This window comes from Phyllobates terribilis, unplaced genomic scaffold (genome assembly GCF_046119375.1).
Source record: "Phyllobates terribilis strain yellow unplaced genomic scaffold, ASM4611937v1 Scaffold_1__5_contigs__length_1240528914, whole genome shotgun sequence".
Taxonomy (NCBI): Eukaryota; Metazoa; Chordata; class Amphibia; order Anura; family Dendrobatidae; genus Phyllobates; species Phyllobates terribilis.
In genome coordinates this window covers 1,134,319,189-1,134,590,137 of record NW_027362761.1, presented here as the reverse complement: position 1 = coordinate 1,134,590,137, position 270,949 = coordinate 1,134,319,189, and the positions used below count along the sequence as shown (strand labels likewise).

Here is a 270,949-nt window from a genome sequence, read left to right as displayed (position 1 = left end):
CATTTTCCCTGGCCATAATTAACATCTCACAGGTGGTTCGTTAGCCCCTGATCAGCACTCAGCAGTGCTTTGGACACATCATACTTTTGTTGCGTCCAAAACGCTGTGTTCTAATGCCGCGCTTTTGTTGTCGGTGAATCCACTGGATATAATGTCACTTCAATCGGTCAAAATCTGCAGCGGAGACTAGCGTGTCCGCTGCAGAAATTGACATGCTGCGGGTGAGTTTGGGTACATGGCCACGATCAGGAGCCGCTGCAGGCTTGACGCTGCGTGTTTATACAGCGTCAAACCCGCAGCGTCCAGATGTTACAGCATAGTGGATGGGATCTCTAGAAATCCCATGTCCACTATGCATCAGGGGCTGCGAATCATCCGTGGACACTGACATGCGGCGCGTCTTTCAGTACTGCAGCATGTCAAATTCTCTTGCAGAGTCGCTAGTCTGCGCAACAGAAATTTGACCACTAGAATGTATTGAATGCGGTAAATATGCATGGTTCAGTGAACACATTTGGATTTACCTGCGTTCTATGCGTCCAAAGCACTGCTAAGCCTGAAACATGGGCACGCAGCCTAAAAATAAAAAAAAAATGTCGTGATCTCCCGCGTCATTTTGATAACCAGCAGAGAGAAAGCTGACCGCTGGGGGCTGATATTAGTAGCTGAGGAAGGGGCCATTAGCCAAAAATATTCCCTCTTTATTAATATCAGCCCACAGCTGTTTGTTTAGCCTTTACTGGCTAGATTACAGGGGGACCCCAGAAAAAAATTGACGTGGGGTCCCCATATAAAATCTAACCAGAAAAGGCTAAACAAGACAGCTGCGGGCTGATATTAATAGCCAGGGAATGGGCCATGAATACTAGCCCCCCTCCGCGGCTAATAACATCACCCATCAGCAGTCCCAGAAATGGCACATCCATAAGATGTGCCAAATCTGGCGCTTAGCCTCCGCTCTTCCCATTGCCCTGTAGCGGTGGCGAGTGGGGTAATGGGGTTGGGGTTCACATCAGTCTTGTATTGGCGGCTGACGTGAAGCCCAGGTTAGTAATGGAGTGCGTCTATAAGACGCCCCCATTACTAACTGTGCAGTAAAATGGTCGCTGCTTTTTCAATAAATACACGGCCAGAATAAAGTATTTTAATTAAATAAAAAACACACGTTTTTTTTTTTTTAAATTATTGTACTAGGTCCGCGAAGCCATCGATCTTCTGAAAAAAAAGTAAAAAAACAAACAACCATAGTCCTCACTTGTCCGCAGTCAACGACGCAGTCCACGTACCGCCAAAGATTGTCCCTCGGCGATCCGGGTCACTTCTATAGCAGTGACATCAGCAATCAGTGATGTCACTGCTGTAGAAGATAGCAATGTATACTGACAGGGGTGTAAAATCACCCCTGTCAGTTTACATTGCTGTGCTGGAGGTCATTGGGGTTCATCAGCTGAAGATCAGCTGATCGGCCCCGGTGAGCTCACCATCTGTACTGGTGGGAACATTCTTCAGAATGTTCCCACGGTGAGGTCTTGTGAGCGATCAGCTGATCGCTCACGTGACCGCAGATCCTGGAAGCACAGTATGCTCCTGGGAGCGAGCACGCTCCCTGCAGTATACCGCCGGCGCCGGGGAGAGAGCATCGCCGAGGACCAGGGGGACGCTGGACAGGTGAGTATAAGGTGTTTTTTTTATTTTTACTTCATTTTTTTCTTTTTACATCATGTAGTAGCCGGCTTGGCTGGGAAGACTACTGCTCCTCCCAGCCACGCCGCTCTCGCTGTTATCAACGAGAGCAGCGGTCGGATGAGAGGAGTAGTGGTCCTCTTCTCCCAACCCGGGTACCACCCGCAACGCGTTTCCGCCGCAAATTCACGGCCATTGGCTTTAATTGAAACGCATCAAATCCACAGGTATAAATATTATTAATATAATTAATATTAACGCCCGCACACTGCTCATGCTGCGGTTTTTACCGCAATGGTAATCCTGAGCGGAAATTTCAGCATCATGTGCACAGCACATCAGGATTACCATTGCAATACCTGGCAGACCTATTAACAAGCATTTTCGCAACGGAAAAACCACCGCGAAAACGCATCAAAAACGCTTCTTGTGCACATAGCCATACTGCAGATTTCAAAAACACATCAGTTTTACCGATCAGTCAGGAAAAAAAAAAAAATTGTGTGCATGAGATTTCTGAAATCTCATAACTTTTGCTGTAAAAAGCAGCTTTTCATTTGCATACAAAAACGCAACGTGTGAACATAGACTTACTGTTGCTTTTACAGTATTCTAGCAACCTGATAATTCCTCAACCTGCTCTGCGTATCTAAAAAAAATACCTTGTGTGCCATAAATTAGCTGAGAGGAGCTCAGAAAAAAAGCTGAGATACAAACGCCCTGATCATGGTAGGGAGCTCACTGATAGATTCTCAGTTGACACATTCCGTATCCCGCAACAGACAGTGAAACACAGAGGCTGTAGAAGGCAAAATAGTGAAACGTGTAATGAAACCCAATTGCAAAAGTTATTTTTCAAAAATAAAAATTGTGGGAAAAAAGATAGATAACCCTTTATTGGGCTTCTTCCAGAATCTATTTCATTTTTTTTTAACTCCCTGTAGTCTCATAACCTTTCTAATTTAACCCAGCAGTGCCTTCAGATTCTCACTGGCAAATGTCTTAAAGGGGTATTTCCATCTCCAAGATCCTATCCCAATATGTAGTAGGTGTAATAATAATAACATTAGCAAATACCTCCAATTAATCTGAATTGACATTAATAATCTTGGGTGCTGCTGTGTCAACAGCAGACATTGTAGAAAAATCAGAAGCAGAAAAACCTTGATACTATGACATGTGTGTTCGAAACGCGTAAGGTCTTTCCCTGTTCACACCTTACTTCCTTTTTTCCATGGAATTTTACCCCAGGTATTTTTAATTATGGTCTAATAAAGAAATGTTTTTACAACTATTATGGGCGTGATACTGGATATACCCTGCTTTTTCTCTAATTAGAATTGCAGTATAGTTCTTCTGATTCGCTATGTCGCTTTTCCCATTTACAGCATTGCAGTAGCTTAGGTATCCATAGCTACTGCCACTGATATAATGACAGATAGCTGTTAGTGGTCATAACCATGGATACCTAAGCTACTGCAATGCCCTGCACATGGGGTAAGAGACATAGCGAATCAGAAAAACTATATTAAATTTCTAATTGGAGGTATTTGCTAATATTGTTATTACACCTACTACATACTGGGATAGGATATTGGAGATGGGAATACCCCTTCAAATCTTTTCTGGCTCCATCTCCATATTTGTCTCTCTGCTCCATATGAAGTGGCCAGTCCTTCAACGCTGCCCATGTGACCACTGCAAACTACATTTCCCACAACCCCCTGCTTCTTTTCCAGGCTTCCTGCTCTCCACCCTGCACAGATAACAACAGTTACTTCTCCAGCTTCTCTGTGATCTGCACCGAACTGTTTCTAATAGTATAACAATAACCATAATTCGTGTCTGTCCCTTCCATGCTGTGTAATGGATTCTAATCCTCCTTCCTGCAATTCTGCATGTGACGCGCCCCCTGGGCCGTGGGGTACCCGGAGCAGGGCCGGTAGATGCTGGGGGTTGTAGTCAGGGCCGGCTCCAGGTTTTTCTGGGCCCCGGGCGAAAGAGTCTCAGTGGGCCCCTTTAACACATACCACGATTCATGATGCAGAGATACAGCGGAGAAATATATATATATATATATATATATATATATATATATATATATATATAGTACAATGCAAAGATTTCACTTCTTACATTACATGAGTGATATCTATTGTAACTTCCACAATAGCTCAGAAACCGGTGAATCGCTCCACACAGAATACTGGCCCCCATATAAGGCTCCATACGGAATACTGGCCCCCATATAAGGCTCCATACGGAATACTGGCTCCCATGTAAGGCCCCATACGGAATACTGGCCCCCATATAAGGCCCCATACGGAATACTGGCCTCCATATAAGGCTCCATACGGAATACTGGCCCCCCATATAAGGCTCCATACGGAATACTGGCCCCCATATAAGGCTCCATACGGAATACTGGCCCCCATATAAGGCTCCATACGGAATACTGGCCCCCATATTATGCCCCATACGGAATACTGGTGTCACGCTGTCTCTGTATACTGGAGGTAGGGGGCCTAAGCTGACCCTAAGCTGGGGCCCTGACTAATCCCTCAACCTGGAGGTACTGTTAAAGGTACAGAGGTCCAGGCCGCCAGCGTAACCCCTACCTCCTGAGGATCCCTGCACCTAAGTAATCTAGTCCTGAGAAGGACCCCGATCACAACAAAAGGGGACAAGTAATAATATGCCCACACACAGTACTTAGACGAACGAGACAGTACAAGGGAAAAACCAAAACCACCTTGCATACAAAAACTACACAACTACAACAGAGGGAACACCAACGGGAAAGGAGATAAATGATAAAGCGAGGAAGGGAAAAAACTCTCCGAATACACTTATCTCTGAAACTCCAAATACCACGATCCGCTCTGTTAGTCTGCATGAAATGCTTTCACCGACACCTCCCTAACAGACCCGCAGGCATTTGAAGGAGTCTCACTACAGCAGCATTGATTGCAGCTGGGCGAGGCTGGACCTCGTCTAGCACAGAGAGAGAGAGAATTAACTCCCTCACTGCCGAAAAACACAAAGCACCAAAAAGTCAGCTGCGAGAAGTCAGGCTGTGTAATCGTGACGATCTTCGTGGCGACACACCCGTGACAGTACCCCCCCTTCTACGAGGGGCCTCCGGACCCTCAGGGCCAGGTTTATCCGGGTGAGTCGTGTGGAAGGCCCGAACTAATCGGTCTGCGTTAATATCCGACGCAGGAACCCACATCCTCTCCTCAGGACCATACCCTTTCCAATGAACCAGGTACTGAAGGGACCGGCGATTAAAGCGTGAATCGATGACCCTCGATACCTGGAACTCCAAGTTACCATTGACCACCACTGGAGGGGGAGGTAAAGGTGACGGTACCACCGGCGCCACATACCTCTTAAGCAACGATCTGTGGAACACGTTGTGAATTTTAAACGTAGGGGGGAGGTCAAGACGGAATGCCACCGGATTAATTATAGAACTGATTCTGTACGGCCCGATGAACCTGGGACCCAGTTTCCAGGAGGGAACCTTAAGTTTTATATTCCTGGTAGACAACCACACCCGATCGTTCACACTTAGGTCCGGACCAGACACTCTCCTCCTATCAGCCATACGTTTGTATCGGTTCCCCATAGTATTCAGATTCTTCAGCACCCCTCTCCATACTGAAGCGAGTGATGAGGAAAATCGTTCCTCCTCAGGAACCCCCGAAGAGCCCCCCTACTGAAAGTACAAAACTGGGGGTGAAAACCATATGCCCCAAAAAACGGGGACTTACCAGTGGACTCGCTCCGCCTATTATTAAGAGCAAACTCTGCCAGAGGTAAGAAAGAAGCCCAGTCCTCCTGGTTCTCTGACACAAAACACCGGAGATATGTCTCCAAGCTCTGGTTCATTCGTTCCGTCTGACCATTGGTCTGAGGATGAAAAGCCGATGAGAACGACAAATGCATCCCCCGCCGTGCACAAAACGCCTTCCAGAACTTGGACACAAACTGAGACCCCCGATCAGACACCACCTCGGAGGGTACCCCGTGAAGCCTCACAATCTCCCCAATGAACACCTGCGCAAGAGTTTTAGCATTAGGGAGAGCAGGAAGAGCGATAAAATGTGCCATCTTGCTGAACCTGTCCACTACAACGAGTATGACCGTTTTACCCGAAGACGGAGGGAGGTCCGTAATAAAGTCCATAGACAGATGAGTCCAAGGACGCTCCGGGATCTTCAAAGGTAAGAGGGCCCCAGACGGACGGGTATGTGAGGTCTTAGAGCGCGCACAAACCCCACAGGACGCGACAAAAGTTACCACCTCCTTATGTAAGTTAGGCCACCAAAACCGACGCGAGAGGAGATCCACAGTTGCTTTACTCCCCGGGTGTCCTGCAAAAACTGAGTTATGGTGTGCCTCGATCACCTTTTGTCGCAACTGATCTGGAACAAACAGTCTCCCCGGAGGTCCAACAGGGGCGTCCCCCTGAGCCTCCAATACCTCCTCCTCCAGCTCAGAGCATACTGCCGAAACCACCACCCCCTCCTGAAGGATAGGAATCGGGTCGTCCGGATTCCCGGCCCCAGGGAAACTACGAGATAAGGCATCCGCCTTTACATTTTTTGACCCAGGACGATATGTAACGACAAAATTAAACCTGGTAAAAAACAATGACCACCTAGCTTGTCTGGGATTCAGACGTTTCGCGGACTCCAGATATAGCAGGTTCTTGTAATCGGTGATAACGGTGACCGGATGGACTGCCCCCTCCAAAAAATGGCGCCACTCCTCAAAAGCTAACTTAATGGCCAAGAGTTCCCTATTGCCGACATCGTAATTCCTCTCAGCGGACGACAATTTTTTAGAGAAAAAGGCGCACGGATGCCACTTACCAGGGGACGAACCTTGTGACTAGTGTTGAGCCACCCCCGTAGTGTTCGAGTTCGGTTCGGTTCGTCGAACACCCGTGTGTTCGCCGAACTGTTCGTCGAACTGTTCGTCGAACACCTTCGAACACCGTTAAAACCAATGGCAGGCAAACAAAAACACATAGAAACACATAGAAAACACCTTCAAAGGTGTCCAAAAGCTGACAAACTGCTCAGAAGACACAACTAACACATGGAAAAGTGACAAGTACATATAGTCATGCGAAAAGAAAAGAGGTGGAGGAGTAAAAGGAGGGGGAGACACAGATATAGGCATGTCATGCCCTTCTAAAATCCAAAAAGTGAGAAGCCGAGACGGCCAGTCCGCTCCTGCCCGTGCCACCTCCGTGTCGCCGGGTTTGTGCCAGAGCCGCGGTGAACCCTGACGGCCAGCCCCCCTCTCCCAATACTGGTGCCTGTCCGCTGGTGGGTCGAGAGAGCCCCCCTGTGGTGGAGGCAGCTCTAAGCTTTTTAATTTAAATTGTCCCTCTAATTTGAATGAATACACTTTAAATCCATTTACAAGGATCTATTGGAGGGCAAGTCTCATGCCAGCAGCCGCGTAATTCCAGCTCCAGTAGCGTCCACTAAAGCTGCTGCAGTTAAAAAGCTTTTATAAGGATCGAGCTCGGCTGTCCACCGCAAGGCATCCTAGTGCCAGTCCCAGCCCCTATGCCTTGGGGTGCCTCCTGATGCTCTTCACTAAGTATCCCGTGGTCCCGAAGCATTTCCTTTGAAAAAATTAAGTGTCCAAACTACAGGTGGTGTAGCTTGCTTAACAGCCGGGATAATCCGCTGACTAGCAGACACTGCTACTAGGCACAAAGTATTTCCTGGGCTAGATGCAGTTAAAAATTTGTAAGTAGATACTCTCGTTGGATGCTGAGAAAGCATTCCATAGAGTCTCCTGGCACGCCATATATGATTCTCTTAAAAAGCTTGGGGTAGGGGTCTAGGGGACCCTTTTATAGCCAAAATCACGGCCCTGTATCACAATACGTCACCTAGGCTGAAGATAAATGGAACTGTAGCACCGAGGGCTCGGTTGCTACAGACGTATTGCACCTCACCCAGAGGTGTGATATCTCACTCTCAGATAAGGATGGAGTGTGGATCAGGACCCGACACCTGCATGCATTACACCACATTGCCGTGGGGCAGGGCGACCAATATGCCCCTGAGATGGGCACGACAGTCCCTGTCCCTGGCTGGAGTGGGGGGAGGGAACACTGAGGAAGGGGAACCCTGCAGTGCAGGAGCAGGGAGGAAGCAGTTCCTGGGTGCATTGAGAAGGGAGTATAAAAGGTGGGCACCATCTTAGTTCAGTGCAGAGAAGTCTGAGCAGAAGTGGCAGGGAGCAGGGGCTCTGCATGAGCTCTGCTCCGGAGGCGGGCCTAGTAACAGAGGCCCAGGCCTGCAAGAGGGAGAAGGAAGGAAGAGGAGCGGAGAAGGCTCCAGGAACGAGGAATGAAGGGATCCCAGGGGTGCGGACGGGCGAGTCGCCACCGCACGCCCGAATCCACCTGCGTGGAGGGGTCAGGCCAAAGGGGGAGACCGGTCCCCGAACTAGTGGAGGCAGGAAACGACCCTCAGCTAGAAACCGGAGGCTCTGACATTTTATGTGGCGCAGCCCCTTGCTCCACCCGCTAGGAAGGCACCACATAGGGTCAGGGAAACTGGCGCCAAGTTTACCAAGAGGAGGCCCGAGGCAGCCGGACAGAAGTGTTGGTAAGAAAGGCCAGACAAAGGACACACAAAGGGGGTCCTGTGAAGCGCTCCAAAGTTATCTGGGAGTTGTCTGAGCCCCTCACCTGGTGAGCACAGTACGACGTGGGCAGCCGTTACCTGCAGACGTGGTCTGGATAATAAGAACTGTGAGTAAAGGCCCTGAACTGCATCACTGACTCCGTGTCGTTACTGCTGCTGCCCTGCACCATCACCCCCATCCTCCGCATACACTGCCCTGAGGCTATACTCCTCCCGTGGGGAGTTATGCTACGCTCTGCTGCACCCACAACACCAGCCTTAGCGGTCTGCCCTGACCGCAATCCACGGGTGGCGTAGTCGGACATTTAAACATCAAAACCACATAAATAGTTCCGCCACTGGTTTGACCGCTGTAGTGCCGGCGTCCCTGCCCTCTGCTAGGCAGGGACGCTGCTCCCCTCACCGCTCTGCCCCGTGCCCGGCGTCCCTCTCCCGCTCTGCTGTCAGCGCGCGCTCCTTCCCGGCGTCCTCCTCCCGCTCTGCTCTCAGCGCGCGCTCCTTCCCGGCCCCTGTGCTTAGGGCGCGCGCGCTCCTCTCCTCTTAAAGGGGCCACGCGCGCCGTCTTAAGGAGTCCCCGGCCAATGGCCGGAGGACTTCATCACATATAAGGCACCTCCTCCAAAATGGAGGTGCCCGAGCAATGTTGTTTGCACCTGTGTCTCACCTGTGCTTCAGCCCTCAGGTCCCGTTGCCAGTTACCTGCCAGTTACCTGTCAGATTCCTGCCTGATTACTTGCTACCTGTCTGCTAGTCTGAGGTCCGACGGTCTGCCTTACTACTCCTGTCAGTCTGTCTAAGGACCAGCCTGCCCGCTCACCTGGGAGCGCACCTCAGCTGCCTGCTTGCCTGAGGTCCGACGGTCTGCCTTACAACTCCGGTCAGTCTGTCTATGGACCAGCTTGCCCGCTCACCTGGGAGCGCTTCTCCGTTACCTGCCTGCTTACCAGCCCGGAGGCTCCGCTGTCACTTGCTGTGACCACCAGCCACTCCAGACTCTTGCCCGCTCACCTGGGAGCGCTTCTCCGCTACCTGCCCGCTTGCCTACCCGGAGGCTCCGCTGTCACGTGCTGTGACCACCAGCTATTCCAGAGACTCTTGCCCGCTCACCTGGGAGCGCTTCTCCGCTACCGGCCTGCTTGCCTGCCCGGAGGCTCCGCTGTCACGTGCTGTGACCACCAGCTATTCCTGAGACTCTTGCTCGCTCACCTGGGAGCGCTTCTCCGTTACCTGCCTGCTTGCCTACCTGGAGGCTCCGCCGTCACGTGCTGTGACCACCTGCTATTCCAGAGACTCTCGCTTGCTCACCTGGGAGCACACACTCTCCATCTGCCTTGCTAGCCTACCTGGAGGTTCAGCCATCTCAGGTCGTACCTACACTTTATCCAGAGACTGCCCCGATCACTTGCCGTGTCCTCCTGCCCGTACACCCAGAGACTGTCCTGGTCACCTCCTGTGACTGCCTGCCTGTTCGCCACCCGCTCCCTTACAAGGACCGCCCCCTTGTATTGTAGCCCAGAGGTTCCGCCTCCCAGACCCGTTACAGTTTGCTCGGGCCATGGAACCCGGTGGCACCCAAGCTCCCTCGATCTCGGACCTGTGTCATGAACTGTCCCGTCAAAGGTCCCAACAGGAGTCCATCCTGGGTCACCTGCGGAATGTCAATACTCGCCTGGACACTCTGACTGCTCCACCGACAACCTCCGCCAGTGCCATGTCTCGCAATCCGGCAGCTCCGCTGCCCACTAATACCATGGTATCCTACCCCGGACCCCGGCTTTCTGCACCTCCTCGCTTCGGAGGCGACTCCGTCCAGGCTCGGGGCTTCATAAATCAGTGCACCCTGCACTTTGAACTATTGTCCCACCAGTTTAACTCCGACCGAGCCAAAATTGCATTCATCATGTCCCATCTCACCGGGGAGGCTCTGGCCTGGCTAAATCCTCTGTGGGAGAGAGGAGACCCCCTGGTGTCCAACTTGCCTGCTTTTCTCACGGCTTTCCGGAAAGTCTTCGACGAACCCGGATGGAAGACCTCATCCGCATCATCATTGCTACGCCTCCGTCAGGAAAGTCTCACCGTGGGCCAATATGCCATACGGTTCCGTACCCTTGCCTCGGAGCTGGCCTGGGATAACGACGCTCTGGTTTCCGTCTTCTGGGAGGGTCTGTCCGGCCGTATTAAAGATGAACTTGCCGGTCGGGACATTCCTACCACTCTCGATGACTTAATAACTCTTGCCACCCGGATTGACCTACGGTTTCAGGAGCGTGCCAGAGAGGTCACCCGTGAGAGGAGGTTACTACGTCTAGCTCCTACTTTTCAGAAACCCGTCACTCCTTCTGTCTCTAACCAGGTACACCCTCCTGAGCCTATGCAGGTCGACCAGACCAAGATGGTCAAGACCCGTCAGGACTTACGCCGTGCCGAGGGGACCTGCTTCTACTGTGGCAGTAAGGAGCACCGGATCCGTGCCTGCCCGGAGAGGTCGGGAAACGCCTGTGTCTAGGTTCGCTCAGAGAGGTCCACCTAGACAAGAATAAATCCTCTCCATCCCTGCTGTTGTCAGTTTCAATCGTCTACGGGGAGAACCGTTATTTCGAACTAGCCCAACTGGACTCTGGAGCAGCCGGGAATCTTATTTCACAGTCCCTGGTAGAGAAATACCGCATCCCCACCAAACCTCTGGCTGTACCCTTGTCTGTGGCTGCCGTGGATGGGGGGCTCTTACCACGCCCCATCCAACTCATCACCGAATCCATTACTCTGCAGGTGGGAATGCTGCATTCTGAAAGTATCTCCTTTCATGTTCTGCCTGGACTCTCTCACGCCCTCTTGCTAGGTCTGCCTTGGCTCCAGAAACATGCACCCGTGCTTGATTGGCAAACCGGAGAAGTCCTTCGCTGGGGACAAGACTGTCATAAGTCCTGCCTGGTTCCCGTCCATCCCGTCCGTCCCTCTCCTACCCCAGCTAATCTACCTGGACTTCCGATTCCTTATTGGTCTTATGCTGATGTCTTTAATAAAAAGGAGGCAGAGACATTACCCCCTCATAGACCATACGACTGTCCCATCGACCTGTTACCCGGTACTACTCCTCCCCGTGGGCGTATTTATCCTTTATCCGCTGCTGAGACCCGGTCGATGTCCGAATATATTGAGGAGAATCTGGCCAGGGGATTCATCCGGAAATCTACCTCCCCGGCGGGAGCAGGCTTCTTTTTCGTCAAAAAGAAGGACGGCTCTCTCCGTCCCTGTATAGACTATAGAGGCCTAAACCAGATCACGGTGAAGAATAAGTACCCCCTTCCGCTCATTCCAGAATTATTTGATCGTCTGAGGGGGGCTAGAATCTTCACCAAACTAGACCTCCGTGGGGCGTACAACCTGGTTCGTATCCGTCAGGGGGATGAATGGAAGACGGCATTCAACACCCGGGACGGCCACTATGAATACCTGGTAATGCCCTTTGGTCTCTGTAACGCTCCTGCCGTCTTTCAAGAGTTGGTCAATGACATCTTCCGGGACCTTCTCTACTCCTGCGTAGTGGTGTACCTGGACGACATCTTGGTCTTCTCTCCGGATCTCCAGACTCACCGGAGGGACGTTCGTCAGGTCCTGCTCAGGCTCAGGCAGAATCACCTCTTCGCTAAATACGAGAAGTGCCTCTTTGAGCAGACCTCGCTTCCGTTTTTGGGCTACATTATTTCTCAGACCGGTCTACGAATGGATCCAGAGAAACTGTCTGCCATCGAGAAATGGCCCCGACCGGAGGGGTTGAAGGCCATTCAGCGGTTCCTGGGCTTCGCCAACTACTACCGCCTCTTCATACCACACTTCTCTTCCCGGACTGCCCCAATTTCCGCGCTCACCCGTAAGGGTACTAATCCCAAAGAGTGGCCGCCCGAAGCAGAAGAAGCCTTTCTTTCCTTAAAACAGGCCTTCTCTTCCGCCCCGGTGCTGCATCGCCCGGACGGCAATAAGCAGTTCTTCCTGGAAGTGGACGCCTCCTCCTCTGGAGCTGGAGCGGTACTTACTCAAAAATCTTCTTCCGGGAGGATGGTAACTTGCGGCTTCTTCTCTAAACTCTTCTCCTCCTCAGAGCGCAATTATTCCATAGGAGATCGAGAGTTATTGGCCATCAAACTGGCATTAGAGGAGTGGCGTTACCTGCTTGAGGGGGCTCTTCACCCGGTAATAATTTACACTGACCACAAGAACTTGGCTTACCTCCAGCATGCCCAGAGACTTAACCCGCGCCAAGCCCGGTGGTCCTTGTTTTTCGCTCGTTTTGATTTTGTCCTTCATTTTCGCCCGGCTGACAAAAACGTCAAGGCGGACGCCTTGTCTCGATCCTTTCTGGTATCTGATCTCGAGGAAGATCCGAAACACATCATCGATCCCGCCAGAGTAATGCAGGTGGCTCCCGTGAGTCTAAATCGTCTCCCTCCCGGAAAGACGTTCGTATCAGTACCTGATCGGGAGAAGATCCTTCACTGGGGTCACTCGTCTAAACTGGCTGGCCACGCTGGTCAGAAGAAGACCCTCCAGCTTATTTCCCGGCACTACTGGTGGCCTACCCTGCACAAGGATGTAATAGACTTTGTTTCTGCCTGTGTGTCCTGCGCCCGCAACAAGGTTCCGAGACATCTGCCAGCCGGTCGCCTCCTTCCGCTCCCAGTACCTGCTGCCCCCTGGCAGCATATTGCAATGGACTTCATAACTGACCTCCCACTCTCTGCCGGTTGTACGGTCATTTGGGTGGTCGCTGACCGCTTCTCCAAGATGGCTCATTTCGTTCCCCTGCCAGGCCTCCCGTCTGCACCCGAGCTAGCTAGAGACTTTATTCGTCACATCTTCCGTCTTCATGGCCTGCCCCTCCACATCGTGTCGGATCGTGGGGTACAGTTCACCTCACGCTTCTGGAGAGCCACTTGTAAACTACTAGACGTCACCCTGGACTTCTCTTCCGCATACCACCCACAGTCCAATGGTCAAGTGGAGCGGATCAATCAGAACCTGACCAGTTACCTCCGGCACTTCGTTAATGCCCACCATTCTGACTGGGTGGATCTCCTACCATGGGCCGAGTTCTCTTACAATAATCACGAGAGCGAATCCTCCTCCAAATCCCCGTTTTTTGTAGTCTTTGGTCAGCATCCTCGGATTCCTTTTCCTGTCTCCACCTCGGTGGACAACCCGGCTGCGGAATCTCTCGTTAGCAAATTTTCCTCCATTTGGGAGAGTACCCAATCCGCACTCCTTCAGTCGTCCGAACGGATGAAAAGACACGCTGACAAAAAACGCCTGGATCCTCCTCAATTTCGTCCAGGAGATAAGGTCTGGCTCTCATCTAAATATTTTCAACTCAAGATACCTTCTTACAAGTTAGGGCCTCGGTTCATCGGTCCTCTGGAGGTCATCAGTCAGATCAACCCGGTGGCCTATAAATTGAAACTCCCGGCCAACTTACGGATCCCTAACTCCTTCCATGTATCTCTCCTCAAACCTGTGGTACTTAACTCTTTTTCCAAGTCTACAGGTACGCCTCCTGCTCCGGTTTCTGCTGAGAACGAGTTTGAGGTAGAGAGCATTCTTGCCACCAAAAGGGTAAGAGGAAAGACCTTTTTTCTGGTAGATTGGAAGGGGTTTGGTCCTGAGGAGAGAACGTGGGAGCCCCGGGAGAACATCCATGCCCCTCTCATCCTAGCTAAATTTCTGTCTGGCCTAAAAAAGGGGGGGCCTAAAGGGGGGGTACTGTAGTGCCGGCATCCCTGCCCTCTGCTAGGCAGGGACGCTGCTCCCCTCACCGCTCTGCCCCGTGCCCGGCGTCCCTCTCCCGCTCTGCTGTCAGCGCGCGCTCCTTCCCGGCGTCCTCCTCCCGCTCTGCTCTCAGCGCGCGCTCCTTCCCGGCCCCTGTGCTTAGGGCGCGCGCGCTCCCCTCCTCTTAAAGGGGCCGCGCGCGCCGTCCTAAGGAGTCCCCGGCCAATGGCCGGAGGACTTCATCACATATAAGGCACCTCCTCCAAAATGGAGGTGCCCGAGCAATGTTGTTTGCACCTGTGTCTCACCTGTGCTTCAGCCCTCAGGTCCCGTTGCCAGTTACCTGCCAGTTACCTGTCAGATTCCTGCCTGATTACTTGCTACCTGTCTGCTAGTCTGAGGTCCGACGGTCTGCCTTACTACTCCTGTCAGTCTGTCTAAGGACCAGCCTGCCCGGTCACCTGGGAGCGCACCTCAGCTGCCTGCTTGCCTGAGGTCCGACGGTCTGCCTTACAACTCCGGTCAGTCTGTCTATGGACCAGCTTGCCCGCTCACCTGGGAGCGCTTCTCCGTTACCTGCCTGCTTACCAGCCCGGAGGCTCCGCTGTCACTTGCTGTGACCACCAGCCACTCCAGACTCTTGCCCGCTCACCTGGGAGCGCTTCTCCGCTACCTGCCCGCTTGCCTACCCGGAGGCTCCGCTGTCACGTGCTGTGACCACCAGCTATTCCAGAGACTCTTGCCCGCTCACCTGGGAGCGCTTCTCCGCTACCGGCCTGCTTGCCTGCCCGGAGGCTCCGCTGTCACGTGCTGTGACCACCAGCTATTCCTGAGACTCTTGCCCGCTCACCTGGGAGCGCTTCTCCGTTACCTGCCTGCTTGCCTACCTGGAGGCTCCGCCGTCACGTGCTGTGACCACCTGCTATTCCAGAGACTCTCGCTTGCTCACCTGGGAGCACACACTCTCCATCTGCCTTGCTAGCCTACCTGGAGGTTCAGCCATCTCAGGTCGTACCTACACTTTATCCAGAGACTGCCCCGATCACTTGCCGTGTCCTCCTGCCCGTACACCCAGAGACTGTCCTGGTCACCTCCTGTGACTGCCTGCCTGGTCGCCACCCGCTCCCTTACAAGGACCGCCCCCTTGTATTGTAGCCCAGAGGTTCCGCCTCCCAGACCCGTTACAACCGCCCTGAGCCACGGAACCGGATCGCCGCCACGAAGACTACAACCACCAGCATCCACCAAAAAGGGTCCGGCTCCGGGTGTCCCAAGGCCCAGGGGGTGCGTCAGAACATTTTCATCACCTTTCACAATCACCAATGGGACAAGGCAGGGATGTCCTCTGTCCCCTCTCTTATACATCCTAGTGACGGAGCACCTGCTCTCATCAATTCGCCATAACCCCAATATTAGGTGGATTGAGGTGGGAGGCACCGAGTACAAGTGCTCTCTATTTGCTGATGATGTCCTAGTATATATCACTCAATCACATATATCCATCCATGCTGTTATGGCTGAAATAGATCACTTTGTTACATGGTAAAATTTTAAAATCAATGCAGCGAAGTCTGAGGCCCTCGATGTCTCCCTCCCTAAATCCATATAGGATTCCATCCAGTCCAACTTTCCCTTTGCCTGGCCCTCACAGGGTATCAAATACTTAGGAATTCCTATTCATAGAGACCTCTCCCATCTATGTTATCTTAATTTTGGGCCCTTTATTGAACAATTCCATACAGACCACGGTTGGCAAGTTAGAACTGTAAGATTCACTACGTGAACCACTGGTGTTTTGTGGAAAAGCACATGTACACCGCGTTCCAAATTATTATGCAAAAAGTGTTTAGGAGTGATAAGGGAAGAATTTGTTTGTTTGTCAGTTAAACTCATTGATGGTGATGTGTGTCAGGGCTCTTTATATCACTGTAAGCAATTGCAGACACCTGTGCTAATTAGTTTGGCAGGTGTGTCCAATGAAAGGCAAGACTACTTAAGAAGGCTCTCTCACATTATTAAGCAGCCTACATTTTCTGCCAAAATGGGAAAGAAAAAGGATGTGTCGGCTGCTGAGAAGCAACAAATTGTGGAGTGTTTAGGTCAAGGCATGACTACAATCAACATTGTGCGATGATCAGGATGAAGTGTCTTGGCAATCAAGAAGTATGTAGCTGATTCACAGTACACACGTGTGCGTGCTGATAAGGGCAAATTGAGGACTCTTTCCTACAGGCAATTACGTCAGGTTGAAAGAGCAGCGGCAAAAAAGCCTTGTCATAGCAGCAGACAAGTTTTTGAAGCTGCTTGTGCCTCCAACGTCCCCCGAACAAGATGCAGGGTCCTTCAGAGGTTTGCAGCTGTGCATACGCCATCCTGTCGACCTCCTCTATCCACTTCACACAAGCAGAAACGGCTCCAGTGGGCCAAACATTACATGAAGACTGATTTCAAAACTGTTTTGTTCACGGATGAGTGCCGTGCAGCGCTCGATGGTCCAGATGAATGGAGTGGAGGATGGCTGGTTGATGGACACCCCACGCAAACACGGCTACAGCGCCAACAAGGAGGAGGTGGAGTAATGTTTTGGGCTGGAATCATGGGGAGAGAGATTGTCGGCCCCTTTAGGATCCCTGAAGGCGCTAAAGATGAACTCCATAATGTATGTGGATTTTCTCAAACAGCACTTCCTGCCATGGTTCAAGAAGAAGAACCGTGTATTTCACAGCAAGATCATTTTTCTGCATGATAATGCACCATCTCATGCTGCACATAAAACATCTGCATCTCTGGCTGATATGGGCATAAAAGGGGACAAACTTATGGTGTGACCCCCATGCTCCCCTGACCTCTACCCCATTCAGAACCTTTGGAGCATCATTAAAAGGAGTGTCTATGATGGCGGGAGGCAGTTCACATCTAAGCAACAGCTCTGGGAGGGTATTCTGTCCTCATGCAAAACAATTGAAGCAGAAACCATCCAAAACCTGACAAATTCAATGGACGAGAGAGTTCAGAAGCTCCTTTCGAACAAGGGGTCCTATGTGAAAATGTAACATCACCTAGAATAAAGTTTTGAGTTGAAAACTGTTTGATTTCAGTTTCTAACAACCTGCTAATGCTTATAATTTCAAAAATGACCATTTTTTTGGTCTTTATTAAAATGAAAAGGTTGATCGAAAAGTTTGGGGGATCTAAGAGTGTGGCAACCCAGTAGTCATGATTACTTCGAATTCTGACAATATGAGGGTCATGCTGCAGGTAGTGCAGCAAGAAGGCACTTATGTGTCTTGCGCATCTCGGAGCCCCAAAATTATTTTCCGGGCTAGATGCAGCTAAAAATTATTTTTAATTTTAAATCTGGTGAAGCTTATTATAGATGGCCTAATAGGATCAGTGCTGCACACTGCTACAAAGCCCAAATTATTTTCCAGTCAAGATACAGATAAACATGATTAGTAATTTGAAAGCTTAAAACGGTTGGTAGGGTGATTTTAACCAATCATCAAGCTTTTACTCTCCCCAGGATGACACAGGGGTAGAAAAGTCGTTTCGGATCCATGATTTGTTCATCTTTATGAACGTGAGTCTGTCTACATTATCAGTGGAGAGCCGCGTGCGCTTATCTGTCAGCACACCACCAGCAGCGCTGAACACACGTTCAGACAGAACGCTGGCTGCGGGGCATGACAAGATCTCCAAGGCGTAAGTGGCTAGCTCCGGCCATTTATCCAGATTGGAAGCCCAAAAAGAGCAAGGGTCCAGTGACACAGTCGTGGCTTCAATGTTTACTTGGAGATACTCCTGTACCATCGTCTCTAGGCGTTGACTATGTGTCAGACTTCTTGTCTCCTGTGGCCTTGCAAAGGATGGGCTAAAAAAGTGGTGAAATGATTCCGCAAAATTGATGTTACCAGCAGATACTGTGGTTCTGTTACGGTTTGAGTGCTGAACACTTGACGGTCCCACGGTTGGCAAGTTGGAACTGTGAGATTCACTACGTGCACCACTGGTATTTTGTGGAAAAGCACATGTAAGATTCTGCAACAGTCTCTGCTGATACTCCTGCATGCGTGCATCCCTTTCTATGGCAGGAATAATTTCTGCAAATTTACTTTTGTACCGGGGATCTAACAGTGTGGCAACCCAGTAGTCAGGATTATTTCTAATTCTCACAATTCGAGGGTCATGTTGCAGGTAGTGCAGCAAGAAGGCACTCATGTGTGTTGCGCATCCAGGAGCACCAAGTCCCTGTTGTGTTGGTGGCGAGGTAACAATCATGCTTCCTTCCTCTGTCCTCTCCCCCCAACCTCGCACAACATAAATGTGATCAAGGTCTCCCTCATCTGATGAGTCTTCCATCAGTTCGTCCTCCACTTCTTCCTGGGCTCCTGCACCTTCCTCACTAGTTTGGCTGCTACCATGCGCCCTGGTAAAACCATCTCCCCCACCCTCACATGCCTGCCGCCTTGGTGCTGCCGACCGTCTGGACCTTGCAGATGTTAGCCCTTCCGCATACAACTCCTCCTCCTCTACTTCCTCCACCTCCTCTTGTGCCACCACCTGACTCCGAATTCTGTTTAACATGTGCTCCAGCATGTAAATCACCGGAATAGTCATGCTGATAATGGCATCGTCAGCACTAAACATCTTCGTCACCATTTCAAAACTGTGCAGAAGGGTGCATAGGTCCCTGATCTGAGACCACTCCTCCAGCGTGATTTGCCCCACCTCTGAATCTCGTTGGCCCAGGCTATACGTCAGAACGTATTGCACCAGGGCTTGTCGGTGCTGCCACAGTCGCTGCAACATGTGCAGAGTTGAATTCCACCGGGTAGGCACATCGCATTTTAGCCGGTGAAGTGGCAGGCCCAACGACTTCTGTAGAGATGTAAGTCGCTGAGCTGCGGGATGCGAACGGCGGAAGTGAGCACACAGCGACCGTGCCCTCTGCAGAAGGCCATCTAGTCTGGGATAGTGGGCTAAAAATTGCTGGACAACCTGGTTCAACACGTGAGCCATACAAGGCACGTGTGTGACATTGCCCCGGCGAAGGGCCGCACCCAGGTTTGCAGCATTGTCGCACACGGCCTTCCCTGGTTTCAGGTCCAGTGGAGACAACCATTCATGAAATTGGTTCTCCAGAGCTGACCACAACTCCTCAGCTGTGTGACTCACATTTCCCAGACATTTCAATGTAAAAACCGCCTGATGACGTTGAGCCCTACTGCCAGCATAGTAAGGAGGTGTGCAGGATCCCTTCTGCGCAGTTAGAAAGCTTGTGGCATGACCAGACAGGCTTTGGGTGCAGGTGGAAGACCGAGAGGAGGTTGAGGAGGCAGAAGCAGTGGAGGAAAAATGACATAAAGAGGATTGACGCACAACTCGTGGGGACGGCAAGACTTGGACAGCAGCCCCTTGTCCTGCTGTCACCATAGTTACCCAGTGCCCAGTCAGCGACATGTAACGCCCCTGTCCATGCCTACTCGTCCAAGTGTCTGTGGTGAAATGCACCCTGTCACACACAGAGTTTCTCAAAGAAGCGGTGATGTTGTGTGCGACATACTGGTGGAGCGCAGGCACACCTTTCTTTGAGAAGTAGTGCCGACTGGGCATCTGGTACTGGGGCACTGCGACGGACATAAGGTCTCGAAAATCCTCTGTGTCCACCAGGCGGAAAGGCAGCATTTCTGTAGCCAAGAGCTTGCAGATGGTGAAATTCAACCTCTTAGCTTTCTCATGGCTAGGAGGAAATGGTCTTTTACTTGTCCACATCTGAGGGACCGAGGGCTGGCTATTGTGCTTAGACGGGGTTGATAAGGGTGTCCCCGGCAAACTGCCGGTCTGTGAGGAAGATGCAGGCGGACATGTTAGGTTGCCTTGATCCAAAGGTGGTGCTATCGATGTCGGACAGCGCTCAAGACCAGCTGGTGTTACCACCTCCAAAGAAAATGATGACCTGCCAATCACGCTGGCTGTTGCGGGTAAAGAGGTGGCAGGTCTGCGCCCCAAAACAGGTGTGACTGCTGTCCCCCCAGTCACAGAGGATGAAGAGGCCGCGGATGCACAAGATATGGCAGACGGTGGTTGGCCCGGCCGGCTAGACCGCATTGTAGCACACTGAGCTTCCCACTGCAACTTATGCTTCATGTCCATGTGCCGGTTCATGCATGAAGTACTCAAACTATGTATTTTTTGGCCTCTACTTAGCTTTTGCTGACAAATGTTACAGATAACACGAGTTGGGTCATCTTTATCGATCTGAAAAAATGCCCAGGCTATGCAAGGCTTAGCACCCATGCGACCTGAAGAGCCACCACGACTTGTGGTGAGAGGCAGAGTTGTGTTTGAGGATGCAGTTGTTGACGTGCTTCCAGTACTACGTCTCTGTCCAGGAAGGCGCAACCTGACCTCGTCGTCACTAGCATCTTCCTCCACCTCCTCTGCTGACCTCATCTCTTGGCTGACTGTGGGTTGACAGTAAGTGGGATCTCCGACCTCATCATCATCACCCTGTGCGTTATCACACCCGTCGTCCTCAGAGCCAACCTGTTCCTGCCCTGACAAAAAACTAAAGTTGTCGCTCCAATCAGGTATTTGAGTCTTATCATCGTCTTCCTCATTGTCTTCACCAACAGGAGTTACAGTTTGGGAATGAGGGTCTACATTATGGTCAGAACCTTCTGCGTCTGGTCCTGGATCCGACTCATAAAGATTCTGGGCATCAGTGCAGATCATTTCCTCGTCTGGATTCACAGAAGCGCTGGAGTCGACCTCTGATTCCCAGGCTATAGTATGAGTAAACAGCTCTGCAGACTCAACCATCTGTTCTACCTCATACTCAGACGGGCAGCTGGAGATTTGGGAGCTGTGAGGAAGCAAGTGCGATTTGGGTGACACCTTTGAGGACTGGAGTATTTGTGATGTTGAAGTTGATGTGGAGGAGAGCCCACTTAAAGGAGCACTTGATATCCGTTGAAGCACCTGCTGTTTTTGTGCCTCATCTGGAATTTGTAGCGATTGGCGTGGCCGTAAGAAAGGGATCTTATCACATTGTCCGCTAAAAGAAGTAGACATTTTAGTTTGGCTGGAAGATGGTCTTTCTTCTGCACCTACTGTCACACTGTCACAGAATACTGGAGGTAGGGGGCCTAAGCTGACCCTAAGCTGGGACCCTGACTAACCCCTCAACCTGGAGGTACTGTTAAAGGTACAGAGGTCCAGGCCGCCAGCGTAACCCCTACCTCCTGAGGATCCCTGCACCTAAGTAATCTAGTCCTGAGAAGGACCCCGATCACAACAATAGGGAACCAGAAATAATATGCCCACACACAGTATTTAGACGAACGAGACAGTACAAGGGAAAAACCAAAACCACCTTGCATACAACTTCTACACAACTACAACAGAGGGAACACCAACGGGAAAGGAGATAAATGATAAAGCGAGGAAAGGGAAAAAACACTTCCAAATACACTTATCTCAGCAACTCCAAACACCACGATCCGCTCTGTAAGTCTGAATGAAAAGCTTTCACCGACACCTCCCAAACAGACCTGCAGGAATATAAAGGAGTCTCACTAAAGAAGCATTGATTGCAGCTGGGCGAGGCTGGACCTCAGCTAGCCCAGAGAGAGAGAGAATTAACTCCTACACTGCCGAGAAAACACAAAGCACCAACAAGTCAGCTGCGAGAAGTCAGGCTGTGTACTCGTGACGATCTTCGTGGCAACACACCCGTGACAGTACCCCCCCTTCTACGAGGGGCCTCCGGACCCTCAGGGCCAGGTTTATCCGGGTGAGTCGAGTGGAAGGCCCGAACTAATCGGTCTGCGTTAATATCCGATGCAGGAACCCACATCCTCTCCTCAGGACCATACCCCTTCCAATGAACCAAGTACTGAAGGGACCGGCGATTAAAGCGTGAATCAATGACCCTCGATACCTGGAACTCCAAGTTACCATTGACAACCACAGGAGGGGGAGGTAAAGGTGACGGTACCACCGGCGCCACATACCTCTTAAGCAATGATCTGTGAAACACGTTGTGAATTTTAAACGTAGGGGGGAGGTCAAGACGGAATGCCACCGGATTAATAACAGAACTGATTCTGTACGGCCCGATGAACCTGGGACCCAGTTTCCAGGAGGGAACCTTAAGTTTAATATTCCTGGTAGACAACCATACCTGATCGTTCACACTTAGGTCCGGACCAGACACTCTCCTCCTATCAGCCATACGTTTGTATCGGTTCCCCATAGTATTCAGATTCTTCAGCACCCCTCTCCATACTGAAGCGAGAGATGAGGAAAATCGTTCCTCCTCCGGAACCCCCGAAGAGCCCCCCCTACTGAAAGTACAAAACTGGGGGTGAAAACCATATGCCCCAAAAAACGGGGACTTACCAGTGGACTCGCTCCGCCTATTATTGAGAGCAAACTCTGCCAGAGGTAGGAAAGAAGCCCAGTCCTCCTGGTTCTCTGACACAAAACACCGAAGATATGTCTCCAAGCTCTGGTTCATACGTTCCGTCTGACCATTGGTCTGAGGATGAAAAGCCGACGAGAATGACAAATGCATCCCCCGCCGAGCACAAAACGCCTTCCAGAACTTGGACACAAACTGAGACCCCCGATCAGACACCACCTCGGAGGGTACCCCGTGAAGCCTCACAATCTCCCCAATGAACACCTGCGCAAGAGTTTTAGCATTAGGGAGAGCCGGAAGAGCGATAAAATGTGCCATCTTGCTGAACCTGTCCACTACAACGAGTATGACCGTTTTACCCGAAGACGGAGGGAGGTCCGTAATAAAGTCCATAGACAGATGAGTCCAAGGACGCTCCGGGATCTTCAAAGGTAAGAGGGCCCCAGACGGACGGGTATGTGAGGTCTTAGAGCGCGCACAAACCCCACAGGACGCGACAAAAGTTACCACCTCTTTATGTAAGTTAGGCCACCAAAACCGACGCGAGAGGAGATCCACAGTTGCTTTACTCCCCGGGTGTCCTGCAAAAACTGAGTTATGGTGTGCCTCGATCACCTTTTGTCGCAACTGATCTGGAACGAACAGTCTCCCCGAAGGTCCAACAGGGGCGTCCCCCTGAGCCTCCAATATCTCCTCCTCCAGCTCAGAGCATACTGCCGAAACCACCACCCCCTCCTGAAGAATAGGAATCGGGTCGTCCGTATTCCCGGCCCCAGGGAAACTGCGAGATAAGGCATCCGCCTTTACATTTTTAGACCCAGGACGATATGTAACGACGAAATTAAACCTGGTAAAAAACAATGACCACCTAGCTTGTCTGGGATTCAGACGTTTAGCGGACTCCAGATATAGCAGGTTCTTCTGATCGGTGATGACGGTGACCGGATGAACTGCCCCCTCCAAAAAATGGCGCCACTCCTCAAAAGCTAACTTAATGGCCAAGAGTTCCCTATTGCCGACATCGTAATTCCTCTCAGCGGACGACAACTTTTTAGAGAAAAAGGCGCACGGATGCCACTTACCAGGGGACGAACCCTGTGACAATACTGCTCCCACCCCTACCTCGGAAGCGTCTACCTCTACAAAGAATGGCTGAGACGCATCAGGTTGAATGAGTATGGGTGCCGAGGCAAAACATTTTTTCAAGGAGGAGAATGCTTGACAAGCCTTGTCAGACCACCTAGAAAAATCCGTCCCCTTTTTAGTCATGTCTGTGAGAGGCTTAACCATGGACGAGAAATTACGAATGAACTTCCGGTAATAGTTAGCAAACCCCAGGAAACGTTGTAGTGCCTTAAGATTCTCCGGCCGATCCCACTCAAGAACTGCCCGCACTTTCCCAGGGTCCATACGAAAACCGGACGCTGAAACCAGGAAGCCTAAAAACTGGAGTTCCTGTACGGCGAACACACACTTTTCCCACTTGGCATACAGTTTATTATCCCGCAAGATCTGTAACACCTGTCTAACGTGCTCCTGATGAGACACCAGATCCGGCGAGTAAATTAAGATATCATCCAGATATATGACAACAAACTGTCCCACCAGGTGGCGAAAAATATCATTAACAAAGTGTTGAAACACCGCCGGGGCATTAGTCAGACCGAATGGCATGACAAGGTTCTCATAATGCCCCTCCGGAGTGTTAAAAGCCGTCTTCCACTCATCCCCCTCCTTCATCCTAATCAGATTGTACGCCCCCCTGAGATCCAACTTAGAGAACCATTTGGCGCCCACGATCTGATTAAAGAGATCGGGAATAAGTGGGAGCGGAAACGGATCTCGGACCGTAATCCGATTAAGTTCACGGAAATCCAGGCAAGGGCGTAGGCCTCCATCTTTCTTCTTAACAAAGAAGAACCCCGCGGCCACCGGTGAAGATGAAGGTCTAATATGCCCCTTAGCCAGACTTTCAGAAATATAATCCTTCATGGCCTGCCTCTCAGGACCAGAAAGGTTATACAACCTAGCTTTAGGTAACTTGGCCTCAGGGAGCAGTTTTACAGAACAGTCATACTCGCGATGAGGAGGTAGTTCCTGACACCCATTCTCCGAGAATACATCCTCAAAGTCCGCCAGAAATGGAGGTAAGACCCAAGGAGTAACCGCACCGATGACCGTGTTCATGCAGTTTTTATTACAGAATTTACTCCATTGGCTTATCTCTCTGGTTTGCCAATTAATAACCGGGTTATGCTTAGCTAACCAAGGAAGGCCCAACACTATAGGAGTGGGAAGACCCTCCAACACGTAGCAAGACAACAGTTCTTTATGTATTGCCCCCACTTGAAGTTTTACACCATGCACAGCTTGCAAAAAACTTCCCTGACCGAGAGGCCTGGCATCGATCGAGAATATGGGGATGGGTTTAGCCAACTCACTCAATCGCATACCTTGAACCCGGGCAAACCGAGCATCAACCAGATTAGCCCCGGCCCCACTATCCAGAAGAACAGATATCCTCTCAGTTCTCGTACCCACCACCACCTCCGCCGGTACGAGAAACTGAGACGAACCTAGGGACGAAATACCTACTCCCAGATTGCCGTCCACCACACAACCTGGGATCAACAGTTTTTTCGACGACTCTTTACTCTGCAAGGGACGGGATGGACACCCCCCAATAAAATGTCCCTTTTTCCCGCAGAGGAAACACCTTCCTGTCTTATGGCACACCACCGGTCCCCTTCCCCGAAATGATGTCCCTCCTAATTGCATAGGCTCCTCCGGACTGACCAGGGGAACCACCATATGAGGGGACCTTGTAGGAGGTGGAGACATTACAGGGGGTAGAGTTATCCCGCACCTCTCCCGAAGCCGTCTGTCAACACGAATAGCAAGGGCCATAGCGGCTTCCAGTGACGCGGGAGAGTCATACTGTGCCAACACATCCTGTAATTTGTCGGATAAACCATGACAAAACTGGCTCCTAAGAGCCGGGTCATTCCACTGGGTGTCCGTGGCCCACCTACGGAACTCCGAACAGAATTCCTCCGCCGGACGATCTCCCTGCTGAATCCTACGTAACTTAGACTCAGCAAGGGAGATCCGATCTGGGTCATCATATACGAGTCCCAGAGCAGCGAAAAACCTATCCACTGACTGGAGAACCGGGGAGCTTGGGGGAAGAGAGAACGCCCAAGATTGAGGGTCCCCTTGTAGGAGCGAGATGACAATTCCCACCCTTTGTTCTTCACTGCCCGATGACCGAGGCCGCAGCCGAAAGTACAATTTGCATGCCTCCCGGAAAACAAAAAACTTGTCCCGCCCCCCAGTGAACTTGTCAGGGAGAGCTACTTTAGGTTCTGGTCCGGCTTGCTCCAGAGGATGCAAAACCTTGGACTTAACGTCCGCCAGCCCCATGGACAAACTCTGCAACTGCCGAGCTAGACCGGCTACTGGATCCATGGTAGCTGGAGAAAACTAAGTGGGTCGGTGAAAATGTCACACTGTCACAGAATACTGGAGGTAGGGGGCCTAAGCTGACCCTAAGCTGGGACCCTGACTAACCCCTCAACCTGGAGGTACTGTTAAAGGTACAGAGGTCCAGGCCGCCAGCGTAACCCCTACCTCCTGAGGATCCCTGCACCTAAGTAATCTAGTCCTGAGAAGGACCCCGATCACAACAATAGGGAACCAGAAATAATATGCCCACACACAGTATTTAGACGAACGAGACAGTACAAGGGAAAAACCAAAACCACCTTGCATACAACTTCTACACAACTACAACAGAGGGAACACCAACGGGAAAGGAGATAAATGATAAAGCGAGGAAAGGGAAAAAACACTTCCAAATACACTTATCTCAGCAACTCCAAACACCACGATCCGCTCTGTAAGTCTGAATGAAAAGCTTTCACCGACACCTCCCAAACAGACCTGCAGGAATATAAAGGAGTCTCACTAAAGAAGCATTGATTGCAGCTGGGCGAGGCTGGACCTCAGCTAGCCCAGAGAGAGAGAGAATTAACTCCTACACTGCCGAGAAAACACAAAGCACCAACAAGTCAGCTGCGAGAAGTCAGGCTGTGTACTCGTGACGATCTTCGTGGCAACACACCCGTGACACCTACCCCACGGACACAACCTTTTTTCCCCTTCCCAACACGCCTATTCCCCGTTCCACCAGCAGCAGGCCTTTTTCCACTCATTTTGGTGGTTAACTAATTCACAACTCTGGAGTTGTTTGCACAAAAAAACAATGGATGGTAACCGAGCAGAGCTGAGTGGCCAAACTGTGGTATTAGGCCAAAACTATTGGCTGGGTTAGATGCAGAAAAAAAATATTTTTAATTTGCAACCTGATGGAGGTCAGTATAGATGGACTAATAGACCAAGTCCCACACACCGCTAGAAGCCCAAATATTTTTTCAGAGCTAGATGCAGAAAAATTTTTTATTCAATTTGCAACCTGATGGAGGTCAGTATAGATGGACTAATAGACCAAGTCCCACACACTGCTAGAAGCCCAAATATTTTTTCAGAGCTAGATGCAGAAAAAAATTATTTTTAATTTGCAACCTGATGGAGGTCAGTATAGATGGACTAATAGACCAAGTCCCACACACTGCTAGAAGCCCAAATATTTTTTCAGAGCTAGATGCAGAAAAAAATTATTTTTAATTTGCAACCTGATGGAGGTCAGTATAGATGGACTAATAGACCAAGTCCCACACACCGCTAGAAGCCCAAATATTTTTTCAGAGCTAGATGCAGAAAAAAATTATATTCAATTTGCAACCTGCTGGACGTCAGTATAGAAGGACTAATAGAACAAGTCCCACACACTGCTAGAAGCCCAAATATTTTTTCAGAGCTAAATGAAGAAAAAAATTATTTTTAATTTGCAACCTGATGGAGGTCAGTATAGATGGACTAATAGACCAAGTCCCACACACTGCTAGAAGCCCAAATATTTTTTCAGAGCTAGATGCAGAAAAAAATTATTTTTAATTTGCAACCTGATGGAGGTCAGTATAGATGGACTAATAGACCAAGTCCCACACACCGCTAGAAGCCCAAATATTTTTTCAGAGCTAGATGCAGAAAATTTTTTTATTCAATTTGCAACCTGATGGAGGTCAGTATAGATGGACTAATAGACCAAGTCCCACACACTGCTAGAAGCCCAAATATTTTTTCAGAGCTAGATGCAGAAAAAAAATATTTTTAATTTGCAACCTGATGGAGGTCAGTATAGATGGACTAATAGACCAAGTCCCACACACCGCTAGAAGCCCAAATATTTTTTCAGAGCTAGATGCAGAAAATTTTTTTATTCAATTTGCAACCTGATGGAGGTCAGTATAGATGGACTAATAGACCAAGTCCCACACACCGCTAGAAGCCCAAATATTTTTTCAGAGCTAGATGCAGAAAAAAAATATTTTTAATTTGCAACCTGATGGAGGTCAGTATAGATGGACTAATAGACCAAGTCCCACACACCGCTAGAAGCCCAAATATTTTTTCAGAGCTAGATGCAGAAATTTTTTTTATTCAATTTGCAACCTGATGGAGGTCAGTATAGATGGACTAATAGACCAAGTCCCACACACCGCTAGAAGCCCAAATATTTTTTCAGAGCTAGATGCAGAAAATTTTTTTATTCAATTTGCAACCTGATGGAGGTCAGTATAGATGGACTAATAGACCAAGTCCCACACACTGCTAGAAGCCCAAATATTTTTTCAGAGCTAGATGCAGAAAAAAATTATTTTTAATTTGCAACCTGATGGAGGTCAGTATAGATGGACTAATAGACCAAGTCCCACACACTGCTAGAAGCCCAAATATTTTTTCAGAGCTAGATGCAGAAAAAAATTATTTTTAATTTGCAACCTGATGGAGGTCAGTATAGATGGACTAATAGAACAAGTCCCACACGCTGCTAGAAGCCCAAATATTTTTTCAGAGATAAATGAAGAAAAAAATTATTTTTAATTTGCAACCTGATGGAGGTCAGTATAGATGGACTAATAGACCAAGTCCCACACACTGCTAGAAGCCCAAATATTTTTTCAGAGCTAGATGCAGAAAAAAATTATTTTTAATTTGCAACCTGATGGAGGTCAGTATAGATGGACTAATAGACCAAGTCCCACACACCGCTAGAAGCCCAAATATTTTTTCAGAGCTAGATGCAGAAAAAAATTATATTCAATTTGCAACCTGCTGGAGGTCAGTATAGAAGGACTAATAGAACAAGTCCCACACACTGCTAGAAGCCCAAATATTTTTTCAGAGCTAAATGAAGAAAAAAATTATTTTTAATTTGCAACCTGATGGAGGTCAGTATAGATGGACTAATAGACCAAGTCCCACACACTGCTAGAAGCCCAAATATTTTTTCAGAGCTAGATGCAGAAAAAAATTATATTCAGTTTGCAACCTGATGGAGGTCAGTATAGATGGACTAATAGAATGATGCTATGCCCAAAAGATTTTACTTCACTAGGTGCAGTAAAAAAATTGGTATTCTATACACAGGTGGTATATCTTGCAACACAGATAGGCTACTCCACTGACTAACACACTCTGCAATAGGCCAAAAAGGATTAGCTTTGCTAGATTCAGCCAAATGCTGTGAAAAAAACTTGCACAGCACTGGCACAGACCTGCCTGGCAAAAACTGATAGGAACTGATGTAACCTAGTCCTGAAAAGGACTCCAATTACAATTAGTCTTTACTCCCACAATCTATCTATTTAAGAGCACAGACCTGCCTGATAAAAGTCGTAGGAAATGCTGTAACCTAGTCCTTAAAAGGACTGCAATCACAACTATTCCCTACTCCCAAGCTATCTGTATATTTGTGCGAAAATTGGCTTGAAATTAACAAGGTATAGCGCACACAGCAACAGCGGTGCCGTCTAACACGCAGCTGCAGCAGTGAGAAAATGGTGGCGACGGGGAAAATGGCTTGGTCTTATAGGGCAAGGACATGTGACATACACTGCCAATCACACATGCCCTTGCTTGTGTGAAAAAAAGCACTTCGCTCCGTGTGTGCGCTGCTGATAGGCTGACAGATTGCACCTCCCCACTGCAAATGCGGGAAAGAGAAAAAAAAATGGAGATCTTCATTGTTCCTGCAGAGATCCATCCCCTGCCCCTCCCCCCGCCCCGCTGTACACTCAAACTGCGTATTAACATTAATTTTCATCATTACTGAGAAAAAATCCAGTTATGATTTTGGTGCACGAACAGTTATCGAACATAACCTCGAACAGCCGAATTTTTCTCAAATTGTTCGTGTTCGCCGACCGGCTCGAACACCGCCCAAAACAGCTCGAATTTGAGATTGGCGAACAGTTCGAGTAGAACAACGCTCATCTCTACTTGTGACAATACTGCTCCCACCCCTACCTCGGAAGCGTCTACCTCTACAATGAATGGCTGTGACGCATCAGGTTGAATGAGTATGGGTGCCGAGGCAAAACATTTTTTCAAGGAGGAGAATGCTTGACAAGCCTTGTCAGACCACCTAGAAAAATCCGTCCCCTTTTTAGTCATGTCTGTGAGAGGCTTAACCATGGACGAGAAATTACGAATGAACTTCCGGTAATAATTAGCAAACCCCAGGAAACGTTGTAGTGCCTTAAGATTCTCTGGCCGATCCCACTCAAGAACTGCCCGCACTTTCCCAGGGTCCATACGAAAACCGGACGCTGAAACCAGGAAGCCTAAAAACTGGAGTTCCTGTACGGCGAACACACATTTTCCCATTTGGCATACAGTTTATTATCCCGCAAGATCTGTAACACCTGCCTAACGTGCTCCTGATGAGACACCAGATCCGGCGAGTAAATTAAGATATCATCCAGATATATGACAACAAACTGTCCCACCAGGCGGCGAAAAATGTCATTAACAAAGTGTTGGAACACCGCCGGGGCATTAGTCAGACCGAATGGCATGACAAGGTTCTCATAATGCCCCTCCGGAGTGTTAAACGCCGTCTTCCACTCATCCCCCTCCTTCATCCTAATCAGATTGTACGCCCCCCTGAGATCCAACTTAGAGAACCATTTGGCGCCCACGATCTGATTAAAGAGATCGGGAATAAGTGGGAGCGGATACGGATCTCGGACCGTAATCCGATTAAGTTCACGGAAATCCAGGCAAGGGCGTAGGCCTCCATCTTTCTTCTTAACAAAGAAGAACCCCGCAGCCACCGGTGAAGATGAAGGTCTAATATGCCCCTTAGCCAGACTTTCTGAAATATAATCCTTCATGGCCTGCCTCTCAGGACCAGAAAGGTTATACAACCTAGCTTTAGGTAACTTGGCCTCAGGGAGCAGTTTTACAGAACAGTCATACTCGCGATGAGGAGGTAGTTCCTGACACCCTTTCTCCGAGAATACATCCTCAAAGTCCGCCAGAAATGGAGGTAAGACCCAAGGAGTAACCGCACCGATGACCGTGTTCATGCAGTTTTTATTACAGAATTTACTCCATTGGCTTATCTCTCTGGTTTGCCAATTAATAACCGGGTTATGCTTAGTTAACCAAGGAAGGCCCAACACTATAGGAGTGGGAAGACCCTCCAACACGTAGCAAGACAACAGTTCTTTATGTATCGCCCCCACTTGAAGTTTTACGTCATGCACAGCTTGCAAAAAACTTCCCTGACCGAGAGGCCTGGCATCGATCGAGAATATGGGGATGGGTTTAGCCAACTCACTCAATCGCATACCTTGAACCCGGGCAAACCGAGCATCAACCAGATTAGCCCCGGCCCCACTATCCAGAAGAACAGATATCCTCTCAGTTCTCGTACCCACCACCACCTCCGCCGGTACGAGAAACTGAGACGAACCTAGGGACGAAATATCTACTCCCAGATTGCCGTCCACCACACAACCTGGGATCAACAGTTTTCCGACGACTCTTCACTCTGCAAGGGACGGGATGGACACCCCCCAATAAAATGTCCCTTTCTCCCGCAGAAGAAACACCTTCCTGTCTTATGGCGCACCACCGGTCCCCTCCCCCGAAATGATGTCCCTCCTAATTGCATAGGCTCCTCTGGACTGACCAGGGAACCACCATATGAGGGGACCTTGTAGGAGGTGGAGTCATCACAGGGGGTAGAGTTATCCCGCACCTCTCCCGAAGCCGTCTGTCAACGCGAATAGCAAGGGCCATAGCGGCTTCCAGTGACGCGGGAGAGTCATACTGTGCCAACACATCCTGTAATTTGTCGGATAAACCTTGACAAAACTGGCTCCTAAGAGCCGGGTCATTCCACTGGGTGTCCGTGGCCCACCTACGGAACTCCGAACAGAATTCCTCCGCCGGACGATCTCCCTGCTGAATCCTACGTAACTTAGACTCAGCAAGGGAGATCCGATCTGGGTCATCATATACGAGTCCCAGAGCAGCGAAAAACCTATCCACTGACTGGAGAGCCGGGGAGCCCGGGGGAAGAGAGAACGCCCAAGATTGTGGGTCCCCTTGTAGGAGCGAGATGACAATTCCCACCCTTTGTTCTTCACTCCCCGATGACCGAGGCCGCAGCCGAAAGTACAACTTGCATGCCTCCCGGAAAACAAAAAACTTGTCCCGCCCCCCAGTGAACCTGTCAGGGAGAGCTACTTTAGGTTCTGGTCCGGCTTGCTCCTGAGGATACAAAACCTTGGACCTAACGTCCGCCAGCTCCATGGACAAACTCTGCAACTGCCGAGCTAGACCGGCTACTGGATCCATGGTAGCTGGAGAAAAACTAAGTGGTCGGTGAAAATGTCACGCTGTCTCTGTATACTGGAGGTAGGGGGCCTAAGCTGACCCTAAGCTGGGGCCCTGACTAATCCCTCAACCTGGAGGTACTGTTAAAGGTACAGAGGTCCAGGCCGCCAGCGTAACCCCTACCTCCTGAGGATCCCTGCACCTAAGTAATCTAGTCCTGAGAAGGACCCCGATCACAACAAAAGGGGACAAGTAATAATATGCCCACACACAGTACTTAGACGAACGAGACAGTACAAGGGAAAAACCAAAACCACCTTGCATACAAAAACTACACAACTACAACAGAGGGAACACCAACGGGAAAGGAGATAAATGATAAAGCGAGGAAGGGAAAAAACTCTCCGAATACACTTATCTCTGAAACTCCAAATACCACGATCCGCTCTGTTAGTCTGCATGAAATGCTTTCACCGACACTTCCCTAACAGACCCGCAGGCATTTGAAGGAGTCTCACTACAGCAGCATTGATTGCAGCTGGGCGAGGCTGGACCTCGTCTAGCACAGAGAGAGAGAGAATTAACTCCCTCACTGCCGAAAAACACAAAGCACCAAAAAGTCAGCTGCGAGAAGTCAGGCTGTGTAATCGTGACGATCTTCGTGGCGACACACCCGTGACAACTGGCCCCCATATTATGCCCCATACGGAATACTGGCCCCCATATAAGGCTCCATACGGAATACTGGCCCCCATATTATGCCCCATACGGAATACTGGCCCCCATATTACGCCCCATACGGAATACTGGCCTCCATATAAGGCTCCATACGGAATACTGGCCCCCATATAAGGCTCCATACGGAATGCTGGCCCCCATATAACGCTGCATACAGGATACTGGTCCCCTTATAAAGCTCCATAAAGGATACTGGCCCCCATATAACGTTCCATACAGGATACTGGTCCCCTTATAAAACTCCATACAGGATACTGGCCCCCATATAACGCTCCATACAGGATACCGGTCCCCTTATAACGCTCCATACAGGATACCGGTCCCCTTATAACGCTCCATACAGGATACTGGCCCCCATATAATGCTGCATGCAGGCTGTTACCCCCCACATAATGCCCCATACAGGCTGTCCCCCCCTTATAATGCTCCATGCAGGCTGTTACCCCCCACATAATGCCCCATACAGGCTCCCCCCTTTTAATGCTCCATGCAGGCTGTTACCCCCCACATAATGCACTATGCAGGCTGCCCCCCCCCTTTATAAGGCCCCATGCAGGATGCCCCCCCCCTCTTTATGATGTCCCATGCAGGATGTCACCCCCCCTCTATATAATGCCCCATGCAGGATGCCCCCCCCTCTCTTTATAATGCCCCATGCAGGATGCCCCCCCCTTCTCTTTATACTGCCCCATGCCTCCATACATAAAAAAAAAAAAATCAAATACTCACCTCCCTTCTCCTCACCTGCTACCTGCTGCCCGCTGCTCGGGTCCGAACGCCAGCGTTGTCGGTGTCTTCCCGCTCAGTGCTCCCTGTGACGGCCAGGGGAGGGCGCGGTGAAAAGACGTCTCCGCACCCTCTGACCTGAGACGTCACAGGGAGCGCAGAGCAGGAAGACAGCGGATCTGCGGAGGCACGGGGAGAGGTAAGTATCCAGCTGCCGGGGCCCTGAGCAAGCGGCGGAGAAGGGCGAGTGCTGACACCGCTCTCCTCCGCTCATAGCCCAGCGTGGTGCGCGACCGCCAGTGGGCCCTCCTGCCTGCTCAGGGCCCCGGCATTTGCCCGGGTGCGCCGGGTGCTGACGCCGGCCCTGGTTGTAGTCACAGTGGCTGTGACCTGGTTCGTGACCCAGGTGGTCAAACCAAAGGGGTAGTATTTGTGTACAAGTGTTAATGTCCGACTACGCCACCTGTGGAATGCGGTCAATAGGAACCGCCGCTGCGGAACAGTCCCCTGAAGCTGGTGGTATAGCAGCTAAGGGAGTGTAACTCCCCACAGGAAGAGTGTAGCTTCAGGGCAGCGTGTGTAGATGATGGTGGTTATGGTGCAGGTAGTCAGTAATCACACGGAGTCAACGTGGTAAAGTTCCAGGGCTTTTACTGGTGGCAATTATACAGGCCCCAACGGGAGTACTGACTAGTAGTAAGGGTCCGGTCGGTCTGGGAGCAAGCATAGAGTCCTCCTGGCCAGGTGGAGTTGTAGGCCTGCCATTCTTACTATGCTCTTTGGCTATCCTGCTTATAGCTGTGTTGTAGCCCACGTCCCTGAGTGTAACGTGCTGTGCTCACCCGTATGGCTGGCAGCTCGGGCCTTGTGGATTCCTCGCTCCCACGTGGCGGTGCTGGTCCCTTTGTGCTGCTGAGCCTCCGGGCTTCTGATGGGGCCAGGAGACCTGCAATCTCCTGCCCTGCGGTATCTGCTGCTGGGTTTGCAATCCCCACAGCCTCGGACTCCGGTGTCCGGTTCTCTGTAGACTCTAGCTAGGACGAGCTATCTCCAGCTCCAGTCCTCAGCTCCTTACTCCTAGGTGTCCACAACTCGACTCCTGACACTAGACTCTGCTAACCACGCCTCCAGATCCAGTTATAAAGGGCAGGTTCCTCCCCTTGCTGGTCTGAAGCCAGGAAGTGTTGCATGTATTAGGTTCCTGACCAGGAAACCCCTGCTTGCCTTCAGACATGGCATTACCTCTTTTGAGGGAAGCAATACCACTGTGGCAACCAGACCCTCTGGGGTGCCACATTCCCCCCTAGTAAATTTCAGTACTCTGGGACTGAGCATATTTTACAAGGAATAAAACAGGTAACAATAACAATAGCAATAAAGGTACATTAGGAATATTTACAAGTATTACAGTCTTTATAGGTCACAGTATAGTCCGTAACCAGGTGTCCATTTCACTGAAATGAGGTGTAATTTGAGGGACCCGTCCAAAACCCTCCACGGAGGCCCTGGGGTGGCTGCAGGGCATTGATGATCCTGATGCTGGACCACATCTTCAGCCACCTCCACGGGTTTTTGTTCTGTGGTCTGTCACAAAAGGGGGCACTTTAACAAGTGCAACTATTTACAGGCAGAGTTTTTGGTTATTCACTGTCCATAACCTAAAAAGTCCTTGGACCCCTTTCGGGTAACTGGAAAAACAGGTTAAGTGCACACATAAAACATTTAAATACGTTTATACTGCACATGTTAAATTCTCCAACGAGCAGGGATCTGACCTCTGGTAATTCTGGTAGATCTACGTAGTTCACTACTTGTCAGTGTTCTACCCTGGTCCCCTGTCTCTACCCCTGGTGTGGTGGGTTCAGCATGAACTGCGCTACAGGTACTTTGAGGTGACACTGGTAGGTTGGGCAACTTCCTACGGATTCTTTGGCTCACCGTGGGTACGACAGGATCTCTACTAGCAGAGGTAGATTCTCCTGGTCTGCTGATGAGGAAACTTCTGTCTCCGGGGCCAACTGTTCTTCCAACTCTACTGGGACTTCTGCAGCTTCCTGCGGGGCTGGTTGGAGAAAGGTAAGGACTGGCACAACTATTGCATTATTCACTTGTGTCCATGACCGGGGAAATTCTCCGAGTACTGTTTTGACCATTTCTTCCACTTCCACTGCGGGTTGAGGGCTATCTTGGTCTTCTTTAGGATGTTGCAGCTGCTCGGGACATTTCTTCGGGTGGTCTCTGGAAACTGTTGTTGATGTTTCCCCTCCATCCTTACTAATGAGGCACACCTTGGTGTTATCATGGCTGGAGGGTAGAATGGTGTACGGCTCTTCTTCCCACTGGTCATCCAACTTGTGGAGTCGCCTTTTCCTCTTTAGGACTTGCTCTCCAGGTGACAAGGGGACAGCAGGCGTGTGTTGATTGTAAGTCTTCTCTTGTCTTTGTCTTGCTTGAGACAAACTTCTTTCAACACTTTGCTGTACCTTGCGGTATTGCTGCTGCCGCTCAGTATCCCAATCTGCATCTGGTGGGACGGTCTCTGGTGTTAGGACTCCCATATCCAGGTTGATGGGCAGCTAACCAGGTCTGGCTCGCATCAGGTAAGCAGGTGTGCAGTTGGTGGAATTCACTGGGATGTGGTTGTATAGGTCCACCAGATCTGGCAACTTCTCTGGCCACAGGCTGCGTTCTTCCAGGGGCAACGTCTTCAACAGGTCTATCATCACCTGGTTCATCTTCTCACACAACCCGTTGGTCTGGGGGTGATAAGGCGTTGTCCTGATTTTCTTGCAGCCGTACAGGTTGCAGAATTCCTGGAACACCTCCGCTTCGAAGGCTGGACCTTGGTCAGTTAGCACACGTTCTGGGTAACCATGCGGACGGCAGAAGTGCTGCTGGAAAGCTCTGGCTGCTGTCTGAGCAGTCTGGTCCTTTACTGGCACTACTACCAGGAAACGGGAGTAGTGGTCTACGATGGTCAGGGCGTAGACATAGCCTGACCTGCTTGGGGTAAGCTTCACGTGGTCCAAGGCTACCAGTTCGAGTGGCTGTTTGGTGATGATGGGCTGCAGGGGAGCCCTCTGGCTGTCACGGTCTTTTCTTCTCAGGTTGCATGGTCCGCATTCTCGACACCACCTCTCTACTGCTTTCCTCATGCCAGCCCAATAGAACCATTCACGTAGCAGGACTTCCCGCTTCGTCCATCCGAAGTGTCCTGCTCCATCGTGGTACGCTTCCAAGACCATTGACGCATCCCGCCTCGGGACTACCACCTGCCAGACCAGCTCAAGTGTCCGGGAGTTGATGGCTCTTCGACACAGCTTCCCTTCATAGATGAACAGCTTGCCTTTTTCTTTCCACAGATGCTTGGTCTCCTCAGGAGCATCTGGATCAGGGTGCGCGTCAGCTCGTGTCAGCAACTCTTTGACTAGGCGGACAGCCGGGTCACTGTCTTGTGTTTCTGCCCATCCATGGTGGGGCAATGGATTAAATGTGGCCTCCCTGTTGGCAGAGCACCTGGGAGCACTGAGTTATCCCATGGCGGTGGAAAGCGGGGATCTCTATCTCTTCCAGCTCCTCCGGGTCTTCTCCCGGATCTGGCAAGTTAGGCATCCTGGACAGCGCATCTGCGTTTGCATTCTTGTGCCCAGCCCGGTACTTGATGGTGAATTCATAATTAGACAGCCGGGCCATCCATCTTTGTTCCAGGGCACCAAGTTTTGCAGTGTCCAGGTGTGTCAGCGGGTTGTTGTCCGTGAAGACGGTGAATTTGGAGGAGGCGAGATAATGCTTGAAGCGCTCTGTCACAGCCCAGACTACGGCGAGGAACTCCAGCTTGAAGGAGCTGTAGTTATCAGGGTTCCTTTTTGTGGGACGGAGCTTCCTGCTGGCATAGGCAATTACTCTTTCTCTGCCTTGCTGTATCTGGGACAGCACCGCTCCTAGCCCCACGTTGCTCGCGTCCGTATGGAGTATGAAAGGTTGTCCATAGTCAGGGTAAGCCAGGATCTCGTCTCCTGTGAGAGCCATCTTCAGCCTGCTGAAGGATTCATCTTCCAGCTTATCCCATTTGAACGGAGGTTTCGGGTTTTTGGCCTTCCTGGACTGGCCTACTAGGAGGTCCTGCATGGGTGCCGCCATCTTGGTGAAGCCTTGGATAAATCTTCGGTAATAGCCCACCAACCCGAGGAACTGCCGCACTTCCTTGATAGTGGAGGGTCTTGACCAGTCCTTGATTACTGTGATCTTGTCAAGGTCTGGTGCTACACATTCAGCGCTTACCACATGACCTAGGTACTGTACCTTGGGCTTCAACAGGTGGCTTCACCTTTAGGCCAAAACCAGCTAGGGCTTCAAACACCTCTGCCAGGTGCTTCAGGTGATCTTCATAGGACTTGGAGTATACTATGACGTCATCCAGGTACAGCAGGACTGTCTCGAAGTTCTTATGTCCTAGACAGCACTCCATCAACCGCTGGAAGGTTCCTGGGGCGTTGCAGAGCCCGAATGGCATGCAGTTGAACTCGCTGAGGCCCATTGGGGTTGTGAATGCGGTCTTTTCTTTATCCGTCTCTGCCGCAGGAACCTGCCAATACCCACTAGTGAAATCCAAAGTAGAGAAATAATTTGCAGATTTTAATGCAGCTAGTGACTCCTCAATCCTGGGTAGTGGGTATGCATCTTTGTGTGTGATGCGGTTAATTTGCCTGTAGTCTACACACATTCTCATTGTGCCATCTTTTTTCCTTACGAGAACTAATGGAGCTGCCCAGGGGCTACAACTGTCTCTTATCACCCCAGCCTCCTTCATCTCTCGTAACATCCCTTTGGCATTTTGGTAGTGTGCAGGGGGTACAGGCCGGTACCGCTCTTTAATGGGTGGATGGTCTCCCGTGGGGATATGGTGTTGAACCCCTTTCACCTGCCCGAAATCGAGCGGGTGTTTGCTGAAGACCCTTTCATACTCCTGGACCACCCGGTATACTCCATATTTTTGGTGTTGAGGGGTGGAGTCAGTGCCCACATGCAGCTTCTGACACCAGTCCTCCAACTGTCCCTTGGAGCCATTATCCTCCGCCTGTTTGGATGGAGGCAAGGGTTCCACTGTCTTGATAGAATTGTGGCTGACTTTGAATAGTTTGGCCAGGGTAGCATACCGGGGCAAATGGACTTCTTTTTCCCCAATATTCAGGATGCGGACGGGCACCCTCCCATGGCGAACATCAACCACCCCCCTGGCTGTCAAAATGGTGGGCCTACTGTCAGAGTAGACGGGCTCTACCAGGGCCTGGTAATCTCTACCCCTGAGACCGACTGCTGCCCGACACCATATCAGCATTTCACTTCTTGGGGGCATGGCAATGGGGAATGGGTCACTCATCCTGACACTGCCAATTTCACCACCAGACAGTTCTACCTGTTGTCGTCTCATCAGGGCTCTGATCTCTCTGCAGAACCCGCTGCTGACTGGAACTGGCAGTCTCCGCAACCTGCTGTAACAAGACAATAATTTCTGAAAGACAATTTTCAATGACATTAGTGCCTAAGGTTATCATGGGATGACTTTCTCGGCGATCAATGTCAACAATTATCATTCCTTGCGCCCCAATTCCACTTTGCCAACCTTTATGGTCACTTCTTTAAACCCCACTTGAGATACGGGCTGACCATTGCTGGCATAGATACTTAAATGTTCATCTGGACGGCGGGTAATGTCCGAATCAGTCCAGTATCGTTTGTAAAGAATGTAGGGGATAGTGGTCACCTGGGAACCAGTGTCCAGCAACGCGCTCATTGGGATGCCATCAAGCACGACAGGTAGGACCGGTCGTCCCCCCACATACTTGTCTCGCCAGCTGTGTGGGCCTGGTGATCTTACGCCTGGGGGTTGGCCCTCTGCCCCAGGTTTTGCTCGTTTAAATTACAGTACCTTGCATAATGTCCTGGCTGGTTACAGCGGCGGCAGATGGGTTGTCCGTCCTGGTCGTAGCGGTCGCTGTTCCTCCCTCTGGATGGTGGAATTCTCTTCTGTCGGCGCCACGGGACGTCCTCCGGACTGGAAGTCAGCTGGATCTTTCCTTTTGGAGACACCTGCAAGGACTGCACAGTTTTGGTTAGCGCAGCTACACTTTTAGTCAGTTCTTGGACCTGATGGTGCAGGTCTGTAGACGGGGCATTGTCCAGTGTCTGTACATCAGCTCCTACAGGCTCTGGGGAAAAGGGTGCCACCTCCTGGTGGTATGTGATAGCTGGGCACCGGTGGGATATGGCGCCTCCTGGTGTTGGTTCACGCAGCACCCGGATGGCTTTGTCTTTAAATTGTGCAAAGTCCAGATCAGGGTTTTGCAGAGCCATTATTCGCAGCTGTGTCCGGTGGCGCTGGACAGGAGCCCCTCAATAAACTGCTCAGTTAACAGTCTGTTCTCATCATGCACACTGTCGGGGTCTACCTGTTTGATGGCCCTCAGCGCCTCCTGCAAGTTTAAAGCATAGTCCAGTACACTGTCCTGCTCCCGTTGTTTGCACCCGTAAAACTAACTTCATTTTTATCTCAGCTGTAGTGCGGGTGTCAAAAGTGTCCTTTAGGCGGGCAAGTATCTCTTTCACAGTCCCTTTGTCCCTGGTTGACCAGGACTTTACTTCTCTCTGGGCTGCACCAATCAACTGGCCTATGAGGATGCTCACTTTCTGCTCCTCGGACAGGGGATACACTTTAAATAAGCTGCTCAGTCTTTCTTTAAAGTCACTCAGGGTGTGTGACTCTCCTGAGTACTGGGGCAACCACGCCGCTCCCGGTATATATGGCATGGAGAACGGCATCACTGAGGCAGCGGCCGCGCCAGCGGTTGAAGGTCCCTCCATATTGGGCGTCTGCTTCCCCCCTAGTGAACCGTGGCCTACCTTCTTTCACTTTTCTTCCGTAGGCCGCAGTTCCGCAGGTGATGGTCCCCTTGTAGGACCTGGCGTCGCACGCGTCTGATGTCAGCGCTCGCTGGGGCTCCTTCCAGGACCTGGCGCTGTGTCAGTGTGTGAGGCGGGGTTTGGGCTTCGCGCGCTTCCAGCGGTTACGCCCCTCTTATTCCCGCGCGGCGACCCGAAAATGGCGGGAAACAGCGGCAATTGGCGGGAAAACTTCACCACGGTATGCGACACAGTTCGTGAAGGCGCACAGTACCCGGTGGCAACGGGCACGAAATCCTGCCGACTACGCCAAAGTTGACGCACCCCTGGGCTGTGGGGTACACGGAGCCGGGCCGGTAGATGCTGGGGGTTGTAGTCACAGTGGCTGTGACCCGGTCCGTGACCCAGGTGGTCAAACCAAAGGGGTAGTATTTGTGTATAAGTGTTAATGTCCGACTACGCCACCTGTGGAATGCGGTCAATAGGAACCGCCGCTGCGGAACAGTCCCCTGAAGCTGGTGGTATAGCAGCTAAGGGAGTGTACCTCCGCACAGGAAGAGTGTAGCTTCAGGGCAGCGTGTGTAGATGATGGTGGTTATGGTGCAGGTAGTCAGTAATCACACGGAGTCAACGTGGTAAAGTCCCAGGGCTTTTACTGGTGGCAATTATACAGGCCCCAATGGGAGTACTGACTAGTAGTAAGGGTCCGGTCGGTCTGGGAGCAAGCATAGAGTCCTCCTGGCCAGGTGGATTTGTAGGCCTGCCGTTCTTACTATGCTCTTAGGCTATCCTGCTTATAGCTGTGTTGTAGCCCACGTCCCTGAGTGTAACGTGCTGTGCTCACCCGTATGGCTGGCAACTCGGGCCTTGTGGATTCCTCGCTCCCACGTGGCGGTGCTGGTCCCTTTGTGCTGCTGAGCCTCCGGGTGTCTGATGGGGCCAGGAGTCCTGCAATCTCCTGCCCTGTGGTATCTGCTGCTGGGTTTGCAATCCCCACAGCCTCGGACTCCGGTTCTCTGTAGACTCTAGCTAGGACGAGCTATCTCCAGCTCCAGTCCTCAGCTCCTTACTCCTAGGTGTCCACAACTCGACTCCTGACACTAGACTCTGCTAACCCCGCCTCCAGATCCAGTTGTCAAGGGCAGGTTCCTCCCCTTGCTGGTCTGAAGCCAGGAAGTGTTGCATGTATTAGGTTCCTGACCAGGAAACCCCTGCTTGCCTTCAGACATGGCATTACCTCTTTTGAGGGAAGCAATACCACTGTGGCAACCAGACCCTCTGGGGTGCCACACATGTGTTTTAGTTATACTCTCCCCATGTGTCCTCTCCTAGCTACAAAACCTGTCTTTGTTACCCATAGCAACCAATGACAGAGCAGCTTTCATTTTATCAGAGCTGTTATATATATGGAAGCTGAGCTCTGATTGGTTGCTGTGGGCAACAAAGACAGTTTCTCTTATGGACACTATAGATAAAGGCCCGTCTGTATTTGTATTGTGTTGTGTTTATGGGTAGGAGGCGGCCAGAAAAGTGACAGTGTAAGGCCACGGCCCCACTATCAGTATTTGGTCAGTATTTTTTCTCAGGAGTGGGAGCCAAAACCAGGAGTGGGTGATAAATGCAGAATTGGTGACTTGTTTCTATTCTACCTTTTCTCTGATTGTTCCTCACCTGGTTTTGGCTCCCACTCCTGAGAAAAAATACTGACCGAATACTGACCAAATACTGATAGTGGGGCCGTTGCCTTACACTCATTTAGCTGTTTGCTTTTTCTTCTATTAATTGAACTTTTATGTTTACTACAATGCAGAGAATAGTATAAATCACTGCCGGAAACCTGTGTCCCCTCCAGACTCCCCTGGTACAAACCCTGCATGAATAGAGAGGTTAGGTATATTGAAATTCAGCATGGTGGACATGTCTCCTGCTACATCACTGTGAGATCTATGGGGGTCCAACACCTGGCTCCTCACCAATCAAGTGAAAATTACCCTGGAACCGTCTGGAAGGAAGCGATGGACGGGGCGGATGTACAGCAGCTGCATACGATCACATAAACAGGAGAAAATCCAGCTCTACGGACTTGTGAACAAACTTTTCTTTATTCACCAAAGTGCTCAGTAGAGGATAAAACAGAATCAGCAATGCAAGTTACATGATATGCGACATCGACGCGTTTCAGATGACCACGCACCCTTAATCACGATGCTAGTTACATGATATGCGACAGCAACGCATTTCAGGTGACCGCACACCCTTAATCACGATGCTAGTTACATGATATGCAATATTGACGCATTTCAGGTGACCGCACACCCTTAATCATGATGCAAGTTACATGATATGCGACAATGACGCATTTCAGGTGACTGCACACCCTTAATCATGATGCAGGTTACATGATATGCGACATTGATGCATTTCAGGAGCCCGCGTACCCTTAATCATGATGCAAGTTACATGATATGTGACATTGACACATTTCAGGTGACCGCACACCCTTAATCTGTTTATGTGATTGCCCTACTCTCTGATGCAGCCTATCCTGTGCTCCGAGCATTAAAGGATGTCTTCACCGTGAGCTAAACTTACATTAGCTCCATGCGATGCTTAGTGGCCAACTGCAGGACTCGGCCGTGGCTACTAAGCATTGTGTGGGGCTGCTTTGTTCTGCCCCGTACATCACTTACTTCTGCCCACTGCTGGGGCAATTTTTAGTTATGACTTGGTAATCAGTTGGTCAGTCCTGGACAACCCTTTTAACGGGAAACAAGGTGTATACCATGCACCACTCCGTATAACCTGCAGACTTCGTACAGCCCTTTCAATAAGTTGGAAAAATTGCACGTACTCCAAGAATCCAAGGCACCGGGTATCTTCCTTCCACAAAAGTATTTTTTCTTGGCTTGACAAAGGCCCTGCGTGGCTGAAACGTTGCTAACTTTCCTGTGTGTACAATGGTGTCCGTAACAATATTTTTGGGGAAGATACCCAGTGCCTTGGATTCTTGAGACTCCATTAAAGGAAATCTGTCACCAGACTTTCCCAATGTAGAGTAAGGCCACTACCTTTCATTCTGCTTTTACTGCATTCTAGTATGCTTATGTTTGTCCCCAATCCCCTCTGCATAGCACATTGAAAGAGCTTTTATTATAACCACAGATGGTGCAGTCGAATCCAATGGGCGCCTCTGGTCTTTATCTGATCTAGCGACTTCGCTCTTCCTATAAGCTCCTTCTTCCCTTCCCTGTCTCATGTGGATAATGCATCCTACGTCACCCACACAGTGTCCCCAGAGCAAAGTCTTGGTAATGCTCAGGTGCCACGAAAGGCCGAAGAGGGCCGAGCAAGCTGGAGCATGCGCAAGTGAGGTGTGCTGGGTGGTAGTTGTGGCGAGGGGCTGCTGCTGTGCTCTCACATCCTGACTCCCCACAAACCGCAAATAATGTCCAGTCTATCTAGTGGTCTGTGTGTACTGAACAACATTCACAGTTTTCCTTGAAGATCCCATCAGCTTCAGGATTCCAGTCTCAACTGCAAGCCGACAATCAAGCTCAGACTCTTTTTTTTCCTTTTTCATCAAAACAACTTAACTTATTCGGTTCAGTTTTGGTCACAGACACAGCACTTTGTGATACAACCATCACAGCTTCAGCCTCCTTAACTGTCACTCTCTCTCCTGACTCTTGGTCCACCAAGTATGGTCCACCCAGTACCGCAGCTTTCCAGAACACAGTCCATCTTTCTATAGGTGCATCCCCCACCCATTTCCCCTTCTTGGGAAGCATGGTCAGACTGGCCAACCGGTGGGACTGGAGGATCCTCCGGTGGGCCCAGGCACTGACATCTGCTGGCACAGTGAACATACATCACACGTGCCAGCGATGCGTGTACTGACCGCTCTCCCCGGTTGTCTAAGTGGAAAGAGACGTGTGACATAAGAAGCCATCATGGCGCAACAGCGCTTTGTTACTTACAACTAGCAGTCTGCAACAGGCGAGCGTGTCTTCAGTGATATGAGTGATGCGCGCTGTACTCTCCCTGGTTACTCTGGGAGGAGCTGCCAGCAGGACGTCATTACTCCTCGCAGCTCCTTCCAGAGTTTCACAACCTGGGAGGGAGAGTACAGTGCGCATCACTGAACATGGAGGACACGCTCCCCTGTTGCAGACTGCTAGTTGTAAGTAACAGACTATTGATGCACCCCGATAGCTTCTTATGTCACCGCCCTTCCCTGCCTTGAACAAGCAGAGAGAGCAGTGCAGTTCTTGATAAAGCTAACATTGATTGGCCGCAGCGCAGCTAATCAGTGTTAGCTTTGTGTGTGTCCTCCCTCCCCAGCTGTACAGCACAGCCTGTGATTCACACAGTGCCTGCTCCCTTCCCCCACAATGTCAGCAGCAGCAGAGGGAGATCTACGACTCCCTGATACAGCTGTAGTTACTGTTAGGCTGGCAGGGGGGCCTCCTTCAATAAGTGCAATAGGGGGCCTTTAGTCAGGGGTGATAGAGGGGGAAGGGGCTAAGTTACTTAGGGATGAATGAGGGCCCTATTCCCTCATCTCACCCCTGACTGCGCCCCCTCTCCCTGTATCACCCCTGACTGCGCCCCCTCTCCCTGTATCACCCGACTGTGCCCCCTCTCCCTGTATCACCCCTGACTGCTCCCCCACTGTGTGTCACCCCTGACTGCGCCCCCTCTCCGTGTATCACCCCTGACTGAGCACCCTCTCCCTCTATCACCCCTGTCTGATTAAAAGTTTTTTTTCCACACTACTAGCAAAATAAGGCCCTTCATAAAAAGTTATGGCCTTAAATGTGGCAGAGAGATTTCTGTAAAAAGTGTACGAGTGATGTGAGGGAAAGCTCTTTCAATATCACTCCAATGTCATACATCAGTGATTTAGGGCCCCCACCACTATTAGAGGGTACATTTGGCTTGTAAACTCCACAGTGCTGGTTACATGCAAATATACAGCCCACTGCTTTTAGAAGGTATGTACTAAAACTTACATGATGTGTTCTGCTGTTTTATGGTCTCCTGTTGTCTTAAGCTAGTTGATTGATTGCTAACGAGTTAAATCTGTGTAGATCTAAGCAGATACTTCCCTATATATTGAGACAGTCAAGGGGCAGCATTTATGCGGGGGCATTTATGCATACTTTATCGAAGTGCCATAATTTATCAAAGAGTCTCGGCAGTTAGATATGGCAGTTGGACAGGGGAGGAGACAGGTAAGATATGCAAGACAATTAAACAAACTTACTTCCAGGTCATCTGTTTTGCAAACAGTATTCACCATTTGTATTTGTGCCATTTACATACTGGCTGCTACAATCATCCACATTCACTGTTCTCCCACAAATTCTGCACACTTCATCCATATTAACCCCTCACTCCTCTCTTCTCCTATGTACAGCTGTCATGCTCTCTTCACAATGTTATACCACACAGATCCATTCATTCCCACCATACAACGCAGGAAACGCTCTCACAAATCACTGAACCATCAGCTCACTCTCTGTATCTTCCTTCTCTTAGTCGCAGGTGATATTTCTCCTAATCCAGGACCCTCCAGTAATAATAACACTAACTCTTTCCCTGTTACATTCAGTAACCCTGCTAATCTCATTAATATTCCCTGCATATCTTCTGTCTCATTCAACTGTGCCCTTTGGAATGCACGCTCAGCATGTAATAAACTCTCTTACATCCATGACTTTTTCCCCTCTAATTCCCTCAACCTTCTGGCTCTCACTGAAACTTGGATCCAGCAGTCGGACACCACCGCCACTGCAACTCTCTCTTATGGTGGCCTACACTTCTCTCATACTCCGAGACCTGACAACAGATCAGGTAGAGGTGTTGGTCTGCTTCTTTCAACAAAATGTACTTTTCAGGTTATCCCCCCAGTACCCTCCCTTATCTTCCCTTCTTTAGAGGCCCACACAGTCAGACTCTACCGGCCCTTCTCCCTGCGAGTGGCGGTTGTCTATCGCCCTCCAGGTCCCTCCCGTCAGTTCCTGGATCACTTTGCTGCCTGGCTTCCAAATTTTCTATCCGGCGACATCCCCACGATAATCATGGGAGATTTTAACATCCCAATTGGCGATCCTCTTTCCCCATCTGCCGCTCAACTTTTATCACTAACCTCCTCCTTCGGCCTTTCACATCTTGCTAATTCTCCTACACATGAGGACGGGAACACATTGGACCCGATCTTCTCCCGGCTTTGCTCAGCACATGACTTTACTAACTCTCCCCTTCCACTGTCTGACCATAATCTTCTTTAATTCTCTGTCTAGAACTGTGACTCTACTCAAGACCCCCCCCACTTTCCACACTTATAGAAATTTACATGCCATTAACACCCAGAAATTTATGAAAAAGTTGCAATCATCATTGGCCCCAATCTCCTCCTTCTCATGTCCCGACTCTGCATTGAAGCATTATAACGAAATAATGCTATGCGCCCTGGATGAAGCCGCACCTCCTACACAAAGAACAATTCGGCATAGACGGCAACAACCCTGGCACACACCTCAAACACGTCTTCTCCAGAGGTGCTCCAGGTGCGCTGAAAGGCTGTGGAGAAAATCTAATCTGCCCGAAGATTTCCTCCATTATAAATTTATGCTGAAAACATATAACTCTGCGCTTCACCTCTCCAAACAAACCTACTTTAACAACCTCATAATCTCATTTTCCAATAATCCTAAACGACTCTTTGACACGTTTCATTCTCTCCTCAATCAAACAGCACAGGCCCCGATCACCGACCTCAGAGCAGACGATCTGGCCAATTATTTCAAAGAAAAAATTGACCATATCCGACAGGAAATTTTCTCCCAATCCTCAAACGTTATGCATGCTCTCCCCCCGCCACATTGTATCTTGCTCACTTTCTGATTTCGAACCAGTCACGGAAGATGAAGTGATCAGGCTCCTTGCATCTTCTCGCCCTACCACCTGCACCAGTGACCCTATTCCCTCACATCTCCTTCAGGCCCTTGCTCCAGCTGTCACCACTCACCTAACTAAAATTTTCAACCTCTCCCTCTCATCTGGTATCTTTCCCTCTTCTTTTAAACACGCCAGCATACATCCATTACTTAAAAAAACATCCCTTGACCAGAACTGCACGGCCAACTAAAGAACTATTTCCAATCTTCCCTTTATCTCTAAACTCCTGGAACGCCTGGTCCACTCCCGTCTCATCCACTATCTCTCAGACAACTCTCTTCTTGACCCTTTACAATCTGGTTTCCGCTCTTTACATTCTACTGAAACTGCCCTCACTAAAGTCTCTAATGATCTACTAACAGCTAAATCTAATGGTCACTACTCCCTGCTGATTCTCCTGGATCTCTCTGCAGCATTCGACGCTGTAGATCATCAGCTCCTCCTCACTATGCTCCGCACTATTGGCCTCAAGGACACTGTTCTCTCCTGGTTCTCCTCCTATCTCTCTGACCGATCCTTCTCTGTGCCTTTCGCCGTCTCCTCCTCCTCTCTCCTTCCCCTTACTGTCGGGGTTCCTCAAGGATCAGTCCTAGGCCCCCTTCTTTTCTCCTTATACACCGCTCCCATTGGACAAACAATCAGCAGATTCGGTTTTCAGTACCATCTCTATGCTGATGACACCCAATTATACACCTCTGCTCTGGACATCACCCCTGCATTACTACAAAAGACCAGTGATTGTCTTTCTGCTGTGTCTAACATTATGTCCTCCCTCTGTCAAAAACTGAACTACTCGAATTTCCTCCCTCCACTAACCTACCTGTGCCCGATATTGCCATTTCCGTTTGTGGCTCAACCATTACTCCCCAGCAACAAGCCTGCTGTCTTGGGGTCATTTTTGACTCAGATCTTTCCTTCACTCCTCACATCAAATCACTCGCTCATTCATGTAATCTACACCTCAAAAACATCTCAAGAATCAGGACTTTTCTCATCTTTGATTCGGCAAAAACTCTTACTGTAGCTCTTATTCATTCCCGTCTGGACTATTGCAACTCTCTACTGATCGGGCTCCCTCTTACTAAACTCTCCCCTCTCCAATCCGTCCTTAACGCAGCAGCCAGGATCATATTCCTCGCTAACCGCTACACCGATGCCTCTTCCCTGTGCCAGTCATTGCATTGGTTGCCCATACAATATAGAGTTCAATTTATACTTATCACGCGAACCCACAAAGCGCTCGATGCTTCAGTACCCCCCTACATCTCCTCTCTTGTCTCAGTCTACCACCCTACACGTGCCCTCCGTTCTGCCAGTGACTTAAAACTAAAATCCTCCATAATCCGAACTTCCCACTCCCGTCTCCAAGATTTCTCGCATGCTGCACCAATTCTTTGGAATGCACTACCCAGGACAGTTCGATTAATTCCCAATACCCACAGTTTCAAGCGGACCCTAAAAACCCATTTCTTTAGACTGGCGTATCGCCTCCACACACTATCTATCCATCCCAGTTGTCCGTCCCAGTTTTCCCCCATATTAAAATCTTCTTCAATTTCAGGTTCATACCAACCATGCACATAACCACCTCGGTCAGGACTGCACACATACTGGCAGGCGACCAGTCCATGTATTATTTATCCTATATAGTATATCAAGGTTGCATTATACAATATATGTACATTGTACCTTTTGTGTCTCCCTAAGGGTCAAATGGGACTCAAAATCTACCCCACAGCAGATTACAACAGCTGGTCTAAAAATGTATTTGTTTTTAGACCAGCTGTTGTAATCTGCTGTTTGACCCCTACGGTATATGTTCGCACAACGTCTTTCAGGCGGATTCCGCAGCGGAAACCACCTGGAGAAGACCATCAGAAAACACGCAAAATATTTAACATAAGCATTTCTATGTTAAAACGACTGGCTGTTCATATGTTCAGGCTTTTGAGCGTCTTTTAACCACTTTAGGTTTATAAAAACACCAAACGGTTAAAAGTAGTGATCTAACCATTCTTCTGACGCTTTCCACTCGAAAAACGCTTGCACTTTACAAAACAAGTCAATGTGGAAACTCAAAAGACGTCTTTTGGAGCGTTTTACCATCGTTTTTGCTTTAAATAAATCACTAGTGGTTTCTTTATTATTTAATGAAATGGAAAACAGAACGCAATAGAAAAAAAAAAAACCTGCAAAAAAAAAAAAAATGCCAGTTTCCAAGACCTTTGGAAAAAAGAGAAAATAAGACGCATCAGGAAAAAAAAACTATTTGAAAGACTCGGCGGGTTCATCTGCGTTTAAAAGACGTCTTGTGCACAAAGCCACAATGGAAGAAGATATTTCTTGGGTGGAATTCCGGTTTCTATCGACAGCGGTACAGTTCTGCAATGTCATTTATAGAAATGTATCTGCAGAGGTAAAAGTCCTACTTAGAAACGAGTTATATGGATGCAACAGACTAAATTGGAAGCTGGAAAATTCAGAAAACTTCACGGCTTCTGCAGATCTGACACGTAATCTGGTCATAAATTCCTAGTCGATCCGCTCGGGCCACCTGAGAATGTATTGAATGGTGTTACTTCTCATCGCAATGAGAAATAAAATAGGTATAAGGCTAGAAAAATATCAGCTGCTTTCTTCCACAGATAGCGCCCCACATGAGCTGAGGTTGTGTGTGGTATTGCAGCTCGGCTTTATTCAATTCAGTGCAAAGAGCTGCAACACCAGACATATGAATAGGTGTGGTACTATTTCGGGAAGAAAAAAGCCATATGTTACTCGTTTGTTTTGGCTCTAGGGCCAACTCCCTTCTTTTCTCCGGCCTTCTTTTGCTCTGATCCACGGCGGGCATCTCAAGTATCTCCGCAGATTTGTGTGACATCATCCTCCAAGGCAATTTAAGGCGGACTCAGACAGGTATGTGCTGTATAAGTATTCAATAAGTTTGTATTGAAGGGAGTCTATCACCAGGTTTTTGCCATGTAATCTGAGAGCAGTGAGATGTAGGGACAGAGACCCTGATTCCAGCAACGTATCACTTAATAAGCTGTGTGATGTTGTGTCAATAAAATCAGTGTTTTATCAGCAGCAGATTATCACTACAGGAGTAGGCGTCTGGTGCATCCTTGTCAACTGCTCTGTATAACCCCTCCCACACCACTAATTACAAGCTTTCTGTCCATATACAGTGTACGCAGAAAGCTGCCAATCAGTGGTGTGGACGGGGTTATACAGAGCTCAGCATTCAGAGCTCTGCTACATCTGCAGCAGACAAAACAGTGATTGTATTAAAATGACAGCATGTAACCCAGTAAGTGATACCAATGTATCACTTACTGGGTTACATGCTGTCATTTTAATACAATCAGGGTCTCAGCCCCTCCATCATGCTGCTCTCAGATTACATAACAAAAACCTGGTGGCAGATACCCTTACAGTTAACATGTGCTTTGGAGTTTGCCTTACCGTTCATTTATCTGAATTACTATTTAGGGAACTCTATCATCTGCATTTTCATCCTGGCTCAGACCTCCTGATGAATCCTTTATCTGCTGTAAACGAGAACTCTTCTCTGTGGCTGTTCATACTACAAACACTGCTGCAACATTGTGTATCCTTACAAGCATGTATTCAGTTTGCCTGATCATTGCTGCTGCCTACGTCCTTTGCAAAGAGCCATCGGTCTACTGATAGCATACAACTCTGCCTTTAATCATTTGCTTGCTGCAAGTCCTCCTTCGTTTGTCTGCTAGCTGTCCAGCACACCCTTCTGGCCTGCTCTTCGCTGATCCATGTATTAACCGGCAAGTCATGCCCATTGTTGCTCACCCTGATTTACATCTTGGAGAATCCACCTCGCCAAGTCAACCCACTAAACTATTTTTTATACTTTTGAGCAACACCATAAATCCAGTACTTTGAACCGAGGCTTAATGTTCGCTGACCACCACAATAGTTCATGCCCACAACAGATGGTTGTGAACATTTCTTATTTTAATTTCCAAAAACTTAAAAAAGAAAAAAGGAGCTCTGAACAACTGGCAGCAGAAAAAGGTCCATGGAGTACCTCCTTACCTTCTGAACGCGGACAACAATAAAGCCATAAATAAAACAAAAATGGAAAGTTCTCCTTTAATCCACAAATATAGGCTCAGAACCATACAAACAAGTATAGACAAGTCCTCGCAGCACTGCTAACCATCCGCCCGAGAAGCGGAGATTGCTATGTGACCCTTATTCATTGTGTATACCTATGTATAGCGGAGGGGTGGGACGGGGCGACCCATGCTACAGCACTGTATGCACTTAATGTCGCCAACACAGACTGCGGCTTTAAATACTTTCAGTCATTCAAGATAGCAGGGTGTGTGCATATATCGGCATATTATATATGTATCATTAATACACATATGCACACACACTATATGCATTGGAGTGGTACGAATATGGCCTTATCGTTATTATTTTTTGTACAATACACTTTTGTGAAAATATACATCTTAACAGAATTCAAGTAGAAATGTACAAAATCTGTAAACTCATACAGAATTCTTTGTTTAATTTATAATACACCTTTACAGTTCATAGATACAATAAAATATTTGCAGTTTTAACGCTCTAGGATTTGATTTTTTTGGCTATTGGACAGTGGTTCATGGTCTGGAGGCCTCTTCGTCGTCATCACTGTAGGAGGATTTAAAGCAGACCTAGGGGAAGGGGAAAAAAAGGAAATGTTAGAGGAACAGCTTCACGAAAATGTCCAAATTCTGGAATAAAACAGATTAAGGGGAGAGTCACATGGACGAGGGTCACAACGCAATGCTCGGACCGACAGCCCGCGCTCTCGACAGGAGTGTGACAGCATGTATTCCTATGCAGCTGTCATGCTCTGGTCAAGAGAGCCGACGGCCAGTCTGAGCGTTGCGATGGCCGTCCGAGTTATACGGCCCCTTAGGCTAAGGATCTCTGTATATTAAACATTATACAACTTTCTCTTAAAATTTTTGTATCATTCCCGGATCTAAGGTGTAACATTTCTTCTTGTAAAGAGTGACATGCCAGTGTAAGGAGACTTATAAGGCCGTGCAATGCTCCTCTGGGAAATTTAAATATGAAATTGCCTCTTCAGAGAGGAAGAAACCTAGAAATCTAGCGCTACCTATTGGAAGTAGAAATCCTAAAAGTCAATGTCGAACCTTTAACGAGCCTTGCCACATGACTTGGGATAAAAGCCAAAGAAGGGTCTCAATATGCAGACCCAGTGTTTCAGGGTATTGCCCCTCAGTACAAAGCATTAGAGATAGTTTGGCTGTATGAAAGGCTTCTGACTGGGATCTATAGGAGTAACGAGACTCTGTGGAGAATGACATTCCAGTGTAAGGAGACTTTTAGGCCATGCAATGCAGCTCTGGAAAATGAAATATGTAAATTTCACCTGAAAACATGTCTCTCCAAATTCAGATTCTGGTTTTGCTTTTAGTCTAAGTCATATGGCAATGCTCGCTAAAGGATCAACATTGACTAAGAATTTCTACGTCCAATAGGTGGCACTAGAGTTCAAGTCCTTTTCTTCTCTGAAGACTCAATTTGCATATTATATCAATCCCTAATTTTTATTTACCAATCCCTATTTATTTTAGATACACTATATAGACATAAGTATGTGCCCCCACCACATTACACCTACAGGAGTTTTTATGACCTCCCACTCTACATCCATAGGCATTTTATAGAGTTGATACCCCATAATTCCCCTTTTACAGCTAAAATAGCTTCCACTCTTGTGGGAAGACCTTCTACAAGATTTCGGAGGAGTCTGTGGTAATTTTTGCCCCTTCATCCAGAAGAGCATTTGTGAGGTCAGACACTGATGTTGGGGAGAGGCCGGGGTCAAAATCTCTGTTCTAGTTCATTCCAAAAGTGTTGGATGAGGTTGTGGTCCGGGCTCCGTGCGGCCGGTCATGTTCTTCCACCAAACTCCCCCCAACCATGTCGTTATGGACCTTGTACATTGGGCACAGTCACGGGGAACAGAAGAGGGCCTTCCCCAAACTATTTTCAGAAAGGTCAGACGCGACAATTGTCCAAAATGTCTCGTATGATAAAGCATTAAAGAGGTTATCCCCTTTCAGAAAAAAATTCCCTATATGCACAGTTTGTTATAAAAAAAAAAAAAACTCAGAAAATGGAGCTTTATTAAATCACTGAGCTCAGCGGCTCTGTGATGTAAACGAACCACTGTGCTCAGTGACTGGCTGCAGTATTGTCAATGTGACGTCACCACTGCAGCCAAACAACAGAGATGGGCGGACAGCAGTGACAGCACTGGACCAAGATAGGGCATATAAAGAAACATTTTCTGAAAGGACGACAACCCTTTCACTGGAACTAAAGAGCCTAGACTGAACACTGAAAAACAACCCATAGCATTATTCCTCTTCCACCATCTGTACAGCGCACAATGCCGTCAGGCGGGTACCGTTCTCCTGGTGTTCACCAAACCCAGACTAGTCCATCAGACGCCAGATAGAGAAGTGCGATCCGTCACTGCACAGAACACGTCTCCTCCAGAGTTCATTGGTGGCGGCTTTACACCACTCCATCCAACGCTCGGCATTGTGCTTGGTGATGTAAGGCTGCATGCAGCTGCTCGGCCATGAAACTCCCGGCGGGGGCAGTATTTGTGTTGATGTTATACTAGAGGAGGTTTGGACTCTGCAGTTATGGAGTCAGCAGAGTGTTGGTGGCTTTTCTGCCCTCTGTTCCTCAACACTCGGTGACCCCGCTCTAACGTTACGAGGTCTCCACTTTCCATCAGAGAACTTCAAGAATGGGATTCCATGGTCAAACAGCTGGACACACGCCTATTATCACATATTGCAGATTTCTCAAACGGGCTTAATGGCCCCAAATTCCCACAGACAAGCTCAAGTATTGAGCAGAAAGAATTTCAGAGTACACTCTGTTCTAGGGGCCAGACGCCATATTAGCACTCATGGTTTTGGAATGGGATGTCCAACAAGCTCGAGTAGCTTTGATGGTCACGAGTCCTCACACTTTTAGACACAAAGTCACAAAGTGTGTATACTTCCTATCAATGAATGGAAACGTTCTTTACACGCAGAGGCTGAAAACGCTTGTGCGGTGTATAACCTAGGATAGGAGGATCTCTTCACTGGCAGCAAGCAGAGATTCTAAGATAGGTTCGGAAGTCAAACAACTCTTTATTCAAGTGTACAGGTCCCAGAAAAACAATCAGGACAGCGGAGAATTCTACGTATAAGGAATCTCACCCCTCTTCTGAACAATCGATGGAAGAAGCTTCTCTTTGGTCTAATGTTCTGTTTGCTCACATCCAGGTCTGGCGACAAGCAGCCGTCTGTCTCATAAATATTGATGTCTTTGAAGCATTCTGTTTCAATCATCTACAAGAAGGAGGGAATCCAATTGTTCATCTAAGGTGCAGAAAGCCAAAACTCTCGATCCATTCGGCGCACGTACAAAACATCTCCGGAAAACAACTTACCTCCTGCTGCCATGGAATGGAGACGCTGCCCGTCACAAACTTGGAGTAGAAGTCATCATCGGTGGTGTCCAGGTTCACTCCCTTCACTGTGGAGAACTGTTCAATGTCCAGCACGTCCTTACAATACACAGCACGCGGCTGCAAGACAGCGATATGAAAAGGTGAAGATCCATAGATTTTTTAAAGGAACACTCCTGGCAAAACTGACACAAAAAAACACCTCCCCACTAACTGATAATCAGCGCACAATTGATCAATTGATATCTTCAGAGAGGTAACCTCTACTCCTCCTTGGTCAGACCTCATCTGGAATACTGTGTCCAGTTCTGGCCACCACATTTTAAAAAATACCTAGAAAAACTGGAGCAAGTTCAGAGAAGAGCTACCGGGATGGTGAGCAGACTGCAAACTATGTCCTAAGAGGAACGGTTAAAGGATCTGGGAATGTTTAGCTTCCAAAAGAGAAGACTGAAAGGAGACTTAATAGGGGTCTATAAATATCTCAAGGGCTGTCACACTGTAGAGGGATGAGCTTTATTCTCATTTGCACAAAGAAAAACTAGAAACAATGGGATGAAACTGAAAGGGAGAAGATACAGATTAGATATTATAAAAAACTTTTTGACAGTGAGGGTGATTAATGAGTGGAAAAGGCGGCCACGAGAGGTGGGGAGTTCTCCTTCAATGGACGTCTTCAAACAGAGGCTGGACAGACATCTGTCTGAGATGGTTTAGTGAATCCTGCATTGAGCAGGGGGTTGGACACAATGACCCTGGAGGTCCCCTCCGACTCTAACATTCTATGTTTCTATGCACTAAGCCTTCAGGTCCTGCACCAGAAATAACACATTACTAATGACTAATTCTTGAACCCTTCCCTGACATCCACCATAACAGGTGCTGTATTGACTAGGCTCAGGAGTGGACTTCTCTCCATAAGCTGCGGACACCAGCTGTAATTTACATTCAGGGTCCTTCTACAAAGTCCGAAATGGAGAGAACTTCAATTTGGACTATTTAACCGCTTAGATGACTAGGTCAAAAGCGACCACAGCAACTAAGCAGTTATAGAGATGGAGGAGCTCCCTATCTACCCTCCCCCCAGGAATCAATGGCTTGTCATTGCAGATGAGTTCCTAGTGAATGCTCCCAGGTCTGTTATCTTTGTACTTTCAATTAAAACCTTAAAAAAAACATTGACATCATCCCACATCAAAAAAGAAAAATAGCAATTTGTTTGTCACCTTGCTACACATAAAAATGGAGTTAATAGTGATCAAAAATTTAATGTGCCTCAAAATGGTAACAATGAAAACTGGAAATTCTCCCTACAAAGAAAAAAAAAAACCCCCAAAAAACCACAGGTCCTGACAAAGTATGAAAAATAAGGAAAAAAAAAAAAAAGCTATGGCTCTTGGAATATTACAACAAAAATCTTTTTAATGTAGTAAAACATAAAAGCACTATACATTTTGTGCCACTAACCGTACTGATCCACAGAATATTAACATCTAATTTTTTTCGTCCATATATTCAATGCTGTTAAACTAAACCCCATAGGGAAACTAGAAAAAAAAGTCAATCTCAAACAAGTCTTAATGTTTTTTTTCACTATTTCACCCCCTTAATTAAGGCTGTCAAGGATAACAGCCCACATGGTCGTGCAGATCTTACTGCTGTTACCAGTTTGTCACGGATGACATCGGAGAGGAAGCTCAGATCCCACCGCTGCCACCCGCTTATCATGTGACAAAACTCTGCATCCTCCAATCATCAGGACAATTACACAATTGACTGACGAGTGATGGACAAGGCCGCAGCTGCTTCCACTACTAGGCTGGTTATTGAGGAACTCCCAGTAAGAGTATCATATATACACCTCCAATCCAGGCTCATGGAATATATGTATATATTTATATAGGACAATTATTTATACAGGCCAATTGGACACCTGTTACAGGCAGCATATGGCTTTAGGGGTGCGGTGTACATAGCAAGAGGAACAGAGCTATTAAATTTTAAATATTTAATCCGGAAACGTAGGCAGTGTTTATAAAACATATACAAAGATTATACAAAATGAGAACAAAAATACAGAAAATACAATTACATGACATGGCATAAAAGGGGATAACAAAAGAAAATTACTAAACCTGTGTCGTGGAAATGGCTCAGAGCTGAGCGGAGTGAGGTACTCCTTAGGAAAATGGGCAGAACCCACAGCAAGCTGTACCTTCAAGTACTGACAAATGACAAAACCCATATTCTGCTTTTTATTAGATCAAGGTTACGCTCACATACCTCCCCTTGATGAGCTTATGTGGGGGCTGGTTATGGGATGCGCTGGGTCTTTCAGAATTTTATGAGATCCCCAACTTACAGGACATGTTCGCCCCTGGAGGTCCCAGGTGGTAGATGTTATGTTTCCTATTGCCATTTTACTTTTATATAGGGATGAAACATGGCCTGTATAGCATCATCCATGGGGCCGTTATTAAGTTGGAGGGGCTTCATGGTGATATGAGTGAATGCACTATGTTCTTCCCTTCGCTGGAACGCCAAAAATATATCTCGCATAAATATCAGATCAATGCAAACGCACAATATTCATCACGAACCACCGCCTCTCTGCGTAAACTATTCTCAGCCTTGGTGTCTTTCTCCCAGAGCAAATCTCCTGTGGTAATTACCTGGTCATTGCAGAAAGCCCCTACTTAAATGGAGGTTGACGTGTCCACTCTCTCTCACTTCCCCAGTTATAATTAATCCCATATGTTCATTGTGGAGTCCTACTTCAATGGAGGTTGAAGTGTTAGTTCTTTCTCTCTTCCCCAGCTATAATTAATCCCATATGTTCAATATGGGGGGGGGGGTGATATTTCCTCTCTCCAGAGATGTCTTATGGATTTTAATTTAATTTTTCTCCATGACAAAAAGGTTAACATCATCAGTAATCAATGATGAAACAGTATTTCAGTGGGGTGTCTGGTGCGGTAGTGAGACCGAGGAGCTGATTGAACCCTACCGAAGGCAGCTCCATATACTGCAGCCTGGGAAGAGATGACCCAAATCTCTGAAATTGATAATAGTGGCATGTTATACGAAAAACAGAAAAAGTCTTTCTAGGGGAGATTAATAAAAAAAACTCACATCAGGAACAAATGGAGGCTCCAGCATATTGGCTTCCAGACGTTTGAAGTTGACGTTCCTGAATATCTGGTGCTGTTTGACGCCTGCAGCTCCCTCTCCCTTGCAGCCAAGCCGCTGTTTGGGGTCCTTTGTGAGTAACTGTATGGAGAGAAAAAAAAAAGACATTCTGTGATCGCTGAAATATACAAAGACGTGATTGATCGTTTCTCACACTTTGGGGGCACATAGATGCATCTGATACTTCACTTCAGTAATACTTCAATTCACCTGTGGAGGCGCTGCAGAAAAATTGTCCACTTGGTGCCAAGTACTCACATCAATTACAACTGATCGCAGGGTGTCTTGACCCTCGGAGATACCCTTTTAATCCAAATTGTATGTGTCCTTAGAATCACTTTCTCCAGAGGATCCAAAGCACTAATGTTTGGCCATGGCTTCAAGGCTTGTCATTCTTGGTTGTGAGTAAAAATGTTGGGTTTTTAGGCGCTTTTTCTATGTTTGCACCAAATTTATTGTTGCTTTTGGACTATTTCTATGCAAATTTTTCTAGTCCTTAATATATACACATTATTAGCATTTTTGAGGGACTTTTTTACTCATTTTCCAGACTTTTCTTTCTTTATTTTTTTTAACACCATTCAAGAATGAAAAAATAAAAAAAACACAGTTGTAAAAGCAAAAGTGCTGGCAAAATACTTAAAAAGACGCCCGGGAATCTTTTGAGCCTTCCCATTGCCTTATAGGTATAGTTTACAACATCTTCAGACACCTGAAGAATAGTCAGGTCACTTATTTTAACTGCTTGGTGACTTTGCAAACCTTAACTGGACAAAAAATCCTCAAAAGCCTGAACATATGAACGGCAGGTCATTTATTTTTTTTTTAAATCAAAAATTTTTTTTTGTAACACAACAGTAAAACAAATAAAACAACCCAACCAAAGAAGGGACCCAGTCCCTATTCTATCCCTGCCCCCACAACACATCGCCCTTTCAAACAAAACATTTTGAGTTAAATGTTCCACAGTTCTGTCCACAGCAAATTAACAATCTTACAGTATGAATAGTCACAATTGTATTAAGGGGTATCTACCTCTTGCTTTGGAGCAGTTATATACATGTCTAAAGCAGCCCAATGTAGGATTTTGCACCTGTCAAGTAATCTATACATCAATCATAGCAGACCAAGTCGAAATCTATGCAGTCAATCCATGGAGCCCATATTTTTTCAAATTTAGAGATGGCCTTCCTTTTCAGATATATACTTTTTTTCCTGATTTAATAACCAATTGATCTTATTTATAAATTCCGTCACCGTGGGCGCCTGCTCTGATAACCAATGTTGGGCTATTCGTTTCCTGGCCATGTATAACATGCGTGCCACCGCTATTTTGCCATGTTCGTCAGTGCTCAGATCTTCTATATATCCCAGTATACATACTAATGGTGAGGGATCTGAATCGACTGAGTATGTTCTATCAATGATCGCTATTACATCCCTCCAGAAGTTTTCCAGAGCAGGGCAGGTCCACATCATATGAAGCATGTTAGCCGGTGATGTTTTACATCTAGCACATAGGGAGTCTGGTCGAAGCCCTATATCGTGGAGAAATTGGGGTGTTCTAAATGACTGGTGCAGCACCTGTAAGTGGGAGAATCTATGGGACTCACTCAGAGATAACTGGGGAACTCTTTCCAGTATTTCAGACCACAGCCCCTCTTCAATAGGGCCTATCAAGCCCTCCCATTTTTCTTTTTATCTTATGGGGTGTTTTGCTAATACCAGGTCCAGCAGACCCCTATAAAGCAATGAGATTAGCCCCCCAGAATTATGTGACCTAGCCATTCTCTGTATTATAGTATTTTGAGGAACTCCATTATTTAGCACAAGACCCTCTGCCTGATATGCATGTCGTAACTGAAGGTACTTATAAAATTCGGTGTTGGGCAGTCCATATTCATTTTGTATCTGTGAAAATTCCTTGAGTGAATCTCCCGCTAAAACATGAGTGAATCTTTCTAGTCCTTTTAGACTCCAATTTTTAAACCCTTCCAATTTATATAGATAGGGAGCCATGGTGTTTCCCACAGTGATGTAAATTGTGAGATCCCTTGTATCCCCTGTAATTTCCTCACTGCCCACCAAAGTTTGTGTATTAACAGTGTAGTTGGGGTTCTACAAGAGGGTGTCTTAAATTTGTGAGCCTCCAATGCTTCATAGAGTCTGAGTGATTTAAAATGTGATTGGAGTAGAAGACGTTGAGCCCCCCCTCCCCCTCCAGGGTCGTCCCACCCACGAATGTGCTGGAGCTGAGCTGCCATATAATAAACCCACGGATTTGGGACAGCAAGGCCACCCATTGTTTTATCTCTTTGCAAAGTTTCCAGTTTAATTCTGGGAGCTTGTTTTCCCCAGATTAAGTCCCTGAACATGCTGTTTACTTTAAGGAAATAACTCTGGGGAAGTCATATTGGAGAATTATGCAATACATATAGCAATTGTGGCATCCAGATCATCTTGACCAAGTTAGTGCGGCCCACCACTGACAGTGGCAATTTGGGTTGAGGTTTAGTTTCTCATAGTCAGTGACTTTAGATGTTACATTAATACCCAAATATTTAAATTCATTGACCACTTGTAAGCCCGAGTCAGTATAGTGAGGTGCATTAATGTTCCCATTATCTATTGGAAGCAGTACTGACTTAGTCCAATTAATCGCCAAACCCGAAAATTTCCCAAACTTCTCGATTGTCTCCATAGCTACAGATAATGTTTTGGAGGCTTCCGCTAAAAATAGTAGTGCATCGTCAGCATAAAGCGCAATTTTCTCCTCTATATTCCCTCTGCGAAATCCCATTATGCCAGGGTGCATCCTGATAGCCGCAGCTACCCTTTACCCTTAATCGTGCCAATGGCCTCTCATATAGTAGCTTGATCCATGAAATAAATCCAGCGCCCATACCAAATTTCTCCAAAACTACCCATAGATATTCCCATTTAACAGAGTCAAATGCTTTAGCAGCGTCTAGCGAGCAGATAACCCTGTCTCCTGCATTGTCCACTGGCAGCTGAAGATTAAGAAATAGTCTACGGATATTAACGGCTGTAGACCTAGCTGGCATAAAGCCCGATTGATCACTATGTATAACATTAGATATTATGTTATTTAATCTGGAGGCCAGAACTTTTGCTATAATTTTAATGTCCGTAGGTAGCAGGGATACAGGCCTATAGGATTCGGGGAGCAATGGATCCTTACCCGGTTTGGGTATCACTACGATAACTGCTTCTCTCATTGAGAGGGGCAGAATGCCTTCCCTGGCTGCCTCCTGGAAGGTGCACAGCAATTGAGGTAGTAATATATCCCCAAATTTTTTGTATATTTCCATAGGGAACCCGTCCAACCCTGGTGATTTATTATTGGCCATTGAAGCTGTGGCCATTTGTAACTCCTCTAATTGCAGGGGACTATTTAAGTATTTTTTATCTGCTTCAGAGATAGCTGGAAGATCAATCCCCTCCAAATAAGTCAGGATTTGTTCTCTGCTAAACCCTGTTTTGGTTCTGTATAAGTCCTGATAAAATTCTCTGAAAGTATTTGATATTTGATCTGGCTGATTAACCATTGCACCTTCCTTATTTTTTAAAGCACCTATAAAGGATGTCCCTATTTGAGCCCTTGCAATCATAGCCAGTAAATGCCCTGCCTTTTCCCCTTCTTCATAAAAATGTGTTTGGGAGAATAGTCGCTTATTCTTGGCCGTCTCCCTAATGTGTGTGGAGTATGCCTCCTGCGCCTCTTTCCAGGTCATTAGGTCCTCCTCTGTACCTGATTGGACAAATTTATTTTCCGTGAGTCTAACCCTGTCTTGCAAGAATTCCCCAAATTGGTTAGTTTTATTCTTGGATCTATTGATAGCTTGTATCAGGACTCCCCTCAGACAGGCCTTCATAGCGTCCCATAGTGAGTTCTGCATCACAGAGCCCCTATTTTCTATAATATAGTTTTGAAGAGCTGATGTAATCAAATTTGTGTCTATGATTTGCAACCAAAAGGGATTCACGGACCATCTAGTAAGGGTAGCTTCCAATCTAGGCAAAAGACATAGGCTCATCATCAGGGGTGAGTGGTCCAACAGTACTCTAGGTAAATATTCCACCCTTTCCACTAAAGGGAGAATGTGTTCTGTTCCCAGTCCTAAATCTATGTGGGAGAGGGTGTTATGTGATTTAGAGTAGCAGGAGAATTGTTGTGTTTTGGGATATTTAAGACACCATATATCAAGTCAAGGATAACTCGGATAGGAGCTTACCAAACTTAGTTATGGGGGTAGCCTCTGTAGCAGTGTCTGATCTGAATTTATCCCAGTATGGGTGTACAATATTGTTAAAATCTCCCATGCATAGCACAGGGACCCCCGGTACTTTGTCTATGAGTGATGCAATTTCCTTCATAATATTATTATTATAGGGAGGGGGAATGTAGAATGCCACTAGTAATAATTCTTTGGTGAATATTCTACAATGAATCCCTATGAATCTGCCCTCCTCATCCACCTTAGCGGATATCAATTCAAAAGGGATAGATCTATGTACTAAAATACTGACGCCCCTCGAGTAACTTGAAATGGTAGAATGAAAACTATGGCTGATCCATGAACGCTTCAGGGCTGCTATATTACTTTTTTCTAGATGCGTTTCCTGCAGACATACCACTGCTGGTGAATTTCCCCGTATATATTCCATGAAAGCTGTCCTCTTTAAGGCGTCTCCCAACCCTCTCGCGTTCCAAGAAAGGAATTTTACTTGGTTAGCCATTAGGATATAAAGCATAGGGGATGGACAGGATACGTATGACAAGCGTTAACATAACTCAGGTTCCCAAATACAAGGTTATGATAATACCCCCTTTTCCATACAAGATCACTGTAATCCATACAGGTGGCAGAACTGCGCAGCACAATCTATAACCATACAACTTACAAAACCATACAAACAGAAAAATACAGATCCATCCAGAAAAACCAGATGGATGGGGATACCAGTCCAACTCGCATCCGCACATGAAGCAAGCGAGCAACCTACTAAAAGAGAAAAATAAACGTTTCTTGGGAGCCGGCCATTTTAGGATAATAGACAGAATATCCATTTTCCACTGGGCCATGGGTTACTTGGTAAGAATTATGACTCCAACAGTCAATCAGATATCTTTTGATGGCACATGACTTAAGTTATACGTCTTCATTCAACGTTGTGGGTTCTGGCGAAGTTGCTGTTCATTTAGATCAATGCAAGCGGAGTGCTTCCTTACGATTTTCAAAAAAGGAGGTCCCTCCCAGGGCGGTCACTCTGAGTTTCGCTGGGTAGAGCATGGAGTATGGTATTTGTAGCTGGCGTAGCCGGCGTTTCACATCCACAAATTGTGCCCTGCGTTTTGACACTTCAATGGAGTAGTCAGGGAAAAAGGACACCTTTTGGCCGTTGACAGAGATGTCCCCTTTATCACGAGCTGCCTTAAAGATGCAGTCACGGTCCTTATAGTGGAGCAGCTTCATTAGGACTGGCCGCGGCGGGGCTCCGGGTAACAGCCGAGTAGGAACTCTGTGCGCCCTTTCCACAGAAAATAGAGGGGTCAGGTGTTCTGCCCCAAACAGGGAGATCAGCCATTTCTCAAAATACTCAGTAGGGTTATTGCTCTCAGTTTTTTCAGGGATGCCAATTACCCTTATATTATTCCGCCTGAGTCTGTTCTCCAGATCGTCAGTTTTAGCTAGCAATGCCAGGATCTGTTGGTCATGTCTGCGATAGTCACTGATAATTTGGGGCTGTTTATCCTCCAAATCACCAATTCTCCTCTCAGCTGCTGTGGTGCCATCTGTTACTTTCTGCAGCCCCTGTCTCATGTAGGAAAGTTCTTCCTTAATCTCACCCATTTGATTACTAAGTGAGGACAGGACAGATCCATACTGTGTAACAACCATGAAAACATCCTTAATTGTAGGGTCTTCTGTCTGCAGGGTTTAGAGAGTGCTGAAGGGGTTAACCTCTGGCCGAAGCTGCAGGCTGTTTTCTAAGGTGTCAGTGTTATCTGTATTGTCACAATCTCCTTGGAGAGCAGAGAAGCCATCCCCTTCATCTGTGCCTGCACTGTATTACTCAAGGGGGCTGCTCTGTTTGTCCTAGCATATCTAGCTAGTTTAACTGCAGCCTTCATGGAAGCAGACTTGCCTGGTGCATCTGGGGATGTGGAAAGCTTCAGCTTCTCGGTGCCATCTTGAGAGTGTCTGTCTGCTCCTGCAGTCACCTCAGGGTGCCTTCTGCCTGCTTTCCCAGCCATAAAAAAACTCCTCTGTTGTGCACCGATGGTTACAGGAGCTCAGAGGGAGATGTTATCTCTGGTTTTATTACTATTTAGGGCCCAGTGGAGACTTTTACAGGCTACTGCTCCTGGAGCTGATCTGTCCTGCTACCGCTCACATGTCCAGCCAAGCCACGCCCGCGGCAGGTCATTTTTGCATAGAAATGCTTATGTTCATTCTTTTGAGCATTTAATCAGGTGGGTATCTGGCAGACCTGCCTGAAAAATACATAATGTTCGCATACCCCAAAAAGGGGCAAAAAAAAGGAAAAGACCCAAAAGAAAAGGAAAAAAAAAATAATAATTTTTTGCTTAATTTATCAAACATCTTGTGAAATTCTGATGAAGTTGGTGTAAAACCTGCCAAAGCAAAACACAAGGCTAGACAAAAAAAAAAAAACCCAAAAAGACTTAATAAAACCCAAAAATGATGAATTGAGGCAGACGTCTTATGTTATGCAGGGGATCTAAGGAGGACATATGGCAGACATGGCTTACGAAAATGGAGAAACTATCATCTCTGACTCCTAAAGACAGCACGAATTATGTAGAAGCTGACCCATTGGGATGTAACATCCATTAGAACAAGGTTTTAAGAAAGCTTTGTCTCGTATCCTGCCGGTGTGCTGAAATATGGATGAAGACCCATTATAAGCCTCTCTTACAGAAGCTCCCTAGATGAACCATTGGCTGTGAAGGCGGGAAGAAACCCTGGCATTTACATGCCACAATGCAAAATAAATTCCCAAAAGAAAAATGATTTGGCCCTACAGAATACTCCAAATCCTAAATGGATCAGGAACGGTCTTAAAGATGTTCTCCCCATCCATCCACACAGCACAGGTGACAAATGCATCAGTCCCATCGAAGTGAATGGAGGGGAGGGCACACATGTGCACTACTGCACCTATCACACTGGGCTTTGGGACCCCCTTGTGTCCCAGCGATTGACGGCCAAACATTCTACATTGATAACCATATTTAGTGGAGAAATCCCTTTAAGAAGGCCGTAGACAATAGATGGGATTTACCATTAGGACAACATTTCCCTCTGCTGCCAATAATGTCTCTAACCCTTCGATAACTAATACTGAAAACTTGGATGTGAAGTTTCAGCCTCCTACAGCAAAAATGCAAAGTCTTCTTACTTCCATGTGTACCCACCATCCTGCAGATAGACTTGGCATCCTCAGAAAACTTCTCAGAATATTCTTCTTCATCCTCCTTCACTCGCCGGTCCACCTCGTCCCGCTTTACTTTCTCCTTTCTTTTTCTGAAGGGCGATTGACCTTGAATCATTTCATAAATAAGACAACCGAGCCCCCACCAATCCGGGCTGAATGTGTAGCTTTCATTGTTGATGACTTCCGGTGCTGAAGAGGAAACACATTGACAATTTTTCCATTGTTTTTATCTAGCTCAAACATAAATTTTTTTCAATTCCAAAATCCAATTTCTCAACAGCAAAAAAACATTTTACTTATCGTGTAGTGATCTAAAGTTACATCCAGTAATATACTCCAGAGCTATGCTCACTATTCTGCTGGTGCAGTCACTGTGTACATACATTACTTATCCTGTACTGATCCTGAGTTACATCCTGTATTATACTCCAGAGCTGCACTCACAATTCTGCTAGTGCAGTCACTGTGTACATACATTACATTACTAATCCTGTACTGATCCTGAGTTACATCCTGTATTATACCCCAGAGCTGCACTCACTATTCTGCTGGTGCAGTCACTGTGTACATACATTACATTACTGATCTTGAGTTACATCCTGTAATATACTCCAGAGCTGCACTCACTATTCTGCTGGTGCAGTCACTGTGTACATACATTACTTATCCTGTACTGATCCTGAGTTATATCCTGCATTATATCCCAGAGATGCACTCACTATTCTGCTGGTATGTACACAGTGACTGCACCAGCAGAATAGTGAGTGCAGCTACGGAGTATATTACAAGATGTAACTGCTGGTGCATTCATTGTGTACATATGTTACATTACTTATCCGGAGTTACATCCCGCATTATACTCCAGAGCTGCACTCACTCTTAGGCTGGTGCAGTCACTGTGTACATACGTTACATTACTGATCCTGAGTTACTTCCTGTATTATTCTCCAGAGCAGCACTCACTCTTCTGCTGGTGCAGTCACTGTGTACATACGTTACATTACTGATCCTGAGTTATGTCCTACATTATACTCCAGAGCTGCACTCACTATTCTGCTGGTGGAGTCATGGTGTACATACATTACTGGTCCTGAGTTCCATCATGTATTATACTCCAGTGCTGCACTCACTCTTCTGCTGGTGCAGTCACTATGTACATACGTTACATTACTGATCCTGAGTTGTGTCCTGCATTATACTCCAGAGCTGCACTCACTATTCTGCTGGCATAGCTACACTATGACAGCACATTGGTTGTATCCCCTTTGGATGCCATGGATATAGCCTGATGTGATTTTATACTTCTGCCCTCATCTTATATGATGACTTAATTGTGATGTCAACTCATCAGATGTCATGATTATAGTATGGTCTGAATTGTAAAGCGCTGCGGAATATGTTAGCGCTATAAAAAGATTATTATTATTATATGGTCTTGATAACACTCGGGGCTGTCAGGTATGGGGTGCACGCCGACACCTAGGGAGGAGGACAAGCTGTTGGATGATGACTGCTCACTGCACGACCCATGGACTTTTACACTTGATAGCGTTTATTGGGACGGCTCATACGTTGGTGACTATGGTACGTTGTTATTCATATGTGAAGATTTCTATAAAATATATTATCTGCAAACTCACATTCTGACTCCGTGTGCTCCTCCTCGATACCTCCTTGTGTCAGGTCTTAAAAGGTCTCGTCCTTACATGATGTCATAGTTACGTCCTGATATAACGTCATGTTGAAATAAGAGGTCATGTCCCAACAATGTCATTATCATCTCATCATGTCATTCCCTCATATGATGTCATTACCTTTGATGCATGATGTTAGAGATACAGTATGACGTCATCGGATACAGTAGGATTTTGTAATGGGATGTCATGTTCTGAAATTATGTCATGTTTTCATATGCCACAGATATATCCTTACGTGATGTGATATAAAGAATTATGGGTGGCAAGATTAAGGTAAATAACAAACCTCTGTTAAAAAAAGCAGCGCTCAAAAAAATAATGCAAAAAACTGGACTTAAAGGGGTATTCCCATCTCCAAGATCCTATCCCAATATGTAGTAGATGTAATAATAGTAATATTATCAAATACCTCCAATTAGAAATGTAGTATAGTTTTTTTGATTCACTATCTCTCTTACCTCATGTGCAGGGCATTGCAGGACCTTAGGTATCCATGGTTACGACCACTAGCAACTAGCTAACTAACTGTGACTTTATCAGTGGACGTAACCATGGATACCTAAGGTCCTGCGATGCCTGAACATGAGGAAAAAGACATAGCGAATCAGAAAAAATATACTACATTTCTAATTGGAGATATTTGCTAATATTATTATTATTACACCTACTACATATTGGGATAGGATCTTGGAGATGGGAATACACCTTTAAACTGAACTTCTCTGTAGGCTGCAGAAAAGTTCAGTTTGGGACAAATAAAGTCCATTTTTTACATTTTTTAGGAGTGATACCTTCCTTATTTGCTTTAATAAATGGATGGAACGTTAGGATGGATGGATGGCGCAATGGATGGATGCAGCAATAGATGGATGGATGCAACGATGGATGGATAGATACATGGATGCAACAATAGATAGAAACACAGAACAATAGATAACTGGAACAACAGACGTTTGATAAATATTAGGTTTTAGGTTTAGGGTCCCATCAAAGAAAAGCAGCCTTGTCGTGGCTGGTGGGGTCTCATGAATTTGTGCACAAAGTACCTTTATTTTATAAGTAAATAACGCAGTCTCAATGTCATACATTCCTCTGTGCATTATGCAGTCACAACCACTTGCACCTGTTCACACTTGCTTTATTCTGTTCAGTCAGGTTTTTGGAGATGGAATGATAGATAAATGGAACAACAGACAGACAGGTGGAAAGAGATCTATTGATATGATGTCATAGTTATGTTCTGCTTATTGATGAGCGAGTACCGTAATATTCGTAATCGCTATACTCGTAACGAGAACATTGTAATAATCGCGTACTCGTTCCGAATAGCGAGTACAATGTAAGTCAATGGGAAATGCGAGTAATTTTCTGCTGGAGCCTACAAAGGGGTCTGGGGGCCTGAGGAAAAGGCTGAAATGGAATGAAAAGGGGAAGAGCCTGGAGAATGGGCCTGCATGCATTTCTGACTCACATATGGTTTCTGGGAATAAGTTTGTCGCAGTATTACGCCACTTTTACAGACACACAAGAACAACTACCAAACCTTACCTAAATTGCATTTAACAGGCCAAAAAGGTTAAGAAACAGTTTTTCCTGCACAATCTCATATATCGGGCTAAATAAAGCAGAGAAAACAAAAACTTATCCCTTTTAGCCTTTGTTCACACATACTGTTGTGGCTTTTTTTCATATTCCATAGCAGTTTACAATGTGCCCATTGTAGCGTTGGGCTTGACCCTCCTCCTCCACCACCACCACCACCACCATGTGATACTGCAGCCCTAAATCCAAATGTTCAGTGGGCCTGCAATAGGCAGGAGAGCTGAGTTTTGTGAGAGTCCTCGTGTGGCCCTGTAACATACATTTTGAAGTGCCCTCCTCTAGAAATTTTGGAGGTCCCTCTTGTGTACATTTGAGAGTGCCGTCACTCTATTATTTAACTCATTTATGGGCAGAGACTACAGAGAAAAAGGCCAAGAGACATGGAGTACTAGAAGGTAGCAGTGAGTTGCGGCCTATGATCCTCAGGTATGGTTGAACTCTGTGAACCGGAAAAATAAAGCTGCACTAGTCAACTGGATGACGAGCTCAAATATATCACTTGTGCAAGTCAATGGCAAAGGATATATGGTGCCCACCCTCCAGGATGTGTTGGAGAAGCTTCTCCAAATGGCTCAGAGATTTTGATTTCAATATTCCCCAGATTATATAGCAAGAGAAGATTTCTTGATCATAGAATCATAGAATGGTAGCGTTGGAAGGGACCTTCTGGGTCATCTGGTCCAACCCCCTGCTCAAAGCAGGATTCACTAAACCATCTCAGACAGATGTCTGTCCAGCCTCTGTTTGAAGACGTCCATTGAAGGGAACTCACCACCTCTCGTGGCCGCCTGTTCCACTCATTGATCACCCTCCCTGTCAAAAAGTTTTTCTAATATCTAATCTGTGTCTCCTCCCATTCAGTTTCATCCCATTGCTTCTAGTCTTTCCTTGTACAATGAGAATAAAGATGATCCTTCTACAGTGTGACAGCCCTTGAGATATTTGTAGACAGCTCTTAAGTCTCCTCTCAGTCTTCTTTTTTGCAATATAAACCTTCCCAAATCCTGTAACCATTCCTCATAGGACATTGTTTGCAGACCGGTCACCATTCTGGTCGCTCTTCTCTGAACTTGCTCCAGTTTGTCGATGTCTTTTTTTAAAAATGTGGTGCCCAAAACTGGACGCAGTATTCAAGATGAGGTCTGACCAAAGAGGAGTAAAGTGTGATAATGAGTTCACGTGATCTAGACTGTATGCTTCTGTTAATGCAACCGAGAATTGTATTTGCCTTTTTGCTGCTGAATCACACTGTTGACTCATGTTCAGTCTGTGATCTATTAGTATACCTAAGTCTTTTTCACATGTACTGTTGCTTAGCCCTATTCCTCCCATTCTGAATATGCTTTTTTCATTTTTATTGCCCAAAAGTAGTACTTTGTTTTTTAACAGGGAAAAATACATTCTGTTAGTTGCTGCTATAGTTGATACTACACTACTTGGTCCAAGGCAGAATGTGCATCGCATTTCCAAAAATTACTGTGTACTGGGGGCTGTGTCATAGGTGCAAGGAGATTAAATGACAAGGGCCTCCCTTGACAAACATTATCTACGATTGAGCACTGTAGTAGTTGTGGCCCACAATTCAAGTTTTCAGAGGGCCATCAACAGTGAGTGTAAATTTCTATTGAATATGTATCCCCTATCTCAGTCACAATCTGGCGCAACCTGTGACAAGGGCCTCCAATGACAAATATTAGTTTGGTAGGACCACTGTACATTCCAGATTTGTCCACTGCACAATGTGCATAGGGTTTGTAAAAATTAGCCCTATGGGCTGAGTCATGGTTGACGCAGGAAGCCACCATCCCAAGGGCCTCCAATCACAAATAGTAGTTAGGCTGGAGTAGGAATACTGTCCTGGTTTGTCCACTGCACAATGTGCATAGGATTTGTAAAAAGTAGCCCTATGGGCTGAGCCATGGCTGACTAAGGAAGGAAACGGGTTTTTATGGGAAGGGGGTGATGTTAACAGTAGCATGAATCTGCATTTTTAGTGAATTTAGGTTGGCTTGCTGTCATCTGGAGGGATTACAAGCTGTGGAGATATCCAGTCCTTGTTGAATTTAATCAGAGTAAGTCTGTCTGCATTTTCCATGGAGAGGCGTGTGCGCCTATCAGTGATGATTGCCCCAGTGGAACTGAAAACACGCTCAGACATCACACTAGCAGCCGGGCAGGCCAGCACCTCCCAGGCATATAAGGAGAGGTCAGGCCAAGTGTTCAGCTTAGACACCCAATAATTAAAGGCAACCGAAGGATCAGAAAGGACGCACGTATGGTCACTTAAGTACCCCTTGACCATGTTCTGCAACTTATCCCTCCTTGGCATTGTTGCAGGCACAGATAGCCCTTGCTGTTGTGCTGACATATTGAAAATTGCCCAATTTGTGGACATTTTCCCCCCACCTCTGTTGGAGCTGGTGTTTATTTCTCTCCCCATTATCCCTTGGTGTTGAAAAGAGCCAGTACCTCTGCCCCCAGCATTGTCTGAGGGTGATGTTTTCAGCAACTGATCTACAAAGGCCCTCTTGAGAGATTCCATTGTAAAACTCTTTCGTGACTCCAAAAGGAGAGAAGGAAATTTCTCCTTGTACTGTGGATCGAGAAAGGTGGCCAAGCTGTATAGGTTGGATAAAATGTGTATTACACGAGGGTCTTGCCACAGACACTTACACATGAACTGTGCCATGTGGGCCAAGCTGCAAAAAAGCAAAATGTTCTGTGTCCCCAACAGTAGAAAAATTACCCATCCTCTCCTCACTCTGACTCGCCTCCTCCTCCTCCACCTCCTCCTCTCCAGCCCATCCAGCCCGGAAAGACATGAAGCTTGGGTTGGATAGCCCCTCTGTAGCATTACGAGTCCCCTCGGTAGCACAGAAAAACAAGACCTCTCCCTCCTCATCACCCATTGTTGCCTCAGAATATTGGCTGGGCTGGGTAGTATCACCCATTGGGAAATCTGGCTGCATACCAACATGCTGGGCACTCAAAGCTTCCTCTTTGAGATTATGCAGTGATTGTTTCAAGAGACACAGCAGCGGGATGGTTACGCTGATAACAGCCTGATCACCGCTCACAAGGTTGGTGCAGTACTCAAAGTTCTCAAGAACCTCACAAATGTCAGCAATCCACACCCACTTGACAGTTGTTATGTGTGGTGGCTGACTCTCAGTCTGACCGGCATGCTGAAGCTGGTATTCTGTTCACTAATCCTCGCCAACATATGATAGGTGGAGTTCCACTTCGTGGGCAGGTCGCAAATGAGTCTGTGACTTGGCAAATTCAAGCGCTTTTGCAGCGCTGTAAGAGCAGCAAAAGCGGTAGAGGAATGGCAGAAATGGGCGCTAATACAGCGCACCTGCTCAAGTAGGTACTGCAAGTCACGGTAAGTTTTCAGAAATTTCTGAACAACTAGGCTCAGCATGTGAGCCATGCATGGCACGTGTACCAGCTTGCCGACCTTTAGAGCCACCACCAGGTTATGCCCATTATCGCAGACGACCAAACCGGGTTGGAGGTGCAGCGGGGAGAGCCACTGATCGGTCTGTTTTAAAGCTTGCCACAGCTCTGTTGCAGTGTGTGCTTTCTGACCTAAACAGATCAGCTTCAGCAGAGCATCTTGCCACTTTGCCGATGCGCTGCTGCACAGGTCCCAGCTTGGCAGTGATGGGGAAGGTAATTCAGCAGAGGATGAGGAGCAGAAGGGGAGAGTGGAAGTGGAATATGAAGAGGTGGAAACCTTGACAGAAGATGGGACCGCTATTCTTGGCGTGGGTAGGAGGTGTGATGTTTCAGTTTTTGCCTTAATCCCACCCTCCACAAGGTTCCCCCAGTGTGCCGTGACAGAAATGTATCGTCCCAGTCCACAACAACTTGTCCAGGTGTTTGTTGCTTGGGGGACCTTCTCGGTTACGGCGTTGGTGAGAGCACGGTTCAGATTGTTTAACACGTGCTTGTGTTACGCAGGGATGGCACACTTGGCAAAATAGTGGAAGCTGTGAACACTATCGTGGGGCAGCCACAGCCAAGAGATCACGGAAAGACTGTGTTCCCACAAGCCTAAAAGGCAACATCTCCGCAGCTAGCAATTTGGCAATCTGCGAGTTTAGTATTTGTGCCTGTGGGTGCGTGGCTGGCTATTTACGCTTTCTTTCCAAGCTCTCAGGCACGGACAACTGGACGCTTTGCTGGGACAAGGAAGTGGATGATGTTTGTTGTGTGTGAGCAACCACAGCTTGTGGGCAGAAGGTATGAGCGGCTGCTTCCTGAGCAGCAGATTCTGAAGGACATTGCCCAGGTGACATGGCATTGGTTTGACCTGCAGATGCAGATTTGGTACCCTAGTGTTCCGCCTACCTACTGGAGTGCTTGGCTGCCATGTGGTTTCGCATACTGGTGCTTAGGTTGCCTTTGCCTTGGCCTCTGCTCAACTTGGTATGGCAGATGCTACAGACTACAATGTTTTTCTCTGAAGGACTTTCAGAAAAAAAATTCCACACAGCAGCTGAACGCCCCCTAGCCCTGACTTGGCGCACAGCAGGGGTGCACTTGGGAACAGTTGACCCAGTTCTCACTCTGGGCAAACCACGATCCCTTGGTGCCTGTGTTGGTGCTACATATCCATCTTCCTCTGTGTGGCTGTCATGGCTATGCGTGCCAACGGTCCAGGTCGGATCAATGGACGCATCATCGACCACCTCGTCTTCCATCTCATCCTCCTTCCCAGTTGACATTGTAGGCTGACCTGGTGGCAACTGTGTCTCATCATCAGCCTCCACCTCTGGAGACAGTAAATGACGTTCTGCCAAGAGGCTTTCTTCTGACCTTAGGTCCTCAAATACTTGCGCATCAACGCACGCCATCTCCTTTTCTCCTTTTTCAATGCTGCACAGTGATAGGCCACAGCCAACAAAAGGATACGTACCAAACAGATCCTCGGAGTGGCCAAGCTTGGGGTCATATGTCTGCTTTGTGTAGGGCACTCAATGATTTTTTAAGTGGAGTAATATGGACAGAAGTCAGGCTGACACCCCAAAATAGTGGTTAAAATGGGCTGGTGCGTGCTTTGTAGCAGGCAGTAGGAAATATTTGAAAATAGACCGGTGCTAAAAAAAACAAAAAAACAAAGGCAGCCACACAATGCTAATTCTGTGTGTGCAGGAAAAATACTGCTTTGCCTCTGACAAGAGCTGTTTTAAGATGGACACTGGAAGAATACTTTATCCTCTCCCTAGCTAATACACAAGCTCTCCCCTGTACTCTGACTTTGTTGTGAGTCTTCAGCTCTGAAAAGAGCTATTTTTTGGTGGTATTATGGAGCTAGTGAGCGGCTCCTTTAAACACAGAACTAGTACACACTGCAGGTAGCCCTGAAAAGGGCTTTTGTTTGATCAAGAGGCCTAAACACTGTCCCTAGCAGCTCAGCGATCTCTCCCTATGCTTATAGATCGCAGGCTCCAGACGCAATGTGCACAAAATAGAGGCGGCAGGGCTTAAATAGACCCTATGACGCTGCACGGCCAGCCAATCACAGTAATGCCACAACCAAGATGTCTGCGGCATTACTGTGATTGGTTAAGAAGCCCAGCATGTTTAGTGGCTGCAAAGGAGGCGCAAAAACTGCAGGGCCGGACATACGAATATAGCGAGGCGAGTACACAAATACTTGCAATATAACGAGTAACCCGAATACCGTACTATTTGTGCGAATAGTAACAAATACACTCGCTCACCACTAATTCTGATGTAATCTAACATCCAGATATAATGTGATAATTATGTTATGATGTCATAAATACGACCTGCTGCACCGTCCTGTCCGGACATAGTCTGTCACCATATTTAGATAATGGTTTGTAAACTAGGCAAGTTTAGCATAGGAAAAGCTTGTAGGAAGAAATCTGAGCACATACCCATGTAACCTACTGTGCCTACTCTGCCGCGGATGGACTCTCCTTCAGGGATCTGCACCGCTAATCCCAGGTCCGAAATCCTGATGTGTCCTGTAAGCAGAAGAGCCGGACTGTAAGTAAACCAAAAGCTTGTTCACATTGTACAAACAGAGCAGCGATATGACTAATTAAACTCTGCTACATCTGTGCTCTAAGAACACGGCTAAAAGCTGGAGTAGATTTCTGATTGGGGTCCACGGATGACCATTTTATTCCAGCAGACGTTTGATCCAAATTGACATATAGAAAGCCAATGTCTCCAAAAGAGGTCAAGCATTTTACAAAACTGGATCTGTCACCAAATGTCAAATACACTGCACACAATAACCTTTAAAAAAAGAAAGAAGACACCTGATGAAGCTGATGTACTTACTTTGAAAATCCATATCAGAGTGGCTCTGTCATTCCAATATTTAGATAAGCATTTTATGATTGTAGCAAGACAAAATGCTCCCATCTGAGAATCAGAATTTTATGGTTGTTCTGATATGGGATTTTAAAAGTAAGTAAAACTTATCAGGTCCGAGAGATGTCTGATAACCTATGCAGTGTATATTGTTCTGCGATCCGGTTGACCTTTTTTTTCACGATCACCAGTGGAAATCTGAACTTGGGGACCCCTTCTAAAGTAATCTCTTAAATCACACCCCTTTAGTTTATAACTCAGATTAAGGGCTTGTACACATGCTGTGTTTTTTCCTGTGTGTTTTTGGCGTGAAAAAAAACAAAAACACAGTGTTATTTCAGTATCATCAAAGTGAATGAGATTTGTGACATTCTGCTTTTTTTTCCTTAAAGATTTGAACCAAAGCGTTTTTTTTTTCTAATCTGCAGCGAGTCAGATCTTTCAGGGTTTTTCACCCATTCAAAGGAAAGCGAAAAAACAAGTAAAATAGCATCAAAACTGTTCACAAATACCTCAAAAAATTCTACAAACCTGCTTCAAATACTGGATTGTAGGAAGGAAAAACACTGTGTAATATATGTGCGTTTTTTTCTGCTTTTTTCCCCTCGTTCCTTTGAATGGTTGAATTTGAAACTGCTTCAAATCTGCAACATGTGCATGAGATCTTACAAATCGCATTCACTTTACTGGTATAGCAAAATATAAAACCTATAAACAAGATACACAACTGATTGCTCAAATGGTATAATTTTATTTATCAATAAATACTAAAAACAGTTAAAAAATGAGAAGAAAAGGGAAAGAGAATCCTGAAATAACTGCAGTCCAGTGGGGTAATTATAATGTAGTATATAATCCATCCAATACAAATAACAGATAGAGAACGGTTTCACATAATCTCACAGAATAAAATATGGTCATATATTACACCTGATTCTTAATCCCAGGTTAAAGGTAATCGAGGGAAAGAACAGCACAGGTTCAAATAGAGAAGGTCAGTGTCGGACTGGGGAGTCTGGGGCCCACAGGGAAAATCGATCCTCGGGGCCCACCCTAAAGCTATATGCAAATAACTGTTAACCGATATCCCCGTTATAGCAGAGCATCGACTGTAAATCACAGGCGGCTCCTGCACATCTACTGTGCACCACCATAACTGGGATGGACAATTACAGTAGTTTGCATTAAAGGGCTTCTTTGGTTAAAACAAGTTATCACCGATCCATGGGCTCCACAGGATAGGTGGTAACTTATTGATCGTTTGGGTCCGAACATTGGAAAACGCACCTATCAGAAGAATGGGGAAGTTTTATCCCTGACAGGACACTTATCCCCATTTTAAAATGCTGCAGCAGGTGGGAGGTCTGACCGCAGCTCCATTCATTCTCTTTGGGGCTTCCAGAAAAAAACAAGAACAGCCACTGAGAGAATGAATGGATCAGTGGTCGAGTCGCACATGAGCTCCAGTCTAATGGGGATAAAAGCTCCACATTCTACCAATCTGTGCAGGTCCCCCAAGTCAGATCCCCACCAATCAATAATTTATCACTTATCCTGTGGAAAGGTGATTAATTGTTTTCCCCAGAGAACCCCTGTAAGTGCATCTTGTTCCAAATATGTAATCACTAATGGAAATAAAGAATCTTCTCCTAATTAATATCAGATAGAACAAATGACCGCCATACACAACACAATCCACTATACCAACACCAATAGTACCACATACAAGGGAGAAATACCACCACACCGTGACCAGACCACATATTACCACCACATAGTGACTGAATAATACCACATACAAGGGAGAAATACCACCGCACCATGATCAGATCACATATTAACAGCATATAGCGTCCAAATAATTCCCCATCATTGCTCTCCCTCATACCCATCATTGCTCGCCCCCACCTTCTCCAACATAGTCATATCTCCCCTCCCTCCTCCATCATTGCCATATCTCCCCCATCACCTCCTCCATCATCATTGCCCTATCTCCCCCCACCACCACCTCCATCATCATTGCCTTATCTCCCCCCCACCACCTCCTCCATCATTGCCATATCTCCCCCCTACCCTCTCCTCCATCATCATTACCATATCTCCCCCTACCCTCTCCTCCATCATCATTGCCATATCTCCCCCTACCCTTTACTCCATCATCATTGCCATATCTCCCTTTACCCCCTCCATCATCATTGCCATATCTCCCCCCACCTGCTGAGTCATGATTGCCATATCTCCCCCACCTGCTCCATCATCATCTGCTCCATCATCATTGCCATATCTCCCCCACCTGCTCCGTTATCATTGCCATATCCCCCCACCTGTTCCATCATTGCCATATCTCCCCCCACCAGCTCCATCATCATTGCCATATCTCCCCCCACCTGCTCAGTCATCATTGCTATATCTCCCCCCACCTGCTCAGTCATCATTGCCATATCTCCCCACCTCCTCCATCATCATTGCCATATCTCCCCTACCTCCTCCATCACCATGCCATGCATATCTCCCCCCACCTCCTCCATCACTCTCCCTCATCTCCCCCCACCACCTCCATTATAACTGCCATATCTCGCCCCACCACCACCTCCATCATTGCCATATCTCCCCCTACCCACTCCTCCATCATCATTGCCATATCTCTCCCTACCCTCTCCTCCATCATTGCCATATCCCCCCCACCTGTTCCATCATTGCCATATCTCCCCCCACCTGCTCCATCATTGCCATATCTCCCCCCACCTGCTCCATCATTGCCATATCTCCCCCCACCAGCTCAGTCATCATTGCCATATCTCCCCCCACCTCCTCCATCATTGTCATATCTCCCCCATCACCCCCTCCATCATCATTGCCATATCCCCCCCACCACCCCCTCCATCATCATTGCCATATCCCCCCCACCACCCCCTCCATCATCATTGCCATATCCCCCCCACCTGTTCCATCATTGCCATATCTCCCCCCACCTGCTCAGCCATCATTGCCATATCTCCCCCACCTGCTCCATCATTGCCATATCTCCCCCGACCACCTGCTCCATCATCATTGCCATATCTCCCCCCACCACCTGCTCCATCATTGCCATATCTCCCCCACCTGCTCCATCATCATTGCCATATCTCCCCCCACCAGCTCCATCATAATTGCCGTATCTCCCCCCACCACCTCCATCATTGCCATATCTCCCCCCACCACCTCCTCCATCATTGCCATATCTCCCCCACCACCCCCTCCATCATCATTGCCATATCCCCCCCACCTGTTCCATCATTGGCATATCTCCCCCCACCTGCTCAGTCATTATTGCCATATCTCCCCCACCTGCTCCATCATCATTGCCATATCTCCCCCACCTGCTCCATCATTGCCATATCTCCCCCCACTACCTGCTCCATCATCATTGCCATATCTCCCCCCACCACCTGCTCCATCATTGCCATATCTCCCCCCACCTGCTCCTCCATCATCATTGCCATATCTCCCCCCACCACCTCCTTCATCACCATGCCATGCATATCTCCCCCCACCTCTTCCATCACTCTCCCTCATCTCCACCCACCATCACCATTGCTCTCCCTTATCTCCCCACACCTCCTCCCATCACCATTGCTGTCCCCATTTCTCCCCATCTCCAGTTCAGTCTATTAGTTTAAAAAAAAAAAAAGCTTACCTCTCAGCACGCTCCCCAGCAGCATCGTCCTCTGCTTCCCGCCCGGCATCTTTCTCTCTGACACAGGCTCGCGCTGCATGATGACATCATCAAGCAGCGCGAAACAGTCAGGGAGGAAGCGGCGGGCAGGAAGCAGAGGTGAGGACGGATCCCTTCTGCTCCGCTGCCATTTTCCTCCTGTCGGCAGCGGAGCCGGAGGGATCGCTCCCTGCCCATCGCACAGGATGAGGGCAATCAGGCCATGGGCCCCCGGGAGCCTGGGGGTCCGAGAAGCAGGCCAGACTGCCCTCATCAGCCGCATTGCAAGGGCCCTCCTGACCCTCTGGGCCCTTGCAGTGTGGAACACTGGCGGCCATGTTAACCAGGGGCCCTGTGCGTCCTGCTCGGAGGCCTGCTGAGGACCCGGGCCCACCGGAGAATTCTCCAGTGTCCCGGTGCCCCAGTCCGACCCTGGATAAGGTGATATACGAATACAATATATTGTGAAAGCATAAGTAAACATAACTGAAGCGGATACATAATAAAGACCTAGTGGTACAATCCAAAGCGTAAAGTGACTTGTGCATCTAAAGAGCTGGTTGAATAATGGCCATATATGGGTTCCCCTTTGAAGCCACAGGCGAAACGCGCGTTGGGCATGTGCGGCCACAGTGGGGTCAGTATCTGCAATTTCTTCTCTGCTATCATATCACAGCACACCCTTCAGTTTGGGTCTCTCATATATGGCCATTATTCAACCAGCTTTTTTAATTCTTTCACACAATTTGCATTGTAATATCTGGAGACAGATCAGCTTTTGAACGTTACCATCAGCCATCCAGTGCACTTACCACGGTCATCCAGAAGAATATTCTCTGGCTTTAAGTCCCTAAACAAAAAAAAAGAATGAGAAATGATAAAATTAAAATGATAAAACACACAAAACAAAAAAAAAGCATATAAAAGTTATAAAATATAAATTTAAAGGGAATCGGTCAGCAGGTTTTTGCTACCCCATCTGAGAGCAGCATAATGTAGGGGACAAGACCCTGATTCCAGCGGTGTGTCACTTAATGGGCTGCTCAGTGTTATTTTGATAAAATCCCTGTTTTATCAGCTGCAGATCTAGCAGTTCTCTAAATGCTGAGCCCTGTATATCCCCGCCCACATCACTTATTGGCTGCTTTCTCCTCATTGACAGCTTTCTTTGTACACTGTATATCAGTGGTGGGGGTTGGGTTACACTGAGCAGGAGGACTAGGAGGCAGGAGACACCTAATCCTGCAGTTATCTCCTGTTGATAAAATACTGATTGTTATTTAAACAACAGCACACAGCCCAGTAAGTGGCACATCGCTAATATCAGGGTCTCTGCCTCTACATCATGCTGCTCTCAGATTACATAGCAAAAACCGGGTGACAGATTCCCTTTAAAGTGGTTATCCCCCTCAGCTAAAGTTATTAATGATCTGCAATATAAGCGATCAGGTGCAGATCCCTGGGAAGCTCAGTGATCCTTAGAACGTGGCCCTGTTGGGATGGAGTGGTGGCCTCATTCATCTTTCTCCACTTGTCCTATAGAGAAGGTAGGAAGCACACGGAACACATGCCACCGCTACATTTTGATGGAACCTTCTAGAACCGCATTCTCAGAATCATGAGGGCCCCAGCGGTCAAGGTCCATAGATCTGCAGGTTATCACCTATCCTTCAGGTAGGAGAGAACTTTTAATAATGGGAATATCATTTTAATGGGAATATGGCTCCAAATTCAACTACTTGGCAACTAACACAGTTTACTATCGACTTGTCTGCGTGTCCGTCCTAAAGATATATTTGTTGAGCGGCACCCCATGAAAATCCCATCAAACATCAAGTATAGGCCTCTCCCTGCAGATCTATGGGACATAAGAGTCACGTATAAATATTAAGTTTTGACTCTGAAAATCACTGCAGACTCAGAATGAGGTTGAATGTGCAGGTTAGGAAAGTGTGTGTGTGTATATACAGTTAGGTCCATATATATTTGGACAGAGACAACATTTTTCTAATTTTGGTTCTAGACATTACCACAATGAATTTTAAACAAAACAATTCAGATGCAGTTAAAGTTCAGACTTTCAGCTTTCATTTGAGGGTATCCACATTAAAATTGGATGAAGGGTTTAGGAGTTTCAGCCCCTTAACATGTGCACCCTGTTTTTAAAGGGACCAAAAGTAATTGGACAGATTAAATAATTGTAAATAAAATGTTCATTTCTAGTACTTGGTTGAAAACCCTTTGTTGGCAATGACTGCCTGAAGTCTTGAACTCATGGACATCACCAGACGCTGTGTTTCCTCCTTTTTGATGCTCTGCCAGGCCTTCACTGCGGTGGTTTTCAGTTGCTGTTTGTTTGTGGGCCTTTCTGTCTGAAGTTTAGTCTTTAACAATGTCTAGAACCAAAATTAGAAAAATGTTGTCTCTGTCCAAATATATATGGACCAAACTGTATGTGTGTGTGTGTGTACAGATATGTGTATATATATATATATATATATATATATATAAGTGTGTGTATGTAAGCATGGATATATGATATATATATTACATAAACAAGCACATGTACACAAAATGTGCAGGTTAAATGTGGGTGCAGATATTATTATACACACTATATATATATATATATATATATATATATATATATATATATATATATATATATATATATATATATATATATATACATATATATATATATATATATTATATACACACACACACAGTACAGACCAAAATTTTGGACACACCTTCTCATTTAAAGATTTTTCTGTATTTTCAGGACTATGAAAATTGTACATTCACACTGAAGGCATCAAGACTATGAATTAACACATGTGGAATTATATACTTAACAAAAAAGTGTGAAACAACTGAAAATATGTCTTATATTCTAGGTTCTTCAAAGTAGCCACCTTTTGCTTTGATGACTGCTTTGCACACTCTTGGCATTCTCTTGATGAGCTCAAAGAGGTAGTCACCGGAAATGGTTTTCACTTCACAGGTGTGCCCTGTCAGGTTTAATAAGTGGGATTTCTTGCCTTATAAATGGGGTTGGGACCATCAGTTGTGTTGTGCAGAAGTCTGGTGGATACACAACTGATAGTCCTACTGAATAGACTGGTAGAATTTGTATTATGGCAAGAAAAAAGCAGCTAAGTAAAGAAAAACGAGTGGCCATCATTACTTTAAGAAATGAAGGTCAGTCAGTGCGAAAAATTGGTTAAACTTTGAAAGTGTCCCCAAGTACAGATGCAAAAACCATCAAGCGCTACAAAGAAACTGGCTCACATGAGGACCGCCCCAGGAAAGGAAGACCAAGAGTCACCTCTGCTTCTGAGGATAAGTTTATCCGAGTCACCAGCCTCAGAAATCGCAGGTTAACAGCAGCTCAGATTAGAGACCAGGTCAATGCCACACAGAGTTCTAGCAGCAGACACATCTCTACAACAACTGTTAAGAGGAGACTTTGTGCAGCAGGCCTTCATGGTAAAATAGCTGCTAGGAAACCACTGCTAAGGACAGGCAACAAGCAGAAGAGACTTGTTTGGGCTAAAAAACACAAGGAATGGACATTAGACCAGTGGAAATCTGTGGTTTGGTCTGATGAGTCCAAATTTGAGATCTTTGGTTCCAACCACCGTGTCTTTGTGAAAAGGATGTACGGATGGACTCTACATGCCTGGTTCCTACCGTGAAGCATGGAGGAGGAGGTGTGATGGTGTGGGGGTGCTTTGCTGGTGACACTGTTGGGGATTTATTCAAAATTGAAGGAATACTGAACCAGCATGGCTACCACAGCATCTTGCCCCAAACACACCTCCAGGCTGTGTAAGGGCTATTTGACCAAGAAGGAGAGTGATGGGGTGCTACGCCAGATGACCTGGCCTCCACAGTCACCAGACCTGAACCCAATCGAGATGGTTTGGGGTGAGCTGGACCGCAGAGTGAAAGCAAAAAGGCCAACAAGTGCTAAGCATCTCTGGGAACTCCTTCAAGATTGTTGGAAGACCATTTCCGGTGACTACCTCTTGAAGGTCATCAAGAGAATGCCAAGAGTGTGCAAAGCAGTCATCAAAGCAAAAGGTGGCTACTTTGAAGAACCTAGAATATAAGACATATTTTCAGTTGTTTCACACTTTTTTGTTAAGTATATAATTCCACATGTGTTAATTCATAGTTTTGATGCCTTCAGTGTGAATGTACAATTTTCATAGTCATGAAAATACAGAAAAATCTTTAAATGAGAAGGTGTGTCCAAACTTTTGGTCTGTACTGTATACACACACAGACACATACATATCACACAAACACACACATATAATGAGCAAGTTAGGCAAGTGTACACATACAAAGATGTAGCAGAGATGAATACGTCATTTAGCGTTTGGGGGCTGTATTTGTCCACTTTGATATCACAATATAGATTACTTGCAGTCCTATGTAAACTACAGACGCGCAGGATCACAATGAAGCAGGTGATGGGCTCGGCTCTGCTGCATTAGTCAGACCTTACTGTAATTACGGATGAGCGTCTCACCTGTAAACTATCCTCTCTCTCTGCAGATCCTCCAGGCCACAGCTCAGCTCGGCAGCATAAAACACTGCTCTCTGCTCGTCAAAGCCCGGGTTCCCCATGTTATATATGTGAAACTTCAGGTCCCCGCCATTCATAATGGTTAATACTAAGCAAAGGGCGTCCTTTGTTTCATAAGTGTAGGCTAAACTAACCTGAAAACACAGACAGTAAGGATAAGTGGGACACGGTACACACAAAGAACAAGGTCATCATTCCTCCAGGCCTTACTATATACAGTGCAATATATTACCCCTATGGTGAGGGGATAAAAGCTCCAAAAAGTTGGGCGTCTGCATGATGCATTTAAAGGATTTTATTGCACCCAGAAAATCTGTAGTCCTGAATATCAGCTCCAGCACCGGCTATCCCCAAAGATCAGCTGAAAATTCTACAGAGCCAAACAGCACAGCGCCATGTAGTGGCCATAATTGGGTACCGCAGCTAAGTTCACATTCACTTCAATAGGAGCCAAGCTGCAGTACCCTGGAGTGGCCACTACATGGTGCACAGAGCTGTTCCTGTTCTGTATACTGTGCATTTTCTCCAGGCCTGATAACAGATAATCATGGGGGTGTCGGGGGCCCCCACACTTATCTGATATTGATGATAATGGTCAATATCATAGGTTGTGGACAACCCCTTTAATAAATTAAAATAAAAAAAGACCCCCTACTATCATTAATGGCTTCTTCACAGTTTAAGGAAAAGAAAGGTATTAATTGAAATATGTACAGTTATTAATATACTTTCTGTATCACATCACCAGTTTTAATATCTCTGCTTTCAGTCATCTTGTAAAAACCTTCTTCACTTCAGAAAAATACATAAAGGGATTTAACAGCAGCTTTATACCAATATTTTTTCCACAAAGTCTCAAATTTTGGTGCACATCTTTCTTTTTCATACTTTTTTTTATTGTTTAATAAACCAGGAAGCTCAGGATGAACAGTGCTGTAAGGCCCATTTAAATAGTGGATTGCTGCAGTGTACAAACATCTCACATGAAATGGTTTTCTTTAGTTTTTTTTTTTTTTTTTAAATAAAAACATAGAAAATTCTATCTAAACACACATTTATGTAGAACCATATATTTATATTTATTTAGACCATATGTGAATGCTTTCTGCACTTTCACCACCAGATGTCACTGTCCTCACACTCATTCGTTTCGGCCACATATCTGATATTCCGCGCGGTGCGGCAGGTGCTCTGTGCAAATGGAAAAAGCAGGAAATCATAGCAAGTATAGATATTTTTTAATACAATTATAAATTTTACATTACTGATTGACGCAAGATACCTGAATGTTTAAGAAAGCATCAGATAATGTTTTCTGGGCCTGCAGTATGGTGCATTTGTCATGAATCTTTAAGCACAATCGATAATGACCAGCATTTTCACGGTTACATTTATCTCTGATGCGAATGGACTTGACCTCTTGCATAATTTATGTCACTCGGCCGTGCTCTGCGGTGCAATCTGAGACAGAATGGAGCTTATAATGGTGTCCGATGCAATAATGGCTCTGGACAGGTGTAGGCACATTGGGCCCCAGTAATAAAAACTTTTCTGGGACAGTATAAAATATAGAATTCTCCTCTTTGCCACCATCTCCCGGTCCCGTGCACATTTTTCTCTGCTTCCTTCTCTCACATACTCAACATTGCCTCCATCCCCCTGGACTCCATGCCCTGGCTCCATGATGCATGTTTTGCCCACTATCAGAGAAGTTACATTAGTATCCACTCTTACATTTATACAAATTTTAATAAGGACTCCTATATTTCATGAATTTACTACATTATTGCAACCAAGAATAAAATTCTTGACAGGCTGCAACTCACATCACAACCACTGGGTGGCCACAAACACATAGACTATAAACCTCTCCCGACAGTATTTTTTTTTCCAAAGCCGATCATCTGATCACACTAATTTTGGGATATTCAGGTCCTAGTGTATAGAGAAGATATTCTTGCCAGATAAACAGTATGAGGACTCGGTGAGAAAAGAAAACAAAACCGTATCTATGTTGAGCTCATTATTATTAAGGGGGTCATCCAGGATTAGAAAAAAAACGTTGCTCCTTTAATTGAAGTGAATGGAGCTCAGCTGCCACACCATGAATATCCCATGGTCAGAGGTAGCACTGTTTCTAAAAGAAAGCAACCTTATTTTTCTAATCCTGGACAACCCCTTTAAGCACTGACATTACATCCCACTGATTACCTAATCGTCCTAATCGTGACATTTGTGGGAGGTCCAAATTAAAGATAAAGCCCTCCTTATTATATGAGGTGATCCTACCTTAAGTTTTACATTTCTCAGTGGTGCAGGATCTTGTGACGTCATCTCTATGACAAACCGTAGCATATTACAAAATTGACTTTTTTCCCCATAAAAGTCCTCTTTAAAAGAGATATTCCCATCTCCAAGATCCTTTCCCAATCAGTAGTAGGTGTTATATATAGCAAACACCTCCAATTAGAAATGTAGTATAGTTCTTCTGATTTGCTAGGTCACTTACCACATGTGCAGGGCATCGAAGTAGCTCAAATATCCATGAATACGACCACTCATATAGTGACAGTTAGTTATTAATGGTCTTAACCATGGATATCTATGCTACTGCAATGCCCTGCACGTGGGGTAAGCAACATAGAAATTCATTCAAATTATATGTCCCTTACCACATGTGTAGGGCATTGCAGTAGCATAGGTATCCATTGTTACGACCACTTATAGAGTGACAGTAATTTGTTAGTGATTGTAACCATGAATATCTAAGCTACTGCAATGCCCCCGCACATGGGGTAAGGGACATATAATTCTTCTGATTTTTTACCCCATGTGCAGGGCATTGCAGTAGCTCAGGTATTCATGGTTACTACCACTAACAAATAACTGTCACTCTATGAGTGGTCGTAACAATGGATACCTAAGCTACTGCAATGCCCTGCACATGGGGTAAGCGACATAGTGAATCAGAAGAACTATACTATATTTATAATTTGAGTTATTTGGTAATATTATTATTACACCTACAACATATTGGGGTAGGATTCTTGGAGATGGGAATACTCCTTTAAGGAGGGCTGATTTGCTCTCTTGAAGTGGTCCGTTTTAGTAAATATTTGCCATATGCAATGAAATTCCAATTCTGCGGCATATTTTCTGTGCTGTTAACCAGTTGTTCCTGCCCCGGAAATGTATGAATAAATTGATAACTGGGTGTTACCAGTTGGGGGCGTACCCTTACATACTCTCACACTGTCCAATCAATGATGACAGTCCTTGACTAGGCAGGGACACACCTCTTTAATAAGGGAGGTACATTCACACCCAATTGTCAAAACACAGTGCTAAAAAAAATAAAAAACCCAAAACACCCAACTGTTAATTTATTCATTTCCTGCAGGACAAATAGAGGAACCGCACAATGCGATATAATAATTTCATAGGAAATACAAGAATTTACTAAAACAGATCGCGGATGCGAGTTCTCTTAAAGTGGGGTGCGACTTGCAGAAATTAGGAAATAAAAGTATTATACATTACAGCACATTATCTATTATCATCAATTATTGATAGAGGATTTTTTTTTCCTATACAATTTCATCATAGCAAAAGGAAGTGGGATCAATATTTAACTTGGCCTGGACACATCTCCTGCACTCAGCCTATTGATTGTTTCCCGGGAGGTGGAATGCTGCGGGCAGCGCGGCGGGGGGTGGTGGGAGCGAGCGCAGGAAAGCAGAGACACGTGAAGGACGTGGCACTCCCTGCACAGCGGGTCATCCATTGGTGACCCTTCCCGCTGGTAACATAAGCCCCATGCTTATATCTGGGGCCGACCGTCTTCTAGGAGGTGGTGGTCCTTATATAAGGGTTGGTAGAAAAAAAGAAAATTCTGATCTGACGGTGGAAGGGTCACCTGTAGATCGCAGGAGGTCTGCATGGTGCCAACATGCAAGGACCGGCCGCACGCAACTCCACCGGCATAAATGAGGGCCAGGAGTCCAGTCCTGGTCCATGAAACGCAGATGTATGATGGCTGCCTTAAACTGTTTTGGGCTGTAGCTTAAAAATGGATTCCTGGTGCTCCTAAAAAAAATTATAAAATGCTGGACCCCCACAGATCCACTGTACTTCTACAAGTGTCCCACGTCGATGTCCTGGTTTCCCCTCCTGCAGAGAGTATTAGGTGAACGCTGCAGCCAATCATCAATGCGGCTCCATCTGGGCTAGAAGAGACAAACGGCTGCAGGGGTCACTTAATGCCGGAAGAGGGAGCCAGGAGACCGGCGAAAGACTCCAGTAGCAGTTTTTTTCCCTTAAATTTTAGGAAAACCATCAGATAATTTTTAGACTACTTACATGACATGGCAACTTTTTCCCATTTCAGTAAGGCCTCATTTAGACCTCCGTTTTTCACGTACAGTACAGACCAAAAGTTTGGACACACCTTCTCATTTAAAGATTTTTCTGTATTTTCATGACTATGAAAATTGTACATTCACACTGAAGGCATCAAAACTATGAATTAACACATGTGGAATTATATACTTAACAAAAAAGTGTGAAACAACTGAAAATATGTCTTATATTCTAGGTTCTTCAAAGTAGCCACCTTTTGCTTTGATGACTGCTTTGCACACTCTTGGCATTCTCTTGATGAGCTTCAAGAGGTAGTCACCAGAAATGGTTTTCACTTCACAGGTGTGCCCTGTCAGGTTTAATAAGTGGGATTTCTTGCCTTATAAATGGGGTTGGGACCATCAGTTGTGTTGTGCAGAGGTCTGGTGGATACACAACTGATAGTCCTACTGAATAGACTGGTAGAATTTGTATTATGGCAAGAAAAAAGCAGCTAAGTAAAGAAAAACGAGTGGCCATCATTACTTTAAGAAATGAAGGTCAGTCAGTGCGAAAAATTGGGCAAACTTTGAAAGTGTCCCCAAGTACAGATGCAAAAACCATCAAGCGCTACAAAGAAACTGGCTCACATGAGGACCGCCCCAGGAAAGGAAGACCAAGAGTCACCTCTGCTTCTGAGGATAAGTTTATCCGAGTCACCAGCCTCAGAAATCGCAGGTTAACAGCAGCTCAGATTAGAGACCAGGTCAATGCCACTAGCAGCAGACACATCTCTTCAGCAACTGTTAAGAGGAGACTTTGTGCAGCAGGCCTTCATGGTAAAATAGCTGCTAGGAAACCACTGCTAAGGACAGGCAACAAGCAGAAGAGACTTGTTTGGGCTAAAGAACACAAGGAATGGACATTAGACCAGTGGAGATCTGTGCTTTGGTCTGATGCATCCAAATTTGAGATCTTTGGTTCCAACCACTGTGTCTTTGTGCGACGCAGAAAAGGTGAACGGATGGACTCTACATGCCTGGTTCCCACCGTGAAGCATGGAGGAGGAGGTGTGATGGTGTGGGGGTGCTTTGCTGGTGACACTGTTGGGGATTTATTCAAAATTGAAGGCATACTGAACCAGCATGGCTAACACAGCATCTTGCAGCAGCATGCTATTCCATCCGGTTTGCGTTTAGTTGGACCATCATTTATTTTTCAACAGGACAATGACCCCAAACACACCTCCAGGCTGTGTAAGGGCTATTTGACCAAGAAGGAGAGTGATGGGGTGCTACGTCAGATGACCTGGCCTCCACAGTCACCAGACCTGAACTCAATCGAGATAGTTTGGGGTGAGCTGGACCGCAGAGTGAAGGCAAAAGGGCCAACAAGTGCTAAGCATCTCTGGGAACTCCTTCAAGATTGTTGGAAGACCATTTCTGGTGACTACCTCTTGAAGCTCATCAAGAGAATGCCAAGAGTGTGCAAAGCAGTCATCAAAGCAAAAGGTGGCTACTTTGAAGAACCTAGAGTATAAGACATATTTTCAGTTGCCTCACACTTTTTTCTTAAGTATATAATTCCACGTGTGTTAATTCATAGTTTTGATGCCTTCAGTGTGAATGTATAATTGTTATAGTCATGAAAATACAGAAAAATCTTTAAATGAGAAGGTGTGTCCAAACTTTTGGTCTGTACTGTACATGTGTTATCTGTGTTTTTGCAGGCAGAGCACACGCCCATTATAGTCTATGGAGTTGTTCATGTCCGTATACCCCCTCCCCAAAGGAAAAAAAAAAAAAGACATTTCCATTTTGGATACAAGTCCAAGGTCACTCGTCCATTCAAATCAATGGGTCAGTTAAAAAAACAACCTTAAAAGGGGTATTCCCATCTCCAATATCCTATCCCAATATGTAGTAGGTATACTAATAATAATATTGGCAAATACCTCCAATTAGCAATATAGTATAGTTTTTCTGATTTGTTATGTCTCTTTCTTCATGTGCAGGGCATTGCAGGACCTTAGGTATCCATGGTTACAACCACTAACAATTAGCTAACTGTCACTATATTAGTGGTCGTGACCATGGATTCCTAAGGTCCTGCAATGCCTGCACATGAGGAAAGAGACATGGTGAATCAGAAGAACTATACTACATTTCTAATTGGAGGTATTTGCCAATACTATTATTATTACACCTACTACATATTGGGAAAGGATCTCGGAGATGGGAAAACCGCTTTTAGCACATGGATGCCCATTTGTTTCAACAGGGCACTGTCTGTTTTTTTTACTTTCTAATGATAAGGTGAGGCTTCTCATTAAAGACATTTTATTTTTTGCATACAAAAAAAACACAATCATAAATAAAAAAAAAAAATGGATGAAAATCCGGTCCGCTTTTTTCTGGAAAAATAAACGTCTGTCTGAATTATGCTCTAATCGTGCCATCACTAGGAAAGGTTATTAGTTAATGACTGCTGAGGGTCCGATATTTCGGAACCCCACCAATTGTAAAAATTAGTGCGGAATAAAATGGTGACCATTTGCTTTAAAAATCTACAGACTTTTTTTTTTATTTTATTTTAATTAGGCCCCTCTATTTATCCATAAAAAAAGGTTCCGCACCAGCTGCAATGACAACTAAACAAAAGGGAACCTCAAACACACAGCATGTACATCTATAGGCGGACCAGCAGCACTGTTCACCCAGATACTTCTTATCTACCAACCAGAGTTGGTGTGACCACCCCATGGGCGTTGTACCGATTACCCAGCACCCGCTATGTACGTCGTTTATGAAGAGAATTCACATGAAAATGACGGGAAGGACGGAGTCAATAAAAAGTAGAAAAGGAGGATCGATACTTACTACAAATCGACTATTTACTTTTTCTAAAATCTGCTTTTCGTTTAATGCCATGGATTCTCCTTTTCTCTTTTTTATCCTTTTCTTTTCCAGCTTTTTACAGGCGTACATCTTCCCAGTGGCTCGGACTTGGCAGGCGCACACCTAACCAAAAGAAAAATCATGATGTGTCGATAAAGAACGTGTGATATTAGGGTGCGAGAGACAGGCAGGTACCCACCTCACCAAATCCACCTTTCCCCAGCACCCGGTAATGCCGGAATGTGTTCTTTGTGACCGGCTGCCTGAAATACAAGAGGGTGACAAAGGTATAACGTCAGACATCATGGGCATGCCCGCTAGTCTTAGCATAACGCAGATCTGGATGGTTCGTTGGTGGTCTTATTACATAACACCCTGCTGCTGAAGAACTTCTTTTTTTGAACAGTAAGGTGATGTTTTATATCAGTCACTGACATACTGCTACCACTTCCAAAGACACTGCAGCTGCTGCAGAACCTCTCTGTGAAAGGTAAAGCACAGTGTAAATGATGTCAAGATAATCAATGGTGTCATGCTGCAGATAAACATAACAGTGGCCAAGAGAAGGTGCTCAGGGGTCAAAAAGCACCTCGGGAGGGGGGTCAAAAGGCACCTCGAGGGGTGAGAGGGGGGTCAAAAGGTACCTCGAGGGGTGAGAGGGGGGTCAAAAGGCACCTCGAGGGGGAGGAGGATCAAAACGCACCTCAGGGGTCTGCTATAGACACTTTATTAGAGACATCTGTATAGCAGTACATCGGACTCCCTTTGGCCTTCAGAAGCTCAGCAATTTGTTGTAGCCCAGACTCTGCTAGGGGGGAGGAGACAGTAGCCACCCAGACAGAATAGCTTCTCCCACAAAAGGAAGTACTGACATGCTCATAGCAGCTAGTGTCTATCTCATCCATCTCCCATATCATCTTCCAGCTCATCCTTGAGATGCTCCATACAATCTAGATTTGGGAGGTATGAAGATTGGAAAAGCAAGAAAAAAAAACTGTGTGCAGTTCCTGAAACCAATCCATGACTATATGACCTTTGTGCCATGGGGCATTGTCCTTCTGCCATAGGGTAAACAGCTGCCAAGAAGGGATGAACTTGGTTGGCCACAATGCTTAGGCAAGTCCTACTGTCCAAATGTCCACTCACAGGTCTCAGAGAGACAGAGTGTTCAGAGAAAACATTCTCCAACCATTGCTCCACCCTCACCAGCCTGACAGGAAGGGGTCATCCATCCACAGGTCTCAGGATTTGCCGAGAAACCATTCCCCCACCTTGACCATACTAAACTGCCAACACATGACAGGAAGGGATCTTAGAGTCACCCTGCTAGAGTCAGTTTCTGACCCTCCCATCAGCATGGTGGACCAGATATCGGGATACATCTAACCTGGCGATCTTTTTCCACTGCTCAGATTTTTACTTGCTTCCTTTAATGGAGTTGTTCAGTGAAATTTACTGATTTATGAGAACTTGCTGATCAGTGAATGGGATCTGCACCAATTGTTGGTGTCGGAAATTTTTTTATCCCCGGCAAGGCATTTTTGTCCCAGTTTCAAAATGGAGATGCAGATCAGATGTCACACTGCCCCCTCCATTCATTTTCTATGGGGCTTCTGGAAAAAAAAAAGCCAAGAGCAACAATCAGCAACCTCATAGGGAAAGAATAAAGAGGCGGGTGAGTATTGCTGCTTCATACTAACGCAGATAAAAAGTGCCCTGATCTGCCGATCGGTGCAGATCCCAGCAGTCGGACCCCCACTAACCAATAAGTCATCATCTATCCTGCAGATAAGTGACAGCTTGTTTTCACCGGCCAACACCCAGAGACAATAATGGTTATGGAACCTGTCACCTGCTGTTATAGCCCATCAATGCTAAGGAAAGACGAGTTGTGCATTCAGACAGCAGCATGGTGTTCGGCGGCAGTTTTCTTGACTCTGCACATCCTGTTCAAAAAAACGATTCTTCACTTCCTCCTCTGACACCTTCTGTTGAGGAGTTTTTTCGGCCACAGATTACCCTTCTGCTGAACATTTTTCTTCGATCACACTATTCTCGATATACTCACTACACCGCTGCACAATACCTTACAAAATTGGCATTTTATTAACGATCGGCCCCGGCTAACTGATGAACATGCCTCGTTCGTTTTCCCTTTATAATTTGAATCCATACAAAATGATCCACAGAAGGCTGATCACTGATTTTAAGCTGTACCCTGAGGTCACGTCTCTAATAAAGTGGCACTTCAGTGTATGTCCAATCATATTCTTATCACCTTCCCTGACAATATGAAGAACATCAGACTGAGGATCCATGATCATTAGTGAGAACACATGCATGCTCAGCTATAGGTCGATATCACGCATCCAATGAAACACAGACAGTTTTCGTATCGGAAGCCCTCACCCAACCTCACCCATGTTTCAGTGATATGTGAAACTGGGATTAATCGGTGCCTAAATCATAGAATGTTAGAGTTGGAGGGGACCTCCAGGGTCATCGTGTCCAACCCCCTGCTCAATGCAGGATTCACTAACCCATCTCAGACAGATGTCTGTCCAGCCTCTGTTTGAAGACGTCCATTGAAGGAGAACTCACCACCTCTCGTGGCCGCCTGTTCCACTCATTGATCACTTTCACTGTCAAAAAGTTTTTTCTAATATCTAATCTGTATCTTCTCCCTTTTTAGTTTCATTCCATCCTAACAGTCATTCACATACAGCAGAAAAATTATGCACATAATAATAAACACAACAGCAGATTTTAAGATTACATTTTTAGGTATCCGACTAGGAAAAGATGCAGATTAGCCTCCATAGTAATGGGGACAATTTATGTGTGGATTCTTCGACATATCCACAGGAGAAATTGGCTTTGGAAAATCCACATGGTATTTACCATCGGCTAAATTCACGGTTATCTGCAGGAGATCCAGAAGGAAATGAGCAGTCCCTCCACATATGCGAGAATGAAATCCGGCAAAATAAGAATGCTTTCAAAAGTATAAGTGCTAATAGTTTATTTTAATCCATTGATAAAATGCAAAGTGAATGAAGAATATTTGATGTGACTTTGTCTTCAGAACAGCATCAATTCTTCCAGATACATTGGTCACTTGCTCACAGCTTTTGAAGGAACCCAGCAGGGAGGTTGTTCCAAATATCTTTGAGAACTAACCACAGATCTTCTGTGGATGTCGCTTGTGCAAATCCTTCTGTCTCATCACATAATCCCAGACAGACTGTATGATGTTGAGATAAGGACATCTTATCACTTCCAGGTATTCTACTTATTTTTTTACACTGGAGATACAGCCAATGCCATTAGGAGCTATATTTGGAGTCATTGTCCAGCTGCAAAATAAGTTTTGAGCCACATGCCTCCCTTAGGTATTGCCTCATAGGTAAGTCTCAGCATTGAGGACACAAAAAAAAATGGGCAATGTTGAAGACCAGAGACAAAAGTAGCCGGCCAAGGAAACTTAGTGCAGTAGATGAAAGACACATCACTGCTGTTATCCAGCAGTGCCATCAGCTCAGAACTGCCAGTAACAAGTGGGACCCAGCTACATCCATCTTCTGTTCAAAGCAGTGTCTGCGTGGAGAAGTTACAGCCAAAAAGCAATATCTCCGACGTGGAAACAAGGCCAAGTGACTTAACTTTGACCAAACACATATAGTGCGGGGTGCAGAAAAATGGCAGCGGGTCATCTGGACTGATGGGTCAAAAGGTGAAAATTTAGCAGTAACGGAAGGCAATTTGTTCATTGAAGAGCGGTAGAATATTGAATGCTTGCAAGCAGCAGTGAGACATGGTGGAGGGTCCTTGCAAGTTTGAGGATACATTTCAGCATATAGAGTTGGACATTTGATCATGATTAATGGTGTCCTCGATGCTGAGAAATACAGGCAGATACTTAACTATCATGTAATAACATCAGGGAGGTGGCTCAATATTTATTCTGAAGCAAAACAACGTACAGCCAAAACATACAGCCAATGTCATTAAGATTTATCTTCAGTGTAAAGAAGAACAAGGAGTCCTAGAAATGATATGGCCCCACAGAGCCCTGATCTCACATAATTCAGTCTGGTCATTAGATGAAGAAATAGAAAGATTTGCACAAGCGACATCCACAGAAGATCTGCGGTTAGTTCTCCAAGATGTTTGGAACAACCTCCCTGCTAAGTTCCTTCACAAACTGTGTACAAGTGTATGAAGAAGAAATGATAAAGGCAAAGGGCGGTCACACCAAATATGAATTTGATTTAGATTTCTCTTTTGTTCATTCAATTTGCATATTGTTAAAGAAAATAATAAACTATTAATAATTCTATTTTTGAAAGCATTCATACGTTGCAGAGTTTTTTCTACTTCAGCATAAATTTAGCACAGCACTGTATATGGAGAACATAGAGGACAATTACTGTATTTCAGTCTGACTATGGATCTAAGGGGTAAGGTTTCTCCTTATGGAGAGTGACATTCCTGACATGTCAGTGTGAGCAGGCTTATAAGTCATGCAATGCTTCCTTGGGAAATTAAATATGCAAATTGCCTCTTCAGAGAGGAAGAGGACTAGAATGCTAGTGCCACCTGTTAGAAGAAGCAATCCTAAAAGTCAATATTGATCCTTTAACAAGCCTTGCCTAGCCAAATCAGATCTCATGCTTTGACCTGAGGAAGGGCAACACCCAGAAACACCATGTCTGCAAACTGAGATTTTGGTTTTTAGTCTTTTATCCCAAGTCATATAGCAAGGCTCGTTAAAGGGTCAATATTGACTTTTAGGATTGCTACTTTCAATAGGTGTCACTAGAGTTTAAGTCCTCTTCCGAATTTGCAAATTTAGTCTCTGACAATGGCATTTATGTGCCGCGATCCCAGTGGGGCATCTGTCACAGCCCCAATCGCCCAGCCAATCACCCCATACAGACTAGACCGCAGACTAGTGATGGGTCATCATGGCAGGTGAAGGCCCCCTATCACTGCCATATAGTACAAGAAATCAAACAATTGCAGGTTCAAGTCCCCAAGGCTAGCTAAAATAAAAATTTGAAATCACCCACTTTTCCCCCAGCCAAAAAAATGTTAAAAAATAAAAGATATTGCGTATTGCCATGTCGACAAAATTTCAATCTACCAAATATAAAGTTATCTAACACTGCAGGGTATGCCAAAAAGAAATATTTTTAGCGTTGCTTCACCATACTCTAAAAATGGAATACAAAGCGATCAAAACATTGAAGGTCCCCTAAAATTGTACTAATGAAAACTACAGCCAAGAGTGCAAAATAATAAAAAGCCCTCACACGGCTCCACTGACACACTATACAATGTCTGGCATCAATAATTGTACGGACCTAAAAAATCATCTTAATGAGACATTTTTACTGCATAATGAACAAAGTAAAAATAAAAAAAAAACAAAAATGGCACAAGAAATAAAATTAGCTGCATCTTTAAGGGATAATATGCATGTATTATGGACTAAAAAATTTTTTTCATTTTATTAAACATTTTGTACCATTTGGCTTTTCTAGGCTGTTTCTCTGCAAATTGATGGCGATAGAATAAGTTAACTGAAAAATTCATCTTTTCCGACAAGGAGCTAGGAAAGTTTATCTGTCTTTCTGAGTTCATCTCAGACCACATCAAAGTAGAGCGGAACTTTGGTGCAGTCACCACAAATATACAAGGAAAGAAAGAGCCTGTAAAAACCAAACGGAGCAAAAATTTTAATGAAACCCTATTACAAAAATTATTTTCAGCCAATAATACATACATTTAAAGTACAAAACCTGTGGCCAAATCCTTTAGAAACATATACACATTGATTCCATATTTAAAAAGAAAAAAAAGTTAAAAGAGAAAGAAAATAAAAAACAAAAACACGTTGACCAACCTCTAATGTGTGAATGATGTAGAAAAACTGCGCTGACAGTGCAATCTCTCTGTATAGTGGGCCCCTGGTGGATCTAACCTGGGCCCCTTTGTACCAGACCTGTAAAACCACCGATGTTTTAGCTGAAAATAGTATCCAAGAACAGCCGTCTGCTTCATTGCAGCTTCTTCCAGCAAAACACTATAAAGCAATATCTAATCAATAACGTAACTACTTTGTTCCAAGGTCCAGTGCTCTTTATATGAACACAAAACCCGGCGTTTTGCAGCCACTCAGCAAACACGTCACCTTCTCGCCCTGTAAAAGCCCATAGAACGGCGTTATCAGAGTGGAACAATTACGAGTTATGGCCGGGCTCTTATCTAAACTCGCTGCTTGCATTTATTTTATGGCATTTGTGAGGCATTTTAGGGCCGTAAGACCAGGACGTTAGAAGGCGGCGATGCGAAGTCTGTGAATAACAGGCCGGACGCGGCCACACATAATTACCGTATAGCGGGAAAACATTTTCCTTACGCTTATATCGGCCCTTTATTATAGGAAGAAACTACACCTGAGCTATAGGAACGTGGAAATATTACTGCTTGTAAAGAACATCAACCTCTCAAGACTGGCCGAGTCAATGGTACCCAAAAACCCTAAACACCAAGTCTTCGTAATATTGGGAGCCAAGCATAGCGTCGACAGGCGTGCACCCTACCACCGCCCTAATCACTCAGCGACACGGGGATCCCTTTTCGGGTTTGATAAGGTCCCCAGTGGTCGGACCTCACTAATCATATATTTATCTCCCTGAAATGTGTGTGACGTTTTCAGCCAGTATCGGGGAAAGTATCAGGCATGACTGGTACAGGTAGTATAGTCGGACGAACCCTCACATTTTTCTGGTCATCTCATGTGATGAGGACCTCCTGATTCAGCCATGACAAGTGATGCTGGGTAGAGAATGTTGAATTTTAATGCCCGATCCTTGTGTTTGTGTCCCTGGGAATCCCAGCGGATTACTGCCCTCACCCCATATAGGATACTTGCATGCGCCACTGGGCATTGATGAGTCGGGAGACAACCGTCGTCCAACCGGGCGTTTAACCAACCGGTAATAAAAGTGTATCAGCATCCTAACTAAAACGCTCACATACTATGGAAAAATTAAGTTAGGCAGCATAAGGGAGATTAAAGAGAGGCTGTCAGCACAAAATGACTGTTCGGTGCACCCTTGGCATCTACCAGTTTTCCATCTATCTCTTTACTTTTTCTGGCTCCTGTGAAGTCAGAGAAGGAGGAAAACAAGTAGATGGGAAGGTGCACTGATCTGTTCGGCCAGGTCGAAGGTGCATCGAACTCCTGAGCTTGGTTTGCACAGTCATTTTGTGCTGACAGACTCCCTTTAACGGGTTGATGATGTAAGGCACTTACCTCTCAAGCCATTTCCATTGTAAGAAGCGGGAGAAATACATGCTTCCCTGAAAATCCTCAAATGGTCCACAACTCAGATAATCGTGAACCACTCTGCAAGAAACAGGAAAAGTGGTAAGACGCATTAGACAAAGTACATGGAAAAGTAATCTAAGATCATATGGGAAAAGGTAGTAGCACATGTCCCATCCCCGATCCATTCATTTAATGTAGAATTTGTGAACTACACTGAACAGCAATTACATATACAAATTCTTGTATCCGGTGACATCTGATGTAGAAGCTCTGCACTGGAGCGCTCTCCATAGCCGGATGAGAAAATGGTCCAAACCAACAGAAACCTAAGGGATCAATTTCAGTACCACGATGGCAGAGATAAAAAAAAACACCGGATGATTACATAAATGCAAGTGAAAACCTAAGAATGTTAAATTATGTAATTATAGTCTGATATATTGCACAGCAATAAAAGAAAGGCAAACACTCCTAAATGTAAGAGAGTCCAAAGGAAAACATTGAAAATTTAAAAAATATATAATAGTCGCTATTCAGTTCATGTCTTAGATGTGTTTAGGGGTTGTCAGATCCCTAAAAATTAATTAAAAAACAACATTTAAAGCACAGCAATTAAAGAAAAACTCAAATCTGAAAGTCGAAATGAGAACAAAAATTGTGCAAATTAAAATATGAGGTCTTAGATGTTCCATATGAGGTCTTAGATGTCCCATATGAGGTCTTAGATGTCCCATATGAGGTCTTAGATGTGTTAAGGGGTCGTCAGGTCCTTATACATCGCTAACAAATGTCGTAAATTTGATAGTGCTGTGGCCAATAAGGAAATCGCTGGTGGGTGGGTGGTGGTGGGAGAACAACCTCAAATTTAAAATGTACAAATTATTATTTTTTTTCTTACTATTCTGCACCATTTGAAAGCAACTTTTGACATCACAAAAGAAAACAAAAGCCCAGAAGCCACGTAGTGCGCAATGCATCCATAGACATGTGACAAATACAAACATGGCAGGGTATGTAAGCAGCAGGGATTAGATCTGACCCGATACGCTACCATCCGGATCAATATCGTCATTCACAGAAAAGGTCTGAAGTGGAAAAAAGCAAACGTAACTGCGACCAGCGAAAGGGCACACATTCCGTTCACACAGGAGAACACGTGGAATCAGGGCCGCTCCAGATTCCTGATAAAGAGGTCACAGGCGGAGGATAATCATTTATAAACTGGTCCTGCGGAAAACCAGACTGCCAGGGAAAAGTCATGGAAACACAAGTATTATACCAATGTACAGTGCCTTGAAAAAGTATTCATACCCTGGGAGAGTTTCCACGTTACACCCACAAACTTAAATGTGTTTTATTGGGATTTTAGGTGATATACCAGCACAAAATAACAATATTTGTGAAGTGTAAAGGAAATGACACATGGTTTTCTAATTATTTTAAAAATATAAATCTGAAAATGGTGATGTGCATTTGTATTAAGCCCCCTTGTCAATAATAGGACCACCTTTTGCTGTAATTACTGCTGTAAGTCTTTTTTTCTTTGCAAACTCACTGCAGTTCAGTGAGATTAGATGGAGAACATCTGTGAACAGCAATTTTCAAGTCTTGTCACAGATTCTCAGTGGGATTTCGGTCTGGACTGTGACTGGTCCATTCACACACATGAATATGCTTTGATCTAAACCATCCATTGTAGCTCTGGCAGTATATTTAAAGTCGTTGTCGAGCTGGAAGGTAAACCTATGCCCCAGTCTCAAGTCTTTTGTAGCCTTGAACAGGTTTTCCTCCAGGATTGCCCTGCATTTAGCTCCATCCAACTTCCCAACAAATCTGACCAGCTTCCCTGTCCCTGCTAAAGAAAAGCATCCCCACACCATGTTTGACGGTAGGGATAGTGTTTTCAGGATGATGTCCAGTGTTCGTTTTCACATATAGCATTTTGCATTTAGCCCAAAAAGTTTTACTTTAGTCTAGTCTGACCAGAACACCTTCTTCCACATGCTAGCTAAGTCCCCTACATGGCATGGCAGAGGTACAATGGCTAGTTTAGATCAAAGCATACTCGTGTGTGAAAGGCCCAGCCACAGTCCAGACCTAAATCCTATTGAGAACCCGTGGCAAGAAGTGAAAATTGTTGTTCACAGACATCTCTATCCAATCTCACAGAGCTACAGCTAGTTTGCAAAGAAGAATGGGCAAAATTGTCAGCCTCTAGATGTGCAAAGCTGGTAGAGACCCGGCCCAAAAGACTTTTACAGCAGTAATCACAGCGAATCACAATTTTCAGATTTATATTTTTGAAATATTCAGAAAACCATGTATCATTTTGTTTACACTACACAAAAACTTGCTACTTAGTGTTGGTATCATATAAAATCCCAATAAAACACACACACACACACACACACACACACACAGGATGGCAGGTATGTGTTACGGAGATGGTTTTATTTTTTACTGGATTTTGGTCCTGGGATTTAGGAGCGACCAACAGAACCTGGGTGGAAAAGGTTGTTCACATACTCCAGTCTGGGTCTTACTGGCCTAATAAAATGCACCAGGTCTAACTCAGGTGGGAGTAGTGTGCGGAGTCTGGAGAAAGACAGATCTTGTGGATAGTCCGTATTGCAGCCGGAGAGGTTCTTGTAATACCAAGATGGCGAGAATGTGCGATTTACTTTGCCTTACCCAGAGAGAGGACAGTTTTGTTATTAAATTTGGGCTGAAGAAAGGACTGTACATTTTGGAGCTGTAAAGTCTATGAAGAACAATAAACTTTATTCTGTTTGGATATAAAACCCTGCTCGTGTTCATGTGGCTACTCTATACAGCGGGTGAAATAAGTATTAAACATGTCACCAATTTTCTTTGTAAATATATTCCTAAAGGTGTCAGTAACAACTCATCCAATCCACACAGGCAAAGGAATCAAACCATAGATGTCCATAAATTAAGTTATGTCTAATAATGAGGAATGACACAAGGGAAAAAAGTATCGGACACACTTATTGAAATGTATTTAATACTTTGTACAAAAGCATTTGTTGGTGATGACAGCTTCAGGACACCTCCTGTATGGAGAAACTAATTCATGCATTGCTCAGATGTGATTTTGGCCCATTCGTCCACACAAACACTCTTCAAATCCTGAAGGGTCTGTGGGTTACTTCTATGAAATCTGAGCTTTAGTTCCTTCCATACATTTTCTATTGGATTCAGGTCAGGTGATTGGCTGGGCCATTATACCAGCTTTATTTCCTTTCTCTGAAACCAATTCAGAGTTTCTTTGGCTGTGTGTTTCGGATCATTGCTGAATCATATCCCAATGAATATCATTGGGACTTGCTGAAATGTCTGGTGGCAAATCAAGTTTGCCAGTGCCGTATGCTGAAAAACAGCCACACACCATGACGATCCTACCTCCAAACTTCACTGTTGGTATGGTGTTTTTGGGGTGATATTTACTGCCTTTTAGCCTCCAAACATGGTGTGTATTATGGCATCCAAAGAGTTCAATTTTGGTCTCATCTGACCAGACTATATTCTTCCAGCATTTCACAGGCTTGTCTAAATGATGTTGAGCAAACTTTAAATGTGCTTGAACATGATTTTTGCTCAGCAATATAATCTTGCATGGTGAACGTGCATACAGGCCATAGGTGTTGAGTACATTACTTATACTTTTCTTTGAAACAGTTGTACCTGCTGATTACAGATCTTTCTGTAGCCCTCCACAGATGGTCCTTGGCTCTTGGACAACTCATCTGATAATTCTTTTCCCACTCCTGTGTCTGAAATCTTGCGGTGAGAACCTGGTCGTGGCCTGTTTATGGTGAAATGATGTTCTATCCACTTCCGGATTATGGCCCCAATAGTGCTCCCTGGAACTTTCAGAAGTTTAGAAATTCTTCAGTAACCAATCCCATCAGTATTGTTATGCTCTCGCCTGGACTGACTGGCGTGAGCGTGATTAGTGATCCCACTGTACCATGAACCGAGGAGTGCCTGGAGGGTCGTAACTAAGTATCAACCCGATCCAAGTCGACTCCGTGTACCAAGGAGGAACCGAGCAGAGGGAACCAGGTGCGACTCCAGGTCAGACCCCGGTCACAGTTGTTGACCCACACCAGGGAATGCAGAAACAGGCAGGTTAGACTGGCATACAGGCAGGTGGGTATTGGCAAGTACGGCTGGTATGCAGACAGGTGGGCACTGGCAAGCACGGCTGGAGTGCAGACATGGAGGTACTAGCAGCTTGGAGCGCAGGCTGGATAGGGTCCAGTACAGACTGGGAGACGGGTTCAGAGCCGCAGGTGCGGTGGACAAGGCTGAGCAGAGCGAAACCGCAGGTGCGGTGGACAAGGCTGAGCAGAGCGAAACCGCAGGTGCGGTGGACAAGCCTGAGCAGAACAGGGCTGAAAGTGCAGGCAGAGAGGACAGGGGTCTGTTCACATGGAACAGACTGGAAAACACAGGAAGATGGCTAGAAAACAGGAGGAAGATACGGAAGAAGGGAAAAGGGACAAGCAGAACCAGATACACACAAAGTACTTACTATGAAGTAGCGAGTGGACACAAAACTCACAAACAGAAGTACAGAGAAAACGAGTTGGAGTTAGGTGCAGGTTCAGATACTGCAGGAAAAGGGAAGGTACAGACATAGAGACAAACAGGTAACAGGCTAGGATACAGTTCAGACAGGAACTGCTACTGCAATGAGATACAAGAACGAGCCTGGGTATACAGCCCCCAGAGTGGTGGGAACAGACTAGAAGTCAGAGATAACAGATCTGGGAATGCAGCCCCCAGAATGGCGGAGACAGACTAGAAACAGGACAGGACCTGGCAATTCAGTAGCAAGACTAACTGAGTGAAGGTGTTGCTCAGGCACCTCCTTCTGGGTGGAAGGGGTTTAAATATCCAGTGACTCACAGCAATAGGCTGGAGACGCATTAGGGGTGCGCCCACAGCAGCTATAAGAATCAGGAAGTAACCGGGCCGCCGCCCTAAGCAGTCAGTCAAGAGATATGCACACAGCATGAACAGGAGCAAGGTTTGTAGGCTGGACTGACAGGTAATATTGTGGTCTTGCATAGTGGGAGGTGGTGCACTATGCAAGCACGCCGCCAGGCATGTTACAAGTATGTTTTGCAACAATAAGGCTGTGAAAGTCTTGAGACAGCTCACTGGTTTTACCCAATATGAGATGTTTCTTGTGTGGTACCTTGGTAATGAGACACCTTTTTATAGGCAATCAGTTGATATTATTTTTCACTAAGTAGCAGGATTGCTTTCTAATTACTGATAGATTTCAGCTGCTGTCAGAACTTTCCATGGCTTTTTGCACCTTTCTCCTGCTTCATGTGTTCAATACTTTTTCCTTGTGTCATTTCTCATTATTACACATACTTTAAATTCATGGACATCTATGGTTTGATTTCTTTGCCTGTGTGGATTGGATGGGTTGTTGCCGAGAGCTTTATGTCTATACCACCTTTAGAAATATATTTACTTAGAAAATTGGTGACGTGTTCAAAACTTATTTCACCCGCTGTATATATCTGATATATATATTACACTTACACATCTATATAGACACACACACACACAAACATACACTCAATAATAGTCCAGAAATCTCAATACCTATATTACAGATTATCACTTATTATCAATTATAATTTATCATCCACTTTTCCATCACTGACCCAGCAAGCTTGAATCTTATACTGACACCATTGACCAGAAACCATCACACCTTATAACCCAGTTATACTTTACACCTGCCTGCTACTTGTTATGCAGTGTATGACAATCACAGATTTTACTCACCTTCCCCTGTTCCAGCGCTGCCTCTCCGACGCTGCTCTGGTCTTTGTCGATTGGCTGCAGTGATGAGATGTGCTGTAGATGTGACATTACTGCTGGAGCCAATCACTGGGTTCAGCTGTTCGTGCTGTCTACATTAGCATCATTACTGAGCCCAGTGATTGCTGAAGCGATGAGGCTTGCTGTAGACGTCACCACTGCAGCCAATCAACAAAGACCAAAGCAGCGTTCGGGAGACAGCACTTGATACACAGGAGGACGAGCATTACCTGTGAATGTTTTTATTTTGTTATAGCTCAGCATCCTTATGGCAATATAAAAAAAAAAATAAAAAATAAAACTGGATGACCTCTAATTGCTGTCCACAACGGCTCCCATTTCCAAGTTGTCTAACAAAAAAAAATCATTGAAAACACAACAGGGAGTGACTGCGAAAATATGAAGTGACGATCCCTCCTTATTGGGTTTATCTCCATCAACTGAAAAGGGCTAGTTGAAAATTCCATATCATCAAGGGGGGGGGGGGCCATAATGATCAATATAAGAGATGAGTGAAACAATTTGATGCAAATCGAATTTTTGTCGAATTTTAGAAAATTTTGCTGGAATTTGAACAATTTCGCAATTAAATTTGTGCAAGTAGTTAAGAAAATGAATGCCACCACTTTTCACAAAGCAGAAGATTATATCAGTCACAGGAGGCTCAACTGGCCTTAGTGGTGGACATTTGGGTTTCCCCATAATGTCTTGCAGTTATTATATCACAAGGTATAAACACAGTCAATGAGGAGGAACTCTTAAAGCGTGTATAAAAGCACAGAGTCAGGTAATACAGCAGCCATTTTAGGGTGAATCTGCATAGTGAGAGGATGTCAAATATTACAGCTTAGCCATAGAGATACGAAAAGAAAGACCTAAATCGGTGAATAAACATTACAGATAGTGTGTGAAAGGACAGTAGTGAAAAATCAGCTACCATCTGTTTACCCATAGCCATACATGTTGAAGTCACTTTCACATTATTAAGGCTGTGTTTGTGTTAAAGTAGTTGAATACAGTCCTAGGAGACCTCCGAGTGTTACACATGTCTTTTCCGGGCAACTCGAGACTGCAGTGTCACGCTGGTGGGTGTGGACCCACTGCGCCACAGTCTGGGCTTACCCTGGAGGGGTGTAACTAAGCTGCTACCAGGTATTCACTACAGCCTCTGATGGTGAGGTTAGGCTTGAGCTACAGGTAGTTGCCAGGTGCCACTCCAGGGTGGTCTCCGGTACTGCAGCAGCTGACCCCAGGGGTCACGGACACAGGTACCTACTCAGAGTTCAAGGACAGGACCGGAAAAATACAACTGACAGTATTGACAGTGGTGCTGGTTCAGACACTATGGTTTCAGGTTCAAGTACAGACAGGATGGATTCAGGAACAGGGACCTAACAACTACGGTAAGTAGCAAGTGCAAGACTAACTATAACTATACACTAAAGTTGCTCAGGCACCCCCTTACAGGGAAGGGTGCCTTAAATACATTATGCCTCCCAGCTATAGGCTGGGGACACTTTACGGAGTGCATACTGCCCCAAGAGCGTTTCTGAAAGACCTGTGCAGCGTCTGCAGGCTCTGTGGCCTGGAAGCCAGAGTAGGAGGAACAGCAGGGCGGCTGTGGTGGTGAGTAAGTCGGCGTCCCTTCCGGGAGATAGGGAAGTACCATGCAGGGACGTCGGCATTACATGCAGTACTTGTAATTCGCTGCAAATTTTTAAAAAAAAAAAAAAAAATCAACAAGCCAGGCTAATTTTAATTTCATAAGATTCGCTCATCTCTAAAATCAAGACTTACCCAATGACAGGGGGGAAAAATAAATTAAAAAATGCACAACGCATTAAGACAAGCCAAGATTGTGTAACAGAAGAGAAGCGGATGATTAAAACGTACAAAAGCCATAACTGGTCTTAAAAGTAAAAGCATCCTACTAACCAGATCTACAAATATGTGTCACAAATACTTGCCATTTTCAGCCTTATGGGCAAACGCCCACACTGCACATGTTATTGCAGAAATGCCTGTAGCTGAAAATCAGAACAATTCATCAAAATAGGGTTGTTTCCGATGAATGGGATAGTTGCAGAGTCTTCCGCAGCAAAAATTGATACAAATAAATGTGAACAAACCCTACAGGGATTGTGTAAAATTTGAAAGGGAAGGGAACAAAATTCCTTAAAGCGTAACCTTCATTTTAATTTATATTTAATACATGAATAGTACACATGAAAATAAGCAACTTTGTAATCTATCTTATCGGAGAAATCTGCTGCTTTCTCCTCCTGGACTGATCATTCATTCTCAATTCATGGGTAAAATCAGTGATGAAGCTACAATGTTATGCTGTCCATTGCAGGGCAGGACAAAGGAAGCTGCAAACAGAAGCGGGCAGGGTGTGGCAAACGGGAATGGGCAAGACACAGGGTGCAGCAAATGGAAGTTGGCATGGGAGCGGGCAGGGCGCGGCAAATGGGAGTGGGCAGGGCGCAGGGTCCTGCAAACAATAATGGGCAGTACAAAGTCCACAGAAAAATGAGCAGGTAGCACACATTGTTCAGAAATAACAGAGGTCCTCCTCCTCCACTGTTTATCAACTTCTGTAAAAATCTTTTCTGGAGTAATTAATTCTCTTAGCAAGGGAGGAACTGAGCACAGAGTATTCATTGAGTAGGTACAGAAGTAAAAATGCCCCATCATCATCAGGTAAACTGATGGATCAGCACTGTACAGGTATTAGGTCATTTCCATATGTGTCAGCGTAGCCACATATTTTCACATCTGCAGTTATGGAAAACCAGACCTCAGGAGCACATGTTGGGTGGGAGAGTGATTTTTCTTGAGTACAAACCTCATTCCTTGACAGACAGTGACGTCATAAAAGAGGATTTATTTCTCCTACAATAGTAAATCTCTAGAACGTACACATCAAAATGCATAAAACACTGCAATTACAATTTTAGTACTCTATACAGCATCGGTCAAAAATCCCATAACTAATATTCTAGATGGTAAAGACGTCATAATGGCCGAGAATCAACCAAAGAAGCTTTGTGTTGCCCACCGCACCCCCCAAAAAAAGAAGAAAAAATTAAACAAAGTAAAGCAAAAAAGTAAATTTATGCAAATCTGCGTCCAAGACATTTAATGTTCCTATTGACGCCGCACTTACCTAGTGCAGTCTTTAAAAAGCTCCTTACAAGGACTCTGCTCCAACCTCTCCTTACATTCATGTACGGTGTCGTGAGGTATTTCCGGCAAATGGGCTGCAGACTGGAAAAGAACAAAAAATAATACTGAATTATTGATAGGTTGTAGGCGTCAATGTCAGCTAATATATGTTTATATGTAAAAATACTCTAAGGTTCTGTTCACATTATTTTTTGAAGGTATTCCCCGATGCATACAGCGCCTCCGATGGATGGCACTATGTAAGCACTGTTGGGTGAAGACAAGCAGGCTATGTCCACATCACACTTGTGTCCTAGAGGAGTCCTTACCAACAACATGGTGTGAACAGAGCAATATACAAAAAAAAAAATTGGGTATTTAATTAATTGTGCATACCACTGCAAAACTCCATGGGGCGAAACACGTGGACCTTTTTAATTGGGACCTGTGCATCATAAAGGCTGAGATCTCTGTAACATCTGATAAGCAGTAAGGCACCAGAGGTTTCTGGAAGCAGATTGTTTCCCTCTGCTACACTGAAGACCATGCACACTCTGCCAAACCGAGCGTGCGTAGGTATAGGAGGGGGGCAGATGCTATACAACGGGGGTATAGGGGCCAGATGCTATACAATGGGGGCATAGGGGCCAGATGCTATACACCAGGGGGCCAGATGCTGAGAAAGGAGCTTTCAGCCAACAGTTATTTGGAGTGTATGAAAACTTGAGATTCATGTTGTTCGAACCTCCGGGCTTAACACTAGGGAAGGGGCGTTAAGGGGCCGAGGGGCCCGATGCTATACACCTGGGGGCCAGATGCTATACACCGGGGGGCCACATGCTATACACCTGGGGGCATAGGTGCTAGATGCTATACACCGGAGCCCAGATCCTATACACCGGGGGGGGCATAGGGGCCAGATGCTATACACCTGGTGGCAGAGGTGCCAGATGCTGTACACCGGGGGCCAGATGCTATACACCGGGGGGCCGAGGGGCCCGATGCTATACACCTGGGGGCCAGATGCTATACACCTGGGGGCATAGGTGCCAGATGCTATACACAGGAGCCCAGATCCTATACACCGGGGGGGGGGGGGGCATAGGGGCCAGATGCTATACACCGGGGGGCATAGGGGCCAGATGCTATACACCGGGGTCAGACGCTATACACCTGGGGGCATAGGGGCCAGATGCTATACTCCAGTGGGCCAGATGCTATACACCGGGGGGCATAGGGGCCAGATGCTATACAAAAGGGGGCCAGATGCTATACACCGGGGGGCATAGGGGCCAGATGCTATACGCCTGGGGGCATAGGGGCCAGATGCTATACACCGGGGGGCCAGATGCTATACACCTGGGGGCATAGGGGCCAGATGCTATACACCGGGGGGCAGATGCTATACACCTGGGGCAAGATGCTATACACCAGGGGGCCAGATGCTATACACCTGGGGGCATAGGGGCCAGAAGCTATCCACCGGGGGGCCAGATGCTATACACCAGGGGGCCAGATGTTGTACACCGGGGGGCATAGGGGCCAGATGCTATACACCGGAGTCCAGATCCTATACACCGGGGGGGCATAGGGGCCAGAAGCTATCCACCGGGGGGCTAGATGCTATACACCTGGGGCAAGATGCAATACACCAGGGGGCCAGATGCTGTACACCGGGGGGCATAGGGGCCAGATGCTATACACCGGGGGGCATAGGGGCCAGATGCTATACACGGGTGGGCATAGGGCCCAGATGCTATACACCGGGGGGGCATAGGGCCCAGATGCTATACACCGGAGGGCAGAGGGCTATACACCGGGGGGCCAGATGCTATACACAGGGGGGCATAGGGGTCAGATGCTATACACCGGGGGGCATAGGGGCCAGATGCTAAACACCTGGGGGCATAGGGGCCAGATGCTATACACCTGGGGGCCAGATGCTGTACACCTGGGGGCATAGGGGCCAGATGCTATACACCAGTGGGCAGATGCTATACATCGGGGGGCATAGGGGCCAGATGCTATACAAAAGGGGGCCAGATGCTATACACCTGGGGGCATAGGGGCCAGATGCTATACACCTGGGGGCATAGGGGCCAGATGCTATACACCTGGGGGCATAGGGGCCAGATGCTATACACCTGGGGGCATTGGGGCCAGATGCTATACACCTGGGGGCATTGGGGCCAGATGCTATACACCTGGGGGCATTGGGGCCAGATGCTATACACCTGGGGGCATTGGGGCCAGATGCTATACACCTGGGGGCATTGGGGCCAGATGCTATACACCAGGGGACATAGGGGCCAGATGCTATACACCGGGGGGGCATAGGGGCCAGATGCTATACACCGGGGGGGCATAGGGGCCAGATGCTATATACCAGGGGGGCATAGGGGCCAGATGCTATACACCGGGGGGGCATAGGGGCCAGATGCTATACACCGGGGGGGGCATAGGGGCCAGATGCTATACACCGGGGTCAGACGCTATACACCTGGGGTCATAGGGGCCAGATGCTATACACCAGTGGGCCAGATGCTATACACCGGGGGGCATAGGGGCCAGATGCTATACAAAAGGGGGCCAGATGCTATACACCGGGGGGGCATAGGGGCCAGATGCTATACACCGGGGGGCATAGGGGCCAGATACCATACACCGGGGTCAGACGCTATACACCTGGGGTCATAGGGGCCAGATGCTATACACCAGTGGGCCAGATGCTATACACCGGGGGGCATAGGGGCCAGATGCTATACAAAAGGGGGCCAGATGCTATACACCGGGGGGCATAGGGGCCAGATGCTATACACCTGGGGGCATAGGGGCCAGATGCTATACACCTGGGGGCATAGGGGCCAGATGCTATACACCTGGGGGCATAGGGGCCATATGCTATACACCTGGGGGCATAGGGGCCATATGCTATACACCGGGGGGCAGATTCTATACACCTGGGGCAAGATGCTATACACCAGGGGGCCAGATGCTATACACCTGGGGGCATAGGGGCCAGAAGCTATCCACCGGGGGGCCAGATGCTATACACCAGGGGGCCAGATCCTATACACCGGGGGGCATAGGGGCCAGAAGCTATCCACCGGGGGGCCAGATGCTATACACCTGGGGGCATAGGGGCCAGAAGCTATCCACCGGGGGGCCAGATGCTATACACCTGGGGCAAGATGCTATACACCAGGGGGCCAGATGCTGTACACCGGGGGGCATAGGGGCCAGATGCTATACACCGGGGGGGGCATAGGGGCCAGATGCTATACACCGGGGGGGGCATAGGGGCCAGATGCTATACACCGGGGGGGGCATAGGGGCCAGATGCTATACACCGGGGGGGGCATAGGGGCCAGATGCTATACACCGGGGGGGGCATAGGGGCCAGATGCTATACACCGGGGGGCATAGGGGCCAGATGCTATACACCTGGGGGCATAGGGGCCAGATGCTATACATCGGGGTCAGACGCTATACACCTGGGGGCATAGGGGCCAGATGCTATACACCAGTGGGCCAGATGCTATACACCTGGGGGCATAGGGGCCAGATGCTATACAAAAGGGGGCCAGATGCTTTACACCTGGGGGCATAGGGGCCAGATGCTATACACCGGGGGGCCAGATGCTATACACCTGGGGGCATAGGGGCCAGATGCTATACACCGGGGGGCAGATGCTATACACCTGGGGCAAGATGCTATACACCTGGGGGCATAGGGGCCAGATGCTATACAATGGGGGCATAGGGGCCAGATGCTATACACCAGGGGGCCAGATGCTGAGAAAGGAGCTTTCAGCCAACAGTTATTTGGAGTGTATGAAAACTTGAGATTCATGTTGTTCGAACCTCCGGGCTTAACACTAGGGAAGGGGCGTTAAGGGGCCGAGGGGCCCGATGCTATACACCTGGGGGCCAGATGCTATACACCGGGGGGCCACATGCTATACACCTGGGGGCATAGGTGCTAGATGCTATACACCGGAGCCCAGATCCTATACACCGGGGGGGGCATAGGGGCCAGATGCTATACACCTGGTGGCAGAGGTGCCAGATGCTGTACACCGGGGGCCAGATGCTATACACTGGGGGGCCGAGGGGCCCGATGCTATACACCTGGGGGCCAGATGCTATACACCTGGGGGCATAGGTGCCAGATGCTATACACAGGAGCCCAGATCCTATACACCGGGGGGGGGGGGGGCATAGGGGCCAGATGCTATACACCGGGGGGCATAGGGGCCAGATGCTATACACCGGGGGGCATAGGGGCCAGATGCTATACACCGGGGTCAGACGCTATACACCTGGGGGCATAGGGGCCAGATGCTATACTCCAGTGGGCCAGATGCTATACACCGGGGGGCATAGGGGCCAGATGCTATACAAAAGGGGGCCAGATGCTATACACCGGGGGGCATAGGGGCCAGATGCTATACGCCTGGGGGCATAGGGGCCAGATGCTATACACCGGGGGGCCAGATGCTATACACCTGGGGGCATAGGGGCCAGATGCTATACACCGGGGGGCAGATGCTATACACCTGGGGCAAGATGCTATACACCAGGGGGCCAGATGCTATACACCTGGGGGCATAGGGGCCAGAAGCTATCCACCGAGGGGCCAGATGCTATACACCAGGGGGCCAGATGTTGTACACCGGGGGGCATAGGGGCCAGATGCTATACACCGGAGTCCAGATCCTATACACCGGGGGGGCATAGGGGCCAGAAGCTATCCACCGGGGGGCTAGATGCTATACACCTGGGGCAAGATGCAATACACCAGGGGGCCAGATGCTATACACGGGTGGGCATAGGGCCCAGATGCTATACACCGGGGGGGCATAGGGCCCAGATGCTATACACCGGGGGGGCATAGGGCCCAGATGCTATACACCGGGGGGCAGAGGGCTATACACCGGGGGGCCAGATGCTATACACAGGGGGGCATAGGGGTCAGATGCTATACACCGGGGGGCATAGGGGCCAGATGCTAAACACCTGGGGGCATAGGGGCCAGATGCTATACACCTGGGGGCCAGATGCTGTACACCTGGGGGCATAGGGGCCAGATGCTATACACCAGTGGGCAGATGCTATACATCGGGGGGCATAGGGGCCAGATGCTATACAAAAGGGGGCCAGATGCTATACACCTGGGGGCATAGGGGCCAGATGCTATACACCTGGGGGCATAGGGGCCAGATGCTATACACCTGGGGGCATTGGGGCCAGATGCTATACATCTGGGGGCATTGGGGCCAGATGCTATACACCTGGGGGCATTGGGGCCAGATGCTATACACCTGGGGGCATTGGGGCCAGATGCTATACACCAGGGGGCATAGGGGCCAGATGCTATACACCGGGGGGGCATAGGGGCCAGATGCTATACACCGGGGGGGCATAGGGGCCAGATGCTATACACCGGGGGGGCATAGGGGCCAGATGCTATACACCGGGGGGGCATAGGGGCCAGATGCTATACACCGGGGGGGCATAGGGGCCAGATGCTATACACCGGGGGGGGCATAGGGGCCAGATGCTATACACCTGGGGTCATAGGGGCCAGATGCTATACACCAGTGGGCCAGATGCTATACACCGGGGGGCATAGGGGCCAGATGCTATACAAAAGGGGGCCAGATGCTATACACCGGGGGGGCATAGGGGCCAGATGCTATACACCGGGGGGCATAGGGGCCAGATGCTATACACCGGGGTCAGACGCTATACACCTGGGGTCATAGGGGCCAGATGCTATACACCAGTGGGCCAGATGCTATACACCGGGGGGCATAGGGGCCAGATGCTATACAAAAGGGGGCCAGATGCTATACACCGGGGGGCATAGGGGCCAGATGCTATACACCTGGGGGCATAGGGGCCAGATGCTATACACCTGGGGGCATAGGGGCCAGATGCTATACACCTGGGGGCATAGGGGCCATATGCTATACACCTGGGGGCATAGGGGCCATATGCTATACACCGGGGGGCAGATTCTATACACCTGGGGCAAGATGCTATACACCAGGGGGCCAGATGCTATACACCTGGGGGCATAGGGGCCAGAAGCTATCCACCGGGGGGCCAGATGCTATACACCAGGGGGCCAGATCCTATACACCGGGGGGCATAGGGGCCAGAAGCTATCCACCGGGGGGCCAGATGCTATACACCTGGGGGCATAGGGGCCAGAAGCTATTCACCGGGGGGCCAGATGCTATACACCAGGGGGCCAGATGCTGTACACCGGGGGGCATAGGGGCCAGATGCTATACACCGGGGGGGGCATAGGGGCCAGATGCTATACACCGGGGGGGGCATAGGGGCCAGATGCTATACACCGGGGGGGGCATAGGGGCCAGATGCTATACACCGGGGGGGGCATAGGGGCCAGATGCTATACACCGGGGGGGGCATAGGGGCCAGATGCTATACACCGGGGGGCATAGGGGCCAGATGCTATACACCTGGGGGCATAGGGGCCAGATGCTATACATCGGGGTCAGACGCTATACACCTGGGGGCATAGGGGCCAGATGCTATACACCAGTGGGCCAGATGCTATACACCTGGGGGCATAGGGGCCAGATGCTATACAAAAGGGGGCCAGATGCTTTACACCTGGGGGCATAGGGGCCAGATGCTATACACCGGGGGGCCAGATGCTATACACCTGGGGGCATAGGGGCCAGATGCTATACACCGGGGGGCAGATGCTATACACCTGGGGCAAGATGCTATACACCTGGGGGCATAGGGGCCAGAAGCTATCCACCGGGGGGCCAGATGCTATACACCAGGGGGCCAGATGCTGTACACCGGGGGGCATAGGGGCCAGATGCTATACACCGGGGGGCATAGGGGCCAGATGCTATGCACCGGGGGGCATAGGGGCCAGATGCTATGCACCGGAGGGCAGAGGAGCTAGATGCTATACACCGGAGGGCAGACGAGCCAGATGCTATACACCGGGGGGCATAGGGGCCAGATGCTATACACCGGGGGGCATAGGGGCCAGATGCTATACACCGGGGGGCCAGATGCTATACACCTGGGGGCATAGGGGCCAGATGCTATACACCTGGGGGCATAGGGGCCAGATGCTATACACCTGGGGGCATAGGGGCCAGATGCTATAAACCGGGGGGCATAGGGGCCAGATGCTATAAACCGGGGGGCATAGAGGCCAGATGCTATACACCGGGGGGCATAGGGACCAGATGCTATACACCGGAGGGCAGAGGGCCCAGGTGCTATACACCGGGGAGCCAGATGCTATGCACCGGGAGGGAGAGGGGCCAGATGCTATACACAGGGGGGCCAGATGCTATACACCGGAGGGCAGAGGGGCCAGATGCTATACACCTGGGGGCATAGGGGCCAGATGCTATACACCGGGGGGCCAGATGCTGAGAAAGGAGCTTTCAGCCAACAGTTATTTGGAGTGTATGAACACTTGAGATTCATGTTGCTCGAACCTCCGGGCTTTACACCAGGGAAGGGGTGTTGGGGGGCCGAGGGGCCCGATGCTATACACCGGGGGGCATAGGGGCCAGATGCTTTTCACCTGGGGGCCAGATGCAATACACCAGGGGGCATAGGGGCCAGATGCTATACACCGCGGGGCAGAGGGGCCAGATGCTATACAGCAGAGGGGGACAATAGGGCCAGATGCTATACTCCCGGAGGGATAATCGGGATGGATAAGGAACTTGAATTAAATGGTTAAGACATGTCTAAAACTTTTGTTCATAAAATGTACATCTCGGTGATCTAAAAAAAAGGTGACCGTAGTGGGGGAATGCAGTACTCCTCGTCACTTTACATCTGTGCCCAGCCTATTATAACTTCCTAAGTCTCTACCACTGAAGGCCCATTCTACCCATGTATACACACCTGTTAATATTTGCACTGGAAAGGTGCCTGCCTACGTGTCTTTCCCACAGTACCAGTCATTTTCTATGACCGATAAGGCCTCTCATCTGGGCTGAAACATACAAATAAGGATGAAGCCGACAAGTCGTCAGCTATTATGTGTCCAGATAATAAAACACAAGGAGGAGGAAGTATTTTGAGCACAAACATCTTAAGACTACTTCCTAGAAATATGTGACCTCCGGCATCTTTAATGGCAGCGCCGGTGTTTTGTTTTTTTTTCTCTTTTTCTTAGAAGTCATCAACTTCAACAAATGACAAAGGTGAAAACAAGGCCTCGGGCCGGCCATTACAACCTGAAGCCTCTGCAGATGGTATGTGCGTTTCTGAGCAGCTATTTCCATCTAAGGAAGATGATAATGGGCTGGCTCAGGTTCCTATTCGATCTGGAAATATCCCAAAGCTTCACGTCTCCGAAAAAAAAAAATGCATGGGAAGAAGCAAAAAATGCCAGTTCGATAGGAAGGAAGGGAGTGGCATAAATAATAGCCAAAAAAACAAAGGTTGGTAAGGACACAGGCTAAGAAAAGAATGAAGTGACGGCACAGAAGTGGACGGACGCTGACGACATTGCCAGAAGCTGCTATGTGAGGCCTTCGGAGGCCACATAACGGGAATTCCCTTAGGCTGGAGCATCAGCAGAGCTTCTATAATTCTCACCCACGGCACAGTCTATACGGCTGCAATGTGTCTGAGAATTGTGGAGGAACTGCTCATTTTCTACAAGAATTACCTTGAATCATATGTGTAGGAACTTACCTTTTAAAAAGGTAGTAGGATAATTTTACCCCCATTGCATAGTTACAACCATAGGTGTTGGATTTAGGGCAAGCCAGTGGGAGCCCCACTAAAACTGAGAACAGAGGTGACCATGCAACTATTGTCCCTCTCCACTATGGTATGAAAAACCTCAAAGTTGGAAAAGTAATTGCGCTCATGTCCCTTCCATCCTATAAGGCTTTGTTCATACGGAGTTTTTTTTTTAACAAATTTTTTCTCCCAAATATCTTCCTCCAAAGGCACTTGGAAAACTTTTCTTATCGGTTTCTATTGGAAATACAATTTGGTGCTCATATCAGGCGTTTTTTTTTTTTGTTTTGTGTTTTGTTTTTTTAGATTTTTCTCTCCCTGAAGAGGTTTTGATAAACGTCTGGTGTAAAAACAAAAATAAAAAGAAGATCAGGTCACTGTCTTCAAGAAAAGAAAAACACCTCCAAAAACTCTCCAAAACAGGAAAGTTTCCTGAAACAATTTCTGCTCGAGAAGCTCATGTTTTTTGAGCTTTTCAAAAAAACTGAGCATAGCCTAAAGGAAAGTGACTGGGAACTGGGGATGAATACCGAACCAAGTCTCTCCAGTGTCGTATCTTGAAGCTCATGGGCCCTAGTGCAAAATCTCCAACAGGACCCTCAACTATCACAGCTCTTTTGTAGTAATGCTCTTCCCATAAGGACCAAAGGGACTTTTTAGGCTCCCCCAAGCTTCAGGGCCTGGATGTGACTAATTCCTGCACCTACTATAGTTAGGCCCCTGCTTTTGCCCAAGCTGAGAATTTTCTTAAGCTTTGTTCACAATTGTGGCTGTATTGCAGGCATGGTGCTGTTTTCACAATGTTTCTTTGGAAACATAGCAAAAACTATTGCAGATTTGCATGGTTTTGAAAGACCATGGCAAGATCTGCACTATGCCAGCATGCAGGCTTAGCCTGGGCCTCTAACCTGGGCAGCCGCATTCAGCTGAAGCTTCGTTCACATGCAGTGGTCAATAGCAACACAATTTTGCCAGTAATATCATAGTTTTATGTGCAAAATTGTGTAGATATTGGCCACTATATGTAGGCCGGGAGGTGCATTCACAAAAAGCTCCTGATGATGTTACGGGAATCGGCCTAACAATCTGCACATGCGCCACCCCTCTATTGAGAGAACGCCAGGCGATGATTTGGCACCTGGGCAGAATCACTTAACAGTGGGGTACCACAGGGGTCAGTATTGGGCCCCCTTCTTTTTAACATATTTCAATATTATTTCAATATTTGCAGATGACACTAAACTCTGCAGTGTAATCAATACAGAGGAGGACAATTTTATATTACAGGAGGATCTATGTAAACTAGAAGCTTGGGCTGATAAATGGCAAATGAGCTTTAATGGGGATAAATGTAAGGTAAAGCACTAGGGCAGAGGAAATAAAATGTATAATTATATGCTTAATTGTAAAACACTGGGCAAAACGGTCACTGAAAAAGACCTGGGTGTATTGGTGGACGACAAGCTCACGTTTGGTGGCCAGTGTCAGGCAGCTGCTGCAAAGGCAAATAAAATAATGGGATGCATTAAAAGAGGCATAGATGCTCATGAGGAGAACATAATTTTACCTGTATACAAGTCACTAGTGCGACCACACTTAGAATACTGTGTACAGTTCTGGTCTCCGGTGTATAAGAAAGACATAGCTGAACTAGAGAGAGTGCAGAGAAGAGTGACCAAGGTTATTAGAGGACTGGGGGGTCTGCAATACTAAGACAGGTTATTACACTTGGGGTTATTTAGTTTGGAAAAAAGAAGGCTTAGAGGTGATCTTATTACTATGTACAAGTATATGATGGGACAGTACAAAGACCTTTCTACTAATCTTTTTACTCTGAGTCCTGAGACGGGGACAAGGGGGCATCTTCTACGTCTGGAGGAAAGAAGGTTTAATCATAATCACAGATGGGGATTCTTTACTGTAAGAGCGGTGAGACTATGGAGCTCTCTGCAGCATGATGTTGTAATGAGTGATTCACTACTAAAATTTAAGAAGGGCATGGATGCCTTTCTTGAAAAGTATAATATTACAGGTTATATATACTAGATTCCTTGATAGGGCGTTGATCCAGGGAACTAGTCTGATTGCCATTTGGAGTCAGGAAGGTTTTTTTTTCCCAAATGTGGAGCTTAGTGTTTGCCACATGGAATATTTTGCCTTCCTCTGGAACAACATGTTAGGCTATGGGTTGAACTTGATGGACTTAGTCTTCCTTCAACCTTAAAAACTATGCTACTAGGTTACTGTCTGGAGTGGTCTCATTAGCCGGGGCAGCGTTTGCACAGTAAGCTCTTGACGATGTAGCAGAAGATAGTCTAACGATCTGCGCATGACCGGTAGCCTCTATTGAAATTGCTCCAGATGAGAATTTGGCTCCTGTGCAGAATCACCATCTGGAGTTGTGTCATCAGACGGAACGGCGCATGCACAGTAGGCGCTTGATGACGTAGTGTATGCCGGCCAAATGATCTGCGCATATGCCACCCCTCTACTGAAACGACCCTGGTCAATGATTCCGTACCTGCGCAGAATCACTACCTGGGGTGGTTTCATCAACATGCACCACCCAGTTTCATGAGATGACCCCAAAAGATAATTTGGCACCTGTGCAGAGATTCAGGCAGTGGAGGAAAGAAGAGTGATCCGACGGCGGGAGGGGAAATAAGGAGACAGGCATGACAGGTGGAAGAGCAGTGTCCGCCCAGTGCACCTGCGATTAGAATTTCAGATATGGATTGCTCAGCAATTTCCAAACTAAATACTACAAGAAAGGTATTATGGATTTATTAAGCATTGAAAGGACCTTTACAAATATGCTTTTAGTTAGGAGTTTAGTTTCCCTTTAATGAATTTTTATAAAGGTTTCTTCAGTGTCACCCAGACTAATAAATGTAAAGTACAACATCTTCAGCTCCAACATGTCTATGTAAGCATGCAAATGTGTCATTCCAAATGTGCAAGCTGAGATGGTGGCCATACAGGTTATCATCTAGCCTTCTGGCAACATCTGTTTTCTTACATTTTGTCCTTACTTAAAGTGGAGAAAAAAACAAAACCTATAAATACAAAACACATTCTGCAGCATCCGTTTGCTGGGAGAAATGAAAGCGTATGCGGTGAAGAAACATTCAGAGCCAGGAACCACAAACTTGTGTCGAGTTTTATTCCATTCCACTCTCAGGACAAGTCCATTAAGAAGGGCTTCCCCCAATGTTTTTACAGTATAGCTTTTCTACCACTTAGCAACTCGCCCGCTCTTCTACTAAAGAAACTGGAACTTTACAAACATGATGTGGGATGGTTTGGCAATTTCCTTACCTATAACTCAAAGGACTATATAGAAATATTTTGTGCCTCAAGATCTACTGTGTCAGCCTCGTAGGAAAGTATAAGACTCAAACTGTACCGTAAAATTATCCTGAAATTCTAGATGAGAAAATAATGGGCTTCCCAAGATGAATATTTCTTCTCGATTCCTGATGTGCACAAATAAGCAAAAAAGATAGTTAAGAGTAAAATAATTTGTTGATTCAACCACCCATCAAGATGTCTTTCTTGTACAATCATTCGTCCTGCTCCATGGGTCCATCCGTCATCTGTTTATGTCTTTGTAGGCTCAACTTTTCATCTCACCATCCAATTATTCATCTGTTCTCCCCTCTATACATTCTTTCATTTATACATTCATCCATATATAGGTCTATTCAATCTTCCGTCAGTGCATCCTTCTACCTGTTCTTCCACCTAGCCTTCCATTTCTGTACGCATCTTTTTAATCTGTCCATTTACCTACCAGTATTTTGGTTATAGGCCTATTCAATAGTCGGTCCATGCAAAGATTTTAGGATCCTTCCATCTCTCCCTACATCTTTCCTCTCTCCATTAATCTACCCATTAATCCATCCATTACTCCATTCTTCCACCTACCCATTCTTTCAATTTGTCCAGTCATCTACACATACATCCATCTTACTGTCTTTTCAATTATCAGTCTACCTGTTCTTCCATCTGCATGTTTTTATCCATCTATGTAGAAATCCCTTTAATCTGTCCATTCAATTATCCATCCTTCCATCTATGTACCAATAGTCCACCCATGTACCCGTTTTGGGGTCCTTCTATACATCTATATTTCCTTCCATCTTTCTATTATTTACTAATCTATCCATTTATCCATCCACCAGTCCATTTTTCCACCCACCCATCCTTTCAATCTGTCCATTCTTTGACACATTCATCTTTCGGTTTATACAATCATACATGTACCTATCCTTTTAATCTCTCCATTTATTTACCCATCCTTCCGTCTATGTTCAATCGCAATCCATGGGCCAGTTTTTTGGTTCTTCCATCAATCTTTCCACAGTTCATTAATCTACCCATTCATTCATCCTTCCATTTGTCCAATCATTCAATACTTCTTTCATCCTGTTATTTCAGCATACAGGGTCTTGATACCAGTATCTGATGACTTACAGTCATAGCCGACACCCTTGAAATCGTTCCAGAAAATGAAGTAACGTATTTCTCCCAGAGAATTATTACAATTAAACACGTTTTGTTATGCACACGTTTATTTCCTTTGTGTATTGGAACAAAAAAACCCCCAGAAAATAAAGGCAAATTGGACATAATTTCACACAATGGGCTGGACAAAATTGTTGGCACCCCCAACTTAATATTTGGTTGTACACCCTTTGGAATAAATAACTGCATTCAATCGCTTCCTATAACCATCAACAAGCTTCTTACACCTCTGAACTTGAATTTTGGACCACTCTTCTTGTGCAAACTGCTCCAGGTCTCTCATATTTCAAGGAGCCTTCTCCCAACAGCAATTTTAAGATCTCTCCACAGGTGTTCAATGGGATTTAGATCCAGACTCATTGCTGCCACTTCAGAACTCTCCAGCGCTTTGTTTCCATCCATTTCTGGGGGCTTCTTGAGGTATGTTTGGGGTCATTGTCCTGCTGAAAAACCCATGACCTAGGATGAAAACCCAGCTTTCTGACACTGGGCACTACATTGCGACCCAAAATCCTTTGGTAATCCTCAGATTTCATGATGACTTGCACACAGTCAAGGCACCCAATGCCAGAGGCAGGAAAACAACCCCAAAACATCTTTGCACCTCTACCACATTTGACTGTAGATCCTGTGTTCTTTGTAGGCCTCATTCCGTTTTAAGTAAACAGTAGAATGATGTGCTTTACCAAAAAGCTGCATCTTGGTCTCATCACAAGACTCTTTCCCAGAAGGATTTTGGCTTACTAACCTACATTTTGGCAAACTGCAGTCTAGCTTTTCTGTGTTAATGTGTCAGCAGTGGGGTCCTCCGGGGTCTACTGCCATAGCATTTCATTTCATTCAAATGTCCAAGGATAGTTGTGCTGACACTGATGCATCCTGAACCTGAAGGACAGTTTGAATTTCTTTGGAACTTTATTGGGGCTGCTTATCCACCAGCCGGATTATCCTGAGTTGAAACCTTACATAAATTTTTCTAATTTAGTAACTTCAGTATAGAGAAGAATTTTTGCAAAGCATGAAAGTATTTAATATAATTCCAGATCAATTTCCAGTATTCTAGAAAACTCCATAATCTGGCACATTGTTGGACCAGAAAATAGCAAAGTTACTAGGTTTGATTTCCGAATAGGCTTTCCTTATATGAATGACCTCCTTTTTCTCAAAATATACACCTGTGTTTATCGTAGGAAAGGTCCACTCCGGCTCAGATGAGTTCAGCAGAACTTTAATGCTCTCCAGGATTTGAAATAGTGACCCCACATCCAAATTCCTGATCTTCTATAAATGATCTTTAAAATGTCTCTGTGGACGGCCAGTGACTATAAACTGATATAACGCAGCATTCCTCGTCAGGCACCATGACCTCAACGTGTCAAATGGAAAGAACAAGCTCTTATTAAATTACCGGGGCAGCTTTTATTTCAGGTCTTGGAACTAGGTGTTGGGATCTGGATTTTATATTCGACATGCATATGGTCGGAGCTGTGAATTATGAGTGACCCTTGGTTAGAGTAATATATGTACGAAGCCGAATTTATGCATAATCCCTGTGATCGTTTGTGATGGGCCTATCGGGGAGATTCACACAGCCTTGGGTTTAGTATAAAAGCCAAGAGCTCTCACGGGCTGGTAAGTAGAAGTTCTTTAATGGACTTAAAAAAAAAAACAACTGGAAATGAAGAAATACATAAAAAAAACAGACCACAAATAAAACAAAAAAACACAACTTTATTTTATCTAACTCCAAAAAACATAAAAATCATACCATATTTATTCTATATATCACAAACTGTGTGATAACTTGCTAATTTCTGGATGTCCCACCGATTAGAACAGTGACGTTAGAATGGGGCAGTAGTGCAAATATGGAACCCACGCTCCATCTATTCCCTAAGGGGCTGCTGCGGTTGGCTTTGTCCAGCAGCCAGTATGAAAAGAGCGGTGGGTTTGGCATTTGACCTGCAACGCCATCTTCTAATGGTTATTAAAGTTCCCCTACGAAAATAAAAATTCTTCTTAAGTCGATTGGTGCAGGTACCAGCGACGGGACACCCACCGATCAGCAAGTTATCAACTAACAGTTTGAGGTTACATTGATTTGATTGTGGAACCAGTGGTGCAGCCATTTCTTCAAAGTGTTCCAGGAGCCGTTTTTCAATATGATAAAGCCAGGTCGCATGTTGCTTGTGCTGCTATGAGCAACCTGCATGGTCTAAACGCACAACCATGGCCTGCAGCGTCTCTGGACTAGTCTCCCATCGAGCACATCTGGGACGTTATTGGTCGTCAATTGCACTTGGAGCTGCCTGCAGCGCATCTTGATGATTTTCAGTGTATTCAGTGCGGCACTTAGAGAACCATTAATAACTTCAGTGATTGCAGCAGAGGCTTTAAGGGTGGCGATTTCAGACTCAACAATGAATAAATCAAAATGTTTTGAAAATATTGTTTCCATTTCCAGATGGTTACCATGTAAATTGATTAGTAAGGTCATGACTTTTCCATCTCAGTGTTGCAATTTGCAACGTTGAGGATTGGATTTAATATATTATGCACAGTGACGCGCCCCCTGGGCCGTGGGGATACCCGGAACCGGGCCTGTAGATGCTGGGGGTTGTAGTCACCGTGGCGGAGACCCGGTCCGTGACCCAGGGCGGTCAAACCAGGGTAGTTCATGTGTGTCTGTTATGTATAGTCCGACTACGCCACTTGTGGAATGCGGTTATTGGGAACCGCCACTGCGGAGCAGTCCGCTGAAGCTGGTGGTGTGTGCAGCAAGGTGATGCAACTCCCCACAGGAAGAGTGTAGCTTCAGGGCAGCGTGACTGGATGATGGTGGTGATGGTGCAAGAATAATCACAGAGTCCAAACGATACAGTCTCAGATCCTTTACTCACGGTTTAAGCAGTTCCAGTTACAGGGCCAGTGTAAGAGGCCACGGCGTCCTGTGCTCACGCAGTGAGGGGCTCGGACGACTCCCAGATACCTCCAGAGTATTTATCAGGACCCCCTTCTGTGTCCCCTTTCTAGCCTTCTCCCTGCACCTCACACCTAGTAGCACTCCTGTCCGGTGTCTTCCGACCTTGGTGGGCGACGTGTGTTCCGTCCCCGTGGTCCTATGTGGCAACCTTCCTAGCACACTCGTAAGGACTTATGGTCTGCGGTATTTGAAATGCTGCAGCCTCCGGTTCTCTAGTTAGGCTTTGTAGCTCTTGGCTAGTTAAGGGACCAGTTCCCTTTCTACGGCCTGACCCCCCTACCTCCTGGCAGCGGCGGGTGTACGGGTGGCTTGCTGCACAGACCGTACCCCTGGGGTCCCTTCTCTTCTCGTCCTGGAGCCTCTCCTGCTCCCCTTTTCTCTCCCTTCTCCTTCAGGCTCAGGCCTCCTGACTTGGCCCACCTGTGGAGCAGAGCTTGTGCAGAGCCTCTGCTCCTGTCACTTCTCCTCTCAACTCCAACTCTCCACTCTCTGTCTGACTTGAAACAAAATGGTTCCTTCCTTTTATACCTTCTACTCCAGTGCTCCCAGGATCTACGTCCTCCACCCATCCACTACTTAATTCCCCCTCTCTAAGTGGTTCCTCCCCACTCAAGCCAGGGATCAGGGACTGTGCTCTCCCGTAGGAGCAATCTCGCCCTGTCCCCCGGAAATGTGGTGTAGTGGATGTAGTGTTAGGGTCCTGAGCCATACTCCTTCCTTACCTGAGAGTGAGATACCACACCTCTGGATGAGATGCAATACCTCTGTGGCGACCGAACCCTCAGGGGCGCCACATACAGTACAGATCAAAAGTTTGGACACACCTTCTCATTTAAAATTTTTTCTGTATTTTCATGACTTTGAAAATTGTACATTCACACTGAAGGCATCAAAACTATGAATTAACACATGTGGAATTATATACTTAACAAAAAAGTGTGAAACAACTGAAAATATGTCTTATATTCTAGGTTCTTCAAAGTAGCCACCTTTTGCTTTGATGACTGCTTTTCACACTCTTGGCATGGTCTTGATGAGCTTCAAGAGGTAGTCACCAGAAATGGTTTTCACTACACAGGTGTGCCCTGTCAGGTTTAATAAGTGGGATTTCTTGCCTTATAAATGGGGTTGGAACCATCAGTTGTGTTGTGCAGAAGTCTGGTGGATACACATCTGATAGTCCTACTGAATAGACTGTTAGAATTTGTATTATGGCAAGAAAAAAGCAGCTAAGTAAAGAAAAACGAGTGGCCATCATTACTTTAAGAAACGAAGGTCAGTCAGTCCGAAAAATTGGGCAAACTTTGAATGTGTCCCCAAGTGTAGTTGCAAAAACCATCAAGCGCTACAAAGAAACTGGCTCACATGAGGACCGCCCCAGGAAAGGAAGACCAAGAGTCACCTCTGCTTCTGAGGATAAGTTTATCTGAGTCACCAGCCTCAGAAATCGCAGGTTAACAGCAGCTCAGATTAGAGACCAGGTCAATGCCACACAGAGTTCTAGCAGCAGACACATCTCTACAACAACTGTTAAGAGGAGACTTTGTGCAGCAGGCCTTCAAGGTAAAGTAGCTGCTAGGAAACCACTGCTAAGGACAGGCAACAAGCAGAAGAGACTTGTTTGGGCTAAAGAACACAAGGAATGGACATTAGACCAGTGGAAATCTGTGCTTTGGTCTGATGAGTCCAAATTTGAGATCTTTGGTTCCAACCACCGTGTCTTTGTGCGATGCAGAAAAGGTGAACGGATGGACTCTACATGCCTGGTTCCCACCGTGAAGCATAGAGGAGGAGGTGTGATTGCGTGGGGGTGCTTTGCTGGTGACACTGTTGGGGATTTATTCAAAATTGAAGGCATACTGAACCAGCATGGCTACCACAGCATCTTGCAGCAGCATGCTATTCCATCCGGTTTGCGTTTAGTTGGACCATCACTTATTTTTCAACAGGACAATGATCCCAAACACACCTCCAGGCTGTGTAAGGGCTATTTGACCAAGAAGGAGAGTGATGGGGTGCTACGCCAGATGACCTGTCCTCCACAGTCACCAGACCTGAACCCAATCGAGATGGTTTGGGGTGAGCTGGACCGCAGAGTGAAGGCAAAAGGGCCAACAAGTGGTAAGCATTTCAGGGAACTCCTTCAAGATTGTTGGAAGACCATTTCGGGTGACTACCTCTTGAAGCTCACCAAGAGTGTGCAAAGCAGTCATCAAAGCAAAAGGTGGCTACTTTGAAGAACCTAGAATATAAGACAAATTTTCAGTTGTTTCACACTTTTTTTGTTAAGTATATAATTCCACATGCGTTAATTCATAGTTTTGATGCCTTCAGTGTGAATGTACAATTTTCATAGTCATGAAAATACAGAAAAATCTTTAAATGAGAAGGTGTGTCCAAACTTTTGGTCTGTACTGTATGTCAATTTATGGACAAGAAGTTACCACAGATGTCAACGAAGACCTAAAATATTCAAATCTGAAAAAAAAGATGGGATTTGATGCAGAATGGAAAAATATAGGATTTTATTCTTTAGGATTTCGAAAAAGGTTTATGGAAGCAAAACTAAAAATAACTAAATAAGGAGATACAAGCATAATATGGATATGCAGAACAACGCATAGATGAAAGTATAACCGATTTTTTATTTTTCATCAGGTCGTGTGAATTGGCCTTTGGGTAAGAGTTTAAAGCCGGATCCCTACTTGCTGCATTACACATCGTACTACACTGCATTCATTCGACGGAGAGAGGCCATCAAAGAGATCTCTTCTGCGCTACACTGGAACCCTACTCAGCACATTCTCCGGAAACTAGAGATGCCAAACACTAATTGCTGCTTCTAGCAAATTTATTATATACACCAGAGGTGACGCACATCACAGTGAACAGGCTGAGTGATTACCGGTTTGGGGGAAGGGAGTGAATTAAGTAGATTTTTACATTTAATAAAGAAAACTCACTATTTTTATAGCCCCATAGTAGGATACCTCTTCCACAGGATACAAAAAAATTGTCCAAACCTACAATTTCAACAAGACTAGACAACTATCGTAAGTGTAAATCAGCCTTCCGACTCCACCGCAACGGCAGATGTTGGGGGAGAAAAGAATCAGATAAGCTGAATTTCATAATTCCATCCTTGTGGTCTAACGGGAGATTGGAATCTGCCATGGTGACTTGATCTGTAGGAAGATAGCTTGATATGATCAAGATAATGGCGGACAAGATCTAAAGGGTTGCTAGTCTTCCTCTTAGCCTTGCACCTCTCCTTCTATTCTTCTGACCATGATGTCCTTCTCTAGTGATTGCTCTCTTCGTATGATGTGTCCAAAGTAGGCAAGTCATAGTTTGGTAATCCTTGCTTCGAGTGACATCTCTGTCTTGATTTGTTCCAAGATTGATTTGTTTGTTCTTCTTACCATTCATGGTATTGTTAACATCCATCTCCAGCACCACATTTCGAAGACGGCGGTTCATCTGTCTTGTTCCTTTATTGTCCAGGTTTTGCATCCGTATGTCACCACAGAAAAGACCAAACTATGAACGAGCAGTGTCATTGTGGCCAGTGAAATGTTCCCTAATACGAAGACCTTGTCCAGTGACTTCATTGCTGATTTGCCCATAGCTATTTATCTATTGACTTCCAGTGTCATCGCTGCATCTTAAGTGATCAACAATTTGAGTAGGTTGAAGTCCTTTACAACTTCAAGTTTGTTGCTGTCCATCTCAAACGTGTCCTGGTCGGACCTAGCAGTAGTCAATATCTTTGTATTCTGTGTGCGTGCGCAATAGCTGTCGCCAAAAAAGCAATGTTTGGATACCTTAATGGACCAATAAGGGAGAGCAAAAAACTTTTTTTCACACCGCAGCCGATCCAGTGGTCAAATTATCAAATTAGGGTTCACACCCGATATTAGTTTGAGGGGGAGCTGTGCAACTTCAATTTCTGAAGCGTTTATTTTTTTATCTTGTGGGGAATAAGGTTTAATGGATTAAACCCAAAAGAAAAGATCTAACTGAAAATCAAAATGAAAAAAATATATATATATCCTAGAGAAACACAAGTTGTATTATTGTCCTTGTGGAGAGTATTTATGTGAACACGAGTGCAGGACAGAGGACGTCATATCAGCCAAGTGGAATGTGCTTCAGTTTACAATATGGTATTTTCATACTTAGATTTTTGACCCTGAGTGCACGCAATTGCATCTCAGATTACCACCAGAAAAAAAAAAATATTATCCAAATTGTGCACTTTATAACGAAAAATAAAATATATACAAGCTACACACCTACCACAATCTGCATTTTCTTTGTAATTTCTCTTTTGGGTAATAGTTTGTGAGCTTTGATTTGGAGCCAAACTTTGAAAAACACACTCAAAATTAATTTCCTGTTGCTGTTGTATTTGGCTAAAAACATCTGGTTAGTATTTCGCAGGACTTGGAGGGTGAATTATAGACGAGAGTCACAACGTTCCACGATGTGGAGAGTAAAGCGTGGCCTGAGGAGGCATCAGAACTAAAGTGGACAGATTATAATCACACAAGAGAAAGGCTCTCGGGCCTGAAACGAGGACTAGGGAGGTCACTGCAGCCTGGCTGATGATGTCATTTCATATAACACACACAGCCATCCAACCGCCTGGGCATCAAAGCCACTGGTAAAGTGTTAAGTCCACTGTTAAGGTTCCAATATACATTAGCTATTTGTTGGCCGAATGACCACTGGGCCGACAGTTTTCTCTCCCGACTTTTCTGTTTACAGGAAGGTTCAGCCGAGAGTTAGGCTATGTCCACACGTTACATAGAGAGTAGACCCCAAATTTCTCTAGCAGAGGCATAACTTCAAGTTAGCTGAAAATCAGCAGGTCAGATCTTCTCTCCTTAGACATCATCTTGCCATTAGATCCCATCTTAATGATGAGACAAAACTAAACCCTGTGGAGCAATCAAAAGCATGACCTCAGGAATCTTTCTATTAATTAAAATTTTACTATTTTAATAAATTACACCACTACAGATAAATGCAAAAAAAAAACAAGAGGGGGGTGGGAAGTTTTAGAGGAGCCTAAATGATGCAGATCATATTTTTTCAAAGACCAAAATGGTTGCTGGATCGTTAAAGTTGTTGTCCTTGCTAGCCAACAGCCCAAAAAGTTTTGCGAAAGTTAAAACAATTTAAAGTGGTTTTACGGGCACAATTAAAAATTGTTAAACATTTTTAGCTCACCTTTAGCCCATGAAACCATCCTTATGGCTTGCTGTAATTTATATATTGCACTTCCTGCCAGCTCTCGGATTGTGCCTCTAGACCAGACCTGGGCAAAGTGCCAGTGGACCAACAGAGCTGAAGGTCTAAAAACAGTGACCAATGGGCGGCACCATACTGACTCCCTCTCCCACCCGGCGTCCCGAAGTCACCACTATCTGCATCCTCAGGATGCAGGTAGCAGTGAATACAGTGGTGGAGGAAGGGGCCGTCTGCTCCCTTCTGCCATTCAGCGTGTATGACAGACAGCAGACGTGATGATGTCACTACATAGAGTCTGCAGTGCGGAGCATCAGGGCACACAGCTAAGATTGGTGCAGAGCGCCAGGGGAACGGGAGGGAGGAGTCGGTGTATGTGTTTTGGGGGTTTATCTTTATGTGTGAGAACTCATACTATTTACAGGAGCATTATGTGGAGACTCAAACTTTATATTAGGAAGGCTGTATGGGCTCATACTGTATTTTGGGAGGCTCTGGAGGCTCATACTGTATAAAGAGGGAGGTGCTGTGTTTGGGATCATACTGTATATAGCGTTTGTGAGGGGCTCATACTGTATATAGAGGGCTGTGTTTGGGAACATACTGTATATAGAAAGGCTTTGTGTGGTGGGCTGTGTGTGCATTCAAGGTAGTATATAGGGAGAGTTACATACTTATTTCTGCTCAATGTTAAATGATATTAATTATAATTATTATACACTGCTCAAAAAAATAAAGGGAACACTTAAACAACAGAATATAACTCCAAGTAGATCAAACTTGTGTGAAATCAAACTGTCCACTTAGGAAGCAACACTGATTGACAATCAATTTCACATGCTGTTGTGTAAATGGAATAGACAATAGATGGAAATTATTAGCAATTATCAAGACACCCTCAATAAAGGAGTGGTTCTGCAGGTGGGGACCACAGACCACATCTCAGTACCAATGCTTTCTGGCTGATGTTTTGGTCACGTTTGAATGTTGGTTGTGCTTTCACAATCATGTTAGCATGAGAGGGACTCTACAACCCACAGAAGTTGATCAGGTAGTGCAGCTCATCCAGGATGGCATATCAATAAGAGCTGTGGCAAGAAGGTTTGCTTTGTCTGTCAGCGTAGTGTCCAGAGGCTGGAGGCGCTACCAGGAGACAGGCCAGTACACTAGGAGACGTGGAGGGGGCTGTAGGAGGGCAACAACCCAGCAGCAGGACTGCTAACTCCGCCCTTGTGCAAGGAGGAACAGGAAGAGCACTGCCAGAGCCCTGCAAAATAACCTCCAGCAGGCCACAAATGTGCATGTGTCTGCACAAATGGTTAGAAACCGACTCCATGAGGGTGGTATGAGGGCCCGACGTCCACAGATGGGGGTTGTGCTCACAGCCCAACACCGTGCAGGACGCTTGGCATTTTCCACAGAACACCAGGATTGGCAAAGCCGCCACTGGCGCCCTGTGCTCTTCACAGATGAAAGCAGGTTCACACTGAGCACATGTGACAGACATGACAGAGTCTGGAGACGCCGTGGAGAGCGATCTGCTGCCTGCAACACCCTTCAGCATGACCGGTTTGGCAGTGGCTCAGTAATGGTGTGTGGTGGCGCTTCTTCGGAGGGCCGCACAGCCCTCCATGTGCTTGTCAGAGGTAGCCTGACTGCCATTAGGTACCGAGATGAGATCCTCAGACCCTTTGTGAGACCATATACTGGTGCGGTTGGCCCTGGGTTCCTCCTAACACAGGACAATGCCAGACCTCATGTGGTTGGAGTGTGTCAGCAGTTCCTGCAAGATGAAGGCATTGAAGCAATGGACTGACCCGCCCGTTCCACAGACCTGAATCCGATTGAGCACATCTGGGACATCATGTATCGCTCCAACCTCAACATCACGTTGCACCACAGTCTGTCCAGGAGTTGGTGGATTCTTTAGTCCAGGTCTGGGAGGAGATCCCACAGGAGACCATCCGCAACCTCATCAGGAGCATGCCCAGGCGTTGTAGGGGGGTCATACAGGCACGTGAAGGCCACACACAATACTGAGCCTCATTTTGACTTGTTTTAAGGACATCAAAGTTGGATGAGCTGATAGTGTGTTTTTCCACTTTAATTTTGGGGGTGACTCCAAATCCAGGCCTTCATTTATTAACAAATTTGATTTCCATTGATGATTTTTGTGTGATTTTGTTGTCCGCACATTCAACTTTGTACAGAACAAAGTATTCAATGAGAATATTTCATTCATTCAGATCTAGGATGTGTTATTTGAGTGTTCCCTTTATTTTTTTTGAGCAGTGTATATTAATTGTATGTTCACATTAATTTCAGTCTATGGGTCGGCCCACCACAACTGTCACAATCTCTCATGTAGTCACTCGGAAAAATTAAAATTTCACCCATGCTCTACACCAGGGTTCCCCAACTCCAGTCCTCAAGGCCCACCAACAGGTCATGTTTTCAGGATTTCCTTAGTATTACACAGGTGATAATTCCATCACCTGCACAGGCAACAATCCCATCACCTGTGCAATACTAAGGAAATCCTGAAAACATGACCTGTTGGTGGGCCTTGAGGACTGGAGTTGGGGAACCCTGCTCTACACTACCTTTATTAGGAGATGGAGCTTTATCGGTCACACAGCTTCCACAATTAGTGCCCCCCCTCTCCACCTGTAAAGCACCATCCGGAAACTCCTATATAGTCTCAAGATGGATAAATCACTGCACACTTTCTCTTTCCCAACATTACTCCTATTTCAACTAGTATACACCATCCCGAGACTCTCCTGTAGTTTGTAAGGTTTCCACAGACACCAAGCCGAATCTGAGTTCTGTAAAGTAGCAATAAGCAATATAACATATTAAATTTATCATGTAATCTAGCACTCTAAAACCACAGCTTCATCTTCTCTGACCAAAGTCACAAGTTGGTAAGATTACTAGTTCTGTGTGGAGCCTGTGTGTTCTTCCTGGGCACACCAACATTCACTGTAAGCTTGCGAGGATCCTAGGCCACGCCCCCAATGACGTTCATTCAGAGCTGACTGCAGAGCTGCTGGCTGAGCCCTTCAAAGCACAGACAAAAAATCTTTACTCTGTTCTTTGAGCTGCGACAGCTCAGGAACAGAGCAGAATTTTAACAGCAAGTACATAATGAAGTATCTTCATTTCTGATAGACTTTACAATGCTATAATAATCTGAGTACCCTGAAAACCCCTTTAAGAGTTTTTCAGCCATTGACAAATAAAACGACTAATTCATTACCTTTAGGTCGCCCTTGACTCATGGAAATTAGTGGAGACTAAAGTTGCTATTATTTCCTTTGGATCCAGCACATTTTATGGGTTAGTATTTTACATTTTTTTTATTACAAGGTGTAAAATGCCTGAAGCACGGTCTAAGAGGTTTCCACAAGGGTTTACATCTAATTAATGATTTTACCATATGTTAGTGTATTAGTGCCCTCAACAGCAAATGAAAACTACTTGAGACTATGAGTCACCTCCTCAAGATTGTTCACGGGATTCCTCTAACCACACAGTAGCAGCAATGACAGCTGGGCATCAATAAACACCTCCGGGTACTTCCAGTTTGTGGTGGAACAAAACCGCTGACCTCTCAAATCAATGTCAAGGGCAAAGGCATTGGTATTTCAATGTTGCAACAGATACAATCAGCCCAACTATGTCACACTCTTAACTTTACTTGGAGTATTCTTCAGTCCTGGAAAGTTCTGGCCGCGAGGGCATTAAATAAAAGGGGATTCCACAAGACCGGATTTTCTGCCAAGTCAATCTGACATGTCTGAATCTGATGTTAATGGAGATCAGAATGCACATGTGGCCGCCACACCATTAAATCACTCAAAATTACGGAAACCTACAAGTGCTCTCAGTCCTTGAAATGTAGCAGCCATGCTTACATGACTTGTTCTGGACATCTGCTTCTCACTTATGTGTCCCCTTAGGACATGTCTGACAGACAGAAAAAAAAAAAAGAATTAAAGCAAGCTTTACACATTGGGCTCCTGTGGAATACAAGTAAAATTCAGCTCCGCACAAATCCATTTTTAAATAGATTTTTTTTTCAACAGTATAAAATTGCAAGCTGTGACTGCCTGATACATTGCGAGAGAAGCACTCAATTATAGATTAATCAAATATTTAGGCTCCTCAAATTAAAGTTTGGGTCAGAAAAATATTTATAGAAGTCACGGAGAAGTAACGATTTAGACCATATCCTGCCCTCCCTCCTCATACATGTCCGTACATCAACACCGCAGTCCAGGCCATCGCAACCCAAGTCATCTTCTGAAAGTTTCCATCCATTTGAATGCAGTTAGACATTAAAAAATGTATATTAAGATAAGTCATGCAATTAGTACAGAGAACCACCGCGAAGGGTACAGCTACATGGATTCTAATGGGAGAACTGGAAACAAGCTTCTCGAAAGTGCACCTAGAGTAATCCACTGGAAAAATGTAATGAATTCGGCGCCTCTTCTAAGTGTCGTGTACAAAACGCCAGCATTTATGGTTAATTTGACAACCCGTCCCACCCAGAATCCTTCCATTTCTGAGGAGCCGAGTCAAACTGCTGAAAAATACCAACAGTCACTAAATTTTTGCGTTGTGCAAAAATGTAGCAACTTTTCAAAGCTTTTACCCAAATTTTCCAGCATAAAAGGTGAATCGGCCTCTTAGGCTTTAAATCTAAGGGTGTATTCTAAAGTTTCAAAGAAAGAATCAGAGGATTTTTCATAATCATAAATGGGTAAAATTGCAAAATGCTTGGAAAACAATTTTACTGTGTACTGCAGCAAGCTGCATAGTTAGAGGCAGGGCTGTGGAGTCAGTAAGCCAAACCTCCGACCCCAACTCCACAACTCCAACTCCCTCATACATGGCTCATGTTTAAGTGATAAATTTACTGTAGCACAGATTCAGCTCAGCTAAAAGTCTAGACCCTTAGATCAGGAATAGGACAGACATTTATAAGACTTTTCATAACTTTACCAAATTCTTCTGAAAAAAATATTCCCCACAAACTGCACTGAACTACTGTACCCAATTTATTATATATTTTAGGAGTTGGAGTCGGTCCATTTTATACCGACTCAGATTCCGACTCCACCAAAATGGACACCGACTCTAACTCCACAGCCCTGGTTAGAGGTGGCCAGTTTCCCATGATAGGAGAGCAGCGCTTACAAACTTTATTGAGCTTGCGAGCATTGTATTGAAGATGGCCGCATCTGGCCTGCATCCAAGCCCTTGTGTTCCTCTGATGCTACAAAGGCAAAACTGCCTCTGCTTGCAGCATCAATCAGGCCATGTTCGGGCCAGAGGAACAGCCAACCCACCTGCCGGAATAGTCAGGAGAGCAACGCCCCAGGGTAAGCGGGAAGCCTGGAGGCAAAGCAATAGTGCTGCCTTCCATATCACTGCTCCGTATCTCTGTGCTTTGGCTTCAGCAGTGACAACACTACTACCGTGCACATCACCACTGCAGCCAATCACTGAGCTCAGTAGCTCTGCTGATGTAGACTGCGCAAACTGCTGAATTCAGTGATTGGCAGCAACAGTGATATGCCGTTGTACTCATGTCGCCACCGCTGCAGTCAGAACACAAAGACCGATGCAGCAGTGGGAAGCCGGTGCTGGACTAGAGTTAAGTGATCATCTGTACGCATATCCAATCATTTGGGGTCCACTTTTCTAAAATTGGAAAACCCCTTTAAATTGGTGTAGACCTTTACTTCCTTCTTTCTCAGGGATATTAAAGAACTAGTAGCTGTCTGTAAAGACAACTAAGGTCCTGTTATTACTGCAGCCTAGGCATTAGTGAAGCAGATGGTAATGACTGCTTAGTGTAGCTTTACTATGTGTGGTACACAACAGGCATAAGGCAGCAGCTTGGGAATTCTCAGTAAATGTCATTTTATAGCAATCAAGGATAGGATCTGTACAGAATTTTACAGCCGGCCACATTTGAAAAGATGAGGTGCTTTTTTATGGGTGGAGGTTACTAGGTCATTTCTCCTTCTGCAGGGTTATTTTGGGGTGGTTTGAGTTGGTAGGTGAGAAATTATTAATGGTGCATGTTACTGCAACTACAAATACAGGGAGTCCATCACACAATCCAGTCTCCAGCAGGAGAGGCGACTTGTTTTTTTATAGATTTTTTTAACCAACATTTACCTTGCCGGCCACCCGGTCCTCTTCTTTGCACACCACATCTCTGGCCTCTTCACTATATGCCAGGACTCACCATCGAGACCATGTAACATGCAGTGAGCTCCGGCCTATACACGGACGTAAGTCTTGGCCTGCCGGAGAGGTATTGGTGGAAAAAAGATGACCAAATGGCATGTGGCGCGCATCGGGGCGGCCGGAGAGGTCAATGGTATTTTTTTTTTTTCCTAGGTCCTGTTCCAACTTGCGGGTTAAGAACAAACCTACAGAACTTATCAATTTTGTAACCCGGGAACTGCCTGTATAGAAACTAATAAAACGACTTGTCAATTAGAAAGAAGAAAAATGCAACACCACAAATATCTACATTTCAAAAGGCAAAAACCCCACAAAGGATCTAAGAAAAACAAACGCTTCAAGAAATATACAATCTGGCACTATGGAATGGTATATTATGTTAAAAATTGGCAAAAATTGATAAAGTATATGAGCAAGTGTTGGATAAATTAAAAGTGACTCACCCCATTATTGAAGTAGGTATCTAAAACCTTGAGACCATGATCTTTGCGCTTCTCGTCTGACGCCACCTCATACTCTGCCTAAATAGGAAAACATTCAAGTTTATTGGTTTAAACCAAAAAGCATCATAAAAAAATAAATAATAATAATCATAGACAGTCGTAATATTTAGTTAAAAGAAAGAAAAATAAAATAAAACACCCTTTATACTCTGGGTAGGAGTTAAAAGAGAATGAGATTGCTGACCACCTACTAGACTCTTCTCTCATATGCTTAACACCTGCAAAAAGGAGGTGTATGCAACATATTCCAGGCCTACAGATGGTTGTACTAGACTTTGTTTAGATTATAATGGCTAAAGGTTGACTAGCAGAAATGTATACAGTCAGGCCGTTATAGAACAGGCTGTCATACAGATCCGAAAATTGAAGCATAGCCCTAAAAGACAAATGTAGCTGTAGAGCAAGGTCAATAAAACATTACAGCCCACACTCCCACTATGAAGACAGGCATTAATATAATTGATAATGAATTTCACTTAAGAGGACTGTTTAAAAAAAAACTCTTTGCTCTGATGTACAATAAAGAAAATGTAGGACTATAATCAAAAAAGCCCCAGTATATCATCATTAAAGCGGCTGTATGATTTTTCTTTTTTTCTTTAACTTTTCGTAGTCAGAAGCGTGTCCAGATCAGATGTCTACTCGAGACATATGACACAAATCAGCGGTGATCGGTAGAGAGATCTGGCACCAAGTGTTCAATTTGCCTGTAGCTCCACCGCAGGAAAAATGAGGCATTACACATTTCCAATTCAAATTAATGTGTTGGTCATTTATATATGGATGTGCCGAGTCCTCCACAGCAAGAGATGTTTTTTTTATCGCTGACAATGTAAAGGTTTGTCCAGGATTCTGATATTGGTGGCCCATCCTTGTGGCCCATATAGATGGGCCAATCTTAGCTCATTAATGAGCAGCAATCGACTTTCTGCAAGTCGTTCAGAGCTCACTTAATGAGACCTTTATGATCAATGAAAACCGATGGGAATATAATTGAGGCGAGCAAAATTCTGGTTCAGCAGTCAGGTCAGTATTTTGCAGTCATTGGATGGGAGCCTTACGAACAACCTTCTATCAGTTGGCATCCCCGGCTCTTATTTGACTACCCAGCCTGGTGCAATGTCATGCATGTGGCACACTGCAATAATGATGACGTTGTGCAAGGCCCGCAAATCAAAAGAGGAGCCAAAAATGTGGCCAGGCAGGCGGCGGTTCGCAGGGCTCCCTTTGCTGGTCCGGTGAACCGCCTTCTACCTGCTGGCATATGTGGCTCCTCTTCTGATTTGCCGGCCTACAGCAATATCATTGAGCGTCACACCACAATGGTGACATCACGCCAAGTCAACTAATCAAAAGAGGAGCCAGGGATGCCGGCAGACAGGAGGCAGTTTGCAGGGCCACGGAGTACTGACCTGACTACGGTACCATGGTAATGCAAATCAATTCACTTATCAGTATAACAAAATGATTGTTGTTGGATTCATTCTGTCGACATACGGCATCATATTGTTGGCAGCACATCCCCTGTTTACACTGGGTGATGTGCTGCTGATAACTAACATTTTTATGCCGGCAGGAACTATCTGATCAGCTAATGACTGAGCATTTTTCTCATGGTGTGCTCATCGCCAGCATATTAACGAAAGATTATAATTGTGAACAAGCGTTCTTCTAAATGCTTTTTTGCCGATTGGCTCATCTAAATGGACCACTGATATAGTTCATAAATATAAAATTGGTGGAGGAACGACGCCTGGTGTCCCATTCGATGAGCTACTAGCAGGTAACGTGGCAGAAGGATCTACAAATAGTCCTGGGATACTACAAGTTAGTTCCCAATTGTGGGACCATCTAGCGGCTAATCGGTGGAAGTGTCGGGTGTTGGATCCGATATTGATGACCTATCCAAAAAATAGTCTATCAAAGAGTCCTGGAAATCCCCTTTATGGAAGGACCGCCATAAAGAAATTCCTAATAGGGTAGAGCAAAACAAACCTTATGTGAATCTGACATCTACCGGCTGCAGCCATTTCAGTGGTAATACTAGCACTGATCCCGTGATGACATCTCCAGAGTAACTAAATTAACTTTGCCTTGTTTTGGGAACGTTTACAACAGATAAATGTGTTTTGTGAGGAAACGTTGGAGCAGTGTTTAAGAAATGCCCCCAAAAAATGTGCATAGAGGCCAAACTTCTGGAGGACATCCAGTCCTGAGCTGATGGGAACACACAAGACTAAGCAACATTACATATTCTTGACTAAATCTACAAAACTAATAAACGTATGCTGAATCATTAAATAGCCGTTCAAGGCATGTGTATCCAGCACAACAACTTAACGGAGGTAAAACTAAGGAACTGACGGGCCAAGTGCAAAGATTTAAAGGGTGACCTTCATTACAAGTAATTCCATGTTTCAGGGAGGGGGAGAAAAATCATGTCAAATATCACTTGAAATGTCAAGTATAACTAATTGAAATAAAACATAAAAACCATATCAAGCACTGCCAAGATCAGAGGTCAGATTTTTTTCTCACTGTCATTAGTCATTACAATGTTTTTCTGACCCCTAGCCACACAGTTGGCCAAGCCTTTTCCTAATGAGTTATTCCCACAATTGCACTATTTTTCACAAACCACAGAAAAAGCGTGATAATATAGCTTGGTAATATAGAGACTAATCCCAGCAAAGTTTCCTTCTTGTACCTTCACATAGCAGAATGGGAGGTCCTATTCATAATGTGCTAAAACTGCATTTCCCCTGCTTCTCCTCAGTGCTGCAGACCCCTCCCTCTCCTCTGTGCTTTTGACAAGCCTTACTTCTCCAATTTATCATTCCAAAATGTGCAGAATTCACATTATCCCTCTTTGCAATCTCTGCTCCTGTAGAGTGTCCTGCCCTACCGATTTTATCTTCTGCCATCTACATCATTAAAGCTGCAACGTGTTTTTACATCATAGATAGCTAGTTTGTAGCAGAATTCAACTTTTCTGCAATCTTCTATAACATAGCTTGTAATAACTAGGCAGAAATATCTTCTGCCATAGGCATCAACATGATCTGTCAGCAGCAGGCAAGAAACACAGCTCAGCTCTACCCTGCCGAGTAATTACTTGAAGTAATCCTCATCCTGGCAGGCTGCTGCCAACTCTGCATGAACCACCTAACAATTTCCCTTTAAACTTGTCTGCAGTAAAAAGATGAATAGAAGGGCCAAGAACAATTTAGTGGAACCTTATGTAATTTAAGCTTGCTTGCTGTGGCACTCTTAAGGTGACTAAGTCATTTCCATGAGCCAAGTTTGAAGAATTCAGGACCATCATAGGACTAAGGCTCGATTGCCACAATGCCAGTCTTTGTTACTATTGTTTCATAATTGTTTGGAGGTTTTTTTATTTTTTTCAGACACTTCCTATTCTGTAGATATCACTTCTCAGCAGTCTCATTATCATCACAGACAGAAATACAATGAAAGATAACACCTATATTACAAAGACGGAGGCAGATAATGCAGGACCCACCACTGACAATAGGTGATGGAGGGAGAGATAGATGGAAGGTAGGAAAAAAGTCAAGGCAGGAGGAAAGGAAATCTGACTGAAAGACAAAAGTACTGAAGGTACTGAAGGAACAAAGGGAATGAATGACGAAAGAGGAGAGGAAGAAGAGAGCGTAAAAAATGAATAAGGGATTGAAGAAACAAATATGGAAGGATCAAGAAGGAGGGAAGAAGAGAGGAGGGAAGGAGGAAGGAAGAAAGGAGGGAAGGAGGAAGGAAGAGAAGAGGGAAAAAAGAAGGAAGGAAGAGAAGAGGGAAGGAGGAAGGAAGAGAAGAGGAAAGAAGGAAGAGAAGAGGAAAGGAGGAAGGAAGAGAAGAGGAAAGGAGGAAGGAAGAGAAGAGGGAAGGAGGAAGGAAGAGAGGAGGGAAAAAGGAAGGAAGAGAAGAGGGAAAGAGGAAGGAAGAGAAGAGGGAAGGAGGAAGGAAGAGAAGAGGGAAGGAGGAAGGAAGAGAAGAGGGAAGGAGGAAGGAGGAAAAAAATAGGGGAGAATAGAAGAGAGGAGGAAAGGAGGAAGTTAGAAGGAAGGAAGGAGGAAGAGGAAAAAAAAAGAGGGTAGAAGAGAAGGAAGGAAAAAGGAAGAGAAGAGAATAAAGGTGGGAGAAATAAGAAATAAATTGAAAGGAATAAAAAGAGGGAAGGAGAGAGGAAGGAAAACAAAAAGAAGGGAAAAAAGAATGCGCAAAGTAGCAAAAGAGAAGGAGGAATGATGGAAAGGAGACGGAGGAAGGAAGGAAAAAAGGGATAAGTAAGAGGGGTAAGGAACAAAGGAAAAGGGAAGGAAGAAAGAGAGGGAAAGGGAGGAAGGAAGATAGAAAAGGGCCTAAAGGAAAGGACAGAGTTGCTGAATAGAAAAGAAGCTTACCACAGCATCTAGAAATTCAATGCACCTCTTCAGCTCCGGTCGGGTGTCACAGAACTGTCTGAAAAGAAGTCTCCCGATTGGCTGCTTCTCACATACGCTGCTGTAGTCTCTTTCTGATGAATTGGAAATTAAAAGGCACTTAGCTTTACAATATTATAAAATACCAAAAAGCAAAAACATTGCACCTCATTAGGGCACCATTTAATCACAATGCTCAGTGGGTTCCCACAACACATTGGGGGGGTGACCGTCAGCTCACTTTATATATAATTCACTTTTCATGTTCAGCTACATGCCTAATGACCTGTAATGGAGTCACCCTGAACTTATTTATAGAACCATCATTTAGATCCCGCTCGGTGTGAATTCACACAAAGCAAATCTTCACCGATGACAACTCTTGGATGTCAGCTCCACTAACTAGAAGAAAAAAAAAAAGTAACAAAAAATAAGTATTTATTATTTTACATGGTGAAAGTGTTAAGGTTTCAGTCTAAAAAAAAAAAAACACCAAAACACTAATTCTGTACTCTTTCACATGTAAATAAAATTAACTATAAAAAAATATTTAGCTTTAATTTTTTTTCTCCACAATTTTGTCTCCTTCTCCATTCACATTTAAAGAAAAAATAAATTGTCTGGCTTCCTTGTAATAGTGGTTCACTATGAAAACAGCTTTGGATGTGAATGGAAAAGAAACTTAATTAAAAAACAGTAAAAATAAATAAATAAATAAAATGAGTTAAGCAAAATAATTGAAGCTTTTAAAGTCACATTCTACATAAAGTATGATTAGTTAAGTTGGGCATTTAAAAAAAAAAAAAAAAAAAAAGAACTGACGCGTAATATCGGATAAGACTAATGCAATATACGGTAAATGCATTTTTTGTTTTGCATCTCATCCCATTTACAAGAATCCTTTCTCTGTATGAGGACTTTGGAAATAGCACCAGACAGGTCTATGTCAATGCTTTAACCTCCCTCCTGGCTCTAAATATTTAAGTGCGTGGTGCGGTCAGATAGCTGCATGCAGTCTGGGGTGTCTAAGACTCGAGCAGTGAACGCTATCCACACGTCAATGGAAGAAAAAAAAAAGATGCAGAATTTAAATCAAACCGGGAGAGAGGCCTTATTAATATTAATATGTCTGGTATGAGATTCTCAGGTATGAGGAAACCATTCATTACCGCAGACGGGGAGGAATGTATACACGGCGTACGTCACTAGCTACAAATAACCTACATTTGCTCAACGTGACTTGCAGTAAAACAGAAATCCTGTTGCCGGTTATGATACATTTTCGTTATTAATGTTTGACACCTTAACATTACAAATGACAGAACATTAAATAAAGAAGTGAGAAGATTGATAATCCTATTAAAAGCTCCATTTACTCCCTGTGCCAACCCAAAAAGCGGCACCCGCTATGCTGGTAGTAGTCTGACGCCAATACAAAATAAGGGATTTGCATGCTGCCCCTCACGTACAAACAAACTAAAAGTCGATGAGGTTTGTCTATTATCAACAGAAGCCAGGACGCCAGTGTGTGAAAAAAACAACACCTAAGGGATCCTCAAGGCAAATAGACTTGATAAGAGAGGGATAGCAAACATCAGCTCCTACCCTGGTGGACATATAGTCCATGGACGGCCATTAATTCCATTGCAGTTGAGCAAAAAGATTCACGCTGGTAGCCAGAACAGGGCAGTCTTCACTTCTGTGCCCAGTATTCTTGGACCTGTCAACCCAGTTTCCTCTTGCACTTAATTGGCCCAGCGACATCATCGAGTCACATATTGTCAATGAAGAGCTTAATAAGCACCGAAGATGACCAGGGTGCCTGGAGCAAAAAGTAAGATTAATCCTGGTCCGTCCGCCCCCGGGGACCGCAATGGGCACCAGACCAGGGCAGTGTGAATCTTTTAACTCCACGCTAAACACAATACATAACAGGTGAACCGTATAGGTAACTAACTTTTTTTTTCTGATGAACACAGGGTTTTCCCTTTCTCACAGTGTGTCCCCCACACAGGCTTAGATAGAGATACTGCTGCAGCTTCATGTCCCTCTTCCCCCTCCAGTAAAAAGATAACTGCTTGTAGACAAGTACACAATAGGCATTTTAAGCTTATTTTTTCAGAAATGCAATTAAGAAGGGTTTTCACATCTCAGGTATTTATCACATCTATAAGATAAATGTTGGATAGGTGCAAGACTTATATCAAGGCTAGGAATCCCATTTGGGGAGCCATTTCCACTACCCGCATAGCAGTGAATCGAGAGAGGTGTGCACAAGAATGACTCTCCCCAAATTAATTCTCTTTTAATACATCTCCTGAACACCTCATGTGACATTGTGGACTGTGGCTATGCCATGATTATCAGATATGGGAATGACCCTTTCATTGTGCAAATGACACTATGGGAATAGGTAATTTTTATACAGTTAGTGTGTTTTGTTTTTAGAAACTTTTAACCTGCATTCACACATTAATCAATGTGCAAAGTAGCTCCTACCAACCAAACCAGAAATCAAATCTGTAGACAAAGCTGTTTTGGAGTTTTTGCCCCTCATTAGTATTGAACAGGGTACACTAGTTTGTTGAATGAAATGCCTTGGCTACAGCTCAGGAAGAATATTGGCGCTCATTGAAGAGAAAAAATATTTATGGAGACTTATTTTCAAGGTAATGCTCCATGGGAAAAAAAAAAGTATGCCAGACCAAGGACTGACCAGTAGATCGTACGGTTTCTGAGATTTTGCCCCTCATGACTACAATACTTTGCAGTTTTTTTTTCCATGGAGCATTGCATTTAAAATAAGTCATAAATAATTGGATCACTTCAATGAGAGTCGGTGTGCCACTTTACTAAGCCAAATTAACCAATGATATCTAAATAATAACAAAATAAAAGAACTAGCACAACAACGTAAGAGCATGTTGCACGAGTACTACTTTGACTATAGAGCCAAGGAGCATCTGTACATCATTCGCCCAGATTTATGTCTCATCAGTCTGTCCTATCCCCAAACAGATTTACCCCACCTCATTGTAGTTGTACAATGGAACTATTAAAATCGAAAATACCACCAGTTCTACCAGTTGACTACTGCCAGGTAAGACCAGGACTCATTTGAGAAGGGCGGCAATGAACTGGAAGTTGTAAAGGACTTCAACCTATTCGGATCAATGATCACTTAAAATGCAGAGGCGACACCGAAAGTCAAATAGGAGAATAGCTATGGGCAAATAAACAATGAACTTTCTGGACAAGGTCTTCAAATGGAGGATCATTTCACTGGCTATGAAGACATGGCTCATACATCCTTTGGTCTTATCTATAGTAACATGTGGATAAGAAATCTGGACGATAAAGAAACAAGACAGAAGAAGAATTGATGCCTTCAAAATGTGGTGCTGGAGAAGGATGTTATCAATACCATGGATGGCAAGAAGAAAAAAATCCATCGTGGAACAAATCAAGCCAGATGTGTCACGCAAAGCAAGGATCACCAAGCTATGACCTGCCTACTTTGGACACATCATACGAATAGAGCAATCACTGGAGAAGGACATCATGGTCATAAGAATAGAAAGAACAATGTGAAGAGGAAGACCAGCAACCGGATGGCTTGATACAATCAAAATAATGGTGGAGAAGACCCTGGTGGACTTATCAAGGCTTGGACAAGATCGACCTTCCTAGAGATCGTTCATACATCAAGACGACATGGCTCGAGATTAAGCCGAAGGCCGTTAAATAATAATAACCACCAGTTCTACCAAGTGTGGCATTTATCATTAGGCTATGTGCACACGAAGCAGAAATGCTCCGGATTTTTCCTGAGTGTTTCTGCATCTCCCTGGCAGAAAAAACGCATGCGGATTGTACATGCGGATTGTACATGCATTTCCTGCCAGGGACATACGGATGTGAAGCATTCTTTATTTGCATTTCCGCATGTGGGTTGACAAGCGCTTTCCAAGTGATTTTAGCATCACTTGGAAAGTGCTTGTCAACTTGGTCACACTATATAAATCCATGCAAACAGCATGGATTTATATAGTGTGACCGAAAGAATGGTAAAAAATAAATTTATACTTACCTTCCGATGGTCCCCGGAGTCTTGCTTCGCTCCGTCCTCCCTTGCCGGCAGATCGCGGTACACTGAAGAACCTGCCGTCACATGACTATGACATCAGCGCAGGTCCTTCAGTCCACCGCAAGCTGCCGGCAAGTGAAGACAAGGAGACCGGGGACCATCAGAAGGTAAAGATAATATTTATTTTTTATTCTATTCTTTTTTTTACAGTTTCTATGGTACCCGGGACCGGAGGAGAGTCTCCTCTCCTCCACACCAGGGTACCATCCGCACATTGAAACGCTTGGATTCTGCATGTACAGATGCAGTGATGCGGAATCCAAGCGTTCCAATGCAAGTCAGTGGCGGCGAAAACGCCGTGCTTCCGCAAAATAATTAGTAATGCTGCGTTTTTTTCCACAATGATAACCCGCAGAGGAAATTTCCGCAGCATGTGCACAGCACATGCGGATTATCATTGGGGAACATGGCAGGCCTTCTACCATGTGTTTTTTAAGCACCTCTGCAGCGTTTTTTTGCCGCTGGGAAACGCTTAAAAAACGCATCGTGGGCACACAGCCTTACGTTATTTAACTTTTTTTCATAAAGTTTTCACGAAATGTCATGCAAGCAGTTTATCAACAGTTTTCTTAAGGTTGCTCTGTATAATTACCCTGTGAGCCACACCCACTTGGTAAAGACCTTGCAAATTAGCGCTGAATAAAAAGTCTGGAACCGTATGAAAAATTAAAAAAAAATAAAAATAAAGATACTCAGGGGAGCAGAGGGAATAAAATAAGAGTAAGAACTGGCCACTTGACGTGGTGACAGGTCCGCTGTAAGTTAGCCGCTGCAGTTTTTGCTTGCAATGTAAACTGGATCATACAAACCCCTCATTGTAAACTTCTTCAGTTCTCGAGTGTTTTTTTGGAGGTCATCACAAATAAAATGAGTAATGTTTAAAGTTCACCCGTTCAGAGGGAGGGTGTGAGTGGAAATATTTCCTGGACTGTTATGGAAGTCATCAACAGAAGTTGGTTGAGAGCTATCGACTCAGTTCAACGTCCCTTAGTCCATTGTATAACAGGAGGTTACAGAACGCAGACATGGTGCGTATATTTGGAAGCCTTGGATATAATTAGGGCATAAGCCTGAATCAACAGAATCGTAAACCTTTGGGTCTGGCTGGATAGCTGGAATAACATGTCCACTCCAAATTAAGGTAAAGTGTTTCATTAGTCACCTGACAGCATCCTGAGGAAACACGTCAAGACGGACGGATGTGAGAACTACAGACTACGGCAAAACCCAGGGGCAAATCGCCAAATTACAATGTACTGAAGTCTATTGGGAAATAATAATTGTGCTGGTGTGATCGCAAAACTGAATATAGCGAATATGTATATTTACTTTACTCAACAAGTCTACATATAGATGGCAGTAGAGATAGTTTTCCTCCTTCTTATGGAGAGCTCATTTGCATAACTTTCCCAGAGAGCATTGCCTATATGGCTCCTTATACTAGCTGCTATTCCGATTCGAGAGCCAAAGTGCACAACAGAACATGTCAATGCTTGGTGGCTCAGTGGTTAGCACGGTTTCTTTTCCAGCATTGGGGTCCCGGGTTCAAATCCCACCAAGGACAAGAACTTCGAGGAAGCTGTGTGTTCTCCTCGTGTTTGCATTGGTTTCCTCCCACACTCCAGAGACATACTGATAGGGAATTTAGATTGTGACCACAATGGGGACAACGATGATTATGTCTGCGTAGCTTTGTTTCTTTTGCTCTATAAACCGTATCTCTGAAGCCTCGTGAGGCCATACGTTACCAGAAACTGGTGTCCAAATCAGCAGGTATAAACGATTGGTGGGGTCAGATAGTTTTTCTTACTTTATTGAGGAGTTCGACGGTGACCATACCAAAGTATATGTGTATATACTATATATGTTCACTGGGAAGAGCACAATAACCGGCCTAGTACCAAAAGCAGCCATGGCCTCGTCCATCAAACATTAATGAATTTTGTAATTGTCCTAACGATTGGAGGCAGCGGAGTGTAAGTTTGTGACAAATGAATGGCAGTGATGAAATCTCTGCGAGAACCCCTGGCTGTTCCCGGACATAGCGAAAAACATATCCAAACCGTCCCAGCCACATTGTCCAAATAAGTGTCCGCTACATTACCCCCCATAAAGGTCAATGGACCTGACCTATGGGGAGGGGGCAGCTACATTGACCCCCGCCCCCAAAAAGTCAGCTACATTACCCCAACTCCCATTGAAAGGTCAGCTACATTACCCCCCGCAATAAAGGTCAGCTACATTACCCCCCCCCGCAATAAAGGTTAGCTACATTGCCCCCCATAAAGTTCAGCTACATTAACCCCCCCAATAGAGGTCAGCTACATTAACACCCCCCCCCAACAAAGGTCAGCTACATTGCCCCCCATAAAGGTCAGCTACATTAACCCCCTCCCCCAATAAAGGTAAGCTACATTAACCCCCTCCCCCAATAAAGGTCAGCTACATTAACCCCCTCCCCCAATAAAGGTCAGCTACATTAAACCCCTCCCCCAATAAAGGTCAGCTACATTAACCCCCCAAAATAAAGGACAGCTACATTAACCCCCCAAAATAAAGGACAGCTACATTAACCCCCCCAAAATAAAGGTCAGCTACACTAACCCCCCCAATAAAGGTTAGCTACACTAACCCCCCCACCATAAAGGTCAGCTACATTGACCCCCCCCATAAAAGCATAAAAGGCCAGCTACAATGACCCCCCCATAAAGGCCAGCTACATTGACCCCCCCATAAAGGCCAGCTACACTGATCCCCGCCCCCGAAAAGTTGGCTACATTACCCCACCCCCCCTTGAAAGGTCAGCTACATTATCTCCCATAGATGTCAGCTACATTTCCAAGCACATAAGTCATCCATATTGCTCCGGTAAGTTCTAACCATTAGGCCTTATAAATATAAGTTTCACCTCCCACCATAAGTGCCAGCTGCATTGCCTAATAAATGTAATTTTGTCCCCATATACACCAGCTAGTTTTTACCTTTCCACATGCCCATAAGTATAAGCTTATAAGACTGCTGTGCGGCTCCAGTATAGGGGCACACTGAAGTGCACACTGGGCATGATAAACAGTATAGTGTCAGCATACAATGACTGTTCAAATCAAGCTGGGTGCACCCTTGGTGTAGCCGAGGAGTCCAGTGCACCTTCTCACCTATTTGTTTTTCAGTAGGCAGAGCTGTTAATCAAGGAAGAGAAGGGTGGAAACAGATGCAAAACACAAGTAATTGGAGGGTGCACTAAATTGCTCAGCCACACCAAGAGTGCACTGAGTGCCTGTGCTTGGTTTATATGGTAATTTTGTGCTGACTGGCTACTTTTTATGTGCACCTAGCTGATGTTATTTGGAGCTGACCAGCACTGGCAGCGCAGGATAGATGTTCACAGAAGAAGCACTACACTATACGCTGGCGATATCTAAACCTATAGAAAAAAAAAACTGAAATGACAAAAAAAATATGCGTCATTTGATTTACCAGATCGGAAGGAGCACGGAAACGTCATTGGCCTCAACTGAACCGAGAGATGGCTCTCGCTGCTTTCTACTAAAGACTGAGCAAAAGAAGGAAGCCCAAAATGATCCCCGCAATATGATGAAGAACTCCGAACACTTCTATTCTCCTCAATACCATGGAGAAATTACTTGAAATGCAAATAACATACCGGAGTGTTACATCATCTTAGGAAAGCGCTCTTACAATATAAGAGGGAAAAAAAAACACACAATGATATTTATCTCAGCGCGAGGATTTTTCCAGCACATAAAACCTATTGTAATAACAGAAATACGATCATCTTGAAAAGTCAAATGACTCATATGTATACATAATTCACCGCCATCTCGCATTGTAAAAACTCGGCTATTGCTTCTGGTGAAATTACCGCTCCTCTGAACTCTTATTCTTCAGCTTTCTTTTAGATTTAATACATATACGTGTATATTTTTTATATACACATACATACATACATACATACATACATATATATATATACACACATATACAGATAGATAGATAGCATTACAGACACCTTCTTAGAGGCTGTCTCTAGGACCCAGAGGCTATCTTCCTATCTTCCTCTTACTAATTAACACCCTGGCCTGGGTGCATAAATACCTGCTGTGTTCCAGTGGGAGGTGCGATATTCATTACTCCTTGTGAAGGCTTGAGCGAGAGCAGTACTTCTTCCTCTCTGGTTTTGAGGCCGTGTGCGCAGTTGTCTGGAGTCGTCTAAAGCTAAGCAATTCCCCTGTTTGTTCCCCCTTGTTGTCTTTAGTGTTAGTGGGGATCGACTAGTGCTCATCTCCTACCTTCCCTAGCCTTAACCAAATGCCAGGGAAAGACAGGGCGAGGAACGCGTGCGGCGATTGGTAAAGAGCTAATATAGGGATGTTAAGGGAGACAGGGTGATCATCTATCAGCCAGGAGGTCTCCACTGCCCCCTTTCCCTAGAGTCTGGGCTTCCTTTCCCTTTTCCCTTTGTGTTGCACTAAGTCTTTCCCACACCTTGCGTGACACTGACCCTTTCTGGGGTAAGGTATTTTGGACCATACCCAAACGGCATGGCCCAATGTTCTGGTTTAGAACATGTTGAAAAGTCACATCATTTTTGCACCATGCAAAAATTGCACTAAAAATAAAAGAAAAAAAAATGGAACCTATTATAGCTGCGCTCCTGATAAAGGGGCCGTCCACTACTCGGACAATACCTTCTCAATCACCATAATTCCCCCATGTAAAATAAAAACAGCTATACTCGCCTCCGGCGCAGCGCCATTCCAGCGATGTAGGCGCCTGCTCTCCCAGGGCTCGCTCAGCTGATGCTTCACTCTCCCCTCCCTTTGATGAAACTGACATCTGAAAAAAGAGAGCACCCGCAGCTTCCTCAGGATGTCAGTTCTGTCGGAAAGAGAGAAGAGTTAAGTAGTCACTGATTGGCTGCCGGGCTCGTGTGACATAATGTCAAGCAAGCCCTGGGAGAGCCAGTGCTTACACTACTGGAATAGCGACCACATCGGAGGAGAGTATAGTGGTTATTATTTTACATGGGGGAAATCTGGTAATTGAGAAGGGATTATCCGAGCAGTGGACAACCCCTTTAACCTTAAGATCAACCCTATATCTTCAGGTTAATAGTTTCTGAAGACCTATTCTCTTTAAACTTTTGTTCAGTGTAAAAACACATTTACCTTTGATGTGATCTGTGGTCATAAATGAGCTGAGGGAAGCTCAGTACAAGACAGACAAAAAAAAAAGTTAAAAATTCTAGAAAACTTACAGACCATTAGTAAAGCTCAAACTGATTCTCAGTTAACTCATTCTGCAGTCACCAATAGGCAGAGGCTATAGAAGGCAAATGGTGCAACTTTTTTTTTAACGAAACCCAATTGCAAAAATGATTTTTAGGCTTAAATACATGCAGTGAAGGAAAAACAGAAAAAAAAAGTTGACAAGTCGCTGTTTTAGGAGGAAAGCAGCCAGGATTTCAATTTAATTTTCATAAAAGAGAAATGGAGGAGCAGGGCTGGAAGTCAGTGTTATTAAAGGGAATGTGCAATATATAAGAATACTGATGAAAGTAAAATATTCTAAATCCATATTTAAAAGCCATTATGATTAAATGCAGTGAGTAAATATGAAGATCATTCAGTAGCGTTACCCTTGTATGACCAAGGAGCTTACATGTACATAGTGCAGGTGTGACTGCAACCCCAGAGATGCCGCCAATGTTTGCCAGTCATCCATATTCTTACAATTCTGGTTGACCTGAACTCATTTTCAATGCAGTTTTTTAGAACCAATATTTACAGGAAAACATTAACGGAGAACTGGCTAATCTCAGAAAGCTTCCATTAAAGAGCAGCATCTAAAAGACATCCACAAGTCTCCATTCATTCTCCACCTGCAGGTGTCGTGACTGTAGTGCCATCACCAGGGTCAATGGGAACTTCACTTATGTCACACCTGCAGGTCCTGGTAGAAATTTATAGCAACTCCTGTAGTTAGGTCATACATTTCTCAGTTACATATATCCCCGATTTAGAGGAGACATAACTAGCTCAGCCACCAGTAATGCAGCCCTGTTCTCCCACTCATTCTACATGGTATCATGTGGCTGGCCGACACTGTACATGTGGGGGAGAGGGCAGGTGACCGGCCGACACTGTACATGTGGGGGAGAGGGCAGGTGACCGGCCGACACTGTACATGTGGGGGAGAGGGCAGGTGACCGGCCGACACTGTACATGTGGGGGAGAGGGCAGGTGACCGGCCGACATTGTACATGTGGGGGAGAGGGCAGGTGACCGGCCGACACTGTACATGTGGGGGAGAGGGCAGGTGACCGGCTGACACTGTACATGTGGGGGAGAGGGCAGGTGACCAGCTGACACTGTCTACCGAGGGGGGAAAGAGGGCAGATAGCTGATCGACACTGTACATTTGGGGGGGAGGGGGAAGGATAGGTGGCTGGCCAACACTGTTCGTTGGGGAGGGGAAAGGGCAGGTGGCCGGTCAACACCATACATTGTGAAGAAAGGGGGAGCAAGTGGCTAGCCGACATTGTACATTGGGGTAAAGAGGGGGCAGGTGGCTGGCTGACATTGTACATTGGGGAAGAAAGAGGGCAGGTCGCCGGTCAACACTGTAAATTGTGGGGAGAATGAGCAAGCAAGTGGCTGGCTGACATTGTAAAATGGGAGGTTGGTGGTGGCAGGCCGACACTATACATAGGGGGAGAGGGCAGGCTACCATATGACACTGTAGATTGGGTGGGGGCCGAAGAGGGGGCAGCTGCCTATACAGTACATTAGGGGAAGGAAAAGATAGGTGGCCGGCTGACACTGTACATTGGGGGAGCAGGTGGCCTTCCAACATTGTACATTGGGGTCCTTGGGTTGCACTGTATTTATGTAGTATGTGTCTACTCTGTAGATTTTGCACTGTATATAAGGAGGATGAAACTGATGAAAATCTGACATCAGATTTTATTCCTTCATTCGTTAACAATTGTTTAAAAAACTTTTTAAAACAAAAAATACTGGGGAAAAAAAAAATGTTTTGAGCAGTCTGCTTGCTTTTGTTTATACAGATCCTCTACTGGCAAATACAAAAACGGAGAATTTTTGAAGAGCGAGTCACAAAGACCTCACACGCAAAGACTAAAGCGGAAAATTAAAAATAATCCTCATATTACTTACAGTTAAATAAAAGCGGATTAAGTTTGTTTAGAACTGGATCGTGTCTCACGGGAATGAATTTTCTCCTTGCATTGTTGTTATAAGCTGCTAGTTCTCATGTCACTCATGGCGCAGGAGACAGAGTAGACAGCGCACAGTCTGAACATACGCACGAGGATGGAAATCCAATTGCCATGTTTATTTTGTGATTTTTATAGCATTATCCGCATTCTTTGTCAGAGAGCAGCGCGGTCCATAATATGGGGAAATTTACTAAGACAAAGGAAAACCTACAGTCACCGTAAATACAGGTCCAATTAAACCTGGACAGGCTCCCCTCCACCCCCAAAAAAATCAAACACAAAAAAAGAATCTGTCAGCAAGTTTTGCAATGCAATCTGAGAGCAGCATTATATAGGGAGACAGTCTGATTCCAGGAATGTCACATTTTCAGCAGCTTGCTGTAGTTTCAAGACAATCAGAGTTTTATCACTAGGAGATTATCACAGCAGGACTAGGTGTCACGTGCCAAGCAGTCCATATTATCTGTAACCCCACTCCCACCATTGATTGGCAGTTTGCTGACAATGCACACAGGAAGCTGCCAATCAGTGGAGGGGGCGGGGTTATATACAGCTCAGCATTCATAGCACTGCTACATCTACAGCAGAGAAAACAGGGATTCTATCTAAAATGTACCAAGCAGCTCACTAAGTGACATCACTGCAATCAGGGTCTCAGTCCCTACATTATGCTTTTCTCAAATTACATAGCAAAAACCTAAAACAGATTCCCTCTAATGAGATTTCAATAGTAAGTTATATAAAATACACAAATATATCATATAAATACACACATATATCTATCTATCTACATACATATATACACACAATGTACAATTATAAATATATAATTAAAGGTACCAATACAGGTGTGTAAATATTTTAAATAAAATATAGTATGTCCCCATTGATGAATTTTAAATTATGTTCGCTACAGCCCACCACTAGGGGGAGCTTAGTGAAGACACAGTTCCATATTTAATTAAATTCAGAAAACTAAGCCATTAGTGCTCATAAAAAAGGAAACATATTGACGCTCCCCGAGCTGCTCTCAATATTCTGTTCTAAGACGAATCTATCTTTTTTTTCCTCCCCTTCTTCCAAGAGCTATAACCTTTTTATTGTTTCATACTCTTAGCCGTACGACGGCTTGCTTTTTTGCAGAACAAGTTGTAGTTTTGAATTACACCATTAATTTTACCAATGTACTGGAAAACGGGAAGTGTGGTGAAATTGTGGAAAACATGAAATTCTTACAATTTTTTTTAGGCTTTGTTTTTACAGTGTACATTGTGTAGTAAAAATGACTGAATCATGATTCTCCAGGTCAGTACAATTACAGCGATATAAAACTTGCATAGTTTTTTTTTTTTATTATTTAAGTAGAGAAAAAAAATATTAAAAAATTTGTTAAAAAAAAAAAAATTAATAAAATTGGGGGGTTTGTGTCGCCATATTCAGAGACCCGTAACATTTCTGTTTTTCTATGTTATTTGATTTACATTTTACCGATATCATTTTTATCTATAGACGATGTTTTGATCCCTTGTGATTGCATTTTTAGGGAAAAATAGGGATTAAAAAAAAAAAAAAAAAAACACATTTCTGGCTTTTTCATTTTTTTTTTATTAATACAGCGTTTTCCAATCGGGTTAATTAATTTTATATATTGATAGATCAATAAATCAGACTTTTTTTGAAGGTGGCAATACCAAAAACGTTTATTTTTTTTCTCTATTTTCAACGGCGGAAAAGGGTGGGGATATCTGAACGTTTATATTTTTCATATTTCCCAGAGGAGCACTGGCTTAAAAAGTCTCCTCACCTTGACATGCTTAACGTGTAACGTTTCTCCTTGCAGAGAGTGACCCCTTGGATACCGGTCTCACCCAACCAAACCAGAACTCACACTTTGCACCGATGAGGGGAAGTATCCCGAAACACCATGTCTGCAAATTGAGTTTCTGGTTCTGACTTTTATCCCAAGTCATGTGACAAGGCTCGTTAAAGGGTCGATATTGACTTTTAAGATTGCTGCTTCCTATTGTAGCACCCCGAGGGTTCGGTCGCTACAGAGGTATTGCATCTCACCCAGAGGTGTGATATCTCACTTCCAGGTAAGGATGGAGTGTGGCTCAGGACCCTAACACCCACATGCACTACACCACATTTCCGGGGGACAGGGCGACCATGCTCCCAGGTGTGAGCACAACAGTCCCTGTCCCTGGCTGGAGTGGGGGGAGGGAACACCTAGAAAGGGGGAACCCAGTAGTGTGTGGGTGGGGAGAGTAGATCCCGGGTGCACTGTATAGAGGAGTATATATGGTGGGCACCATCTTAGAGTCAGAGTAGAAAGTGAGAGAAGAGAAGAGAGAGCAGAGAGAAGGAGGCTGGGAGCAGAGGCTCTGCATGGGCTCTGATCCGCAGGCAGGCCAAGTCTTAAGGCCTCGGCCTGTAGGAGAAGAAAGGAAAGGAGAGGAACGGAGGAGGCTCCAGTAGTGGAGTGAAGGGACCCCAGGGGTGCGGACCGGCGAGCTGCCACCGCACGCCCGCCGCTACCGGAGTAGGGGGGGTCAGGCCAAGAAAGGGAACTGGATCCCTCATCTAGTGGAGGAGAGCAACTACCCTCAGCTAGTAACCGGAGGCCATGGCATTGTACGTGCACGGCCCCTCACTACACCCGTTAGGAAGGCACCATATAGGACCCAGGGAAACGGAACATACGTTTGCCCGCCAAGGCCCGAGGCAGCTGGACAGAAACGTGGTCAATTGTGGGGTACAACAGGCCAGAGAAAGGACACACGAAGGGGGTCCTGAAAAGCATTCCAAAAGGTACCTGGGAGTTGGCCGAGCCCCTCACCTGGTGAGCACAATACGACGTGGGCAGCCATTACCTGCAGAAGTGGCTTGGAGTGTAAAACTGTGAGTAAAGACCCTGGACTGCATCACTGGACTCTGAGTCATTACTGTTGCTCCCGCGCACCATCACCCCCACCATCTGCACTCACTACCCTGAAGCTATACTCCTCCCGTGGGGAGTTATACTACCCTCTGCTGCGCACACAACACCAGCCTCAGCGGTCTGCCCCGCAGCGGCGGTTCTCAGTGACCGCAATCCACAGGTGGCGTAGTCGGACATACAAACATTAAAAACCAAATAAACAGATCCGCCACTGGTTTGACCACCCTGAGCCACGGGACCGGGGTCGCTGCCACGGAGACTACAAACCCCAGTATCATACAGAGACCCGGCTCCGAGTATTCCCTCGCACACGGCCCAAGGGGCGCGTCACTATAGGTGGTGCTAGAGTTCTAGTCCTCTTCCTCTCTGAAGAGACAATTTGCAAATTTTTTTAACAATTTTTAAAAACTTTTTTTTTTTCAGTCGCTAAAGAGGATATTAACCTGTGATCATCCGATCGCTTTTTCTATGTTACTATACACTATATACAGTGTAAATCAAGGTCGCCTTTGAACCTCAGCATATAACAAAGATGGAGGCCTTCAGTTGCCGTCATAACCCATCGGCGCCAGGTGACTGTGTCACAGAGCGCCGGGGAGAGCCGGTAAGCGCAGGCAACAGTATGCGTTCCATTTAAATGCAGCCGTCAGAGATTGATAGTCAACTCCGGCCCCGGCTATTAGAGGCAGATGCCGGCTATGTAATACAGCCGGAATCCGCTACGTGTGGAAAGAGCTGAGTTGCTGAAACCCCTTCACAAGTGATAACCCCCGCAATCACGTACACGTAGGTGACATTGAATTAAGGGGTTAAAAATAGTCAGTAACTCCAAACTGACAATATAAACTATGTACATAGCACTGATGGGAGATATAGCGTCATTTGTGATTTTTTTTTTTTTTTACAAAAGTGCAAATTTTAGACTCTGCAGAAATTGAAGTTTAATCTAAAATGCTAATTAGGAAGCTTGGAGTACCCTGTGTGTGGCCAAGAGGTTTAGGGCACATTCTTCCCCCCGCCTTCCTCACTGGTGCTTTACAGCTCTGCAGACCGTTCACACTCCAGGCATAGCAATGCTGTCAATCACTAATAATTTATTATTTATTATTATTATAGCGCCATTTATTCCATGGCGCTTTACATGTGAAAAAGGGGTATACATACAAGAACGATTACAATAATCTTGAACAAAACGTGACGGCGACTGGTACAGGAGGAGCGAGGACCCTGCCTGCGAGGGCTCACAATCTACAAGGGATGGGTGAGGATACAGTAGATGGGGGCAGAGCTAGGAAAATGAGGAGGGAACATGCAAAACCAGTGCACTGAGCATCTTGGTCACACCCGGGGTTCACCGAGCACACTAACTAGCATATCTGATTAAACAGAGCCTCCGCTCTGTAGAGTGGAGGCAGCGAATACAACATGAAAGGTGCGATTTTATACATGCAATATCCCCTTTCAATGCTATTTGCTTAGTTTATACAGTCAGCCTGGGCTCAAAGTCTCCCTTAAAGGATCTGCACAGGACTTTGCCGCTCCCCAAGCTGTTCGGAAACTACAAGTCTCAGCATGCCCAGACAGTGCAGCATGCTTCACATTAGCTGGAGGACTGCTGGTTGGCGATTTCGGATACAGAATAAGTGTAATATGGCCGCAGTCACAATGGGGAAGGATATTTAACGCCGCATACGGATACTGCCTTATATAAATAGGTCGCATATAAAGATTTTAGTCGTTCCCACTATTAAAATTTATCTCGCTCGATTCTGCCAAAGTGGTTGAAAACAAACAATATAAACCCACGCCAGCGAGACTGAAGTGACGGCATTATACAATGTTTATTAAGAGGAGGATTGACACTTTGCCAGAGGAGAAACGGTGCTCCAGGCAAGAACACATTTATCTGATTGTGGGGAGAATGAGCATTGTACAGTCACCGGCAGTTTCCACATTGTAATCAGGACAGTCCCTTTGTATTTTTTTCCTACTCCCTCCACCGCAGACCTGAGCCTCTTACATTTCTCTAGCATTTGACCCCAATCATCTCACAGTCTCCTAATCAACCCCACAAGTCAGATTTCACAAGACGGGGCCAAGTTTTACTATCCACCACAGCCAAGATGGAGAAGGCAAAAAGGGGATGAGAGGCTCTTCTTCCATATATCGGAAATATATAGATATAGATATATATATATATACACATAGTACAGACCAAAAGTTTGGACACACCTTCTCATTTAAAGATTTTTCTGTATTTTCATGACTATGAAAATTGTACATTCACACTGAAGGCATCAAAACTATGAATTAACACATGTGGAATTATATACTTAACAAAAAAGTGTGAAACAACTGAAAATATGTCTTATATTCTAGGTTCTTCAAAGTAGCCACCTTTTGCTTTGATGACTGCTTTGCACACTCTTGCCATTCTCTTGATCAGCTTCAAGAGGTAGTCACCAGAAATGGTTTTCACGTCACAGGTGTGCCCTGTCAGGTTTAATAAGTGGGATTTCTTGCCTTATAAATGGGGTTGGGACCATCAGTTGTGTTGTGTATCCACCTGACTTCTGCACAGCTGATAGTCCTACTGAATAGACGGTTAGAATTTGTATTATGGCAAGAAAAAAGCAGCTAAGCAAAGAAAAACGAGTGGTCATCATTACTTTAAGAAATGAAGGTCAGTCAGTCCGAAAAATTGGGAAAACTTTGAATGTGTCCCCAAGTGCAGTTGCAAAAACCAACAAGCGCTACAAAGAAACTGGCTCACATGAGGACCGCCCCAGGAAAGGAAGACCATGAGTCACCTCTGCTTCTGAGGATAAGTTTATCCGAGTCACCAGCCTCAGAAATCTCAGGTTAACAGCAGCTCCGATTAGAGACCAGGTCAATGCCACACAGAGTTCTAGCAGCAGACACATCTCTACAACAACTGTTAAGAGGAGACTTTGTGCAGCAGGCCTTCATTGTAAAATAGCTGCTAGGAAACCACTGCTAAGGACAGGCAACAAGCAGAAGAGACTTGTTTGGGCTAAAGAACACAAGGAATGGACATTAGACCAGTGGAAATCTGTGCTTTGGTCTGAGGAGTCCAAATTTGAGATCTTTGTTTCATGGAGGAGGAGGTGTGATGGTGTGGGGGTGCTTTGCTGGTGACACTGTTGGGGATTTATTCAAAATTGAAGGCATACTGAACCAGCATGGCTACCACAGCATCTTGCAGCGGCATGCTATTCCATCCGGTTTGCGTTTAGTTGGACCATCATTTATTTTTCAACAGGACAATGACCCCAAACACACCTCCAGGCTGTGTAAGGGCTATTTGACCAAGCAGGAGAGTGATCGGGTGCTACGCCAGATGACCTGGCCTCCACAGTCACCAGACCTGAACCCAATCGAGATGGTTTGGGGTGAGCTGGACCGCAGAGTGAAGGCAAAAGGGCAAACAAGTGCTAAGCATCTCTGGGAACTCCTTCAAGATTGTTGGAAGACCATTTCCGGTGACTACCTCTTGAAGCTCATCAAGAGAATGCCAAGAGTGTGCAAAGCAGTCATCAAAGCTAAAGGTGGCTACTTTGAAGAACCTAGAATATAAGACATATTTTCAGTTGTTTCACACTTTTTTGTTAAGTATATAATTCCACATGTGTTAATTCATAGTTTTGATGCCTTCAGTGTGAATGTGCAATTTTCATAGTCATGAAAATACAGAAAAATCTTTAAATGAGAAGGTGTGTCCAAACTTTTGGTCTGTACTGTATATACAGTTATATGAAAAAGTTTGGGCACCCCTATTAATCTTAAGCTCAATGTTTTATAAAAATTGGTGGTTTTGCAACAGCTGTTTCAGTTTGATATATGTAATAACTGTTGGACACAGTAATGTTTCTGCCTTGAAATGAGGTTTATTGTACTAACCGAAAATGTGCAATCCGCATTCAAACAAAATTTGACAGGTGCATAAGTATGGGCACCCTTATCATTTTCTTGTTTTAAATACTCCTACCTACTTTTTACTGACTTACTAAAGCACTTTTTTTGGTTTTGTAACCTCATTGTTAGAACTCTCCTGTTAGGTTTTTTCTATCTTGCTGGTCACATGACGTTTTTTGCCTATTTAATCCTGCTCCGCCCTCCTGGCCTTGCTGGACTTCATTGTAATTTCTACTCTTAAGTTAGCCTGGTGCTTAGTTACCTTTCTCAGTCAGTTTAGCTAGGTCTTCGGACATTTATGTTCTATGTTGTGTGTTTGTCTTTTACTGCTACAATTTCTGCTAGGAGGTGTCCAACTTTATCCCAGTCCCTAGTTCTTGTAGGGATCCCTCCCTTGCATCTATAGGTCTTCGTACAGACTAGCCGAGGACTTTAGCGGTTCTGATCGCAGGATCAGGTTCCCCGTTACATCGTAGGGATCTAGCTTAGTTCTATTGTAGGGACAGATCTCCTTTCTTTCCTTAGTGCTTGTAGCAGATCATAACAGTAAGTCCAGCCCAAAAATATCTCTAAGGAAAGACTTCCAGTTTCCATCATGGTGTCGGTTTAGGATTTGGCTCAACGCCTGCAGGGACTCTCTCTGGAGGTGGCCGAGCTCCAACAACACGTGAGTAGCTGTTCTGGAGCACATTTTGTGGAGCCAAAGGTACGTTTGCCTGATTTTTTTTTTGGTGATCAACAAGAATTTTTTCCTTTAAAAATGCTTGTTTGTTGTATTTTCGTTTGAGACCCAGATCCTCTGGTGATGAATCACAGCGCATAGGGTTCATAATGTCACTTTTGCGCAAAGAACCTCAGGGATGGGCCTTTTCTCTCCAACCTCGTGATCCATGCTTTAGATCAGTGGATAGTTTTTTTTCTGCTTTGGGTTTGTTGTACGATGATCCTGATCGTGTCTCATCTGCTGAGTCTGAATTGAGACGTTTGAGGCAGGGATCAGGTAATGTGGAAAAATATTGTTCTCACTTCCGTCGGTGGTCTGCCCAGGTGGGGTGGAACGATTCAGCTTTGAAAAGTTTGTTCCTTGCGGGGCTAGGTGAAAGGGTTAAGGATTTGCTGATTGCTTATCCCACACCTGGAAACTTGCAGGAGGCAATGCAATTAGCTATAAGGGTGGACAGGAGACTGCGTGCAAGGGTTAATGAGAGTAAATCCTCTGCCATGTCAGCTCCTAGTCTTGAGAGGGTCTGTACTGACATTGGGGAGCCGATGGAGATTGGGGCGATGGCACCCCGCTCTCAGGAAAAAGACCGCAGGTCTTCTGAAGGTTTGTGCTTTTATTGCGGGAAATCTGACCATTTTATTAAGAACTGTGTGCTTCGTATGAACAAAGAAGAAACAAAGGTCAGTCACGCCCGTGTAGCCTGTTTAAATACTAAGGGGGTATTTCTTTCTGCTACTACTGCTGCTCAGGAAGAATTAATTGTATTTCGGGTATTTGTGGATTGTGGTTCTACTCTGAATGTGATTGATGGGGGATTCTTGGAAAAACTTAAATTAAAACCTAAACCTTTGTCATCCCCTATTGCTGTGGTTTCTGTCGATGGCTCTCCCTTGAAGAGTGTTACTCACAAGGTCTGTGAATTTCCCCTCACTATTAATGGTATTCACCAAGAAAATTTGGATTTGGTAGTATTAAATAATTTGCCTTCTCCAGTAGTTTTAGGGTTACCCTGGTTAAAATTGCACAATCCTGTACTGGATTGGTCTACTAATGAAATTAAGTCCTGGAGCCCTAAGTGTTATGACAAGTGTTGTAACGAACGTATTGCTGCAGTGGAAAAAGGGGAATTACCTGTACCTATTCAGGATTTTTGGAGACTTTTTTCTGAGGAGGAGTCACAAATTTTGCCTCCCCATAGAGACTATGATTGTACCATTGAATTTGTCCCTGGAGCGACTCTTCCTAAAAGTCGTTTATTTAATCTTACTATTCCTGAGAGAAAGGCTTTGGAGGAATACATACAGACAAGCTTGGCCGCCGGTCACATTAGGCCTTCCAAGTCTCCTGTGGCTGTTGGATTTTTTTTGTTAAAAAAAAGGACGGCGGTTTAAATCCTTGTCTGGATATTCGGGAGATTAATAAAATTACTGTACGCAATCCTTACCCACTGCCATTGATTCCTGATTTGTTTAACCAGTTAGTGGGGGCCAAGTGGTTCTCTAAAATTGACCTTGGGGGGCATACAATCTGTTGCGCATGAAGGAGGGTGACGAATGGAAGACTGCTTTTAACACTCCTGTGGGTCATTTTGAGAATCTGGTTATGCCTTTTGGTCTTACCAATGCTCCAGCATTTTTTCAGAATGTTATTAATGACATCCTTAGACCTTTGATCGGCAAAAATGTGGTTGTGTATTTGGATGACATTTTGATTTATTCACCGGATCTGGAGTCTCATTGGCAGAGCGTACTTGAGGTGTTACAGTTATTAATGGACAATTCGCTTTTTGCTAAGCTGGAGAAATGTGAGTTCGCTGTACAGAGAATTAGTTTTTTGGGCTACATTATCTCCAGCGAGGGCTTTGAGATGGACCCGGTGAAAGTTCAAGCTGTGCAGGAATGGCCTAGGCCTATTGGTTTGAAATTGATACAGAGGTTTTTGGGTTTCGCCAATTATTACAGAAAATTCATTAAAAATTTTTCTATTATTGTCAAACCACTGACCGATCTCACCAGGAAAGGTGCTAATGCGGTTCAGTGGATTACTGAGGCCATTGAAGCGTTTGTGTTTCTAAAGGAGAGGTTCACCTCTGCCCCTATCCTTATGCAGCCTGATGAGACCAAGCCTTTTTTGGTCGAGGTTGATGCTTCTTCGGTGGGGGTCGGGGCTGTTTTGTCTCAGGAAAACAAGGATGGAGTACATCCCTGTGCTTTTTTTTCAAAAAAAATTTCTGAGACCGAACTTAATTACGATGTTGGTAATCGGGAATTGCTGGCTATTAAACTCGCATTTGAACATTGGCGTCATCTCTTGGAAGGTGCTGAATTTCCCATTCAGGTTTTCACTGATCATAAGAATCTGATCTATCTTGATGCTGCCAAGCGCTTGAATGCCCGTCAGGCTAGGTGGGCACTTTTTTTCTCACGGTTTAATTTTTCCGTTACTTACATCCCGGGCACCAAGAATGTTAAAGCTGATGCTTTGTCTCGCAGCTTTTCTCCCATGGTCGGTGCTGAGGAGGAGGGGAGCATTTTACAAGAAGGTGTTGTGAATGCTGCTTTGGACTCCGTTTTGGAAGATGAGATTCTTAAAGCACAGGAGAATGCCCCATCTAACACTCCCCATGGGAGGTTGTTTGTGCCTAGGACCTTTAGGAGAGATTTGTTTGTTGAGTGTCATGAGTCTCGGTTGGCAGGTCATCCAGGAATTTCTGAGACCAAGAGACTTGTGGGTCGCAGTTTTTGGTGGCCTGGATGGCAGAAGGAAGTCATTAAGTGGGTGCGTCAATGTACTGTGTGTGCTAGATCCAAGTCTTCACATATTCCTGCAGCAGGGTTGCTTTGCCCTCTGGAGGTTCCTAGTGCACCTTGGACACATCTGGCTATGGACTTTATTACTGACCTTCGCCCCCTCTGAGGGTTTCACAGTCATCTGGGTGGTCGTTGACTGTTTTAGCAAGATGTGTCACTTGGTTCCTTTCATCAAACTGCCCTGCGCTAAGACACTCGCTAAGGCCTTTGTCAAGGAAATTGTCAGACTACATGGCGTTCCTACTGACATTGTTTCGGATAGGGGACCTCAGTTCGTGGCTCGTTTTTGGTGTGCTTTTTGTGACAGGTTGGGAGTTCATTTGTCGTTTTCATCCGGATATCATCCTGAGTCTAATGGCCAAACAGAAAGGAAGAATCAGGATGTTGAGCAGTTCTTGCGTTGTATTGCGGCAGACAATCAGGAGGGGTGGTCTGAGTTTCTGCCACTTGCTGAGTTTGCTCTTAACAACCATACATCCTCTTCTGCTGGTTGTTCGCCTTTTTTTTGTTGTTCTGGGAGACATCCGTCTTTTGGGTCATTCTCCAAATTGGTATCGGCTGTGCCTGAGGAGGAGAGTTTTTCCGGTGATTTGGAGAGAGCTTGGATGGATGTGCGTGGTAATCTTCAGGAGGCTAACAAAAAATCTAAGAGGTACTTTGACAGGAAACGTCAAGAGGTTTTGTTTACGGTTGGTGACATGGTTTGGTTGTCCTCTAAGAATCTGCGGTTGAGGATTCCTTCTAAAAAATTGGGTCCCAAGTTTGTAGGGCCCTTTAAGGTGCTTCAGGTAGTTAACCAATCTGCTGTTAGGTTGGAGGTTCCTACCTCCTGGAAGATTAATCCAGTGTTTCATGTTTCTCTGTTGAAAAGAGCTTATGTGTCGGATGGAGACGCCTCTGCCACTGTTCCTCTGGTGGTGGAGGACGGGGAATACGAAATTTCCCGCATCCTAAATTCTAGAAGGTATAGAGGGAGTTTGCAGTATCTCGTCGCTTGGAAGGGTTTCGGACCCGAGGATAACTCATGGGTGAGGGCGGATGATGTTTCTGCTTCCAGACTTGTCAGAGCGTTTCACAAGAGGTTTCCTGATAAGCCTGGGCCTAGGGGATCCGGAGGATCCTCATAGAAGAGGGGGTACTGTTAGAACTCTCTGGTTAGGTTTTTTCTATCTTGCTGGTCACATGACGTTTTTAGCCTATTTAATCCTGCTCCGCCCTCCTGGCCTTGCTGGACTTCATTGTAATTTCTACTCTTAAGTTAGCCTGGTGCTTAGTTACCTTTCTCAGTCAGTTTAGCTAGGTCTTCGGACATTTATATTCTATGTTGTGCGTTTGTCTTTTACTGCTACAATTTCTGCTAGGAGGTGTCCAACTTTATCCCAGTCCCTAGTTCTTGTAGGGATCCCTCCCTTGTATCTATAGGTCTTCGTACAGACTAGCCGAGGACTTTAGCGGGTCTGATCGCAGGATCAGGTTCCCCGTTACATCGTAGGGATCTAGCTTAGTTCTATTGTAGGGACAGATCTCCTTTCTTTCCTTAGTGCTTGTAGCAGATCATAACACTCATTGAGCTTTGAACTTCATAGCCAGGTGTATGCAATCATGAGAAAAGCTACTTAAAGTGGCCACTTGCAAGCTGTTCTCCTGTTTGAATCTCCTCTGAAGAGTGGCATCATGGGCTCCTCAAAACAACTGTCAAATGATCTGAAAACAAAGATTATTCAACATAGTTGTTCAGGGGAAGGATACAAAAAGCTGTCTCAGAGATTTAACCTGTCAGTTTCCACTGTGAGGAACATAGTAAGGAAATGGAAGAACACAGGGACAGTTCTTGTTAAGGCCAGAAGTGGCAGGCCAAGAAAAACATCAGAAAGGCAGAGAAGAAGAATGGTGAGATCAGTCAAGGACAATCCCCAGACCACCTCCAGAGAGCTGCAGCATCAACTTGCTGCAGATGGTGTCACTGTGCATCGGTCAACTATACAACGCACTTTGCACAAGGAGAAGCTGTATGGGAGAGTGATGCGAAAGAAGCCGTTTCTGCAAGCACGTCACAAACCGAGTCGGCTGAGGTATGCAAAAGCACATTTGGAGAAGCCAATTTCTTTTTGGAAGAAGGTCCTGTGGACTGATGAAACCAAGATTGAGTTGTTTGGTCATACAAAAAGGCGTTATGCATGGCGGCAAAAAAACCACAGCATTCCAAGAAAAACACTTGCTACCCACAGTAAAATTTGGTGGAGATTCCATCATGCTTTGGGGCTGTGTGGCCAATGCCGGCACCGGGAATATTGTTAAAGTTGAGGGACGCATGGATTCCACTCAGTATCAGCAGATTCTTGACAATAATGTTCAAGAATCAGTGACAAAGTTGAAGTTACGCAGGGGATGGATCTTTCAGCAAGACAATGATCCAAAACACCGCTCCAAATCTACTCAGGCATTCATGCAGAGGAACAATTACAATGTTCTGGAATGGCCATCCCAGTCCCCAGACCTGAATATCATTGAACATCTGTGGGATCATTTGAAGAGGGCTGTCCATGCTCGGCGACCATCAAACTTAACTGAACTGGAAATGTTTTGTAAAGAGGAATGGTCAAAAATACCTTCATTCAGGATCCAGGAAATCATTAAAAGCTACAGGAAGCGACTAGAGGCTGTTATTTTTGCAAAAGGAGGATCTACTAAATATTAATGTCACTTTTCTGGTGAGGTGCCCATACTTATGCACCTGTCAAATTTTGTTTGAATGCAGATTGTACATTTTCTGTTAGTACAATAAACCTCATTTCAAGGCAGAAACATTACTGTGTCCAACAGTTATTACATATATCAAACTGAAATAGCTGTTGCAAAAACACCAATTTTTATAAAACATTAAGCTTAAGATTAATAGGGGTGCCCAAACTTTTTCATATAACTGTATATATATATATATATATATACACACACACACACACAATAAATATATATTATTTTTTTTTTACCATGGTATGTAAATTACCCAATATTCTTATTTTTATGCTTTTTAAGTGCTTCCAAAAAATAACTCAGCCCCAGAAAACATCTTAAAAAAAATAAATAAATGAGGTATCTGTTTCAATTTTACAAAAACTAAGGATGCATTTACATGTTAAACAATTAATATTGGCTACACATAAGCCAATCGATGGGAGCTTAAAAGCCTGTGTACCGACCACACTTTCATGTGCACAGAAAGATCTTTAAGACGATCTTTCTGTGTGTAGATAGTATCATTGTTCTTGGCAGCAGGTGTGTTTTTTTTTTTTTTTTTTTACATGTCCTGATAACACCAAGCTTAAGAATTTCACTCAATGTCTGAGCATTTTGCTTGTTTGCCAAGTGATCGGCAGCCTGTTTAGACTGTAAGATCATCAGGAAACAACTTTACTAGGAATCCTGTTCCCAATAATCGTGAGGACTAAATACACCGTAAGGCTGCAAAAGTTTTACAAGAGTTGTAAAGTGTATAAAGCCCAAGTGTAAACATAAAAGTATAAAACTAGTACAAATACTATCCTGAAAAAAAAAACACAACAACAAAAAATGCTGGAAAACAATAAAGGGTTTGGTCACAAGTAGTATTTTTGATGGGGTTTTTTTAACGTGAGAAAAAAAAAAGTGTTTTTAAGTAACCGCAAATTAGACGAGTTCTAAAATCTCATTCACACTGCATTTTTCTCGCTCTTTTTAAAGAAAAAAAAAAGAACAGTTCAATTCTTCCTGTGTTTTTACTGCATTAAGTCCCCCATTGAGATAAATATTACTTTGCAACGAAAAAATGCAGCAAAGACCATATCAAATACAGATGTAATTTAAGCTGCAGTTTTCTGTTCATAGCCTGTGTGATCATGCATGGCTTATAAGTCTCCTCACTCTGACATGCCAGGCTTGGCTTATGACTCTCCACAAGGAGAAATGTTACCCCTTAAACCCTAATCCAAAGTCTCTCACTCAGCCAAATCAGATCTCATACTTTGCACTGACGAGGGGCAATACCCTGAAACACTGGGTCTGCAAATTGAGATTCTAGTTTGGCTTTTTTCCTAAGCCATGTGGCAAGGCTCGTTAAATAATCAATATAGAATTTTAGGATTGCTGTTTCCAATAAGTGGTGCTAGAGTTCTAGTCCTCTTCCTTTCTGAAGAGGAAATATGCATAGTTAATTTCCCAGAGGAGCATTGCAAGGCTTATAAGTTTCCTCACTTTGACATGCCAGGCTTGGCTTGTCACTCTCCACAAGGAGACCCCTGTTCATATCCTAAAACAGAAGAAAAACAACAACCCCATGATTAAACACTGTGTGAACAATCTCTGAGAAGTTCTGGGGCATTGAAGGAGTACTAACATAGTAGTAATTAAAGATCTGAAATTTCAATAAAAAAAATAAAAAAACACGAAAAAAAAATAGTTTAATAAAAAAAATAAATGTTTTGCAAGCTGCAAAGTACAAAATGTATTTCCCACAGCATTGTATTGGACTGTGTCATACCATGGTCTAAAGGGATTTTCAGCTTCATCACGGATGTAGAGTTACGCTGAAGGTGCAGATGAACTTTTTTTTTTCAAAATCTTAATTTCCTCGCAAGTTCCTGGCAGGTTTTTTTTTTTTCTTTTACATTTTAAATCTATGACAAGTTTGATTATGAATGGCTGCAAATCTTTTAAATAAAAATTCTATTCTATTTAAAAAAAAAACCTGAAAAAAAAAAATTTGGAACAGAATATATGGATACAATAAGGGCAAGTTTAGTCAGTTAGGGCAAGGACTCATGCAGACGTCTGTGAATCTCAGTGCCATCATGGACCGCAATGCACGGACTGGCTGGGGGTCTCCCGATTGCAGCATGACAAATTCATATATTTCAAGCTCCGGTTGGGAGATCCGCGGCCAGTCTGAGCGTGGAAGCCCATGATCGCACCGTGATCCACTGACATCTGCATGAGCCCTAAAGCAGATTTACGATGTTTTTCCGGTGGACAGAAAACAGTCGTGCCCTTTAACTTGCACCAAAAATCAGACTGATTTCTTAAAGTTAGGACTCTGGGTTGCAGAAGAAATTCCAGCACGGAATAGGAACGTGACTGTGAATAAATATGCAATCATTATTAATCACCAGAACTCCATTACAGACACTCGTACTGCTACAAGAAAAACAAACACAAGATGGCATCTGGGTAAAAATACAATAAAAACTACATTGTGGCGGTTCATCAGTGCTCGCTTACTGGTCTATATACATATTGTGTAGAATTATTATAATCGTTCTATCCTGATGCAGCATCAAGTCATCGGCAGCACATCCTCTGTTTACAACGGGCAAAGTGCTGCCGATAACGATGATTTTTTTTACATACATAAACTATTCCATCAGCCAAAGATCGTGCGTTTTTGCTGCTAGACTGGTCGATTGTCAGTAAGTTTATATGGGCCGAACTGAAAATAACCATTCTTACGATCCGCTTGTGTAAACAGGCCTGATTATCGGTCACTTGCTCAAAAGATTGGCTATGTGCATAGTCTTTTTGCTGAGGTGTTTTTGTTTTGTTTTTTGTTTTTTTTAAAGCAAACCCTCAAATTTTTGAGGAGTTTTGCATTTTTGAGGAGGATTTGGCGAGTTTCCTCTTCGTTTCTGTTCCAAAAACTCCTTGAAAAACTGTGTTCTCATAGCCATCGAGTAAAATATCTTTTAAATATCCTGGAGCTTCCCCAATTGTGCCGCTCTTTTCCTTTTCGAGCTGCGTCGCTCCATTGCAGAGATAATTACATTTGTTTTTTCCGGAGCGCAATATGTGAAATCTAAGCCTGTAGGCACACTGGGCGTTTCTTCAGAGTCTTCTCTGGGGGTTCGAACTTTCACTCCTCCGTCCTGATGTTGCCAATCACAGCTCAGCAGCTTCTGAGACTGAAACTTCTAGATCAACTGTCTAGATGTGATTGGCAGCATCTAGAAGGGAGGGGTGAAAGTGCACATCCCCAGAGAAGACTCTTAAGAAACGCTCTGTTGGACTACAAGTAGAGATTTCACATATTGTGTTCTTCAAGCAACAAATGTGAATATCTCTAAAATGGAGCGAGGCAGCATAAAATGGAAAAAAACAGTAGAATCAGGGGAGCACTGGGATTTTTACAAGGCATTTAGTTCAATTTTTTAACCAAGTGATAGGTCCTCTTTAAAAGGGGGTTTCTCCTGTTTTCAGCAGTACCCCACTCCCCGCCTCCTGCTTGCCATGGGGTGGTGAGCTCTTCATGATTGATTTGGACATTTCAGAGACATGGTTGTTCAGCTGTTCAGAACGGTGAGTAGTTTTTTTCTTAATGAGGAAGGAAAGCGGAGCACCCAGCGCAAAGTCATGCAAAAATGGGGTGGGGGGTGGGAGGTGCACACTCCATGCAGATATTGTACTTAGGTGGATTAGCTCCCAGGACCTCAGTACTAACCTTTCAACCCTGTGGAATCAAATTGCTGATAATAACAACCAACCAAATGTAATAGTTAAGGGTGGAAAGTGACAAATGGCGAAGCCTTGTTTGACAAGACTGGCTGCAGTACCAAGGGTCTGTTTTATGATCCTAAAATAAGTGCCAAGATATGGTTCTTATCTGGTGTCAACAGCTGGTCAAAGGCGTAATTTGGAGCTCGTAGTCCCCAATGCAAAATCTTCAAAAGGGACCCCAACTGTCACAAGCTTTTAAAGGCTCATTCCCCAAAAAATCAAGTCATACCTTATCAAGGAGTTTGGGGATAACGTAATGATCGTTGGGGGTCTGATCACTGGTACCCCAAGTGATTTTGAGATCTGAGCTCTGGAACCCGCTGACTCGTGCTCTGCGGCCCTTAAAGGAGCCAATGTGTGCATGCTCGACTGACGCTCCACTCATTGTATATTGTGCTGCCGGAAATAGCGGAGTGCTGTATTTGGCAGCTCCGTATCCAATGAATAGAACAGAGGTTGAGCATGCACACCTTCTCCCCATTCAGGACGGGGCTGCAGAGCCCTAGTCTACAGGTTCCAAAGCCCCAATCTCAGGATCGCTGAGGGTCCTTGTAGTCAGATCCCAGCAATTAACACGTTATCCCCTATCCTATCCATAGGGGATGACTTGATTTTTTGGGACTAACTCTTTAATAGTACAGGCCAAAGAGATCTTTTGGCACCACCTAGGCTCTAGGGTTTTGGTGCCACAACCATTACAGCTGCACTCCTGATTCTATCACAGATGCCCTCCTGATTCTATCACAGATGCTAACTTTGATCCCTGGTATGGTGGCTCTGTGTTCAGCACTGTTGCTTCACAGTGTTGGGGGTCCTGGGTTCAAATCCCACTAAGGAAAACATCAGCAAGCAGTTTGTATGTGTGACGTCCAGCTGTGCTTGGTATCACAGATCCTAGAAGGGTGTATTGACGGATTCCTCCACAAGAGGCCCCCATAACCATTCACACATCTCCACCTTCCACCTCAGACCACCAGAGGGAGCCCGTTAGGGATAGATAAATAGGGAAGGTGGAGCCAGGCAGTAGTCAGTCAAGTCTAGACTGGAGTCGACAGAGAGCAAACCTGTTGAGAGAGTTCCTGCAGTAGAAGCCTGAGAGAGGTTAGTCTGCAGTGGAGCACAGTCGAGACTCAGTTGTAGCTCAGAGAGGTGAGCTTTTGGTGTGTCGGCGCCATAAGATCGGTGAAGCGCGGCAAGCTGCCGTTAGTGTGAGTAGCCTAGTGAGGGCCCGAGTAGGCCGAAGGCAAGTGGAGAGTTAGTACATAGGAGGCAGAGGAGCTTAACTGGCTCACCCCGAAGCATTTACCGGACACCGGGTCCGAAGTTTACCGGGATCTCTATGACCCAGTAAGGCAAACCGGAATCCCTGGAGAACTACAAGTCCCAGGATCGCTAAAGTGCTGATACGTAACAGAGCCAGGAGACACATAGGCCCCGTAAGTCGGGAGCGTGCACTCCAAGAGAAGGCCCTACCACAAGGTCAGCCAGCGCACGACAGAGACAAAGTTAGGCCTAGCTACAGGCAGGTCAGAAACTTACTATGCAGAAGCAAGAAACAGGAGGCCCAAAACCCGCTCATTGGGGAGGATCCTGATATGCACCCTTCACCCTACAGTGCTCTGGGACGTGCCTGAATTTCCATCAGTAAAAGGTACTGAAGTGACTATCATGTCTGTCCCTGTTCTTGCTCTGACCCGGCTCGGTCTCACCTGTCCTGCATTCCCCGTCATACACTGCCCTGAGGCCTAGCTCCACCTGTGGGGAGCTATACCATCGAGCTGCCTTATCATCGGCCTCAGTGGACTGCGCAGCGCTGGTGATCCTCACCAGAAGCCACAGGTGGCGTCACAAACTCTTTCTTTAATAAAATAAACAACCATAAACGCTTTTAAGGAGCCACCCCCAGGGTACAGGCCCGGGAGCCGACCACCGCGACATCCCTAAAGGCCCGGGTACCGAGTCATCCCCATTCCCCTGGGCGAGTCATATGTTCTCCCTGTATGCGCGTGGGTTTCCTCCAGGTTCTCCCGTTTCCCCCCACTCTCCAAAGACAAAGTGATAGGGGATTTATATTGTGAGCCCCATTGGTACAGTGCCAATTATGTCTGTAAAGTGCTTCAGAATATGATGGCGCTTAGTAAAATAAGAAACAAAGCCAAAACGACCAACCTAAACCAATGGTCAGCGTTAGATACTCGATATGACGGCAAAGTTGCAAAGTTTCTGTCGTTCAGACAGTCATGAGGCGCGGTGTTCTCCCGTAAACCCAATGCTTTAGAGGGGAATATCTCTGTAATAAGGACATGCCATGAAGCCCTTTCCAGCTTGTGAGCCATTTTCAATGCTGACAAGGGAGATGTTAAACTTTTTTTCCCTTGTCCTGCAGTCTATCGAAAGTTGGAAAAAGTTATATGGCTCTTCTTCTAGTGACATGGCAATATTCAGTAATATCATGACATCAGTAGTGCACGTATTATATGACTCGCCTAAGGTTGATATGGGGGGGAACTCGGTACCTGGGCCTTTACCTTCTTTGTAGGATGTCACAGCAGTCGGCTCCCGGGCCCGTACTCTGGGGTCACTCTTTAAAAGGGTTTTTTTTGTTGACAGTTTGTCTCGTGACGCCACCTGTGGTTCCCGGTAATGAGTACCGACACTGCTGCAGACCTTCAGGTGTGATGGGATGCAGCTGGGAAGTTTCTGCTCCCCACAGGCGGAGTGGGCCCCCCGGGGCAGGGTTGATGAAAGGGATGCAGGCGAGAGGTGACCCGGTCGGGTCAGAGGGAATGACAGACACGCACACAGGGGATTCGCTTCAGTACCTTTAAACGGCAGGTGTGGTCCAGGGTACTTAATAGGAATGGTGCACTTCAGGACTCCTCCCCAGTGAGCGGGTATAAGGCCTCCTGGTCTGTTTCTTCCTCTCTCTAAGCTTCTAGCCAGCCTGGAACTTGGCCTAGCTTCTATGTTGTTTTGCTCTCTCGCCTGACTGCTTGGTAGTAGGACTTTTCTCTGGCAACCACTATCCCTGGACGCCGGGGCCTTCGTAGTTCTGTAATTGATGGTAGCTTCAGGATGACCAGGGGTCTGGAAGCCTCCTGGTATGCCGGTTGTCCCTACTGGGTGTAGAGAACCCTGTAGGCGCAGACCCGGTGTCCGGCTTGTGTCTTGGGGTGAGCTTCAGATGCTCCTCTGCCCCCTCAACTCCTCTCTTCTCTCTCCTTGCCTCGGCCACACTCGGGGCCCTCAGTACAGCAGCAGACGTACTGCGTCTTCACTGCTCTTCAAACTACTCTCTGACTAACTGACTCCACCCTCCAGTTTATATATCCCTAACAGGGTTCCCTCTGGTGGTCTGAGGTGGAAGGGTGGAGGTGTCTGTTTGTAGTGAGGGCCTCTTGTGGAGAAGTCCATCCATGCACCCTTTTGGGTCCTGTGGTACCTGTAGTAGCAGGGTGCCACATATACCTTAAGATTGGTACCTGGTACGAAGGCCAAGTGCAGGAACGTATGGGTTGATAGCAAATGGAAATACTACGACAGATCTGTAGAGCATTAATATGTATCATCACCGTGGGCTTCTAAGGCAAATCGAACGGAACCTCCTAATTCTAATAAACATTCAGCAAGAACACAAAAAATGTAAAAGCTAGATGCAAATAGGAACTGTGTCAACCTATATGGGATCTAGCCGGATGAGAGTTTGCCATAAGGATCGTGTGTGTTATATATAAAGCTTGAGCCCATCCAGACATCGTGGAACGTACTCGGAGATTAAATGTTGTATATGAAAATGACTAAAGAATTGGACATTAATACAGACCCAGAAAATCGCATACTTTCTGTTGTAAAACTGCACGAAACATCGCAATTTTTGTTGCACAACTCAAAAGCTCAATTTTGCAACTTTTAGCATTTTGTTTCCCTATGCCATTCTCGGCTAGCTACGCCAACTTTTTTTAAAAAATGGGTAAAGTTTTGCCAAAAGTGGTTTGTGGGCTCAGAATTTATCATTATTTACACTAAAAAAGTGCAAATTAAAGTTGGTTTTCGGTTTAGGAAATCTCCTGCCCTTGGCTGTGCTCTACTCACCCTCCTCAGGTCCCGCGCTGAGTCTAAGTCGCTGCTCCCAGTGTCTGTTATTGTCAGCAGTGCGGACATCATGTCAACAGAGCTGCAGCCAATAACTGAGGTCAGCGGCTCTGCCCGCGTAGACGTTACGAGCCGCTGAGCTCATAGATTGGCTGCAGCATGGTCATCAGCGCTGCAGACAACAGACACCGAGTGCAGCGGCAGAGACTCAGCGCTGGCAATAAACTGAGGTTTCCTGAAACTGGAAAATTCCTTTAAGACAGAAACGTAATCTGTGCTGTGTAAAACTGGTAGTAGAAAAGTAACAAAAAAAGCCATTAAAATTTGTTGTTGCCCCTGTAATGATCATATTAGGGGGGTAAAACAAGAAACAACTTCTGACACTTAAAAAGGATAGTCACCATGATACTCAAGAAAGAACAGCTGTAGATGCAAAGTGTCCATGCTAGAGACCAGCAGACTCTCGAGAGTCCCAAAAGTCCTTCTTCTACGAACGTACATTGTATTCATAGTACAACCCAGCAAGAAATCATCTGGGGACATAGATCAAAAAAAAAATAAATAAAGTTAAATAAATGCTACCAAGTTCTAATACTAACAGAAGAAAAACAGGAAGACACAATGGGCTCCGCGTTCTCATGGGCTGTCAGCATTCATATCCATATTCCATTGGAATGTTTAGCTTTTGGCGTAGAATCTCGGGTGCCAAGAGGGAGGTCAAATAATTCCACAAAACAACACAGTAAAAAAAAAAAAAAAAAAAATTGTGTGCCCAGAGTAAACTATAACCAGAATTGTGCGCAAGTTCACACACCGCCGAGCGCTCATGTAACCGCTGCACATATTTTTTTTTTTTAGAAGTTCACATCTGCAGCCAAACATATGCTGTGAAAGATATGTCAGCTTATAAACATGAATGACGCAAGCCTTACTAAGCAGCAGAGTAATTGGAGGGTGAGAGAGAGGGAGACCGGCTCAAAAACAGATGTGTCCGCTTATTAATTTACTAGCCTTAAAAAAAAAAAAAAACGGAGGAACAAAAAGAAGAATCTAAACTTTTAACCCCTTTATTTTAATGGATAGATCAGCATGTATTCCAAGGGAAGAGACAGGTCTTTAAAAAAACAACAACTATAATTGTAAGATTTTTACTCAACTTTTTTTTTTTTTTTTTTTTAAAGACAACCAATCCCTTTTCCTCTCTGTTTTCCATTCGCTTTAAAGCAGATGTCTTATGTTGTATCTTCAGGAGCGCACTGCTCCTCTGCCTCCCGGCTTCCTGCTTGCCGGGGGAACGTTGTGCTCCTGATGACTAAATTTTCGGACAAACAGCATGTTTTTTTTTTTCAGAATTTACTGCTGACTTTTTACAAGCACTTTTCAATTTTAACCATTTATGATGTTGAGACAAACCTTTTCAGTAAAACTGGCTTAAGACCTGTAGGGATATTTCCAGGCTTCACTTTGGTGGGTCTTAAAATATTCAATGATGAGAGGTATAAAGGTAACAAAAAAAAAAGTGACGTATCACTGCATAGTCAGATGGGTTTATTTAAATTGTAAAAGGAGTAACCATGGGCATCATTTCCTAATGGGAAAGAAAATTCCTAAAAGCTTGGGGTTTTTTCCCCCCCCAAAAAAACCTTTTTAACCCAATCTCTTCTTGTGCCAAACATTTTACAGTGCTGTTGGGTGGCAGTGCTGGAAAAGCACTGAAAATGTAAGACATGAGGATGGCACAGGTTTAGGACCAGAGACGAGGCCATCAGCAGCTCCAAAACCAGAATGAAAGGCTGGGCAATAGAGAAAGTACAAAGATATGTGCAGCATATTTGGCAGCTGGAGCATAGCTCCATTTTGTAGAGAGGCATTGAAGGGAATCGGTCACCAGTTTTGCTGTGTAATCTGAGAGCAGCATGACGTAGGGGCAGAGACCCTGATTCCAGCAATGTATCACTTACTGGGCTACTTGTTGCACTTTTGATAAAATCCCTGTTTTCTCTGCTGTAGATTTAGCATAGCTCAGGAATGCTGAGCTATGTACAACCCCGCCCACACCACTGATTGGCAGCTTGATGACAGTGTACACAGGAAGCTGCCAATCAGTGGTGAGGGCAGGGTTGCACAGATTAGCTGAACTTGCTTGCACAGGTCACCTAGCCCTGCAGTGATAATCTCCTGGTGATAAAACACTGATTGTATTTAAAATACACCAAGCAGCTGAGCAAGTGACATCGCTGAAATGAGGGTCTCTGCCTCTACATCATGCTGCTCTCAGAATAATAAGTAAAAACTTGCTCACAGATTCCCTTTAAAGGGCTTCCTCCATCGTATTTCTATATAGCTTTTTTCGCACGGAGGATTCATAGGTGAGTTTTTGTATTAAAAAAAATTGTTCCATACCTATATTGCCCGATGTAGCATGAAAGCATTTCTCCCCTAGAAGCACTGATCCGTAGCCGGGCAGGAGATAAAGTGGTGACGTCAGAATCACTTAGAAAAATATGAACCAATTCTATAAACAATAGAGGATAAAGCAGCCAAACAAAACTAGGCAAAAAAAAAGCCTCCTAGAATCAAAGGGAACATTCCTGTTCATTTAACACAAATAAAAATATTAATTCAAGCTCCTTTATTCTAAAAGAAAACATTTCATTTTTTGGCGTCTAGCACGCTTCCAGAGATAAGGCGGCTCACGCAAGTACGGTTATTAGCTGCACCAGACCAGAGAGAACTAATCTAAAAATATTATATCATATTCTTAAGTTCTTTGAAGAGCTGGACTATTTAAAGGGGTTGTCCAGTCTTGGGGTCAAAATCTACAGTCACTATATGAGTACAGACTTGTGAATCCTCGCAGCGTGCAGTGTGCGTACTGTCAGGATTCTCTGATACCAGAAGCGTGACCCCAAGTATGCGATTTGCATCCATTCGGTCACATGCCAACTAGATATGCAGTTGGCAATATGACGCTCATCAAGAGAATGCCAAGAGTGTGCAAAGCAGTCATCAAAGCAAAAGGTGGCTACTTTGAAGAACCTAGAATATAAGATATATTTTCAGTTGTTTCACACTTTTTTGTTAAGTATATAATTCCACATGTGTTAATTCATAGTTTTGATGCCTTCAGTGTGAATGTACAATTTTCTTAGTCATGAAAATACAGACAAATCTTTAAATGAGGTGTGTCCAAACTTTTGGTCTGTACTGTATATATAATGGAGCGACGCGTTTTGAGCCGAAAGAAGGGCTCTATGGCCGCGGCTGATGAGATGATGGGGAAAAAAACACATTACTCATAGATATATGGCACGCAGGTAAGAAATTTAGAATAGCTGAGACGACTACTGTAGATCAATAAAGGTGCATTGGTGCAAGAATAACAGGTATAGTACATCCACAGAGAAACATGCAGTCTGACACTCCACGTACTCACCCACTGAATGTCGGAGTTCTTCACACTGGCTTATGTGTGGCAGCCTCAACATCTCCTTCCATTTCTTGCTGCGTCCATTTCTTTTACCTCCTCCACCTGTCACAGATAGATTTCATTATATTTTTAGACCATTTATGGTGTTTGACAATTGAAAACTTCAAAAAAAAGTAAAACAAACAAACAAAAATACAACAGGTAAAGTAAATGTATTTTTTTCAAATTCACCTTTGAGGGAAACAAAGAATTCAGAGTATTGACCGTATCGAAGAGAAGAATAAAATAGATGATAAGGGGGCACGCTGAGCTCAAGACTTAACAGCTTTCCATAATGGGTACGTCTTATGTTACGTATGGCCATCCTATATTGTCCTTCATGTTAAAGGAGTTTTCCAGGTGATGAAAACTAGCTATAAAAGGGTTCAGACCAGGTAAAACAATAAGGATTTACACACAAACTGATCCTTATTCCGGGGCTCATCCAGTGTCTCATGGTCCCAACCAATGGAAATGGCCAGAGATAACAGATCAGCCAATCACAGGCCTTATCAGTGACCCGCCTCCACCAATCACTGACCAGGCATTTCCGCTATGATAAGGACAGGCCCAGTAAGAACAAACCAGGGGGAACCGAGCACTCTATGGGGATCGGCACAGGTGACTTTTACTTCTTCTATAAGTTTTAAAGAGAAATTATTGCTTTCATTTCTATTTCATAAATCAATAGTACACATGAAAATAAGAAATGTAATACATCTTATATTGTAATATATCTTGAAATCTGCTTCTTTCTCCTCCTGAACTGTTCATTCTCAATAAATGGGTAAAATCTGGAAGACTTTCCCATTACTGAAATAAGAGATGACAGTTGGTGCTCATGAAGTTCTATGGAGAACTGAAACTCTCGTTTCAGGAGAACTTGCAGCAGAATGTCTGTCTGCCACCTCCATAGGATTTTTAAAAGCACCAACTGCCATCTCCAGTGGAGAAGGGAGGAGCTAGAGGCAGGTACAGACATTCTGCTTCAAGTTCTCTATAGAACCTTATGAGCACCAACAGTCATCTCCTATCTCAGTAATGGGAAAATTAGTAGTCACTTTAGACATATCTTACCCATGAATTGAGAATGAAAGAACGGTCCAAGAGGAGAAAGAAGCAGATTTCTCTAAGATAAGATATATTACAATATGTACTATTCATTTTGGGGAAAAAAAATAAAATATATTATTTATTATATATAAATATATTATACATATATTTATTTTTTTTCTGAATAGTAAATGGTTAATTTTGTGCCTTTGACCCGATAGTATTAGAGCTGGTACTTGGCGGACCTCTCCAGCTAGGAATGTGATGGGGGTGTACAGGGTGCCTGGCGTTCAGAGACAGACAGTCTTTTAAATCTTCCAAACCTCTGGCCAAACCCTGAGGGATTCTCGCAGTCTTGAGAAGGATCCCACCTCACAGGGAGCGTTCCTGCTCTTACGTTGTTTCTGTTCTTGCAGGAACAGTATCATTTACATTCTGAAAACCACTTTTTTCAACTACAGCCAGTAATAACATTACAGCGCGTCTCGTGCCAAAATATTTCAAATCAGGGGGTAGGATTGTCTCCCGAAATGACCCCTTCATTGTCTAATGCAGATTTATGTTTTTTTTATTATTATTTCCTAAATAGTCACAATTTTTATTTTTTTTAAATAAAATTCTCAGATCGGTACTTTGCATTGGAAATTTTTGATTCTGAGATACAGTTCAATAGAAAAGCATACAAAAAATAATGCTTACATGGATTAAGAGACATTTACCCCATAGCCAAGCACATAAAGGGATGTTCCATTTTAAAACCTTAGCGATACCTTCACTGTTAACACCCTGCAGCTCCTAAGCTGCGTCACCTCTCCCCGGTCTTTGGTTAAAGGGCTGCAGTTGTCAAATCATAAATAAAGCACGTGACCGCTGCAGCCAATCACTGGGCATTACACTTGAGCCCAGTGATTGGCTGCAGTGGTCATGTATTGTAGAGGAGAAATCATCGTCGGAGCCGTTTCATGAAGCCCTCATTGGCACTGGAGCAGAATGGATAGAATGATTTTTTTCATTCTAGGACTTAGGTATGTTCACACAGTATTTTTTTATGCGGATTTTCACAAGAACCTGCTTCAAACTCAACATTAAAAAAAAAAACTTCCCTTAAAGTTTAAATGTAAAAACACCCCTTTTAATTTTTATTTTTTACTCTTTTTATAATGAGCCTCCCTCTTCTGCAAATCCACAATTAATCCAGATCCTGCTCTTTTCATCCCCCCCAAAAAATGGATAAATTTTGCTAGGAAAAGCCGTAGCCAGCCAGGCGTTTCCCCTATGGCTCTCCATTCTGTCTAATAGTTGTTTTCAAGCAAGTTTCAGATATTTACCCAAGTGTCATAACTTGCCGATTCTGGTACAAGGAAAAATCCATGTAAAAATAAAAAATATATAATAAATAAATAATAGTTTTGGTGCATATTTTGCTTAGTTTTTTTCCTTTTTTTTGCTTGGTTTCAGAAGTCAAATTTGAAGCGTTTTTGAAGCATAAAGTCTAAAAAAAAATTGACAGGTTGCTTATATTTCCGCTTGGAAAAAACAACAGCACCGTGCGCACTACAGTGGCTTCCCAATTAAATTAATAGGAAGCGGTTTTCAAAGAGTATTTGAAGTGGTTTTTATGAGGATTTTGGAGCAGAAAAAGCTGTAAGAGCCTCAAAAAATGAGCCAACTTACAATAACTGAGCATGCTGGGATAAGTGAAGACACATCAGTTAAGGAGACATTCACACATCTACGTGACATGTCCTAGTGATTTCCTTTTTTTTCCTAGGAGAGCAAACAAACCCATATAGTTTCATTGAGCCACATACACACAGATCAGTTTTAAAAATCGGATCCGGACTGAGAGCAGGTCTAATTCTCATCCGTTTTGCAGATCAGACTCACTCAGTCTATCTGGATCTATATAAAACATGGAACACAAAAAGAAGTTCAGAGTTTCATCCGTTTTTTTACTGATCCATTGTTAAGAGTCAAAAATTTTTTAAAAAAGTGCAGTCTACCAGCTTCAGGGAGAAAAATATGGATGCAACTAGGAGAACACCTGAGGAATAAAAAGAAATTTTTTTCGGTTTCTCCCGGGTGGTAAGGCTATGTGCCCACAATGCAGAAATGAAGCAGAAAATTTCTGCAGCATTTCTGCATCTCCCTGGCAGAAAAAAAACGCATGCAGATTGACAAGCGCTTTCCAGGCGATAGCATCACTTGGAAAGTGCTTGACAACTAGGTCACACTGTATAAATCCATGCAAACAGCATGGATTTATACAGCGTGAACCGTAAAAATTAAAACAAATAAAGCTATACTCACCCCCGAGGCCCCGGCGTGGCTGCAGCGCTGCTTCCTGTCTGGTTCCCGGCTGCCGGCATATCGCGAGACAGAGAGGTGAAGGGCCTGCGGTCACATGACTGTGACGTCACCGAAGGTCCTTCAGCGCTGCTGGCATTCAGAGAGAAGCCGCCGGACAGGTGAATATAAACTTTATTTGTTATTTTATTCTTTTTTTACAGGTACAATGGTACCCAGGTCTGGATGAGAGGCTCCTCTCCTCTAGAACTGGGTACCATCCGCACATAGAGACGCATAGAAGCCGCTTGTAAAAATGTACAGTCGCGGTTTCTGTGCGTCTCAATGCAAGTCAATGGCGGGAGTTCCGCTGCGCTTCCGCAAAATTAAATGACATGCTGCGGATTTTTGTACGCAGCATAAACGCTGCGGAAAAATCCGCAGCATGTGCATAGAACATGCGGAATCCCCTTGGGGACCATGGGGTGCGGATTACCTAGCGTTTCACAAGCGTTTCCGCTGCGGAAATTCCGCAGCATATACGCTTGAAAAACGCTACGTGGGCACACAGCCTAAGAATCCCACAGATATGTGGACGCAGCCTAAGGGTCTGTGCACACGTTGCAGTTTTGTCCTGCGCAGATTTAATCACAAAACCTGAAAGATTTCCTGATGCCAGCAAAGTAGATGAGATTCCTTAAGTCTCATGCATAATTTGCTTATTTTTTCCTTGCAGATTTGCAGTAGATTTAAATCTGCAGCATGTCAAGTCTTTCAGTGTTTTTTGCTGCAGATTTTACCCATACTAATGAGTGGGGGAAAATCTGCAGCAAAAAAGCATGTAAAAAAAAAAAAAAAAGCGTCTATTTTACGCTGCTTTTTTGCTGCCAAAGGATACAGAAATAGTGCAGAGATTTCTGCTGCAAATACTTAAAGAGGTTGTCTACTACTTTGTGATTGACGTATCCTTAGGATAGGTCAGCAATGTCTGATGGGTCGGGGTTCGGCACCTGGCACCTCCGACGATCAAGTGTTCCCGGTGTCATCAGCGGCTGGAAGTACTCACTTGCCGAGCTGCTCAGTCTTCTCATAGTGGCCACCGCCAGGTACTACACATCCGCCTCCTATTCAAATCAATAGGAGGCAGATGTGCAGTACCTGCCGCAACCACTATAACAAGATGGAGCAGCTCCACAACCGAGCAGCTCCACAACCGAGCAGCTCCGGCCGGCGGCCGCTAACACAAAGTGCAGCTGATCGGCGGGGGTGTCGGGTGTCAGACCCTGACTGATCAGACATTGATAACCTATACATAAAAAAAAAATAATCACATAAAAAGGTGCATAGATTGTAATAGGCAAGTAATCTATCACTAAAAATAATGGATGATATTATGGGTTCCAATCATATGCACCTTTTTATGTTTTGTTTTTTTTTGACCAATTGTCTACAAAAACAAAACGTCTCAAAAAATGGAGACATGTCCTAACCTTGATCCGTGTTGTGGATCAAACTCACCAATACAAATCAATAACCCGGGGTAAAAAAAAAAACAGATCGAAAGCGCAAGTCGTTATTGAGGGAAAAACTGATATCAGAATTGTAGAAACTGATAGATGGACCAAAAATGGATCCGACACATAGACCATTTTCCATACCATATATGAAAAACTAATGTGTGAAATCAACCCCAAGGTATGTGCACACTAAAGAGTTATTTTTTGCTTAGGAGCGCAAACAGAGCGCAAACAGAGCCGCAAACAGAGCCGCAAACTCTCCAAATCCTCTTCAAAAATGCGAAACTTCAAAAAAAAACAAAAAAAAACTTTTGCTTTGTTTTTGGACTGCGCAGAAACTCTGTGTGCCCATACTCTAAGCCACCCGCCCAACAGAAGTGTACACAGGTTTCCTCCACAGGGAAGGCTTCCAGTCTTCATTCCTGCAGGATAATGAGCTTCTCATGGGATGAAATGTCAGCAGGTGTGAGTGACCTCAGTGGTCTCCACAAAGTATTTAACACTTCGGGGTTTTTGCTTTAATGCAGTCAAACAGATCTGGAATGAATTAGCCGTTTCCAAGATGGGAAGGAGCCAAGTATACAAAAGGTACGAGCCCTGGAATGACAGAGGCAAACACGGCTCATCCGGGGAGCCAAGCCAAAGCACACAGGCTGCCCGCGGACCTCCAGCTTGTCCCGCCATCACCGCGCATCACCCTGACCTCATGGTCAACATGGAGGAATGAGGAGGATCCACACGGCGTGTCAGAAAAGGTTCTCTCATGGGTGGAAACACAGACAAAAAAAAAAATCCTAGATCCACAAAGTTTCGAAACGAAAACTACGGCCAACACTGGAAATCACAAAACAGTGGTCCTTTCATTATAAACTGAAATGTGTCAATCAGAAAACCTCCCCGGGGTTCAAATCAGGGTTTTATGTTAAATGCACTTTTTGTAAACAAATTAGTTGTGTTTTGTTTTGTTTTTTCAATATCACCATCTATATAAAAAATAAATCTTGCATTTGTCACTATGGCCAATAGGTCTAATTCTAGATTCACGCTTCCTATTCTGCACAGACGACTTTTCAGCCATCTCATTATCATCGCAGACAGGATTACATTGAAAGATATCACCTCTATACACAGTACATAACACAGGATCCATCATTCACAATAAGCAATATCACAGCTCACCTCCTCCCTCTCCTTCACAGTAGGTGATGTCACAGCTCACCTCGTCCCCCTCTTGTGCAATGACTGATAACTCCTCACTATTTTTCTTTTATCAAATTATTTAAAAGGAAATCCGTTATCAAGTTTTTGCTACTTTATCTGAGGGCATCATGAAGTAGAGACAAAGACCCTGATTTCAGTGATGTGTCACTTACTGGGCTGCCCAGTTTAGTTTTAAATAAAATCACTTTTATTGATAGGAGATTATTGCTACAGGACTAGTAAATCTGCTGCAAAGTAGTCCAGCCCCACCCACACCACTGATTGGCAGCTTTCTGTCTATGCACAGTGTACACAGGAAGCTGCCAGTGTTGTGGGTGGGGTTATACAGGGATCAGCATTCAGAGCACTGCTAGATCTGCAGCAGATAAAACTGATTTTTATTGTAACTGCAGCACGCAGCCCAGTAAGTGATACATCACTGGAATCAGGATCTCTGCCCCTACATCATATTGATCTTAGATGGGATAGCAAAAATCTGCTGACAGATTCCCTCCAACTGTTCAGAACGACATATTGGTCCTTCTTTATGCAGTGCCACCCGCTGCAGGTGCTGTCACAGCAGTCAGCATTGCAGGAAAACCCAGCGGTGATGAGGGGCCTATGGACAAGTTTTTTTTATGGGGTCCCATCTCTCGTATATATATATATATATATATATATATATATCAAGATTACAGCCAGCAGAGTTAATGCAACCCTTCGACATAACACGACAAAACATGGAAACATTTTCCTTTCTGAAGTTTAATGTGTCCTGGATATTAAACATTTATAAGTCTCCGTTCACTAGAAGACCACACAACATCTTCAAGACAAAAGATTAAACTTCTAAGGATAAAATTGCTACAAGATCAAATTAAAGAAGAATTTCAAAGCCTCCTCCCTGTATATCGTGAAACGTTGTCCATCTTGAGCCAAGAAAGCTGCTATAAACCCCCCTACCCCCATATATTAACAATTTCTCTGCTTAATTTATTTAGTAAAAATTTATCTAATGCCATAATCCAAAATAAAGAGTTTCATTTCTCAAAGTGTTTGCGGCAAAATTTTTTACGGAATTTGTGAGACTTTATTATTCTCAATGCCTAAGCTAAATTTATCGATGGTTTAATCTGTTTGTTATACTTTTTTTTTAACCTTTACCAAAATTTAAAAAAAAAAATGACATGAGGCCTGGCTAACCTGTTGGCGTGAGACCTATTTAGGAGTGCATTTTGAAAAACGCAAAAAAAGCAGCAAATACGCACTATTTTTTTTTAAGCAGTTGTTTTCCTGCCAAAGAAAAAGTAAGCAGTAGATTTGCAGCAGAAAAAAAACACAACATGTGTGAACATAGCATTAAGGGGTTGCCCAGGCTTGGGGCTCAAGTCTGCAGGCACTATGTGACTGCAGACTTGTGAAACCTCACAACGCGCGCTGTCAGGATTCTCCTTTGCTGGTGACGAGACCATTTGCATACTTCCAGACACATTCCGACTAGTCGTGTTTAGCCTCGCTCCATTCACTTGTATTGAAAGAGGCAGCACATGTCTAGTCGGTATGTGACTGAATGTATGCAAATCACATACTTGTGGTCATGCGCCCGCCTGCTTCCAGAGCTGGCACCAGAGAATCCTGACAGCATGCACTGTGTGGGATGTGAGGATTCACAAGCCTTAAGTCACAGAGTGACGGCAATCTTGAACCCCTGGACGACCCCTTTAAGAAAAAAAGCCCGATATCAATGTATCAAATGTTGTGAGTTAAAGGGGTTTCCTGGGGTTAAACTATAAGTCTGCAGCCACTCTAAGTGACGGCAGACTTCTGAATCCTCACACAGATTGCGCTGTCAAGATTCTACTGTGTCGGCGGTGGGAGCAGGTGGCAATGTAACCGCAAGTATGTGATTTGCATACTTCCGAACACATTCCAACTAGACCTATCCGGCCTCGCTCAATACACTTACATTGAGCGAGGCTGTGCATGTCTAGTCGGCACGGGACCACATGTATGCAAATCACATACTTGCAGTCATGCTTCTGGCACCAGCACTGGAGAATCCTCACAGCAAGCAGTGCGGGCCCTGTGAGGATTCACAAGTCTGCAGTCACAAAGTGACTGCAGACTTGTACCCAAAGGTTGAACAACCCCTTTAAAAATTGGAAAATTTCCAACGTACATGCATAAAAAGGAGGAATTTGCACAAAATTTGGTAAAAAAAAAATGCACTGGTTTAATTTGCTTGTTCCGTGATACATGTTGAGTTGGTTGAAGAGAAAATTTGAATCTTTATTACCAAGGGGTATAACTGTAGTATCGGCGTCTCTGCCCAATGTCAGGCAGAGACGCCGTCCCACTTACGGCCGCGCTCCCTGCCCGGCGTCCTCCGGCGCTCTTGCCTCTGTTGCTGCCGGCGCGTGCAGCTTCCCGGGCACTGTGCTTAGGGCGCGCGCGCGCTCCCTCCCTCTTAAAGGGGCCGCGCGCGCCGTCCTAAGGAGTCCCCGGCCAATGGCGGGAGGACCTCTCATAAAAAAGGCACCTTCTCCAAAATGGAGGTGCCCGTGCAAGGTTGTAGCTTTGTGTGTTAAACTCTGCTTGAGCCCTCAGGTCCCGCTGCTAGCCTGATTACCAGTCCAGCCCGCCAACCTGACTACCAGTCCAGCCCGCCAGCCTGATTACCAGTCCAGCCCGCCAGCTTGTCTACAGTCCAGTCCGCCAGTCTGTCTATGGGCCCTCCCTGTTACCTGCCGTGCCTACCAGCCAGCCTACCTGGAGGCTCCTGCTTGTTACCTGCCGTGCCTGCCAGTCCGTCTGCCCGGATCACCAGTCAGCCTGCCTGCCGTGCTCATCTGCTGTACTCGTCAGTCCCTGCCTTCTGACCCGAGGGAGTCACCTGCTCTCATACAAGGTCGGTCCCCAGAGTAGCACCTGGTCCCTCTGCTCGGTCCTTCCCTGGTCACGGAGTCGATTGAGCCGCCGTACGACCTTGGTCGGTCCGAGTCGATACCTAGTTACGCCCCTCTGGTCCCTCCTTGCACCGCAGCACAGAGGTTCCACCACCCGGATTCGTAACAATAACTTTGGAACGGAGGGGCGCAGAAGAAAAATAAAACCGTTCCAGAATCAGTGGCACAGCAGCGATTGGAGGAGGATTAAATTTAAGGCTATGTTCACACGTTGCGTTTTTGCTGTGTTTTTTTTAATGCAAATTAAAAGCTGTGTTTTACAGTACCAGCAAAATCTATGAGATTTCAGAAATCTCATGCACACATTGTTTTTTTTTTCTCCTGACTGATTTGGCAAACTGCTGCGTTTTTGCAAAAATGCAGCATACCACTGTAGCGTTTTTTCACACATAGAAAGCAATGAATAAGTGCAAACGCAACGGCATCAGGTTTTTTTGTGTTTTTGGTGCAGAAAACTATGGAACAGCAGGCACTAAACTGTATCAGCATGAAAAATGTAGCAAAAAAAAACACAGCAAAACCTGCTTTTTTTAAGCAGCCTCTTTACTGCCAAGAGAACAGAGTTTTGCCTGCAGGAAAAAAAAGCAGCAAAAAATACAAGTGTGAACATAGCCTAAGAAATTCGTTGAAAGATCCACTTTTAAAGAAATTTAATCACAATTTTTGTTTTTCAGGGTGCGGAATTCGGCAGGCGCACTCGGCACCCCGCTTATCGTGGTGCATTATCTGGGGACAGCAGTGTTTAAAATGGTTAATATGGCAGGTTCAGAGATCTGGCACTAAACAAACGATTCTCTTACAGCCGTGAATGGAGACATACATCTTACTGAAGTGCAGCGTAAGGGAAAAAAGCGTCCAGCCTGCATGACAGACCCTATTTATGTACGAATAAGTGTAGATTTTCCGCTCCGGTGCCGCGCTCCCCGTATGTTTGGGCTTCAGTCATGCTGTCTTGTGTTTCCCAGAAGTCGCCTTTACTCACGTAACTCCTGGCCTTTTCACTCTGTTTATCCTTCAGGCAGAAGTGACATCGGAAAGCCACTCAGGGACGTCACCGCCATGTGTGCTGGGGATAGGAGAGCGGCTCGCTCTGAACCGAGCGCTGTCTCCTGGGCTTTCATGGGACATCTGTGCTGACGTTACGTCACCGCCATCTGCACTACACTGGCATGTACTGTACCGGGGAAGCCAGGAACTTGGGATTTTTATTTCTTGTAATGTAAACAACTTTTGTAAAACCTTACACGATATTTACATTGGCGAGGAACGCGGCTGTCGTACATGGCAGTCACTGGTGATGTCGCAAGACTGCGAGTCCTCTGGATATCACATTCAATATAATCTTCCACATCCTTAATATAAAGCATCATAGATCATGGAAGTGTGGATGTATCAGTAATTAAAGGGATTGTCAGGTTAGGGCCACATTCATTTTTAAAGGCACTATGTGATATGGTGGGTTTGCGGGGGCTGCAAATTATTTACAGTGAGGCCTTTCCACAGCTGGCCCCCAAAAAATCTGTACACAAGATTGTCTGGGCCCTATTACTTACAAAAGGTGGCAGTGCTACAGTGGGCAATAGGTTACTGTCCCGGCTGTATGGGGGGGGGGTGGGAGGGCACCACTTGGCTGCCCCTGCTGTGTGTCGGGGAAAGGGCATCACGTGGCTACTCCTGTTGTGTGTGTTGGGGAGGGCACCACGTGGCTGCCCCTGTTGTGTGTTGGGGAAGGGCATCACGTGGCTACTCCTGTTGTGTGTGTTGGGGAGGGCACCACGTGGCTGTCCCTGCTGTGTGTCGGGGAAAGGGCACCACGTGGCTGCCCCTGTTGTGCGTGTCGGGGAAAGGGCACCACGTGGCTGCCCCTGTTGTGCGTGTCGGGGAAAGGGCACCACGTGGCTGCCCCTGTTGTGCGCGTCGGGGAAAGGGCACCACGTGGCTGCCCCTGTTGTGCGCGTCGGGGAAAGGGCACCACGTGGCTGCCCCTGTTGTGCGCGTCGGGGAAAGGGCACCACGTGGCTGCCCCTGCTGTGCGCGTCGGGGAAAGGGCACCACGTGGCTGCCCCTGCTGTGCGCGTCGGGGAAAGGGCACCACGTGGCTGCCCCTGCTGTGCGCGTCGGGGAAAGGGCACCACGTGGCTGCCCCTGCTGTGCGTGTCGGGGAAAGGGCACCACGTGGCTGCCCCTGTTGGGTGTGTCGAGGGAGGGCACCACGTGGCTGCCCCTGTTGGGTGTGTCGAGGGAGGGCACCACGTGGCTGCCCCTGTTGGGTGTGTCGGGGGAGGGCACCACGTGGCTGCCCCTGTTGTGTGTGGGGGAGGGCACCACGTGGCTGCCCCTGTTGTGTGTGTGTGTGTGGGGGAAAGGGCACCACGTAGCTGGCCCTGTTGTGTGTGTGTGTGGGGGAGGGCACCACGTGGCTGCCCCTGTTGGGTGCGTTGGGGAGGGCACCACGTGGCTGCCCCTGTTGAGTGTGTCGGGGAGGGCACCACGTGGCTGCCCCTGTTGGGTGTGTCGAGGGAGGGCACCACGTGGCTGCCCCTGTTGGGTGTGTCGAGGGAGGGCACCACGTGGCTGGCCATGTTGTGTGTGGGGGAAGGCACCACGTGGTTGCCCCTGTTGTGTGTGTGGGGGAGGGCACCATGTGGCTGCCCCTGTTGTGTGTGTCGGGGAAAGGGCACCACGTGGCTGCCCCTGTTGGGTGTGTCGGGGGAGGGCACCACGTGGCTGGCCATATTGTGTGTGGGGGAGGGCACCACGTGGCTGCCCCTGTTGTGTGTGTGTGTGTGTGGGGGAGGGCACCATGTGGCTGCCCCTGTTGTGTGTGTCGGGGAAAGGGCACCACGTGGCTGCCCCTGTTGGGTGTGTCGAGGGAGGGCACCACGTGGCTGGCCATGTTGTGTGTGGGGGAAGGCACCACGTGGTTGCCCCTGTTGTGTGTGTGGGGGAGGGCACCATGTGGCTGCCCCTGTTGTGTGTGTCGGGGAAAGGGCACCACGTGGCTGCCCCTGTTGGGTGTGTCGGGGGAGGGCACCACGTGGCTGGCCATGTTGTGTGTGGGGGAAGGCACCACGTGGTTGCCCCTGTTGTGTGTGTGGGGGAGGGCACCATGTGGCTGCCCCTGTTGTGTGTGTCGGGGAAAGGGCACCACGTGGCTGCCCCTGTTGGGTGTGTCGGGGGAGGGCACCACGTGGCTGGCCATGTTGTGTGTGGGGGAGGGCACCACGTGGCTGCCCCTGTTGTGTGTGTGTGTGGGGGAGGGCACCATGTGGCTGCCCCTGTTGTGTGTGTCGGGGAAAGGGCACCACGTGGCTTCCCCTGTTGTGTGTGTTGGAGGGTACCTTGAGTCTCTCTCTGTTGTGAGTGGGAGAGGGCGCTGTGAGGCTCTCTTATGAGTGAGCCAATGTGTGGCTGTCACTGTTATTGCAGTGGCCAATATGTTTCTGTCACTGTCATTGGGGGCACTTCGTGGCTGTCACTGTCATACAGGGGCCATGTGCCAAAGTCACAGAGACCAGGTGTCACAATCACTGTTATGAGGAGACACTGAAACGGTCACAGTTATGGGAGGCATGGACAGGTATGAGGGCACCGTGTGGCTGGTACTGGTATGGGCGCACTGTGTCTCTGGCACTAATGGGAGTTAAGTGTTTTCATGTAAGACATTTATCACTTATTGACAGTCCTTAACAGCCATTTTAAATTAGTGTCTATATACTAAAAAAAAACTGGGTCAACAGTCAGAAAGTCTTAAAAAAAATTTTTTTTTTTTTTTTTAAAATGACTTTTTCAATCCATTGTAGCTCTAGCGCAACGCTTTGGTGGCCTTAACTTTCCCGCTTAGATGACGTGCCGTAAATGCTGCCAATCACTGACCTTGTGACGTACATGGTAGCAGTTGGCGTGACGAGCACCTCATCAATAGAGGGAAGTGAGCAATGACCGGCGTGACCCACAGAAGCATCGACACTAGAGATTTGGACCACAGGGCATGGTACAAACTAACAATGTCGTCGTCAGACCAGAAAAGGCTGTGTATATCTGATGAAATGCAACATTTCTACTGTGGGGGATTTGTACACCTGTTTCAGAGCTTCCCTAAAAAAAAAAAATAAAAAAAAATACATGATCTCTATGGGCTTCAAAAAGCAGGACTATATAGGATCAGCCCATTTTATGGAAGGCCATTCTAACACCTTAGGTGAGATTTATAAAACAAAATGCTCCTGAACTCCGACGCATTTTGCACCAAAGGAAAAAAGAACCATATTTATTATTTGTTTTAGACACTTTTGATCCCTTCCTTGTCTGACAAAAGAAAGGCCTCTCTGAAAGGGGCCTAGGCCTAAAGGGTGACACCGTGCGCCAAAAATGTGCCAACATTTTGGCACAAATTTCTGGCACAGAATAAGCAAACTAATAACTCATGCAAAATTAAGACTAGGCAGTCTAAAGATACGCCAGATTTATCCAATAGCCTCAACCCCTTTGATAGATTATCATTAGACAGTGTTAAAATTCTCCAGATTTAAGTTTGACCTGTCTAGAGCCGGGTTCACTTGGACATATTTCATGGTCCATGTACGTATGGGTATCACAACCTGAACTTAGAAGCCTCATACTATGAAGCTTTAAGTTCAGGTTGGGAGACCTGCGGTCAGTTCGGATATTGCGGTCCATTTACAAACTGTGACCTACACCTGTATGAACCCGGCCTTAAAATTAAGTTATGTTCACATGATGAATTCCTAGTGCGTTATTTTTCAGCAATTTTCTGAAAACACAGTTAAAAACACTTTTTTTTTTCCCTCTTCCGGAAAACTTCCGCAAAATATAAAGAATAAAAATTCTTTGGTAAAGCATTATGTGAACACAGTCTTAGACTGTATTGATAAATCTGGCTCAGTATGTGCAACATATATTACTGTAATGATACGGCTTTTAGTGGGTGCAGAGCTAAATCCCAGCCCTGCTTGTTCACACTGACACTGCAGGAGCTTAACAGGCATCCTGTCTACGGCCCTCACTGCATAGTATCACATAATCGCAGGTGTCCATTATAGACAGGAGAGAAGGATGAGAGAGCCTGCACACTGACAATTCAGGCAGCTGATTTAGGTGGTGGAACGGTGCACCACCAAGGGTGCCCAGGGACCTCGGTCCCACCAAGGGTGCCCAGGGACCTCGGTCCCACCAAGGGTGCATCGAGGAGCCCTTATTTTGCATATGAAATAAAATGTTTCTTCTGAAAAAAAAAAAGGAAATTAAATCTATACTGCAGGGATGAGTTTTGTGGGAGACTGACTCCCTTTAAGTTGTATTCTGCCCAAAAAGTGAAGATGTAGCAGTCAATCAGATCACCGGTTTCATTATCTAAACTAAAGGGAACAAATCTGACAAATTGTCATAGGGAACACCTAGAGTTTTTGTCGGAGCTTGCTTTCATATACGAGTCCCGATGTCTTGTTTGGAACAGTTTCTGGGGCAACCATTACAAAACACATAGTAAAATCCTATCTATAATGCTCATACTATAAAAACAGCCATACGAAGAGCCCCAGGAGCCTTAGCTCATAGATCCGAGGAGAGCACCTGTCTGAAAAGTCTTATCAGTAACAATATAAACCATTACATGTTTGTCGAGGGATCATAAAAGCAATGAGACGCATGTCAGTGCTGCCAGTGTCAACATTACCCTTACGTTTCCAAGCTATCTCCATTTTGGAGGAGGCAGGAATAAAATTTTACTGTGTTGTCAACGGAGTTCATTTAGGGGGAAGTCCGCACCATTACAAAAAGCGACAACGAATTTGGTGGAAATGACCACGTGTCAATAAGTTAAGTGCACGGATACCGGTGTTATCGTATTACACAGACGGAGACAATGAGCCAGAAAGCAAAGTACCTTTTCCAGAGCTTATCTTTACACTTAGTCGTGAAAAAAAAAGGTTTATCAAAAAGCTAAAACATTTTTACTGCTTGTTTAAGCCTAGAAGCAAAAACACATTTTAGCCTTTAAAATAAAAATTTATAAAAATGTAGACTTGTTCATAAAACTTTATTCCATCAGATCTTCGTTACAACTGGGTGGCAATTGATGCACAACCTTTCTAGAATATCAGCTATTAGCATACAATAAAGGAGATTTTCCATGTGGGCTTGGTTCAGATCACAACTTTGGCCCACCGAAAAATAAGATTCAGACAAGCCCCCATCGAAACCACTAACTGTAATCAGTCCAAAACAGGAAACGTTATAGACTCCGATTGATCTTCTTTCAGGCGGTGTCCATCTTTTTAGCCAACACAATGGTCCACATTTATACAAAAATAATTTTTAAAAAGTCAAAATTTGCGCCAAATATTTAGTTTATGCTCTTTAACTCCGCCACTCCTTATTTATCAATTTGATGCAAATTAGGCCAGCGCTACTTTTTAAGCATGATCGGACTCTTCGAAAATGTGGAAAAGAGACCAATGTGTCAATTGATGCAAGTGACTGACAATTTTTGTGCAATTTTTATGCAGATTACTAGACACATTTCCCAATCTTCGAAAAAAGTGGAAAATCAATGTGACAAATGTCACACAGTAAATGTAGAATTTCGTGTAAATTGGGACTTAATCTGCACGGTAGAAATGCTTGCCACATAAATGTATATGGTCCATGCCTTTAAGACAGGTCTAGAATATGCGACTCTTACACAGAAATTAATGAATGAATACTTAACACCAAAAGATTAAATGTGATGAGAAAAGGGAGCAATTGGTGTAGATTTTAACATAGAGTACTAACTGGCATAAAAGATTAATAAATATGGCTTAAGACTGCTTCACACATCTATTTTTCAGATGCATGGCACAGCCATGGGTCTCCTTATCGGCGCTTGATACCCTCATAGGCATAATTGTGGCTGCCAAGTTTCAGTCAAGAGATCTCCGGTAAGTCCATGCATCACGGTTCAAGTACAGATGTACGAATCGGCCTTGGGTATCATGGCAAACTGAGCAAAAATGTTGGTACAAATGCAATGATAAATGTCCCAAAATAACAGTCTACTGTGCAATGGAGTCATGTACAGAAGTGGTATGAACCTGGCCTTAACGGTATACGAAAACTATTCCACAACCTTCTTGAGAACAATATGCACAAATAGCCCAGATAAAAGTCCCATATAATGCAATATTAAAGTGCCATAATACTGCATTTTAATTCTAAAATAATAGCACCATGCACAGCTAAATAATATTGGGTTCTCGAGGGCCTCTGACAACTTGCCAGATTTTAACATTCAAGTAGAAAGGACTTTGATTGTAGGCCTAATAAGTCAGTAAGCCCGATAGAGTACAGTAGAAAGTTATGTGCTCTATAAGGCGTGATCAAAAATAGCTAAAATAAATATATAGTAAAGTCTATTAGCGAACCTTGCAAAAAAAGTACTTTTAAAATATCAAGTATGAATTTAGTTTTTGCTTAAAGCCTTCTCCGTCACTTTGTTCCACAGTGCAAGTTTGATAAAGGGTTAAACTCGTTGTATACGGAGCAAGGATTCCCTGAGCCAGTCATTGTTCACTGGTGTCAGCCCCTGACGTCAGACAGTGTCAAACTTACTGAATCTACTGTTGATTCTTGTGGGAAAAACACCTCCACAGCTGCCACTAGCAGGCCAAGAAGGAACAATGGCCTCCTCTCATGACCAGTTTTGTAGCATAAAATAAATAGCAGAGAATGCAGCCCGTTCAAGGCTCTCTGTACTCACGAGGTAATTACCTACTAAGTCACATGTAGAAAGGTGACAGAGCGAGCAGGGTGTCCGATACAGGCATAGATGAGGAATATACAGGAAACGGGAGACTCTTAACATTAAGATTCTATTCCATGACAAGTAATAGCATAACACTAAGTTCTTGCTTTAAGTATGAAGTATGCATTAGCTTTACTGAAATTTCTGATGCATGATCCCCAGACATAGAAAATTTTGGTCTACTGTTGTACATTCAATTTTGTCATATGTCCTTTTCCCCATTTTCATGTTTCTAATATGAATTTAGGGAAAAACAGGCAATGAACAATGTTCATTTTTCACACTCTTAGTCATTAGTGTCTTATGTAAATTCACATGCAAAATTTGGTTGTGTAACAATCAGATACAGAAAGAAGGGAGCAACAATGTATGTAAATAAAAGTGAGCAAAAATGGGGTACTGTTCGTCCCCATTGCCATCCCCTTTCCTATATCACTGTCTTTATAACTCTTCTTCAGCACTATATACAGTCTTTGAAAAGTGGAGCAAATAATTGGTCTCAAAGCATCCAATTCATTTTACAATATGTAAGGCCTATGGTTTTGCTAATTTTTTCTCATTAAAAAAAAAAGAAAAGGAAACCAAGGCAAGAAAACGCATCAATCTTCAGTTATAATTTTTTTTTATTTCACAAACAGTGCAAAAGGAAAACAAAGAAGCTCACAGACATTTTTTTTGCATACGTACATCTGGTCACAGCCTTCAAGACAGCGGTTGGCTTGTTTGTCCATGTTTTATGACACTTGTGAAATAAAGAAATGTAAATTAAGATTGCCCAGGTTTTCTTCTTTCTTCAGAGAATATTAGATGAACCTTGAACTTCTAATTGGCCACTGAGTTGTAACAGTGGCAGGTCCAAGAGCTGTACTCAGGGAGCGCAGCAGTACCAGTTAAACTCCCATTTTTCGCTATTATTTATGTAATTTCTACTGCTTATATATCACCATATTCCATAAAGTTTTACAGATACTTCCATCTCTTACTGTCCCCAGCAGGGCTCACAATCTTAATTCCTTATCCTATAAGCAATAAATAAAAAGACGTCTATTTCAAACTGTGGGATGGCTTTTGAAAAAAATGAAAAAACACACAGCCTGAATACTTTTGACCTTGTGACAGGTCCTCTGGGAAGAGAACGCGTTTGGCCTAACGCATTTTAACCATTTGGTCCCTAAAAATATGACCATACAATGTACGGTAGTATGCAAAATTTCCATTTTCGCTCAGTGACTTACTTGCAAAAGGGAATGCCTCATTAGAAAAATCCCTATTGTTTAATTCAGGTCTCTGTGTAACATGTAGTTTTTTTTTGTAAATTTTTTTAGGGTGCTTCAATACTAAAGATAGGGTCATTGAGGCTAATGTACACATGAATTTTCTAAAAACAGAAAGTTAGGGTCTAAAAAAATCCCTATTGGCCAGTGTGAAAATTGCAAGATTTCTATTTCTTTATTTTAATAAATATTGTGATTAAAAAAAAAAAAAAAGTTTTGGCATTTTTTTTTTAAAACACATTTAACGCAAAAACCTGAAACAATAGAACATTTTCTGATTATACATGGAGATTAAAAGACAGGACTTGCCTTTCATTGAACTTATTTTGCATTCCCAAAAAGTAGGGAACATTTATCAGATCTGGTGCAATAATATAATTATAGAAATGGTACCGTAATGGGGTCCACACATCAGTCCAAATGGAGTCAAGTTTAAATTCCCCAATGCCATACAGGTAAACACTGGGAAGCTTGTGCAGTTAATCGGATAAATCATGATAATTAGAGATGAGCAAATAAATTTGCAGTACCCTGGTTCAGCAGACATGTTGATATTCTGTGGCCACTTGACGGGAGCCATGAGAACCAACTCGTACCTGCCAGCATCTCCGATTAGTAGGCCATGGCACAACATCATGCGTGCCTCACAGTGCAAAGAGGACATTGTTACAAGCTTAGAAATCAAGAGACGCTCGGGATGTTGGCATGTAGGAGAAGGATAGAAAGGCTCCTGTCAGGCAGCTTCTGAACCGAGGTCCTGCAAATCAATTCCCTCACCTTTTAATGATTATTAATAACATTTCTCTAATGTCATTTTATTATGCACTACAATATAATTTCTTAAAAATGAAGTCATTTTGTTATTATAAAGCAACTACAAGTCCCGGAAGACATCGGTACATCCTTATTTATTTTATTAAATATATTATATTTGTGTTTTACATGTTTGACGTATGTAGCACCTAGAGCCGAAGAAAAATACAATAGAAGTAGAGTCAACACGGAGTAAAGCGCGCTGGGAACAATTTTTGTCATACTGTATGGTCAAACAAACAATCTTCTTGGCTAGCACTTCGTTAACCTTTCTGCTATCAATAAGACGACATTGTTTACTCGCGCTCTCCACCCCTTGGAGAGAGGGATTACAATCACAAGTGCTCTTATTGGACTCTCATTAATTACACCTATGACATCTGAAATCATCAGTTAAGACCTGCTGCCAGCACGGTGACAGGTACAAGAATGGCCGCGCTGCCACCGTAAAAAGAGGCAACGTCATTGTGGGACACGGCGGCATAACGTGCTGCGATCTTGAATAGGTTGTTCAGTCTTATGCAAACAGCTCACTCCATAATGAAAAGTTATGCAACTTTTTAATATACTTTGTGCTGAAGTTCATAAATCCTCAAGATGTTTGCTTGCCATAATAGTACCGAAATACTACATGCTGCAATTGAGGAGCTGCTCCTCAATCTCATCTAAGGAGAGGAGAGAGATTTGTGCTGCAGCTGTATCTAAAACACATATGGCTATAGCACTACGATTAAGAAACTGCTATTACTTAGGATGTGGGCACAGTATAGCATAGTTAGTAGAGGTGTGTGCATGTAGCGGTATTATATGGGCTCTGCATCATGACATTGGTTGTACATGATATTATTTAGTGTCAGTTACATAACAGTATTAATTAGGAAATGTATGGCTATATTATTTTGATACAGTATAGCATAGTTGTTCCACACAGTATAGCGCTATAAAATAGGCTCTGACAATATTTTCATCTGGTGTCACAACATTTTTATTATTGGTTACACATTATACCAATATTAATTTTGGAACTCTATGATGGTATTAAGTGTGTAATGTATATCATGGTTATGAGAGTGCTGTATAGCGGTATATTGTGGACTCTATGTCCTCAGCTACATCCCAGCATTAATTCTGAACTGTATGGCCATATTATTTGGCCACAGTATAGCATAGTTATTAGAAGTCTGTATAGCGGTATTATGTGGGCTTTGTATGATGACATCAGTTTTGTTATGTGCGACATTTAGCGTCAGTATTTATTCTCAACTGTTTTATTATGATGGCACAGTATAGCACAGTTACACTGCAGTATAACGTGGGCTCTAAATTAAGACTTTATTTGCATTGTACGCCATATTATTTAGCACCGATAACACACAAGTACTAGTTGGGAATTATTTGACTGTATTATATGGACACAGTATAGCACTGTTATTATGGAGCGCTGTATAGTGGTATTATATAATTTTAGAGCCCTTACTCCAATTTAGAAGTTTCCAGGATTTAGTTAACGTCCGGGGAGAACATAAGCAGCACAAAAGGCATATGATTTCCAAAGATCTCCAGTGGGATTCATAAATTTTATATTCTTCATGAATATAAGCATTTCATCCACCACAGGCACACGACCCATCCTACTGGTCTCATGAGAATTACCACTCCCTAAGGGCTCATTCAGACATCCGATTTTCATGTTCGAGCGCTATCCGTGTTTTTCATGTGCCTGTGATAGTCTATGGGGCCATTCACATGAAAATAGCAGAGTCATGTTTATCAATGCAAGTCAACGAGACTGTAAAAAAAAAAAAAAAAGTTTCTCCACCCTTTCCTTTCTATTTCTTCATTTACTCGGATCGAACTTCTCATACGTGAGAAAAATGGATGTCTGAAAAAGTCCTAACCGATAGTAGGCAGGTCTGAAGACATTAAACTTTCCTTACCCTAACACTACAGTAAAGTTCTGTAGCGTTCATTTTGAGGCAATTACTGGTGTGTAATTGAAACTGTGTTATGCTGGGACTGTATAGCAGAATTATTACAGTGCAGTATGGCGGCATACTGTGTGCTCTGTGATATGGCATTAGCTGTGTTCTGTGTGACACAATAACAGTATTATTCAGAACTGTGTGGTTGTATTATATGGGCAAAATCTAACAGGTATTAGAGAGCGGTATAGCACTATTGCGGGGGCTCTGTATTGGATATGAAATTATGTAGTGTCATTTACACTTTAAAACTAATAGGGAACTGTATAACGGTATTTTGTCAGCACTATGTGGTGGAGTTATTGCAGTACAGTTTATCAGTATGTTGTGGGCTCTGTATAATGACATTGTTTGTATTGTACGTGATAAAATGTAGTGCTAAATAGCCATCACAAATTTTGGGAACAAAATATGTCTGTATGGTGTCGGCACAGAAATTACAGCGCAGTATAGCAGTATATTGTGGGTTATATTTATTCAGGAACAGTTACACACCAGTATTCATTCAGGACTATATGACGGTATAATGTGTGCACCATAAAGTACTATTTGTGATTGTGATAGCGCCATGTGGACAGACAGGGAGGGATTGTGAATATTATACTGCTGCATATAATTAATGCCAACATACATTACAAAACATGATGTTACCCAAAGCACAAGAGCTGGCGGCAACCACAGGGTTAACATACACAGCATATAGGAATACTTATCAGTGACTTGCAGAACACTTGTCACATCATGTGCCTGCATGAGTGAGCAAGAATACATGATAAGACACTCATACTGCAGCCATGCCAGCGGGGGCCGCCATGGGGGAGGAGGCGTGATATTGGGAATGAACAGAAAAACAACATTTATTGCATATATCTATTACACTGCACACTACATGCAGCATCCTCAGCACATCCTGACGGCCCACGGCTCTAGGGGCATGCTAGGAGTTGTAGTTTTACGTCTGCTGGAGTGCTGCAGGTTGCTGATCCCAGATAGGTAAAATAATGTCCACTACATTATATTAAAGCCTGGCTATGGGTTAAGGGGGGCTATAAATGTCAGCTGCCACCTAGATGAGTTGTTATTAAGGATAGGTTATCAAGATAAAAATTAGTGGATAAACTTGTGCAGTCTCCTCGTTCGACACTAAATAAAATATAATAAATATAATGTGCAAAATAATATTAATATAAATTAGTATAAAAGACTACAAGGGGGAAGAGGCGCCGAGACTGGAGATCTTAAAATGTAATAGACAATGACGGTGAGAGAAGAGGCGGATTTACTGCAACGTCACCAGACAGCAGAACAGATCGCCGCATAGATTGCACTCAACACAAAGGCCTCCATCATCACGTGTATGCGAGGACACCGGGAGACGTCACAGGCTTCACACTGCGGTCACATCTCACATAGAACATAAATGGGAAGAAAAAATACTTTTACAACAAATAATATACACATAGAACCCAAAGGAGCCACTAATGGGAAAGTCCCCTTAGATGTTTTTGGCAGAGGTGATATATACACACTATATGGGGAAAAGTATTAGTAATCCCCCTGTTAATCATTGAGTTCAAGTTTCTCATTCAATTCCATTGCTCCTCCGATGTACAACATCCGGCCCCTCGTCATGCCGTCTGCCTTTACGTGCGTCAGAATGGCTAGCGGTAAAGAGCTCACTGATACCAGCGCGGTCCTGTAATAGGAGCCACCGGTGTAACAAGTCTGGTCATGACATTTCTTCCTCCTAAATCTTCCCCATCAACTGAGTGATCTTATTGAGAAATGGAAGGAACAGCACAAACTGAGCCCAAAAGTGGAGATCCCCATAACGTTACAAGGCGGAGTGCTGAGGAGCAGAGGGCAAAAAAAGTCACCAATGCTCTGTCCAGACCTCCTCTGGTATTATCAGCACAAACACTGCGTCCCCGCCGGGAGCTTCACTGCCGAGCAGTTGCATGCAGCCTTACATCTCCAAGCACAATGCAAAGTGTTGGATGGAGTGGTGTAAAGCCGCCACTGGACTCTGGAGGAAAAGGTGTCATGTACAGTGACGGATCGCACTTCTCTATCTGGCGTCTAATGGACAAGTCTGGGTTAGGTGAACGCCAGGAGAATGGTACCCGTCTGACTGCATTGTGCCCACTGTACAGTTTGGTGCAGGAGAGATGCCATTTTTCAGGGGTCAACCTCAGCCCACTAGTTTCAGTCAACTGAAAACATTTGTAAATTATTGAATAGTCTGTTCCCCATAACTGTGCCCAGTGTACAAGGCCCATACAGACATGACTGGAGGAAGAACATAGCTGCCGCACAGAGCCCAGACCTCAACCCCATGCAACACTTTTGGGATGAACTAGAACAGAGATTGTGAGCCCAGCCTCTCCCCAACATCAGGGTCTGACCTCACAAATCTTCTTCTGGATAAAAGAGAAAAAATTGCCACAGACTCCTCCAAAATCTTGTAGAAAGTCTTCCCAAAAGAGCAGGACCTGTTACAGCTGCAAAGGGACTGACTCCATATTAATGTCTATGGATGTAGACTGGGAGGTCAGAAAAGCTCCTGTAGGTGTAATGTGGCGGTGTCTTACTTTTCTCCATACAATATGTCACTATATTACAGTTACTATCCAGAGGTGAATTGAATACAGATTCGACCTAACAGTTCACACAGCTGAGTGTTTGCTATATTTGTATCCAGTCTATGCACCTATACAAATTATTATCCATTTCCAGTCATGGGGATCCTTGGACGTCCTTTTGTCCAGCCCCCCAGGCAGATTCCTGGAGGAGACCACAGTGCTCAGGCCGGGGATTGCAGAGCTAGGGCCGACAGCTGGAAAAACAGCGGCCCTTTAATTGCTCCAGAAGCTTCATGCAAGCGGCGCTCAGTAGTGAAGTGAAGGCTTATGCCCTGGCATTTGCCAGTGTCAGGACATCCTATGTGGACAGAATCAACGTGCTCTGCGCTCCAGCCTCTAATGCCACTGATTAAACAGAAGCGGCCGCCCGGGCGTCCCCTAGGCAGCGTATGGGCCCCGGGAGGCCCCAGGGCAAAGTATATGCTCCAGCACCAGTGTCTTTTATATGATGTATATACAATAGTCTTTGTCTCCTATGTGATGTATATAGAGCAGTCTCGGTGTATCCTATACTGCAGACCCCCCACGGTTTGAGCAGTGATGTCCCCCTGTAAGGAGACCTGTAGTGTAACATATCTCTGTGTTCAGAACTTACTGCTGCGAGTCTTTTTCAAGATTCATAGCAAAGAGCTGACTGCGCTCCAGATCGACACAAATCTGGAAAAGCAGTTGCGAGTAGTAACATCATCCATACCGCCTAACATCACAGCCGCACCAAAGAGAAGCAGCTCCAGACATCACATTAGGGGGAAGTTAATTAAATGTTTGACCAAATATAGAAGGATACATTTCAAGTTGATAATTTTGTACGGTCCCTGAGTGATTGTCTAAATATCCAGACCGATACCTGGAAGAAAAAAGGTCCCCCCCCCCCCTCATATTCCAATAGTTTGCTACAATTTATCACTATAGGGAAAATGTAACAAGTGCTGGATACAATTGTAGCCATCCTTCAGCTTTAAGAAGTATTACATTAAGCTCAGATATAGGTTTTCTGCATGGGAGACAGACGTACAATACAGATAGGTCTTGTTTGCACAAAACCTGTACCAATAATGCCAACCGTGTGTGACGTGGAGCAGAAGAGAAAGCATTTTACACACAGCTCAGACTTGGCAGCAACTAGATCTGATAACCTAAAGGTAATGTCACTGCAGATAAGAGAGGCCCCAGGAATATCTCTCTCCACAGATGGAAAAGATGCTCAAAAACAGTAGAAAGGAACAGAAAAGTAGTGACATATGTTGCACAACATGTTCTAGAACTGCATATGCCGCCCCGGCCTGGCACATTTGCTAGAACTGCTTGGCAGCAGTGACACAGCTACCACTTTGCTGGATATTCTCTTTATAAAGAGCCAAAAAAACATTGTGTGAACACGAGCTGTACTGAAAGATTGTATTATTGGGAAAGGAAAAAGAAAAAAAAAAAAAAAGAGCATTTACAATTTTTACAATTGTGGGTAAAAGTCAAAATATCTGTATTTTAGGTGAAAATATATAACTATTGCTCAGCAGCTATAATTGGGCCCAAATATAGGGATAAAAGAGATAGCACACACCAGATCGGGCAACAAGCAAAGAACGACATTCAGTCTGCCGTTTAAATGATTTTTTATTTTTTTGTGTAAAAAAAAAAAAAAAAAAATACATAGTTTTGCCCCACATACTACTATTATAATGCCATACAATAGAAAATACTACTGCCATCTACAGATAACATAATACCACCATACTGCCTTATAATATAACAATAATTCAGATCACATTATCACCATAATGCCATAAATACAAAAATAGTACCGCCACATACAGATCACATAATACCACCATACTGCCTTATAATATAACAATAATTCAGATCACATTATCACCATAATGCCATAAATACAAAAATAGTACCACCACATACAGATCACATAATACCACCATAGTGCCATATTATACAAATATAATTCGGCCACATACAAATAACATACCACCACCTCACTGCCATATAATATTAAAGTAATGAGGCCACATACAGATCCCCTATCACCATGCTGCCATATAATACAAAAATACAGCCACATACAAATCACATATTACCACAATACTGCCATATAGTAGAAAAATAATACAGCCACTTACGGATCACATACCAAACTGTCATGTAGTAGAAAAAAAATAATGCCATATGCAATTGCCATAATACTTCCTTACTGCTGTGTAGTACAACCTTATTGCTATATACAGATGACATGCCACCATACTGCCATATAGTACACACAATACTAAAATATACATATCCCATACTACCACCATAGTACTGCAAAAACATTACTGCTATATACAGATTGCACAACACTATTTGTCAGATTACAATAATAATTTCAGAGATTGATCACATACCACAATATTGTCATATAGTACAAAAATAATACTGCAACATACAGATCACATAACCCACCATACTGCCATATGCCTCACAGACGAAGACTTCATTTAAAAGTCTAAATATTAAGTACTGCCATATAATACTATCAGAATATTATAATTCAATATATAATACCATCAAGTCAGCACATGCCTCTATATAATAAGGGGAAGCTTAATATATTTATATTATCTAAGTCGAACCTACAAGCACCTAAAATTTTTGCCATTTTTCAGCTGCAGCAAAATCAATCACCATTTTCCAACATAAAATAACATACATACTAAACTATATAGGATATAAAAGGTGTGAAGGGGCGAGGAGACTGGAGATAATAAAATGTAATAGTATGTGAGAGAGAGCGAGCCAGAGCGCGAGAGAGAGAGAGCCAGAGCGCGAGAGCCAGAGCGCCAGAGAGAGAGAGCCAGAGCGCCAGAGAGAGAGCCAGAGCGCCAGAGAGAGAGAGCCAGAGCGCCAGAGAGAGAGAGCCAGAGCGCCAGAGAGAGCCAGAGCGCCAGAGAGAGAGAGCCAGAGCGCCAGAGAGAGAGAGCCAGAGCGCCAGAGAGAGAGAGCCAGAGCCCCAGAGAGAGAGAGCCAGAGCCCCAGAGAGAGAGAGCCAGAGCCCCAGAGAGAGAGAGCCAGAGCCCCAGAGAGAGAGAGCCAGAGCCCCAGAGAGAGAGAGCCAGAGCCCCAGAGAGAGAGAGCCAGAGCGCCAGAGAGAGAGCCAGAGCGCCAGAGAGCGAGTGTGTTGTGATGTATCTTGTAGTCTATGTGAGATGTGACTACAATTGAAAAATAAAAAATAATACAGTTTCAAATCTGGTTTTAGGTTAGTAAAGTCTTATCATTGTATCAGTCCACCTTGCAATTCACAAGTGTTTTTTTTTCTGTTTTACAAGAAAGTAAGGTATTTGAGGTGGAATGGATTTTCTACATGCAAGACAAACATGCAGCAGGTTTTTTTGTATCCCTTTAAAAAAGGCATTATTCCCTTCTACATATATAGATATCAGATAGAGCTTGTAAAAACAAGCACTTTTGCAATTTACTGAGAAATTTGCAGCCGTTCTTGAGCTATTCAGCTTCAAAACAGGGCTTAGAAGCTCAAAGGTTAACAGAGCTAGTGAGCACTGCGCATGTTCTGCTGTCTAGCAGCAGGCCGCTCTCCGAGGCAACAAGCTGCAAATTAAAAGAAAACTACTTATAACAACGGCTGAAAAGTCTAACAAGCAGTAAACTGGAAAACTGCTTGTATTTACAAACTTTATCCGATACACATTTACTTAGATGGGCATAACCCTTTTAAGGGGTTGGAACTGGCAAAACCCCATTTAACACATGGTCTCAGACACAGGACATGTTAGGTGGACTTTATAAAAGAGGATTTAGATCTAAGGGGTAGTGTTTCTCCTTGTGAAGAGTGACATACCGGCTCTGGCATGCCAGTGTAAGGAGGCTTATTTGCCGGGCAATGCTCCTCTGGGAAATTTATTATGCAAATTGCCTCTTCAGACAGAAAGAGGACTTTAACTCTATAGCCCCACCTATTGGAAGCAGCAATCCTACAAGTCACTAAAATACCCTTTAATGAGCCTTAAAAGTCAATCAGAATCTCAAATTTGCAGACACGGCGTTTCGGGGTATTGTCCCTCGTCAGTGCAAAGTATGAGATCTGATTTGGCTGAGTGAGAGGCTCTGGACTGAGATCTAAGGGGTAACGTTTCGCTTTGTGGAGAGTGATTTGGCTTTTATCCTAAGTCATATTGCTTTCAACTGGTGGCGCTATAGAATTTAGGTCCTCTTCCTCTCTGAAGAGGCAATTTGCATATTAAATTTCACAGAGGAGCATTGCACAGCGAATAAGACTCCTTACATTGACATGCCAGAGCCGGTATGTCACTCTCCACAAGGAGAAACTTTATCCTTAGATCTCAGTCCAGAGCCTCTCACTCAGCCAAATCAGGTCTCATACTTTGCACTGCTGAGGGGCAATACCCCGAAACACTGGGTCTGCAAATTGAGATTCTGATTTGGCTTTTATCCCAAGTCATATTGCATGTCTCGTTAATGGGTCTTGTAGGATTGCAGCTTCCAATAGGTGGCTCTATAGAGTTCAAGTCCTGTTCCTCTCTGAAGAGGCAATTTGCATAATAAAAGAACAGCAGGGGGCGCTATGATGAATGTTCCTTTAATAGAGGTAATCCTAATCCGCAGGTTCCTTTTTGTCAAAATGGGTGTCCAATACAGGGGGGGGGGACCTCTTGCTCGGGACCTCAATTTTTTTTTTTTTAGCCAGAGTGGAGTGCTTGTGCAAAAAAATGGTCTAAATTCAGGCCGATCCAAACTGTCCATGCATTACACAGACGGCATGGTGCAGAGACAGTCGCCCTTTTACAACCCTCAGCACAACTCTCTTTTCACCAGCACTATATGAAGCGTGCGTATCCTACCGTTTGGCGCACACACAAGAATCTCAGGCGGCCGATGTGAAATGCAGCCACGTTGGAGATGTTTGGAAATAACACTTTTTTTTCACGCATCGAGCGCACGCTTAATATTTACGAGGACTCTGCCAAGAAAGGTTTAAAATAAAATTAGGAAGCAATGTAAGTGATCTGATTAGTGTGCGTCTCTTGGCTAAGCGCACTTAGCAGCCGCAGGAAACAGGTTGGTATAAGGTGATGGTTAATTGAGTTTTCTTCATTATGGGTTGGCTGGACGATGGAGATCAGTCTACGTGCTTCTTCCTGGAATCTCTCCCGTGAAACCACCATGTAAATACTGGATTATACTCGACACCTAATATTTTCATACAGGAAATCAAGGTTTGTAAGGAATTCAGAAACTAAAAAGGACATCCTATAAAACATGCATGCAGGAAATCTCCTCATTTTTAGACTTCTAGAAGTACTCTGTACACAAATATTATGGTTATATCCTATAAGAGAGGAATACACAAAAAATGGGGGTTGTTCATTTAGCTGGATGATGTTGGCCTGCTGTGACTACTGGGAAGGAGGGCTCCTGCTTGGAGAAGGTGGGAGGGGGGGGGGCAGAGTGTGGTCCTACGGTGACTAACTGAAGGCACTGCCTACTATGGAGTATTGCTTTGACTGTTGCCAGGAGGTTGCCTGCTGTGACTACTGGGACAGAGGACTGCAGTGTTAATATGATACTAGCCTGCTGTGACTACTGGAAAAAATAGTCCCTGACCTACGAGGAGTTGAGAAAGTGGAGGACTAGGGGAAATAGTTAACAATTGCTTATTACTTGGGGGATAGGGAACCCAGACTGATGTGACTACTAGGGGAAACCTAATACCTCCAGTGAAAGGTACACTATCATCAGAAAATGACCTATTGTTTAAATCAGGTTTGTGTGTTACATGCATTATTTTTTAAATTTTTGGCTTTTTTTTTTTTTTTGTTAAATAAAATTTGTAATCTTGCAATTTTAACAACTTACCACTGGGGTTTTTTAGACTCATACTTCCTGTGCCTTCAGGAATAGATTATAGGAGTCTTCTTATAAGGCCACAGCCCCCCACTATCAGTATTTTTTCTCAGGAGTGGGAACCAAAACCAGGTGAGGAACAATCAGAAAAAAGGTATAATAGAAACAAGTCACCAATTCTGCATTTATCACCCACTCCTGGTTTTGGCTCCCACTCCTCAGATAAAATACTAACCAAATACTGACAGTGGGGCCGTGGCCTAACAGACAGGATTACAATAACAGGTAACACCTCTATATAGAGCTGATGGCACAGGATCCAGCTATTACAGCTAACCTCCACCCCCTAGCTTCACAATGATATTTTTACACGCTCATTAAACACATGAATACAAAAGATAGGGTCAGGTTCTGGCTATGTACATGTGTTGTTTCCTGAAACAACCGGAAGTTAAAGTCTAAAACCGCCCCAGTGGCCAGTGTGAAAATTGCAAGATTTATATTTATTTTTGTAATACAGACTGTGATACTTTTGAACATTTTATTTCAACAATTTTTTTAATATGTAAAAAAAAAAATTTTCTGAGTGACTTTAAACAAAACAAACAACAAAAAAAATTATAAAACAAAACTTTATTTTCTGATGATAGCTTCCATTTAAATTAGTTTTAATCGCTTCCCTACAGCAAGTCATCGGTGGGTGGCTAACTTTGGGAGCTAGCTTCTAGACAACAGAGGACTGCTCTAAATGCACACCTTTTCGGATCGTTGTTGGTTGTTGTTCAGATAGTGGTTGTTAGCTGCAGATATGTGCGGACTCACCCACAGGCCACATTCATACATCAGTGTGCGATTTGTGACCATTGTAGTGCTAGGAAATGGTCTATGAAAAAGGGAAACCTCGCAGATGTCATCCAGAGACCTTTTTTATCAGCTAACCTAATTACTTGAATGATCAAATTTGGAACAAAGACGAAGTCTGAATAATGACCTACGAAACACATCTGCACCTCTTTGATGGATCTTTTTATAAATCTTTCAGTCGTAGCGCAGGAGATTAAAAGTGGAAAGCACCTTTTATAAATATGGTGTACGTCATGTGGTTTTATTTTATGCTAGGACACATTAGTCAGATCAATTTGGCGTAACGTGAGGTCACAATATTTAACAAACTCCGTCAGAAGGCAAAAAAACCCTCCATAAAACCATCAGAACACTATGTATGTCCGAGTTCAAAGCGTGAACTATTCAAATTTATATTTTTCCAGGAACACTTCAGAGAAGATGGCAAAACATATCTAATCTTATCTTAATTTATCAAATTTCGTTATTACAAGGGCTTTTCTGGAAACCGAGGAGAGCGCAGGAAGTTTCTAAAAAAGTATTTGCAATCCTGTTGAACTTTTTTCATAATTATGTAATATTGAAGCACAATAGGAAAAAAGAATCCTTATTAACAAACAGAAAACCTGTGCAAAAGTCACATTCTTTTCATTACTACTACTTGAAACCAAAAACGCAGACAAGTTTACCAGGATACGCTCTGTGCACGCTGCATCTGAGCCTCTCGTTGGCGTTCGATGTTCGGAAGCTTTCCAGATGCACATCAGCAGACATTTGACAAATCAAAACATCCATTAGTAAAGTTAAAGGATTTTCTTGCCACAACGCGTTTCAATGTCGAATGGGGTTAAATCAAAATGAGTTGTGTATTAAAAAACCTTCAACTTTACTACGTCAATTTTATTCCGTCGGCCTACTATAAAATCTAGTGTTATGCCCTGGTCAATTTTTTTTTTGGGGGGGGGGGTTCTTTCCTCAGCCACATGGCAGCAGCAGCTGGCATTCTACACTTGTTCACTAGTTAGGTCTCACACTTCAGGGGAGCGCCACCAATTGTTTCAGTCTCCTCCTCCATTTGGGTTTTACCCTATTTTCTGGTGGTCTATCCTCTCCACACCTCCATTTTCTAAACTATCCATTAGGACTACAAAGATGATAGAACCAATTTTCATTGCTTGATACAGGCGTATTTAGGCTCTTAACTGACCTCACTAACGCACTCTCATTCTCAGTCTGACAATTATACCAGATGGCCATGTGTTTGACGGCTCCTCCGTCTATCCGGGTTTTCCCCCTGAAAAAGCCACTGGCGAAACTTGCATTGAGAGAGTGTTATTGGTGGGTTAACAGGTTACAGTTACATTCTTTACTTTGTCTACAACTCTACAATGCTGTTGGGATTATTTCTTGAGCCCTTTATGTATTCCTTTCTGCTTAGACCTTCTACTCTTGCCCTTGACGCTTACATGTATTTTTTTATTTGATGTGTACGTTGACTTTGCAGGTGTATTACAGATTTGCCTGGTGCGGTTTTTGTCTTTGCTGATTTTTCCATCAGGCTCCCCCTCCATATTCGCCTGCAGAAGAATGTAATGGACACGACAGAAGAACATTTCAAGTTCTAGGTTTTTACGCTCTTTGTACCTCTGTGGCGCCCCTGAGGGTTCAGTTGCCACAGGGGTACTGCACCTCAGATAGAGGTGTAGTATCTCCTCTTCCAGGTAAGGATGGAGCATCACTCAGGACCACACTTCACACTCAACACTACACCACTGTAGGGGGTCTAAATGCACCAGGGTGCTGCCCCGGCCCGGGCTAGAGGAGATGGGAGGGAACCAAAGATAGGGGGAACCAAGTAGTGGGTGAGGGTGGAGGAAACACTTACAGGAAGCACTTATAGAATCATATATAATATATGGCCATCTTTAGTTCGAGGTCTTTGATTGTGGGTCTTCTGTCAGGGTCCAGCAAGAGTCTGTAGCTGGCGGAAGATTCACGGTCCTCGTTCTCTGGCCTTGAGACGAGGAGTGGGTCAGAGTTAACAAGTGTCTCTGTCCGGTCAGGGTCCTGTTCTAAGAAGGCATTGGAGGGGAGCAGAGGAGATAGGCTCCACAGGCATAAGGATCCCAGGGGGATACGGACAGAGCGGAGTCGCCACCTGTATTCTTCACTCTGGCCTAGCCAGAGGGACTCCTGCAGCAAAAAGGGTAACCGGCCCCCGATATCTGACTTTGTCACTTCACGTCTCAGTCAGAAAAGCCCGGAGGCTTAGTGGATCCCAGGGGGATACGGACGGAGCGGAGTCGCCACCTGTATATCTCAAACTGCGTTTACCCAGTGGGACCCGGCCTTACACCACGTTCATTCCACTCACGGTCAGGAGAAGACTCAGTAGGAGAACTTACTAAGGAGAGGAACACACCAGCGGGGTCTCGACAGGTGCTCCTGATCTACCTGGGAAGTGCTGAACCCCTTCCTGGTGGCCGCAGTACGCCGTGTGTAGCAGAGAGAAGCTTTGCGGCTGAAAGTTCATCTAAAGTGAGTAAAGACCCGGATGACTTCATTCACCGCCTCCGCCTGTTTATTCCTGCGCGGCACTGCACCCACCATACCTCCACACAGTTCATCAAACACTGCCCTAAGACCTACTCCGCCTGTGGGGAGTAGTCCCAACCAAGCTGCCAGAACATCAGCCTCAGAGGACTGTTGCAGCGCTGGTGGCCTTCACCAGAAATCGCAGGAGGAGTAGTCGAACAACCACTCATCCAAAAGCCCATCTTTCAGGTGACAGCCCTGGGCACAGACCGGGTCACGGCCACGACGACATCCCACACCACCACTGTACATTGACCCGGCTCCGAGTAACCCCACCGCTCAGGGAGGGCGAGTCACTTCCATAGGTTTACTCCAGGTACTTTTACTAAATAAATACATTTTTTGCTTCCATACATAGATTTTAAGAAAAGAGAAATTTGACAAATCTTCCAATGACCCCCACGGATGAGGAACCAGAATAGTCAAGCTGGAAAAAATAAAGCCTTGGATGTAAGGAGGCGGGAGGTGTTTATAGCCTTGAAAGGGAGAAGAATCTGCTAAGGATGACAGGACCTGATTGAGAGTCTGGACTAAGGAGTCAGCAATTTATGTTGTTTAATTGGAAAAGCTTTCTGAAATGTAAATGCTGGATGTGCACAACCCGACAGTATAGACTAAAGCATATAATCTAGACCTAAAACAATTTACCATAGAAAGCGAAATGACAATCAAACACTAGCAAAAAAAAATAAAATAAATAAACAAAAAAATACTATAATAGTATCAGTATGCCATTACACTTGGTCTATAAGGAGGAATTTATAATCCCTGTTTTCTGACGAAAAAACCCCCTGACCTTTGCCAATTACCGTACTTCTAAAGTTTTGCGTAAGTTTATGAGTTAGGCTCAAAATACTCTTAAAATCATCACTGAAAATAATTGCTTGATTATAGTTCGATACAGATAAAAAAAAAAAAAAATACATGGTATAGCTTGGAATTTTTTATTTTTTTCGTTATAAAGCCCAGTGGGCGGTTCACCTACTAAATGACTGACAACTATGTGTGCATACTAACCCAAACAGAAGACTGCCAATCATTGAGTGAGACCGCCCACTCGACCCATAATCAAGATAAAGCAGTACCATAAATACAAAAAAAATTACAAGTAATTGGCTTTAAAGTCATCACGTAAAAGTTGCTAGAAATAAAAAAATTGTATATATATATATATATATATATATATATATATATATATATATATATATATATATATATATATACACACAGTACAGACCAAAAGTTTGGACACACCTTCTCATTTAAAGATTTTTCTGTATTTCCATGACTATGAAAATTGTACATTCACACTAAAAGGCATCAAAACTATGAATTAACACATGTGGAATTATATACTTAACAAAAAAGTGTGAAACAACTGAAAATATGTCTGATATTCTAGGTTCTTCAAAGTAGCCACCTTTTGCTTTGATGACTACTTTGCACACTCTTGGCATTCTCTTGATGAGCTTCAAGGAGGTAGTCACCGGAAATGGTTTTCACTTCACAGGTGTGCCCTGTCAGGTTTAATAAGTGGGATTTCTTGCCTTATAAATGGGGTTGGGACCATCAGTTGTGTTGTGCAGAAGTCTGGTGGATACACAGTTGATAGTCCTACTGAATAGAGTTCTAGCAGCAGACACATCTCTTCAACAACTGTTAAGAGGAGACTTTGTGCAGCAGGCCTTCGTGGTGAAATAGCTGCTAGGAAACCACTGCTAAGGATAGGCAACAAGCAGAAGAGACTTGTTTGGGCTAAAGAACACAATGAATGGACATTAGACCAGAGGAAATCTGTGCTTTGGTCTGATGTGTCCAAATTTGAGATCTTTGGTTCCAACCACCGTGTCTTTGTGCGACGCTGAAAAGGTGAACGGATGGACTCTACATGCCTGGTTCCCACCGTGAAGCATGGAGGAGGAGGTGTGATTGTGTGGGGGTGCTTTGCTGGTGACACTGTTGGGGATTTATTCAAAATTGAAGGCATACTGAACCAGCATGGCTACCACAGCATCTTGCAGCGGCATGCTATTCCATCCGGTTTGCGTTTAGTTGGACCATCATTTATTTTTCAACAGGACAATGACCCCAAACACACCTCCAGGCTGTGTAAGGGCTATTTGACCAAGAAGGAGAGTGATGGGGTGCTACGCCAGATGACCTGGCCTCCACAGTAACCAGACCTGAACCCAATCGAGATGGTTTGGGGTGAGCTGGACCGCAGAGTGAAGGCAAAAGGGCCAACAAGTGCTAAGCATCTCTGGGAACTCCTTCAAGATTGTTGGAAGACCATTTCCGGTGACTACCTCTTGAAGCTCATCAAGAGAATGTCAAGAGTGTGCAAAGCAGTCATCAAAGCAAAAGGTGGCTACTTTGAAGAACCTAGAATATAAGACATATTTTCAGTTGTTTCACACTTTTTTGTTAAGTATATAATTCCACATGTGTTAATTCATAGTTTTGATGCCTTTAGTGTGAATGTACAATTTTCATAGTCCTGAAAATACAGAAAAATCTTTAAATGAGAAGGTGTGTCCAAACTTTTGGTCTATATATATATATATATATATATATATTTATATATTACAATACACACAAATACAAACAAATGCTCGTTTGTTCAAAATCTTAAATCTCGGAAAGTTAATCACCGATTGCTTTGAAATTTTTACACAATGTTGCATTCCAATACACGCATGTTTTTATATACTATGTTTTTATATACCAGCTGTTGGACATAAAAGCAACAGCGAGAGGGGGGTGTTATGAGCTCAGACCCAGGCTGACTCTACCCGGCCGCCCGGCATTCCCCCCCCTTCCTTAGTGACATCTCATTCATAAACCCTTCTCCCTTGCCTTCATTCGCCCCAGTCGCTGCCCGTGTTCTACTCCTTTAGTGTCCCCGTGGGGGTTGGGGGGGGAGGGGAACGATGAGACCGTCTGTTCGAGGCCGAAAGACGTTGCTGCTCATCACCACCACCGCCTGAGAGGCAGCCGCCTCTGCGGCTTCTTCTCCGGGAGGTGAGTCTTCTTTCCGACTGCGCAACAACAAGCGGGGGGAGGGAGGGAATGAGAGTGGGAGGCTGCACAGAGAGGCAAGAGCCCCGGCCTCTGCTCTGGACGCGGAGCTGGGCCCGAGCCTCGCAGCAGTGGGCGGATAGCGAGCAAGTGCAAATCCCACTACGCCACCAGCGGGAGCGGCACTGTTATCTGGCTGGTACATGTCAAGTGGATCACCCCCTCCTCCTCCTCTGCCGCCGCCTGCCTTCATCTCTGCACCCCCTCCTGTCACATTCCCTCTGATACTAGGGAATTGCATAACTAGCAATCCCTGACATCACGGGCTCCATTGTGACACCTGACAGCAAGTACCGACGTCTTTAGTGACCTGTGCAGAGTACAGGCCTGCAGGGGTCAGAGTACAGGCTGCCACCATGCCTACCAGATGGGCACAACTATCAACAGTGCCAGCATTGCCTAATCTCATATACATCTATACCCACAAGCATTGTGAAATTAAATATTTTAGAAATGTGCGCTCTCTTTTCTTTCTTTTCCATTTAACCAGACTGTACGTTGTGTGTGTAGGTGTGTGTGTGTGTGTGTGTGTGTGTGTGTGTAGGTGTGTGTGTGTGTGTGTGTGTGTAGGTGTGTATGTGTATATGTGTATATGTGTATATTATACTCAGGGAGAAGTATAAAGGAGAAGTCTCACAATGAGTGTGACACACCAGTAATTTGTGAAAATGAGCCTGGTCAGGAAGGGATAAAGCACTGGATGTAAGGGCTTAATGGCCTGGCTTTACACAGACCAGCAAAACTTTCAACTAAATTCGGCTTTATTGCGTTCATAAAAAGAAAATGACTTAACTTTGAATTTTGACGTTTTAGACACAAGCAGTAAAACAAACCACAGACTAGAAGGTATGTGTACTTTCATAAGCCCGTAAAAAATGCACCAACATTCCTGTGTATGGAAATACGCATTTTATCCTTTATCTCATTATAGATGCAAATGGTATCAATAAAACTGACTCTTAAAAGGAAAATTGTGTGTAATTTTTGTCAATTTCTTGAAACGAATCAGCTACGTGCACGCAACTATTTCAAGGATTAATGGAAAAGATGACGGATTTTGAACTGAGGAATCAGAACTTTAAATAATTACTGTACGTTTAGCAAAACTTTACATAAATCAATAGTACAGGCAAATACAGGAAGTTTTGTTACAGATCTTAGTAGACAAATATCCTTCCTTTCACACTTATTTCCCTGCCTCCTGAACTTATCATTCATTCTGAAACAGCTCAACTTGGTCTTGCTTAGCCAAGACTGACTGACTGACTGACTGACTGACTGACTGACTGACTGACTGACTGACTGACTGACTGACTGACTGACTGACTGACTGACTATCTGCTTACTGTTCTGTCATGTTACACAGCCTATTATACTCAATGGACGGGGAAGAGCAGGGAGAAGAAACAGGCAGAGGGAAAAACAGAAAACTCGCACTGAACTTTCTAACAAGTCTTTTACCTCACCCCAGAGCTGGATTCACATCTACACTGATCACTACTGCTAAGTTAAGTCCTACATGCTGTTGCTTCTTTTTTGTGAGCTTAAAATAGGATTGAAGAGCAGGAATCCCTTCATGTGCTGTGTACAGGAGAGATCACAGCAGCTAGTCTTCTCCCACCAGCTCAGAGTCAATTACAAATTAAGAGATGTATCCTGTATTTTCACCAGTTCTCCTGTCTGCAGGCTCTAAGTCATATAATGACAGATATAGAGTTATTCCTCATGTACACACACAAGAAAGCTTATTCTGAAAACTTACTTAAAACTACAGTTACCCTTTAAATGGGTATTCCTATCTTGTGACATGATAGCATATCGCCAAGAAGTTCCTTAAGTTCCTTTATTTTAAAATCAATGAAGGAGTTGGAATCTCTGGGACCTCCAATGATTTTAAGAATCCCTTGAAGGTATACATTTTATTATTTCAATTAATTAAAAACAATATAGTAGGTGGATATAACTGGGTCTGAGATCAATAGTGTGGCGCCCCTGAGGATTCAGTTGCCACAGGGGTACTGCACCTCAGATAGAGGTGTGGTATCTCCTCTTCCAGGTAAGGATGGAGCATCACTCAGGACCCCACTTCACACTCAACACTACACCACTGTAGGGGGTCTAAATGCACCAGGGTGCTGCCCCGGTCCGGGATAGAGGAGATGGGGGGAACCAAAGATAGGGGGAACCAAGTAGTGGGTGAGGGTGGAGGAAACACTTACAGGAAGCACTTCTAGAATCATATATAATATATGGCCATCTTTAGTTCAAGGTCTTTTGATTGAGGGTCTTCTGTCAGGGTCCAGCAAGAGTCTGTAGTTCGCAGAAGATTCGTGGTCCTCGTTCTCTGGCCTTGAGACGAAGACCGGGTCAGAGTTAACAAGTGTCTCTGTCCGGTCAGGGTCCTGTTCTAAGAAGGCATTGGAGGGGAGCAGAGGAGATAGGCTCCACAGGCAAAAGGATCCCAGGGGATACGGACGGAGCGGAGTCGTCACCTGTATTCTTCACTCTGGCCTAGCCAGAGGGATGCCTGCTGCAAAAGGGGTAACCGGCCCCCGATATCTGACTTTGTCACTTCACGTCTCAGTCAGAAAAGCCCGGAGGCTTAGTGGATCCCAGGGGAATACGGACGGAGCGGAGTCGCCACCTGTATCTCTCAAACTGCGTTTACCCAGTGGGACCCGGCCTTACACCACGTTCATTCCACTCACGGTCAGGAGAAGACTCAGTGGGAGAACTTACTAAGGAGAGGAACACACCAGCGGGGTCTCGACAGGTGCTCCTGATCTACCTGGGAAGTGCTGAACCGCCTTCCTGGTGGCCGCAGTACGCCGTGTGTAGCAGAGAGAAGCTTTGCGGCTGAAAGTTCATCTAAAGTGAGTAAAGACCCAGATGACTTCATTCACAGCCTCCGCCTGTTTATTCCTGCGCGGCACTGCACCCACCATACCTCCACACAGTCCATCAAACACTGCCCTGAGACCTACTCCGCCTGTGGCGAGTAGTACCAACCAAGCTGCCAGAACATTAGCCTCAGAGGACTGTTGCAGCGCTGGCGGCCTTCACCAGAAACCACAGGTGGCGTAGTCGAACAACCACTTATCCAAAAGCCCATTTTTCATGCGACAGCCCTGGGCATGGAACGGGTCAAGGCCATGACTGCATCCCCCCAACATCTGCAAGGCCCGGCTCCGAGTACCCCTCCCCCCCTCCATCTGCTCAGGGAGGGCGTCACAATAGCATACATGTAGAGCAATCACATATAGCTCCATATCCAATCACTGTGCTGTGTGGATAGGGGACCCCACAGACCAGTGTAAGGCAAGTATATATAACAGGTCATACAGTTAGAAATCCCCAAAGAATAGGCAAGAGAAAAGGTCCTGTGGGTTCACTTAGAGGGATATGGTGTGAAACTAAGTTCTGTAATAAAGTGCTGCAAGGTGACACATACGCATATCTGCAAGATGGTGGATGTACGTTCGTGGTAGCGCCCCGACGCACGTTTTGCATATTGGGTTTCCTCGAGGGGCGACGTGCCAAGTGAAATGACTAAAGCCAGACACATCTAGTCTGAATGTGGCCGGAAGAATGCAAATTAAATGTTGGAGGTCACATGACCGCCAGCTCCTGGCGAATCCTGACAGCGAGCACTATAAGCAGACTTGAGCCCCAAGGCTTGACAACCCTTTAAAGCGTTTTTTTTTTTTCATCATTCATTGAAGTTGCAGAGTCACAATTGAATCATGTGCCCTGTGACCCCATCTCTTTTTTCCCCTGCACAGCAGCCCTACTGGACATCCACTGTGCAGGGAGTCATAACACAGGTGAGGTCTGGGGGCGGTACTGTGCAGGTGACCTGCCACAAATTCTAGGCCACCAACATTACTTTATACAAGATGGGGATAAGTTTCTAAATATGTGCCTGTATAAACCCTCTATTGCTGCATTAGGGTATGTTAACAAAATTTTATTTAGGCATTCAAAACCCACACATTTCCGAGCAGAATCTGCTTCAGAAAACTTTTTTTTTGGTAAGCTTTTCTTTTTCTGAATAGTGTTTTGGAAGAGTTTTTTTCCCTGAAGAGTTCTTTTAGGAACTGCTTCAAAGAAGAAGTGAACTGTACTTTTTCTTCTACCAGGTGCTTTTCAAAACCTCTTCAGGGGGAAAAAAAAGAAGGAAAAAAAAAACAGGGCAAAAAGCCCCAAAAATCCTCATTTGAATAGCAAAAAATGGATTCCCCATAGAAATGAGGTGAAGGAGTTTACTAAGAGTGTTTGAAGCAGTTTTTGAGAAGGATTTTGGACAGTTTCTGATAAAAAAAAACTCCTGAAAAAAAGTCAGCATAAAGATGCTCTTCAGTAGAAAACAAGTGTGCAATGAATCATGGAGATGTGCGTCTGCCTTGTACTTTCCAGGCACACAGAGTGCAGTAAGGCGTACTCCCCTAGCTTACAGCAATAAAAGCAGGCGGAGTATGGTCCATGCCCAGGGGGTACTTGGAAAAGGAGTAATTGTGAGATTGTACAAGTCTGGTAGAAATCAAACCTCGGAGACTGAAGGCGTGACTTTCAGAATAGTAGCCCCACCCCCATGACTCTTCAGTGGAAGTTACCATACACCAAACAGTATTTTATATATAAAACCCGGCAAAAGAAAATTTCTAAGGGATTATCTTTATATTTGCTGGAAAGTAAGTTTATAAGGTAATGATGGTGGTTTAGCATCCTAAAAGCTTGCGACAGGTTCCCTTTAACAATCACTGTAGCCCCATTCTTTTTAACAGTGTGGGTCAAGTTTACACCCCTACTAATCTCACTGGTATGGGAATAACCCATTATCAGGAGGTCTATCACACAGCCAAATCAGATCTCTTGCTTTGCACTGAGGAGGAGGAAACACCCTGAAACATGTGTCTACTAATAGAGATTCTAATTTGGGTTTTATCCAAAGTCATGTAGCAAGGCGCTGGTTAAAGGGTCGATACTGACTTATAGGATTGGTACTTCCAATAGGTGGCGTTAGAGTTCAAGTCTCTGAAGAGTCAATTTGCCTAACAGAATGATATAAATTGGATAATGGGAACACAGAAGATAATTTAAATTTCTAAGAAGAGTGTCACTTCCTTGGTATTATGATGGGCAACTTGAACACCTGGGTGACGTTCTCTCATTAAGTATTAAAACAAAAATGTTAAATACAAAATAAAAAGGGTAGCTTGGAAAAAAAAAAAAAAAACACCCAAAACTTGGACGCCCAACGTAACAGTAGTTAAAACAAGATAATGAGAAAAGGGAGTTAAAGGAAACTAGTTTTGTGTTAGTCATTTCCTTTCCGAGCTCCAAGATCGCCCAACAGACCCCGGAGTGGACTTTCACTACATGCACTCGTTATGAATTAATGTAATTGGAGCTGCCAAAAAGTCAATAGTAAAGCGTTCCAATAGGATAGCATATCAGCCTGGAGGGAAAGGGCTAGACAACGAGCAACTGAAATTAAGCAAATGAGAAAAATTCTCTACACTGTCTGCTCATATTTTTAGAAGTTATAGCAGGGTATGTTAATTCTTCACGGAAACTAATGAGATCGGCCATGTACTGTTCTCTCGTAACATAATGTGCGATACTTAACAGCTGCACCCAATTACCAAAAACATCAACACAAAGACCGAAAAAGGGCTGACGGATAGCGCTCTATTTTTTCACTTGAAAATTACAAATTTGGGTTCCATACTTGAAATTTTGAGATTTGTAGATCTACAACTGCAGAAAGATGAAAAAAAAAAACCTGAGGGGTCCGACGTGGTCAAATAGGTTTTCCACCAAAAATTATTTTTATTACAAGTAACCTGGGATGTTGGGGGTGGGGGTAGAGAAAGGTGCGGCATAAAAACTGTCGAGGTTCCTTCTCTACCCCCCAGCTTAGAGCCAATTTGTCTAGGTAACTGAGAAAGATAAAACACTATCGACTTAAAAGTTAAAAAAAAAAATAAAAAAAAAATAGATAAATTGATAAAAAAAATAGGTACCATATTTATTATTAGGCAATGTTCACACGCTGCAGGTTTTTCTTAGTTTTTTTCAGCTTCATGTACAGTACAGACCAAAAGTTTGGACACACTTCATTTAAAGATTTTTCTGTATTTTCATGACTATGAAAATTGTACATTCACACTGAAGGCATCAAAACTATGAATTATCACATGTGGAATTATATACTTAACAAAAAAGTGTGAAACAACTGAAAATATGTCTTATATTCTAGGTTCTTCAAAGTAGCCACCTTTTGGTTTGATGACTGCTTTGCACACTCTTGGCATTCTCTTGATGAGCTTCAAGAGGTAGTCACCGGAAATGGTTTTCACTTCACAGGTGTGCCCTGTCAGGTTTAATAAGTGGGATTTCTTGCCTTATAAATGGGGTTGGGACCATCAGTCGTCTTGTGCAGAAGTCAGGTGGATACACAGCTGATAGTCCTACTGAATAGACTGTTAGAATTTGTATTATGGCAAGAAAAAAGCAGCTAAGTAAAGAAAAACTTTGAAAGTGTCCCCAAGTGCAGTTGCAAAAAACATCAAGCGCTACAAAAGAAACTGGCTCACACGAGGACCGCCCCAGGAAAGGAAGACCAAGAGTCACCTCTGCTTCTGAGGATAAGTTTATTCGAGTCACCAGCCTCAGAAATCGCAGGTTAACAGCAGCTCAGATTAGAGACCAGGTCAATGCCACACAGAGTTCTAGCAGCAGACACATCTCTTCAACAACTGTTAAGAGGAGACTTTGTGCAGCAGGCCTTCATGGTAAAATAGCTGCTAGGAAACCACTGCTAAGGACAAGCAACAAGCAGAAGAGACTTGTTTGGGCTAAAGAACACGAGGAATGGACATTAGACCAGTAGAAATCTGTGCTTTGGTCTGATGATTCCAAATTTGAGATCTTTGGTTCCAACCACCGTGTCTTTGTGCAACGCAGAAAAGGTGAACGGATGGACTCTACATGCCAGGTACCCACAGTGAAGCATGGAGGAGGTGGTGTGATGGTGTGGGGGTGCTTCGCTGGTGACACTGTTGGGGATTTATTCAAAATTGAAGGCATACTGAACCAGCATGGCTACCACAGCATCTTGCAGCGGCATGCTATTCCATCCGTTTTGCGTTTAGTTGGGCCATCATTTATTTTTCAACAGGACAATGACCCCAAACACACCTCCAGGCTGTGTAAGGGCTATCTGACCAAGAAGGAGAGTGATGGGGTGCTAAGCCAGATGACCTGGCCTCCACAGTCACCAGACCTGAACCCAATCGAGATGGTTTGGGGTGAGCTGGACCGCAGAGTGAAGGCAAATGGGCCAACAAGTGCTAAGCATCTCTGGGAACTCCTTCAAGATTGTTGGAAGACCATTTCCGGTGACTGCCTCTTGAAGCTCATGAAGAGAATGCCAAGAGTGTGCAAAGCAGTCATCAAAGCAAAAGGTGGCTACTTTGAAGAACCTAGAATATAAGACATATTTTCAGTTGTTTCACTCTTTTTTGTTAAGTATATAATTCCACATGTGTTAATTCATAGTTTTGATGCCTTCAGTGTGAATGTACAATTTTCAAAGTCATGAAAATACAGAAAAATCTTTAAATGAGGTGTGTCCAAACTTTTGGTCTGTACTGTAGATTAAAAGCTGCTTTTTACAGTACCAGCAAAAGCTATGAGATTTCATGCTTTTTTTTTCCTTTTGAAATCTGCAACATGTCAGTTCTTCCAGTATTTTTTTTACCCATAGAAAACAACAAGAACGTGCATAAACACTGCAAAAAACTCAACCAGGTATTTTTACAGCGTTTCTGGTCAATAAATAACTAAAATTTATTAAAAACAAGAACTGTAGAAAAATTACACATAATCCACACCATAAAAACACAGCAAAAAATGCACACAAAAAAGCAGCAAAACTTGCTATCTGTAAGTAGCTTCTCTCTCTCTTAAAAGTAAAGTTTTGCCTGTAGAAAAAAAAGTTGAAAAAAATGCAAGATGTGAACATAGCCTTATACATGCACTTCTAGAGATTACATCTGATGCTATGCTCACATGGAGCGTTTTTTTGCGCAAATTAAAAGGAGTTGTCCACTACTTTCACATTGATGCCCTATCCGTATCACCACCACCGGCACCGATAATAGCTGATCGGCGGGGGTAAATTTCAGAACTGCAGCGTTTTGGAAATCTGCAGCGCTTCAATTCTTTCAGAGTTTTTACAGCATTCTTCTCACCCATAGAAAGCATTGAGAAAGTGAAAAAAAAAATCTAACTTTTTTTGCGGCGTTAAATTTTTTTGGGTGAATAAAACCAACTTTATTAAAAATGTACTGTAAACAAAGCACACATATAAACTGCACCCAAAAATGCTGCAAAAAAAGCATACAATGTCCTCATGGGCACATGGCCATTATACGATTAGATTTTGCACAAAAAACATTTTATACCATGCTTATAGGAAGATATTCTCCTTTGCAAACATTCCTTCTAGGGTAGAATATACCCATACACATGCGGTCCAATGGCATCTGTATTAGCTGTGCACATTGGCACAGGTATAGTTCCACACTAAAGAAGTGGCTCAGACTACGAGTGACTCGCCCCCTGGGCCCTGGGGTACCCGGAACCGGGCCTTCTGGTGTACGGTGCTGATGGGGGTAGTAGTGGCAACCCGATCCCGTGGCTCAGGGTGGTCAGACCAAATTGTGGCAGTCTATTTATCAGTGTTTTGAATGTCCGACTACGCCACCCGTGGATTGCGGTCAGGGATAACCGCTGCTGCAAGGCAGACTGCGGAGGCTGGTGTTGGTGTGCAGCACAGGGGTAGGATAACTCCCCACGGGAAGAGTGTAGCCTCAGGGCAGTGTAGGTGGATGCTGGGGGTGATAGTGCAGGCCGCAATAGTAAGAGTTCAGAGTCCGCTTCAAACAGTCCAGGGTGTTTATTTTAGGAAAGATTAATGACCCAACAGGAGTACCGGGTAGGAATGGGCCTGGGTGTCTGAGAGCATTCGGGCGAGCCCCACTGGTCAGGGTGAGTGTGTAGGCCTACCGTTCCCTCTATGCTCTTTCTGACTATCCCCCTCTTCGTGGTGTAATAGCCCACGTCCCTGAGCTGGCCGTGTACTTCGCCTGTATGGCTTGCGACTCGGGCCTTGGGTACCTTTTGCGTTCTCCTCGCTGTACTGGTCCCTCTGTGTGGCAGAGCCTCCAGGCTTCTTAGGCCAAGGGACCTGGAATCCCTCGCGGGTTGGTTCTCTGCTGCTGGGCTTACAACCCTGACAGCCTCGGACCCCAATGTCCGGTTGGATTGGTTCAGCCAGGACCGGCTCTCGTCGCCTCTGTCCCTGGCTTGCAGTTTCTCCTCTGCCTCACGGACTCCTCAGCTACAGCTGAACTGTCCCTCCTTCTCTGGGACTAGTCTCAGTCCTGAGCTAGGTCGTCCAGTTCTCCCTAACCCTGCCCCCAGTTCCAGCTTTTATAGGGGCAGCCAGCTCCCCCTACTGGCCTGGGACAGGAGGTGCTGTATGCTAATTGTCCCTAACCAGGGAACCTCCCTCCTGCTCTCAGATACAGCCTTTAATATTTGTGGCATCCAGGCCTGGGGTGACACACGAGCAATGGAGAATATGCTTCTTGCTAGTGTGCTTGAGCCAGTTCCCCATCCTTGCCTGCATTATTCTTCTTTTTCTGTACTTAATTTTTTGCTAAAATATGGAGTCCCCACTCATACAATGATTTCATGTGAACGCAAAAAAAGAACTAAATTAGCAACAAAGCTGAAATAGAATTTCGGCTAAATGGCCCTTTAAGTTTAAGTTAAGAAAGTGAAGTGTACTAGGTTGTGAGATGATGGGTGTGGGACATAGAAACAAAATGAGTCAAAAAAGGAAGTAAGACAATAACAGATGTTAGAAGTGCTGTCACACGAATTGAAAAAAAAAACCACAATGACAAAAACATTATTGTACATACACAACCTGTGGTTTAAAAGGAGTTTCAGTATCTTCCCTGCCTCCAATACACATATAAAACTGTAAAACACCAGGAGAATTGCTTGGTTAGAGATGGTGGGTATCACATAGTAACAAGGGACTGTGGACACATTCCCGATCACTCGAACTAGGGACGCCCTAGTCTCTGTTCCCTTGATTACCCTGGATGGTGGAGACGCCGGGGTCTCGTACGTAGCTATGTTCTTAACTTAACACTCATCTAATCCCCCCCCACCCAGGGAGGTGTGGGGCCGAAGTGTATAGGAAAACACTAACCAGACAGACAGGAGTAAACAGACCGAGATAAAAGAAAACTACAATCATATAAATACACTCACAAAACAACACAGTTGGAAACCATGGAGGAAAAGGAAGGGGAAACCAAATGCGAGAGGATGAGGATAAACACGCAAATCGACTAAGCAGCAATCTCCAGAAAAACTCTCCAAACGCCAAATCCAAACACTGAACTTTCTCCTTCACAACCAAACCAGGAAGTAGAACCATCACTGGCAACTAGAAAGTGGGAAGTGGCCAACACAGAACAGCTGAGACAATTCAGGATGAAAAAAAGCTCCAGGAGATCAACTGAACTGATTAACCCTTGCCATGACAAAGCAAGGAAAACCTGCACTGTTTAATAGGATGGTGAAGCAGTTATAATAAGTGCAGGAATTTGTGTAATCAGACGCTGCGATCTTCTGGCCCCTCTCTGTTGCAGTATCTCCGTGACATTAGTGGGGATTAGAATTCACCATATTAATTACAGTATTTTATCAATGATTATATTACATTTGAAGACCACCAAGTCAAAATAATCAATGGTCACAATATACATTCCGACTGTGCAGTTTATGTATCAACTGTTTTAAAAAGACCTACAGACCCTTTTGATGTGCCCTTGGCGGTACCTAAAAATAGGTCCTTTCACTTGAATATCAAACTTGCAAAAGTAGCTTGGCTAAACTTTAAATGTCATTACAATGTTGCCTTAACCAATTACGTTTGAAGAAGCGGTTTATTCAGAGTACGTCATAACACTTCAAAAAGGATTAAGATCAAATCACAAAGAATAAATTATTACTCACAACTGCTGTTTGATACCAAGTTGAGTCTATATAAATGTAATAAACTCTCTAAGCAAAGAAACAAACAGAAATAAAATGGCCATACACATCGGTTAGATGTCGGCTCACGCTGCAGATTTTATCAGAATCATCTGACAATCTCAAAGGTATTAGTTGCTTACCAACTCTTTGACATCAGCAGATGATAAATGAATTAAGAAATGTATACTTTTGAGCAATCTAATTCTTCAAGTCTCACATGGCACACGAATATCTGTTTCCTGTAACTTCAGAAAAGTATTAGTACGCGACATCAGAAAGTAAGAGGGCTCCACCCTTTCAAATTTGGTTTTTATGGTTTTCAGTTAGACATGCGAGTTTGGGAAAGTGTCACCTAACAGTTAAGTATTACAGAAAAAATTAACCTTTCAGCTTCCACATAACCACATTATATAGCAGCACTAACCTCTCATCCAATGTCACGCTCTCTCTCTCTCTCTCTCCCCATTAAAACTTGTCCAACCAATCCACATCTGTAAGTTACCTGCAAGGGTCAATTGACCAGATCGAAAAATATGTTCTGATCCAGGATAATATTCAAGGAAGTGTAACCCAAAACTTTAAAATCCCATACAGATGGCACCTTGATAAAAGCTTAAAATGATATTCAAAAAAAAGAGTATTTTAAATAACACTTATCAAACCCTATACAAAACATACAGTGTCTTCAATCTGTCGTTTGGGGGAAGTGTCAGAAATCAGACCACCATTGATCAGATATTGATGACTTCTGTTTTTCTCTACGCACTCAAGATAACGCCCACATCCTAAAAAATATGCCAAGAGGTCAATTAGCACCAGTGTATGCGTGCGTATGTGTATGTGTGCGTATGCCTGCGCTTCTGTGTCTAGAATTGAAAAAGTAGACTTCAAGGACTGATGAGAATGCTGAGTATGTCGGTACAACAATTGAGAATAAACAGACGAAAAGAAATAAAAATAGAAGGTGACCACTGCAGCCAATCACAGGCTGCAGCGGTCACATAGAATGAGACGTCACTGGCAGTAAGGCGGATTTTACTGAGAGAATTCATTGAATAATTACAATTCTAAAAACTCCGGGTTCCATCATAATTTCTCTTAAAAGACCCAGAAGATGGGACCGCAACACATCCACAGCATGAGGGATCAGGAGATCCCTAATAGGACAATTAGCTGCAACACGTTTCTCAAAGTCATAAATTAAGGGCCAAGCTTTAAATCTCTTAACAAGAAAAAGACCCGTGGTAATAAAAGAAAATCTTTTAATCCCACTGAAAGCAAACAAAGCCGCATGAAACGCTCAGATTCACAGGACGGTAATCACAGAGCAGTAAACTAAATGTACTACGTTCCTGCATTTTATGCGCTGCGGGTACAGTAAATTATAAGAGACAAGTATATCAGTTGCGAAAGACGACAATAGCCCTGTACAAAAGGAGAATATTATCATGTAACTAACTGTCAGCGGATATTTAACCAAAAAATAAAAAAAAAGTATTTAAATACAGTTTTAAAAAATCCCAAAAATTTCATAAGTAGATTAGACATATAAAACACACAAGTGGGTGAGCAACAAATAATGACTAAAGTCTTTTTTATAGAACGAAAAACATGAATGTATAATGCAGAACAATCAAAAGTGAGTAAATAGATACCTGAGGATGCCATAAAAGATGAAACCAAGAGATCAAAGACTAAATAATGAATAAAAATGCTCACTTACAAAGATCAGACCTAATGCACGTTTCGCAAAGGCTTCTGTGGCACCCCAGGGGTCTGGTTTTCCACAGTAATGTAATGTTATGTCTGAGAGCAGGTGGGAGGTCCTTTGGTCAGGGATCCTGTGCATGCCACACCTCCTGCCCAGTCTTGGGAGGGGAAGGACTTCCCCTGTATAAACCCGGGGCTGAGGCAGGGTGAGTCAGACAAGGAGAGTGGAGACAAGAAGCAGCATAGGAAACAGCAGAGTTACAAGGAGTCAGGGGCTGGCAGCTGCAGAGTTCGCCCTGACTAAGAAGATTCTTTACCGGACCCGGAGTCCGAGGCTGTGGGGACTAACTCCTACCCAGCAGCAGAATCCGTCAGGCAGGGGATTTCAGGTCCTCTGGCCCAGAAGCCCGAAGGCACGGTCACACGCGTGGGACCAGCACCGCCATCGTGGAGCGGAAGCCATTAGAAGGCCCCGAGTCACCGGCCATACGGGTGAGCACCACACGGTACACTCAGGGACGTGGGCTACTTACATCAGCTTCTAGCAAGGTAGCCAGAAGAGTACAGTCAGTTTGGGAGGCCTACAACTACGCCTGGCCAGGGGAGATCCCATCTGCTCAAAGACTGACCAGGCCCCGTTTGCTAGCAAGTACTCCGGGAGGGTCTGTCGTTGTTACCAGTAAAGACCCTGAACTACACCGTACCGTCTCTGAGTGGTTCCTGCTACCCCCATCATCCACGTCGGCTGCCCTGAGGCCATACCCCTCCCGTTGGGGGTTATACTATCACGCTGCACAATCCTACCACCGGCCTCAGCGGTCTGCCCTGCAGCAGCAGCTCCCTGGCTGCACTCAACGGGTGGCGTAGTCCTCAACTATTTACTACTAATAGACTGCCGTCTAGTTTGACTCCCTGGGCACGGACCGGGTCACCGCCACGAGACTACAACCCTCCACTGATCCGGCTCCGGGTAGGCTCCCGCGTGCGCAACGCAGCGCGACACAGGCCCAGGGGCGCGTCACTTCATCTAGGGTTGAAGTAGTGGCGAAGTAGAGGTATTCAATTTTCTTACTTTTTGATTGTTCTGTATTATGCATTGACTTTTTAATTGACTATTAAAATATCTTTTGTCATTATTTTATTGCTCATCTGTATTTTTGGTGATTTTTTTTTTAAATCTGTATTTGAATTCATATTTTGGATAAGTACCTAGTCTGTAAAAAAATATTAAAATTAGGAAACATTCAGTGATAAAAATTAAATTCTTAGATGTATAAAACATGGCAAAGGACAACTGAAGCTAAACCTCAACTTTAAAGGAAAAATATATAAAAATATAATTATAAGGCTCAGCAAACAGCAACTCTGATCTCAGCCTTTTTGGCCTACAGCAGAATGTGGAGAGTAATTTTCGAGTAAACACCAATCAATAATAAAATTTCCATTTAACATGTAAATAAACCAAGTTATAAGTTATACAATAAAGCAGTTGTAATATTTTCTGTGTGTGTGTCGCGGCGGGCCTTTTGTTATTGAGAATCTACGTCTACCTCTACGTCTTGGAACTAGGGTCTCAATTGATGAAGCAAGCGAGTACTCCGGCTTATGAAGGACCACTTCAAGCTAAATTAATCCACCCGGTTATGCCTAGTGAAGGCTGAAAAGGAACCTATGGTGATCATTAATGGGGTTGTCCAGCAAAAATAGGTTATCACCTATCTATTGATGGTGGTCCAACCAGAGATGCACTGTTTCCCCGCATGTCTTGTGTCCAACAGCCGCGAAACATGCTGCCTAGGTGACTCGAACATGTCACTCAAGCACCCACGATACTCTGTGATTAACCGAGCACCCTAGGAAAACTCGATTAACGAGCACTTGCGCTCATCACTAGTTATCACCTAGCCCTTGTTTAGATGATAATTTATTTTCACTGGACAACCCCTTTAAATTCACCAAAATAATTACATTGCTGGGTAGGGTAGTCAACAAAAAATGTTAGCACAGAATTTCTTGGTGCCTAATGGATATTACAATGTTGAAAAAAAAAAATCAACTTTGATTATGTAAGTGAAGCTGCAAAAGTACCAAGGGTGGGTCACAAGTGCACCGATCCTCTGCATATTCCACACCAATGGGTTTGACTGAAGTCCGCTTAGTGCGGCTATGTCACAATTATCAGCAGAAACGCTCAAGTGGGGAATCTATGCCCCAGCCAGGAATTGGCCCTCCTTCAGTGCACCTGCAACCTCATTTACATAAAGATTTTAAGTTTTCACTGATTGAATGTGCAATATCCATTGGTGGCTATAAAGGTGGCCTTCAACTTTTGACTTTTACAGAAGTGTAAATAGCTAGGATGCCTTTAGTAGGATGGGGCATGAAATTGGAATGCCGAAAACACCAAATAAGGATCCCAGATTCAAGTTCCATCTTCTCAGGTCCGGCATTACTAGAAACAGGTTTCCGAAATGACCAAAAGAAGAAAGATCACAGTTTTAGGTTCCACCTTCTTAGGCATTACGAGAACCAGGTTCTCAAAAACACCAAACGAAAAATCACAGTTTTAGGTTTTCAATTCTCAGCCCATTAAGAGAACTGGGCTTTTCTGAAATTTTCCTTAAGTGTCCACTGTCTATAAATGAAATCAATGAACCTTAGGCCAGATTTACACAAGCGTATTTTCAGTCTGTGTGCTGTGCGTGTGTGTGTGCAACGGACGGACAGCACATGGACCAGAGCTAGCCTATGGGCGAATTTCCACACAGACCTTAGGTCTCTCTGGAAAAAAAATAAATTGTAGTATAATGTGCTACCCGGCCCGATTTACGGACTAGACTTGTGCATGTAAATAGTAGGCAGCTAATGCACCGGTATGCGAGGAGAGCGAGCACACAGCATTGGTCACTTCCACAATTTTTGGACAAAGCACTTCTGCAAAGTTCAGTAGAAGATCTTAAGTATTCACACTCAAGGAATCTGCACAGATTTGAACTTTCCACTTTGATGTGGAAGTCAGTGGGATTGTTATAATAATTTGGAAAACTTTTTTTTGCACCCTCTATACTACGTACACATTGTTTTTTTGTTCTCTTATAGGTAGTCTATTTTTATTGTAGACACGTATCGTAAACTTGTTAATTTATGTGTAAAATATTTTAAAAAGTTATGAATGAGCAGCTGCTTGAAAATACTAAACAGATAAGCTGAAAATAAACCTCTTATCCATTGCCAACGTACTCCCGCAACAAAATTCCTTTTGTGAATTACTCTATAAAAAAATTCTAAGACATAAACCAGAGGTTGTATCTCTCAAAATGCAAAGAAGTGTGAGGCAGAAAAGAAAAATTCTTAAAGTTTAGATTTACAAGGAGATCCAGAGCTTGCATTAAACTAGACGCTTTTACATTTTTTCCTCCAATTTTATTCTTGTGCATCCTTTCATTTTTCACTTTTTATTTTTTTTTGTTTTTGGGGTTTCTTTAGTATTTGGTCCCTACTGATTTTTTTTGTATGGGGTTCACTACGTCTCTTAATCTAACCTATACTATAAGGTAACGATACTTGTCTCTGCCAGACCGTGGACCTCTAAAGCTGGCCATACACATTACATAAATGTCTGCTGAACCAGGCAATATCGGGGCCTCTTGGCTCTTGATTTGTTGGTTATGTTGAATTTTCATGCCTAAACCTTTGGTTCCCAGGAGAGATAACCCTTTACAAAGGTTATCTAGTTAAACCCAAAAATAAAAAAGTCCAGAAAGGGCTTAGGATGTCTCCATTGAAATCATGTCTCATCGGTCCAACATCTGTGGCTGCCAATTCTGTTGTAGACCGTCAACTTGTATCACAAAAAATATAGAAGGGAAACGGCACACCCACTTTCATCCTTTTATTAGAAGTTACATAAAAAAAATTGCTTTAAAAACTGGTATTCTACAGACTGATGCATTTCTAGCCAGTATAGCATTTGACTATAGGGGACAGAAATGCGTTGGTCTGTGTAGATGCGGAATGCCAATTTTAAAGCTTTTCTTAATACAATTTCAAACAAAATGAGATGGTTTTCGATTTCCTTCTATACTTTTATGATATTAGCTGCTTATTAGTGCTGAGCGAGCGTGCTCGTTTATAGGGTTACACGAGCACGCTCATTCATCACTACTGCTTATGCCAGGGGTCCTCAAACTTTTTAAACAGGGGGCCAGTTCACTGTCCCTCAGACCATTGGAGGGCCGGAATATAATTTTTTTTAAAAAACTATGAACAAATTCCTATGCACACTGCACATATCTTATTTTGAAGTAAAAAAACAATACAGGAACAAATACAATATTTAAAATGAAGAACAAGTAGAAGTTAAATCAACCGGTATTTCAATAGGCAGCACAGGTCCCCAATAGGCAGGCTGTTCCCCCCTTATAATGCCCCAAGCAGGATGTCACCCCTAATATTATGCCCCATGCCTCCATACATTAATATAATATAGTAAGTATGTATGTATGTATGTATGTATGTATGTATGTATATATATGTATATGTATATATATGTATATGTATATATATATATATATATATGTATATATATATATATATATATATATATATATATATATATATATATATATATATATATATATATATATATATATATACACACACATATACATACATACATACATACACACACATACACTCACCTCACTTCTCACCTGCTGCCGCTGCTCAGGTCCGGACTCCAGCGTCTTCCCGATCTGCACTGCCTGTGACAGCTCAGGGGAGGGCGCGGTGGAAAGACATCACCGCACCCTCTGACCTGAGACGTCACAGGGAGCGCACAGCAGGAAGACAGCAGATCTGCGGAGGCACGGGGAGAGGTAAGTATCCGGCTGCCGGGGCCCTAAGCAAGCAGGGGAGAAGGGCGGGCGCTGGCACCGCTTTCCTCCGCCCACAGCCCGGCAGGCTGGATAAAAATCCTCCGCGGGCCGCATGTGGCTTATGCTATTGTGACGCCTCTACTCGAAAGCCCTTTATTTACCCTGGGAGATGGGGGGACTCAGAGTCGGGTCCTGTGATGGAGAGATGGGGTGCAGCCGTGGCCCGGACCCGCTCCGTGCTCAGGGCCGTCACATTAAAAAGGATGGTGTGGGCTTATCCGGGTTGAGTGGCTGATTACGCCTACGCCACCTGTGGCACCTGGTGAAGGCCACCAGCGCAGCTGCAGTCTGCTGAGGCATGGTGGTATGGCGGCCACCGTTGTTACTACTCCTCACAGGCGGAGCAAGGCCTCAGGGCAGAGAGACAGGAGGACGGGGGTAGTAGTCCAGAAAGTCTGCATAGTGCGGTGTGACGCAGAATAAAGAGTCCGGAGGCCATAGGGGTGAACTTCCAATATATCAAGTAGCGAGGACAGGTGGCGTATACCACTCCGTCTGCATCCTCCCTGGGATCCATTTGCTGTGGAGCTACACTCCTAAGCTCCGGGCCTTCTTGGTCGTGGTCCCTGACCGGGTTGAGACATTCCTTGTCTGCAACCTGCCCCTCGTCCCAAGGCCGGGGTACGAGGGCTGTGTCCCCATCCGCTGCAGGTCCACACAGGATCCACTCTCAGGGTAGGAGATCACAGTTCAAGACAGCCAATAAACTTGAATAACAAGGACCGTCAAAAGAGCCACGAACCAAAATGGCTTTTCATTAAATATGAAATTTCAAGTGTCACTAAATTGTGAGTCCTCCACCCTCACCCACTAACTGGTTCCCCTATCTTTTGGTTCCCCCAGTCTCCCTGTAACCAGGAGGGCAGCACCTAGTGCCTTCTAGCCCCCTCTGGTGGAGAAGTGTGGTGTTGGATGTGGAGGAAGGGTCCTGACCATCACACTGTTCTTACCTCAGAGGAGGAACACTACACTCCATTAAAGAAGTGCAGCATCCCTGTGGCGGTCGAACCTTCAGGTGCGCCACACTATTCTTCCTATTAAAAACATGTGCATGCTCAGCCAAGTGGAGAGTGTATGTGTGTTATGGACTGGGTGGGGAAACCAATGTCCAGTGATCTGAGGAAAGCCCAAAGGGGCGTAACTATGAGCCTCACCAAGTCCAACCTCGGATGCACAGCGGCTGACGATACCATAATCAGAGGAGATACTAGGGAGGTGGGACCAGGTGCTTCCCCGGGACTGACCTCGGGTGGATGGCAGCTGACCCGCAAGGGACAGAAGGCAGGAGCGGCCAGGAATGGTAGACAAGCATGACACAGGCAGGCAGGTGCTGGTGGGCACGGCTGATACTCAGGCAGGTATGCTGGCACGGATGGAATACAGGGAGACAAGCACGGCTGACAGACAAGCAGGCATACTGGATACAAGCACTGGAACCTGAGAACTAGCAAGTGTGTTAGGGAAAACAAACTAACGATGTTGCAGAGGCACCACCCATCAGGTGGAGGTGCCTTAAACAATAAGTGTCTCCCAGAGATTGGCTGGGAAACACTTTAGGACGGCACGCGCTGTCCCTTTAAAAGGACGGGACCAAGCACACCCCCTAAGAACAGTGCCCGGGGACCTGAGCGCCATGCGCACACCCTGGGCGGCTGCAGAGGGAGGGAGGCAGAGATGCCGGCGTTACAATGTGTATCACGTGAGACTGGGATTAATAGCCAGGCTTTTTGAATACTTGTTTGATTGACAAACTCATTGAGGTACCTAGAAGCAAGCACTGAACTTGCTACAAGACCACACATTAGGGCCTCTTAAAACAATTGAGTGAGAGGACAGAAGTTGGATTCTGATACAGAATGTAGAAATGGATTTATAAGAACACATGGACTGGATCTTTCCACTTCCTTCTGGTTGTATGAGCCATGACAATCTTTCCATACGTAGGAGGACAATTGGGCTTCGTTCCCTAACAAACTACGACATTAGAAAAACATACACCAGTTAAAGTTCAACATAAAATATGGATATCTCAGCATGCAACATTTATTTTCTAGGTCCAAGAACTGAGGGAGGTGGGATGGAGCCGGTCTAGTACATGTTCAGTGGGAGAGCATTCCAGACGTAGGGAGCGGTCAATGTCAGGGGAGCCGCGATGAGTACAGTGTAAGGTGCAGAGAAGAAACTCGGCTGTACATGGAGACATTAGTGAACAATCATAGAAGCAACTTGACCAAAAAACTAAAAAGGACTTCATAAGATAAAGTGAAAACTATATATGACGATACAAATAAGAACATATAGTATGAGAAAAGTTGCAGATGGCGGACTATGATTTGGGAATATTTTGGGCTGAGATCAAAAGGAACTGGTGCCCAATCAAAATTGACATTGAGCTGGGGTTGTCAACTTAAAATAAAAAAAAATTGGGGGGCTAAAATCATTTTTGCAGTTGGGTTTCATTAAAAAAAAAAATTGTACTGTTTTCCTTCTATAGCCTCTGAGTTGCACAGTTTATTGCTGACTGCAGAATGAACTAACTGAAAATCTCTCAGTGAACTCATTCTGGTTGTGTTTTGATTGGTCAGCACCAGAGAAGAAAAAGCCATCGCCCACAGATAACTTCAGTGGTACACGCCCAGTTATAGGAAAAGAAAATCTGCACCATTATTACCAGGGGGCATAACTTTGGAAGAAAGGGACAGAAGAAAAAGAAAAACTGTTCCGGAATCATTAACAGGAGCAGCATCAAATGGAGGAGGTGCTCCGTTTAACAGGAGGACGTTCTTAGTTTAAATTAAAACAAAATCCAGTGAAAATCCTCTTTAAATGCAATACAGAATGAATATAGATCTTCCTAAACCTAAGAGTGACCATAAATACAAAGAAATAATTGGCTTCGAGTATCAAACATATTTCCTAACAGAAGAAGTGGAATGTTTTCAGACTCTTAAGTTCCGTAAACTGCACGGAAAATCCAAACCCACCTTTTATAGCTACAACTCTGAGGAAAATGGTGATTTTTCGCCGAGCTCAATTCACTATAAACATAACCACAACACAATACACATCCCCAGATCCATCCGGCGCAGCACAATGAGGGACGCTTACAACACGTTCCCATTTGATGACTTTCCCTGGTGTTCTCTCAGTGTTTCTTCTCGCTTTATATTAAGCAGGAAGCTTTCCTGTGTAATTATCCGAGCTCGCGGGCAATAAATACATCCTCGTGGCTTGTAGGTTTCTCGCTGGACGCAGGTGCGCAACACAACTGGGTCAACAGTTCATAAAGAAAATCCTATGTGCGTAAAGAGTGAGAGGAGCTGCACCACCAGCCTTTGATCGGGGACGTAAGGTCGTCCGGTTGATGATGTAAGTATATGGGAAAAAAAATAAGTGTCAGCTGCAAAGTTATAAAGAACAGCTAAATGCATCGCAAAAGAAAAAAAAAAAAAAAGTGATCTTTTCTTTCTACGGGCTAACACGACACCGACATTTTTTTCCTTTGACACATATGTGCACATGCAGTTTTTCTTAGATGGGTTTTTGTTTTTTGGGAACTATGGCCTTGATTCATTAAAGCTTTTATGGCAAAATGCTGGCACGAAAATCAGCCAAATTTTGTACAAAAATTTTGCAACTTTTGGTGTTTTCATGCCATTTTTTAGTGGGCAGAGATGTGGCTGGACAGGTGTATGGAGACGTTCCTCTCACCACAAATCTTACTCCAGTCCCAAACTGGAGTAAGATTTGTTGGGAGGCGCATGCCACTCGTCAAATGCGCTGGATTCATTAAGCCTCTTAATCAGGAGAGTCTGACTCCAGTACACCTTCTCATCAAGACTAGGGTGAAAAACAGCGCTCTTGATGAATAGGGGCCTATGGGATTGGAATGGACTGATTTAACAACCAGGGCTGTGGAGTTCTCAAGTCAAATTTGTAACTCCAACTCCTATTTTTCCCAGACTCCAAACTGGACTCCTACGAAAATGAGCAATATTAGTAGAGAATAACAAATCAACTCCCAGAACCCTGGTCCAGTGGCAACGTCATTACCCCAGGGTTGCTGCACGGGATCCCTGAAAAACTGCCAAAATCTCCGATACCAATACCGATTAGTAGGTCCGGCAAGACGCCATGCTCAAAGATGATGTCGTACTGGCCCTACAAATCAGAATAGGTGCCGGGATTCAACAAGGAAGTTTGTACGGCTTTGTTTGAGCGGCCATGGATTACTGTAGTGGCCATTGGACCATAGTGCAAAAAATCTATACGCTCATGTATAATTATTTAGTAATAAATACGCAGTTAATGTCGTTGTAAATCTATATTTTTTTAAGGCTGTGTGGCACCCTGCTACTACTGGTACCACAGGCCCTAAAAGGGTGCATGGACGGACTTCTCCACAAGAGGCCCTCATTACATAAACACCTCCACCCTTCCACCTCAGACCACCAGAGGGAGCCCCGTTAGGGATATATATATGGAGGGTGGAGTCAGACAGAGTAGTTAGTGAGTAGTTGTTCAGTCAGAGAGCAGTCTGAGAGCAGCACGTCTGCTGCTGTATCGAGGGCCCCGAGTGTGGCCGAGGCCAGAAGAGAGGAGAGAGGAGTTAAGGGGTCAGAGGAGCATCACAGGCTCACCCCAAGACACAATCCGGACACCGGGTCCGCGCCTACAGGGTCCTCTATACCCAGCAGGGACTACCGGCATACCAGGAGGCTTCCAGACCCCCTGGTCATCCTGAAGCTACCATCAAATACAGGACTAGGAACCACGAAGGCCCCAGCGTCCAGGGATAGTGGTTGTCAAAGAAAAGTCCTACTACCAAGCGGTCAGGTGAGAGGACAAAACAACATAGAAGCTAGGCCAAGTTCCAGGAGGGCCAGAAGCTTAGAGAGAGGAAGAAACAGACCAGGAGGCCTTATACTCGCTCACTGGGGAGAGTCCTAAAGTGCACCCTTCCTAGCAAGTACCCTGGACCCTACCTGCCATTACTCCAGTAAAGGTACTGAAGCAAATCCCCTGTGTGCGTGTCCGTCATTCCCCCTGACCCGACTGGGCCATCTCTCACCTGCATCCCATCCATCAACCCTGCCCCGGGGGCCCGCTCCGCCTGTGGGGAGCAGAAACATCCCAGCTGCCATCCCATCATCCCCGAAGGTCTGCAGCAGCGCTGGTAACTATTACCAGAAACCACAGGTGGTGTCACGAGACAAACTGTTAACAAAAACACTAAAACCCCCCTTTTAAAGAGTGACCCAGAGGACGGGCCTGGGAGCCGACTGCCGTGATATCCTGCAAAGAAGGTAAAGGCCCAGGTACCGAGTCTCCCCCATATATCTGACGCGCCCCCTGGGCCGTGGGGGGCACCCGGAGCCGGGCCTTGTAGAAGCTGGGGGTTGTAGTCACCGTGGCGGCGACCCGGTCCGTGACCCAGGGCGGTCAAACCAGGGTAGTCTAAGTGTATAGTCTGACTACGCCACCTGTGGAATGCGGTTATTAGGAACCGCCGCTGCGGGGCAGTCCGCTGAAGCTGGTGGTGTGCGCAGCAGGGTGATGTAACTCCCCACAGGTAGAGTGTAGCTTCAGGGCAGCATAAGTGGATGATGGTGGTGATTGTGATTCTTCTTGCACCGCAACACCCTGCACTGAGTCCAGATGATGCAGTCCCAGATCTTTTACTCACGGTTAAGCAGTTCCACTTACAGGGCCAGTGTAAGTGCCCGCGGCGTCCTGTGCTCACGCAGTGAGGGGCTCGGCCGACTCCCAGATACCTCCAGAGTATTTATCATGACCACCTCTTTCTGTGTGTCCTTTCTGGCTCTCTCCTTGTACCTCACACCTAGCGGCACCTCTGTCCAGTGTCCTCGGGCCTTGGCGGGCGACTTGTGTTCAGTCCCCTGGCCATATGTGGCTACTTTCCTAGTGGCTGGTGTGGGCGGCTTCCTGTACTTGAAGTGCTGCAGCCTCCGGTTTCCAGTTGAGCCCTGTAGTCTCTGCTGGTTGAGGGACCCGGTTCCCTTCTTCTGGCCTGACCCCCCTACCTCCTGGCAGCGGCGGGCGTACGGGTGGCGGTTGCACTGCCTGTACCCCTAGGGTCCCTTCTCTCCTCATTCCTGGAGCCGTCCTGCTCCCTCTCCTCTCAGACTTTGGTCTCAGTGCTAGGCCCGCCTCTGGAGCAGAGCTCCTACAGAGCCCCTGCTCCTGCACTCTCCTCCTCTGACTGAACACTGATCTAAGATGGCTACTCTCTTTTATATGCTCCTACTCAGTGCGCCCAGGATCTACGTCCTCCACCCATCCACTACTTAGTTCCCCCTCTCTAAGTGGTTCCTCCCCACTCCAGCCAGTGATCAGGGACAGTTGTGCTCTCCCGTAGGAGCATTGTCACCCTGTCCCCCGGAAATGTGGTGTAGTGGATGTAGTGTTAGGGTCCTGAGCCATACTCCTTCCTTACCAGAGAGTGAGATACCACACCTCTGGGTGAGATACAATACCTCTGTGGAGACCGAACCCTCAGGGGCGCCACGTATCCCACTGGGCGAGTCAGTCACTTACCAACTCTCTCAGAACATCATCATAGCAGATCTACTGGACTTACAAAAGAGTTAACAAATCTCCCAGGCACGGATATAGCCTCCAAAACCTTTCCACTCCCTTAGAAAGCAGTAGTTCTTCAAGCTTCTTGTGAGCAACGGTCCGGATGCTGGGTCATCAAACCAAGTTCTGGTGCCCAAGGAACAGGTGTGGAGTTAACAAGGAGGGGGATAGGGAAGATGTCCCCTGAAAAAGTGGCCATGGTTATGGAAAAAAAAAAAACAGTAGCTTATTTTCAGGTCAACAGATTATCGAGTTTTAGGTATTTGCATAGCTCTGTATAATTCAAGTGCCAGGATATCTTGCTAATATAGGAGGGAACACAACCACTTCCATACAGAATTTTGAAGATACTCAACACTGAAACTACGTCACTTCATGGTACTAATAGAACACGTGGAAAGTCGCTGGTTTTCCGCTGGGATTGGTGATTCAACAATACAAAACAGAAGAGCGATCAGGGCAATAAAGTGGCCAAGGAAAAAAAAAATCCAGTCCAACCTACTAATTACTCCCTGGATAGTAAATAGTGAAAAATCTCCTATATTACACAAAAGAAAAAGAAGAGGGTTCCAAATATAGTAGTTCTCATTGCTTATTAATATTCTGTAGCGACAATGACTTTCTGCCTAGATAATTTTGACGATGTCCCTTATTGTACTTCCACAACAAGGAAAATTATAGAAACTGCCTGCGCCTGCCTGCTGTAAACTAACCACAAAAACTAAAAACAGGAGCATTCTACATAAAAAAAAAAAAAAAAAAGTTTGACGTAATTGTTGAAGATGAAGTTTTGTTCCGCAGCTCCTTCTGCAGAAGGGACGCCGCCTTCCCAGAACTGCACACCAAGCTGGTGAGCTCTACTTTTAATAGCCTGTGAAATGGAGATGAAAGTAAAAGCTCTAATGACGAAGAATAAAAAATAAAATAAAATCAACAAGTGTTTGAAATGCACTTAAAGTAAAAAACAAAACCGACTATACCGTGCCATAAAGGAAATCCTTTCCGAACTTGTAACATGTCCACACAGACCCGTACATGCCTAAAATTCCTGAGTCTGATGGATTTCCTCCGGGTAGGTAATAAGAACATGGTTAGCTGTTCACTTGCATATCTTTTAGGCAGCAGTTACACTAGGGTAAATTTATTAAAGGAAACGATTACGTATAAGGTTTTCGGGGAAAAGGGTTAGTATAACTTGTAATTTACTAAGGTACCTACTTAATCCAGCGGGTGGCGTTAATCAGTGACGGCTATCTCTACATGGACAATCATACAGGGAAAACAATCACTGATTAAGACCGCCCACTGGACTCCTAAAATCCACAACAGGTAGGAATTGTAATCAATATTAAATAGTTTATTTTTTTTTTTTTTACAATTTTATACATCAATCTGTTATACTATAATGTGATGACGCTAGGACAGAGTTTTCATTGCAACAGATTACCTATATTAATACGATAGAGACAAGTTCTTTCACTATGTGGGTAGGATCACATGATAGTTTTCTCCAAATCCAAGAAAAATAGTTCGATTACTCTGATCAGACTTTGACATCAGGTTTTTTTCGGACGTGGAAAAAAAAAAAAAAAAAAAAAAAAAGTCCATGAAAATTCGACTGCACTCGGATTTATTTTCCCCATCTTCTCCTCATCTGAGAGAATCAGATCACACTTTGATCAAACTCTGATCAGAGTGATTAGCATAAATCCCCCCCCAATTCTCACGGAAGACAGAAAATATGGTGGTGTGACCCTGTCCGTATGGTAGGTACATTGTCCCGCACAGGACCCTGATGAACTTCCTATATAGACAGAAAGCTATTTATCAACTTCTAGCAGCGGTTCCCAACTCCAGCTTTATATAAGAGCTATAATTTAGGTTTCTCTTTAGGTTGAGTTTATTGCTGACCAGTTTACTATTTTTTTCAAAGTTGCGATCTCAAATTCCAGTGGTCATAAAAATAAAAATCTGACTGTGGTCCATTGACATCAATGAGTGACACTCCCGTAAGGAGGTCTGATATTTTTATAGGGTCCTAGCTATTATTTAAAGGGGTATTCCCATGTTCAAGATCCTAACCCAATATGTAGTAGGTTTAATAATAATATTCGCAAATACATCCAGTTAGAAATTTAGTATAGTTCTTCTGATGTGCTATGTTGCTTACCCCAATATGAAGGGCATTGCAGTAGCTTAGGTTTCCATGCTCATCTTTCAGTTAATGTTTTTTTCGGAGAGCATGGTACTTGGGGGAGGGGGGTGGGGGAACAAACAAACAAATAAAAGCATTATATCTGCCGGCAAGTTTCCGCCACTGCTCCTGGTCTCTGTAATCAGTGAGCTCAATGGCACAGCATGGACACAGATGGACACACTGAGCTCACTGACTGTCAGCGTGATGCCAGATACTGGGACTAGCGGCAGAGACTCACCGGTGAACCCAGGAAAGGTTAATAAAAGCGCGGGTTTTTTTTTTTTCATACCCAACAGCGCTCAGTGACAAAATTATAAAACAGACACATGGATCGGCTCAAAGCGCCATCTACCTTTCTGTCACTTGAATGGGCAATTTTTATTTCAGAATAAAGAAAAAAAAAATGGACATATTTGGGTCCCCACAAAAAAATAAAAATGGGCCTGTGAATATGTCTAAAGACCATAATATGTATGTGTTCTATATGTGAAAAAGAGGCCTCTGAATAGAATCTAATACCTTTGATCTCAAATCCCACAATCTTCAAAATCTCCATACCGCCCAATATTTAAAGGGAACCTGTTACCATGAAATGGTCGTCCACTCTGCTGGCACCATGTTATAGAGCAGGAGGAGCTAAGTCGATTAACATATAGCTTGGTGAGAAAAGATTCAGTATAACCTGTGTTCTACTCTGCTCTTTCTGGGATTTGGGGTCCAGTGGGCGGTCCTATCAGTGACTGACAGCTATCTATGAATGTACACTTATACAAAGAAAACTGTCAGTCACTGATAGCACCGCCCCCTTGGCCCCAAATCCCAGAAAGAGCAGACTAAGGCTAAGTGCTCACGATGCAGAAATGCTGCTGTTTTTTTACGCTTCTCCCTGGCAGGAAAAATGAATGCGGATTGTACATGCGTTTTTCCTGCCAGGTAGAAGCATTTGTCAAGCGTTTTGATCATGCGATTTCGCATGCGGGTTATCAAGCTATTTTCCAAGCGTTTTAGCATCACTTGGAAAGTGCTTGACAACTTGGTCACACTATATAAATCAATGCAACCGGCATGGATTTATACAGTGTGACCAAGTAATAGTTTAAAAAAAAAAAAAAAAAGAATAAGAATGGTAAAAAAATAAAAACTAAAGATTATACTTACCTTCTGATGGCACCCGGTATTTTCTACGCTCCGTCTGGTCTGTTGTATGGGTCGCGGTGGTGTGAAAGGACCTGCCATGACGTCATTTAGTCATGTGACAGGTCACGCGATAGCTGACTTCGGCGGTCGCGTGACCTGTCACATGACCAAATGACGTCATGGCAGGTCCTTTCACACCACTGCGACCCATACAACAGACCAGACGGAGCGGAGAAAATACCGGGGGCCATCAGAAGGTAAGTATAATCTTTAGTTTTTATTTTTTTATTTATTTAACAGGTTCTATGGTACCTGGGTCTGGATGAGAGTCTCCTCTTCTCCAAACCAGGGTACCATCCGCACATAGAATCACAGAATATCCGTGTGCGCAAATGTGCTGACACGGATATTAAGCGTTTCAATGCAAGTCAATGGCGGCAATTACGCTGCGTGTCCGCAAAATTAATGGACATGCTGCGGATTTTTCCGCAATGATAATCCGCAGCGGAAACTTCCGCAGCATGTGCACAGCACATGCGGATTATCATTGGGGACAATGGGGCACGTATTACCAAGCTTTAAGCGTTTTCGCTGCGGAAATTCCGCAGCAAAAACGCTTGAAAAACGCGTAGTGGGCACGCAGCCTATAACACAGGTTATATGGAGTTTCTTTCTCACAAAACTATATATCAATCTACTCCACTCTTCCTGCTCTATAACATGGTGCCTACAGATTGGATGGCATTTTCATAGTGACAGGTTCCCTTTCAGCTTGCGTCTAACAGTAGCATCAAAAAGAGCAAATCTGTAAACCCTAACAGATCAGGAACCAAGTATCGTTCACATTGTCCATAAAAAAAATAAAAAAAATCTTCTTAAGTGTTACCTGATACAGCTTTAGATCTTGGAAATTATTCTCCCTTCTAACAGAGGAAACCTCACTGTCGTAGATGGTAATCTGAGAAGGTAACAGTCTGGAAACCGATTATCTCCTAGTGAAATGTTTTTGGAACAATGAACCAAACCCTGTCATGTCGGCTTGTTAGCAGTGGTGGAGGAACAGCATAAAAATATTTTTCTCTCTTTGATGTCCCTGGATCGACTTCTACAAGGTTTCCTAAATCACTTTTATAAGTTTGGAGCAGACAAAGTAGAATGGAATTCTGGCCCTGATGCTACTTTATATGTTAACCTGTAAATCAAGCCAAAATGTGAGGAAAGTTTCCTCCAGACAGCAAATTCACATTCTGAAGACGCGTTCATGAGATCTTTCTAGCTATTGCTTTTATCAATGATGATATTCTTTGAAATCGGTCCTTGTAGGTAACGTTGTAGAAGATCTCTAGCGGCTGTTGGAGAACACCAGCTGTCGAAGAGAGTCTTAAAAGGTCAAGGAAGGCTCCACGGGATAAAAAAAAAAGTTATGCAAAATTCTTCTCCTCCAAAAGCAAAAATACTAATGCCAACTAAAGGTAGCTACCTAGTATATCAAAAGTTCAACCGAAAGCCTTGAAATCATGACCAGTAAGCTTAGCCAAAGGAGAGTCTCTTTCAAGAGGAAGCCATACCCCCTAGAGAGCCAAGACAAAGGTCTCAAAGCCAACCAGTACCATGGTTTGTACAGTCAAGTTGAACACAAATAGCTTCTGATGGGCGTCTCTTACTTTTGTAGGCCACTTTCGTAGCAGTCAAAGTTCTTAAAAGGGCTATTCCCATCTTTGTAGATGGATATTGTTGGATTGTGCTTATTAAAATTTTCAGCTCTTCTTGAGATATTAACACTTTTCTTTTGTTTACAGCTTGTTGCCTAGGAGCCCCGACCACTGTTACGGTCAAGCTTGTAAGCACTGCGCTTAAACTGGCCGGGATTAGAAAGTATTATCACGCTGCAGTGATCGTGGCCACCTTCAGAGCAGTGCTTAGAAGTTCAATAGAAAAGATCTTGCAAGCACTGGGAATGTTCAGCTGTCTAGCATCTGTGGTCGGTTTCCAAGGCAACGAGAAGTAGACCAAAAAGTTAAAATCTCAAGAACGGTTGAAAATTCTAATAAGCAGCAAATTGCAAAATTGTTCATTTTTACAAGGTTTATCCGACAATACCCATCTATGAAGATAGGTGAAATTATACTTACGGTTCTCTTCCTTCTGGTAGAGAGTTAATTTGCATAACATTGTAGAACAATACAATCTTATAGGAGTCTACCCAGGATAAGTTATGGCAGACACTTTAATCTTACCAAATCCTAATAGGGTAATATAGAATTTGGCATAACAACATTGCCTGCCAAAACTTAACCCTGGCCTGGATAATTCTTTTAAACCCTTTCAATCTCACATTCAAAAATATATTATTTTGATCATTGGTCATTAGTCACATAGTGAAAGCATATCCAATTGTTAGGTCATTAAGGTATATAGTGGCAGAGCACTTTTCCATTCCTTACCACTTGCACTGATCAGTTCATCCATATGAGTGAGGTTAGAACTGTAAACACCAAAAATTAGCCCAATAATCTCCCTTTGCTATAATCATCTCATCTATAATCAGGATTAACAAAAATTTGATTAACCCCAACATAACTGATGACTTCTTCACATGCAGCTTTGTCATTACATTAATCAGCAGGTCACTGCCTTCCACAAGATCAACAGACTCTTCTCCTGCTGCTGTCATTACTCCAGTGATCTACCCAAGAACCGTAACAGGGTACTCTCTTTTTTTTTTAAATTATCACCTATACACAGGTTGGAAAATTGATGAGTGCTAGGGATCTAACCAATGGGACTCCCACCGATCCAGAGACCAGGGTTCTGAAACGCCCCATTAGACTGGAGTCACAACAATATGTTAATCTTCTTAACTCCTCCTGCTTTTTATCATGGAGCTGCAGATTGGACAGCATGCTCAACATAATTAATGAGGTTTTCCCCAATATCAAAAGATAACTTATTGATCATAAGACCAATACAGAGAACAGACTCGGCAGAACCCTGTCTGAACGGAGTAAAGTTTAGACACTGCAGCTCAATTCACTGTCCGTGGTACTGCCGGAGGTAGAGTACAGCGATCTGCTTTTACCGTCAGTCACAAAGACAATGAATAAAGTGGAGATCTGATTCCACTTCATACCTCAGATGAGATTTGCACAGACCAGTTCTCAGGATTGCAGGGGAAAACAACAGGTGGTTTACCAAAATGGGGATCTTTTTTTTTTTTTAAAGCTGGAGGTCAATGGAATCTGTCTCCAGGTTTTTGCTACCCCATCTGAGAGCACCATGATGCAGGGATAGAGCCCCCGATTCCAGCATTGTATCACTTACTGGGCAGCTTGCTACAATTTTGGTAAAATCACTGATACAATTTTGCTGCTGGTGTGGCGCCCCTGAGGGTTCGGTCGCCACAGGGATGCTGCACCTCTTCAATGAGGTGTGGTATTCCTCCTTCGAGGTAAGAACGGTGCAATGGTCAGGACTCCACCTCCACATCCAACACCACACTACTCCCACCAGAGGGGGCTAATAGGCACTAGTGTGCTGCCCCTCCCGGGAAAATGGGAGACTGGGGAACCAAAAGATAGGGGGAACCATGTAGAGGGTGAGGGTGGAGGACGCACATTTAGTTTACACTTAATATTTCATATTTAATAAACAGCCATCTTCGGCTCATGGTCTTTTGATTGTGATCTTCATCCCTGAACGTGGCTTTTGGGTGAACCTGCAGCGGATGGAGACATGGCCCTCGTACTCTGGCCTTGAGTCGAGGGGCGGGTTGGAGTTAACGGATGTCTCAACCCGGTCAAGGTCCATACCCAAGAAGGCCTGGAGCTTAAGAGTGCAGCTCCATCGCAAAAGGATCCCAGGGGGGATGCAGACGGAGCGGTATACGCCACCTGTCCTCGCTTTCTGGCCTAATCAGAGGGATTCCGGCTGCAAGAGGGGTACCGGCCCCCGACACCTGACTTTGCTACTCTACGTAGTAGTCAGGGAAGCCCGGCAGGCCCAGAGGATCCCACCGGGTAACGGAAGGAGCGGAGTCGCCACCCGTACCCTTATTCTGAGCGTAGTCCAGAGGGAGACCCGGCCTATCTACACACACACAGACAGGAGTGGACTCCGTCTGAAGTCTAGGAACACTCTTGTGCGGGGTCCTGATTCAAGCACTGGAATTACCCGGAGGTTGTCGGACCCCCGTTCCTGGTGACCGCAGAACTCTGTGAGGAGCAGGGAGAAGCCTTGCAGTTGCACGTTTTACCGTGAGTAAAAACTCTGGAAGTCTACCCCTATGGCCTCTGGACTCTTTATTTCTGCACCGCGCGGCACCAGACCTCCTTCACTACGACTCCCTCCATCCTCGTCTCTGCCCTGAGGCCCTGCTCCGCCTGTGGGGAGTAGTATCAACGTCGGCTGCCACAATATCCCGCCTCAGAGGACTGCAGCAGCGCTGGTGGCCCTCACCAGGTACCACAGGTGGCGTAGTCGATAGCAACCACTCAACCCTGATAGCCCATTACATTTTTTTTTAATGTGACGGCCCTGGGCACGGAACGGGTCCAGGCCACGGCTGCAACCCACCAAACATCTGAGGAGCCGGCTCTGAGTAACCCCCCATCTTCCCAGGGCAAGTCTGCGAGCGTCACACTGGGACTACATACTGTATGTATCAATGTTACATCATACCTTTGCTTAATGCAATAACTTGGTACTATGACTAACAGGTCAAAAAGAACAATTATAAGAAGATTGTACAATGGCTTATCTACTTTCCAAAACAGATAGTAATAAAGAAAAACGTTATCTGGACATTAAAATTAAAGTGTCATTCACAAAATAATAAAGTTATCCCCTATCCAACTTTCTCTTACCACAATCTTCCAATCTATCCTGAAAGCAGCAGGCAGTCACATTTCTATCCAGCTACTACAACGATGACTGCACTGTGTGCCAGTCATTGCACTATTTGCCCTTCCTCTACAAAATACAACATAAGCTTATCACCCTCACAGCTCGTGTACTGTCTTACATCATCTCCCTCATCGCTACCACCCTACCGTGTTCTCCGTTATGCTCTTGATCGAAGACGAACATCCTCTATAATTCAAAACTCCCTCCCTCATCTCCAAGACTTTTCTTGAGCTGCACCAATTCTCCGGAATGCACTACCTCAGACAATCTGATTAACTCGCAGTGAGTTTTAAGTGTGTCTTAAAAACACACCTCTTTAGGCAGACGTGTCTTGTGACTAGGACTCACTCCTTTCGTTTGAATAATTTTACTCCATAATGTCTGATAATATTTCTCCATGTTCTCTCTGAATTGTAGAGTGCCGTGGAATAAATTAGTGATAGATATCATATTTTTCGGACTATCCATTAGACGCACACCAGGTTTAGACAGCAAAAAATAGAGAAAAAAAATTCCTATTAAAAAACTTTCCTGGTGGTGTAAAGTGGAGGGGTCATCATAACAAAGTGTCACATTCTCCTCCATTACAAGAAGCTGCCTCTCGACTATAAAGACGAGCGCACTTTATAGCAAGAATTTTTCTTGCTAAAAAGCACATCTTGTAGACTAAAAAAAAAATAGACGATAAATAACTTTTTTTTTTAATTTATTATTATCCCTACCGATCGCTGGCACCCTGAGCGATCCAGAAAATTTAGCTTTGGAACTCGGGAATTGGGCTTAGAGAACCCCATCTTTAATGAAGCGAAGGTGCACACGTTCGACCTCTGCTCCATTCATCGTTTATGGTACTGCGGAAGACAGCGCTGTAGTTGGCTATATCCATTAATCCCATAGACAAAAGAAAAGAAAGGTCAATCTCACGCTAAAAGCAGGTCCCAGCCTCCAATCATACCGGATCACTTCTCGTGTCATGCTACATGTAACAGAAAAACAGACTGGAGAAATGGCAAATAGGACATATTTCCGAGACACTGTTTTTTGTCAGGCTGAAACACGTCTACATCGAGAAATGATATCATTAGTTGTGCTTCCGTCCTCCTTACAATAATATACGTTCAGATCTTCTCTCACACCGTCAACCACATGGAGCATTTTAATTGCCGCTTGTAACATCATGAATTCTACTGTTATATCACCATTGTATCTCCGATCAAAAAAATAAATAAATTCCTAGTACTAAGAAGCTTCCTCTCCTTTCCTTCAAACAAAACACTGCAGTCGTCAATGGCTGATCCGCCAATCTCCAAGACTTGGGTTGTTTTTTTTTGTTTTTTTTAAGATGACGTCAATGAAATCCAAAGTTTGTATGTAATACCTATTCTTTTTCTTCAAGGAGACAAAAGATGAGGGACACAGGATGCGACCTGGGATTTGTTATTCCTAGACACGTCTGAACAGCATTTGTAGAAGTTTGGACACATCAGCAATTCCTTTAATTCCTATATCTTTAAAGATAAGAAAACATATTCTCGGTTACCTAATTCTCAGTTAGTGTATATTTACATATTGTATAAAAAAAAACATTTTAATCTTTTTTTACGGCGGTTTTGCAATGTGGTAATTTACCGCACTGTTTTTCCAGGTGAAAAATGTAAAATTAATTTTAAAAAAATGTGCAATGTCAATTACTGCATTGCATATGATGTCGTTTTTAGCCACGAACTATGAAAGCATAGTTTTTTTTTCTTATTAGATTTCATTAAACAATTAGTATTTTTTAACATTGACAAACTTATTTATTTCCCTGGATATTGCTGGCTGCAGAACGAGCTCACTGAGAATATGTCAGTGAGCTTCTGATAGAGGCGTGTTTTTTGCTTTTTTTTTTTTTTTTTTTTTTAACTTGTTTCCCAAACTCCTCGGGGTTGATTTATGACCACAGGCCACATCTAAAATTGAACTGAGCATTTTGGTCATCAATCAGTTTGGAGGAGCTCAGAAACAGACAGATAAAAAGTGGTTACAAACTCTCCGTCACAGCAAACTCACTGATGGACTCTCAGTTAACTTATTCTGCATAATGGAAAGGGCCCAAAGCCCAAAAGCAAAAATTATTTTTCATCCAAAACACATGCATTTAAAGGGGGTTATCCAGGAAAAGAAAAAAAAAAAAACACTAAAAAAAAGGAAGAGATATAAATTCCCAAATACTTTTAATTGGCAAATCAAAACATGTTTGTTTAGGGAGGTAATCACTATTGAATTAAAATGTCTGCCGTCTTGTTACACTGACAGAAACCTGCCCTAGGATGTTGATATGACATTTGCCTGTGAGAATGTGCAGTAGGAAGCTTTGCCCTGATAGATGTGTAGAAAGCCATCTTCCCAATGGATATCCAGATGTAATACTGAAGATATCAGCTATACGGAAGTTAGAAGAGGCTGTTCACACTGCTGCTCACCCTGTCTTTCTAATCCAACACTAAAGAGGCCAGGGGTACGGAGGTAAGAAGAGGCCCCTCACACTGCTTTCCACACCATCTAATCCTATACTGGAAATGACATTAGTGATGAGGTAAGAAGAGACTGCTCACTCTGCTGTCCACCATGTCTATCTGATCTAATACTGGAGACACCTCGGTGCTGAAGAAGAGGCTGCTAAATCAGCATCTTATGTAATACTGGGGATAGAGATACCAGGAGTTTCTGAGTTAAGAAGAGGCTGATCACACTGCTGCCAACCCCATCTGATCCTATACTGGAGATATCGGGGGTGCTGAGGTAAGAAGAGGCTGTTCACTCTGCTGTCCACAATGTCTATCTGATCTACTACTGGAAACACCAGGGGAGCAGAGATAAGAGGCTGCTCACTCTGCTGTCCACCCCATCTGATCCTATACTGGAGATACTAGGTATGCTGAGAAAAGAAGAGGCTGCTGACACTGCTGCCCATCCCATCTGATCTTATACTGGAGATACTAGGGGTGTTGAGGTAAGAAGAGGCTGCTGACACTGCTGTCCATCCCATCTGATCTTTTACTGGAGATACTAGGGATGCTGAGAAAAGAAGAGGCTGCTGACACTGCTGTCCATCCCATCTGATCTCATACTGGAGATACTAGGGATGCTGAGGTAAGAAGAGGCTGCTGACACTGCTGTCCATCCCATCTGATCTTTTACTGGAGATAATAGGGATGCTGAGAAAAGAAGAGGCTGCTGACACTGCTGTCCATCCCATCTGATCTCATACTGGAGATACTAGGGATGCTGAGAAAAGAAGAGGCTGCTCACTCTGCTGTCCACCCCATCTGATCCTATACTGGAGATACCAGGGGTGCTGAGAAAAGAAGAGGCTGCTGACACTGCTGTCCACCCCATCTGATCCTATACTGGAGATACCAGGGGTGCTGAGGTAAGAAGAGGCTGCACGCACTGCTGTCCATCCTGTCTTTCTGAATAACTACACATTGTATAGGTATATTGAAATTTAATGCAGTGGATCTTTCTGCTGCAAATGCATAAAGTCACCTTTCCTAGTATATTAGGACACATTCATGTCAGTTTAACAAGGTGGCAGCAATTTTAATATTATAGTATTTACCTCCCTGGACAAAGTGATTGTGAGTTTTTAATTAAAAGTATTTAGGAATTTAATTATAATGTTGGGAGGGGAGAAAGGTTACCAAGAGCGTTTTTTGCTCTGGAGGATCTGCCTGACCTAAATTACACAGACAAGCATGTAATGAGTCAATAACCCTGCGGTGACGCTGTAGGGAAATCAAACACTTTCAGCATGATGACCCCACATAATAAAGCGGATTGCTAGGGACCCGAGAAGGAGGGCAATTTATTGTCAACAGGCGGGGATCGTTCAGAGTGGAGACCCCTTTCAACTAAAATCCAAAAACATTTCTTTCTTGAAGTTTCAAGTCATTATAAAGATAGCCTTTTCCATGTCTATCTTTTTTGGGGAAGAAAAGCAAGAATTCTAATTATTGCTTATAAAGGAGACTACAAATCCAGTCTATTGCTGGAAAATCTGAAAACTTTGTACATGGATTAGTACGAGTCTAATTCACGAAGATCTTTACAAAAATTTATAACCAAATTGAAAAAAATAAATAAATATATCGACTTCTGATTACGAAAATCACATTTTTTCTTTATTCTTTTATTTTACTTGGCCTAGTATAAAATAGAAACGTATGAAATAAGTAAACCACTAGATATATGTTTTTTATTTTATTTTATTTTTTCTGCTATAAATCAACCCGAATTTATTAGTCATGAGGATATTGATAGCGCACTCATCTTATATTTATACATTATTGATTTACAAAAAACACTGGAAGAAAACTCCAGAGATACATTTGTCAATTGTACTTTGGGAAGGAAAGAACAATTCCTTCTGGACTAGTAAGAGCAATCAGATTCCTCCCAAGATCAATGCTCTTCTTCAGTTAAAGGACAATCAAGGCTTCGTGAAGAGCTGACTTCCCAGTAGTTAGAAATAGGATAGAGAGAACTCTTCATGGCCATCAGAAAGCCTAGTCAATTATTATCATTAATACATTTTATCAAAAGCGTAGGTGTCCATTAGACTGGATCCTTCGGCAGAGTGGAGCCACCAATCGGCACATCGAGTCCTAATGGTTGTCTTTTCTCAGTTATTTCTTCTAAATAAGTAAGTCTGCATTGCTATAAATATTTGTAAATCATTAAATGGGAAAAGGAAACGATACTAAAAAAAAAAGTTATGCTGAATATTTCACTTTTTTTTTTAAATTTATTTATTTATTTTTTTAATTCTTGCTCACTCTGGGTTTAGAAGTCAAGAAGGTGTAAAATCACCAAAACCTGCCGATTTAAGCAGAACGGTACAAACATCTGATATTTATAGAAACCTTATAACTTATGCCAAAAGAGGAAAACGGCAAAAAGAAGGAATGGGCAGTCTGAATTTTCAGGCACGACCCATTAGTTCTTAAGGAGATGAGCAGTTGCCAGAATGGCAGCTACATAGATTATGATGGGTACAGATCCTATCCACAAAAAAACACATATATGAAAGACAGATGTCTGAATGAGGCCTAATATTGAAAAAAAAAAAAAAAAACGACTAGAATAAACTAAAAAGCTATGCTGAATCTTTTCCCATAAAACTAGCATATAAATGAATCTGCTCTATGACAGTGTTAACAAATTGAACTGCATTATTTATTGACAGGTTCCCTTAAAAAAAAAAAAAAAGCAAAGAAAAAAATCTGTATAAGGCAAGGTGTTCTAAAGGCTCATATTATAGTGACTGGGATACATTAGTCTTTCACATTACAAAATGGATGGAACTGGTCGGAGCGCGATTGGTTAGGCAAATCAGTCACAATGGCATAGCGCTGTATAGCTAATCACCACAAAGGCCAACCAAGAGTCTGTAGATATACCATAAAATTTCAAAATCAGAATACTAAAAAAAAAATATATATATATGTTTTCCAAGGCTTAACCCTGCAAAAATTAAAAAGTTAACCAACTTTTTCCAAATATTTTTATAAAAAGTGAAAAATCAATTTTTTTCTGTTTATACCTAAAAGCAGCTTAATCTAGTGTCCAAGTCCCATGCACCATTGATAAATTCTGTGCTTGCTCGGTAGGGCCTCCCACTAGGTCAAAAAACAGTAGAGTATCCAAGAATCCCGACTCACTAGAAGATAATCCTTAAAAAGTTACATCTTTATTCCATGGTAATAAAAAAAAAATCACAATAGGAAGACAAGGCAACATGCCCCGTCTCATGCTGCACATAACACATCTGCATCTCTGGCTGCTATGGGCATAAAAGGGGACAAACTTATGGTGTGGCACCCATGCTCCCCTGACCTCAACCCCATTGAGAACCTCTGGAGCATCATCAATAGAAGTGTCTATGATGGCGGGAGGCAGTTCACATCTAAGCAACAGCTCTGGGAGGGTATTCTGTCCTCATGCAAAACAATTGAAGCAGAAACCATCCAAAACCTGACAAATTCAATGAATGAGAGAGTTCAGAAGCTCCTTTCGAACAAGGGGTCCTATGTGCAAATGTAACATCACCTAGAATAAAGTTTTGAGTTGAAAACTGTTTGATTTCAGTTTGTAATAACCTGCTAATGATTATAATTTCAAAAATGACCATTTTTTTGTTCTTTATTAAAATGAAAAGGTTGAAAACTCTGCTGTGCATAATAATTTGGAACATGCATTTTGAGTGCAGTTTGAGTTTTTTATTTTTTTTAAAATATACTGTTATCATAGGCAGTTTGTACAAAAACCTTTCAATTGTACTCTAAGGGTATGTGCACACGATGCAGAAATGAAGCAGAAAATTTCAGCATCATTTCTGCCTCTCCCTGGCAGAAAAAACGCATGCGGATTGACAAGCGCTTTCCAGGCGATTTTAGCATCACTTGGAAAGTGCTTGACAACTTGGTCACACTATATAAATCCATGCAAACAGCATGGATTTATATAGTGTGACCGTATAAGAATGTTTAAAAATAAAAAAATAAAGCTATACTTTACCCTCTGATGCCCCGTTGTGTGCTGCCGCATTCGTTCCTGGCTTGTTCCTGGCTGCCGGGATATCGCGAGACACTGCGCTGAAGGGCCTGCGGTCACATGACTGTGACGTCACCGAAGGTCCTTCAGTCTTGCACGCGAGCAGAGGGAAGGAGACCGGGGGCCGTCAGAAGGTGAATATAATCTTTATTTTTTCTTTTATTCTCGTTTTACAGATTTTTAAATGGTACCTGGGTGTGGATGAGACTCTCCTCTCCTCCAGACCCGGGTACCATCCGCACATTAGAACGCGCCAATAACGCAAGTACAGATGCAGTCTTGCGGAATTGGCGCGTTCTAATGCAAGTCAATGGCGGCAAAAACGCCGCGTTTACGCAAAATTAATTGACATGCTGCGGATTTTTGAGCGCAGCGTTTACGCTGCGGAAAAATCCGCATCATGGGCACAGCACATGCGGATTTCAATTGGGGAACATTGCTGCCCTTCTACCATGCATTTTTAATGCGCTTCTGCGGCGTTTACGCAGCTGCAAAAACGCATTAAAAACGCATCGTGTGAACTCAGCCTAATAGTTATTTGACTGGAAAATTACAATGACTGCAATTCATATAGGTAATTTGGGAAAATCTGAGAAAATATTATTTGCATAATAATTTGGAACACAGTGTAAATCCTAAAAGATGGCCATTCATATTTATGAAAATTTTTCAAAAAATGTAGTTTTTAGAGGGACAGATCGCACATCTAAGGTGTATGAATGTCTCCCAAATCTCACCGAAAACAGAAGACAATGGAGCCATGAAAGATCACACCTGTTGAATTTTAACACTTGAAACATTTTAACCCCCCTTTAGATGGGTTGATCGTCGGTCGTTCACTGGTCTGTTTAGACAGGTTGACGAACATTCTGCGCACAGAGGGACAGTGAGAGCTAAGCCATCATTTTTGAGTTCTGAAAACCTACGCATGCCCAGAGAATCTGAGCATCCATATCCAGAGAGGTCATCAGCCGGACAAGCATTGGACTGACATCTTTTGAAGGTATATGGCCACATTTATTAGGACTTCAATGGGTGCCACGTAATACCATAGTGTGGACGTAATTGTAGCTGTCGCACCAGAAGTACGGAGGGGTTTCAACAACCAGAAGTTGGAATTGTTCTAAATGGACACCTCTATTCATTGCGTCATCAAATTAATAAATGTATGTATTCGAAAAAGGTTTGTGCTGATGACCAATACAGTCTTTACATCGTCGGAGGGTCATATGGAGAAATAAAATTTAAAAAATAAAATAAATAAAAAAAAACATTCCTTGCTTTTAGATGAGCTGCAGTTTTCCTGAAATATTAATGCTCCCTAAAAAAAGAAAAAAGTGTACCGAAGTCACTCTTGCTTGTGCTTTTACCATTTCACATCATCATTTATTTACGGCCCTCTATAATGGGTTGCTCATGAAGTACTCCTGGAGCATAACATGGCTTTGAGGCAGGAAAAGCTAATGATTACACAACGCTGCGGACGTCATACAAACATTATGAATAGGGCACCGGCTACTGAACAACTAGAAAGTTGTCTCTTCAAACTCCAAAAGTATGGCACATACATAAATAAGCGTTGTCCCGTACTCTACTTTACGTTTGACCAGTGTTTCAAGAAAAAAAATCTCAAACACAAAGTGAAGGGTGATCAATCTATGGCCTCTAGGACACCATATGGCCTTCCGGTGGACCAGAATAACGGAGGAGCCATAAGGTGTCCATACACTTTAGAAAACCATTTGTCCAAAAGCCATCTTTTGCCACATTTCAATAAATAAAAGCTTGGATTTACAAGAATTAACATGTTCTCCATGGAGAAGAGAGTCAGCTGGCAGCAGCTCAACTAGCGAAACCAAAATTGAGGGAAAAATGAAAACTGCCCAATTCTTATTGAATATAAAAAAAGTCATTATTAGAACCAGTTTTACTGCTACACGAAGTTTCCTTGGCTGAACCATCCTGAGAAATACAGGTAGATACTTTTCCATCAGGCAATACTATCAGGGAGGCATCGGATAGGCTCCAAATTTATTCTACAGCTGGACTCTCAGTGTTAGGCCACGTTCATATGTTCAGTATTTTACATCAGTATTTGTAAGCCAAAACCAGGAGAGGAACAATCAGAGGAAAAGTATAATAGAAACACGTCACCACTTCAGTATTTTCCACCCATTCCTGGTTTTGGCTTACAAAAATACTAATGTAAAATACTGACCAAAAAGTAAATGTGTGAACGTGGCCTTAGGCTTCATTTACACGTCATTATTTTCCACGTACGAGAAAAACGGACCAAATTTCTTGTCATCAGTTTCTCCACCTTCTCCTTTCTAACAGTCCATGAAAATCGGACCACACTCAGATTTAATCTTTTTTCTTGGACCCATAGACTAGCATTGCCAATTTTGATCCAACGAATCAAAATCGGACACGTCTCCTCAATTTCCCGCACTGTTCACAAAAAATCATGGACATGTGAATGGCCACAATGACTAACACAGTTACAAGTGTTATCCTTGAAAACCTCGGATAACATTTGTACGAGAACAATGGATTTATGAAGATGTATGAATGAGGCCTAAAGAAGAACAAGGGAGTCTTGGAAGTGAGGATATGGCCCCACAAAGCCCTGATCCCAACATCATCCAGTCTGTCTGGAATAACACATAATGTATATTACATCATTTATTAAAATGCATCCTGAAATATTACTAGGAGACCTGAATTCTGCTAAGAGACTCAATATCATATACAGTATACTTTTTTTGCATACTTATATATTTACTGTGCAAAAAAGTTTTTTGGCAGGTGTGACAAAAAAAAAATGCTGAAAAGTAAAAATACTTAAAAAAAAATAGGAGCGCTAATAGAATTCATCAGTTAATAACAAAGAAATAGCAAAGAAAAGAAAGCGTAATCTAAATCATCAATATTTGGTGTGACCACTCTTTGCCTTCCTCAGTTCTTCTAGGTACACTTGCACACAGTTTTTGAAGGAACCCAGCAGGGAGGTGGTTCCAAACATCTTGTAGAACCAACCACAGATCTTCTGTGGATGTTGCTTGTACAAATCCTTCAGTCTCTTTGGGCACAGGCATATAAGGAGATAGAGATTGAACTTCGAAAAGAAAGAGAAAGTGCGGTGTTATAGTAGGGTGTGTGCCACGTGGAGGAGAACTACACTCCCTTATTATCAACAGCTGAATCACACCAGTTTAATCTAATCACTCCTCCCTGATAAAAAAAGACTATTCTGTAGACAAAATGGAGCTAATGAAGCGAATCTTAAAAGCAGACGATCCACAGAAAAGGGAAAGTGCACCCTAAAAACTGTGTACCCGTGCACAATAATTCTAACACCACTTTAAGCCCTTCAACCCCTTGGGATTTTCCATTTTTGCATTTTCTGCTCCCCTTCTTCACAGAGCCATAACTTTTTTTATTTTTCTGTCAATATGGCCATGTCCCGCAAAAAAACAAACCCTTACAAGCTGTACTTTTGAACAACACCGTTGATTTTACCATATCATGTACTGGGAAACGGGAAAAAAATTCAAAGTGCGGTGCAATTGCAAAAAAAATTCAACGCCACAATTGTTTTAAAGGTTTATATTTTTACCATGCTCACTAAATGCTAGAACTGACCTGACAATGTGATTCTCCGGGTCATTACAATTGATGAAATCAGCTGTCATGTGCCTGAAAGGGTGCAGGCTCATTGCCGAAGCCCGCACCAAAAAGAGGGAGGCGACCTATGACGTTATAGGTTGTAAAGGGATTAATAAGAGTACTTGTCACTAGATGTTTTTATGGGATTTTTTTTTCCAGATTTTTGGCTGAGACTTATGAACTTGCTCTTCTATTTCAGAGTAATGTGGGGGGAGGCTCCTGCTGCAGCCTGTTGCCTTACAGACAAGTCGGATCTGAGGTTTGGGATCTTTCACTTTAACACAGAATTCTTTATATATTTCTCCATTTTGATTTCTAAGTATAAATCGGATAGATACATAGATACAAAAGTAGAGTAGGGGTAAAATCTAATGATAATTAAAGAATCAATTTTTTTTTATGATTTTCCTATTGTAAGATAATTTAGAGCTTAAAGGGGTTGTCCAGAATAAGAAAAACATTGCCGATTTTTCGCCAAAAAACATCACCACAACAGACCATGTCTGGTATTATAGCTCCGCTTCTCTGAAATAAATAGGACAGAGCCAAAATACAAGCACAGACAGCTAAAAAGGGTGGTGTTGTTTTTGGATGAGAGCAGCCATGTTTATTTATTTTTTTTTATTTATTTATTTTTTTTAAAACCCAGGACAACCTCAAAGTATTTTTTTTTACATTTTTAAAGATGATTCAAAAGTTATTCCCCAGCAATCCTGAGAATGGGGCTCAGTGAAGAGTCTGAATGGAGCATGCGCACCTCCTCTACATTTATGGACTTTCTTTGGCACTTTAGTACACAAGTACATTGGTCGGCCGCGCATGCCTGACCTTCACTCCATTCAGATGGGGCTCCGCAGAGCCTGTTCTTGAGATCAATGGGGGGGGGGGGGGGGGTCAAAGTGGTCAGAGCCCCAGAAATCATTCAAGTGAAAGCTGTTTGGCAGCCATTGATCCTGACTCCCCCATACACAGGAGTGCTTGGCTCAGCTGAGCATTCATGTACCTTCTACGAGAAGAGGGAAAAAGCTCCTGCCAGAGTTCTCTGCCGGCGGCCTTGTCCGGTTAAAACAAGAAAATGGGAGGAACGATCCAGGATCCAGGGAGACTCCAAAATGCAATCCAAACACATGTGAGTAAAAAAAATCCTTATTTATTTCTTAAAATGGGACAGAAATAAATCAGTGACATGTTCAGCAAAAGTTGGAACCTACGCGTTTCAAACAGACTTCTTAATCATGGCAGAATCAAGTTATCACCTGTCTCGCGGATAGCCAATAACATACTGATCGTAGGGTGTGCCACAAGTGGGATCCGCACTGATTGGCAGAACGGAGAATTTTTATTCCAGTTACATAATGGAGTGGAGTTGGGATGCCCAATCCTCGCTCCATCCATTCCTCATGGAGTTGCCGGAAAAAGCCAAGCGCAGCAGTCAACAACCACATAGAGAATGAATGGATCGGCGGTCGAGCATGGGCCCTGCCGCTCTATTCTAAAGGAGACCTAAGTGCCCTTTTCTGCTGATCAGTGTGGGTCCCTGCTATCGAATTATTATCACCTGTTCTCTGGATAGGAGATAAAGGGGTTATCCAGTATCTTTGTAACTTTTAATAATTTGACATTGAAGGCTTTCCCGATTAACAAAAAATTTGTCAGTCATCGCCCCTTACTAATCTCTATTCCCTGTTTTTACTGGAAAGTGATTTTAGCGCCACCAAAATGAGTCGACATTACAAGAACTGCCAAATAAATGCACTCTTGGCAATTTTGGAAAATAATGTTGACTCTAAAGTTTAATTATCAGAAAGCGCATTTAAAAAGAAAAAAAAAGCCAGAGGACCCCCTCTCCATTTATGCTGCCTCCAGAAAAAAAAAGTTAATTAGGTAATCCCTTATCCTACTCTGTTAAACATTTGCCCTCCACAATGTACATTCACGTAGATGATTTATTACATTCCTCAGTGGAATCATGGTTTATTACGAGGACAAGCTTGATATAGTGGCTGGTAGGAGAAAGCACAGCCTATAATATGCCAACTTTCTATCCTATACAAACATTCACTGCACATAATTGCTAAGTAGGATCAGTGGGTCTAGGTCTATAAAAATATTATAGCTATAGGATCGGAGTCGCATAAAGGAGGACCTTCTTACATTGTACTACCTCTTTAAAATTAAGAGAAATAGGATAGCGTTCTTCCAAAAGCAGCGCCACGCCTTTCCACAGGTTATATGTGGTACTGCAGGTCAGATTCACATAATGCAATGGAGCTCAACTGCAATATAAGACTCAATCCTATGGACGAGTGTGGCGCCATTTCTAGGGGGAAAAAAAAAAGCCAATTTTTATTTGGTTCTATGCAATTAAAAAGAGATGCCTGAATGCAAAGAAAGTAATTAAAAACAAGGATCTCTTTGGGGACATTTATTGACTCCCAGGTAAAACCCCAAAGGCCTCCTGTGAAGAATATGGAGGGGAGGGGAGGGATGCAATTTCATGCCAATCGACTATCATATCCATGTGAAGCTGAGACAGGACATCTGGATTAGCAGGTGGTCCAGCTTCAAAAGTTCCAAGTGAAAAAGCTCACACCCTCTGCAGCCTAGCTGGTATCAGTACCTTCCTGGCAGGATGAACACCCTGTCGGGAGTCCACACTGTGTAACTGATTCAATCAAGATCCTCTGTCAGATGGGAGCCATAATTTCATAAGGTGATTGAGGAGTTATAGCACGTCCTAGCAATATGCAGTTACATTTTAGAGATCTTGGGAACAGGCCAACGCCTGCCAGGGTCTCGATCCATTCTAGCACCCCACGATGGGGAGATACGTAGAACGGCTAGTAGAAGCCAGGTAGCAAAGTAGTGTTTGGTCTCCGAGCGTGACAGGGGCCCGGCCAGATCCAATGGCGACAAAACTGCCGCCCTATGATCTTCCGTTGAGAAGTTATGATCCATCGTAGATTTTGGAGTTTCAGCTACCAGAATCCAGGGGAGGGAAGCCAATACCATCCCAGTGGCGGGAAAGGGAGTGACCGTCCAAAGGGTTAAGTACTCGTGTGAGGCCGTGGAGCCGTTTGTTCACTTCTAAGGGGGGGGGGAATAACGACATGCATAGTGTTGGAATAATCGGGAAACAGCTTGCATTCCACACCTCCCATATGGTCCAGCTCGAATGCCCAAAATCAAGCAGGTAACTGATTTATGGTTCATCTGCTCATACTTTTTGTACTACCACCTGTATTACCATTGTATATGTATATCCATTAAGTAATAATATTTCTTTTTATATAGCGCCAACATTTTGCGCAGCGCTTTACATACATTATGCGCCCATTGGGGCTCACACTCTAAATTCCCTATCAGTATGTCTTTGGAGTGTGAGAGGAAACCGGAGAACCCGGAGGAAATCCATGTAAACACGGGGAGAACCTACAAAATCCTTGACTGCAGTGCTAACCGCTGAGCCACCGTGCTGCCATATAGTGTTTAATTGCCTTAAGGGCACACTAGATGAAATATCCAATTTAACTTTGGGCTTCTTTTTTATCTCGAGCCACGAATCCACACGTCTGTGTTCTAGGTTTAACTTGACATGCTACCGGGGCTGTTTTTTGGCCTGATATAATCCAGTTAACGAACCGGGCTTATATCTAACGAGGAACTCGTGACAGTCCTACCAGGCTTGCAAGGTCCAGTTTCACTGGTGCTAGTGAACAGGGTCTCTCAGCGCTGTTAGGGTTGTGAGCATGTGTTGTGCCACGCCAGCAGCTGCGTGGGCCACCCTCTCTCACTCCCCGTGCCCGTGTTGAAAACTGTGCCAAGCTGACCTTATGTATCCCCAAGGGGAGTGTAACGTCACCATTGGTGAAAATGGGGAGACTGTACCGCGTGAACCCTCGAAGGTATTAGCGACGTCAGGTGGGGCTGCGAGGTGCGGTCCTTCACATATTGGTGGCAGTGGTGGGATGTGTGTGATCTCTCCGGTGTCATCCATCACACACATCAGATAGAAGTTGGCAGAACCCGTCAATTATCTGATGTGCATAGGGGCCTTCCCAACTCTCCCCAAACAAATGAAAATGGGGGGGGGGATATAAGTCACTGCCATGAGTTTGGCAGTGGCTTTCTCCTCACTCACTATTGGAACACGTAAACGTTTGGCGAAAAAGACTGCTCATGTGCATGAGGGAGTTGGGAGAAATAGCGGTCTGCTGACAGTTTTTTCATGTGTGTGGCGGTCTTTTCGCTCTCCAGAAACTGCATGCAGACGGAATCTCAGACTGGTCAATCAACACGACCATCAGCCACCAAATGTGGGCATGGTGCCAGAGTCACATTGCATGATCTTGAGATACTTGAGGATCACTGTCCTAGATTATAGCTAAGAAAAAGTTGGCATTCCGGCTGTTGGGAAACTACATCATCCAACATTCCCTGATAGCATCTCTCCACCGACTATCGGGCATATTGAGGTTTGTGGTTTCTCTACAGCTGGAGTTCGACAGATGCTGATCTATGAATGGAAGAAAAGCCTAGAACTAAGGCAGGGTTCACATTGCCGTTATTAATTTCCTTACTTGTATTCGGTCACAAGAGCAAAACGGAATTTCAAGCACTGACAGATCCATCACATGACAACCAGCAACACTGCCAGACAGACCCCCATCAAGGTATAATAATCGGGTTCCGTCATTAGAATAACTAGTGCCGCCTGTTACAAATATTAAGGAATCTGCAACGGAGACTAAAAACACAGATATGAACAGAGAATAAAGCAGGCCATACATATTAGACAGCTGATCATTTGGCCGATGACCATCTTCCCCGGACTCTACCATACACAGGAACGCTCAGCTTAGCCTTTGCTCTCTATGAGATACCGGCTGTCTTACTCCTCTCTGGCAGCGGATTATATCCATGGAGAATTAAAGGAACAGACACAGATTCAACAGGCCGGATCCTTCTCTCCCTCGACATCATCTGTGGTGGAAAGTTGAGAGGCCATATACACAGGATGGTCAACGGATGATCCTTCTGAACTTGTCATGTTTTGCCGACTTATCAAATGTGTATGGGAGCCTTTGATAAAGCATTTGGCAAGAGAAACAAAAGACAACTGGTTTTTAAAGGGGTGCCTCAACAGTGACATGTTTTCTTGTAATGTAACTTGCCTTTTAAGGTTATTTTTTAATGGGAATGAAATGAATGGTCATCCATTTAATTAATACTTAAAGTCAATGTACATGATAGGTGATAACTTGTGAATCGAGGGTGGTCCATCTCTGGGACCTGGACCAATCAAATGAATTTGATCACCTCCCAAAAATAAATTTTATTCCTGCTACAAAATGGCACGGCAGATCAGACACCCTATCGCTCTTCCATTAATTCTCTAGGAGGCTCCTGAAAAAGCTGAGTCCAGCATTCAGCAGCCCCATAGAGAATGACGGAGACACGCTTCTGCAGTCTATAGATTGGTGCAGACCCCAGTGGACGGACACCCTCTGATAATGTATCACCTATGCTATTGATCGGTCATCACTAGTTTTCTTCGGACAACTCCTTTAACAAGAGAAGAGGCTCAGATCTGGACAGTGACCAGCTTAAGCTGGGGCCTAACTTGGGAATTTTTTTAATTCTTTTTTTTTTTTTTTTTTTTTTAAAGTATTCAAAATCCTTTAGACATTATATGCAATACTCCAAATCCTACAAATGGGTATGACTGATGCATGAAGGTCCAGCTTTACAAGAGTTAAAATCCAGAGTATTAAAGGAAATGATCTCACTGTGGTTTGTAGGCAGGTTTCAGGTTTCTTCTGCAAACCCTGACTGTCAACAGTCAATCAATGGCTGTAGAGATGCATAAATCCATTGTGAGCCAGCCCCGAGACCAGCATCCTCATCATCCTGAAGAGCCATCTTTATGGAGGGAATCCTCGTTAATGGCTATAAAATGCACAGCCCGGGTCACCTGGGGATCGGGGCATTAAGTGCATGGTTTTTACATCTCTCCATGAGGAGACAAGAGCAGAGAGGGTGAATCTGAGCAGCGGAGATCAATAAAACTATTACAATGAGGCAAGTAGAGAGATATTGCGCGGCCTCAGAGCAGCAGACTGGACAGGATGAGGTATATATTTATTTCATCTCCTTATTTACCCGTAATCTGAAAATGCTACTTAAAAGTTAACAGCGGCCGGATCAATACAATGTCAGCGTCTTCATCCATTATTAAAGCAAACTTCTTCCGATTTCTGCAGACGCACTAATATTCATAACAGGAATTCACCCACTTATGGCTCGCACTTATTGAAGTGTTCTCTTTGCATCCTCCATAAAATGATTTTATTAGGGAACTGCCGAAAATGTCATGCAGTTACCCCACATCTCCATCAGCCCCTACCAACAACCTATAAAGTGGCATTTATAATTCTTGTGCCTTTTACACCCACACTACAATGCTACCGCAAAGACCAAAAAACTCTAAACAGCAGCCAATGTGATTTATTGGATCTGGTTTCCAAAAAAATGTAGCCATTAAAATGAAGTTATATTAGGGGGTATGCAACCTGTAAGACTCTAGGATGTTTGATTATGCTTTGACAAAATAAAATAAAGCTAATTTGGTTTGGTTATAAGCAGATACCTTGTACGTGGATTTCTTGGCCCTCATCAGTACACATTAGGTTTCTGATTGACGGGTGGTAGGGGCGCTAGTTCTGACCGAGGATATTTTAGAGTACATTCTCCTCCAGGAGGAAGAAAACTGTCTCAAGGGCCATCTACAGGTGTCATCTGCATGAAAGACCACCTCATCCATCCACACAGTAGACTACTCTGTAAAGGCCTCCATACACTTCAGACTAACATTGACCAAACTAGTCACTACCATCAGGTTTGGACTAGAGTAATTTATATGGCCCCCCCAACACTTGACTCTGCCCCAGCCGTCTGCTTAACCTCCGCTAGACACTAAAATTACGGGGAACCCCACGCCAATTTTTTTTTTTTAATAAATCCTTTATTTTAACACTAAATGACAAGTACAGTAATCAACACTATCACTGTACTTATATATGTGACTGACATGTTTCTATGTATCTAATCTATGTGTGATGCTTTATTCTTTCTGTTCTAAATTGTCGGGTACCGGTGTATGCCGCTGCTGAATTGCCGGCTTTTCATGTTTCACTGTGAGCACTGTTCCCATCGATTTGGGCAACCACTGTAATGCCACAACCACCATGGCTGTGACATTACAGTGAGTGGCAGACAATCCCTGCATGATGTGAAAAAAATCCAGTTACGCTTTTGGTGCACGAACAGTTATCGAACATAACCTCGAACAGCCGAATTTTTTGCAAATCGTTTGAACGACTCGAACACCGCCCAAAACAGCTCGAATTTGAGATTGGCGAACAGTTCTAATCGAACACTGCTCATCTCTACACGAGAGTTGAGAGAAATAGCTGGCGGCTGAATGATCGGCCAAAAACTGATCTATTTAAACTGTGTGCTTAACCAAAAGTTATCTACAGATGGGTACTTAGATTGGCCAATACCCTAAGGGCAGCTTCACAGTCTAAGTTCGAACCACAATTTCCAGACCAGCCATGGGTCTCCTGATGCAAAAATCAATTGTCTCATATTTGCCTATGCAACTGTTGAGTTTGGGTCTGGAGGCCCAAAAATCATGATCTACCCAAAGACCGTGAAACTCAAGACATGTGAAGCCATCCTAATAAATTGGTCATGGGTCTTTTAAGGACCCGACTTTGACTTACAGGTGTTTGCTTGGAAGAGGTTTCTTCCTTCTGGAGAAGAGCAATTTGCCATATTTTTGATGTGAAATATTCACAAGTGAATATATCTTTATCTCATAAATCATAATGTATTAAAACGGGTATCACAGTTTTGGATTCAAAGTTTAAACAATAGAGCAATTCATGTAAGATTACAAAAAGGTTAGACCTATATTCCTTACCCACAGAGTAGAATTATTATAGTGGTAGCGGCTGGTAGAGTTATTCTGCCCCATGCCCATCAGACGTTTGGCAGATTCAGTCTTTTTTTTTTTGATCATCAGAAAAAAAAAGGAATTTCCAAGGCTGGATTTAGGGTAGAAGTAAGGACCGCCATAATCAGGCTGTCTGAGAGTCACCTGACCTAAACTCAGCTGCCTCATATATGCCTTCAAAACTGTTGAGTTTCGTTAAGGAGACCTGTGGCTGGTCCGGACATGGCAGTCTATACTTTAACCATGAATGTAGACATGTGAAAGTGGCCTAATATTTTAGGGACAGTTTCCCTTCTTCTATATTTTGACTGAATGGGGGCTGAAAAGTGGCAACCATTTTCTAAACTTGATATAAATTTAGTGCAATTGTCACCTCCATTTCCAAATTTCTCTTGGCCGATTATACAAAGTGTATTACTCAACTTAGGACACAAGTGATCTCATGAAAAGGCTCAAGCCAGGGTAAAAAGATTACATCTGTCCTTAATCTTGGTATATAATGGGAGTAACATTCAAAATAAAAAAGTTTTGCCATGGTGTATTAACTGTGACAAGAAACTGTCTTCTACGGCCTCACCTTTGTTGCACAGATTTTCTGCTCCTCACCCAGTTTTAAGCCTCCTACATATCTGTTTCAGTTAATGACGGTGTTTCTACCCATCTATGAAAATGATGATCATTATCACCTGTTTGATAAAACATACACTTGACTATAATCCTACAAAATCCCTCATTTTGGGATGGTATACCTACAAGAATTGATACGGTTTCGAAGACAAAGGGTGGTCACCAAATACTGTTTTGATTTTGATTTCTCTTTTGTTCACTTTGCATTTTTATAAAATTGATAAAAATAAACTATTACTTCTATTTTGGAAACCATTCTTCGCAGAATTTTTTTCCACACTTTTGAAATAAGTGGGAAAAAAAAAGTTTTCCCACTTATTTCATGGTGTTGTGAATGGATTTTTCTTAAAAGCTCACAGACTGATGTCCTGCGTCTGCAGATAACGTCTCGCTGGTGACCAATCGCCTCCCTCGTCTGTGCTTCTGGACGTTACTCTATCGGAATGTACAATACGGGCTGGATAATAGGCAAGAAATTCAGATAGCCGGTTTAAATATAGCAAGTTGTATCTAAAGTTAGAAATGTTCTCAGGAATATGTTTAAGTACTTGTGTGCCTCCGGGATTCTGAAAATGAGTAGTGAGGCCCCACAGCAAATGAGCTAATGTTTTTTCATCTCCTGCACACTACATCACCACCGTAATTTAGCCCAGAACACATTACCAATTGTAATAAAACAGAGCAGACTCACGATACTGCGGGCATTTATGTGACGTGGGTTCTGGAGTGGCGCAGAATGAAAGGGTTAATCTCCCAACTTCTGCAGCAGCGCCTACCGATAAGCGTCACCCAAGGCTAAGCCAAGTATAAAATATCTATAGGTCTCGTGTGACGAACAAAATGACCGTAGCTTGAACTTGCCTAACCCCCCCCCAAGCTAAATTACTATTGGACAGTTTATTAAAAAGTTTTCCACCAATTTAAATTTAATGTATTAACAAATATTAATTGTTAAAGTGACCCTATGAGATTAGAGGCAACTTTCTCAGAATTTACATAGAGTTGCTTCAAGGTTAAAGCAGTTGTTAAACTTAAGGGACCATTTTATTTTTTAGGTTTCATTAATCGCTCTCTCTAAGATGAGGGGTGGAAGATGGATGTCCATTCTATCAATCAGTGGGTGTATAGGTTCATGTTAACAAGAGAAAACACCCCTTTAAAGGTTTCCAATGTTTATGTCATATTAATGGGACAGTCATGCAAAGTGAGTGAAAAATATAGACGCACAATGCAGATTTACCAAAGTCAACAGAAGTGATATCAACACTAGCAACCCTGCCCCCCACCAATATAACAGCTCTATTTGGAAGGGTTCTTGAGGCCCATTCATTCTAGGGATTTATGAGGGGTCCTAGACTTACATCAGCGATGAAACAATGTATAAAAGTGTGAGTAGTTTTATAAAAATGGAATTAGACTTTATTTTAGGAACTAGAAGAGCTGAAGCTTTACTAATGCACCTGCTGAGAATCTGGACCTCATTCGGGCCGTGTTCCCTTATAGGTGTCCAAAAACAACTTTTCTTGTTGTATTAGATTTCATTGAAATTATCTAAATAAAAAATATTCTGGAATCAGTTATTACATGAAAAGATGTCCAGAGTCTTTTTGCTTTATGCCTGTTTTCAATAGATTTTATGGGTTTTTTTTACGTTATGATCGACAGAACATGCGCAACGGATTGATTTTTGCAATTACACTGGAACAGACACTGGTGGATATTCTTTACCTTGTGTGCTTTTGATAGTGGTTTTGTACCCGTCAGGTACATATGCACATTATAGTGGCCACATATCATGTTAAGGCCAGTCATTTCCGGCCCGACCATGGGTCTCTTGACCTGAACTAACAGCGTCATATATAAGGCTGTTAGTTCAAATCAATAAACCAGCTGTTGGATCAGAAATTGATGCCGTAACCCGGGCTGTAAAAATGGTCATGTGAATACACCTTTATATGGGATTCAATAAGTATTATTGTTTAGAAAGCGCTGTTTTTCATAGTTACTAGACATCAGTATAAGAATGTCGATTAGTGATCAGCGAACGTGCTCGGATAAGGTGTTATCCGAACACGCTCGGGTGCTAGCTGAGTATCTTCGGCATGCTCAAAAAATAGGTTTGAAACACCACAGCTACATGTGTTGCGGCTGTTCGACAGCCGCAACACATGCATGGATTGCCTGTTTGTTGGTCAACCCCTGCATGTGTCGCAGCTGTCTTACAGCCGCGGAGACTCAAACCCATTTTTCAGAGCATGCCGAATATACGCGGTTATCACCCGAGCATGCTCACACATCACTAATGTCGATTACGGTAATTTAAATTCACAAACCTATAGATTTCTGATTTCCAATTTTTGTCCTGTAAATCTGTCAGCAGAATGTAAGTGCCACAGAGCAGACGGCGCCTCATCTACAGAGCAGCAAACACAGGTTCATGTAAAATCCGCCCAAGGCCACCTTCGGACAGCCACAAAATTTGTCTTTTTGGCACCAGTCAGGCTGGCATAAATTGTAGCCTTTAGGGAACATTCACATATCCATTTTTGGGTTGTTGTTTTTTTCATCCAAACACTAAGATTTCTTTTCCATGTGGCTTTCGTTGTCCATCTGTTTGTTTGTTTTTCTGATCTATTTTATTTCAGAAGATAAAGTAGAATTGTTTTCCCAATGGCACTTAGCAAAGGATCATTGAAAAACGGATGGAAAAATAGAAAACTTATTTTTTTATGGCTCTCCATAGACTCGAATGGCGGATTCTGATCCATATAAAAACCAAACAAAAAAAACACATGAGAATAAGACAGAACAGGCACATTGATCAGCGGAAAAAAAAAGGGTGTGTGAACATTTCTATTACGTTTTATGGGTCTGTCCAGACATCATGTAGATGGGAAGAACTGATGTGTAGAATGCCGTTAGGCCTTATTCAGACGCACGTTTTTTTCTCGTCCATGAAAAAAACGAAATCGATTTTTTATCAGTGTGCGGGATCTGATTTTCAACGGCGTTTGATCAGTGTGTCCGTTTACCACCATTAGTAATTTTCTCATATGCAAAATAAAAAATAAGTGTGTAAAGCATCTCCTACTCATTGCAATGTTAAAAAAAACAGACAGCGCATGGATCACACACAAATGGCATCCGTGTGCCGTCCACGATTTAGACAGTACCATGGATGGGTAATTTTGACTGGATCAAAAAACAGACGTGTCTGTGATTTCTTTGTGGACACTCGGTCCGCAAGGAAAAAAAACAAAACACAGACATATGAACCGTCCCATATATTATAAAGGGTGCGTGTTCTATCCACGGAAAAAGGTTGTCTGAATAAGGCCCTATTCCAAGGTATACATTGGGAACATGCTATGTCTTCCAGATGGTTTTCTTCCTCTTGCTCCGACCCCAACTTACATTGCTCCACTCGCTTCTTTTGGGGAAAAACCATTGAGCATTTTCATAATATTGTTAAAATCAACAAGAAAACAAAACAAATATATAATAAAAACTCAATTGATTTCTATGGGTGCAACAGCCTTGTCATACAAAGTCTTTATTGACATGGGTGGAAATAAAAATAAGTAGGATACAAAAGATAACCGGCTACTTAAACAAAAACAAGTCTCTGGAGAAAGTGGTAAAGATTCAAGTAAAAAAAAAAAAAAAAAAAAAAAAACTTTATTATGATTGAAGTCAAAACCGCCATGTGGTATGATTAAGGCTGTGTGCCCACGTAGCATTTTTCAAGCGTATATGCTGCGGAATTTCCGCAGCGTAAACGCTTGAAAAACGCATGTATATCCGCACCCCATGGTCCCCAATGGCATTCCGCAATGTCAATGCCCATGCTGCGGATTTTTCCGCATCGTATATGCTGCGGTCAAAAATCCGCAGCATGTTCATTAATTTTGCGGAAGCGCAGCGGAATCAATGTGCGGATGGTACCCAAGTCTGGATGAGAGGAGACTCTCATCCAGACCTGGGTACCAAAGAACCTGTAAAAAAAAGAATAAAATAAAGTTTATACTTATCTTCTGATGTTTTCCCTCCGTCGCGCTGTTGTCTGAAGGACCTGCCACGTCATTGAGTCATGTGACCCACCACATGACTCAATGACGTCACCGCAGGTCCTGCACACAACAGCGTGAGCCGCTCAAGCCTCCGGACGGGGCAGAGAATGCATCAGAAGGTGAGTATAAAGTTTATTTTTTTATTTTTTACCATTCTGAACAAGTTGTCAAGCACTTTTCCAAGTGATGCTTGGAGAAGTGCTTGATAACCCGCATGCGGAAATGCATGCAAAGATGCCTCACAAACGCTTCTACCTGGCGGGAAAACCGCATGTAATATCCGCATGCGATTTTCCCGCCAGGGAGAAGCGTAAAAAATATGCTTCAGGTCCGCAACGTGGGCACATAGCCTTATAGTTAAAAATAACATGAAAGCATTAAAAAAAATTTTTAAAAAAAAAGTTGACTGCATTCTGCAATTTAGCCTGTTTAATGCAGAGGAGAAGAAAAGGCATTAAACACCTTCCGAATTAAAAAACTTTGTATCTACTCGTCTATTGGGCAGCATTGTGTTTAGTTTAAAAAAAAAAAAAAAAAAAAATTAAAACCACAAGGTATAATAATGTTTTCGGGAGTATATGTTGATATTAGTAAATATGATCCATTATGGGCCAAGTATCAAAGCCAAATTTATGCCAAAACGGCACTCAGAGGTCACTGGCACAACACAACCTATTCTTTTCTCAGAAGGAGGAATGTTGCACAAGGTGCATGGCAGAACAATACTACGATCCCGTGAGGCAGCCGATCACCCCGCACCACCAGTCCCAGTAATGCACAGATATTTCCCCAAGAACTGTAATTGAGAAATGGCATTGTATACACAAGCGAAAATGCCGACAAGCAACATTATTTTTAAAGGAGGTAAAATACACAAAAGCGGCACGCTAGTACGAAACGGATTTAGTGTTGTAAAAGTAGGACGGACGGCTGTCAGTAGAGGTCTCCTGTATGTTATACAGCTAGAAGAAGTCAACATTTTATTTTATTTTTTTCCTTCCTATGTAACGATAGGAGTGGGACAGGGTCTGCACATTAGGGAATACTCCGTGACTTCGGCAGAAATAAATTGTATGTTGCAATTTGGCATCTGCAACAAACACAAAATAAAAAAAAATAAGATAAAAAAAAAAATGGAAAAAATGTTGCACGTGAACTCACAACTTGGGATATTATAGCCTTTACCTACAAAGTCGAATGCAACTCACAACCATAAATCCAGCAGGTTTAGATTTTTTTTTGGGGGGGGGGGGGGGAGGTAACTGTCGATAGCCACTTTCTGCAGAAGTCGATAGCAAATCGCAGGTTCTGTGCAACATTTCTGCCGGTGTGTGGAAATAATTGAAGAAAATAAAATAAAATTTACGAAAAAGTGATTGTATAAGATCTGATCCGAAACAGCGCACAATTTATCCAATGACAAATCCAACAATTTTTTTTTTTTTTTTGCAGAACCCTTTATGTGATTTCAGCAGCATCAATTTGACATCATATGGCAAAATGCATACAAGAACAGACCTGGGACTAACGCAGTCAGTCGTATCAAAAAGACATGTCAGGTTTATAACAAAATAAATAAAGGAGGTTCTGCAGCAGCAGCAACGACCGCCACACCGTTTCCACAGGTTGATGCGCTGGAACACATAGGCTGCAGCATAGGAGATTATTGATGAGCTGGCCTGTGCAGGAGTCATTGCATGAAGCCACCACCATTATTTCCCCTGCATTATCCCCCACCCCTCAATATTCATGCCATAACCCAGAGAGCAATGCAGAGATGTACAGGAGAGGAATCAGCCCCTCTGCACATACCATACATGCCTGCCTACATGCAGATGGAGCAGCAGCCTGTGCTCATTGCTGCTCCCCACCCACCCACTCTGCCTTCTCTTACCTTCTCTGGCTTTCAGCAACACAGTGTTGGCCACAATGTTTTCAATCTCCATGATCAGGAATGAGTGCAATGCAGATCACACATTTCTGTTCCTAGTAAGCTCCCTTGACAAGCAGCTGCCCCCTTGTTGCATAGATCCTGGGCATGGGCAGCCTCATCTCCAGCAGCACATTGTGTGCAGGCTCCTAGCATTGGGTAGACATAGAGTGGTGTGTGCTCCAGCTCTGCTGCTCTGCTCTGCTGGGCTCCTTCCTTCCTGTTTTGCTCTCAGGGCTGCCTATAGTGAGGAGGGGACATGGCTAAAAACCACTCCCAGAAGCAGAATGAACCTTCAGTGTGCTCCAGCCAGCTTGCTGTGCATTCACCTAGCACAGATTTGTCAATGATGCACAGCAGCGGCTGCAAAAAAAAAAAAAAAAAAAAAAAGAATGTCTTATTTGCTGCAAAATGCAATGCAAAGAACCAGAGGTGGAATGCAAGGGTTAACCAAGCAAGTGATTGACAGCTCAGACCCCCACCGCCACCGTTCGCTGCACCGTCTTATGCGTGGTTGTCGATTCTACATACGAACGTCTACGACGTGGCCTTAGCTCGGGATGCAGTTCTGCAAATCAGTCTGCAAACCTTTCGTTACGATCATTGAGTGATTGAATTATAACATGAGATTGAGTATAAAAATAATAATAGTTTTAGTCCTATAGCGCCAACATATTCCGCAGCGCTTTGCAATTATGCAGGGACATTTACAGACAATAAAGACAATACAAAGTAACATACTGGTATGTTTGTAGCAAAATAATGTAATAGGGTTTCCAGAAATCCATGCACATTATGTAATAACAGGATACAAATGTAAGGGTCCCGATATGCAGTGTCTGACCAAACTCTGGGTGACTAACGAATGTGTGTGGAGGGGTCCCAACTCTCCCCCCACAATTAATGTTGGAGAATAGGTTCAGGTATATTGAATTTCAATGACTGATCCCTTTGGTCCCACAGTTGATAAGCTGCCACCAGAGATGTCTGACAGCGGTGAATATTCCTCTCCCCATAGAAGAAACGGAAAACTTGGCTCTTGAGAGATGGCTGTTGACTGAACTGAGCATGCATGTGTATAGGAGAGATTGCTGTTGACTGCACTGAGCGTGCATGTGTATAAGAGAGATTGCTGTTGACTGCACTGAGCATGTATGTTTATAAGAGAGCTAGGAGAGATAGCTGTCAATTTCACTGGTCGTGCATGTGTATAGGAAACTTGGACGATATAGCTAACAACTGAACTGACCATGCATGTGTATGGGGGGTAGTGGGAAAGATAGTTATGGACTGCACTGAGCATGCATGTGTACGGGATGGGGAGAGATTGCTGCTGGACAAACCGAGCATGTGTTTGCATAGAGTAGATTTGAGAGGTTGCTGTGAGCCATGATGAGTGTGGATCTATGGGGGTAAACAAGTCACAGAAATTTCTACAACAA

At 44.6% G+C, this 270,949-nt stretch overlaps 1 protein-coding gene across 3 annotated transcripts; it reads right to left on the bottom strand.

Annotated features, from left to right (window-relative positions):
- Positions 1-52,164: 52,164 nt before the first annotated feature.
- On the bottom strand, positions 52,165-269,769 carry GRK4 (G protein-coupled receptor kinase 4). 3 transcript variants are annotated; one of them, XM_073647535.1, is made up of 16 exons: positions 269,472-269,769; positions 176,031-176,126; positions 140,144-140,256; positions 135,660-135,737; positions 107,413-107,513; positions 98,358-98,450; positions 91,233-91,296; positions 91,016-91,156; positions 83,742-83,932; positions 80,011-80,048; positions 75,060-75,149; positions 65,829-66,037; positions 58,307-58,444; positions 55,157-55,294; positions 54,924-55,055; positions 52,165-52,337 (listed from the first exon to the last, which is right to left on the bottom strand). In XM_073647535.1, the coding sequence occupies exons 1-16, from the start codon at positions 269,521-269,523 to the stop codon at positions 52,284-52,286; spliced, it is 1,728 nt and encodes a 575-aa protein (XP_073503636.1). In that variant the 5' UTR covers positions 269,524-269,769; the 3' UTR covers positions 52,165-52,283. The 3 variants fall into 3 exon arrangements, with proteins under 3 accessions (XP_073503636.1, XP_073503645.1, XP_073503653.1); XM_073647544.1 differs by lacking the exon at positions 269,472-269,769 and adding an exon at positions 186,068-186,174; XM_073647552.1 differs by lacking the exons at positions 98,358-98,450; positions 107,413-107,513; positions 135,660-135,737; ... (1 more) ...; positions 176,031-176,126; positions 269,472-269,769 and adding an exon at positions 96,942-97,090.
- Between the last annotated feature and the right edge of the window lie 1,180 nt (positions 269,770-270,949).

Coding starts and splice junctions, on each gene's coding strand:
- GRK4 (XM_073647535.1), bottom strand. CDS start 269,523: ATGGAGATTGAAAACATTGTGGCCAACACTGTGTTGCTGAAAGCCAGA. Junction 98,451..107,412: donor CTTTTTAAAGACTGCACTAG/GTAAGTGCGGCG, acceptor TGTTTCTTGCAG/AGTGGTTCACGATTATCTGA. Junction 52,338..54,923: donor ATCGATTGTTCAGAAGAGGG/GTGAGATTCCTT, acceptor CCCTTCCCCTAG/GTCTGCTTTAAATCCTCCTA.